The 285,119-nt window shown below is 52.0% G+C and overlaps 2 protein-coding genes across 6 annotated transcripts in view; one reads left to right on the top strand and one right to left on the bottom strand.

Annotated features, from left to right (window-relative positions):
* Positions 1 to 39,563: 39,563 nt before the first annotated feature.
* PHF21B (PHD finger protein 21B) lies at positions 39,564 to 166,812 on the top strand. Of its 3 annotated transcripts, none has more exons than XM_030815387.1 (13): positions 39,564 to 40,039; positions 40,921 to 40,986; positions 127,212 to 127,304; positions 131,088 to 131,438; positions 133,806 to 133,946; positions 151,292 to 151,343; positions 153,760 to 153,836; positions 155,935 to 155,989; positions 157,511 to 157,533; positions 159,165 to 159,323; positions 161,568 to 161,643; positions 161,977 to 162,080; positions 164,677 to 166,812. In XM_030815387.1, the coding sequence occupies exons 1-13, from the start codon at positions 39,986 to 39,988 to the stop codon at positions 164,893 to 164,895; spliced, it is 1,470 nt and encodes a 489-aa protein (XP_030671247.1). In that variant the 5' UTR covers positions 39,564 to 39,985; the 3' UTR covers positions 164,896 to 166,812. The 3 variants fall into 3 exon arrangements, with proteins under 3 accessions (XP_030671247.1, XP_030671248.1, XP_030671249.1); XM_030815388.1 differs by lacking the exon at positions 39,564 to 40,039 and adding an exon at positions 40,548 to 40,737; XM_030815389.1 differs by lacking the exons at positions 39,564 to 40,039; positions 40,921 to 40,986 and adding an exon at positions 100,810 to 100,854.
* Positions 166,813 to 185,504: 18,692 nt separating this feature from the next.
* Positions 185,505 to 285,119, bottom strand: part of ARHGAP8 (Rho GTPase activating protein 8) — a 105,274-nt gene continuing 5,659 nt past the window's right edge. Inside the window, exons 2-13 of one of the 3 annotated variants that reach the window (XM_030815390.1) lie at positions 263,338 to 263,484; positions 247,670 to 247,757; positions 241,019 to 241,150; positions 240,359 to 240,451; positions 234,810 to 234,896; positions 227,183 to 227,281; positions 224,029 to 224,139; positions 200,782 to 200,855; positions 198,102 to 198,179; positions 197,095 to 197,223; positions 188,644 to 188,747; positions 185,508 to 186,012 (exon numbers count right to left, since the gene is read on the bottom strand). In XM_030815390.1, coding sequence (XP_030671250.1) covers positions 185,692 to 186,012; positions 188,644 to 188,747; positions 197,095 to 197,223; positions 198,102 to 198,179; positions 200,782 to 200,855; positions 224,029 to 224,139; positions 227,183 to 227,281; positions 234,810 to 234,896; positions 240,359 to 240,451; positions 241,019 to 241,150; positions 247,670 to 247,757; positions 263,338 to 263,416 — 1,395 coding nt within the window. In that variant the 5' untranslated portion in view covers positions 263,417 to 263,484 and the 3' untranslated portion in view covers positions 185,508 to 185,691. Of the gene's footprint in view, positions 186,013 to 188,643; positions 188,748 to 197,094; positions 197,224 to 198,101; positions 198,180 to 200,781; positions 200,856 to 224,028; positions 224,140 to 227,182; positions 227,282 to 234,809; positions 234,897 to 240,358; positions 240,452 to 241,018; positions 241,151 to 247,669; positions 247,758 to 263,337; positions 263,485 to 285,119 lie in introns of all 3 variants that reach the window. The other 2 variants (XM_030815391.1, XM_030815392.1) reach the window with 2 other exon arrangements.

Raw genomic sequence — 285,119 nt, forward strand, 5'->3', positions numbered from 1 at the left:
TAGTTCTTGTAGATTTTAATAAATTACCTGGAAATGGAGGCACTCTGTGAAATATCTGAGTTTCTAACTGTCGCTTTCTCCTCTGGGAATGACTTGCCAAACTGAGAGAGTGTCTCCAGGCAGGTCTACTGAGAATCCTGTATCGGAAGCACGTGTTGGATGAACTCTGTGTCTGCTAGCAGCAGTTAATGCCATCAGGGGAAAATAACTCAGTTGTGCCAATAAAATGACTGCTCTGAGCTATCAGTTATGATTCAATAAAGAGTCAGGAATAATGCATCTAGAATTAGGGAATTCTGGAACCAGAAGAACCATATGATGGTTGGATTTGATCCCTATTTATTTTTTGTTTTGTTGTGGTTTTGAGACAGGGTCTCGTTCTGCTGCCCAGGCTGGAGGGCAGTGGTGCAATCTCAACTCACTGCAACCTCCACCTCCCAGGTTCAAGAGATTCTCCTGCCTCAGCCCTGCCGACCCCTAAAAACCAGCCTAGGCAACATGGCAAAACCATGCCTGTACAAAAAATACAAAAATTAGCCAGGTGTGGCGGCACAAAGCTGTAGTCCCAGCTACTCAAGAGGCTGATGTGGGAGGACCACTTGAGCCTGGGAGGCAGAGGCTGCAGTGAGCTGAGATCACGCCACTGTACTCCAGCCTGGGCGACAGAGCGAGACCCTGTCTCAAAACAAAATTTAAAAACTCAAGGATCTTGATGTGGGGAGATTGTCCCAGCACCTAGTGAGGCTGACGCAGGTGGATTGCTTGAGACCAGGAGTTCAAGATGAGTCTTGGCAACACAGTGAAACCCTGTCTCTGCAAAAAATACAAAAATTAGCCGGGCGTGGTGGTAGAGGAGCCTCTTCCATGGTCAATGGAGATCCCTTTGCCTCATGATTGATTGGGTGGAGTTAGAGGACAAGAACACATGAGCCCAAGCCAGGAAACATTTTCCACACTTGCGATCCAGCAGGCAGCTCCTCAAGACCCTCAAGAAAGGCCCTGGAGGGTGTTTGGAACCCTCCTGGGGGGAGGGAACCTTGGGGTTCTTTAGAAGGGGCTCTTTAGTTTGCAAAGACAGAGGCTGGTGGTGAAGGTGTGAGGGGCTGCCTGCGTGAACCCTGGGAACCAGGAGGAGCCCGCACAGCCTGGGTCCAGCCCTGACTCAGACCTCGGGGTCCTCTTGTGTATTAGTTCTCTATGGCTGCTGTAAATAGTTACCCCAAATGCAGTGGATTAAAACAGTAGACCTCTATTCATTTACAGCTCTGGAGGTCAGCAGTCTGAAATCATTTTCCCAGGATAAAGTCAAGGTATCTGCAGGGTTGGTTCCTTCTAGAGGCTCCAGGGGAGAATCTGTTTCCTTGCTTTTGTCGGCGTCCAGTGGCTGCCTGCATGCCTTGGCTTGTGGCTCCTACCACCATCTTCCAATCCCATCACTCTAATCTGTTTCCATCATCATATCATTTCCTCCTCCTTGCTCATCAAAGATCCCTCTGCCTCCCTCTCATAAGGACCTGGAGATCACAGCATGCCCACTCAGATAGTCCGGGACAGTCTCCCCACATCAAGATCCTTGATTTTTTACATTTTATTTTGAGACAGGGTCTCGCTCTGTCACCCAGGCTGGAGTGCAGTGGTGCAGCCTCTGCTTCCCGGGCTAAAGCAATTCTCCAACCTCAATCTCCTGAGTAGCTGGGATTACAGGCATGTGCCACCACACTGGGCTAACTTTTTTATTTTTTGTAGAGACAGCGTTTCGCCATGTTGCCCAGGCCGGTCTCGATCTCCTGAGCTCAAGCGATCTGCCCATCTTGGCCTCCAAAATTGCTGGGATTACAGACGTGAGTCACCACGCCCGGCCTAGATTCTTGATTTAATCACATCTGCAAAATCCCTTTTACCATATAAGGAAACATTTGCAGATTCTGGCCATTCCTGGCTAATTTCCTATCTCCCATAGTGTGCCTAAAAGGTCCCCAACCAGCCCCAGCTAGGCACCTCTCTTGGGGCCTGCACCAAGTTCTGCCTCACTCTTCTCCTCTCCATGAAATTCATGAAGATTCTGCATCCACTCCCGATGAACCTCAGTAACCCCTTTCTCCCAGTCCTGAGTCCCCCCAGATTCCTGCATAAAGGCACAGGGCCACACATCCCTCCTCCCCACACCTTCCCTGGGCACCCAGGTAGTGGGCTGCTCTATTCTCTGTAACTTTCCTTCATCAATGAGCAAATCCACTCCCAACCTGCAACACAAACTGCAGGAAACAGCTTCAAGAGAAATTTGGTTCGTTCCCCATTAAAACCAAATCAACACACTTTAGGATCCTGGAGAAGAGGTTTTTTGTTTTTTCACCATCCATTCCCTGTTTATGCTCCTCAGGAGGGCTGTGCTGGGGGTTTTCTGGAACTGGCATTCGCACTCCTCTACACACATGAGTCCAAACACCATCCTCGTCATAAATCCATATCACCGTGGTGCCCGAGCATTGGCGGGCTCCTTTAAATCCACCATCTCAGCTGATCCTTACAGTGACGTGTCTCGGTGGGGATTATCATTCCCAGCTGACAGATGAGGCAAGTGAGGTCCAGAATCTGCACCACCCTTAGAGCTTTCAACGCCAGCAAGTGCAGCCCCTACCTCAGGAGCCTTCTCTTCCCAGTGTCTCCCTCCACATTTTCTAAGACCCCTGCCATGCCTGGGACCAATCATGCTGAGAATGCCACCTGGCTGGGGCACCCAGTCCTGGGCAGAGATTCATGTGGAGTCTGGTTCCTTTTTCCCGGGTCTCCCCTGTCCAACCTTCCCCCAGGCATGTGAGGGTGACCAGATGTCCCGAGGAGTTGCAGGCCTGTGTTCGTAGGACCGTCTTGGGGTCCTAGGGTCATTCTGGGTCCCCATGATCAGCACAGTGTTTCTGGTCAATGAAAGGTGCTAGTGTGTTGATTCAGGGCGACTCTCACTCACTTTGCACTCAAGACGAGTTGAGGACTCTGTACTGATAGTTCACTGCCAAGCCCTAGGCTTGAGCCATGTGGGGGTCATGACTTGGCATGCCTCAGCATGTTCCAGTTGGTGCCAGCTCTGGTGTACAGCACCCAAGGGGGTGGGGGTGGTGGCAGCTATCCTTTACCCCGCATAGAATGGAGGTCAGGCACACTGGCTCAACGAACAGACCTGAGAAGGCTGCATGTAAATAATTTTAATATGTTAAAGCACATTAAAAATGTACTAGGAGTGTGGCTAGTTAAAGGAATTCCATAGGGAATTGTTTTCTTAAAAAGGAGAACCTCTCGTTAATCACTCCTTAATTCATCCAGTGCCTATGTCTGGGTGATCTCGGCTCACTGCAAGCTCTGCTTCCCGGGTTCCAGCGAGTCTCCTACGTCAGCCTCCCGAGTACCTGGGATTACAGGCATCTGTCAACACGCCTGGCTAATTTTGTATTTTTAGTAGAGACGGATTTTTGCCATGTTCGCCAGGCTGGTCTTGAACTCCTGATCTCAGGTGATCCTCCCGCCTCAGCCTCCCAAAGTGCTGCGATTACAGGTGTGAGCCAGGCTGGTCTTGAGCTACTGACCCCAGGTGATCCTCCCATCCTCGGCCTCCCAAAGTGGTGGGATTACAGGCGTGAGCCGCTGCGCCCCGCCAATAAAGAACGTCTTACAAGGACATTCTTGGTTGCCAAAAACTTCGTTCCCAGGGCCAGTAATAATGCCAGATGAATGGTTAGGCCAGAAAATAACAAGGAAATATTAACTAAAATTATGTCAGGTGTCCAAGAAACCGTGAAGTATAATTTCTAGACATCTTCGCTGGAGGGAAGGGGCTATTCTGGGCCAGGACTGGCTACATCATTTGCAGGGTTCAATGCAAAATGAGAATGCAGGCCACTTGTCCAAAATTTTAAGAATTTCAAATTGGTGACAGCAGAGCGTTAAGCCCAGCATGGGACCCTTCTTAGTGTAGCCCGTGTGCTGCTATACAGGTCACACCGCCACAAAGCCAGCCCTAGGCTGGGGGAGGGAGAGACTTTTAGCAAAGCCTTTTCAGGGCCCCAGTAACGGAAGTCCTGGCTTTGCTGGGAAGCTGCCTCTAGTGCCTTCCAGCGCATGTCTCCATGGCTCTTCACACCAGATTGTGTGAGCAGGTGATCAATGTCCTTGGCTCTGAGATAAGTGAGTGGTCCAGGCGGACCTGAGTACTTGGAGAAGTTTTTGTTTTGTTTTGTTTTGTTTTGTTTTGTTTTGTTTGAGACAGGGTCTCGCTCTGTTGCCCAGGCTGGAGTGCAGTGGCTTGATCTTAGCTCACTGCAACCTCCGTGTCCCAGGCTCAAGCCATTCTCCCACCTCAGCCTCCCGAGTAGCTGGGACTATAGGCACTTGCCACCACACCCAGCTAATTTTTGTATTTTTGTAGAGACAGGGTTTCACCATGTTGCCCAGGCTGGTCTTGATCTCCTAGGCTCAATCGAACTGCCCACCTCGGCTTCCTAAAGTGCTGGTATTACAGGCATAAGCCACCTCGCCCAGCCTGGAGAAGGATTTTTGATGAATCCCAATTGACCCTCCGAAACCAGCTTTAATGTCACCTCCCCTGAAGTGGCATTGGCCGCTCCCCCACAGCCCACCTACAGAACCATGCACACCCATCTTACCACGTTCATTCCCTCCCCTGTACCTGTGGTTGGCACACACCTGTCTCACCCACCACCTAGAGGCTTCTGCAGAGCCTGGGTCATCAGCGCTGGGCCTGGCCCACAGAAGTGCTTAGGGAGTATTCCTTGAGAGCACTCCCGCTTGCGAAGGCCTCCCACCTAAGAGGGGTCACCTTGCTGGGCAGTGAGCAAGGAGGCAGCAGGAACTCCAGCCCAGGGAACAGTCACAACTGCCCAGGGAGTCTGGGACCTTTTCCCAGAGCAGAGGAGATGGAGATGGGACCTGGAGGATGCCCTGCAGCCGGCCAGGTGGGCAGTGGGAATGTGAATTCCAAGGAGAGGAGAGCTTGCCAAGCGCACTTAGCTGTGAGAGTGACTGGGGAACTTTAGGAAGAGGCCAGGTGTTCATCGGGGAGGAGGGGAGCAGTCCGTTGGTGCTCATTCAAGGAGCAAGGCCATCCTGGACAGCAGGGAGTAGGGGAAGGTCATCATCAGAGCTGTGCCCCAGAAAGATAACCTTGGCCACAGCAGGAGGACAAGTCAGAGTTCACAGGCCTGGAATTGGAGTGGCTATGAGGGGGCTGCCATGTCCCCAGAGAGCAGTGTTGGGCCTGAGCATGGCAGGGGTGCTAGGTGGGGGTGAGGGGTTGGGGGGGGACAGGCTCAAGAATCACCTGTGGCCAGGCGCGGTGGCTCATGCCTGTAATCCCAGCACTTTGGGAGGCCGAGGTGTGCAGGTCACGAGGTCAGGAGTTCAAGACCAGCCTGGCCAACATGGTGAAACCCCATCTCTACTAAAAATACAAAAATTAGCTGGGCATGGTGGTGCACGCCTGTAATCCCAGCTACTCAGGAAGCTGAGGCAGGAGAATTGCTTGAATCCAGGAGGCAGATGTTGCAGTGAGCCAAGAGCATGCCACTGCACTCCAGTCTGGGTGACAGAGCAAGACTCCATCTCAAAAAAAAAAAACAAAAACAAAAAAACAATTACCTCTGCGGGAGTACCAGGCTGGGGGAGGAGGGATGGAACCAGGAGGCTGAGGGAGTTGAGAACAATGGCCAGATTCCAACTTGGGCAACAGGAAGAAGGGTGATTGTTGAGGGTTGAATCTGTCCCCCAAAGTTCACAGGTTGAAACTGAACCCCAGTGGGATGGCATTAAGAGGTGGGGCCTTTGGGAGGTGCGTAGTCATGGTGGGGGGCCTCGTGAATGAAATTCATGCCCATTGGAAGCCATGGGAAGCTGCCTCTCGCTTCCACCACATGAGGACACAGCTGTCTGTGAGCTGGAAGCTGTCCTCACCAGACACTGAACCTGCTGGTGCCTTGATCTCAGAATTCCAGACTTCACAAATGAAAGAAATAAATTTCTGTTATTTATAACCCCCACCCCACCCCGCCAAGTTGATGGTATTTTGTTACAGCAGGGACTGAGACAGCAATCAATGAACACAACCAATGAGAACATTCGTGGCGACCTCAGTGCCACGTGCGGGCCTTTGCATGCATCTCCCTGTGTGACCCCAACACTGCTCCTCATTCACAGGCTCCAAGTTAATTGTGCAGAAACGCACACAGCTCACCCCACGTCTGGCTGGCCCCAAGCCCTTGTGTCTAGCCACAGTGACCTCTGCCAACAGAGAAGCCCCTGGCTTTCTTGAGCAGTGAGGTGAGAAAATAGCAGAAGTCCTTTAGGAAGAGCTTTTGCAGGTACGGCTGCTCCTGGGCTCCCTTCAGCCGGGGCTCATCTCACAGGCTCCTGTTTTCATTTCCTATTACTGGGAGATCGGCTGTCAGCCCAGGTGTCATCTCAGCACTCAGTGCAGCCTCCAGCCAAGCCAGCTGGGCCCCAGTCACCTACACGTGGGGTCTGCTGTTCTGTGGACAGGCCCTGGCCTCAGCTGTGCCATTTACTCTTTCAGCCCCACTGCTGGGGCCGATGTCACCACCCAGCTCATCGCCCACCAGTGGAATGCTGTCACCCCTATGGAACAGTGTCACCCATCAATGGAACACTGTCACTCTCCCATGGAACACTGACACCCTCCCATAGAAACTGTCACCCACCAATGGAACACTATCACCCCCATGGAACACTGTCACCCCCATGGAACACTGTCACCCTCCCATAGAAACTGTCACCCACCCATAGAAACTGGCTGGGCGTGGTGGCTCACGCTTGTAATCCTAGCACTTTGGGAGGCTGAGGCGGGCGGATCACGAGGTCAGGAGATCGGGACCACGGTGAAACCCCGTCTCTACTAAACGTACAAAAAATTAGCCGGGCGTGGTGGCAGGCGCCTGTAGTCCCAGCTACTCGGAGAGGCTGAGGCAGGAGAATGGCGTGAACCCGGGAGGCGGAGCTTGCAGTGAGCCGAGATCGCGCCACTGCACTCCAGCCTGGGTGACAGAGCGAGACTCTGTCTCAAAAAAAAAAAAAAAAAAGAAACTGTCACCCACCAATGGAATGCTGTCATCCCCATGGAACAGTGTCTCCCTCCAATGGAACACTATCACTCACCAATAGAATGCTGTCACTCTCTCATGGAACACTGTCACCCACCAGTGGAACACCATCACCCACCAATGGAACACTGTCATCTGCTAATGGAACACTGTCACCCTCTCATGGAACAGTCACCCACCAATGGAATGCTGTCATCGGCATGGAACAGTGCCTCCCACCAACGGAACACGGTCACCCGCCAATGGAATGCTGTCACCCTCTCATGGAATGGTCACCCCCAATGGAACGCTGTCACCCTCTCATGGAACAGTCACCAAAAACGTCATTCATGGAACAGTCACCCGCCAATGGAACGCTGTCACCCTCTCATGAAACACTGACACCAATGGAACACTGTCATCCACCAATAGAATGTTGTCACAATGGAAAGAGACTGTTTTTGGATATGCTGCTCTTGAGGTCCCTCAGGACATCCCAGCAGAGACGAAAAGTTGGCCTGGTGATTGGAGGCAGCTGGCGCAAGACTGACCATTGAAGCCTTGGCTGAGCTGTGATCCCCTAGGGAGAGGGTGTAGGGTAAGAGGTCCCAGGCCCAAGTGTTCAGGGGTCTGAGAAGGAGCCACAGAGTGTGTGGGGGAGGCCACCGTCCCTGGGTCCCCGCTGAGAGCTCAGGGCAGGCAGGCCTGACACGTAAATGGAGACCACTGGTGACTCCTCAAGAGGAAATGAGGGAGCACGAGGGGGTGGCAGACACTACAACCAGGAGTGCCCGCCCCACAGTGCCCTGGGGTGCTGACTGTGAGTCATGTCTCTTCCCACAGTCCCTAGCCTCGATCTGGTGGGAAACGCACTTCCTTTCTCCTCATATTACAGTCCCAGAGAAGGAAGGGAGCAGGTCCAAAGTCACCCAGCAAGGTGGGTGCAGAGACAGGAGAGCGCCTGGCTTGGGGTCAGTCCCGCTGCCTTGGTGGGAAGTATTTAATGGGCCTTGAATTGGCAGAAGCTCAGGGTTGTTCCAAGCTGCACCTCATACCTGCCGGGACCTGTGGCAAATCCTTTTCACCTCCTTGAGCCTGGTGTCCTTACCCAAAGAGCAAGGACCACAGGACCCTCCGGCTCTGTCTCCATCAGGTCCATGTGAGGCTCAAACCCAGCGAGGCACCTGGGCTGTCTCCATGAACATTCCAGACTAAAACCCATGCAGAGCACACCCTGGGGGCCAGCTTTGGACACTGGGCTGCCTGGACAGGGCACAGGGACCGGCCGCTTCCTCTGCTAGAAGTGACTACATGAAAGAGAAGTGGGCGGGGGATGGATGTGCACGCTTGTTCCCAAGGGAAACGGGTCTCCCTGCGGATTGGAGCGTTTGCTTGTCTCCAAACCGCACCAGGTCATGGAGACCCAGGAGGCGCTGCCAGGCAACTTGCCGGTGTCACAAGCATCTGCGGCCAAAAAGGAAAAAAGCATCTCAGTGTTGCCCAAGATCAAGGCTATGCATGGGTGGGCCCTGGATGGCAGCCAGCATGCACCAGCTGAGAACCGTTCTTCTAAGCAGCCTCAGATTCCACAGAGGCTGCGCAGTGTGGCTGGAGGGGGACTGCCTGTGACGGCAATGTTCTGACTTGCATTTGGGAGATTTGCGGAATGTGGACAGGGACTGACTTTCTAGAACAAATGCCTTTCCTTCTATGGACCGAGCAGAAAGAGCGCTGGGCTTGGCGCCTGGCTGGAGTTTCTGCCCCAGTTGCTGTTAGCCCTGGACGGGTGTGGCCCTTGACTCCGCAGGTGCAGGTGAGATGCACAGTGTGAGGTCCCGTGGGGGCTGGTCAGGACACAGTCCTCACACAGGCCCATGAACACAGAGCCTTTCTTAGGGCACCATGGCACCAGGTTCCAGCTCTTGGCTCTATTTCCTTCCCCTTCCAGAGCATCAGGGCTTGGATTCAGGGTCTGCTTGAGATTTTTGGCTGCCATGGGCTTCAGCGGTCCTTTCCCAAAAAGGGAAACAGAGTTAGCGTTTTAAGGAGTCCGTATAGGTACCGTTGCCCGCTTAGTTCAGTGTTGCAGACAGGGACTCTGGGGCTGGCCCAGTTTGCCCACCCCACTGGGAGGGGAGCCAGTGTGTGGGCCCAGGTCTAGACCCCAGGCCCGGTCCCACCATCAGCTCACAGCAAACAAGTCTTGGCGTCGTGGGGCCTCTGTGCCCTTGCCTGAAGAAGGAAATGAGGATTCCAGGCTCCCTGCCTCACAGCAGTATTGGGGACTTTAGCAAAAATGAGGTCACTGCTGTCTTAGGACCTCTTGGTTTCCAGAGTTCTGTTTCACTTCAGTGCTCGCTGTCATCTGTGGATGGGAGACGGCAGGCAGTATCACCCACCTCACTTCAGAGGCAAGGGTGGTCAGGGAAAGGCCAGCCAGCCAGTCAGCTAGCCAGTGTGCAGACTGGTCCCAGTAGGGGCCAGTGATGGGGCCCACATGACCCTCCAGGCACATCACTTCCAGGACCCCGCCACTGGCAGGATTTGGCCTCTGAAGGCAGTGCCTCATCCCTACCCCACGCTGCCCCCCAGGAGGGCACATCCTGGCACCACCATGTACTGCTGTGTGGCCCTGGCCAAAGACGTCTTTGAGCCTCTGTTTCATCATTTATAAAGTAGGAATAAGACTGCTGACCTGGGGGCGGGGGCTGTAGGGAGAGGATGAATCAAAATCCCTGGCCCAGTGCCTTAGGTGGATCAGCCTGGACCACATGGCGAAACCCCATCACTGTTGGCAAAGGCAACACCCGATGTGCACGCTGCGCGCCAGCAGCATCCCAGCTACTCAAAGGGTGTCTGCTACCTTGCACACACCCTGCCTCCCTCCTTTCTCATTTCCTCCCTGTTTCTGCCTCCCTCCCTTTTTTCCTGCTTTCATGCATGTATTTGGAATTATACCTTGCCAAGCTATAAAAAGGAGTCAAGGTGGCCTTTAATAAAACAAATATAGCATAACCACGAACATGGGGGGAAGGGCTGGGTACGTGGCTCACACCTGTAATCCCAGCACTTTGGGAGGCTGAGTCGGGAGGATTGCTTGAGCCCAGGAGTTCAAGACTGGCCTGGGCAACATGGCGAAACCCTGTCTCTGCAAAAAAAAAAAAAAAAAAAAACGAAAAAACAAAACAAAACAAAACTAGCCAGACATGGTGGTGTGCACCTGTAGTCCCAGCTACTCAGGAGGCTGAGGTGGGAGGATTACTTGAGCCAGACAGGTTGAGGCTGCAGTGAGCCATGATGGCGCCATTGTACTCCAACCTGAGCAAGAGATAGAGATCCCCATCTCAAACAAAAAGAAATAGGGGGAAGGAAAGAAGACAGAGGTCAAGGGAGAGGGTCAGCGAGTGAGTGATGTCGTCTTTGCTTACGAAGGACCATATGAGGCATTAGAGCACGTGCCCTTTCCATGTAAAGTCTTTGAATGCAGGACCTTGTTGCCCATGTCGTCCACCGGTGGAGCCAAGGTTCCCAGGGTGGATCTGCTCAGTTTGGAGTTCTAGAGCTGGGAAGACTTTTCAGGATCCTTAAGATCATCCCATCATCCCTTCTATTTCCAGATGGAGAAACTGTGTCTCTAAGTCAGGGCATGGCACGGCATGGCACGGCATGGCACGGCATAGCAGGAAGAAAAATGAAAGCTGTGAGTAGTCTGACCTGTCAGATGCGTAGGGCATATCTGCCTCAGTGCAGCTGGGAGAAACGTGGTGATAGGTTAAGAAAACCTTATCTCTGTGTGATGTTTTGTCTGCAGGGAATCTGCTTTGGTGAGATTTAAAGTTTGAACACCTTGAGAACAGCTCGACGTTCGGCTGACTGTTAGTGAGGGATTTGCTGCCCTTGCGCACTCTCGGGACTGGAATTCACACGCCACCTCCTCCCGTCACCCATTTAGAATAAGACTTTTCGTAAATCACACTTAATTTGAACCTCAGTGGGGTTTTTCCAGTAAAATATCAATAATAACACTTCCCATCTCCTCATAGGACTTTTTTTGTGAGCTAAACAAGAAAGATGTTAAAGTACTTCCTTTTTAAATACAGTTTTTAAAATTATAAGAGATGGGGTCGGCCGGGCGCGGTGGCTCACGCCTGTAATCCCAGCACTTTGGGAGGCCGAGGCGGGCGGATCACAAGGTCAGGAGATGGAGACCATCCTGGCTAACACAGTGAAACCCCGTCTCTACTAAAAAAAATACAAAAAATTAGCTGGGCGTGGTTGCCAGATTACTTGAGCCCAGGAGTTCAAGACTAGCCTGGCCAACATGGTGAAACCCCATCTCTACTAAAAATACAAAAATGAGCAAGGCATGGTGGTGGGCGCCTATAATCCCAGCTACTCGGGAGGCTGAGGCAGGAGAATGGCGTGAACCCGGGAGGCGAGCTTGCAGTGAGCCAAGATAGCGCCACTGCACTCCGGCCTGGGCGAAAGAGTGAGACTCCTTCTCAAAAAAAAAAAAAAAAAGAGAGATGGGGTCTCACTATGTTGCCCAGGCTGGCCTCAAACTCCTGGGCTTAAGCAACCCACCTGCCTTGGCCTCCCAAAGTGCTGAGATTACAGGCATGACCCACCTCGCCCAGTCTTAAAGTATGCATACTTCTTAAAGCAGAAAAGTGCCACCCAAGGGTGAGTTGTGACCAGGCTCAGTCACCTCGTACCAGAAGCTGCCTGTGGGTCTGAGGGCTCCTTCCCTTTGATCAGTGAGGGGTGAGAACACCTTCAGATCTGGCCTCCTCTGGCAGCCCTTCATCCTCGAGGTGAGTTTTGTGATTCTTCTATCCCAGGTCTTCTCTCAGATATCTTCACAACGTGCCTCTCCTGGGATGCCCATCAGCACCTCATCTGGCTTATAAACTTCTCAACACCAGCTGCTTCTCGTGGTTAAGTGAAAAGTCGACTGATTTCCACTTTGTGGTTTCTCTCCTCTCCGACTATGTATCGCATATCCTAATACCATACAGGGAATATTAAGCTGAAGCGAGGGCTTTAAATAACTTAAGAACTGCCAAACGCCTTTGCTCTCATTTCTTTTAATAAACAAAAGTTCTTTCCTCTCTACTGAATATAGCACAGAGAATATATCCCTTCCCGTTCATCTTGAGTAAGGAAAAAAATCCCCAACAACTCTATAATATGATTCTCCTTTTAAAATGTTCTATCAGCCAGGCACAATGGCTCACGCCTATAATCCCAGCACTTTGGGAAGCCAAGGTGGGAGGATTGGTTGAGCCCAGGGGTTCAAGACCAGCCTGGATCACGTGGCAAAACCCCATCTCTGCAAAAAATAATAATAAAAAAATTGGCTGGGTGTGGTGACACACGTCTGTAGTCCCAGCTACCTGGGAAGCTGAGGTGGTAGGATCACTTGTGCCAGGGAGACGGAGGCTGCTGTGAGCCAAGATCACACCACTGAACTCCAGCCTGAGCTACAGAGTGAGACCCTGTCTCAAAAAAAAAGTTCTGTTTTGTACTTCAGGGCTACTCCTCAAATTTTGATCATGAATCTTGGAGTTTGTTGCTCATGTCAGGTTTAGCAGTACTTGCCCACATGGTGGGAACCTAGAATCATAAGCCCCTATTCTCCTAAAAGAGATCTGCCCCACCTGCAGCCTGTCAGAAAGACCTGGAAAGGAAGGGGTGGATAGGACGTGCTGGCTTCCAGTCCTGGCTGTGTAGCACTAGCTTTTGGCCTTCAGCAAGTTAAAACTTGTGTACCCTCAGGGTAACAGTTGTACCTGCTGGGCCTTGTTGGTGTCATCATGAGAGATATCCTTAGTGTTAATCCTTAGTACAGCACCTGGCCCATGACAGGAGTCCAACGTTATGATACCTGAATTCTATTTTCCTGAATCCATTAGAATACCTGAATTCTATTGAAATACCTGAATCCATTAAAATGCCTGACTCCATTAGAACACCTGAATCCCATTAGACTGACTACCTGCATTCCATACCTGAATCCATTAGAATACCTGAATTCTATTAGACCATCTGAATCCATTAGAATACCTGCATTCTATTGAAATACCTGGATCCATTAAAATGCCTGAATCCATTAGAACACCTGAATCCTATTAGAATACCTGAATTCCATACCTGAACCATTAGAATATCTGAATTCTATTAGACCACCTGAATCTATTACAACACCTGAATTCCATTAGAATGCCTGCCTCCATTAGAACACCTGAATTCCATTAGAATGCCTGAATCCATTAGAACCCCAGAATCTCATTAGAATATCTGAATCCATTAGAAGGCCTGAATTCCATTAGAATACCTGAATCCATTAGAATGCCTGAATCCATCAGAATATCTGAACCATCAGAATGCCTGACTCCATTAGAACACCTGAATTCCATTAGAATAACTGACTCCATTAGAACACCTGAATTCCATTAGAATAACTGAACCATTAGAACACCTGAATTCCATTAGAATGCCTGACTCCATTAGAACATCAGAATCCCATTAGAATATCTGTATCCATTAGAATGCCTGAATTCCATTATCTGAACTTTTGTTTTGGGTGTGTACTAGTTTCCTGGGGCTGCTGTTGATAAGTGACCACAAACTTGGTGGTTTAAAACAGCAGAAATACATTCTCGCGCAGTTCTGGAGGCCAGAAGTCTGAAGTCAAGATACTCTTTTCACATAAGGTCACATTCACAGATTTCAGGAGTTCAGATGTGGACACATCCTTTGGGGAGCCACCATTCAACCCACTGCAGGTGCCATGTCCCAATCTTCTTCTGTCGACTGAGTCTTATCAGGTGCTCACCTCCCCTCTTTGGGTCTCAGTCTCCCAGGTATAAAATAAGGGAAGTCCCCAAGAGCTTCAAGTCTCTGACACTATGACTTCGAGTAGTCCCAGCTTAGCCCCTAGATCCCTAAGATCATTGACCAATGGTTGTTCCTCTGTGCCTCAGTTTACCCATTGTGAAATTAAGAAGCAGGATGAGGCCAGGCATGGTGGCTCACACCTGTAATCCCAGCACTTTGGGAGGCTGAGGCAGGAGGATCACCTGAGGTCAGGAGTTTGAGACCAGCCTGGCCAACATGGTGAAATCTTGTCTCTACTAATAATACAAAAATTAGCCGAGTGTGGTGGTGCATGCCTGTAATCCCAGCTACTCGGGAGGCTGAGGCAGGAGAATTGCTTGAAGGCAGAGGTTGCAGTGAGCCGAGATTGCACCATTGCACTCCAGCCTGGGCAACAGAGCAAGACTCCATCTCAAAAAAAAAAAAAAAAAAGAAGCTGGATGAGATCAGTGATTCTCAATTACAAGTTGAAGGTGCGAATTACTTGGGACATTTTCAAAGTCTAAAGGGCCATGCCCTGCCCTGGATCTCATGAATAACATCTTCTGGGGAGGGTTGAGTCCCTTCACCAGCTGGCACTGCGGGTCTACCCAGTATTAGTGCTTCCTGGGTTTTACTGACTTTTTTGGGTGGAGGCACCACAGCAGTCAGCTACTCCCTGGTTACATTGGTTACTTCTGCACCATCCCTTGTTTTATCAGGGAAGGAAATGGGAGAGTTTTATGGAAAGAGAAGTCCAGGAATTTAAAGACACCAGATACATGAGTGACCATTTAGGGCTGGCGGTGGTTTTTCACACCACTGATTTCATGTGGAGTGAAAAAAGTGATTTCATGTGTGAGGCATGAAATCAATTTGGTGGTTGAGATCAATGTATAAAAGATAGAATAGAAACTATCACAATGCATAGATATTTTTTCCACAAAATTCATTCAGTTGCAGGTATGTACATACGAGGTGTGGGTCCTGGGCTTCTATGTACAATTTGTTTCTTACTGTGGGTCCAGATCAAACAGTGTGAGAGCCACTGCTCTCTAAAAAAAAAAAAAAACCTTCAAAGAGAGGAGATGGGGTCCCAGAACTGTACCCTTGTCTATGGCAGAGGACCCTCCAGGCAGTTTCTCTCCTGAAGTCTCCAATGTTGTGCTGACCCCAAAGGCTCTCTGGCTATGGCTGACATTGCAGACACTCAGGTACCCCAGGGGCAGTACATGCTCGGGGGACAGCTAGGAAGGTGCGGGGTCCAATCCAAGTTGACCATTTGGTAGTGGCTGCCTGGAAAGCTGTGTCGATAAGGATTTGTGGACCATGTTCAGGCTCAGCCAGGAAGAGAGCCATGATTGATTATTCATGTCTTGGGAGCGGGAGAAGCAGGGTGGTGTGCGTGCCTCTTGGGTGCTGTCTCTGTCTCAGGAAAGGAGGGGGGGGGTTGAGGTTAAAATCCCCCTCCTGCCTCTGACTTGAGATGTGATTGAAGTTCTCTGAACCAACCTTTCTTCATCTATAAACTGAAAGAATGAGCAAGATGACTTTGACTATCGCTTCTAACTTTGAGAGTTTAATTGGATTACGTTGGAGGATCTGTCTCCACTTGAGTCAGGGTGCGTGTGTGTGTGTGTGTGTGTGTGTGTGTGTGTGTGTGTGTGTGCCTAAAGAGAGAGAGAGCAAGCAGGGGGCAGGACACTGAGAGGAGTCCCTGCTACTGCTCTGGACACACTGGATGGCTTTCTTTGGCTTAAACATGGGATGCTTTGTCAGGACCAGGGACTCCGAGAACCTGGTGGAGGTGACGAAGGCAAGTGACATGCACCTGAGGTGGGGTCCAGTCTCCCTCTTCTCTACTTATCCCAATAGGGTTGTGCACTAAGTCAACCATGGACCAGCACATATTGAATGCCTACTGTATACCGAGGACACCTTAGTCCACACTCACAAAGTAATTTACAAACAAGCCCTGGAAGATCCATTAAGCAGAGGTCCAGAGTGGGTGTAGGGTGTGGCTGAGGACCTGGGGCACAGGGCAGGTGGTTCCACTTAAATTTGGCTCATGCTCCTGGGTGGCCGAGTGACATAGTTCAGTTCAATCACCCTTGGTCACCTGGACAAGGGAAGATAAACTGTTTGTATTCTATCTGCCTCATGTTCTTCTCGAAGGTATTTTTATCCCTCAGACTCTAAAAGTCAGATGCCACTTCCACACTCAGCACTGCAAATGTGCCCACACCTAGGACTCCTCCCCGGCCCCCTCTTCACTCAGGCCAGTCCAACAGGGCTTAGAGGGTGGCCCACAGCAGGGTCTGGGGCTGAGCTCTGTGGGAAACAGGTGTGGATAGGACGCTGTCCTTAACCCCAGGGAGCTTTTCTGGGTGAGACAGCCAGACAACAGACCCAGATGACAATAGCACGAGGTAGAGGGAGCAAAACCAACTGCGGCTGGGCCCAGAGGAGGGCAGAGCTCATTACTCTGGGGAATTATTAGTCCAGCAAGCATTGATTGAATGCTGGTGTCAAGACAGTTACAGAGAGACCACAGTGGGTGGCTCCAGGTGGCAGGGGAGACAGAACCATAACCAATGCCTAGAGCCAGGACTGGGAACACAGTTCCAAGGGGGCAGAAGGGTGGGGTGGGCTGTGGAGTACCACGAAGGCCTAGGATCTTTCCACTCGGCTGTTTTCTCTTCTTCTCTAGTGATACGAGCAGGCAGGAGCTCTGGAGCCAGGCTGCCTGAAGCTGAAGGCTGGTTCCACATGCTACTGAGTACCTGTGGATGCGTTACCCGGTCTCTCTGTGCCTCAGTTTCCTCATCCAAAAATGAGATGTATTTGTCTGCCAGGGCTGCCATAACAAAATACCACAGGCTTTGTGGCTTAAACAACAGAAGTTCATTTGGAAGGTGGAAGTCCAAGATCAAGGGGTCATCAGGATTGGTTTCTAGTGAGGTCTTTCTGGCTTGCAGACAGTTCGCTGTCTCGCTTTGTCCTCACATGGCCTTTCCTCTGTGAGTGCCCAGAGAGAGACTCCCCGTCTGGGGGTCTCTCTTCTCTCTCTCTCTCTTTTTAATTTATTGAGATGGAATCTTGCCCTGTTGCCCAGGCTAGAGTACAGTGGTATGATCTCAGCTCACTGCAACCTCTGTCTCTTGGGTTCAAGTGATTCTTCTGCCTCAGTCTACTGAGTAGCTGGGATTACCGGCACGCACCACCACACCCAGCTAATTTTTGTATTTTTAGTAGAGATGGGTTTCACCATGTTTGCCAAGCTGGTCTCGAACTCCTGACCTCAAGTGATCCACCCGCCTTGGCCTCCCAAGTGCTGGAATTACAGGCGTGAGCCACCACATCCCGCCCCTCTTCCCCTTCCTCTTCCTCTTCCCCTTCCCCTCCTCCTTTTCCTTCCCCTTCCCCCTCCCCCTTCCACCTCCTCCTCCTCCTTTTCTTAAAGATGGAGTTTTGCTCTTGTTGCCCAGGCTGGAGTGCAATGGCACAATCTTGGCTCACTGCAACCTCTGCCTCCCAGGTTCAAGCAATTCTCCTGCCTCAGCCTCCTGAGTAGCTGGGATTACAGGCATGTGCCACCATGCCTGGCTAATTTTGTATTTTTAGTAGATATGAGGTTTCTCCATGTTTGTCAGGCTGGTCTCAAACTTCTGACCTCGGGTGATCTGCCTGCCTTGGCTTCCCAAAGTGCTGAGATTACAGGCATGAGCCACTGCACCTGGCCCCTCTTCTCTTCTTATAAGGACATCAGTCCTATTGGATTAGGGCCCTACTCCTGCAACCTTATTTAACCTTAATTCCCTCCTTAAAGGCCCTACCTCCAAAAACAGTCACATTGGGGATTGGGGCTTCAACATATAGATTTTGGAGGGATGCAATTCAGTCTATAACATGTCATCCTCTGGCCCATCAAAACTCATGTTCCTAACACATAAAAAATGCCTTCATCTCATCAGTCGGGCATGCTGTGTCCCAGCTACTAAGGAGGCTGAGGTGGGAAGATCACTTGAGGCCACGAGTTTGACACCAGCCTGGGCAACATAGCAAGACACCTATCTCTACAAAAACAATAATAATAAAAAAAATTACCATGCATGGTGGGTGTGTGCCTGTAGTCCCAGCTACTGGGGAGGCTGAGGCAGGAGGATTGCTTGAGCCCAGGAATTCAAGGCCGCAGTGAGCTATAATCATGCTGCTGAACTCCAGCCTGGGCAACAGCGTGAGACCTCGTGTCCAAAAACACACATACAAAACAAAACCAAAAACCTTCACCCCATCCCAACAGCCCCAAGAGTCTTAACTGTTCCTCAACTCTGAAGCCTAAAGTCTCATCTAAATATCACTTAAATCATGTATGGGGCCGGGCACGGTGGCTCACGCTTGTAATTCCAGCGCTTTGGGAGGCCGAGGCAGGCGGATCACGAGGTCAGGAGATCGAGACCACGGTGAAACCCCGTCTCTACTAAAAATACAAAAAATTAGCCGGGCGTGGTGGCGGGCGCCTGTAGTCCCAGCTACTGGGAGAGGCTGAGGCAGGAGAATGGCGTGAACCCGGGAGGCGGAGCTTGCAGTGAGCCGAGATCGCGCCACTGCACTCCAGCCTGGGCGACAGAGCAAGACTCCGTCTCAAAAAAAAAAAAAAAAAAAAAAAAATCATGTATGGGTGAGACTCAAGGTATGATTTCTCCTGAGGCAAAATTCCTCTCTAGCTGTAAGCCCATGATATCAGACATATGTGCTTCCAAACACGATATGCGGACAGGCATAGGACACGTTCTCATTCGAAAAGAGAAAACCAGGAAGAAAGGGGTGATGGGTCCCAGGCAAGTACAAGATCTAGCAAGGCAAAGTCCTTTGGATTTTAGGCTCAAAAATGATTCTTTGGCTGGACAATTCTTTGGGACTTCTGGGCCCACTGGGGCAGTTGTCCCCTCCCCACCCCATAGCCCTGGGTGGTGACCCTGCTCAGGTGTCTTTTTGTGGCAGCCCCACTCTGGGGGCTCTGTGTGGTGGCTCTACCCCTCAGGCACTAGGAAGGTGCTGCCTGGTCTACTGGAAGCCAGGGGTGGAAGTTGCGTCTTCTGGAAACGAAGAGGAAACAGCCCTGCTCCCTGGGTCTACGGTGGAAGTGGCAGCCCCCAATCTGTAAGTTGCCTTTGGAGTCATTCTTCCTCTTTTCTTGAAAGAGAAAGTATGTTCACCACCGCATCATTCTATTGTCCCGTCCTGTAGAGCCCCAGAAGTCCAAAAATGTTACTTTATTTCATCCCATCTCTGTCCCCTTTGGTCCAAACTGGCAGTCTCTGCAGATATGACCCATCCCTATTCCTGGCTTCTGCTGAGATGGGCCGTTAATGCCTTGGGTAATCTCTTTATGGAGTGACTTTCAACCCTGCCCTGGTGTTGTCTCCAGAACACCTTTCTCATTTTATGCAATAAAAATGTCTTCTGGCCAGGCACAGTGGCTCACGCCTGTAATCCCAGCAGTTTGGAAGGCCAAGGTGGGCAGATCATTTGTGGTCAGGAGTTCGAGACCAGCCTGGCCAACATGGCGAAACCCTGTCTCTACTAAAAATACAAAAATTAGCTAGGCATGGTGGTGCATGCTTGTAATCCCAGCTACTCATGAGGCTGAGGCAGGAGAATCACTTGAACCTGGGAAGTGGAGGTAGCAGTGAGCCGAGATTGCACCACTGCACTCTAGCCTGGGTGATAGAATGAGACTCTATCTGGAAAAAAAAAAAAAAGAGTCTGGTTATGAATACATGGGATGATTTACCTTTTAAACTTTTTTTTATTATACTTTAAGTTCTAGGGTACATGTGCACAACGTGCAGGTTTTTTACGTAGGTATACATGTGCTATGTTGGTTTGCTGCACCCATCAACTCGTCATTTACATTATCCAGCTATTATTTTCGCCCAGACATACTCCGATTAAATTTAAGATCTTGACTTCACCTCACATGTACTTTGCCTTAACAAAAAAATAAAGAGCCTTGATCTGGTAGCCGCTGTGGCTCTTCCTGGCTGCACAGTAACCTCTGGGCAGGTGTAAAGCAGATCTAGAGGCATGGGCTGGTAGGGGCAGAGGTGTAAGCAGGTGCACTCACAGTTCAGGATAATGGAGGGAGGTTCTTTGGGACCTGTTCTCGTGTGCATTGTACGCTTTTCCTACATGTAAGAATATCTAGGGCCAGGCGTGGTGGCTCACGCCTGTAATCCCAGTACTTTGGGAGGCCCAGGCAGGTGGATCACGAGGTCAGGAGATTGAGACCATCCTGGCTAACACGGTGAAACCCCGTCTCTACTAAAAATACAAAAAATTAGCCGGGTGTTGGTGGGCACCTGTAGTCCCAGCTACTTGGGAGGCTGAGGCAGGAGAATGGCTTGAACCCGGGAGGCGGAGCTTGCAGTGAGCGGAGATTGCGCCACTGCACTCCAGCCTGGGCGACAGACTGAGACTCTGCCTCAAAAAAAAAAAAAAAAAAAAAAAAAAAGAATATCTAGGATCCAGGGCTGGGGCTGCTTCCAACACACACCCAGGTTTGCTACTTCTGGAACTGGTCAAGGTCGATCCTGCAGCCCCTGGGACTCAGTGGACCTGATTGAGGTTAATGGAGAAGCTGGATTAACAGTACAGAGATGAGCTGTTAGCACTGCACCTGCTCGACGTTGTTTCCCATCTCTGGTTCTGGGTCCCTCCTGAAATATTTGTGAGGCAGGATGGGCAGAGGCCACAACCTTCACACTCGCAGATGAGAAAGCATCTGTCAGATTTTACAAACTTGGATGGTTTGTAGTGCATGGTTTCTTTCTTTTCTTTTTTTTTTTTTTTTTTTTTTTGAGATGGAGTCTCGCACTGCCCCCCAGGCTGGAGTACAGTGGCGAGATCTTGGCTCTCTGCAACCTCCGCCTCCCCGGTTCATGCCATTCTCCTGCCTCAGCCTCCGAGTAGCTGGGACTACAGGTACCCGCCACCACGCCCGGCTAATTTTTTGTATTTTTAGTAGAGATGGGGGTTTCACCGTGTTAGCCAGGATGGTCTCGATCTCCTGACCTCGTGATCCGCCTGTCTTGGCCTCCCAAAGTGCTGGGATTACAGGCGTGAGCCACTGCGCCTGGCCGAGTGCATGGTTTCAAACTGGATATTTCATAACAAATCACCGGTGTACCTGGCTTTCCAATTGTTAGGTTTATTTAGCACCGGGTTGAATCTCGATTTCATACAGAGGCATACACATAAAGACACACACACACACACACACACACCCCCACAGTGTGCAAGCACACACAAACCAAAGCCTCCATTGGCTTTAACCTAAGGGGAGTGAGGAGCGGAGCCAGTGGTTGGCTGGATGAAATGCCTCAGGCTTGACGTTCATTTACAATGATACCACTAGCAAAAATAACAATCATGACAACACCTATTAATATAAGCACCCACTCTGGGAGACACCGTTCTGGGCACTGGGGTGGCAGGCAGCAATGGGGATGGAAAACGGCCCTCTAGTCTGTCCTTGGGTTTAGCTTGTGTTGCAAGCTTGGTGTCTAAATTGCTACCATTTTAGCCTGGATAGATTGATCCTAGGGTCAGGCTGTCTTGGGTTATTTTTTGGATTATTTTATTTACTTATTTATTTATTTATTTATTTCTGCATTTTCAGGGGCTCTGAGATTTCAGCAGCTCTCCCAGGGAGGGTATGCTTGGGGAAGCAACTGTTTTCAAATTCTTCTCTGAACGCTCTCAGACAGACATTCTGAATCTTTAACTTTACACGTTTTCTCACGTACTTGTCTAACACGTTCCTTCCTGATTTACAAACCTTGAACCATTTTCTAACTCCCTAATACATTAGTAATTATTGCAATTAGCACTTCTTCATGGAATCTTTCGTTATTATAATAATGATCTTCATTTGAAAAATTATGTGTTATTAATAACTCAGAACTCGCCAATGACTGCCACATGGCAGTTGAAAGATTTTCTTACTTATGGTCCTCCCTAGAGGGTGATAAAGCAGCCCTGCAAGCCCAGCCTCCAGTCTCCTCATCTGTAATGTCCACAGGCCACAGTGGGCAGCCGCTTGGTCAGTGTTCGTTAGGCGTCTTTTGCGAGCCCTGCACAGCTTCCACGTAAAAGGTAGCACAGCAGGCTTGGTCCTGAGTTAGACTCAGGGTCACAAACAACTGCTTACCGGCCGGGCGCGGTGGCTCAGGCTTGTAATCCCAGCACTTTGGGAGGCCGAGGCGGGCGGATCACAAGGTCAGGAGATCGAGACCATAGTGAAACCCCGTCTCTACTAAAAATACAAAAAATTAGCCGGGCGTGGTGGCGGGTGCCTGTAGTCCCAGCTACTTGGAGAGGCTGAGGCAGGAGAATGGCGTGAACCCGGGAGGTGGAGCTTGCAGTGAGCCGAGATTGCGCCACTGCACTCCAGCCTGGGCGACAGAGCAAGACTCCGTCTCAAAAACAGCAACAACAACAAAAAAACACAACTGCTTACCAGCTGTGCTCTCTTAGATAAGTCACCCCATGTATATTGGCCTCAGTTTCCTCACCTATACAGTGGGGTTCATAATACCTACCTTGTAGGGTTTTGTGAAGGATTAAGATGAGGGAACATGAAAAGCCCTCAGCATGATGCGTGGAGTTGAATTCTACAAACATCAGCCTGGCCCTGCCGCTGCTGCCGACGGTGATAACTTCAGATGACCACCATGGTGCCTGACACCTGGTGGGTGCCTAAGAAATGCTCTTTCACCCGGAATCTGCACGTGAAACAGGGAGGTGGGGGCAGGTGAAACCAGAACCAGACACCGTTCTGCTGCTTCAGCATCCAGCCAACCAAAATGAGAATAAAAGGGATTGTTTCCAAAGTCCTTGAAAGGTTTCAATGAACTCTTGGGAAACAGTAGGTGCTGATTATGTAAATAAATAATTAAACTTGACTGTGCCTACAGGTACGAGAATTGCTTGAACCTGGGAGGCAGAGGTTACAGTGAGCTGAGATTGTACCATTGCACTCCAGCCTGGGCAACAAGAGCGAAACTCCATCTCAAAAAAAAAAAAAAAAAAAAAAAGACAAAAAACAAAACAAAAAAACGACAAGAAAACAGATGCTGGTGTGGTTGTGGAGAAATAGGAATGCTTTTACACCATTGGTGGGAATGTAAATTGGTTCAACCATTGTGGAAGCTGGTGTGGCGATTCCTCAAAGTTGTAGAACCAGAAATAACATTTGACCCAGCAATCTCATTACTGGGTATATACCCAAAGGAATATAAATCATTCTATTATAAAGATGCATGCACGCATTTGTTCATTGCAGCACTATTCACAACAGCAAAGACATGGAATCAACCCAAATGACCATCAATGATAGACTGGATAAAGAAAATGTGGTACATATACACCATGGAATACCATGCAGCCATAAAAAGGAACAAGATCATGTTTTTTGCAGGGACATGCATGGAGCTGGAAGCCATTATCCTCAGCAAACTAATGCAGGAATAGAAAACCAAACAACACATGTTCTCACTTATAAGTGGGAGCTGAACGATGAGAACACATAGTCATGGGGAGGGGAATAACACATACTTGGGCCTGTTGGGGGGCAGGGCGGGGGGGAAACATGCGGGGCTTAATACCTAGGTGATGGGTTGACAGGTGCAGCAAACCTCAATGGCACACATTTACCTATGCAACAAATCTGCACATCCTGCACATGTACCCCAGAACTTAAAATTAAAATTTAAAAAAAAAGGAAAAAAGAAATGAAGCTGTTGGCAGAGCCCTGCTCCTTGGTCCTCTGAGCTTCAGAGTGGAGCCTACCCCATGCCTCTCAGCAGCCGGTGTGGCCAGCAGTCCTTGGTGTCCTCTGCGTTTGACAGCACCTGGCGTTCTCCCTGGGTCTCTCTGTGAGAAAACTTTCTGTTTCTTCTCCGTGTTCCATAAAGACACCAGTGATATGGGCTGAGGGCCCACCCGAACCCAGAATGACTCTGTCCGGATTTGACTTCTGTGAAGACTCTACTTCCAAACAATGTCATATTCTGCAGTTCCAGAAATAATGAGAATTTGGAGGGAATGCTCTCCAGTCCAGCACAGAGCAGAAAGTGCAGGGACGGTGGCCTCTCCTGAGCTGAGACCTGGCCTTTTATGGTTCACAAAGAACCCCCTAAAAACAACCTTGAGAGAGCAGGGTTGTAACATCCCAACCTGTCACCTCCCTAGCCTCCCTGCCGCCCTCACCCAATCCTGCTTTCCCATGGCTGCCTCCTCTCCCTCACTCCACCCACCTCACCTGCCCCAGGGTTCCCCCCTTTCCCTCACTCCCCCCACCTCACGTAGGGCTCCCCCCTCTCCCTCACTCCCCCCACCTCACGTAGGGCTCCCCCCTCTCCCTCACTCCCACCTCACTTAGGGCTTCCCCCTCTCCCTCACTCCCACCTCACGTAGGGCTTCCCCTTCTCCCTCATCCCACCTCACGTAGGGCTCCCCCCTCTCCCTCACTCCCCCCACCTCACCTGCCCCAGGGTTCCCCCTTCTCCCTCACTCCCCCCACTGCACGTAGGGTCCCCCCTCTCCCTCCCCCCACCTCACGTAGGGCTCCCCCCCTCCCTCACTTCCCCCTCCTCACTTAGGGCTCCCCCCTCTCCCTCACTCCCCCCTCTCCCTCACTCCCCCCACCTCACCTGCCCAGGGTTCCCCCTTCTCCCTCACTTCCCCCACCTCACCTAGGGCTTCCCCTTTCCCTCACTCCCCCCACCTCACCTAGGGCTTCCCCTTTCCCTCACTCCCCCCACCTCACCTAAGGTTCCTCTGTCTTCCTCACTCCCCCACCTCACCTGCCTTAGGGTTCCCCCCTCTCCCTCACTCCCCCCACCTCACCTAGGGTTCCTCTGTCTTCCTCACTCCCCCACCTCACCTGCCCCAGGGTTCCCCCGACTCTCCCCACCTCACCTAGGGATCCCCGCTCTCCCTCACTCCCCCGAGCTCACCTGCCCCAGGGTTCTCAGCTCCAGGGTCAGGGCTGCCAAATCCTCTCGCCTCTGGCAGCCAAGAAACCACCAGTGACCAGCAGGTCTTTGCCCCAAACCCTCCAAGGCCTGCGTTTTTAGCCTTTGACACCAGGATTCTGCCAGCTGGCTGCCTCCAGGTGCACTGTCTGTACTTTGGGATCAGCTGAACCCACCACAAGCAGTTCCCGAGGGGCCAGGCTCTCTCCTGCCCAGGCTCTTTACCCAGCATCCTCCTGGGATGGTCTATTCTGGCATCCACCACAGAGCTCACTTAGCTGTGTCACCAAGAGGGAGGTGCTCCATTCCCTAGAGGGAGGAACCTCATGTTCCCTCTGCCAACAGTCCCTGGCACATAGTGGTTGCTCCATAACTGCCTGCTGGGTGGACAACCCCCAATTTAAAGGTGGAGAATTTGAGACTTAGCAGGTAGCTTGTTTTTGCCATTCTGCCTGTGGGTGACAGAGCCAGGCTTCGAAGTCCTCCTGACCTCAGCCACCTGGGCTGCCTGGGTCCCTTCCTCCAAACACAGGGCTCTGGAAGGACATCAAGGGGGCCGCATCACAACCCCGGAGAGGTCGAGACCAGGGCAGATTCAGAGCAGCATGCAGGGGCAAATGCGTGACCCCGCTCTTTACCTGGACCTCTGACCCAAACTTGCAGCCCTTCTGCGGCTCCCACCCAGGGGCCCTGCCGGAAGCAGAGCCCCTTTTGCCCCAGCCCCTCCCAGACTTGCCTGTCAGCCTGTCCACCCTGTTTGGAGAAAAATGTTTTTCCTTTTATTTATATTTTTATTTTTCTTTGAGATGGGGTCTCACTCTGTCTCCTGGGCTGGAGTGCAGTGGCGCAATCTTAGCTCACTGCAACCTCCACCTCCCGGGTTCAAGTGATTGTCCTACCTCAGCCTCCCAAGTAGCTGGGATTACAGGCACACACCACACCCGGCTAATTTTTGTATTTTTAGTAGAGACGGGGTTTTGACATGTTGGCCAGGCTGGTCTCGAACTCCTGACCTCAGGTGATCTGCCTGCCTTGGCCTCCCAAAGTACTGGGATGACAGGCGTGAGCCACTGCACCCAGCCATGTTTTTCCTTTTAAAGGGCATCCTACAATATGTACAACACTGACTCCTTCTCAAAAGAGAATTCAACAGCTGATTTGAAATCTATGATGACGTGGGTGTGAAAGTGCTAATGAGGATGGCTTTGCTAATAATAGGGGCCCTGGGACAGAGACATCCTCAGGTGTCACTGAGCTGGCACTGTCTTTGTGATGCCCACAGAGAGACCCCTGGGCAGGTGGGGTCCACCTCACACCGGGCAGCCCTCTCTCCCTGGCAATTTCCCCTTAATCTCATCAACTTGCTTTTACCCAGGAGGAAACCAAAACTCCCAGAGGGAAGCAAGGAGCCTGCAGGCACCTGCCAGGCCTTGAACCCACTTCCAAGGGAGCCTCCCCCACCCCAAGCTTCTTCCTTCCTGATACAGGGTGGGAGGTGGTGCAGGGACGTTTGCGGCAGGCTGTCATCGCGCTGTCCACACCTCCCAGAAGAAAGACCCAAGAAGCAGGCCCAGCACCAGGCTCCCTCCGCTTCCCCTGATCTCCCTCCTACTCTACTGCTGAGTCCTGGAGAGCCTCCCTCCTCCTCCTCTTCCTCCTTTGTTCTTGGACCTCTTGAATTATTAAGAGCTGGGTTTTGGGGATCTCAGACCTGGGTTCAGGTAGAGGGCTCCCAACATATACGCCGGGTGACTTTGGGCTAGTAAATATCACCTCACCTCAGTGTTAACATCTCTCAGAGCTATTATAAGCAGACAATCAAATAACATATGTAATATACCTACTCACTGCTTGTGAGTTGAAAATCCTCTAGAGATGCTAGTTTTGCACAATCCTTCTCCTTCTCCTTCTCCTCCTTCTCCTTCTTCTTCTTCCTCTTTCTCTTCTTCTTTTTTTTTTTTTCTGAGACAGGGCCTCACTGTGTTGCCCAGGCTGGAGTGCAGTGGAATGATATCGGCTCACTGCAACCTCCGCCTCCCGAGTTTAAGTGATTCTCATGCCTCAGTCCCCCGAGTAGTTGGGACTACAGGCGCGTGCCACCACGCCCGGCAAATTTTTGTATTTTTAGTAGAGATGGGGTTTCACCATGTTGGCCACGCTGGTCTCGAACTCCTGATCTCAAGTGATCCACCGGCCTCAGCCTCCCAAAGTGCTGGGATTACAGATGTGAGCCACCACACCCAGCCTAGTTTCGCACAGTTCTGTTCTTTTTTTTCTTTTTATACATAGTCTCACTGTGTTGCCCAGGCCGGAGTGCAGCGGCATAATCTCGGCTCACTGCAAACTCTGACTCCCGGGTTCAAGAGATTCTCCTGCCTCAGCCTCCCAAGTAGCTGAGACTACACGCACCCACCACCACGGCTGGCTAACTTTTGTATTTTTAGTAGAGACGGGGTTTCACTATGTTGGCCAGGCTGGTCTTGAACTCCTGACATCATGATCCACCCACCTTGGCCTCCCAAAGTGCTGGGATGACAGGTGTGAGGCACCATGCCCGGCCCTCTGTTCTTAAAAAGCCAATAGCAGGGAGGAAGAGCTGGTGCTGAGACAGAGGAATGAACGGGAGATCTCGATGCAGCATGGATCTCTACTTAACAATACTGTGCTGTACACTTACAATCTGCTAAGAGGGGAGTTTTGTTTTTTTTTTTTTTTGAGACAGAATTTTGTTCTTGTCGCCCAGGCTGGAGTGCAGTGGCGCAATTTCGGCTCCTTGCAACCTCCACCTCCTGCGTTCAAGCGATTCTCCTGCCTCAGCCTCCCGGGTAGCTGGGACTACAGGTGTGTGCCACCACGCCTGGCTAATTTTTGTAGTTTTAGAAGAGACAGGATTTCACCCTGTTGGCCAGGCTGGTCTCAAACTCCTGACCTCAGGTGATCTGAGGGTAGATCTTATATTAAGTGCTCTTACTACAAAGAAATAAAATTTTTTTAAGAGGGTGGGAGGAAACTTTTGGAGATGCCAGATATGTTTATGGCCTTGATTGTGGGGATGGTTTCATGGGTGTATCGTTATCTCTAAATGCATCAAGTTGTACTCATTAAGTAGTACAGCTTTTTGGATGCCAATCGTACCTCAATAAAATGGTTTAAAAAAACAGGAACTGCAGAGCAGGAGGCCCCAAGGTGTTTGCTCAGAATCACCTCTTGCTTAGACGTTCTCTCCACATTCCTATAGCAAGGCCAAGCAGTGGAGTCAGATGTTCAGGGTTAGAGTCCCCGTCTTGTCACTGACCAGCCAAGTGATGCAAGACAAGACCCTTAGATCTCTCCCCATGCCTCAGTGCCCTCATCGGTGTATTGGGGATCTTGACAGTCATACAGTCGTGGGGATTAAAAGAGGTGACGCGGGATGAGCTCCTGGAGTGGCTCCTGATGCAAGGAAGTGCCATCGCTGGGGCACTTCCACTAGAATAGGACGTGTGTCCTCTACACCTCTCTGTCCAGGTGCACTGCAAAGAGGACAGGGCTGAACCCCAGCTCTGCTACATACAGGGGTGTGCCTGCGAGACCATGTAGCCCTTCTGAGCCTCAATTTGCTCATCTCTAAGATGGGGTGATTATAAGGTTTTTTTTTTTTTTTTTTTTTGAGATGGAGTCTCGCTCTGTCACCCAGGCTGGAGGGCAGTGGCGCGATCTTGGCTCACTGCAAGCTCTGCCTCCCAGGTTCACGCCGTTCTCCTGCCTCAGCCTCTCCGAGTAGCTGGGACTACAGGCGCCCGCCACCACGCCCGGCTAATTTTTTGTATTTTTAGTAGAGACGGGGTTTCACCGTGGTCTCGATCTCCTGACCTCGTGATCCGCCCGCCTCGGCCTCCCAAAGTGCTGGGATTACAAGCGTGAGCCACCGCGCCCGGCCTGATTATAAGGATTAAACACATTGATGTGCAGGGAGCACTTGGAAGAGACCTGGCTCATAGTGAGCTGTATATAAAATGTTAGCTGTTATTATTTTTATTTTTACAGACATAACTCCATGTCTAATCTCTCCAACTAAAACTGCAAGTTTTAGGAGGTAGAACCAAGCATCCCAGAGGAGGAAACCGGATGTATCATGAAGGCAAAGAAATACTGTTCTCGGCGGGGCGCGGTGGCTCACGCCTGTAATCCCAGCACTTTGGTAGGCCAAGGCGGGCAGGTCATCTGAGGTCGGGAGTTGGAGACCAGCCTGACCAACATGGAGAAATCCCGTCTGTACTAAAAATACAAAATTAGCTGCGTGTGGTGGTGCGTGCCTATAATACCAGCTATTCAGGAGGCAGAGGCAGGAGAATCACTTGAACCGAGAGGCGGAGGTTGCGGTGAGCTGAGATCGCGCTATTGCACTCCAGCCTGGGTAACAAAAGTGAAACTCTGTCTCAAAAAAAACCCAAAACCAAACCAAAACAAAACAAAGAAAACAAACACAAAATACTGTTCTCTCTAGGGCAGCCTGGCTAAATCACCCTCAGCCACAAGGAGCTCGTCACTCCGCAGGGCAGGTGGGTCCCAGTTAGCACGGGGCAAGCCTTGAGAGCATTCTTTCCAATAGTGCCACAATGTTTTGTTGTATGGATGATTGGTTGGCCGCATGGGTGCTCATCTGAAACTGGCCACTGGAGCCGATACAGAAACGACCTTACGAAGCATCCCTGGGAGTTGCGGTTGGTTTCCCTGGGTTTTGAATTCTGCCTTTGAAAATTGTACTGTTGTTTGCTGGAGAAATAAGAAAACGTATCTGGGAGTAGAACAACAACCTTCCAGGTCTGACTCACGCCTGTAATCCCAGCACTTTGGGAGGCCCAGGTGAGAGGATTGCTTGAGGTTAGGAGTTTGAGACCAGCTTTGTCAATATAGTGAGACTGCCATCTCTACAAAAAAAAAAAAAATTAAAAATTACCCAGGTGTGATGGTGTGCACCCATAGTCCCAGCTACTAGGGAGGCTGAGCTGGGAGGATCACTTGTGCCTGGGAGGCAGAGGTTGCAGTGAGCCAAGATTGCACTACTGCACTCCAGCCTGAGTGACAGAGCCAGACCCTGTCTCAAAAAAAGAAAAAAGAAAGACAACTTTCCAAAAGGCCTTTTGGCCCTGAACTTGTAATAACAGCAGGATGGATCACACCTAGAAAGGGAGGTGGCCAGGGCTAATAGGAGAAAAATCACAGACTTTGTACTCAGGCTCTGGTGTAAATCCTGACTCTAGCCCACAGTCAGGATTTAAACAGGAGCCTGTCTGAGTACAAAGACTTGGGACAAATTATTATCTTCTCTGGGCCTTTTATTTATTTATTTTTTTTATTGAGACAGGGCTGTCTCACTCTGTCTCCTAGGCTGGAGTGCAGTGGTGGGATCATAGCTCACGTAGCAGCCTCTAACTCCTGGGCTTAAGTGATCCTCCTGCTTCAGCCTCCTAAGTAGCTGGGACTACAGGTGTGTGTCTCTCTGGGCTTTAAAAAAGTCCTTTAGTGGTGGCTCATACCTGTAATCCCAGCACTTTGGGGGGCCAAGGCAGGTAGATCACCTAAGGTCAGAAGTTTGAGACCAGCCTGGCCAACATGGTGAAACCCTGTGTCTACTAAAAATACAAAAAAGTCCTTTAGCTAAAGTGAGTACCATGGATCCTCCATATCTGCAGCTTCTGCATCCACGGATTCAACCAAGCCTGGATTGAAAATCTCTCGGAAAAAAAAATGAAAAAAACAATTAAAAATAATACAAATAAAAATACAGTTATAACAGCTATTCGATAGCATTAACATTGTGTCAGGGATTATAAGTAATCTAGAGAGGATTTGAAGTACACGGGAGGATGTGTGTAGGTTATATGCAAATACTACATCGTTTTATATCAGGGACTTGAGCATCCATGGATTTGATATCTTCAGGGGGGCCTGAGATCAATGCCTCCACGGGGGGTTGTAAATACATCTGCCTCTTGGGTGGGAGGAGGCATGGAGATTTAGTGAGTTATGATGTGAAACAGCCTCCCAGCCTGGGCCGGCACACATGGCGACGGGCACCGGCCACACTGGCTTCCTTCCGTGTCCTCTCCCTCTCAAGTGTTCAGGAGCCTCAGCCTTGGCCCAGCATCCTCAGAGCCTTCACTGTGCCTTCCTGCTGTGTTAATGGGCGCTACCCAGCCCTTGGGCATTCACTCCACCTCCAGGCAGCTTAGCAGAAGGCAGCCAGGGTTTAGCAGGACAACAGCTCTTCCTGCCCCGTGACTGGGCCCACCCTCAGTCCCTTCATTAGCATAAACTCAGGTGTGACCTCAAGGGGCTCCTTATGAAGAACAAAAGACAGTCCTATCACTCAGACAATAAGGGTTTTAGGAGCTTGGGGACAAAGACCAGATACATTTCCTGGGGTGTACGTGCTACCAGGTGTGAGAGAGGAGAGGATGGCTCCGGGTGCAGCTGCCTGGGAGATGGAGAGCACTGGGCCAGGGTGCTGAGTTCAGACTGGGGCATGTTGACTGGAGGTACCCAACAACATCAAAGGAGATGCAGGGGGCTGCTAGGCTATAGGTCAGAGCCTGTCGGTATCTGGCAGATTATGTCCCAACTCTACTGTGGCTGAACAAGGCCTGGCCACCTGCTTTGCAGGAGGGACAGTGACAGTCTGTGAGGCTACAGTTGGCTCTGTGGCTTGACCCTGCTAGGACCTGAACCCTCTGCACTGGGATCCCAGGCTCCAGACGGTGCCACTCCTGACCCTGGCTACTGTCGTAGACCAAGGGCACAGTGCCTGTGTAAGACAAAGTGAAGAACTGGGAAGAGAGCAGGCTCTGGAGTCAGGCAGAGTGGAGGGGAATCCTGCCTCCATGCCCTACGGCAGGCTGACCATAGACTTCATCCAAGCTGGGACCCATTTTTTTTTTTTTTTTTGAGACAGAGTCTCCCTCTGTCGCCCAGGCTGGAGTGCAGTGGCTTGATCTCGGCTCACTGCAAGTGCCGCCTCCCGGGTTCACGCCATTCTCCTGCCTCAGCCTCCCGAGTAGCTGGGACTACAGGCGCCTGCCACCATGCCTGGCTAGTTTTTTATATTTTTAGTAGAGATGGGGTTTCACCATGTTAGCCAGGATGGTCTCGATCTCCTGACCTCGTGATCCGCCCACTTTGGCCTCCCAAAGTACTGGGATTACAGGCGTGAGCCACTGCGTCCGCCCGCTGGGACCCATTTAAGAGTGTAAGTGAGCCGGGCGCGGTGGCTCACACCTGTAATCCCAGCACTTTGGGAGGCTGAGGCGGGCGGATCACGAGGTCAGGAGATCGAGACCATCATGGCTAACACAGTGAAACCCCATCTCTACTAAAAATACAAAAAATTAGCCGGGCGAGGTGGCAGGCGCCTGTAGTCCCAGCTACTCGGGAGGCTGAGGCAGGAGAATGGCGTGAACCCCAGGGGGTGGAGTCTGCAGTGAGCTGAGATCGTGCCCTGCACTCCAGCCTGGGTGACAGCAAGACTCCGTCTCAAAAAAAAAAAAAAAAAAAGAGTGTAAGTGGGGCCGCGCATGGTGGCTCACGCCTTTAATCCCAGCACTTTGGGAGGCCGAGGTGGGCAGATCACCTGAGGTCAGAAGTTCGAGACCAGCCTGGCCAACATGATGAAACTCCGTCTTTACTAAAAATATAAAAATTAGCTGGGCATGGTGGCGGGTGCCTGTAATCCCAGCTACTTGGGAGGCTGAGGCAGGAGAATCGCTTGAACCTGGGAAGCGGAGGTTGGAGGCTGCAGTGAGCTGAGACTGTGCCATGGCACTCCAGCCTGGGCAACAAGAATGAAACTCCATCTCAAAAAAAAAACAAAAAAAAAGAGTGAAAGGGGCACTATTCAATATTACTCAGACAAGAGGCATAGATGGGGCTGTCCTATGACCCTGATATGGGTGTGTACCCCATTTATAGCTGTGCAGCTTGGGAAAGTTACTGAACCACTTTGAGCCTCAGTTTTCTCATCTGTCAAGTGGGGATAAATATACCCACTTCCATAGGATCAAAAGGCATGAAGAATACCTACTACAGAGGGGAAAGGGAAGGTTCTTGGTTAAGTGGTCCCTGCAACAGTAACACTAAAGGTAAACTTGTGTCCCCAACAGATAAGTCGCTCATGTGGGTGAACCGCATGCCACAGGTTCAAACCCCCTCCCAACCCCCAGCCTCCACTTCCTTTGTGCTGGGGCCTTGGTGGCTCCAGAAATCTTCACTGGCCTCCTCCTTGTCTCCTCCTCCCCAATCTCAAGAGAGGTGCCTCTCTCACTGACCATGGCCCCCATCTCCTGACTGGCCCCCACATCCAGTTTCCACCATATCCTTCATGTTACCACCAGGTCATGTCTGAGCAGAGACCTGGTCATGTCTCATACCCCTGTGCAGAAACCTTGGGCAGGTCCCCTTGTCCACATAACACATTTAAAACCTCAGCATGGTGTTGTAGGCCCTTGGGGTCTGGTCCTGCCATCTTTCCTGTCCTGTTTTTCTCTTCCAGTGAGCACTGCAGACCCCCTGAGATCCCTCCTGCAGCCTACCCCAGGCCCATGGCTTATGCCTGCTCTTCTCTGGAAGCAAATCCATCTGGGCCACTGGCCCAGATCTCCCAGCCCTGACGGGGAAGAGGCTACACATCTATCCAGGTCTCTGCTGCCTGAGTCTGTGGGTCCAATTCCAGGCAACAGGACTTGTAAGTAACCTAATGCCCTGAGCCTCAGTCCTCTAACCTGTAAAATGGGGATACCAGACCTAACCCCGGAACTCAACGAGGGCAGGAGACAACAGGTATGAAGAAAGCTCTGTGGATGGTAAAACTCAGAACAAACAGTATTACTACCTTCTCAAGGCTCTGCTCAAGTTACTTCTTGACAAGCCCCTCTCAGACCACCCCTCTCAGAATTAACCCTTCCTTTGCCTGTCAGTCATTTTTCTCACTCTGTGTTTAACACAGGGCCCCTGTGTCTCTGCTGTCTCTGTCAGATCTTTTGCTACACCATGGTCTCCAAGGACCGGGACACACCCAATGGAATGTGCATCGCCTGCCAGCTGGGGTAGGCCTGGTACACTATAGGTACACATTAAATGCTTACTGTGGCTGGGTGCAGTGGCTCATACCTGTGATCCCAGCACTTTGGGAGGCCGAGGCAGGCGGATCACCTGAGGTTAGGAGTTCGAGACCAGTCTTGCCAATATGGTGAAACCCCGTCTCTACAAAAAATACAAAGTTAGTCGGGTGTGGTGGCATGTGTCTGTAATCCCAGCTACTTGGAGGCTGAGGCACGAGAATCGCCTGAACCTGGGAGGCAGAGGTTGCAGTGAGCCAAGATCATGCCACTGCACTCTAGCCTGGGCTACAGAGTGAGACTCCGTCTCAAAAATAAATAAATAAATAAATAAATAAATAAATACTATGTTGCTTTTTCTTGGCCTTTTATATAACTCTTTCATGTCGGAGAGAAACTGAAAACCTATTCTCTTTTTTTTTTTTTTTTTTGACAAGGTCTCATTCTGTCACCCAGGCTGGAGTGCAGTGGTGCGACCCTGGCTCACTGCAGCCTTGACCTCCCCAGGCTCAGGTGATCCTCCCACTTCAGCCCCCTGAGTAGCTGGGACTACAAGTGTGTGCCGTAACACCCAGCTATTTTTTTTTTTTTTTTTGGTAGAGACATGGTGTCATTATGCTGCCCAAACCAGTCTGAAACTCCTGGGCTCAAGCGATCCGCCTGCTTCCCAAAGTGCTGGGATTACAGGTGGGAGCCACCGCTCCCAGCCTGAAGACAAATTGTGTTTTTTCAGACGGAGTTTTGCTCTCGTTGCCCAGGCAGGAGTGCAATGGCTTGATCTCGGCTCACTGCAACCTCTGTCTCCCAGTTCAAGTGATTCTCCTGCCTTAACCTCCAGAGTAGCTGGGACTACAGGCGGGTGCCACCACGCCCAGCTAATTTTTGTATTTTTAGTAGAGATGGGGTTCTACCATGTTGGCCAGGCTGGTCTCGAACTCCTGACCTCAAGTGATCCGCCCACCTTGGCCTCCCAAAGTGTCGTGATGACGTGAGCCACTGCGCCTGGCTAATTCTTTAGACTGAGAATATTCACTAGGAATTTTAGTGCTTTCTAGTGTATCCCATACATTCTCATGAGAACCTTGTGGGATGATAGTTTAGCTATTCCGCATCTTAGTCACCGGCTCCTTAGAAAACACAATTTTATTTTATTTTATTAATTAATTTATTTTTTTGAGATGGAGTCTCCCTCTGTCACCCAAGCTGGTGTGCAATGGCATGATCTCAGCTCACTGCAACCTCCACCTCCCGGGTTCAAGTGATTTTTCTGCCTCAGCCTCCCGAGTAGCTGGGACTACAAGCATGTGCCACTACACCTGGCTACTTTTTGGATTTTTAGTAGAGACGGGGTTTAACCATGTTAGCCAGGATGGTCTCCATCTCCTGACCTCATGATCCACCCATCTCGGCTTCCCAGGGTGCTGGGATTACAGGCGTGAGCCACCATGCCTGGCCAGAAAACACAAATTTTGAGATGCAATAGCAGGACAGCAAGAGTGAGGGGGAAAGGGAAGCAAGGCCAGGAAGGAGGGATAGCGGCACTGAGGTGATGGGTTATTGGGCTGCCTGCTTTTTAAAATACACAGGAGAATGCATGAAAGAGCGCCATTTCCTTGGTGGTGTGGGCTGTTTTGCAGGAGGCCGGTCGGGGTCCCTGGGTCCCGGGGCACTCCAACTAGTCAAGGAAGTGGGAGATACTAGTTTGCTGGTTCCTTCCTGAATCCTGTTTGTAGCTGGTCCAAGTTCATTGCATGAAGCATGAATCCCCCTGGATTTCTGAGTTGTGTTGAGCCTTTGGCCACTGGAGGCCAGATCCGTGCCCCAGGACACTTCAGTCAGAAACCGGAAAAGCAGGGTGCAGCCGACTCCTCCACGGGTCCATAGGAGTGGACCTGGGTGCTGAAGCCAATACAAACTCTCCCACTGCAGGCGTGCTGCAGAGGCAGGCTGAAGGCTGGCCCTCACCTTCAGGCAGGCCAAGCCACCAATGGACAGCGATCGAGGCTCTCCACTGAGCAGGCGGCCAAGGTCTGGGGCAGGAGGAGCAGAGTTGATCTGGGAGTAACTGTGGTTAGTTTGATACATTCCCACCTTACGTCCAAAGAAAGGAAGGCTAGGAGAGCTTCCGTAACCTGCCCTAGGTCATGAGGCTGTTAAGCGTGGACTCAAGTCTCAAACCCAGACCTTCGAGCCTCACGCCCCTCCACCCCATCCACTTGACCATCATGTAGGTGAGGAGAAATGTGGATGTTGAGATTAGTTGCAGATACTGCTCATTTCTATGATCATTACCAACAGCCCACCTTCCCCCAAATGGGATATATCTCTCAGTATTCATTCATTCATTCACTGCCTCGCTCACTCATTCATCTAGTAAGCACCCACTCAGCTCAAGGCACTCCGGGGCACTCCTTTAACACATGGACACCGTGCTCTGCCCACAGGAGTTGGCTGCGGCTCCAATGGGGAAGAAAACAATTGCCTTCATTAGGGGACAGAATGCCCCGTCTGCTAAGGGAGTTCTTCATTGTCACTCACCATCATCGCCGTGGGCGTCCTGGAGGAGGGATAAAGAACTTATGCATAGAAAATACGGGAATTTTCCCAGAAAAGGCGCTCGGAGTGAATCTTGGAGGATGCAAATGATTTTCAAAAGGTGAGTTCTGAGAAAGGGCATCCCAGACAGAGGGGACAGCATGGGCAAAGGGAGGCCTGGCACACAGCATGTGTTCAGGAAAATGCATGTCTCCAGCGTTGAGTGCAGGACTCCAGGAGTTCATAAGAACTTCCTCTTTGGCTGTGCATGGTGGTTCACGCCTGTAATCCCAGTACTTTGGGAGGCCAAGGCAGGAGGATTGCTTGAGCCCAGGAGTTCGAGACCAGCCTGGGCTACATAGTGAGACCCCATTTCTTTAAAAAAAAAAAAATTAGCTGGGTCTGGTGGCTGGTGGTGTGCCTGTGGTCCCAGCTAGTCGGGAGGCTGAGGTGGGAGGATTGCTTGAGCATGGGAGGTGGAGGCTGTGGTAAGCTAATGATTGAGCCACTGTGAACCAGCTTGCATGACAGAGACTCACTCAGGAAGTCAGTAACTATGCAAAAAACAGAGGGGCAGGTAGACATAACTGTAACCCAAATTAGTTACCAGAAAGTTGCAAACAGTGCTTTAAGATTCCACAGTCGGAGCCACTATCCTCCAGCCAGCATCAGCCTGAGTCTGTGTGGGCTGAAGATGACCTGAATATCCTCAGTTGATTTAATTACCCTATGTGGCTGATAAAATTACTCTGAATTTTTACCAAGAAGCCAGTGGCATTTGCAGAGATTACAGTAGGAATCCTCTTTCTGCACGCTTTCTCTCTGGCTCTGCAAGCACCGGTCTCCAGGGCAGCCCACTTTCCTGGGCTGGTGTTCAGCCCAGCAAAAGCACTAAGGAGGGAGGCCACCACCCTGACCCAGGCTAAACCCAGAAGTGGGAGGAGTGGGTACCTCTTGGTGCACCCCGAGTCAGCCTCTTTGTTTTGCATTTGAGGAAACTTGCTTCTCCCTGCTCGGGGCAAAACCAAAGGGATCACGACCACTTCAAACACGGGCTAGTTTTGCATCCCCATTAACCGGTGTTGGCTTATGGTGTGACTGTGGTCCCAGCTACTCGGGAGGCTGAGGTGGGAGGATTGCTTGAGCAGGGGAGGTGGAGGCAGTGGTGAGCTATGATTTCACCGCTGCACACTAGCCTGCACGACAGAATGAGACTCACACAGGAAGTAAGTATGCAAAAAACAGACGGACATGTATATGATCCTTACTGTAACCCACATTATTAACCTACGTAATTAAATCAACAGAGGTTATTCAGGTCGTCTTCGGCCCACACAGATTCAGGCAGATGCTGGCCGGAGGGTAGTGGCTCTTCCTGTGCAGTCTTTTCTGTTTGTTTGTTTTTTCTTTTCTGAGATAGAGTCTTGCTCTGTTGCCCAGACTGGAGTGCAGTGGTGCAATCTTGGCTCACTGCAACCTCTGCCTCCCAGATTGAAGCAATTCTCCTGCCACAGCCTCCCGAGTAGCTGGGATTACAGGCTTGTGCCACCATGCCTGGCTAATTTTTTGTATTTGTAGTCGAGACTTTGTTGGACAGGCTGGTCTCGAACTCCTGACCTCGTGATCTGCCCACTTCGGCCTCCCAAAGTACTGGGATTACAGGCGTGAACCACCGCGCCCGGCCGGCCTCCTGTGTAGTCTTAAAGCGCTGTTTGCAAGTTTCTGTTAACTAATTTGGGTTAAGGTAAGGGTCATCTACATGCCCCTCTGTTTTTTGCATAGTTACTTATATCCTGAGTCTCACTATGTCGTGCTCTGAAGGCGAGGTGCTGGGTTGTGGGATGAGGGGCCATCTGTGTTTGGGGGTCCCAAGCACATAATTTATTACAAATTCCCTAACAGAGAGCAGAACAACACTGGGGTCCTCACTTGAAGAAAAAAGAAGGAAAAGGGGGAATTCCAATAACTTCTGCCAACAAAAGAAATGTGTGACCTGTTGGCATATGTTGAAAGGGACATTTGTTGATGGTGCCTGCTTGGGTATTTTTTGTGCTGCCGGAGACGAATCTGAAGTTAAAACGACTTAACAGCTTAAACGTTTACTTTGACATATGATTGCACCCTTTCTCCCCAGCGTGTTTCAAACGTGCCAGTTTGCTGCCAACAGGGCACCCGGCACTCCGACCTGAATGAAGATGGCAGCCCCGAGGTGGTGACAGTGACTCTGGGACATTAACCTCCTGGCTGCGCGGCTGGGGGTTCTGAAACGCGATCTCCGCAGCTGTAGTTATAATTGTTTTAGGTCGCATTGACCCGGCCTGTTTACGACTCTTAACAAGAGTCTTAAAAAGTCCAGTGACATCTGTTGAGAGTTTAATCATGTAAAAAAAAATCATTAAAGGAAGAGCCAAGAGATCAATTTTCTTGCTGTTTAAACAACACGGAGGCCATCAGGCGGCGGGGGAATGTGGCGACGCGACTAATTTAATTCCCCAAGTCGCGGCGCTGGTATGGACAGGAGGGGACGGAAGAATTTAAATAAAATATCAGAGGGAGGCGGAGGAGGGGGGAAAGGAGGGAGCCGAGAACCAGGGAGAGGAGAAATGGAAACACGGACTCGCAGCCTCCCAGCGGAAAGTGTCCTGAACCCGGCGTTACACGGCGCAGGGAGGGCTGGGCCTGGGGACGGAGAGGATGACCCCGCGGTCGTCCCTCTCCGAGCGCCCGGCCCGAGCAGTCCCCGGAGCCGGCGAGCGTGCGTCCCCGTCCGCCGCCACTTTTGTTCTCCGCTCGGGGCGCCGGGCCGCGGCGGGGCGGCAGTGCGCAGGCGCAGGCGGGGCGGGGGCGGGGCGCGGCGGGCGGAGGGTCCCGGCACCGCCCCCCGCCGCCCCGGCCCGCTCCATCCGGGCACTGCCGAATTAGCATCGTGCCGACGCACAACTTTGCCGAGGCCCAACGAGATCCAGGCGCGCGCGCCGGAGGAAATATAGTCCCTGCCCGCGGGAGGCTCAAGCGGGAGGCGGCGGCGGCGGCTGGGCGGGCGCGCGCGGGGCTGCGCGGGGCTCCCGGCGCCGGGGGGGCCATGCGCCGGGCCGCGCCGGCAGCCCGGGGACCCGGCGCAACTTGCCGGGCAGCCTGAGGAGTTGGTGCAGCCGCGGGCTTGGCGCCGCGGCGCCCGGAAGCCTTTCTTCCCCCTCGCCAGCCCCCTTCCCTTTCGGCCGTGGGGGAGGGGGCTCGTGTCCCCCCAACCCAGCCCGGAGGCCGCGTCCGCCCGCGCCCGCTCTGGCCCCCGCGAAGCCGCGCAACTTCCCGGGAGCCCGGGCCAAAGTGAGCGCAAAGTGCTGCCCAAGTTGCCGGGATGGAGCTGCAGAGCCGGCCCGAGGCGCTCGCCGTGGAACTCGCGCGCCACCAGGTAGGTGGCCGGGGGCCGGGCCCGGGGCCGGAGAGTGTGTTGCGGGGTGAGGGTGTCGGGGGACCCGAGCCCAGCATCCTCTCTTCTCGGTCTCTGGGTCTTCCAGGCTGGAGCCTGCCCGGGGGCAGGGGACGAGGGAGTGAGCACACGCGCGGACCCCCTTCTGGGCTCCCCTCCGCCTGCCCCTGGCGCTGTCCTGCACAGTTTGGGGGATCGAGGGCGCGTGGGACCCGAGCCTGGAGTCTTCTCTTAAGCGATGTAGGGTCTGCATGACTGGGAGGGTACCTGGAGGGGGCCCCTTCGTGAGCCGGCCCCGGGGAGGGGAGTGCGAACAGGCCCCCTTCCGGCCTCCCCTCGGGACCCCGCGCCTCGAGCGACCCTGCCCGGTGTGCAGAAGTAGTTTTGGCGATCGCTGCTGGCGAGCGGCGGCGTGGCGGCCGGAGCCTGAGCGGGGCTCGGCGTGCGCGTGTGTGTGTTGGGGAGATTAGGACGCGACTTGAATATTTATGAGCTTTGCTCGACACGGACTCGCCGTGTTTACTTGGCTCTTTGTTCCTCCCCCCTCCCCCGGCACACACTCACACACTCACTCGCACACGCACCCCGGCCTGCAAACTTGCACGGCTCGGGGCGCGCCGCCGGGTGGCCTCGGCCCCCGCCCCGCCCCGCGAGCTGCCCCGATGAGGCGGCAGCCACAGGTAAGCGGCCCCGCGCGGCACTGCCCGGCCGCCGCGCGTGCGGGACGCGGCCCGGGAAACTTGGGGTGCGCTGCGGCCGGCTCCGCCCGTGGGGCTCCGGGCGGGGGGTGCCGCGGCCCGCGGGGCTGGGGTGCACCTGACTCCCGGCGGCCTGTCTGAGCCCGCTCCTCCGTGTTTCCACAGAACGGCGACCTCAAGAAGCAGCTCCACGAAAGGCAGCCGCGGATCGCCGCGCTCAGCGACAAACAAGTAAGCGAGGGGATCGCGACCCCCCCGGGATGGGGCGGGAGGGTGGCTGGGCACTTTGGCGGCGCCCTAAAAAGTGCCAGCCTGGGCGACGCACGCTCACACTCCCAGAGGGGTCTGTCTCCAGTTCTCAAAGTTCCCCACCCCTCCCCTTTCCTGGAAAGAAAGAGCCGGGTTCTCGGAGGCGGCAGGGAGAGCCGGGCCCGGCGGGGGCCGAAGAGAGGAGCTCACTTAAAAGGCAGCGCGCGGCCCGGCGTCCATTTTGAGGTGGTGGACATGTTTTTGGAACGTGGCGATTTCTCCCGGCTCGGAGTCCCCCGCTTTGCGCTGAGGCGGCCATGGGGGCGGAGGGGGGCTGCCGTGGGGGCCTGGACACCAAACTCGTTGGAAGCGATTTCTGGGTTCCGTGGCAAACCTCGTTTTGAAATCATTCCTCGAGGCTCCCCCCCCCTAGTATCTTCCACTTCCCCAGCTTCACTTTTTATTCTTGGAACCTGACGCCAGCTCCCGGGGAACAAAAGAAACGCGTCCCCGGGACCCCCCAGTTCTGCTCCAACTTTGGGCTCCGGGCGTTAGGTGTAGTTGGGGACACCTAAGAAGCTCCCACGCGTCGGAGGCGCGACCGCCCACCCCCCTCCGGGCCCCCTCCGGGGAGGAAAAGTTGTCCATTGTGACTTAGTTGCGCTGAGCTCAGCGCTCGGGGTTTCAGCACCACGAACAGATGCCGCCGCCGGAGCCCGGCCGGCCGCGCGCCCCCGCCCCCTGGCTCCCGCCCCTCCCCCGCTGCCCCTCCCCCGCCGCGCCCCCTCCCCGCACTCGCACACCCGCCCCTTCCCCACGCAGCCCCGAGCCGAGAACTTTGAGCGGCGCAGCCAATGGCGTGCTGGGGGCACCGCGCTGGCGGGGACGGGGGCGGTGGCGCCCCTCCCTCCCTCCGCTGCCCCCTCCCTCCCTCCCTCCGCTGCCCCCTCCCTCCTTCCCTCTGCGCGCCCCGCCCCCGCCCGCGCCGCGCCCCCGGCCATCGATCGCGCTTCCTTCGGAATGCCGGCCGCAGCCGCCAGCGCCAAACTTGGACAGCTCCGGGCCCGCCCCCGCGCGCCCCCGCCCGGGCCGGTCCCTGCGCTTCCACCCCCGCCCGGGCCGCCCGATCGGACGCCCCCTCCCCCGGGGGATTTTCTGGCGTAGGGGAGAGACGTGGACGAGGTTGGGGCGGCTGCCGGTGACCCTGGCGAGAGAGAATTCGGAGGCCGGGCGTTCGTGTCGAGTCTTTAAAGTTAAAAAGTGATGGGAGGGGGCGTGCGCGAGTGGCGGGGGGGGCGGGGGCCGGGCTTGCTGAAAGGAAGATGGCAGTGCCGCGGGCCCGCGCCTGGTCTGGGCCGCCGGGGTGGACCGGAGGCTGGGGACGAATGCACTAACCCCTTTTTGTCGGTGCCGCGGCCCCCCCGCCCCCGGCCGCGCGCCCCCGGCCGGGAGTGGAAGCTTCCATTCCCGCCGGAGGGGGGCCCGGCGCGCGGCCCCGGCGAAGTCGGGGAGTTGGCGGGGGGAGGGGACCCAGGCCCGGCATTACCATTTTGATTGCTTTGATGCCATTTTTGGAGGGGGAGGGGTCGGAAGACCCTTTTCCGCAGAGCACAAAGCTGTTTAATCACTGTGTAGAATCAAATCAGATACTTTCTTTAAAAAAAAAAAAAACAATCCGCCACCAGATCTGGTCCAGTGTGATAGCTGAGGGTTACTAAACCCTTTTTTCACTGGGTAAAACGGCAAGTTGTTGACTCGTACGCTCTTAGTAGAAGATTTAAAAGAGAGAGAGAGGGAAAAAAAATCCAATAACCTAGGAGCTTTTATTGGAACAATGTCTCTTTATGTTTCTGCGTGGCAGTAGTTTTACTATTTGGCATGACTCTTCTGAGCTTAGGTTTGATCATTTCTTCTGTATTGTAGCAACTATTTCAAGGCTGTTTAAATTTTTATGATGATAGTAAATGAGTCGCTATTTATTATGTCATGCCGGAATTTAGATAAGCCGAAAGAAACATTTGAAAATCCTGTTTGAAGGTTGCAGCAGCTTCGGGAAGGAGCTCTCCGACTCCGGGCTGCCTTTGCCTTTAAATTTGAACTCCGGGAAGGAGGCTTGCTAGCGAACTGACCTCCATCTTTTTGTGTGTGTGAGTGTGTGTTTAAAAAGAAAGAAAACAAGGAAAACTTTTTTTCTCCGGCCTTTTAGAAATGTTTCCCTTTTAAATGACTAAACATAACATGGGGTAGGCAGCCAGGATGTGGCCTGGCCATTGGAACTTGTGTTTTTAACTGTAAGGGTGTTGTTTTTCCATTTCCCTTTGTGGCATTTTATATAACAAGAGCTCATAAAAGAGGGAGGGGAGGGGGCTGCGGCCGTCGTTCAGCATGTTAATAAAGCCGCCTTGTCTTTACCAGGCTCTGCGTTGAAATCTTTCAGAGGTCACCTATGAAATGAGTTGGGTAGACTTAACATTTACTCCCCTCTCCCTCTCCTTGGGAGAGTTTGGTGGTGATTGGCAGCTTAGCTGGGGAAAGGTCGATGAACAAGGGCTTTGCAGGTGACTCTGGGCTGAACTAGGGTTTTAAGAGGCCCTGCTTGGTCACCCCAGAACCTGCCCAGAAGGAGCCGAAATGGGAGAGTGGAGATGAAAAGGCAAGAGTGTCACAGTTTATTTAACTCAATAGAAAATTAAAGGTAGAATTCTTTTAGAGAGTTGCTTAGGGAAACGCTCATACCATCTCCACCTCCAGAGATGTTTTTTGTGCTGGAACATCGGATATAAAGGTTAAGTTTCAATTAAAAGTGCACATGTGGATGATGAACTAGATAGTAAAATGAACAGATGACCCCGTTATCCAGGTCTGTTAGCAGTACGCCAGCAGCGGAATCCTGTCTTTCAGGGCCCAACCGTGAATTTCTCATTAATGCCCTTAGCACGATGTTTTTCTCAGTTACTTTAAGAAACATGGACAAGTGTGTAAAGGTGTTTAAAGGACTCATAGTGGTAGATAGCTTATTGGTCAGGGTAGATAGAGATACGTTTTCTGTGTAATTGTCTAGTTTTTGTCCTACCTTTGGGGGACTAGGGAATAAACAGGAAGTGAGTTTACATAGGATCTTGCTATTTGAAAATGAAGTCATATTTTCCACTAAAAAAAAAATGAGGCATAGGATAGTTGGTCAGAGCTGATGAGTTGTGGCCTGGCCCAGGCCAGTTAAGCTGCCTTCCCAGGTGTGGCTGCACTTCGCTGCTGGGCTGTGATTCCGATAGCGGAGGGCCCTCTTCTTTAACAAGATATGTGTGAAGACTCCATTAGCTGCTCCAGTGGTTTACACCATGAGTTTGCAGCACATGCAGACAGGCAGTAACATTTTTATCTAAATTGTCAAGCAACAAGCCCTTCTGTGTAAGTTACAGACCCAGCGTAAATACTGGGCGGGTGGGGGTCCCCTCTTCGGAGTTCCGAGCACAGCATTTAGATGCCATGTGTGAGCTGGCATCTCCAGACCTGAACTTCATGTAGGTGCAGCTTTACAGTCGGGTTGGGAAGGGCCTTCTGTTTGACCCGCAGTCCATGCTGCTGTGGTCTCACGAGAAAGACCCCAAAGGAGAGCTCGGGACCTTGTGCACTATCCCAAGAGTCCATGGAGTTGATGAACTCTGGGTTCTGAGGGGCTGTCCCTGAGTGCAGCAGTAAAAATACGTTGTCTTGAAAGGTGTTGTGTGTGTGCCCAGCGCTGAGACGTGTCTTCACCATGACTTACCAGCTGTGTCCAGCACTGGGGGATTCCACCTTAGAAGCAGCCACTGAATGAAGCTGGGGGGTTATCCACAGCCCCGCCCCACATCGTTTGCAGTTCTTTGGTACCAGGACTTTCTGTTTTCCAAACTCTCCTCCCAAGCTTACTCTCCTCCAGAAAGGTGCATTTTAATCTCTCTGAGGTAAAGTGCCAGTTCTCATTGTTGAAACAGTATCATTATACATTACAGAAAAAAATCAGTGCAACTCCAAAACCACCACACTTAATACTGCTAGGGGAAGATCGTGGGAATGGGACAGCAAGGCCAAGCCTGGTTTCACCCCTGGTTAGCCTGGCTACCACCTGTGTGGCCTTCATCCCCCACCTCTCACACCTCGCTCACACACAGCTGGAGTTTCCTGGACCCCTCCATCTCTTCATCGCCCTGTGCCCACCCACTACCATCTCTTACTTGGGAGATTGTGATAGCCCCTTCACTGCATCTACTTAAAAACAACAACAACAAAACTGCTTTATTGAGATATACTTTACATACACTATTCACCCATTTAAAGTGTACCATTCAGTGGTTTTTAGTATATTCACAGATCTGTACAGCCTTCACTACCATCCATTTTAGAATATTTTTATCACCTATAAAAGAAACCCTTTGGCTGTCACTTCCCCTCTCCCCTTTCCCGCTTCCCCAGCTTTAAGCAACCACTAATCTACTGTGTCTCTAGAGTTGCCTGTTCTGGGCTTTCGTATGAATGGAATCATACTATGTATGTGTGTATATGTGTGTGTGTGTGTGTGTGTGTATAAAATGACTATATACTATGATTGTGCTATGTATATAGTATGATTCCACTTACATGAAATAGATATATTTACATCTTTTTGTGACTGGCCTTTTGCACTTAATGATTCAGGCTCTGTGCTAGTTGTAGCACGTATCAGCACTTCACTAGCTTTTATGTCAGGACTTCCCGCCATGTAGAGAGAACTCATTCTGTCCAACCGTTCATCCACGAGTGGACGTTTGGCCTCTTTCCACCTTTTCCTATTGTGAGTGGCATGCTGCGTCTACCCTGGGCCCTTCTAGTATATTCTTCCCCAGAGTCAGTGTCTTAGAATATGAATGAGGTCACAGTGCTCCCTGGCTCACAACCTTCTGGTGGCTTCCCCTTGCTCTTGGGATGAAACCCAGGGGCCTACAGAGCCACAGGGATGGCCCTGCCCACCTGCTCGGCCTCTGCCCCAGAAGCTCCGCCTTGCTTCTGCAGGGCAGCTACAGACACCTGGAGTGCTTTTCTGCCTCTGCGGCGTTCTTAGCTTTGCTTGTGTAGATCTTCCTAGATCAGCTACTGTGCTAGACTGTAAGCTCCCTGGGGGGTGCCTGCTGGACTCCCTTCTGCCTATTCCCAGGGCAGTGATGGTGTGAAGATTGGCAATGGTTTGTTAACTGTCCTAGGGGAGCCCGTAGCCTGCAGTAGGCCTGGAGCAAAGGGAAGATTTTGAAATCGTGTGTGTTGAAATGAGTGTACCCGGAGATGAATGAGGCAAGCTCCCTGCCCTTGCAAACCCAACAAAAGAGTGAGGTGTGGAGAACAGTTTCAAGGAACTTCTGGAAAAGGGCTGTGAAAATCATGCTGTGGGAACACCTGCATCATTGCTGGCCTGGAAACTGAGGACGGCTTCTGGGAGGGGGTTGCCTGGGAGATGTGTCCATAACGCCTCCTGGGGAGTGGATGGGCGGGGATGGCGGCCAAGCTTGTCAGGGGAAAATGGCCCCAGAGAAACCTGCAGTGGGAGGTAAGGGCGCTGCTGAGTTTTCTGGCAGTAAAACCATGAACGAGGAGGAGAGAGAGAGGGCAGAGAAGGCCAGCTGGGGCCAGTGTAAGAAGGTGTCCCATGCAGGGACGGAGGGCCTAGAGTTGATACCATGGCCTCTTGCCGTGCCCAAGGGCTTCTAGGGCACGAGGCAGGAAGGTGTGTAGGAGTGCAGGGGCGCTTGAGGGCAGGTCAGAAGGGAGGAGTGCGAAGGATGCCTGGGTTCCCCAAGTGCATGAGATACTTAGGTGTTTGTCACCTGTGTAGAGAGCCTCTTGACAGGCCCCATCGTTGTGGGGGGCACGAGGCTGGTGCTGGACCCAGAGCCCTGGGTGACCAGTACATAAACCAGGCTATGAGGGTGGGGGTTCTAGGTGATCCCCAGCCTTCGGCAGAGGTTCTTAGAGCCAAAGAATTAGTGGGTGACACCTCTGGAAGCCCCAGAAGGCAATTGAGTGGGTAACTCTGCTAAGTTGAAGAAGAAAAGTGTGTGTGTGTGTGTTGTTTGTGTGCGTGTGGTGTGTGTGTGTACGTATATAAATGCAATTTATAGTTACATGTTTGCCAGTTACATTTTTATTCCTATTGATTTAATTTTCTTGGCCACATGTAACGTATAATATAATGACAAATATTTGTATATTGATAAATGTCAATACAACAGTATACATGTAAAGCCTATGTAATGCGTATAAAATAGTTATTTTGTGGGTTACTTAAATGAGAGGAAGGATTTGTTTTTGAAGTCAGGAAAATAATTAACATTCTGCTGAAGTAAATTTTACTAAGGAAGGTGGTGATCAGCATTCTGTCATTTTGGCAACATTTAGGAGATGAAGAAGAATTCTACTTTTTAAAGGTTTTTCTTAGAAAAGCAACAGTGCTCATCGGGAAAATGGCAGTACAAGTTTGAATATCGTAAAGCGCGGGTCTCACTTCTTCCTGCCCCACTGTATCCTTGAGCGAGAGCAGCGGTGGCCTCGAGGTGTGCTCATCGGAGGTGTCTGCAGATGCGTCTGTGATGTTGGGTAAACACCTTCTCACACAAGTCCATGCACCAGGCATCACTATTCCCAGACCTGCTTTTCACACCTGACAGGGTATTGTGCAGGTCTCTTGGGAACAGCTCAGATTAATTCCACGAATATGAAAGGAGTTTCCACCAGAAATTATTGGGGATATGGAAGTGGCGGTGGAGCAGTATGTTGTGAGTGATGGTGACATCTCACTCTATAAGGCTTTACACATGCAGAGGATGTTCACTTGATGAAAGCCCACAGCTCACAGCTGTTTTCACATGCAGTTGGGGAGGCAGGTGTGTCCGCAGTCACCTTTCGAGGCCCAGTGAGGTATTTGTGTGAGGTGTCTGGCCACCAGGCTCACCCAGGCAGCAGATGGGACGATGTGCTGTGCTGAGGGGTGTGGGGACAGCTCCAGGGAGGTGACATTTGCACTGGTAGAGAAGGTGGTGGCAGATTGCACACTCGCTGCCGTGGCTGGCTGTGGCACTCTCTTCAACGCACCTCCTCTGTCCTTGATCAATGTCTTTTTATTTGATTGTCAGGATAATCCTGGGACTTGGGTCGGATTGGGCTGGTGAATCTTCAGGACAGATCGGAGGAGGGCAGCTTTCCAAGGTTGAGCCACTTGGGACCGCCATGAATGGAATTGTCAACCCTGCCCCCTAGCCTGGAGTGCCTTCCTGTTAGCCCCCTGCTCATCTCCAGCTGGTCTCCCGTGGTGTAGGGTAAAAGGTGATGTAGCCAGAAGAGCAAGGGCCCCAAAGTCAGCACACGGGGGTTCATGGCCTAGCTTCCCGCGTCTGGGCTGAGCAACCTTGGGCAAGCCATTCTGCCTCTCTGAGCAAGCTCTGTTTGCCAGCTGTTAAGTGGAGATGGGAATAAGACCCACTCACTTGGTGACTGAGATGAAATCAGCAGATATGAAAGTGCATTTAGACTGCAACGTGAAGGTGTCAAATGTGGGTCTGTTACTAGAGATGAGGGCTGATTTGAACCACAGGAACCAGCCCCCTGCCCGGGATCGACCTGGGCACTTTTGTCTTGTTGCTTGTCCCCGTTGGGGAGGCGATCTTTCCGTGCGAGAGTGTCATGTTGCTTTTTGCCCCCGTAAAGGTTGACAACCACTATGCTGACTACGCCGCCTGCATCAGCCACTCCAAAGAGTCCGCTTTGATATCTTAGAGTCTTAAAACACCTGCTGTCGGAACTGTACAATTGATTTCAATTAACTTTGAATTTTTTCAATGAAATGACTCTGATAATAACTTTGGTAGTCCCATGATGCCTCATTAGAGCTGCTGGCTATGATGATTAGCCTTGTGATTTAGCAAGTTTTTCCTCCAACGCCTTTGTCTCTTCAGGAACCGAATCATGGGCTGTGTCTTTGATTTCACTTGTGTGAGCAGTGAACACACGAGGCTGCTACTTGCCCCATCTGCGTACACACTGCTGGTCCTGAGGGCACCACACTCCTTCTTCAGCAGCCGAGGCTCTTGATATGGGGCAGCGTCTCGGGGAGGCTCTGGTCACCTCTGGGGGTTCAGGAGCTTTGAGGGGGTCCGGTGGCCCATCCTTGGAGGCCCTGCCCCCCGATTTCCCTCCCGAGTACTGTTTAGAAGGCTTTTAACTTTGTCTCCGAGAGGCGTGTGACAAAGCTGTTTACAGTGCAGGCTTTAAACCTGGACAGACTGGAGTTCCAATCCCGGCTCCATCCTTTGCTGGCTCTTCCGCTTGGGGCAAGCTTTGCTGCTTTGGAGGCTCTGGTTCCGTAGTTATAAAAGGGGATTAATAATAGTTCATGGCCAGCCAGGCAGCACAGTGCCTGGCGCTCGGTGAGCACTCAAGAAACAATCTTTGAGAGGCCACAGGATTAGTGAGAGGTGCATTAAGCTCTGGGCCCACAGGAAGTTCTCACCCAGTGGGACTGATGACGTGTCCTGACACGTCCTGGTATTCCTGTGGGGCGCTGGCTCTGAGCAGGTGCCTTCTGGTTCTCTCTGTGGACTGGCTCGGCCCAGAGAGGTTGAGGGCCTTGTTGAGATCACACACCTGGTGAGTAGAGAAGCCGTGGTCCAGTTCTGGACCATTGGGTGCCCAGCTTCGTGACCTTAACCCCAACACTGGCACGTGTAGGGGGAGAAATGACAGCGTAATGGCACCAATATGAAAAGTGAGGTGTGGACTGTTACTCCAGGGCACACGGTCAGATAAAAATAAGTGGAGTTACGATGTTGGAGACGATCCCCAGCAAGTTAGTAACCATCCTGGTGACCGCGAGTGGGACTTTTGCTCTGAAATAGAAGTCATGGAAGCTTCCTGGGGTCTGGGTCTGGGTCTGGTCTCTGCATCTCCCAGGAGCCTGGCTGTTGGCTTAGCACCGGTGAGTGTGTGGCTGGCGGGGGACTCGGCGGGGATTGCGGGATTGCGGGGTTGCGGAGAGTCTGCAGCGCAGAAGCCAAACCCTTCGCAGCTAGGGGGTTTCCTCCTCCTCCCTCTCTCTGGCTTGCGTTCTGTTCTCCTTTTTATTATTATTGATGTTGTTATTTTATACTTTAAGGTGGAGAGACATCTCATTTTGAAATGGTCTCTATTCTCTGAAGGAACAAATATGCTTTCTGAAGATTGTTCTGTGTTGTTTTTGGTGGCGACTTCCTGTTCGGTAGTAGCAATCCCAGTGTGGGGAGAAATTGCTGGTGCAGCTTTGCTCTGGTTACAGTCCCTGACTGCCAAGAGCGGGCATCCCTTGGCGGCTCTGATTGGGCTGTACTATACGGTTTTTTACTTTGGCTTGGCACTTGTGCTGGTCTTCTTAAAATATGGCAGAAAGGAGGGTATCCGTGTGGGATTTTTATTTTTTTGCCCAGGGTTGAGTCGAACCTTCTTCCTGAAGAGGGATGGGAGGGGCGGGCCAGGCTGGGTCCTGGTCTCAAAGTGGGGGTGTTGTAGCCCCTCTGGCAGCGATGTCCCAGGGACGAATGGGGCGAGCATTATACGCACCGGGCACGATTCCCGAGGCGCAGCCAGGAGTTGAGTAGAGAGAGCTGTTGTCAGTACTATTTTATTAACAATAATACAATAAACAGAAAGCCAGCAGGACCCCAAAGATGTTATTGCCATAGAAAAGCAGGGAGGCGTCTGTGGCTTTTTGTTGATACAGAAACTTCTGAGTTGCTTTTGGTCTTTGGACGGGTGTACCCAGAGCTGGGATTCGGCCCCTGACTTGGGAGTCTGTGGAAATTGAGGGGACATGTCCCCCGCCTTGGCCTGATGACTTATGGCTGAAGCTAAAAGCATAGGATGTGAGAACCAAGGGGAGCACCTTGGCCAAGCCCCTCATCTTACCCGAGGGAAACTGAAGCCCCGGTGGGGGTTGGGGATTGCACCCAGGAACAATATCGGGCCCCTGTGACTCCAGGTCTTCTGATCACTGCGCTTTGCCCACGCGAGAAACCTATTGTGTTTGTTTCCAGAATTAAATCTACTTCACCACAGTTTTCTTTCTGAAGCCGCTGGCCCCAGAGGGCAGCCTGTATGTGAGACTTGCTGGGTCCTGCATGGATGACCTTATGTGTGGACAACAGGACTGCCAAGAAAGGACCCTCAGGACACCCGGGTGTTTTGAGAACGATTGCTAGACTCTCCAAGTAGTTGACTTCTGAATTGCACAAGTAAGAGACAGGCAGCTTTGGCAGGGCACAGTGTGTTCCAGAATGGTCCATACGATGAAACTTATTTTTTATTTTTATTTATTTTTATTTTTTGAGACGGAGTCTCGCTCTGTCGCCCACGCTGGAGTGCAGTGGCACAATCTCGGCTCACTGCAAGCTCCGCCTCCTGGGTTCACGCCATTCTCCTGCCTCAGCCTTTCCGAGTAGCTGGGACTACAGGCACCCGCCACCACGCCCGGCTAATTTTTTTTTTTTTTGTATTTTTAGTAGAGACGGGGTTTCACCGTGGTCTCGATCTCCTGACCTCGTGATCCGCCCGCCTCGGCCTCCCAAAGTGCTGGGATTACAAGCGTGAGCCACTGCGCCCGGCCCACGGTGAAACTTATTAAATCAGATTGGCTGCAGATCTCCAGGTATGGGTAAGTTTCTTCACCTTCTGTGTCCCTGGAGAATCAGGAGTCCCTGCAGCCATCACCTAGCCCAAGTTTGCACATTTCTGTTTTCAGAGTCTACACTTGAGGGTAGGGGCCAGCTGTGGGCTTGTTAGGGAAGAGTCATTCCCCAAAATAGGAAAGGAGCTGAGAGATGGCAATTTGGAAGGGCGGGCCTCTCGAGTGGAGGCAGCAGAGGGGTCTGTTGGGACCTCCCTGAGGAGGCCGCCCCTGGGTGAAGCTGTAGTCAATTTGGGGAGAGGCTTTGTACCCCAGGAAAAAGAAAAGGGCTGGAATGAGGCAGGAGAGGAGGGGAAGGGAGAGAAAGAGAGGGAGAAGTGTTTCTCTTTGATGTCATTCAGGCGGAAAGCCAATCTGCACATGTAAATGAACTTGAAAATGTAATTAAAAATATATACATAATAGAGACTATAATCCAGAATTTAGTGTGAGATGCAGCTCACAAAGTGACAGGTAGCATTTCCTACAATCAGCGATACTAGTCTAGTGTGTGATTAATGCATCTCAGTGGTAATAAATGCACCACAGATAAATGCTGGAATTATTTGTTAAACTCCAGGTTGACAGCCCCATTGAATGCAAGGCTCTGTTTGCCCACATTGCGCACGTCCACCTCACTGCAGCCATTGCAAGAAGGTCCCCCCAAGAGCTTGGAAGGAGAGGTGACAGAACAGTTACTGGGGCCATCGTGGACTGAGGCCAGAGCCCTCCAGGTGATTCCAGCCATAGGCATGGGGAAGTGGCAGAAGTGGGCACATCAAGGGAAAGTTTCCAGGAGCCACCTGTGGCTGCCATTTCCAAGCAGGAGCTGGGACTCAGTGGCCCAGGACCTTCAGCATAAGGGACTGGAGGGGACGAGGGTAGTGGAGCTCTCTGTGTCTGAAGCCTTTTTGCGTATTCTCCAGGGTGTGACCAGATGAGGATGCTCAGCAGGGAGGGCCCCATTAACAGGCTCGTGAGCAGTGGGCAGAATAGGCCCTTGTGGTGCTCAGAGACTCGAGGGGGGGAGACAGGTAATCGATGAGAAACATAATGCATGACATATGGAGTGGGTCGGAAGGTGGCAGGTGCTCTGGTGAAAAGTAGAGTGGGGGAAGGGATGTGCACATGCGTGTGTGTGCACGCATGTGTGTGTATGCGTGTGTGCACACGTTTGTGTATGCTTGTGTGCGTCTGCATGTATGCATGTGTGTGTGCTTGTGCATGCACATGTGTGGATCTGTGTGTGCATGTGGGTGTTTGTGTGTGTTTGCATGCATGTGTATATGTGTGCATGTGCATATGTATGTATGCATGTGTGTGTGTGTTTAGGACAGGTGGCAGCTTTAGAGAGTGGTCTAGAGGGGATCAGAGAGTCAAACGGGGTAGGGACCCTTCCTCTCGGTGTGACTGACCTCAGCCTTTGAATCACCACCTGGCCTGAGTGTTTGAGAGAGTGCAGCCCTTTCATGGGGCAGAATGTTGACCACAGATTGGAAGTTAGGTGAAAGCTGATTTCCACCCCCAGTCTGGAGGAATTCCCTGATGATGAGAGCTGTCTGGGGCTAGAACTGGTTGTTTAAGGCCTTCGTCTGCCAAACCACCTCTCAATCAGTGAAGGAGAAGCGGCACCAACCAGCAGTTGTACGGGGAAGCCTGGCTGATGCTCCCTGACACTGAGATTCTGTGATTCAGAAATCTTGAGACTCGTCAGGGACTCTCTGGCTGTGTAATTACAACCTGAGGTTCCCAACCTCGGCAGGGATTGCAGACTCTGAAGCTGTGGGCTGGCGAGTGGTCCTGCTGAGGGCTGGGCGCTGGAGAGACTGAGCCCCTCAGCTGGCCCAGCACCCCCCGTTGTCATGTGGCGTGGGCCCTGTGCCGCTGGCTCCTTGCTTGGGTTTTTCAAGAGAAGCCAGAAATGAAGTGTGATGTTTGGATATGGGCAATACAGCCTTTCCACATATCCCCGGCCAGAAGGGACACCCCTGCAGATCGAGGTGACTGTCCCCTCTGCGACCATCTTTGAGCCCCTTGCCACGTCCCCTCCGCTGTGCCCTCAACACCTGGCTCCTTCCTCTGCATCGTCCGGGGCCCAGTGGAGGTGGGCAGTCACCCTGACCTCAGGGACAGAGTCTGTCTTTCCCCTGGATAGCTCTGTCACGTGGGGGGATGGGGGGGGTGGAGGTGGGGGGCGGGGGGTCATCTAGTAATTTCCTCCCTCCCTCATCTCTGTCTCCACTTAACATCTCGGGAGGTGCCGACATACCGAGTGCTAAATGCAGTGACTGAGTCAGACTCGACGCGCTGAAGATTCTAGAACCTTAGCATCGTAAGATGCAAAGAGTCTGTGTTGGTGATTCCCGAGATTCAAGACCTGGGTTCTACAATGGTCCAAGCTCCCAAGGTTTAGCGATTCTGCGGTCCCAGAGTGAGCCCCAAACTCCTGGGAGGGGAGGAGCCGATCACACAACCAGAGTGCCTTGGGACTCTTATGGGTGTTTATCTCTCATTTAGATAAGTAAGTGGAACACAAATGCATTTCTGTAAATAGACTCGTCCCCCAGCCCCCCACACACTCCAGCCCCAGCCACTGCCTCGTTGGAGTTATTTTATTAACGTGTTCTGCTGAGTGGACTTGAATGGGGAACGCAGCCTCTCATATTGTGGATCTAATTATAAGCACTAGGGACGGTACCAAAGAAGCGGCTTTGAAGGGAGAAGAGTCTGGCAGCTTGGTTGAAAGTGTCCTTTAATGAACTTCTGTGGCACTTGTATCTTAGCAACACATTTTATTACATCCTGGTGCAGCTGGACTTGCTGTACAGTAATTCATCCCCCCCACACCTCCCCACAACCTTGGTGACTGGAGGGAGGGATGTACCCACCCGCTTCCCCAAGGCAGTGTTTGCACCTCTGCTGCTTTGTTTAGTTGATGAAAAAGGCAAACACAGCTCTGAGAGCCGGGGACCTGGCTGGCGAGTACCAATACGAGCTGGAGGGGTGGGCGGTGGGCGGCCTCTCGGCCTGAGCTGCTGTGAGTTCAGATGCCACCACTGCAGGCTGCCGTGCAGGTCTGCTGATTCTCGCCCTGGCGCTCCCCAAGTTTGGGTATTTTTATCTGGACTTCTTTTCTGTAATGACACTAATTTGGATACTGCGGAAGTGGGGACGTTGGCACATCTTTCATCGTAATCAGCAGCCTGTATGTAAGCGGGGGTGGGGGAGTGTTGATGAGATGAAGTGGGTGCCAGGGGAGGAAAGTAGGTCTGAAGCACTGGGCCAGGCTGCCCAGTCCCGCTGGGCTCAGCTGTTGTGAGCCCGGGGGTTGTGGCCGGTTACTTTTCTCTCTGAGCCTTAGCTTTCTTCTCTGCTGTGTGAGTGTCCTGTAGCTGCCGTAACTGATCCCCACGAGCTGGGCAGTGTAAACTAACAGAATTCATTCTCGCACAGTTCTGGAGGCCAGAAGTCTGAAAGCGAAGTGTCAGCAGGGCCGCACTCCCTCCGGAGGCTCGAGGGGAGGCCCCTCTCTTGCTTCTGCCAGCCTCTGGCGGCTCCTGGCAGTCCTTGGCTTGAAGACACAGCCCTCCAGTCTCTGCCTCTGTCTGCACCTGGCCGTCTTACCTCGGGGTCTGTCTGGGAGTCTTTTCTCCTTGTCTTATAAGCTCGCCAGTCATGGGATTTAGGGTTCACCCTAAGGCACAATGACCTCAGCTAACTAATTACATCTGTAATGACCCTATTTCTAGATAAGGTCATGTTCCAAGGTTCAGAAGGATCTGAAATTTAGGGGGGACACTCTTCAACCCAGTACCTCCGCCAGCTGAAGCTAGTCCTGCCTACCTCAGATTCAAGTTGCGGGGATACCCCGGGCAGACCCAGCAGCAGGTGCCTTTGGCTCAGTACGTGGGTCTGCTCCCTGTCCTTCTCTCACAGCCAGGAGCTGAGATGGACAAACTATGAACCCGTGCTCCATCCTGAGCGGTGGGATGGCAGGATCTTCTGAAACTGTGACTGGGCAGGTGGTTTGAATATTTGAAATCAGGACCATCTCAGAAAAGCTGGGGTGCATCATTTACTCTAGTTTGTGGCTCTTCACAGGCAGAAGGTTTGATATTAGTTTGTGTGGGTAGTTTTGAAAACCAGCCAGCTGAAAGTTTCACCCTGATTTGTTCTCATCCAGTCGCGAGGAAAGGATGCTTTAGAAGCACAGTCGACCTGAATAGGGATGTGCATTCTCCTGGGTGCACACACAGCTTCCTTGTTGCTGGTTGGCCTGCAGGAAAGTAAGGAGTCCAAGTTGCTCATCTCCACGGGCCTCGATTTTTCTCGTCTGCAAAGTGGCTAAAATGAAGGCCCCTGTCTCCAAGCCTGTGTTGGGGATTAACTGCCTTGCGGAGAAGCATGTGTGTGTAAACTGCACATTGCCGTGTGTGGGGGTGGTTCTGGACTCGCTGTTCTTGGCTGTGGCCTGTTCTCCGGTTGACCGGGAAGCTGGGGTCTGGTTCAGCCTCCCCATCCTCTAGGCGGTGGGAGAACCCTTGCGGATGGGAGGATGGAGCTGGAGCCGGTGCCGCTGTGATGGGTGAGTGTGGACAGGCCTCTGCTGCCTTTACGTCCCACAACACAGAGGCCTGCTGCGATCCCCCTTTTACCAGAGGGGACACTGAGGCTGGGTGGGGTGTGATGACTCACCTGGGGGCTTATCTCTGAAGCTGGAGTGTGAACCGGCTTAGTCTGGGCTCAGTGTCTCTGTATTGTCTATATGTTAAACTGTGTCCCAGCCAGAATGGAGCCCAGACCGCCCAGCCAGCGAGTCCTGCCAGGAATCCCATCGAGATGCCGGCCCCACCCTGAGATGCCGCACGTGGATGTGGCATTTCAGGTTCACGTGGCTCCTCCCCGTACCTGACGCCTTGTGGTCCCTGGCATCTCAGGGAGTGGCAGAGTGGAGGTGTCCCTTCAGACGAAGCGTGAGGATGCAGAGTCCCATGCCGTGTTGGACTTGGTGGATTTGGGTAAAAGCTCAGCTGTTTGTGAGTCAGTCCCTGCATCTGTAAAATGGGGACGAGGCTCTACGGCCTGCTTTATAGCGGGGTTGCAAGGGTGAAATGGAGAAAACCAGGGAGAGCTGAGATGAGGCCGACAGGATCGTGTGAGCAGGCCGGGTAGGGTCCCGAGAGCCTGTCTGTGGGGTCAGCGTTAGGTCGCCACTCCCGTCCTCCTGTTCCCCACCCCGCCACATCACTCATTCTTTTTTTTTTTTTTTTTTGAGACGGAGTTTCGCTCTTGTTGCCCAGGCTGGAGTGCGATGGCGCGATCTCGGCTCACAGCAACCTCCGCCTCCCGGGTTCAAGCTATTCTCCTGCCTCAGCCTCCGGAGTAGCTGGGATTACAGGCATGCGCCACCACGCCCGGCTAAGTTTGTATTTTTAGTAGAGATGGGTTTTCTCCATGTTGGTCAGGCTGGTCTCGAACTCTGGACCTCAGGTGATCCGCCTGCCTTGGCCTCCCAAAGTGCTGGGATTACAGGCGTGAGCCACCGCGCCCGGCCACATTCTTATGCCTACTATGTGTTGGGTGCTTTACACACTGTTCGGTCCACAGAAAGTGGGGCTGGAGCTCTTCCGTGGAGGATGGCGGCCAAAAGCCAGAGCTGGCCTCAGGCTGAGTTGGTAGGGACCCTGGCTCTGCCACGCACACGTGCACACGCCAAGATTCAGTCCAACATGTGGAAGACACACCTCGCTCTGCTCCTGCCTCTTAGGTGTTTTCCAAGGTTTGATGTGGGTGACATGCTCGACAGTCGCCTGCTGTGCTTGGCATCAGCCAGCGGTGGAGCAGGACTTGGAAGGCAGCCCTGGGATACTGGCTGGTGGCTCAGGTAGCCCTGACACCAGTCTCAGTGGCTCACTGTGGTCGCCCTGGCATTGAGTGCGTCCACGCTGCGGTGCAGCCACAGCACCCTGTCCCCGTCAGTTCCTCCCACGCATTTCATCGTCCAGCATCCCTGGGCAGTGGCAGCCTCTGCAAAGTGGCTTCAAGGGGCCTCTCTTCAAACACTCCAAGGGTCCTCCCCTGGCAGGGGCATGAGTGGTGCTTTCTGCAACTTCAGAGGGCATGGAGAGAAGGGATTAACACAGAACTGAATTTCTGCTGAAGTTAGAGGACATCTAAGAATGCACTGAGGGAACAGTCTGCCCTTGAGGCAGTGCACTCCCCGTCACTTACATTGGTCAAGAGAAGGGACGTTTGCATCTGGAGTGAGACCTGGCCAAGTGCGCTCCCCCAATGTCCGGGTCTGGTTTCTTTAATGCCCCCCAAAATCTTGTGGCCCAGCCAACAGCTTCATTAAAAAAGCTGTTTCTTAGGTTACACAATTGACTCATTTACTAAATGTGTTTTTGAAAGAGACCAAAGAAAGTGAAGACAAGAGTTCTCAGCAGCCCCTTCACCCTCTAAAGCGAGTGAGGGCAGCCATTGTCCCCCTTGTCCCCAGGTGAGTCCTGCTTATGGAGCTGGACGGACCAGCGGAGCTGAGAGTCAGGTCTGGCTAGCAGGCCAGTGGAGGTTAGGCCAACCGGACACAAAACAGAGGTGGAGACAGTGGCCACCACAGGAGCCCCCCCAGCTGGGCACAGGGTGACCACTCCAAGGTCCCCCGAGCTCTGTAAGGGACTGCCCCTCCATGGATGTCCTGGCCCCACAGAGAGGACCACAGCATCACTCACCACCTGGGGGACGCCAGGCCCGTCCCCGTTCTCAGCCTCTCCTTGGGTCTCCTGGGCCGAGGCTCTGTGATCCTCTGCCTCCTTCCCTGGGGGAGGACGCTCAGTGGGATCGTCTGTCACAAGTCTGCCTGTCATCTTGGTTGTTTGTGTTCTGTTTGGCTGACGTCACTGAAGAAGGAACCACTGCACACAGTGGGTTTTCCAGGCACTGGAAATCCCTTCCCCTTTGCACGGACCCAGCACCTGTGAGGTGGGAGATTCTGTACCGCACCATGGAGTGGCCAGGTTGCCTTTTCTTTTACCCATTTTAGGGAATTCTTAACAGCGTGCACATCAAGCTTTTTTGCCTTCTCAAGGAGGGTTTCCTCATTTGAACTTGATCCCCTTGGTGCATAAATGCTAAAATTACTAGTGTTAATGACTGAAGGATGCCCTAACCTGGATTGAAGCCCAGGTTGCATTTCTCTGGACAGTTTTGGAGACTGCCCTGCCCGATGTGGACGGGACGCTCGTGACAGCCCTGGAAGGTGGGCAGGGCGGGGCTTTGATTCCCGCCTCACAGGCCTAGGTGTGGAGGAGCCGCGGCAGCAGGGCCCACCATTGGTGGCTACACCTTCCAAGGTGGTTCAGGGCTCCCCCTGGCCACGCAGTTAGCGACTCCTGCCTTTTTTCCTCAGTCACACTCCTGGCTTTATTAAATAACATTGGTCCAAATTTTTATTGCAGCAAAATGGACATAACATAAAACTTACCATCTTCACCGTTTTTAAGTGCCCAGTTTAGCAACATTAGATACATTCATGCTGTGTAGTCATCACCACCATCCATCTCCAGATTTCCTTGTCTTCCCAAACTGAAACCTGGTACCCATTAAACAATTACTCCTATTTCCTCCTCCCCTGGCTCCTGGTAGCCGTCATCTTATTTATGTAAGTGGAATCACAGAGTATTTATCTTTGTGCAACTGGCTTTTTTCACTTAGCATAATATACTGAATGTATCTTTTTCCCACTGGCCTTTTTCACTTAGCATAATATACTCTTACTTAACGTAATTCACGCATGTTGTAGCATGCGTGAGAACTTCCTTCCTTTTTCCAGGCTGTGCAATATTCCACTGCTTGCATGTACTCCGGGCTGTTTATCCATTCATCCATCAGTGCACGTTTCCGTTGCTTCCACCCCTTGGCTGTTGTGAATAAAGCTCTTAGGAACATGGGTGTGCAAATATGTTTGAGTCCCTGCCTTCCATTCATTTGGGCATCTATGCAGAAGTGGAATTCGATGGATGGGACTTGTGCTTTTCTTCCTGGGCAAACCCTCAGTGGAGAGAAGCCTGAAGGGTTGGTTGCCTGTGTCACCCTCTGGGGGCATAGTCCAGGGGTGACCGTGTTCCATCAAACCTGTGTCCATGACTATGGGAGCCATGGTGTTGACGTCACATCCTGCCAGGGAATTTGAGTGCCTCTCTGCTGGCTTCCCCCAGCCCCTAGTAGGCCTCTGCCTTGGGGACATGGGCACGGGTGGAAGTGGAGGCAGCGGCAGCATTCACGGAGCCTGTTGGCCCCTTCGGTGTGCACTTTATGAAGGGCGTGCCTGTGCTCAAAAGGAATTCTCCCACTAGAGATTTGCATTGGCATTAAACACGTGGACATTAAAAATGTAGCTCACAGCTGGGCATGGTGGCTCACCCCTGTAATCCCAGTACTTTGGGAGGCCAAGGCAGGTGGATCACCTGAGGTTGGGAGTTTGAGACCAGCCTGGCCAACATAGTGAAACCCCCATCTGTACCAAAAATACAAAAATTAGCCTGATGTGGTGGTGTGTGCCTGTAATCCCAGCTGCTAAGGAGGCTGAGGCACGAGAATCGCTTGAACCCGGGATGCGGAGGTTGCAGTGAGCTGAGATCACACCACTGCACTCCAGCCTGGGTGACAGAGTGAGACTTGTCTCAAAAAAAAAAAAAAAAAAAAGTCGAGTTGCGGTGGCTTGTGTAGACGTTATATTATTATAGTGATTTGTTTTTTTTTTTCCTCTCTCAGGATGATTAGTCAGCAAGGGACTGATTCCCTCGTTCCTCATTTATGAACAACAACTAACATTGGTGTAGCAGCATCTTGGGGTATCGGGCATTGCCACTTACATTAGCCCGTTGGATTCAGGTTTCATAGGTTTAAAAGGTGAGGTTTGAGGGCTGGTGGGCCTTTTCCAGGGCACCCACAAATAAAATCCAGCATTTTCTTTGGAGGAGGCCAAGCTGAGATTGGAGGCAGCTTCCTGGAGCCCTTCTCATCACTGGCACAGCACCGCCACTTCCGACTTGTTCCTTGAGTCCGGAGTTTGAGGAACGTTCATGTGGCGAGTTCCCTGAGGTCTCCTGACCAGGCTGCTTTATCTGTGGCCCTTCAGACTACGGTCCTGTGATCCGCCAGCCTGCCCTGGGCTGCGGAGAGTTAGGCAGCCAAGGCCTGAACACTGTGCCCTTCTTGAAGTACATACCTTGAAACCTCACCCCGAGGTGATGGTATTAGGAGGTGGGGCCTTGGGAGGTGATTAGGTCCCCAGGGCTACACCCTCATAAATAAGATTAGTGCCCTTATAAAAGAGGCTGAGGGTGTCTGTCTGCCTTCGTGAGGACACAGCAGCCAGGCACCATCTTTGAAGCAGATATCAGCCCTCACCGGACATTGTTATCTGCTGGGGCCCTCCACGTGGACTTCCCAGCCTCCAGAACTGTGAGCAGTAGACTCCTGTTGTTTGTAAATTACCCAGTCTAATCTTTTGGTGTAGCAGCCCCAAAATGACCACAGCATATGCCATTGCTAAACTTCCACAGTGCTCTTCTCTTGATGTGCAGGGAAAAAGACACAATCTGCAGACCTTTCTCAATTAAACTTTTTTTCCTGGCATGCATATTTCCTACATCTTTGGTTCTTGGGTTCTAGCAGAGGACAAAATGACATAGTAAGCATCAGACAAAAATTTACAGTTGGTTATGACTATGCTGAAGACTTTGGTGGACTTCTAGTCATTTTTTTCACATGTAGTTAAATGAAGTTATATATTTTTCTTCCTTTCATTTCCCTTTTTCCTTTCCCTTTCCTTTCTTTTGACAGGGTCTTGCTCTGTCACCCAGGCTGGAGTGCAGTGGCATGATCTTAGCTCACTGCAGCCTTGACCTCCAGGGCTCAAGCAATCCTCCCACCTCAGCCTCCTGAGTAGCTAGGACAACAGGCCCATGCTACCACACTCGTCTGATTATTTTTTGCAGAGACGAGGTCTCGCTATGATGCCCAGGTCGTGATCTTGAACTCCTGGGCTCAAGCCATCCTCCTGCCTCAGCCTCCCAAAGTGCTGGGATTACAGGCGTGGGTGAGCCACCATGCCTGGCCTTGAAGTGATATTTTCTACAGTAAAGTTTTTCCTTGATTGTATCATGAGATTAAATATTAGTTCATGGTATTCCACAAAGATGTTATCCCTAGGCTCTGCTTCCTAAGTAAGTTTGACAAACGCTGACCAAATCCTCCGGGGATTCCCTGTTAGTCATTCTTACTGATTGAGTTCTTTGTGTGGCAGGGAGCTCACTATCTCCAAAGCAAGTCCACTCCAGGTCTGGACAACGTGGATCTTCGGGGTGGCCCACCTTACTTTGGGATCTGTCAGTTCCTGTTCTTCAATCCGTCTACCCACCCGCTGGGGGAGACCTTTATAATCTGTGGCCTGATAGCCAATGAGGGGTGAAGGGTGAGATAGAGAGGAGAAGGAGTGGGGAGGGGGAGAGGAGAGAGAGAGAAAGAGAGGAGACAAGAGAGTGTTGGGGGCTCCATGGATTTAAGAACCGTAAACCTCAATGCCTGACCTCAAGGGGTTCCTTGTCACCATGAGGAACAGCCGGGGTCCAGATGTAATGACCACAGGTGGTGGCTGCCAGTGCTCTGGGTGGTCAGAGGACCATGGGATTTCTTCCTCTGAGCTCTAACCCTGTGCACAGCCTCCCCAACTTCACCTCTCAGGTCCCACGTCAGACCCTTGTTAGTTTCGTGAGCTTGAGCCTGTTATTAAGCACCCTTGCACCGCTGTGCGCTCACATGCAAGATGAGGTGATCTGAGTGCACGCCTTGTAGACCTGGAAGTGTGAAGCAGAACCGTGGCTGTTACAGCTTAGCTTAGGGCCTGGTGCCTTTCAGCCTGGCCATTACCTTCTGCTGCTGGCTTCCACAACATCGGTCTCCCCGGGGGTCCCACTGGCCTTCCTTCTCACCTCTTTGCTAGTTCCCACCCTCATCTTTCCAATGTCACCTCCTAAATGTTTTCATTTTTTCCTACCTCTGCCACTGTTCATTTACCCCTCAGCAGCTTTCACCGGAAATACTACAGCAGCCCCCTGACTGGTCTCTTCCAGCCTCTGTCCACTACAGCGTGACCAAAGTTGTTTGCCTCAAGTTTAGCCTTTATGTTACTCTTCTGTGCGTAAACACGAACTTTCATTCTCCTTGGCCAATGGCAGAAGTTTCTAATGTCTTCTTAGCCTCTCTCCCAGGTATGAATCCTATAAGACAAGCTGCTCTGCTTGGAGCTGGGGCAGGGGCCTGGATCCCCACCTGCATCTGCCCTTTCCCCAGCTCCAGGACCCCACCTGCACCTGCCGTCTGCCCAGCTCCAGGACTCTACCTGGACCTGCCCTCTCACCATCTCCAGGATCCCACCTGTAGCCGCCTTCCCCCCACCTCCAGGACCCCACCTGCACCTGCCCTCTCCCCAGCTCCAGGACCCCCAGCTCCAGGACCTTCACCTGCCCTCTCCCCAGCTCCAGGAACACTGGCATGTGGGAGGCATCTGGGGCTCCAGCGAGCACAGTGTAGAAGCCAGTGACTTGAGGAATAAAATTCAAGACTTTGTTGCAATGGACAGATGGGGGCTTTTATTGTCTGTCCTCAAATCCTTTCTTCAGCCTCATCTCCTGACTCAAAACTGCAGACCATTTCCCAGACATACTAAACACGTGGGGGTCACTGAGCCTTTGCTCTCCTGCTTGGGTTGCCTTTTTTTTTTTTTTTGAAATAAGATCCAGCCCATCCACCAAGACCCAAGGCCTAGAGCATCTCCTTACCCTCAAGAAGGGACCTCTGGATGCATCTGGATTGGATCATGCGGTTGCAGGTGGTAATGAGGATGGTGGTGGTGGTGCTGCTGGTGATGGGTGTCATGGTGATGACGGTGGTGCTGCTGGTAATATTGTCATGGTGATGATGGTTGTCATGGTGGTGATAATGGTGATCATTGTGATGGTAGTGGCGGTGGTGCTCCTGATGGTGGTGCTGCTGGTGATGGTTGTCATGGTGATGGTGGTGATGATAGTTGTCATAGTGATGGTGATAATGGTGATTATTGTGATGGTAGTGGCGGTGGTGCTCATGGTGGTGATGGTGGTGCTGCTGCTGGTGATGGTTGTCATGGTGATGGTGATGATGATGGTTGTCATAGTGATGGTGATAATGGTGATCATTGTGATGGTGGTGGTGGTGCTCATGGTGATGGTGCTCCTACTGGTGATGGTGATCATTGTGATGGTAGTGGCGGTGGTGCTCATGGTGGTGATGATGGTGGTGGTGCTGCTGGTGATGGTTTTCATGGTGATGGTGATGATGGTTGTCATAGTGATGGTGATAATGGTGATCACTGTGATGGTAGTGGTGGTGCTCATGGTGATGGTGGTGATGCTGGTGATAGTCGTGGCGGTGGTGCTCATGGTGATGGTGGTGCTCATGGTGATGGTGCTCATGGTGATGCTGGTGATGCTGCTGGTGATGGTGATCATTGTGATAGTAGTGGCGGTGGTGCTTATGGTGATGGTGGTGCTCATGGTGATGGTGCTCATGGTGATGGTGGTGATGCTGCTGGTGATGGTGATCATTGTGATAGTGGCGGTGGTGCTCATGGTGATGGTGGTGCTCGTGGTGATGGTGGTGCTCATGGTGATGGTGGTGCTCGTGGTGATGGTGGTGGTGCTGCTGGTGATGGTGATCATTGTGATGGTAGTGGCGGTGGTGCTCATGGTGATGGTGATGGTGTTGATAGCTACGGTGATAACATCAGTGGCGGTCATGGCAGCTGTCATTTACTGACCACCTCCTATGGTGAGTAAAAGTGTTTTCCATGTTGCTTTGCCATCAGAACACATCCCTGTGAGGAAATACTATCTCCCGTATTATCTCCACAGTGGAGGGAACAGAGACTAGAGTTGTTTTTCTTTTTTCTTCATTTTTTTTTTGAGAGATGGGTCTTGCTTTCTTGCCCAGGGTGGAGCTCAGTGATGCAGTCATGGCTCAATGCAACTTCCAACTTCTGGGTTCCAGCGATCCTCCTGGTTCAGCCTCCCATAAGTGGGACTGCCACCACATGAGCCACCACACCCAGTTAATTTTTTTGTTAGAGACAGGGTCTCACTGTTGCCTAGGCTAGGCCTTGACTTCTTCATATATCAGGAGCTAGAGCTTGCAAGTGTTGGCCTTGCTACTTGGTGGCAAATCAGACCCTGTGAGTTGCAGTTTCCTCTTTAGTAAAATGGAGGTAGTGAAAGTCCTCTCTGTTCTGACAAGAGATTCAGGTGTGCAACAGTTAAATTTTAATGAACGAATAGTGGGTGTGGAAGTACCTTACAAACTGTAAACGATATTACTGTTAGGTTATGTTCTTAAAGACAAGATGCTTGTGTGTGTTTAAAGCAGGAGCAAAAAGTTTTCAAAGTCCTAGTCACAGAAGTCGATACCCCAGCAGTGAAGTTCCTTGTGTTCCTGGAGGATGCCCTGCCGACAACCCCCTGCAGAGTTAACAGGATAACAGAAAACCCACAGAGTTGCCAACATCACTTTTAAAGACCTTGACACTCAGGTAGCATTTTCCAGGGCTAGTACCTCCTGTTGCTTTTGCAGAGTCTTTGTGACATTAGCGGTCACTTGATAGGTCTGACAAATCTCAGGTCAGGCCCCGGGTGCCGTCCGTTCCCCTTCTGCAGGGCTTGTAGTTGTGTTGGCCACCGGCGGGAAATGCCGAGGTTCTGGAAGGAAATAACAGGAATAGAAAACAGTCCTAATGTGACTTTTCTTGAAAAATAAAGCTTTCCATGAAATAACAGGATAAGCAGTCCTACCACCCTACAAATTAAATTAATAACTTACAGAGCAGGATTGAAATACAAATAAGCACGTATGTCACGCACTTTCATTCTCATGCTGAGCAGGCGTTTAACTCTCAGGTGTGCCTCCCAGCTCCGGCATTGCCAGGCTTTGCACAGGGGCCCTCAGAGCCAGCCACTTGACTGCACGTGAATCCCCAAGCTCCCTTCACCTGCAGAAGCCTGGTGCCTCCCCATACCTAGGGAATCCACCACTGGGTCCAGGAGTCTGTGTAACATGCTTCCCACAAGATTCAGGATCCCCTGAAGTTTGAGAACCAAGGCTCTGGGTGAGGTTAACCTTTTCCCTGGCCACCTGACCAGATGGAAAGATGTGAAGGTCATGCTGCTTCAGCTCTTACTGGCCCTTTTGTGATGATGATGATGATGATGATGATGATGATGATGATGATGATCTTACTGGCCCTTTTGTGATGATGATGATGATGGTGGTGGTGATGGTGATGATGATGATGGTGATAATGAGGGTGATGATGGTGATGATAATGGTGATGATGATGGTGGTGATGATGGTGGTAGTGATGGTGATGATGGTTGTGATGGTGATGATGATGGTGATGGTGATGATAATGGTGATATGATGGTGATGTGATAATGGTGATGATGATGGTGATGATGATAATGGTGATGGTGGCAGTGGTGATGGTGATGATGGTGGTGGTGGTGATGATGTTGGTGGTAATGATGGCGGTGATGGTGATAATCGTGATGATGGTGATAATGGTGATGATGGTGGTGATGATGACATGATGATGGTGATGGTGATGATGATGGTGGTGGTGATGGTTATGGTGATGGTGGTGGTGGTTATGGTGATGGTGGTGATGGTGATGATGGTGATGGTGATGATGGTGATGGTGATGATGGTGGTGGTGATGGTGGTTATGGTAGTGATGGTGGTGGTGATGATGGTGGTGATGGTGGTGATGGTTATGGTAATGATGCTGGTGGTTGTGATGATGCTGGTGGTTATGGTGATGATGGTGATGATGATGATGATGGTGGTGGTAATGGTGGTGATGATGATGGTGATGGTGATGGTGGTTATGGTGGTGATGATGATGATGGTGATGGTGATGATGGTGATGGTGATGGTGGTTATGGTGGTGATGATGATGATGGTGATGATGGTGATGGTGATGGTGGTTATGGTGGTGATGATGGTGATGGTGATGATGATGGTGGTGATGGTGATGATAGTGATGATGGTGATGATGAAGATGATGATGATGGTGGTGGCTGTCATGCCTTGCTAACCTCTGGGAAAGATTGAGGACATCGGCGTGTCAGAAAGGGGCCCAGCTCCAGTTCCTCGGAGTACATGCCTTGAATACTTGGGCATGGAATCTCCCCAAACTTCCCTTTTCCCACCTGCAAAATGGAAATAATATCTGTATCAGCTATAAAGGCCTATGCAAATATTAGTGGTTTTATTATAATTCAGAGGACTACCCTGGAGTTTAATCCTGTGAGTAAAAAGCAGGAGGAAAAAACCGTAGCAGTTTGTAAATGGTCTGTGATGTTAGATTGTTTCCATTGAACATTTTATGTGATTGGTGTTTAGACATTTCTCTTCATCTGCATTGGTTTTTCTTAGGTTAGATTTTCAAACTTATGTCTTTTAAAATACTTTTAAAAAATACAAAAAGTACAGAAGATGATGTGCTAAGCCTCCCTCACCTGCCCTTTGGTGTGGTGTTTGTGACGGCCCAGGGCCCAGCTCTTCCAGGCTTGCCTGCTGATGCCCACAGGGACCCCTCCCTGCAGTCTTTGCTCCAGTTTCCTCAGGGCCTTTGCCACTCGTGGGGATTCATGCTGAAGCCTCTGCCTGAGGTAGCGAGTTCCCCTGGGCCAAGTGGCTAGGGACAGCTGGACCTCCCTAAGAGCCACCAGCGGCAGCAAACATGCCAACATGTCTGCAGGTCAATGAGTGAGAAGCAAGAGGAGCCCAACTCGCTTTCCCATTTTAGGTCATTCACTAGGTTTCCCCCGGTTTTGCCTTTTTTTTTTTTTTTTTTTTTTGAGACAGAGTCTCGCTCTGTCGCCCAGGCTGGAGTGCAGTGGCATGATCTCGGCTCCCTGTAACCTCCGCCTCCTGGGTTCAAGCAGTTCTCCTGCTCCAGCTTCCTGAGTAGCTGGGATTACAGGCACCTGCCACCATGCCTGGCTAATTTTTGTATTTTTAGTGGAGACGGGGTTGGTCCGGCTGGTCTCAAAGATTCTCCCACCTCGGTCTCCCAAAGTGTTGGGATTACAGGCATGAGCCACCACGCCCGGCCCTTTGCGTACATCTTGGTCCAAATCAGATTCTGTCTTGGGGAGCGTCATTTCATAATCCTGCTGGCTTTGAACTTGTCACAGTTCAGACGTCTTCCTTCTTCTGGCTCCTCCTGATAGCCCCAGGTGCCTCCTTCCTGACAGAGCCTGCTGCTCCTGTAATACACACTCACCCCTAATGAGCTACTTAAAAATAATCAATGATTTCCAGATAAAAATCACCATTAATTTTAAATGCCCTCTGTAAACCTTGTTACAAATAATTGCCAGAAACACACAAAGTCTGAAATTAATTAAAATCGACAGCCTCATTTGACGGGAGTTGAGCTTCTGGTTTCTTGATTATGTGCGTCTCTTGCTTGGGCAGAAGCAGTGGCTGTGAGATGTGAGCCCGGCGGGTGGTGGGGGGCTGGGGGGTAGTTTGCTTAGGACCTGCCGAGCACCTGGGCCTGTGGAGGAGTGGGGAGGACACGGGCTTAGAGTCCTGCAGACGTGGCTGGCCAGCCTGTGCCCTCTTAGAGTAATCGGATGACCTTCCGAGCCCCAGGTTTCTCATCTGTGGAAGGGTTTGGTAGTGCCAGCTCCCCAGGGTTGCACGTAAGCGATGGCAAGGGTGTGCCTGCCCCAAGTGGATGCTCAGCCATGATCTTGTCGTCTTTCCTCTTCTCTCTCCCTGTCCCAGACCAGCCTTTGCAAAGTACTCACACTGGGTCATTCACTCACTCGTTCACTCCTGCACTGAGATACACAGAAGCTGATAGGCAGCAGAGGCGGCAGGGACACCGGGTTCCCCTCATGTGAAAAAAAAAAACACTTAGGCTGAGAATGGAGAAGTGACTTAGTCTAGGCCAGTCCTGGCAGAAGCAGGAGAGAACCTGTGTGCCATGACCCCCTAGCCCAGCGCTATTTCCACCGCCACACCCCCGTTCCCTCGGGGCTAGTGGGTGATGGGGAAACCGCATTTGCCAAGGCAATGGGAGCCAGCCGAGGGCTGGGGCTGGGAAGTCCTGCAACCCCCTGGCCCTAGGGTGGCAGGAGCCCCTTTCGCAGCAGTGGGGTACGTGTGCAGGCACCAGCCAGTTCTTCAGCTGGGTTGCCATAGTAACTGGATGCACTTCTGTTACCTTCCTTTCATGGTCAACCTTTTGTCAGTTTCCATTCCAGAACTCTGAGAGTCATCCCAGCGTGTCCTTGAGCAGAACACCTGTGTGCCGCTGTAGCTTGTCACATTTCTTTGTTGCTCCCTGTGTAGCTATCAAGGGGCACAGAAAAGCCAGTGTCCCCTCCCTCCCCTCCTTTCTGAGAGAGCACAGGTGAAGGGCTTGTCCAGCCAGGAACGAATTCTCAGGTCCACTCTTCACTGATGCACAAATGCTAGGCAGTCACTTAGCATCTCTGAGTCTTGGTTTCCTCATCTGCAGAATCAGGAAAGTCACATTTCCCTGATCATTAGCCTGTTCGTTGAGCCAGGGCTTCCTGAGCACCTGCTGTCTGCCAGGCCTTGGGTGAGGTGCTGGGTTCATGACAGCACAGGGTCCCCGCCTTCAAGACCATAGCCAGGTCTGGAAACAGATCAGTGCACCCCAATTTGGTGAGTGAAGCGGGGAGTGCAGAGGTCTGAGGGGGTCACGAGAAGGAGCTACCAGCCCAGCCAGGGGCTGCTGGAGACAGTATCCGAGGAGGGTAGAGATGACACAGGGAAAGCGTTGAACAGATCGTGCCGCTCAGTTAGGGCAGTTTCTTGCCTTCTCCTCCCTCTCCCTCCCAGTCTCTAGGTCTCTTCTCCCCTCCCGTCTGTCTCGCTCTTCCTCCAACCTGATGGGAAGCTTTGGACATAAAGGCCATTTCCTCATCAGACTTCTTCTATGCCTTTGGTCCCAAGACACGGCAACCCCCACGCCCTACCCTAAGTCTCTGCAGACAGCAGCTCCAGAGAAGAGAATAAAGCTTAGGACTTATTTATTTCCCGTTTTGCAGAAATGTTTATTTGAAAGCAGCACAGCAAGGTGGAATGGTTTGATTTGATTAGCAAGTCTAAATGTATTAGCAGTAAGACAGAAACGATATTACAATTAGCAGTAATTAGCTGTGTGATGACTCTGGGCGGCAGTGCGGGGTGACAGATGCTGCTTCCTGGTCCTGGGTTAGACGGAGAGGGCACGTTACCCTTGTGAAGGGGCTCGGCTTCCTGGGGCGGGCAGAGGACCCTGGCCTTGTTGTCAAGGCTGAGTGACAGCTAATTGAATTGTCCCTTGGAAGAGACACAGGTGTCGGCACCCACTTGTGTTGTGTGGAAAGTGACCTTGTGGTGTTGGGGGAGGCAGTGGCTTGACTTGTATGGATTTAGAACCTTCGCAGCTGCCCTGAATTTGCCTCTGATGGTAGTGGCTTCCTTCATACCACTCATCCCTTTCCCAATCTGTATCACACACAGCTCCTCCAGACCCCCTTCACTGGGTTTTACTTATGGGCTGGCTCTGTCCTGAGATGTGGCCTGTGCTGCATCCCTGGGCCTCCCAGGTCTGCAATGTGGATGCCCTTGTGTGGTGATGCCCAGTAACCCTGCAGGGTGCTGGACATACACTCAGGAGACTCTGGGAACCGTGCGTCCACATCTCTACACGTTACCCACTTCAGCGTGGGTGAGCAGTGACTGCAAGCCAGTCTGAGGTGTAGATGGAGACACCTGAGACCCTGAACCTGTCCTCCAGGAGTCCAGATCTTCCACTGGGGGCCGGACATGCTGACATCCTGCAGAAAGAAACCAGTGCTCCTTTTGGAGTGCTGAAAATGTCCTGGAACTTGGCAGGGGTGGTGGTTGCAGAGCCTCGCAAATGGACTAAATGGCAGTGGCCAGGTAGGCTTTGAAATGGCTACTTTTTCTTTCCTTTTTTTTTTTGAGACAAAGTCTCACTCTGTTGCCCAGGCTGGAGTGCAGTGGCGTGATCTCAGCTCACTGTAGCCTCTGTCTCCCGGGTTCAAGCGATTGTCCTGCCTCAGCCTCCTGAGTAGCTGGGACTACAGGCACCTGCCATGATGCCTGGCTAAATTTTGAATTTTCAGTAGAGACCGGGTTTCACCATGTTGCCCAGGCTCGTCTCGAACCCCTGACCTCAAATGATCCTCCTGCCTCAGCCTCCCAAAGTGCTAGGGTTACAGAAGTGAAATGGTTACTTTTATATTATGTCAATGGTTTTACCTCAATTAACAAAAACAAGCAAGACAACAAGACATATTGAAAGCCCAAACACTAAACTGGGCACAGCTTAAAGTGTCTGAGCACACACAGCCGGTAAATGGAGATAGTCATGGCCACCAAGTCTCCCTCTGAGCAGGGAAGGAGCTGGAGGAGCCAAGAGGGGAGAGGCACAGCTGCCGAGGCGCTGGGCACATCACAGGCCAGAGTTGGAGAAGGCTGGGGAGGACACTGGGCAGAGATGAGACCACCGGGCAGAGATGAGACCACCTTTCCTTTCTGCCACTGGCTGCCCTCCAGGGGCTGCAGGAAGGGGCCAGGGTCTGCCTTCCTATGGCTGGGAGGAGGCTGGCAGCCCTGCAGCCCTGCCTGTCCTTAAGACTGCCTCCTGACTGCCCTTGCACGACGTCGGGTGCCTGTCAGAGACCACGACAGCCTCTGGAGTGTTGGCTGCTCTTTCCCTGGTGTCACAGGTGAACTTGGCCTTGGCCACTGTGTTCATCAGGCCGCCAATACCAAAGGACCAGGACTGCTCAGAGAGGCAGCTCCCAGGTGGCAGCTCCTCCCTGTACCCCACTGCCCCCAAGCCAGCAGGAGGATCCTCCACACTCTAGATCTGTGCCAAGCACTGTGGGTGCAGGAGAGAATGAACCAGATGTGGTCTACCCTTAGGGGGCTGCAGCTGGAGCTGCCTGAGCCATGTGGCAGTGAAGTCTGGGGGTGCTGGAAAGGGACAAAGCTGGAAGGAATGTTTTCTGAGCCCAAAGTGCAGTTTCATTGCAGGGGGTGGTTGTTACTGGGGGTGAGGCTGTGAACTGGGAAGATGGCCTGTCCTGCGTTTTCTCCCCGGCGCCGGTGGGCCTGCCTCACCTGGGATCTCCAGATGCAGCAGCTGCACGCAGAGTCTACACAGCAGTGGCCACCTGAGTTCCCCCGTGGACACATCCTTTATTCCTCAGAATGAAACCATCTTGTCCACAGCCTTCTCATATGGGAGCCAGGAGATTGCGCAGGTGTTGTAGAAGAGGAAAAAAGGGCGGTCATTCTACATGTGGGAGGATGCCTTACCTGAATCAGAGAAATGCTTATGAAAACCACAAGACTCCGTCTCAAAAAAAAAAAAAGAAAAGAAAAAAGAAAACCACAGGGAGGCCGGGCGTGGTGGCTCACGCCTGTAATCCCAGCACTTTGGGAGACCGAGGCGGGTGGATCACTTGAGGTCAGGAGTTTGAGACCAGCCTGACCAACATGGAGAAACCCTGTCTCTATGAAAATACAAAAATTAGCCAGGTGTGGTGGCGCATGCTTATAGTCCCAGCTACTTAGGGGGTTGAAGCAGGAGAATCGCTTGAACCCGGGAAGCAGAGGTGGCAGTGAGCCTAGATCGCACCACTGCACTCCAGCCTGGGCATCGCAGGGAGTCTCCATCTCAAAAAACAAACAAAACAAACAAAAAAACAAAATCACCGGGAGAGTCCTTTTTGTTTTTTCCAGACGAACACCAACACCGAAGGAGAATGATGACGGTGTCGGGGGCTCCTGGGTGTGAGGAGTGCTGCTGGGTGGGAAGTTGAAGAATTTGGAAAACAATTTGGAATCATCTAGTAAAGATGAGGGGAGATGTACATCTCCTGCAAACCAGAGATCCCACTTGTAGGCATTTCCCATAGAAAAATTATTACACACGTGTCCTGGGAGGCCTGAATATTCCTAGCAGCCAAAATGAAATAAAACAGAATGTGGCCACCACTGGTGGATAATGGATAAATATGCACATGTATGCACTGTGTCTACAGCAAGGAAAGGGAATGAGTGAGGCCACGTGCAACAACTGTGACTCTTGGGAGCTTGGAGTTGAAGTTTTCTTCAAAAAGTTGCAGAAGAAAACTTCATATGATTTCATTTAATTAAAGTTTGAAACATGCAGGCCAGGTGCAGTGGCTCACACCTGTAATCACAGCACTTTTGGAGGCCGTGGTGGGAGGATTACTTGAGGCCAGGAGTTCGAGATCAGCCCTGGGCAACATGGTGAAACCCCATCTCTAAAAAAAAAAAAAGAAAAGAAAAATGAGCTGGGTGTGGTGGCATGCACCTGTAGCCCCAGCTACTCTAGAGGCTGAGGTGAGAGGATCGCCTGAGCCCAGGAGGTTGAGGCTGCAGTGAGCTATGATTATGCCACTGCATTCCAGCCTGGGTGACAGAGCAAGACCCCATCCCAAAAAACAAACAAACCCCCAAAACAAGCGATATCCTTTTTCTTTTTTTTTTTTTTGAGACAGAGTCTCGCTCTGTCACCCAGGTTGGTGTGTAGAGGTATGATCTCAGCTCACTATAACCTCCACCTCTCAGGTTCAAGTGATTCTCTTGCCTCAGCCTTCCAAGTAGCTGGGCTTACAGGCGCACACAACCACACCTGGCTAATTTTTGTATTTTTAGTAAAGATGGGGTTTCACCATGTTGGCCAGGCTGGTCTCAAACTCCTGACCTCAGGTGATCTGCCCGCCTTGGCCTCCCAAAGTGCTGGGATTACAGGTGTGAGCCACCGTGGCCAGCCCGATATATTTTTTGATATACATATGTGGTAAACTATTTAAAAAAAAGTCCGGGAATGATAAATACAAAATAGCGAGTGGAGGATTTCAAAGTGAATATTTATTTTATTTTTTCCTTCGTTTGTTTTTTACTTTCTTTTCTTTTTGAGACAGGGTGTCATTCTGTCATCCAGGCTGGAGTGCAGTGACGTGATCACAGCTCACTGCAGCCTCACCCTCTTGGGCCCAGGTCAGCCTCCCCAGTATTAATAGCTGGGACTACAGGAGTGTGCCACCTTTTTGCATTTTTTGTAGACACAGGGTTTTGCCATGTTGCCCAGGCTGGTCTTGAACTCCCGGGCTCAAGCGGTCCTCACACCTGGGCCTCCTAAAGTGCTGGGACGGCAGTGTGAGCCCCTACCCGGCCCTGACCATTTTCTTAACCTGAGTGCTATGTACATAGATGCTTCTGGTATTATTCTTCAAATGTCACACATTTTAGAACCTTTAATCTCTCTTCAGTACTTAATAAAACACCTGTATGTTTTTAAATGGGCCTGTGGGTGTGGGGCTTCCTGCCTCAGATGTGAGATTCTGTGCTTTAGTACAGGCAGATGGGTCTGGGCTGTCCTTGGGCATACAAGGACCTCCAGGGACAGGACACTTCCAGCTCCCCAGAGGCTGCAACTTGTGTAACTTGCAGAAACAAGACAGAACGGTCAAAAGTGCATGAAACCAACTGTGTAAATTGTGAAATATGAATTGTAATTTTGCTTTTTTCCTTCTAAAATGGCATGAAGTCCACATTTTAAAAGTTTGGATAGGGAAAGATTGGTCAATGGGTACAAAGTTACAGTTAGGTGGGAGGAATAGTTCTGGTGTTCCATTGCACAGCAGGGTGACTGTGGTGCTCACAGTATGGTATTATGTATCTTAAGACAGTGTAAAGAGAGGATTTTGAGTGTTCTCACCACAAAGAAATAATAAATGTATGAGGTGATGGATATGCTAAATACCTTGATTTGATGATTACACAATATGTATATGCATCAAAATATCCTACTGTACCCCATGAATATGTAGTTATGTGTCAATTAAAAACAAAATGTTTTCTTGAGACAGGGTCTTGCTCTGTTGCCCAGGCTAGAGTGCAGTGGCGCAATCATGACCCACTGCAGCCTCAGCCTCCTGGGCTCGGGTGATCCACCTCAGCCTCCTGAGTAGCTGGGACTACAGGTGTGCACCACCATGCCCGGCCAAATTTTTTGTATTTTTTTGTAGAGATGAGGTTTTGCCATGTTGCCCAGGCTGGTCTCGAACTCTTGAACTCAAGCAATCCGTCTGCCTTGGCCTCCCAAAATGCTGGGATTACAGGCGTGAGCCACCGTGCCCAACCCAAAATTTTTTAAATAGGTTTTCTTTTTAACCAAGGTAAATTCTGGAAATGAAGGAAAACTGACCAGCGCCCTCTCCTGGGCGAGGTGGACGTGGAGCCCTGGGTGGGAGGATCCGCTGGCTCCAAGAGCCCTGCTGGTTCAGCACCACGGACAGCACTCAGAGCAGCCTCTTTACTGGGCGTGGCTGTGGGCTTCCCTCGCTGATTTGGCCGCAGCTTTGGGGAAGAAGGTGGCAGGAGCCTGCGTTCCCTCCTGCCTTCCTCGTAGGCTGAGATGAGCTGGAAGAAGCTCATGCCACAGTGCGCAACATAGCTCGGTGTTCTGTAAATGCTTAGAAAACCCTCTCTGCTGTCAGGGCAGGAGGGCGCCCAGTGATGAGACCTGCTTGCGACTCATGAGGGGACCCCATGTGCAGTACCGATGTCACCAGGCCAAGAGGGACGCCTGCTCTCCATACACTTTCTAGGCTGGCTGGAGGGAGGGGAGGGACAGGGGCCTCTTACGGCTCTGTGAGACACCCACCCAAAGGCACTTCCTGCTCCAGAAGGAACAGTGTCATGGTGGCCAGAGGGGGAGTCCAAGGCCAGGCAGGTGCTGGTCACTCCTTGGGCTCATCCCAAGTGTGGGGCTGGCGGAGGGAGCTGAAGTGTCTCAGCCAGGAGCTTGGACCCTTGATTCTGCTTCCCAGAAGAAAAGGTGGGTTTGATGCAGAAGGGGTGAGAGGAGGATGGTGATGGGGGCTTCAGGAAGATTCTCTGGTCTCTTCCCTCAGCCAAGGGTGCAGATTGGGGAGCAGGTGGAGAGAGAGAAGAAGGTGGGGTCAGCGTCCAGGACAGGCTGTGGCTGCATGCTGGAGGAGAGACAGAGACTGACAGGAGGATCTCTGAGGATTCTTTCAGCTTTGAATTCTAGGATGTTTGTTTCTCATCACAACACCCATGTGTTAATTCACATTTCATTTTGATCTGCTTGTTCAATGATTGGGTACTGAGTGGTATTAATATGACCAGAATATTCAGTAACAGCACATTACACTATTCATTGAAACAAATTGGTTGGCATCTATATCTCCATATACCACCCTGGTCTTACTAGATCTAAATCATATTCACACTCAGCGCTCTGATTTGAACTGTAAACCCAGCATGGGGGGCGGGATACCTGCTGTTTGAAGAGCTCTCTCTCTCTCCTCCAATTTCTGGTCTGATTGGACACACACTGTACAGCACTAGGCTGCATCTATGAGCAGGTCAGGTGGTGACGAGGGCCCGGAAGTGACCCGCTGTGGTCACAGTGGATTTGCCTAGTGTTAAAACTTAATGTAAGCTGCACGGATGTAGGACTTTGTGCAGCGTGGTACCAACACGTGGGTATGTTGGCTGTTTGGGTGAAAATGTAAGCATGTGTCATGTCAGGGTGTGTTTGTGCAGACCTCTGTGTCCTTAAGCATATGCATTTTTTTTTTTTTTTTTAGACAGGGTCTCTGTCGCCCAGGCTGGAGTGCAGTGGTGCGATCATGGCTCACTGCAGTCTCAACCTCCTGGCCTCAAGTGATCCTCCTGCCTCAGCCTCCCGAGTAGCTGGGACTACAGGCATCCGCCACCATGCCCAGCTAATTTTTATATTTTAGTAGAGACAGGGTTTCGCCATGTTGGTCAGGCTGGTCTCGAACTCCTGACCTCAAGTGATCCACCTGCCTCGGCCTCCCAAAGTGTTGGGATTACAGGCGTGAGCCACCACACCTGGCCACATATGCATGTTTACAGCATCACACACAAACACTGCAGGCAGAGAATGGAACTGATAGTCATGCCTGTCTGCTGTGGCCTCAGCCCAAAGCTTTTAGTGCTTCTGAGCAAGGAGGAGTGTCAGCCTGGCCAGAGTGTCTCACTGGTGTCCAAAAACTACGCCCCTAGTGTTGTTTCTGCTAATTCTGCCTACAGTGTCCTTACCTGCCTCCTCTTCTGGCTTATTCCTGCTAATTTGTTAAGAATTGACTTGGCACCACCTCCTCCAAGAAGTCTTCCCTGACTTCCCCGTGCTGGGCTAGGTCTTGTTCAACTGGTTGCATAGCTTCTGGGGGCAAAAGCCACACTTTCCCCTCCCATGGCGACCCCACCCTTACACTGTCTCGAGAAAGCTGGGAACACAGTGGGTACTCTGTATATGTTAGTTGTGTTTCAGAATGGTTCCTTTTCCCCTCACCCCAGTCAAGCACAGTGGGATTTTTCTCCAGTATTCACTTTGAGACCCTGGTGGGGTTTCTGAAGGTAAGCCCCATAAAAGTGTGCCCCCCCACCCCACGCTGGGCCCCTAGGTTTTAAGTCTCGAGGTAGCCCCCACTCAGCTTGAGCAGTTCACTGAAGTTGCCTTTTTGTTCCTCCCAGTTCCTGGCTCCAGCAGCCTGTCCTCACTGTGAGCTGTGGTTCTCTGTCTCCGCTTGTCTCTTTAGTTTTAGGGTTGTCTGTTTGTCCTGTAACCTCAATTCTCTGAGGAGTCTAAGAAAAGTCACTGATTTTCAGTTTGCTCAACTTTTTTCTGGTTTCAGGGGTGGGAGCTGACATCTGCCAATCTGGAGGTTGATGTGTATAGGTTCAGTGCACTTGAATCTTCTCTTTGCCTCTTTGGCGGACCCAGGGTCCAGGGACGGGGAGGGGACAGGGTGGAGACCAGCAGATCCCGTTTTTTCTGGCTGGGGCCTGAGGACCTGAAGGGAATGCAGCCCCTCGGGGACTTCTGTATTAAATACAGACACACAGACTCCACCGGGCTGTGACAACTGGGGGTGGGGAGTCAGCCATAGTGTTTGCACTTAATTCTGACAACAAAGCTGAGGGTCATCAGAGCCCGCAGTGGGAGTTTGTTAAAGTGACAGTCACCTGGTGTCATTCTCATAGCTGAGGACCTCCTGCATGGCAGGGAGGGTGTGCCTCCTCATCTCTGAGTGCCTTGCCTGCCAACCTCCCTCCCCCACCCCTACTTCCTTGGCCCACTTGGTCCTTGGCACCAGGCCTGTGCCAGGGGCCAAGTTGTCTGGCAGCAAAGACGCAGTCCCTGTCTGTAGGGGGACGGACACACAGCTCCTTTGCACACAGCTTTGGGACAGGGAAAGGGGCGGAATCCTATTTGTCCCAGGAGAAGCTCAGCTCCACCAGGGTGGGGCATGCAGCAGGTGCTCAGTGTTTGTTGACTGACTGAGTGAGGGCTTTCAAGGACCCACATGGTGCCCGCTTCTGCCCAGAGCACCCTTAGCCGATGTACATGAGGAGTTTCCACTGAGGAGCCATGTCAGGGCGTGCAGTGTGGGCCTTGAGAGCCAGCACCGGCTTCCTCGTTCACTGAGCAGCCGCGTCCGCCAACACTCGGTTTCCGGCTTCCTTGTTCCACTGAACAGCCGCGGCCGCCGACACTCGGTTTCCGGCTTCCTTGTTCCACTGAACAGCCGCGGCCGCCAACACTCGGTTGCCGGCTTCCTGTTCACTGACAGCCGCGGCCGCCAACACTCGGTTTCCGGCTTCCTTGTTCCACTGAACAGCCGCGGCCGCCGACACTCGGTTGCCGGCTTCCTCGTTCCACTGAGCAGCCGCGGCCGCCGACACTTGGTTTCAAGCTTCTTCGGCTTTTCAGGTTTTTTCCCCTCTTAACAAAATGACAAAAATTCACAACAGGCCGAAATGTCCAAATCCGTCACTCATGATACATTTTACCAAAGTCAAAAGAAAAAAGAAACGTCCTCCTTAATCACCTTTCGTATTTTCATTAGCAACATCAAAGCGATCAGGTCTGGAAAAGCCCATCTGAGTCATGTCTCTGGTAAGAAGTTGATGAAGAATACAAAGGAACTTGAATTTCAAAGCCAAGCCTTTATCTCTCATTCATGTTTTCTGCTGTGAGGGCTCCCCCAAGACCCAGCCCTGTCATGCATTAGGGGAGGGCCTGCGGGTCTGAGCAGACACAGTGTTGCCCACCCTAAAGCATTCAGTGCAGCCGGTATGGGTGACCCTGTCCTGAGCCCACTGGAACCCTCATCTCTCCCCCCAACTGCAACCCGGAGATAGGACCTGTTTTCTTATGTGTTTATTAGCAGCTGTTGGGCGCCTGCTTCATGCCTGACTTTGTGCTGGACCAGGTGGTGTGCAAGGAAAGACAGACATGTCCGTCAGGAGCTTGAGGCTGAGCTTCGGAGACAGACCCAGCAAGTGTGGGAGGGGTCAGTGCAAAGCCACGTCAGGGCATGCAGTGACCCAGAGGAGAGATTGACTCTACCAGGCACACCCACGGAGGCTCCCTGGAGGTGGAGGCACAGTGTTCAAGCGATTCTCCTGCCTCAGCCTCCTGAGTAGCTGGCATTACAAGCACGTGCCACCATGCTCGGCTACTTTTTGTATTTTTAGTAGAGAGCAGGAAGCCCCACACCCACAGGCCCATTTAAAAACATACAGATGTTTTATTAAGTACTGAAGAGATGGGCTCTGGGAGCCTCTGCAGCGATGCTACCTTTTCCGTCTTGGACTGGACCTCACTCCTCAGGTTTCAAAGCCCATCACAATTTTTCTTGGTCTTGATGGCTTTGCTGGAGATTACTGTGGGGGCTACCACTACCTCATGCTGGGGCCTAGATGTGTGTGGCAGCTGGCAGGGTCGGCCTGGCCCCTACCTGTGACAGACGGATGGAGGGACCCAGGCTCTGAAGGGAGGACACCTGGCTCCCTTCACTGCACCTGCCTGGCCTTGACCTGTGGTCTCCCTGTCTGCCCAGGGACTCCCTGGGAACAGGGGCTGGGTCTCTTGCATCTCCAATGCTGGGGCCTGTCTTTTCACAGGGACGCTGCAGTGGCCCCAGAGCTCCCAATAGATGCTGGCCTGCCCAAGGGTTGTGTGGCAAGAGCTGGGCTTGGGGCCCAGCTTGTCTGCTTTGACCTTCACACAGATTGTGTGACCTTGGGCAAGTGCCTGCACCCAGCAAGGCTCAGACTTCGCTCAAAAAGGGGCTGGGGACTCCAGGTTTTCTGAAGCTCAGTGAGCAGCAGGGCTCGTCATGTGGTTGGGGACGTCCCCAGCTCTACCTCTCCCTTTATGCTGGAAAGCTGGGGTGGGGCCCTGGAGCCTGTCTAGGAGGCCCAGGCAGCATAGGAGCGAGGGACTGGAGGGATGCAGGGAGTGCCCAGGATGTGGGAGGGCATCTGGCAGGCTCTGGAGGAGGAGAGTTGAGCTGTGGAAGGGGCTTTCCTGTCTCCAGAGGAAGACACAGCCCTCCCTTGGGTGCCCAGTGGGTGAGCAGGCCTGTGGGAGCCGGGCCTTTGGAAGTGGGATTTCTGGATGGGGCTCACCTCCTTTAGAGAGGAAGTGGTGGAGCAGGGAGTGTGCAGCTTTGGGGTGGGGGGTGTCCTGACCCCCTGTGCCTAGGAGTCCCTGCTCAGGGTCCTTGTGATACATGGCTGGCACTCACCCCCGGCTGCTGGTATGGCCCCGTCCGCCCCATTGCCTGGCATCTGGCAGTGGCCCCAGTGTGGCAGTCTGACTTCCCAGCCAGTGGGCAGTGTGGTCCTGCTCCGCTCTTCCCAGGTCAGACACCAGCCGCTCAGCTTTGGTCTGGAGGGCGAGGGAGACAGACGGCCCAGACAGCCAGAACACCTGGGAGGCCGGGGGAATCATCTCAGCTCAGGGCGCTGGGAAAGGAGTCAGGGAGGAGAGGCTGCATCTGGGATGATAGAGGGAAACCCCTCAGCCAAGAACTGGGAAAATGGTGAGAACCTGGACTGAGCAGGAGGACCAGGGCTGTGCAGGACGGAAAAAGTCGGAAGTGGCAGAACCTGTGGGGTGGGGAGGGTGGGGCGGGGTGACTGAGTTCTGGCTGGACAGATGGTGAGCTCCGCTGGGTGCAGGTGGCTAGTGTAGTGGTGAGGCGGGGGGATAGGCAGAGACCCAGAGGACCCACATCTGAGGGCTGTGCAGGAGGAAGAGGCTGGGAGGCGTCTTGAGGGGGATGAGCGTGGCCATCCACATACAAGCAGGTGTGCAGCCGAGTTGGACCAGAGGTCGCTGTGTTCAGAGGTCAGGAAGCCTGGCCTGGCAGCTGTCCTGGACAGGTGGCCCGGGGGGAACGTCCAGCAAAGCCCCTCTTCGGGCTGCTATTCAAGCCACGTTGAGTTCCAGGCTGGGACTTAGAGTGGCTGCGGTGCTCACGCCACATTGCAGGCGCCCTGCTGGGAGCCCCACCACATCACAGGGGAGGGAAAGGACACGAGCCCCTGAGATGCCCCTGCCCCGGGGTGCGTTGTTTTCCCAACCACCTCATCTCCAGTGTATGGACAGAAGCTGAGGCTCAGAGATGTTAGGGTGCTGCCCGGCCTCACACTGCAGAGGGCAGCAAGAGCAGGTTTGGTCCACACCTGCTGCACTGACAACCCGCCTGAGAGGCGGCTTCAGGCCCAGTTTACTGTGAGTCTCCGGGAGGCCAGGTGGCCAGGAGACTTGGGCCCAAGACTGGGGATGGAAAAAAAGAGGCTTTTAAAATCCCTCCTAGAAAATACGTGAATGAATGAGTGAATGAATGAATGAATAGAATAGACCCACTGCTTGTCTAAAGTCACATGGGAAGTTGTGCTGCAGGCAAAAACTTTTCCCCAAAGACCTCACCCTGGGAGGCATCTCCCTTTAAAATGTAGTTATTAATCACTGCAGCTGGAATTAGCATAATCGGGTCATTTACATGCTGAGCTGCAGTGAGTAAAATCTTCTCCTGCCGAGTCAGGGCCTGTTGTTTCGCTGCTGAAGATCGGAGGTTTGGGAGGGTCCTCCTCTGCGCCCCCGGGGTTGCCAAATGGCCAGGCCTGAGCTGCTCAGTGGGAGCCCCCAGGTTCAGGGCTGCGAGAGTCAGTGCAGGGGGGCCGGGGTGCACCACGCGAAGTCCCATCCTCTCTCGGGCCGAGACTGTCAGTGGGAAGAGTGGCCTCACTGTTGAGTGTGTCTCTGGGTGGGTCTGTGTTTAGGGAAGATAATGGTTAAACAGTGATGCAGGGAAGACAGGGTTGAGGCCTCAGTGAATATTAATATTAACGAATATATTGAATCCTCTGTGTTTGTCACTGTCTAGTGGCAGCACATACGTATAGATATTCATCTGTTTCATCTTCCCCACAGCCCCAGGAAACACACTCTCTTGCTCTTGTTGGGTCTGTTCCAGTGAGAAGGAAGCCGAGGCTTCCAGCAACCCTCCCAACACACAGCTGGACGGGGCCAAGGTCAGGGCTGGAACACAGCTGGCTGGGCCTGGATCCAGTGCCCTTCCAAAGATGACCCTGAGTGCCCTCTGTGTGCCAGGCTTTGATTCATTACCAGGAAGTCAATGATTTGAGTCAAAGGCAGGTGACAGGTGTGTCCACAAAATTAAGAAATGTCTTGTGTGGCTGGCCCTTGGGGTCCCCCACATGGAGAGAGAAGCTTTGAGTAGAGGTGTGGGGTGGGCCTGCTTCTCCGAACTTTGGTGGTGTTTGTCCTTGCAGATGTCACCTGACTCTGCCGTGGGCTGGGTTCAGATGCTGGGCCTGGCATGGGACTCAGCCCCATGTGGCCCCTGGGAGCGTACAGCCAGGGAAGGCCTCGGGTTCTCCGAGTTAAAACAAAGTCTGAGGTGAGCGCCTGGACGCTGCTTTGCTGTTTACGAAGCATCTTCATATCTGTTCTCTTCTTTCATCCTTGAGCGCCACTTCTTGCTGGGGATGATGATGACAATGATGATGACCATGACGACGGTTGCTGAGAAAGGCTTGGAGAAACCATGGGTCACGTCTTCTTGGGGCTCTCAGACCCTACTTCATAGAAGTGAGGGCTTCATAGAAGTCACTTTATTTCTAGGTAAAAAAACAAAATCCTTAACAGTGAGGGCTGGTCCACCCTCAGTACCCTGGAAACACAGTTCAGCGTGGTGGGTCACCCTCCCTCTCCAGCATGCTGTCTTGCCCTGTGGGCCGCTGCAGTGGTGTGAGCGTGGCGGGTCACCCTCCCTCTCCAGCGTGCGGTCTTGCCCTCGGGGCCGCTGCAGTGGTGTGAGCGTGGCTGCCAGGCCAGGCCTCCCATGAGGTTTCCCCTCTGTTCCCAGAGGGGAGAGCAGGGAGTCCATGTCACAGCTGCAGAGTGTCCTTGTGGAGAAGCTGAGATCTTGATTCTGTTATGAGGAGGGATCTTGGGGGCAGCCCCTGTGCCCCCAGAGAGCTCAGCTTCGTCATTTCCAGATGGTAATGTCTGCCCAGGGTTGTTGAAAGAACTGGATGAGCCAGTACCTTGCAAACCATGAAATAATGCAAAGGTAGAACGAGTCATGATTTGTTGTATCATTATGGTGCTTGGAAGAGAAAACTGTACCGCACGGCTCTATTCCTGGTGCTATGAGGCGTTCTTGTAGGGCCTCTAAATGCATCGGGGCTGAGTCTTCTGGCCACGTCGCAAGTAGAGCACGCCCCCACCCCGCCCCAGCCTCTGTCCCCCACCGTTCTGTGAGGCACCTGCAGGCAGCTCTTCATCCAGGCATGTGTCCGTCTAGTACCTGGTGTTCCCTCTGAGCAAGACACTGGGTTACATGGGACCCAGCTTGTATTTGTCAGAGTTCCCCGGAGAAACACAGCCAGTAGGATGTGTGGTGTACAGATAGTCCCTGACCAATGATGGTTTCACTTACTCTGCTTTTGTGACTCTATCATGGTGCAAAAGCAATATACGTTCAGTAGAAACCATACTTTGAATTTTGATCTTTTCCCAGGTTAGCACTATTCCATGTGATACTCCCTTGCAATGCTGGGTAGCAGCTGTGAGCTGCAGCTCCCATCAGCCACACCAATGTTAGGTGTTCTGAGCACATTAAGTTAGGCTGGGCCTCCCTTGCAATGCTGGGCAGCGGCTGTGAGCTGCAGCTCCCATCAGCCATGCCAATGTTAGGTGTTCTGAGCACACTATGTTAGGCTGGGCTAAGCTATGATGTTCAGCAGGCCAGGTGTGTTAAATGTATTTTCAACTTAGGATATTTTCAACTTACAGTGACTTTATCGGGATGTAACTTCATCGTAAGTTGAGGCGCATCTACAGATCATTAAAAAGTTGTGTGAGGCTGCAGAGAAAAGGGAATGCTTATACACTCTTGGTGAGAATGTAAATTAGTTCAGCCACCATGGAAGGCAGTTTGGAGACTTCTCAAAGAACTTAAAACAGAGCTACCATTCGACCCAGCAATCCCATTAACTGGGTATATATCAGAAAGAAAATACATCATTCTACCCAAAAGACACATGCGCTTGTGTGTACATCTCAGCATTACTCACAATAGCAAAGACATGGAATCAATCTAAGTGCCCATCAATGGTGGACTGAATAAAGAAAATGTGGTACATATACACCATGGAATGCTACACAGCCATAAAAAATAATAAAATAATGCCCTTTGCAACAACATGAATGCAGCTGGAGGTCATTATCCTTATGTATGTATGTATGTATGTATGTATGTATGTATGTATTTTTGAGACAGAGTCTCACTCTGTCGCCCAGGCTGGAGTGCAGTGGCGCAACCTCGGCTCACTGCAATCTCTGCCATGCTGGTTCAAGCGATTTTCCTGTCTCTGCCTCCTGAATAGCTGGGATTACGGGGGTGCACCACCACGCCTGGCTTATTTTTGTATTTTTAGTAGAGACTGGGTTTCACCGTGTTGGCCAGGCTGGTCTTGAACTCCTGACCTCAGGTGCTCTGTCTGCCTCGGCCTCCCAAAGTGCTCATATTACAGGCATGAGCCACCACGCCCGGCCTGAAGGCCATTATCCTAAGCAAATTAGAGCAGGAACAGAAAACCAATTACCACATGTTTTCACTTGGAAGTAAGAGCTAAACATTAGATTCACAGGGACATAATGATGGCAACAGTGGACACTAGGGACTCCTAGAGCAGAGAGGGAAGGAGGGGAGCAAGGGTTGAAAAACTGTTGGGTACTATGCTCACTACCTGGGTGACAGGATCAGTTGTACCCCAAATCTGAGCATCACGAAGTATACCCATGTAACCTGCACCTGTACCCCCGAATCTAAAATAAAAGTTGAAATTATATAAAAAATCAGTCTGGGCACGGTGGCTCATGCCTGTAATCCCAGCACTTTGGGAGCCCAAGGCAGGCGGATCACGAGGTCAAGAGATCGAGACCATCCTGGCCAACGTGGTGAAACCCCATCGCTACTAAAAATACAAAAATGAGCCAGGCATGGTGGTGCGTGCCTGTAATCCCAGCTACTCGGGAGGCTGAGGCAGGAGAATTGCTTGAACCAGGGAGTCAGAAGTTGCAGTGAGCCTAGATCACACCACTGCACTCCAGCCTGCGTGACAGAATGAGACTCCTCAAAAAAAAAAAAAAAAAATCAACTCACGTGATTTTGAAGGGACAGATCCTCAAGTCCCAAGATCTGCAGTGGGCAAGCTGGAGACCCTGAAGAGTCGATGCTGTAAGTTCCAGTCCAAAAGGAGGCTGGAGACCTGAGAAAGGCTGATGCTTCAGTTTGCCTCCAAAGGCAAAGAAACCCTGGTGTCCAGGCTGAGTGCAGGCAGACAGCAGGACTTCTCTTACTGAGACGTTTGCTCTGTTCAGGCCTCCGGCTGGTTGGTTGAGACCCTCATTCACTGGTGAGGGCCACCTGTTTTACTCAGGCCACCAATTCCGATGTGAATCTCATCCAGAAACATCCTCAAGACACACCAAAGTAACACTTGCCCAGACGTCTGTGCACCCTGTGGTCCAGTCCATTTGACACAGTCACCATCACACAGCTCTTGGGGAAGACAGACACGGGAAGAACCAGCAGCCCAGGTCGCCCACGGCCCCTTAATACGGGTGCAGACAACAGTGACTTCCAGCCAGTGGAGGGTTGGGCGACGATTTGGGAAGCAAGTGACTGTAGTCGTTGAGGGACAGGAGTGGGGGGCTTTGCCTGGTGCTGCCAGACTGCAGTGTCGACCCAGAATTTTCTCATTTTTCAGGCAGTGAAGGAAAAAAGAGATAGTTGTCTTGATGTCATCTCTTAAAGCCGCCATCAGACACTGAACTCAGGTAGCTGTGGAGGGAAGGGGGTGTATCTGCAGGGCCAAGACAGCTGGAGATCAGCAGGAAATGGAAAAATAGATCCAGCAATGGGTCCTGTGGCTTGTGGAGGCCTCGGCATCCAGGGCTTTCCTGGGATGGTTGTCTTTTCAGGCGGATGTTTACTTAGCATCTACTGGGTGCCAGCCCTCGTGTGAGGCATTGGGTGTGCAGTGAGGAGTGCTCAGGTTTCAGCCATTAGAGAGGGTTGCAGGACTAGAGACAGGTCTGGTGCTGAGGTCACACAGCGGAGGGCCTGCTCTCTGGGGCGCAGACTGGCCCTGCTCAGAGCGCTTCCTGGAGGCGCTGCCCCGACTTCTCACGAGCTGGCCGGGCTTACTTTTGCTGCCTCACATTTGGCTCAGCCCCTGCCCTTGCTGTTGCTCCGGTTGGGCCCTGTGCTTGCATCTCCTGAACTCCTGGGCTTCTTTCATAACTCTGGTCTCAACTGAAGCCATTTCATCTCCTGGGATATCTTCCCTCCTGTTCCCCTGCTGGTCATCTCTTTACTGTTTTCAAGGATCAGCTCCTCCATGAAGAGTTTTCCCGTGGGTAGCACTGGCTCCCTCTCATTGATGCTTCTGCTGTGCCCAGCTCAGACATTCTCTGCAGCACCGGGACCACCTGGGTGCATCTTGAATGACCTGCCCGTCTTCTCCATCACTGGCTTCCTCTCCATGGTAGGAGCAGAGACGGACTGGTCCCCAGGTCAGAGCCAGGGGCAGCCAGGTGTGAATGAAACCTAATGAGCACATGAACACTTTTCCTGGGGCCTTGGGAGAGCACTTGGCTGGAACTGGTGTCTACTGTTCACTTGGACCAGTTAGAAAGGAGGGGGAAGGACCCAGGCAGGGGACAGACAGCAGGAGCAAAAGCCCACACAAGAGCAAGGCATAAAGAGGCCCAGAAACGTGAGAAGTCCTGCAGTTAAGGCGTGAAGCACAAAGTGGAGAGTATGAGAAGATGGGTCAGGGCAAAATGTCGTCATTCTCTAGAAGACATTTGTTATTCAGCATCACCAACACACCAGGCCCTCCAGAAGGCATGAGAGCCTTGTCCTGAGATGGGAGCAGATCGTCAGCAGTCTCAGAACATGCCAGGGGAGCTTCCAACAAGGACGAGACCAAAACAGACAGAAACCGGATCTGAGAAGGAGAGGAGGCCATGCAGGCAGCAGAAGAACGCTTCCAAAACTGTCTCATGCTCCGAGAAATCGGGCAGTAGACCATCTGAATCAGAACAGGCACTCCAGCGGGGACGAGCCATGGAACCAGCAGGAGACTTTGGAAATAAAATGTAGGTTGCGCAGTTAAATAATCAAAGGATGGGCCAGGTGCGGTGGCTCACACCTGTAATCCCAGCACTTTGGGAGGCCAAGGTGGGCAGATCACCTGACGTCAGGAGTTCAAGACCAGCCTGGCCAACATGGTGAAACCATGTGTCTACGAAATACAAAAACCCTGTCTCTACAAAATACAAAAATAAAAATAAAAAATTAGCCAGGCGTGGTGGTGGGCGCCTGTAATCCCAGCTACTCAGGAGGCTGAGGCAGGAGAATCGCTTGAACCTGGGAGGTGGAGGTTGTTGTGAGCCAAGATCACGCCACTGCATTCCAGCGTGGGTGACAGAGTAATACTCTGGCTCAAAAAAGAAAAAAAAAAATCAAAGGCAGGCTGGAAGATGAAGCTGAGGAGATCTCTCAAAAAGTAGAATAGGACGCTAATGGAATGGGACTAGGTGAGAGAAGTTGAGAAAATTGGAAAATCTCTAACTAAGGAGTTTCAGATAAAACGGGCATTGGCAGAGAGAACTGTATGGATGGAATGTGTGCATTCCTAATCGAGGGACACAGGCCTCCGGGTTGAGAAAGCTCTTGGAGTTCTCAGCACAACTAACAAGAAAAGGTCCACACTGCAGTGCACACCGTGAAATTCCAGAGCATGGAGTTTGAGCAGACCCCGACTAGACCCTCACTGGTAGAGAAAGAGTCAGGGAGGCAGCAGGCCCGGATGCCAGAAGGCAGCAGAGCTGTGCACTCAAAATGCCCAGGGATGGGGGCTGGTGCGGTGGCTCACGCCTGTAATCCCAGCACTTTGGGAGGCGGAGGTGGGCAGATCACCTGAGGTCAGGAGTTCGAGACCAGCCTGACGAAATGGAGAAACCCCGTCTCTACTAAAAATACAAAAAAATTAGCCAGGCATGGCAGCACATGTCTGTAATCCCAGCTACTTGGGAGGCTGAGGCAGGAGAATCGCTTGAACCTGGGAGGTGGAGGTTGTGGTGAGCCAAGATCGCGCCATTGCACTCCAGCCTGGGCAACAAGAGCAAAACTCCGTCTCAAAAAAAAAAAAGAAAGAAAAAAATGTCCAGTGGTGATCAGGTCCAGCTAGAGTTCTGCTTTTAGACACGCAAGGCCTGAACGGGTTTAGAATGCTTGTTTCATGCGTCGCCTTTCTCAGAAAGCTACTGGGCGAGGCATTCTACTGAAATAAAGGAATTAAGCCCAGAAAAACAGCGTATCTAAATTCAGGAGAGGGGGCCCCAGCAGCCTGGAGAGAAACTTATTTAGGTTAGCAACAGGGAACTGGTGCCTGGTGTGTTTGCACAGGAAAGGGTTTTATAATTCTATCAGGCAACTTAGGAAAAATTAGCAGGAGGAACACAGAAACGCCAAACAAATGGGAACTCAAGGCAGAAGAAAAAAAGCAGTGGTAGAATAAAGAGAGGGCTGACTGTTGATTCCGTGCATACGTTATTTAAATACGAATAAAATGGATTTGAGAACTCCCTCTGGAGGCAGCATGAGGACGGGCAGTGGCAAGCCCCAGAGGAAGGCTGTGAGGGGCCTGCACACGAGCCCTGTGCGGCAGCCCGGGTCTCTCTCACTCCTTCTACAGTCAGTTCGGGAACTTGCTTTTGTACCTTCAGAGGGTTTTTCATGCAAAGGATCGGGGAAAAAACCCAAACAACTTTTTCCAGAAGAGCTAATTGTTGTAAAGTGCACCGTCCGGTGCCTGACCCTCTGAGGCTGGGTGAGCACCGTGCAACTGTGTTCTCAGCCTGGCTTTCAGAGACTGCGGTCCCCTGCAGAGGCTCTGGGTCCACAGCAGCGGCCAAGGAGTGGACACGCGGGGCCAGGGAGGCCACAGGTACAGAAGAATGCGCAGGATGAGGCAGCTGTGAGCTCAGAGGGAGGAGGGAGGGGGCCGTGCTGAGGTGGAGGTGGCCGTTGGACTGCTGTGTGGGCAGTGGCCTCTGGGTACAGCTCCCACCACCAGTTAGGCTGGGACGAGGATGGAAGCCAGGACTGAGGCGTGATGGCTGCCTCCTCTTTCCCTGTGGCTGGTGAGTGGATGTGGCCGTTGTCTCTCTTCACTCGGTTGGCTCCTGAATGCTGTGGGCCCAGCCATGAGCATCTGGGGTACAGCTTTGATGAGAAGGGAGGGAGGTCGGAGGAGGAGGGAGAGCCCACCGCTTGGAGGGGCCTCTGTCCCTTAGCCCAAGTTTTCTGTTTCCAAAGTGGATTCGAGAAATAGAAAGCACTGCCTTGGGTGGGCCCAGCAAGAGGTCCCCCAGGCCTTTCCGGTGGTCAGGCCTCATGGTCCTGCTGGCCTTGGGCTTCAGACCTCCTGGGGCCGCTTGTGGAGGGTCCCTAGGTCTCCCTGGGCAGCGGCCGCCTCGTGAAGGAAGCTCGGCAGCTCTGCAGCCCCATAATGTGTGATAAATCCCAGTATTTCTGCCATTAAACGATATTGTCACGAGGGCTAAATTGCCACCTGCAATGAGTAAATTAAATATTGACGATTTCATTGACTGTTAGATTTAATTTGGAGCCATCTTGCTGGGGCCCTAATGGGGCTGCAGATGACTTACTTAAGTGTTGAGTAATGAGGAAAAGATACACTCGTCAGGGTAAGAAAGTACTGACTCTCAGGCCCCTGGGTCGGGCCTCTACCTCATAGGTTGGGTGCCCTAGCATTGGGGCTGCTCTCCAAACAGCCTTCCTCTTCCTGCTCAGCTTCTCCCCCAGGCAAAATCTCCCTCCCCAGGGAGCATCCTCCCTTGGTTCCCCTGTATCTCTGACCCATCGAGGCTAGCCTGGTGGGACGTTGCTTGTGCAGAGCACACAGAGCATCCCCCCTGTGCTCCCACCGCTGTGTCGTCAAGCTGGAGGGCTCAGCCCCCTTCCTCGCGGGCTGATGGCTGGACGTTGTGGTGTGGGAGGGGACAGTTGTGTTGTTTATCACTGTGTCCAGGAGAAAACATGGTGCCTCCCTGTCGTGGGCCAGGGCTCATATAGAGCTACCAGGGAAGTGCGTGCCCTCAGCCTCCCCACTCTCCTCATCTGTAGTATGAAGGAAGTGTCTTTGAGCGCTGACCACGGCCCACCTCAATTCTAAGCACCCACATCAGTCAGGGCTCACCAGAGAGCAGAACCAGTGGGATACAGATGGGGATGCATACGGGGGTTGATCATGGGAACCAGCCCCTGCAATGGTGGAGGCCGAGAAGTCCCGTGATCCACCACCTGGAAACTGGAGACTCGGGAATGCCGGTGCTGTCATTCATTCCAAATCTGAGGCCTGAGGGCCTGGTGGGTAAGTCCCAGAGTCTGAAGGCCTGGGGACCAGGAGCTCTGAGGCCTGAGAGTAGGAGAAGGAGGATGTCCCTGCCCAGGAAGAGAGAAGCTACCCTTCCCCGCCTTTTTATTCTATCTGGACCCTCAGTGGATTGGAGGATGCCCACCCAAATTGGTGGCGTGGATTCTCTTTCTTGGGTCTACCTACCCATATGCTGATCTCTTCCAGGAACGCCCTCACAGACACACCCAGAAAGCATATTTACCAGCTGTGTGGCACCCCTTAGCCGGGTCAGGATGCCGTGTGAAATTAACCACCACAGGACCGTGAACGCATCTTCTAACTTTGAGGTCACAACACCCCTGTGAGCACAGGTGGTGTTTACCCAGATGAGGAGGCTGAAGCCCAGAGAGGCTCAGGGGGCTTCCCAAGGTCACACAGCTGTGGAGTGGTGCTGTGTGCTCCTCCCGGGCGCTGTGCCGGCTCTCGTCTGCAAGTGGGGCTGGTCGAGTTGCTGCGGAGCCTCCTCTGAGGCCGGGGCTGTGGGAGACACAGCATGACCGCTGATTTCTTCTTAACCGGCCATTCCCACCCTCTGCCCACTCAGGCTGGATGCAGCTGCACCGCTGGACAGTGATCCCTAGTGTGGTCGCTCTGGGCTTTGCTTGATCATGGCTTCTGGGCTGGAAGCTCCACCCTGCCTGCCACCCTGAGGTGCCGTTGTCCCCGCCTGCTCCCAACATCACCCGTCCTGCCTTCTCTCTCCCATTCCTTCTCCCTGGAGGACTGTCCTTTGTGCCACCTGGCAAGATTTGCCTCTTCCTTCAAAGCCCGACTCCGGAGTCCTGCCCAGAGCCTGTCTTCTGGCGGGGCCGGACCGCTTCTCCGTTAAATGCCTGGGAGCGTGGGGTGGGAAGGATTCAGGTGCATCAAGCCTGGTCTCTACAAACGCAGTACGCTCGGTGCCTGGAGATGGATGTTGGTGCCTTTGGTTAAAGGATAGTTTTGTGATGTGAATAATTACTGCTTGGTGAATCTGTAGACCTGAATTGCTCAAGAGAAGCCAGATGGTTTTATTTAGAGAAGCAGGTAAAATGGGATGGGAGATGGTAAAATGCAGACAGGGCTTCATGCAGAAACGCTTTGTGTGTTGCGCACGCTGGCTCGGCTAGTGCCGGGTGGCTCCACGCCACAGAAACCCGCTAGGGTGGAGCAGCTGGACCGTCAGAGCCGGCTGTTTCTTCATTCACTGTAGCTATTTATGGAATGACTTCCTCAGATGTGGCATCGGGCACCAGGTAGGGAGAGAGGAATCTGGCAAGATCCAGATCCAAGATTCCTGAGCGTGAGAGGGCCTGGAGGAAGGGTAGCCTGCGTGTCCTGCGCTGGGTCCCCAGAGAGGGAGGGAGTGATGTGTCCCAGTGACCACAGATTCTTTCAGAAGGCTGGAAAGTACCAGATAAGCACTGGGTGCTTGCGAAAGTATTTTCCAAGGGGATTTTTTTTTTTTTTTTTTAACAACAAGAAAGAAACGAAACGTACAGTGCATTAATAAGAAAAGGACCTTGGCAGTGCTATTTCCTGTAGCTGCATCAGCCGGTAGCTTTCCTTCCCCGTAAACCTTGGATCCTCTCAGGGCCCGAGGAATCACGGCGGGCCACACCCCACTGGGGGTCTGCTCTGAGCCAGGAGAGGCTCCTTAGGAAGAGCCCGGTGGGGTGGTGGTTCAGGCCAAGGGCACGCTGAGCTGCCTTTCAGGGCCGAGCCTGGCTTCACCTCTCCTGGCGGGGTGGGCTTGGGCAAGTTGCTTCACTGTTCTATGCCTCAGTTGGCACAGCTGTTGGATGGGCATGATGATACCTTTCCATAGAGTTGTTTTGAGGATTAATTAATGGTTAAAATAGTGTTTAGTGCCTAAAAATCCATAAGATGTTAGGTATTATTTTATAAGCCATGCTTGCTTGTAATACTAATGGGTGCATTTGGGTCTGACGAAGTCCAATGCATTCTTCAAAATTCTGCTCACCCACACCTGGAAGCTGCAGGTCTCAGGAAGGAGGGCTGGGGCCTCCCCTGGGGAGTCTCCGTTTCAGCAGGAATCTCCCTCTCCACTCCCCCACTGAGACACTCTAGCAGAGAAAACATTTAGAGGAGTTCACAGTGTTGAAAGATCTGGGGCTGGAATGGTGTTGTAAGCAGAGAGGCTAATTAATACATTAGAGCAGGAAAAATAAAACAAAAGGGAACGTGGAAAATTAGCGGTGATCACACCACAAAAGCCCAGTGGAACCTGTGGCTGTTGGTTTGCATAAGACTTGCAGGGAGGGTAGGGAGGGGCACTCACGGGAGCTTCAAAGACAGGAATTGCTGTGAGTTCTAATTTCCAGTGTGATGCATCAAATGGGTTGAGTTTCTGCTTAAAACAAACTGGGAAGTTGTACCCCAACTAGCTAGTGCGTCCTGCCCAGGGATGGGGAATCAGACCTGTGAGAGCCATTTCTGCCCCAGCTGTGGGCCTCAGTGTCCGAGAGAAGAGTCCTGTGGGGAACTTCTTCTTCTGGCTCAGTGTTCATGGGCACCCTGGGCCTCAGAGAGAGGAAGGGGCTGCTCAGGGCTGAAGCCATCCTAGCAGTTGGGCTCCTGCTGCCTGGCCCACCGCAGCCCACTTCCTGCTCCCCGGGCTGCTATAGAAGAGACCCAAGGGTCTGTGGAATGGAGAGGAGCTAGGTCAGCAGGGCACAGGGCAGCCCAGCACACAGGGCTCAGCATTCCTGAGGGCAACTGAGGGCTGGGAGCGTGCTCGACGCAGGGGCTGAGCCCTGCCTTTTGCCCTGAGAGCTCTGTGTCACTGAGAATCTGCGCCTAGCACCCCATTCCCGTCACTGCGGGCTGCCAGGCTCTCTGAACCTCTGGGGTTATTTAGAGGAGGCTTATAATTATAGGCTCTTTAAAAATCATAGAATCTTGGAATCAGACTCTTATACGCTTCTCTTTTTCAACTGTAAACATGTTCATCATAGGAAATGTGGAAAGTATCGTAAAGGATAAAGAAATGGAAAAACAGACATTTATAATATTCTCCATGAGAGGCAGTCACCATTAGTGATTAGATGTAATTCTCATCAGTCAGAAGCTCAAAAACTCTGGGCATCGTTCAGTCCACTTGGAACTTGACTTTTTCTTCGGTTCTGCCTCCCCGTGCTCCCTCCACCCCCAGGATAGACAAGAACCTTTTCCCATGTCAAAACAGTTTTCAGTGACCATATGCCATTCTGTTGTGGAAACATGCCACAGTGAACTGAACAGTTTCTCTAACGTTGCATACATGTTGGTTCTATTTTCTTTTCTTTTTTTCTTTTTTTGAGACAAAGGTTCGCTCTTGTTGCCCAGGCCAGAGTGCACTGATACGATCTCAGCTCACTGCAACCTCCAACTCTCGAGTTTAAGCGATTCTCCTGCCTCAGCCTCCCAAGTAGCTGGGATTACAGGCACATGCCACCATGACTGGCTAATTTTTATTTTTTTAATAGAGATGAGGTTTCACCGTGTTGGTCAGGCTAGTCTCGAACTCCTGACTTCAGGTGATACACCTGCCTCGGCCTCCATAGGTGCTGGGATTACAGGTGTGAGCCACCGCACCCAGCCAGTTCTGTTTTCTTAATTGTATACATAACACGCAGTGAGCACCATCACAGAGAAATTTAATCACAGATCTGAGAATCATGGAATCATTTCATCATAACCACTGTTACTTGGAATCTTTATTTCACTCTTGTTCACCACCTCTTTCTAAAAGAAATTTGAATTAATAAAGGACAAAAGGCAAGGAAAAGTGAGATGGGGAATGCACAAAGCTAACAGTCCACTAAAGCTAAACCTGCACCTATCCCATGACCTAGGAGTTCCACTCCTGGGTGCAGACCCAACAAAAATGAGTGCCTGACTCACCAAAAAAAAGGTGTTCAGCATTAGCCATTCTTTATGATAATCCAAACTGGAAACAACCCAAATGCCAGTCAGCAGTACACTGGAGATGTAGATTGTGGTCCATTCACAGAGTAGAATACTATGCAGCAATGAAAAAGGACATCTGGATACAACAACTTTCATGCATCTCACAGGTGTTAATGTTGGGCAAATGCATCAAGACCCAAAGAGTGCAAACTGTGTGATCCCTTTTATGTAAAGCAGGGATTCCCATCCCCCGGGGCCACGGACTGGCACTGGTCTGTGGCCTGTTAGGAACTGGGGCTCACAGCAGGAGGCGAGGAGTGGGTGAGTGAGCAAAGCTTCATTTGTATTTACAGCCGCTCCTCGTTGCTTGCATTACCCCGAGTTCCGCCTCCTGTCAGATTAGCAACAGCATTAGATTTTCATAGGAACATGAACCCTATTATGAACTCCGCATGCAAGGGATCTAGGCTGCGCACTCCTTATGAGAATCTAATGCCTGATGATCTGCAGTGGAGCTGAGGTGGTGATGCTGGCACTGGAGCGCAGCTGCAAATACAGATGAGCATTAGCAGAGAGGTTTGACTGCACAGAGACCATAGTAAGTCAGTTGTTTGCATACTCATATCAAAACCATATCTGTGAGTGGCGGGTGATTAAGCTGCATCTGGTGGCAGGCTTTATAGTGGCAAGTGAGTTGATGTACTTCAGTTGTACCGCTGTGTCTGGCGGCAGGCTTTAAGTCAGAACCCGACGCTTATTTTAGTCTGTGTATGACCTGCCTGTGATGTTATTTACCACTTCCGTCCATGCCTCTTTCCCACCCTCAGCATGTGTCTCAGTCACAGTTTGGGTAAGTCCACCAGCTAACCCTAGCCAAAATGAGTAAGAAAAAAATCAAGTGTCTCTGGAGAGCTTCTTTGAAAAGGGGGAAAGGCCCAATGGTGAAACAGCAGAAGACTCAAAGAAAGCTGCATTTAAAAGGAAACACCAAGAGCCCTGCTTCAATTGCAGGTTCATTGCACCAAGTGATTCACATTCCCCAAGCCCATTTTGCATAATATGTGACCACTGGCTATCCAGTGAAGCCATAAAACCTTCAAAATGGCTTCGCCACGTGGAGACCAAGCACCTTGCATTAAAAGACAAACCTTTAGAGTTTTTCAAAAGAAAAAAAAAACACAAACACGAAGAACAGAAGCAATGATTGAAGGCCACCACTTAATCAACTGTGTCTGCACTGAGAGCATCACTCTTAGTGTCTAACAGCATTGCTAAAGCTAAGAATCCCTTTACTGTTGGTGGAGAGTTGATCCTGCCTGCTGCTGCTAAGGACATTTGTCATGAACCTTTGAGAGAGACTGCAGTTGAAAAGGTGGCACGTTCTCTTTTGGCTAGCACCATAACTAGATGAATTGATGAAACAGCAGAGGGTATCGAGGCACAATTGTTAGAGGGGATTAATGAGTCACTGTGGTACTCAACCCAGGGTTGATGAGTCTACCGATGTTGAAAACGAGGCAATTGGCTGGGCGCGGTGGCTCACGCCTGTGATCCCAGCACTTTAGGAGGCCGAGGCGGGCAGATCACGAGGTCAGGAGATCGAGACCATCCTGGCTGACACGGTGAAACCCCGTCTCTACTAAAAAATGCAAAAAATTAGCCGGGTGTGGTGGCAGGCGCCTGTAGTCCCAGCTACTCGGAGGCTGAGGCAGGAGAATGGTCGGGGGGCGGAGCCTGCAGTGAGCCAAGATCACGCCACTGCACTCCAGCCTGGGGGGCAGAGCAAGACTCCGTCTCAAAAAAAAAAAAAAAAAGAAAACAAGGCAACAATGCTTGTTTTTGTGCAATATATTTTCAGGAGGATGTGCATGAGGATGTGTTATGTGTGCTTTTGTTGCCAACCCACACCACAGCTGGTATTCAAGTCTTTGATTACATATCAGGAAAGCTGAATTGATCACTTTATGTTGGTATGTGCATGGACGGAGAGACTGCCATGGCTGGACGGCTTTCTGGTTTCATTACTCAGGTCAAAGAGGTCACTTCTGAATGTGAGTCCACACACTGTGTCATCCATGGAGAAATGCCGGCCAGCCAAAAAATGTCACCTGAACTTAACAGCGTTTTGCCAGATGTGATTACAATGACCAATCACATTAAAGTGCATGGTTTAACTCACATCTGTTCTTGCAGCTGTGCCAAAAAAATCACCTGAATTTAAGAACATTTTGCAGGATGTGATTCAAATGATCAGCCACAGTAGAGTGCATGCCTTTAACTCACGAGGTCTGTTCTCGCAGCTCTGTGAGGAGATGGATGCAGTGCACACACGTCTTCTCTGATACACAGAAGTGACATGCTTTCTAAAGGTAGATCACTGGCCAGAGTTTCTGAGTTATGAGAGCTGCTCCAGAGATTTCTTTTAGAAAAATAGTCCCCACTGGCAGCATATTTCAGTGACATAGGATGAGTCGCAAAACTTGCTGACTTGTGCGACATATTCAACCTGCTCAACAAACTCATCTGTCACTTCAGGGAAGAATGACAACTGTGTTCAAGCCGGCAGATAAAGTGGCTGCATTCAAAGCCAAATTGGAATTATGGGGGTGACGAGGGAACACTGGGATTTTTAACCTGTTTCAAACACTAGCAGAGATTTTGAAAGAGACGGAGCCAGGGCCTTCTCTCTTCCAGCTGGTGCATGATCACCTACCTCAGCTTTCTTTTTTCTTTTTTTTTTTTTTCGAGACGGAGTTTCGCTGTTGTTGCCCAGGCTGAAGTGCAACGGCATGATCTTGGCTCACCGCAACCTCCGCCTCCCAGGTTCAAGCAGTTCTCCTGCCTCAGCCTCCCAAGTATCTGAGATTACAGGCATGCGCCACTACACCCAGCTAATTTTGTATTTTTAGTAGAGACGGGGTTTCTCCATGTTGGTCAGGCTGGTCCTGAACTCCTGACCTCAGGTGATCTGCTGCCTCAGCCTCCCAAAGTGCTGGGATTACAGGCGTGAGCCACTGCGCCCGGCTCCTACCTCAGCTTTCAAAAGAGCTTGAGCGTTACTTCCCAACCACCAAAGAACCCCAAACTGGGCAGGAATGGATCTGCGACCCATTTGTGGATAAGCCACGCGAATCACCCTTGTCTGTGCTGGAAGAGGATCAACTGCTTGAGACTGCAAATGACAGTGGGCCTAAAAGTGTGTTTGAGACAACTTCAAATCTCGGTATGTTCTGGATGAAAGTCAAGATGGAATATCCTGAGATTGCTACGTGAGCACTGAAAAGCCTGCTTCCACGTCCAGCATTCTGTCTTTGTGAAGCAGGGTTTTCTCTCTTTTTTTTTTTTTTCCAGACAGAGTCTTACTCTGTCACCCATGCTGGAGTGCAGTGGCGCAGTCTCGGCTCACTGCAACGTCTGCCTCCCTGGTTCGAGCGATTCTCGTGCCTCAGCCTCCCAAGTATCTGGGACTACAGTTTGCACCACCATACCTGGCTAAATTTTTTTTTTTGTATTTTTAGTAGAGATGGGTTTTGCCATGTTGGCCAGGCTAGTCTCAACTCCCGACCTCAGATGATCTGCCCGCCTCAGCCTCCCAGAGTGCTGGGATTACAGGCATGAGCCACTGCGCCCAGCCTGAAGTAGAGTTTTCTGCAGTGACAGCAACCAAAACGAGATGATGGGGTAGACTGGATATAAGCAACACATTTAGGGTGTCACTGTCTCCATCACCCCCAGATGGGACTGTCTAGTTGCAGGAAAACAAGCTCAGATCTCCCGTTTATGCTGTGTTATGGTGAGTTGTGTAATTATTTCATTATCTATTACGATGTAATAATAACAGAAATAAAGTACACAATAAATGTAATGTGCTTGAATCATCCCAAAACCATCTCCCTCCAAGGTCCGTGGAAAAACTGTCTTCCACAGAACTGGTCTCTGGTGCCAAAAAGGTTGGGGACCACTTATGTAAAGTACAAGACAGGCAGCATCACGTCCGAACGGGACAACAGCGGGGAGGAGGGACAACAGCGGGGAGGAGGGACAACAGCGGGAGGAGGCCCTGGCGCCCTGTGCTCTGGGTCCTGAACTCGGCGGTCACTGTCTGGGTGTGGATGCAGGAGGAGTTTCTCCAGCCGTGCCCTTGAGCCCCGCCCATATTGCTGTTTGTAAGTCGTACCTCGATAAGTAAAAAAGAAAAGGAGGCACAGCAAGCAGAGCCAAAGTGATGAACTGAAACAGATCTGAGCTTCCGGGAGCCAGGGCCACACCCTGGCCATCAGCCCTGTGCATGGAGACCCAGACTCCACCTGACCCCTGTCCTCAGGCCCTCAATGGACAGCAGTGGCAAGAGCAGGTACGAAAGCAGAATTCACACTCTGGTCCCCACAGGGTCCACGTGGAAGTTGTGACATGACAGGGAGGCAGAATTTGGTGCCTGTGCTGCCAAGCGGGGCTGCAGTGAGTGCTCTGGGCCCAGCCTGTCCCAGGAGATGCACCCAGAACACCTGGACGGCTCAGAGCCCTTCCCTCAGCCAGGCCATTCATGGGAGCTGCATGGCTGAGAGGCTCTATAGGGCAGGGGACTGGGCCCTGGCGCTGGCCAGGATTTAAGGCCCAGCGGGCACTTCCTAACAGCATCCATGGCTGTCAGTCACCTGCCCGTGCGTCAGTCTGCTTAAAAACAAAGGCGGCAGAGCCCTGCCTTGCGAGATCATTTTAAATGAGATCATGAACGTGAACAGAATGCTTGGTGCCGAGTAGGTGCTCAGAATGGCAACACACAGACTGGAGGCAGCCCTTCCAGAAGCACTGAGAATAGCAGGGCCAAGGGTGGGGGCGGGGATCTTGCCTGGGGACTGGGACAGCTCAGCCTGCAAGGCCAGGCTTCTCATGGGGAAGGGCTCTGCCACCCACGCAGTGTGCGATCTTGGGCCACTTGCTTAACTCCAGTGTGCCTTGGTTTTCTCACATTTAACAGGGGATGAATAACAGGACCTCCTGGTGGCATTGTCATTGGGCTCCAGTGATGCCAAGTGGCTGCAGCCCCCTTAAACGGAGCATCTGCTTGGCCAACCTGTACCCTGTGCCCCGTTTCCAGGTCCTGCAGAGTCACCAGAGGCTCCTGCTACTCTCCCTCCTTCTGTGGCAGGTGGCTGAGCTGGCAGGGGCCTCCACAGTGTCACCGAAGGTTCCCCAGCCACAGGCTTCTGTCTCCCCTGCTGTGTTCATGGCCTTGGGCTGGGGTGGGGAGTGTGACGTGCAGCCCCTGCAACCTGGAATATTTTCAGCCCCTGGAATCCTGAGCATCCCCCTGAGATGGAGCATGAGGCAGGAGAGTCTCCTGCAGGAAGGTGGAATTGATTCTACCCACGCACCATCCATCCATCCTTCCATCCATCCACCCTTCCATCCATCCACCCTTCCATCCATCCACCCTTCCATCCATCCACCCTTCCATCCATCCACCCTTCCATCCATCCACCCTTCCATCCATCCGCCCACTGTCCATCCATCCACCCGTCCATCCACCCTTCCATCCATACACCCTTCCATCCATCCGCCCACCGTCCATCCATCCACCCGTCCATCCACCCTTCCATCCATACACCCATCCATCCGCCCACCGTCCATCCATCCACCCGTCCATCCACCCTTCCATCCATCCGCCCACCGTCCATCCATCCACCCGTCCATCCACCCTTCCATCCATCCGCCCACCGTCCATCCATCCACCCTTCCATCCACCCTTCCATCCATCCGCCCACCGTCCATCCATCCACCCGTCCATCCACCCTTCCATCCATCTGCCCACCGTCCATCCATCCACCCGTCCATCCACCCTTCCATCCATACACCCATCCATCCGCCCACCGTCCATCCATCCACCCGTCCATCCACCCTTCCATCCATACACCCATCCATCTGCCCACCGTCCATCCATCCACCCGTCCATCCACCCTTCCATCCATACACCCTTCCATCCATCCACCCTTCCGTATGTCCACCCACTGTCCATCTACCCTTCCATCCGTCCACCCACCATCCGCCCACCCTTTCATCCATCCATAATAACAGGACTTCCCGCGTTTCCTCTTTCCCATCCCACTCAGTACGTGTACACTGAGTGCCCAGGACGCCAACACTCTTCGAGGCATGACCTACTCCCTATGCTCTGAGAGGTGAGAGCCCAGCAGGAGGGACTGAGATTGTAGGCATGTCGGGAGGGCAAAGAAGGTGCTGGTAGAGGGTAGAATTGGGGTATCTGGCCTAGTTTGGGGGTGTCAGGGGAAGCTCCTCAGAGATAGGGAGCCCCTCTAATCTCTGGCATCCCTCCCCACCCCCAGTCCCAGAAGTACTTGGTGCCTACTCCACTCAGCCTGGGCTCTGCTGCAGTGCGCCTCCTCTGAGAAGCTCTCCCTGATCACTCAGGCTCCAGCAGGCCTCCCGGCCCCCATGCTTCTCTCCCGCTGGGCCTGACTCTCCCTAATGAGCCAGTGGAGGCCAGGGCTGTGTCCACCTGTGTGTAGTTAGCTCTGGGTGCTTGGCACACTGTAGGAACTTGGTAATTATCTGGGGAGTAAGTGGGTGACTTGGGCCAGAGGCAGGGGACAGAGCGACCCAGGCAGAAGGAACAGCACAGGTGGCCCTGAGGTCATCCTCAGGAGGGGATGGTAGCATCTTCCCCATCTCACTGCCTGGGGCCTGAGGCCCAAAGAGTTCTGGTACCATCTGGGAGGCACTCAGCCCCCTTTGGAGCCCCAGACTCAGGGTCAGGCTGACCCCTCGTGCTTATCCACAGCTTCCTGCCAAGGTCAAGGTAAGCAGGACTGCTTTATACCTCCCCCCAATTCTGCCAACAGTATTTGGGAGAAGACTGGTCAGGTGCTGGAAGATGGCGTTCCTGGAGGGACAGGGATCACTCCCTGTCCCCACGATCAGGCCCTTCTGCAGGCACTCATTCCCCTGCAGCCCAGGTGCAGGGGATCTGAGCAGTGTGGGGATTTGGGGCTGGGGCCAGGGAAACAAGCCCCAGCTGTGTGGGCACTGGGCTGGGAAACAGGCCCCGTGCACTGAAGCACAGGTGATTCTGCAGAAAGCACAAAACTGTGTACTCTCGGTTCCCACCCAAGGATGGGAGGGTCTCAGATTTCTAGGGGCGGCTGCTTGGGAAGCACAGACAGGTGCCTCCCATGCTTCATGTCACTCAGCCGGAGTTAAATCGCCCCATTCACAGGGCGCTGGGGGAGCCTGGGTCAGAGCCCTGCTGCTTCTGCCCAGAGCGAGGCTGTCTGTTCCCACTGGGGAAAGCCAGGTGTCCATGGGCCTCCCAACACAGAGGAGATAGATGGTAACACACTCACACCTGAGCCAGGTCTTCAGGAAACCCAGGATTTCTGCAGCTTTTTGTGTACTCGGAGGGTTTTCCTGCCATGGTGACCTGAGAAGCAAACCTCGTTTTCACCAGTGATTTAGAGGCAGGAAATTAATACGGGAAACAGGCAAGGAGTGAGTGAGCCGCCGCAAGCACCTTTGAGGTGCAGGCACAGCCCCCTGTGCAGGAATCTCATGTGCTCCTAAGAGGTAAGTATTGCTCTAATTCACGGAGGAGGAAACGAAGGCTCAGGACTGCAGCAGGAAGACGGGAGTGACAGTCGAGGCCCAGCTCTTGCCTGACTGTGCAGTCAGATGCTTTCCTTCCCCAAGTCCTTCCTTCCAGGCCCCTGACTTCATTAGAGTTCTGAACCCATGCGATGGGCTGGGCAAAAGGTTTCTTCCTCCATTCATTCATTCATTCATTCACCCATTCACTCACTCATCAGGAGCTTGGTCAGCTTGTTTCTTCCTGGCTCTGAGGATGTTCTTCTCGAAGCAGACATTCCCATTCGAAGGCCAGGACCCCACCATCCACATCTAGCAGATAGAGGAAGCAGGATGGGCCAGCGTGGCCCTGTGGTGCATCATTTGCTCGTGGGCAGGCTCAGGAGTGGACTTGGCCTGGCATCTTAGGAAATTCCCTAACTCTGCTGACGCCGGCTGTGGGGTTCCTAATTTGTCCAAATACCGAGGCAATAATACAAATGTGTTATTGATGGCAGGGCCTCCAGGTGGCCCTCATTAAGTCTCGATAGCTCCCAGAATCCAGAGGGTGCCTCAGATGACCAGAGAGAAGGAATGGATGGAAACAGACATCAGAGGTGAGCATGCCATGGTGCCCCTCGCAGCTCCCAGCACAGGCGTCCAGCCCCTGGGCAGTGGCCCCTGGCACCTTGAGGCCCCAGAAATAAGATGGACATGGAAAGGAACCTTATTTCCTCCCCAAATTCCCTTGAAAGGATGTGGTTTCTGAGCAGGCTTCTGCTCAGGGCACCTTTGCCATCAGGGTTCTCATAGCCTGACAACACACGCCATAGATGGAAGCCACTGGATGCTGGGCGCACAGTCCTTCACTGTCAGCAGAACAGCTGCAGCCTTTACAGATGGAGAAACTGAGGCTCGCGGGGGTCAGCATCTTACCGAAGGCGGAGCAGCAGGAGGGTAGAGGAGGGGGCTGGGTTGAAGCCAGGTTTTCTGACCCCAGGCCCAGCGCTGTTCCTTCCCTCAGGGACCAAGTGTGCTGTTGAGTCCAAAGGGCTGAAGACATTTTACTGAGCAGCTACTGTGTGCCAGGCCCAGGGGTTTTCATCTGCATGAGACCCAGTTGCTAGGAGGAGCTCGGAAGCCGGGCCTGGAATGCTGCAGGTGGCTTTCCCCGGTGCCCCGCGAGCATGGTGCCAGGGGTGCTGCTGAGCTGGACGCTCGGGCTGCTGCCACCTCTTGGACCAAAACTGGTAGAGACTAAGACGAGAGCTGAGGGTGAGTGTCACAGGGCCCAGGAGTCGCTGTCGTGTGCCCGGCCACTGAGTGTGGACCCCAAACCCATCCATCGAAATCTAAACCTATGTTTGCTTTACAAAGAAAGGGGGTGGCAGTGGGGCACAGCAGTCAAGGATCCCGGTGTGAGCCAGCTGCCAGGGCTCGAGACAAGGCCACGGGGCCTGGAGGAAGCTTGCAGCTGCCGGTGTCCCCTCCCCACAAGGAGACAGAGATGTAGCTGAGCCTGCTGGAGAGCTGGGTGCCCCCAGCGCCAGTGGGGCCTTTCCCAGAGCCCCACATGCTCATCGTTCCCAAACATTCCCTGGTACATCCCTAGGATCTAGCTCAGATGGGGCTCTGCTCAAAACAAAGTAGGGGCTTGGGTTTTTCTGGCCCCCCGAGCCCCGGGGCCAACTCTATCCTTGGGATTACGGCCCTGCTGGTGTAATCAACCCCCTGTGCTTCTGTGTCCCTGAGCCCCTGGCTGTGCTACTGGGGGACAGGCACAGGGACTGTGTGCTCCTGGGGACAGGCTCAGGGACTGCACGCAGCTCTTTTCTCCAGGCTGGGGGGAGGGGATGCTGGTGCGAAGGCTGCAGGCAGGCAACCCCGGAGCATGTTGGGGAGCAGCATGGAGGGCATCATGGGCAGGAGGGGCTGGCTTGGGGGCAGAGGTGGTGCTGAGCAGGATTCAATCCACATCTTCCATCTACTTCGTGTGCTCTTGGCTTTGGTCAGCCCTTCTGTGGGTGGGGTCCCTCCCCGTTGGGGGTCCACCTGTGGGTCCCTGCCTCAGGCTTGTGTCCTAAGCTCTGAATCCCTCTTTCTTCACTGAGTCACATGCTTCACCCTGGCCCCCAGGAATCAGCCACTCCAGCCCCACCCCATCATACAGATGGGGAAACTGAGGTCCAGCCGGGGCGAGGGTTTGCTGCTGAACCAACTCCTACACCCCCGTCCCGGGTGTCCTCCTAGGACTGCCACTCCCCGGGAAGCCTGGGTGGTCCTGCCCTTCACGCGGCTCCCCGACAGCTCGTGCGCTGGGCCTCAGCTCAGGGGCCAGGCTGTGGGTGAGCTGTGGGCACCCTTCTCCGAACCTGTGCCTTGGCTGTGTCCTCAGGGCCACAGACCTCAGTGCCCTGTGTGGGGCAGCTGCTCCTAGGGCAGCCTGAAGCACACATGGGCTCTGCAGTCAGCTGCCTGGGCTGGACTGGCTTCCTCCACCTCCCAGCACTGGCAGGTCATGCTTCCCTGTGTGTTCAGTGGGAGGGTAATAGTGCCTTTCCACGGAGCTGGGGAGATGAAGTCTGGGACTGGCCTAGGGTGGAGTTGGTCAGGAATTGGTGAGATCCCTGCAGTTATTCTCTTGCCCCCCGGGCTGTGTGTTCCAGGGTCCTCGGGCTGAGGGTGCCCCCAGGGTCCTACTGTGGTTCAGGAATCTGGCAGGGCCCATCGGCTGCCCTCCAGGTGGTGCCTGGCACACACTGTCCCGGTGGCCGGGCTCTGTGTCCCAGGGCCCCACACCAAGTGTGAGATGTTGCAGGTTCTGGATTTTCTGCTCCTGTCCCGCGTCTGGCTGGGAAAAGGGAGAAGGCGGACCCTTTGGTGGTGCTGGGACAAGCGCAGATGCTGAGCCTGGCATCCCAGGCCCTTCTGGCCCCAGACTTGCTGTCCCATGTCAGGCTGTTCTGAGTCCCCAGGGCCGCACTCCCCACACTGGGCTTCGGACCCTGTCGTGGCCTTTTCTTTCAGGGTCCTACTCATTGTCGTCTCCTCTGGGAAGTGGCATTTCTCTCTGTGGTCTCACAGATGGGGTGGGAAATGGGTCTGTGCCCACTGAATGGGCAGTCCCTGGGAGACAGGGCTGCTTCTGACTCAGTGCTGTGTCCCCTGTACCTGGGGTGGGTGATGCGTTAGTGAATGAATCGATGACAGGTGGCCCCCCCAGCCTGTGCCCCTGCCATCCTCACCTTGGCTGGTCACCATGAGCAGGTCTGTTTCCTAACCAGAATGAAGGCCCTGCCGTATCCCCCTACCCAGCACCTAGTGGGTGCTCCCGAGCCTGCATCAAGGCAGAGGCTTAAAGTGATGCTGGCCTCCGTCCACTCCTGCCCCATCCCCCTGCTAACGTGGGAAGTGGGGTTGGTGGCATCTCACAATTTCGCATCGTGCCCACCACAACGTCAGAGGAACAAAGCGATCCAGCTGGGTTGGGATCTGTGATTTTCAGGTCTTTCTGGCCCACCTCTTCCACCGCTGTTACTCTAAGCAGTGGAGATTAAAACCGGAGCTGAAGTGGCCTCAGGGGAGGAGGAGGAGACTGAGCTTCCTCTTGAGGTGTAGGATTGAGAGGCCGAGTCACAGAGGGACAGACTGGCCTGACCCACTCCAGGGCAAACAGCCCTGGAAGGGCACAGCCGCTGAAGTCCCCGTTGAGAGCTGGTGGCGCGGCATGGCGCGGTGCAGCTTGCAGGAGGTAGCACTGCCGGGACCTCTGGAGGTCTCTGGAATCTCCCTCTGGGTGTGCTGGGATCTTGGGTGGTGATGGTCCTCTGGGTGTGCTGACTGGGAATCTCCCTCTGGGTGTGCTGACTGGATCCTCTGGTGGCTGACTGGGAATCTCCCTCTGGGTGTGGCTGACTGGGAATCTCCCTCTGGGTGTTGCTGACTGGTAGCTGGGTGGTCTTGGGCAGGTCACTCAACCTCTGATCCTCCATTTCCTCAGGTGTAAAGGGAATGGTCATTGTGAGCACACGCAGCGTGACATCAGGACTGCGTGGCGCTGCGGGGTGCTGTGGATGTGGGTCATTAACTGTTCACGAATCCCGCTGCTCGTGCAGCAAACATTTGTTGAGCCTTTACAAATTGCAATGAGTTGGAATGTTTAGAAGTTGATTAATGGAAATTAAAATTACATTCCATGAAACGACAGTCCCCCACTCACCTCCACAGCCCCAACCCAAGGTTTGGACGCCTTCACGTGAAGAAGGGGGTGTTGGCACCCTTCCCCTGTGACCATCTCACCCACTTCTCCCCACATGGGCCAAGAGTTTGCCTCTAGTCCCTGAGCCTTGTCCAGCTGACCGGGGCTCTGGAAGGTCCCAGCTGCTGGGGTTAGTCTGCCTCTTCCTTCGGCCCCTTCGCCTTCTAGGTGGGGAAGCAGGTGCTTCACAGAAGTCCTTCCCTCCCAGTTATTTTTATTTGTCCACCGGAGTCTGAGAGCAGCGTTCTCTCATCCTTTCCCTGTCCTTCCCCACCTGCCACTGTTTCCGGGGCCATTTGGGCAGCCTCTCAGGCAGCCTCCTTCAGCCCCTGGGATCATCCCTGATCCCTTTCAGTTGTGCCTCATAACTTGGGACCCCAAAATCTGAAATTAAAATTCTCCTCCATCCTGTTGGCCCCCGCTGCGCGGTGAAGCTTCATTATTCCGGCTTATTAACAGGAGGACTGCGTGGACAAGGGGTGCCTGTGATGGGGCTTGCAGCGGGCGGGTGGGAGATTAGCAATGCTAATGCTGGTAATTAGGGATGTGGCGTGGGCGCTGGGTGCAGGCTTGCTGGCGAATTTAAGGGCCGGATTTCCTGTTAGGAATGTGGGAATAATTAAGGTGGCTGGAGGGTGTGGACAGGCTTGCCCGGAGGCAGGTTCAGGCCCTCTTGCCAAGAGGAGGCATGGAAAAACTGGTGATCTAAACCCGAGGCACCTGCCCTGGCGGAGGTGCGGCATTTTAAGCACTTCTGCATTTCACAGATTGCTTTTTACAGAAGGGGAAACTGAGGCCCAGGGTGGCAGTGGCTTGCCTGAGTCTCCACCCCACTGGCCCCTGGCTGTATTTTGAGGATGGGGACTTTATTATTGTCCCCACCACCTAACTCTGGGCTTTTTGAGTTTTTGATAGATCCATCACTCTTCCTGCTTAAAGCCCAGAGCCCAGCCACGTCTTACTCATCCTCACCTCCCTGGGCCTCCGCAACCTCCTCCTGGTCTCCCTGCCTCCGTGGGCAGCCTCTTCTCCATCTTGCATTACTGGGCAGCTCCTGGACTGCTGGGCTCCCACCTCTACCCGACTCCCTCTTCCTCAGACCCACCCTCCTGCAGGTGGCCTTTGCTGCCTTCGGCCCCACCCCTTCGCCCCTCCCTAGCCCTGCTCCCACCCATCCCCTGTGGCCGTGACTTCTCCTGGTCTCCTTGCTGATGCCGGGACAGGACGGGCTGGGTGTCCCACGGTTACCCCCGCCCCACGTCTGGGAATCCTACTTACCTTCCAAGGCAGCGCCAGCATCTCCTTCACCCCTTCCTGGTCCCCACTGTGCTCACAGATGCGTTGAGCCTCCTCTGCCGCCCCCACCTGGGAAGCTCCTGGGAGGTCCAGCGGGAGAACCTTGGCATTTGCTCGGTGCGCAGTGCTTCCTGCATTTCATTGAAACTTCGCAGCAACTTTGCAAGGTGACAGGTGAGGCCTCAGGTGGAGACATCAGTCACACATGGCAGTCCTGGGGCAGAGCTCAGACGTGTTCTACCCACAGCCCTCTCTCCTTCTCCACTTACCTCACTGCACCCTGGAGCTGCGGAGTCTCCCCAGCCGTGGGTGAAGGAGCATCTCCTGCCTCTATGAGTCGTGCAGCTTCTCCAGTCCCTGGCTCATCACAGCAGCCTGCTTTTGGCTCAGCGGGAGTCTCCCTCTTCCCCAGCCCTGTCTGAGCCGATCTTGAGTTTTCTACTGGAGGCTCCTAAGGGGCCTTGGCAGAAGGCAGGAAGGGCCTGCGCTTGTGCAGCTGCTGCAGATGGTTGGTGCCAGCTCTGAGCTCACGCACTGGAGGTGCCATGTGTGTGCAGCCCAGCAGCCTGGTGGAGGTTTTGTGAAGTCCTTGGTCTTTTTCAGTCCTCAACTGGCTCCTGTTTTTCTGCAGGTCCAGGTGCTGTCAATACATAGCAGAGAAGTGAGACATGAGTCCTTCCTTAGTGCCTTCCTGGTCATCAGTGCGGCCAGAGTGCATTTATTTCCATAATGGCGCATCTAGATTTCCTGCCCCATATTCAGTGCCACCCAGAACCTGTTCCTGATCCTGGTCCTGGATCTCCTCCTAGAGATGGCACCTTATTTTTCAGGCCCTCATTGACATAACTATGAATATTGATTCCATTCCAAATGAAGCATCTTAGCCATGCAGCTGCCAAAACGAGGGGCTATCAGTGCTGCCCCTGAGAGGGCAAAGGTCTGTGCACCAGCCAGGCTCCTCCAGCCGCCCCCTTGGCCCTGCCTTTCTACGAGGGTTGGAGCTGCAGCTCTTGTCCTTAATTTTAAAATATATAGATTTTTTTTGGCCGGGCACGGTGGCTCATGCCTGTAGTCCCAGCAGTTTGGGAGGCTGAGGTGGGCGGACCACTTGAGGTCAGGAGTTCCAGACCAGCCTGGTCAACATGGTGAAACCTCGTCTCTACTAAAAATACAAAAATCAATCGTGCATGATGGCGGATGCCTATAATCCCAGCTACTCCAGAGGCTGAGGCACGAGAATGGCTTGAACCTGGGAGGCGGAGGTTGCAGTGAGCCGAGACCATGCCACTGCCCTCCAGCCTCGGCAAGAGAGTGAGACTCTGTCTCAAAAAAACAAAAAACGAAACAAACGGGCATGGTGGCATTTACCTGTAATCCCAGCTACTCGGGAGGCTGAGGCACAAGAATGGCTTGAACCTGGGAGGCGGAGGTTGCAGTGAGCCGAGATTGAGGTACTACACTACATCTTGAGCGACAGAGCGCGACTCTGTCTCAAAAATATATAGATTTTTAAAATTTGAGATAAAATTTGCACACATTGAAATTCACAGATTTTAATTGTACTGCTGGATGAGTTTTGACAGTTATGTACACCCAGGTAACTTATACTCCAAAATAGAGCATTTGTATCACCTCAGAAAATTCTCTCCTGCACCTGCCCGATCCGTCCTGCAGAGCACCCGCTGTTGAGATTTAATCACCGTGGATTAGTTTTGCTGCTTCTTGAGCCTCATGTCCGGGGATGCCTGTGGCCTTTGTGTGGGCTCCCTTCATTCCACGTGGTGCTATGAGGCTCCTCCGTGTCGTTGAGAGTATTCGTCATTCTTTCCCTGCGTGTTTCTCAGTGGCATACCGTGGCGTGGGGGTCCCACAGTAGGTTTGCCCACTCACCGGTTGATGGACGTTTGAGTTGTTTTCCCTTTCAGGAGATTATGAATAAAGCTGCTCTGAATTTTCATGCACACGACGTTTTGGGGATACAGGTTTTCATTTCTCTCGTGTAAACACCTAGGAGTGAAATTGCTGGGTCAGAGAGCACAGGTGTGTGTTTAATTTTGTAAGAAATGACCCAACTATTTTTTGAAGTGTTTGCACTGCCTTCCACTCCTGCAGTGGTTTGTGAGAGACCTGGCTACTCCTTGATGGCCCAGCTCAGCCCACTTGGGTCTCCGTCCTCAGCGACCTGCACCTGTGCTGAGCATGCACCTGTGTTCACACCTGGTGGCCGCCTGGCTGTGACGTCTCCCTCTCTGCCCAGCCTTTGAGACCCCTTTCTTCCTGGAACTTGGTCCTTCAAGGCTTTCTCATAGTCACTGCTCTTGAGATGGACAGGATTTTTATTTTGTCTGGGTGTGTCTTGATGTTACCATGGAGTTAAAGTTTCCTCCTCCTTCCACTTCTTCAGCAGAAGTGAATGTTCAGCCGGGTGCGGTGGCTCATGCCTGTAATCCCAGCACTTTGGAAGGCCGAGGCAGATGGATCACTTGAGGTCAGGAGTTTGAGACCATCCTGGCCAACATGGTGAAACCTCATCTCTACTAAAAATACAAAAAAGTAGCCGGGTGTGGTGGCGGGCACCTGTAATCCTAGCCACTCGGGAGGCTGAGGCAGGAAAATCCCAGGAGGTGGAGGTTGCAGTGAGCCAAGATTGCGCCATTGCACTCCAGCCTGGGCAATAAGAGTGAAACTCCATCTCAGAAAAAAAAAAAATGGATGTCCACAACGTTTGTCTTAAATTGTAAGTTTCCTGTAGAACAGCATTGTCTAATAAAAGCATAATGAGAGCTATATGTGTAAGTTTGAATCTTCTGGTAAGCCACAATAAAAAAAAAAGTAAAAGGAAACAAGTGAAATTAACCTGGGGGGGCGATGAAAATCATTTTAATAATTATTTTACGTAACCCAATATGTCCAAGATATTATTTTGCATGTTCTTCATTTTAAAAATATTAATGAGATACTTTAATATCTTTTCATGAGTCTTTGAGGTCCCACTTGAAGCCTGTCTCAGCTCAGGTTGGCCACTTGTAAGGGCTCACCAGTAATGGATGGCAGGAGGCTGTCCTGTCTCGAGGGGGCAGTGAGGCATCCAGGTGGGATGTCACACGCAGATCTGGAGCTCAAAGGAGAGGGACTGGGGACGGGAGGCGACGGGGCTGCCGGCACACAGGGAGAGATGAGGGTCACAGGCCAGGAGCCAGCATTTCTGCTGGGCCAGAGAGACAGTTGGCCTGAGGCTGCGGCCTCTCTACAAGGAGCCGCCTTCAGAAACAGGCGGGACCCTCAGCTTCCCCTGTGCCGTCCCCACCGGACATGGCCAGGGAGGAGCGTTCCAAGGCTCATGCAGGTGACAAGGCGGACCCCACAGCCCCGTTCCATAGCTCTCCCGGGAGGGGGCTTGGCCCATTCATCCCAGGAGTGAAGACAGCAGCCGGGTTCTTCAGGACCCTTCAAAGAGATGTTCTCCACGGTATTCGGAGGACAAGGAATGTTTCCGCCTCTCCTAGTACGTTTAAGTCAAAATCTAAAGCTTATTTTCAACACGTTATTTGCACAGTTACAAGTGCTATTCCTTCTAAAAATACCCCAGCAGAGAGAACAGAATGTGGTGTGTCTCCTGGGCAGCACGGTGCGGCACCGGGCTCAGCTCCAGGCCCCAGTCCAGAGTGGGTTCGTGCGAGGTTGGAGCTTCCCCGAGGAGGGCAGAGACAGGGCAGAGCCACCCCTTCTTGAGCTGAACGCTTTTCTAGTCTCGCTAACTCTGCTCCCCCTGTGAAGCTGGCATCAACATCTCCATCTTACAGATGAGGAAACTGAGTCTCAGGAGGTTAAACAGCTTGAAGTCACAGCTGCAGAAGGCCCTGTTGCCCTCTCCCATGAGAACTGCCACTTTCTTGGGGCCTCCAAGGTGCCAGGTGTGAGCCATGTGCTTCTGTTTTTTTTTGTTTGTTTGTTTTTGAGGTGGAGTCTTGCTCTGTCGCCCGGGCTGGAGTGCAGTGGCATGATCTCGGCTCGCTGCAAGCTCCACCTCCCGGGTTCATGCCATTCTCCTGCCTCAGCCTCCCGAGCAGCTGGGACTACAGGTGCCTGCCACCACGCCCAGCTAATTTTTTGTGTTTTTAGTAGAGACGGGGTTTCACCGTGTTAGCCAGGATGGTCTCGATCTCCTGACCTCGTGATCCACCCGTCTCAGCCTCGCAAAGTGCTGGGATTACAGGTGTGAGCCACCACGCCCGGCCATGTGCTTCTGTTTTAACTGTCAGGGCAAACCTGTGTGAACGTTAGTTCTCCCTGTTTACAGAGGAGGGAAACTGGGGCTCGGGGAGTTTGAGTAACTTGTTGAGGGTCTCATAACCCTTAGGTGGCAGGACTGGGGTTTGCTCTCAGATCTTTGGGCTATGTTCCTGAAGCTTCCAGTTAGACGCAGGTCAGAGGGAGTGTGTCTGGGACAGGGGTGACCACTGGACTGATTGCCGCGATCCTTTTTCTCTTGATGAAAGTGAATATTTATACTGCGTGGGCGTGTGTGTTTAACCAGCCACGGAGATGTCAAAGGCCCTGGGAACTTCTTCTGGAGCAGAGCAGGGACTGTCCTCCTCTCTAAAGCCTGGCGCCACGTGTCTTCTCTCCCCACGCTCCTGGCAGGTCTCCGCGAGGGCTGGGACACTTCCCAGGGTGGCCTGGTGGGGCCTGCTGAGCTTTTGGTGGGTCTGGAGTTAAGCAGCCAAACCAGGAAAGAGTGAGGACCAGACAGGGACAGGAGATGTGGCCATACCGGACACTTTGCAGAAGTGGGGGCAGTGGGGACTTTGGACGAATCAGAAGCTTCTGGCCGAGGGGAACTTCAGTTCTTCTAACCCCAGACTCAGGACTCCAGGACTCCCTACACCCTCCAGGTATGGGCCCACGTGGTGTTACCTTTGGCTTGGAAACTCCTAGAGCCCCAGTGCCTACCTGCCGAGTCGAGACAGCTTAGCTTGATGGGTGTGGCCTGTCCACGTGCTGACGCCTGGCCGTTCCCAGATGGGCCTGATGCCCTGGCAGGTGAGGGCTCCATTCCTGACCACGCCGTCCTGGTATACCTCTAGACTGTCCCTCTCTGCCTGGGGCAATGTTGTCCCTTGGCCTGAAAAAACTCCTACTCGTGGAAGTCCCTTCTGTTGGACGTGGACATCTGTAAGGAGTTTCATGTTTGTTGTGATGATGTCATCGCTCCTCCGTGTGCCTGTCTGTCTTAGGTCGCGTGCGGTGATGGGTGGCTGGGTACCAGGCTGTTCTAACATCCTCACCACCTCGCTCCAGGACAGGGGAAGCAGGTGGGTGAGGTGCAGGTGAGGGCCGGGGGCACCTGGGAGTCATGAGGAAGTGGCCGATGGGACTCTGAGCCCCGTGCAAAGGCCCCTGCCTGGTGGCAGATGCCAGGACCACCCTCCGGGTCAGCAGTCCCCAGGAGGGGAGGGGCTGCCATGCCCACATCAGAGGGGGGGAAGCAGAGGTCAAGAAGGGCCCCTCTGGTCTTGTGGTTACACATGCCATGTATTTTGTTAGTTTTCACCAGGAAGTCCCTCCAACTGCGTGGAAATGCAGCGACTGCTGAGCGTGGCAGGATCTCAGTAAATAGACAAGCCCACGGCCTGTCTCCCGGGGACTGCCGGAGCCTTCCCTGTGGTTGTGTCATTTGTATTTAGTTACTGTGCCCAGAAAACCCTTCCCTCGCGGTGCAGGGTACACACAGATTGATTCCTCACTTGCTTGGGGCAGTCACGTCTCTCTCTCTCTCTGTCTTTCCCATCTGCACGACGAGCTCCAGATACTCGTCTCCCAGAATGGTGGAGATGAACTAGGCATGGAGGTGCGTGACCACTGTCAGACGGCTCCCCCATGCCGCTTACCGCTCACCCCTTCCGTGTAGGCGAGACCTTCCCGTGCACTTCCGTCGAGTCACGAGCAGCATGTTCTGATGCTCTCTTCTGGTCTGTTTCCCCAGACCGTGGGCAGAACCTCTCATCTGTGCACAAGGTGCCCAGCACAGGGTAGGTGTGCAGTGAACACTTGCTGAGTTTAGTCAGTGCCAATGGCTTCAGGAAATAGAAGAGGCCGAGCGCAGTGGCTCACGCCTGTAATCCCAGCACTTTGGGAGGCCAAGGCAGATGGATCCCCTGAGGTCGGGAGTTCGAGACCAGCCTGACCAACATGGAGAAACCCCGTCTCTACTAAAAATACAAAATTAGCCGGGCGTGGTGGCGCATGCCTGTAATCCCAGCTACTTGGGAGGCTGAGGCAGGAGAATTGCTTGCACCCAGGAGGCAGAAGTTGCAGTGAGCCGAGATACGCCACTGCACTCTAGCCTGGGTGACAGAGTGAGACTCCATCTCAAAAAAAAAAATAAAAATAAAAAAATAAAGAAATAGAAGAGATCTGAGGCTGTTTTCGCAGCGGGGCGGGAGCATCTGCCAATCCAACCAGAAGTCTGTCCCCGAGGACAGGACCCGCTCTCCTTGGTGAGTGCCTTGTTAGAATGTGGGGCCCCCTTTGAGGGGCTTGTGGGCACCTCTAGGGTTGCTGGAATGTTCTGTATCTTGGTCTGCATGGTGGTTATTTGGGTGTAGATGTTTGTTAAATCCAGTGAGCTGTGGCCTCAGCTCTGTGCCATTCACTGGAAGTAAAATGGGCCCTTCCTCTGGAGGGCCAGGGGTTGGGGATGGGGTGACTGGGGTCCACCCACCCTTGCATCCCTGCCCACACCAAGGCTAGCTCCGGGAGGCCTCTGTAGAGAGAGGAGCACCTGCTGGGCCGTCATCGGCATTCTGTGGCGTGGGTGCAGAGGTGCACCCTCAGTTAGATTCCAGGCCGTCATCACTGTTCCTTGGTGTACCCTCAGTTAGATCCCAGGCTGTCATTGGTGTTCCGTGGTGCACCCTCAGTTAGATCCCAGGCCGTCGGAGGTGGGGATGATGAAGCTGAGACCAGCGGGACTGCATGAGCCCATCTTACGTGGGAATTAGATCTTCTTGATGACCGTCTTATTTTACAGAGGTCTGGAAGTCGGTGGGGACAGGCAGTTAGAGGCACTACCATCGATTGGATTTTGCTGCTACTGTGATTTGTTTGGAAGACGCATGCCTGGCGGTGGCAGCCACTCCAGATCCAAGGGCCCAGGTGGGGGGTTCAGGGCCCCCTGGCCAGGAGGAAATAAGGACACTCTGATAGTGGGTGAGCAGTCTCTGACACAGGGACGAGTAAGTACCAACCACTTGTGTTTTTCCTCTTACCCAGGCTCAAGGGAGGCAGCGCCACTCTTCTCTGGGGTGGGGCATTTGCCCCCCAATCTGCCCTCTCCTGGCAGCCCTTGCAGCAAGCCCATAGCCCCTCTTAAAGATCAGATTTTGCTGCATCTTTAGGAAACAGATGAGCAGGGGGAAAACTAACCTCCGGGTCTTCCCAGCGGAGGTTCGAGGCCTCCAGCCTCTGCCCTGGGTCCTCTGTGCAGTGACACGGCCTCACCCACCCTCTCCAAGGCCTCAAGGCTGCGTCTTTCCCTGTGCCCTGCCTTCCTTCCTTCCTGGGGGACGCGGCTTAGAGATGACCCCTCCTGTCTAGCCCCTCCCTGTATTTTGGACATTCCCAGCAGGCTGCTGGCTGTGCCAGTCCTTCTCCCAGAGCAGGGCGCATGGTGGGAGGGATTGCACAGGAGGCTCCTGGTGGGCTCCTGGGCCCCTGGAGTCCAGATCTCTTCCAGATGGCATGTTTTCCAGTTGAGTAGATGCAGACGTGGCCGTTTTAGCTGGTCTTACGGACACCCTCCATGGCAGAACTAGTGTGACCTCAGAGACTGCCACTTCCGTGCAGAAGTTTCCAGAATACACCTCTACACCATGCACCTGTGGTCACTGGGGACCTCGCAACCATTTTTTTGCACCCCCCACCCCAAGATCACAACCCCCAATCCTTAGTTCGTGATGCCATTCAGAGTGTGTGTTTTTTGCTAAATAGCATAAAATTACATCCTTTCAACTTAATCAAACTGCTCTGCAACGCCGAGGGCCGCTGAACGGGTGTTTTAAATGTCAGCATACGGTAGCCACTTGTGTTGTCTGGCACTTTTTGATTAAGAGCAGCTGCCTGTAAAGGCCTCTGCGATTGGTTAAGTGGCGCTGGGCAGCCTGCCTCGGCCGGCCTGGCTTTGGTCAGGGTCACCGAGACCGAGCCGGGTGGAGCTGCCTGTGCCTGGCAGCCGGGCCACAGCGGCCGCATATCTTTGTTCCTGCGGTGCTCTCAGTAAACAGAATTGCCTTGGAGCGAGACATGAGCAGCATTCTGGAGTCAGAACTTTAGAAAATGACTCTTCGGGTGGTCATGGTGGCTCATGCCTGTAATTCTAGCACTTTGGGAGGCCGAGATGGGTGACTCGCTTGAGCCCAGGAGTTCGAGGCTGCAGTGAGCTACAGTTGCACCACTGCACTGCAGCTGAGGCAACAGAACGAGACCTGGTCTCTGAAAAGAAAGAAAGAAAGAAAATGACTCCTTGTGGGGCTTGCTGAAGCTGGCTTTGGAAGAGGGTTCCAGCATTGAGTTCTCCTAAGAGTCCCCTGGGCGTAGCTCACCTCTCCGGAGCTGCCGGGTATCGGGGCTGTCCCCAGCACCCTGGGAGAGAGCAGGATTCAGGATGGGGAAGGGCTGCAGGCCCCAGACAGCTGTTCTGGCAGGAGAAGATACCGAGGTCCAAACAGGCCTCTGCACCTCGGGGTTGGGGGTGCCGCCCTTGCGCCCTGCCCTTTCAGGGGGTTGGCCAGCAACCTATCCTGTTGGAAGAGGTGAGAGCCCTTCTGGTGCCTGCCCCAGAGCACTCTGCCTGACTCACACTCAGCTCCTGGGCATGGATTCAAGGCCCCTGGTGGCAGGGCCTCCACCTGCCCCTCCTCTCCTTCACTGCCCATCTTTGGGAGCTATAGCCTCCAGTGCTCTGAGCCCCTTGGCACCCCTGCTGCTGGTGCCTCTGCCCCTCCCACCACCCTCCTATCCCGCCTCCCGACTCCTATGCGCTTTCCTGACTGCCCACTGGTAACATTCCAGTCCAGCTTGCAAGGTCCCACTCAGACACCCCCTCCTCCAGGGAGCCTTCCTGCTTCCAGCTCTAGACAGAGCTCCCTCTGTCTCCTTTATGCATATTTATTTATTATAAAATATGCAGAGGGCTCTATAATAAGCCTCCACATGTTCTCCACCCAAATGAGTAAACAGAGAGGTTGGGCAGTTTGCTTCTGATAACTTTCTTAAAGGCTAGAACACGGTAGAGGCAATAGGCATCCTCCAGCTTCCTCCTCTCCCTCTCCCCTTCCCAGGGGCAGCCGCAGTCATGAGTTGGGTATAGACCCAGCCCTGGTTGTGTGTGTTTATGGGACACCAGCGGGCAGGCCACACCCACCCCGGTGCTGGCTCTGCCTGAATGGAGCCAGGCTGTGCACCGACTCATGTTGTTCACCCTGAGGGGTGTCTTCTACACTCTTGGTGACCTGGGCAAGTCTGGTTTCTTCCCTCTGGCTGCTGGGAAGTTTTCCATTGTATGAGAACTTTCTGGTTCCTCCTCTCCCTCCTAGTGACAGTGGGCGGATCCCAGCTTTCCTGGTTGTAGGTGCTGCAGGGGCCGTCCTGTGCTCAATAGAGTTGCACCGGCTGGGACTGCAGGCCTGGGCTCGCGGCCTCACCTCATCTGCGACCTGTTGCCTCCCCTCCCTCCAGCCCGGTGGACCCTCGCATCTCTGTGGGTCCCTCAGGCCTGCCACCTCATGCTGCATTGCTGTGGGTGTGTGTTGGCCCACAGAGGCACCCAGTACTGAGACGCAGCGGCACCATTGGAATGACTCAAGTGCCAGTGCCATCGGCTGCTGTTAGAGCACCTGTGTGCCGGGCATCTCCTGGTACAGGGACCTCCCCTCTGGTCCTTGTAACAGGGACAGCAGTTCTTGCTCTCTTGCTTTGGAGGTGGGGGAGCAATGCGTCTGGCATGACCAGGGCCAGTCCAGGAGTGAAATTCAAATGCAGGCGGGTTGGCTTCCCCATGGTGGTCTTTGTTGCAGGTATGCCGGGCATGGTGGTAAACGCATGTGGGCTGGAGGAGGCACAGGGCAGCCAGCTGAGACCAGAGCAAGTGGAATTTGCCTGGATTTTTACATGCACTCGCCGTGGCCCTTGCTGGTCCCTCCTGGATGAGCTTGGGGCTCATGAAGGCGGGATGTCTGAATGAGAGTGGGGGACACCAAATGGGGACATAAAGGCCAAGCCTAACCACACTCTCATGCAGCAGCAGCGGTCCGTGGAACTAGCTCGTTCGTTCCTGACAGTGATAAAGGCGGCAGTTGGATTTCATCTGTGAATAATGAACTGGTTTCATATGACAGTAAAAGTGGTGCTTATGTTATATTAATATTTATTAGCGGTTATTGATGTTGGAACCGACTTGTTATCTTTGCCACACATCACAGCAGTTCTATAAAGATGCAAGGAAAATTGCAACTCAAGAAGCAATTAAATCGCTGTGCTCTGTGGCTGTGCGCGTGGCGGCTGGGCCATGTAGAGAGGAGGAGAGCAAGGCCGCCTTCCACAGGGGCTTCCTGGGGGCTTCTGGGAGGCCTGGGGCTGCCTCCCCGCTCGCCTTCCCAGCCTGGTGAAGCTCAAGTGTCCAGAGGCCTGTGGGTCCTCAGCCCCGGGAGTGGGGCCTCAGCGGTGAAGGGTGGGGGGCCTCTGCAGCCCCAGGGCCTTGACGGTGGGTGAAGACTCTAGAGAGCCTGGTCCACCCTTGTCCAGTGAGGGTCTCCATGGGAAACACGGCCCACTGTGAGGAAGCAGCCACAGAAACCCAGTGCCTTCTGTAGACAATTGTCCTGGTTTCTTTAAAAAGTTCCTTAAGCCATGTGTGGTGGTTCACGCCTGTAATCCCAGCACTTTGGGAGGCCGAGGTGGGCAGATCATTTGAGGTCAGGAGTTTGAGACCAACCCAGTCAACATGGTGAAACACTGTCTCTACTAAAAATACAAAAATTAGGCAGGCATGGTGGTGGGCGCCTGTAATCCCAGCTACTCGGGAGGCTGAGGCAGGAGAATCACTTGAACCCGGGAGGTGGAGGTTGAAGTGAGCCGAGATCACGCCATTGCACTCCAGCCTGGGCGACAGAGCAAGACTCTGTCTCAAAAAAAACAAAAACAGAAAAGTTCTTTTCATGGGAAGAAGGGGTGCTGTGGGGCTGTTCTAAACGGAAAGAGGCAGAAGAGACCCACAAATGACAGGGCTTGTCCTGAACAAGGTCCTGCTTGTAACCAATGGGACAGTAAGGGAGTTAGACTGTGGCCTGGCAGTTCGAGGACAGCGGGTGTGAAGCTAGTGCTGCTGTGTGGGGTGGGTCCTGGTGGTGCGTGCTGAAGTGGGGGCGGGAAGAGCTGAGGGGTCCCACACAGCCGATGTCAAAGCCAGCGCTGGAACCCCTCTGCCCTGCCACAGTTCCAGAGCCAAGTGCCTAGAGCGCTCAGAAACATTTATTAAAGACAGATTTTTCTAGAGCCACGTGTGGCTTTTGCCCTGGAAGGTTGTAGGGTCTGCACCGACACCTGTCTCCTCCCCGCTGTCTCCCCGTGTCTGAGCTTCCTAGAGATTTCCCCAGCTGTACCCCCACCCTGCCCCCTCCCCCTGCCCCGGACTCAGCCATGGCAGGAAGAATTTGAAGTTATCTTTGACTTTTATGGCCTGTTTTTCCCCCCTATTAAAATGCTTGGAGCTGTAAACGTAGTCACAAGCTCATTGATCTTGAAGTAAGTGCGGCCGTAAACTACCTGGTGCTGGTGAAATCACATCTGAGATGATTGTTTCTGCTGGTGTCGATAAATTCCAGCTTGGAGCAGAAAGGTCAGCCCTTGCCAGATAAAATGGCTTTCAGCTCGCTAACTAAAGGTTTGTAGGGAAGTGGAAGAACGCGCTCCGGTAGGCTTGGAGTGAAGAAAACACACAGAGATCGGAGAGCCTGAAGCCAGCTTAGCGCTGGCGGAGAATGGACAGTTGTTGGAAGGGGACGGCGGTGTTCGGGAAGGAACCCACCGTCCCCAGGGGGGTGAGGAGGGGGCCCTTCCAGGCAGCCCTGTTTCCAGCAAACTCTTCCGCAGATCATGGGGACTTTGGACTTTGACTCAGAATCGTCTCTCCTTTGGTGCTGGGGCTGTAGGTCCATGGTTGCAGAGCCCACTCTTTCTGCCAACCTAGCTAAGGGTGCTGGGTGCTTGAGGGCACCCCATACTTGCTCCCTGAAGAGCTGCAGGGCACCTCGAGTCCCAGGCAAGGGCACACACACCGCTCTCAGGTTGGTTTGGAGTTTTGGGGGGAAGCGCATGGCCAGGCGTTGTTTGTTGCCGGCCTCCTGCGGGTGTGGACGTTTCCCCAGGGTGGGTTGTGTCTCTTTCTTGGTAACTGACTAGGGAGGATCAAGTGGAAATAGCTCTTCCTGTCATCTCCTCACCTCTCTGTCGGGGCTCTGCCTCTCCGCCCACAGCTCTCCTGTGGGTCTCCCCCCCCTTTCCCTGTCCCCGGCTGTGAATTCCTAAAGTAAGGGCACAGGAGTTGCCAGGGTCCCAAGTCAGGAGGGAGGGTCGAGGCTTGACCAGATATGAAGGCCCATAAACACAGACACAGAGCCCAAAGACGCTCCAGAGAAGAACTCGTGTGGAGACAGAGCTATGCACACCTGAGCGGGTATCGGAGAAAGCAACAACCGCTGCTGAGCAACACCCAGACGCAGATACACGGTCACTCCTGGGCCACACAGCAACACCCGGATACAGACACGGCCACCCCCGGCTCACGCAGCAACACCCGGACGTGGATACATGGCCACCCCTGGCTCATGCAGCAACACACAAAACACACAGCTACCCATGGCCCACGTGGCAGTACTTGGACATGGACACATGGCCATCCCAGCCCACACAGCAACCCTTGGTCCACAAGGCAACATGCAAAACACACATGGCTGTCCTCGGCCCGCCCAGAACTATCTGAAGGAGCAGCTTGACACAGCAACCCTCCAGGACTCACAGAGGCACATGTGGGCTTGGAAAACACGACAGCACACACCCGCCTTGCCTGGAGGGCCACCCCACACCTCCTCAGGGGCTGGGCTACGCCCGGAGGCTTTATCTGGGGCATCTGAATGAGGACAGAAGCCCCAGCAAAGCAGGTTCATGCCTGTTCTCTGGCCCCTATGGGATCTGCTGGCCAGCCCCACCCATATGGAAATTTCTCCTCCCGGGGCCCCACGGCCTGCCCTTCTTGCACCCACTTACGAGGAACCTGCCTCAGGAATCCACCGCAGGGACATGCCGCATGGGCCTTCCCACCACAGAACCTGCTTCCTGGGGAACCCACATGCCATGTGGACCTTCCTGCCACAGAACCTGCCTCCTGGGGAACCCACATGCCATGTGGACCTTCCTGCCACAGAACCTGCTTCCCGGGGAACCCACATGCCATGTGGGCCTTCATGCCACAGAATGTGCTTCCCTGGGAATCCACTGCAGGGACATGCCTCATGGACCTTCCCACCACAGAACCCGCTTCCCAGGGAACACACCTTAGGGACGTGGCACGTGGGCCTTCCCACCACAGAACCCGCTTCCCCGGGAATCCACCGCAGGCTGGGCCACGTGGGCCTTCCCACCACAGAACCCGCTTCCCCAGGAACACACCTTAGGGACGTGGCACGTGGGCCTTCCCACCACAGAACCCGTTTCCCCGGGAATCCACCGCAGGCCGGGCCACGTGGGCCTTCCCACCACAGAACCCACTTCCCTAGGAATCCACCACAGGGCTGTGCCATGTGGGCCTTCCCACCGCAGGGCCTGCTTACTCTTGGTGTGCGGCCCCCGGTGAGTGGAGTCACCTGGAAGCTGGCTCATCAAATGGCTGCTCCTGCTTGCCTCCCACCCCCACGGTCTGGGCTGGCCTGGGGCCCTGACTGTTGACGAGCTGCATAAATGGCACTGGCTGGCAGGCCAGGGGCTGGGAGATCAGAACCTTCCACACACCTTGTTTTGTGGAAGTTGGGAGGACACTGGTGATGGAGTTTGAGGTAACGGGGAGGACAGTCCCCATAACCCCCCATCTTTGAGACATGCATTTGGGAAGGTGGGCATCAGGTGGCACCTGAGGTGGTCTCAGTACTGCCCACCAGGCTGTGCTGGCCAAGAGCAGCAGGCAGTGTTATGGATTGGGAGCTGCCTCATCCAGTGGCCGAGGCTGTTTGTCATGTGCTCCGTATTGCATAGAAAGCTCTGTTTCAACAAATGTCCAGAGTGGATATCCAGGCGAATGTGGGTCATTTGGTTCCACGCAGAGAGGCAGGCAGTTGGCTCAGAGGACATGAGCCTCTCAGAGTTTTGACCCCCATGGGACAGGTGGCAAAGAGCAGGCAGGAACTGCCGTCCGAGCATAATCAGAGAAGCAGCTCTGTGCGTGGGGCCTGAGACCCTCTGCCGTGTCATTTGAGGATGGATGATATTCATTCTAGGGGTGGAGAGAGATTAGATAAGGAGAGAAATGGGGAGGGAATTTTTAACAGCTTTGTGGAGGTGTAAGTGATACACAATAAGCTGCATGTATTTAGAATGTACAATATAAGTTTGACAAATGTGAACCCATTGCCACAATCAAGATCGTGAACACATCTTTCTCCCTGAAAATACCCTGGTGTCGTTTTGTAATCCCTTCCTCTCGTCCCTACACCATCTCCACAAAACCTGGGATTTACTTTCTGTCACTTTGTTTGCAATTTTCAGAATTTCGTATAACTAGCATCATACAGTATGGATATTTTTTGGAGTCTGGGTTTTTTTGGCAGTGTTATTTTGTGATTCATCCATATTGTGTGTGTCAGTAGTTTATTCCTTTTTATTGCTGAGTAATAGTCGTGTGAAGATACCACAGCTTGGTCATCTGTGTACTTGTTGGTGAGCATTTGGGTTGCTTCCACTTCGTGCTGTGTTGCCAAGAGCTGCTGTGAACATTCACGTACAAGTCTCTGTATGAACGCGTGCCTTCCCTTCTCTTGGCGAATGCTTAAGAATAGAATGGCTGTCTCATATTGTAAATGTCCTAGTCTGCCCAGGCTGCCATAACAAAAATACTATGGACTGGTTGGCTTAAGCAACAAATCAGTTTCTTATGGTTCTGGAGGCTGGGAAGTCCGAGATCAAGGTGCCAGCAGATTCAGTTCCTGATGAGGGCTCTATTCCTGGTTTGCAGATGGCCACCTTCTTGCTGTATTTGCCCATGGCAGAGAGAGAAAGGATGAAAGAGAGAGGACAGAAACTCCCTCGTGTCTTTTCTTATGAGAACACTAACTGAGGGCTCCACCCTCATGACCGGATCACCTCCTGGAGGCTCCATCTCCAAATACCATCACATTGAGGGTTAGGATTTCAACATTTGGATCTGGGAGAGGACACATACGTTCTGTTCATTGCCATACATACGTTTAACTTTTTAACTGCCAAACTGTCTTTCAAAGTGTATCATTTTATGTTCCCAACAGCAGTGATTGAGAGTTCCAGTTGCTCTACATCCTCACCAGCACTTGATTTGTTCAGTCTTTTTAATTTTAGCCATCTGAATAGGCTTGTATAGGTATCTTATTGTGGTTTTAATTTGCATTTCCCTAATAACTAATTATGTTTAGTATTTTTTTATTTGCTTATTTGCCATCAGTAGTTGTTTTTGTTGTTGTTCTCCTTCCTCCTCTTTTCCCTCCCCTCCCTCCTCTTCTCCTTCTTCCCCTCCCTCCCTCCCTCTTCCTCTTCCTCTTCCTCCTTTGTTTCTTCTTCTTTCTTCTTCATCTTTCTTCTTCTTGGATCTCAATTTGTCACTCAGGCTGGAGTGCAGTGGTGCAATCATGGCTCACTGCAGCCTCAACCTCCTGGCCTCAAGTGACGCTCCTGCCTCAGCCTCCCAAGTAGCTGAGACTACAGGCATGTGCTACTACCATGCTCAGCTAATTTTTAATTTTTTTTTTCTAGAGACTATATTGCACAGGCTGGTTTTAAACTCCTGGCCTCAGGCGATCAGCCTACCTCCGCCTCCCAAAGTGCTGGGATTTCAAGCATGAGACACTGTGCCTGGCCCAGTATATCTTCTTTAGTGGAGTATCTGTTCAAATATTTTGTTCATTTTAATTGAGTTGTTTGTTTTCAGATTATTGAGTTATAAGAGTTCTTTCATGTATTATGGATACAAGGCTTTCATCAGACAGGTGATTTGTATGTGTTTTTTTTCCAGGATGTGGTCACTTTTTGCATTTCCCTAACATTGTCTTTCCAACTTTGGGAGTTTCTTATTTTGTTGAAGTTAATTTATTATTTTGCCCTTATGTCGATTATGTTTTTGGTGTTGTATCTAAGATTCTTTGCCTGACCTAACATCCCAAAGATTTCTCTTACATTTTTTTTGAGACATTTTGTTCGAGCAGTTTTATAGTTTTGGTCCCTACATTTAGATCTGTGATCCATTTGTTCTTTTTTTGATATGGTATGTGGTATGGACTGAAGTTCTTTTCTGTTCGATTTTAGTATATATCTCCTTGTTCTAATACCATTTTAAAAGATTATCTTTTTTGTACTAAATTAATTACCTTTTTGGGCTTTGCTGAAAATCAACGGACCATATATGTGTAAGTCTACTTTGGACGCTCTGTTCTGTTCCATTGACCTATTTATGCATCTTAACGCCAATGCTACACTGTCTTGATTACCGTAGCTTTATAGTGGGTCTTGGAGTCAGATAATGGTAAATCTTTCCCTTTGATTGGTTGTTATTTTTGTTTGTTTCATAGTTGTTTTGGCTATTCTAGGTCCCTTATAATTTCATATGCATTCTAAAATCATCTTGTCAATTTCTACTTTTTTTTAAAAAAAAGCTGACTGAGATTTTGATTGGAGATTGTGTTGAATCTGTAGATCAATCTGGGAATAACTGAAATCTTAACAGTGTTGAGGCTTCTGATTCGTGGTTATGGTATATCTCTTTCTTAAGTCTTTAAAAATTTCTCTCAGCGATACTTGGAAGTTTCTATTGTACAGGTCTTATATAGCTATTGTCAGATTCATCCCTGTTTCTTATTTTTATTTATTGATGCTATTGCAAATGGCATTTAAAATTTTTTGAATTTCTAAATCTTGGTGTCTAGTGTACAGAAACACAACTGATTTTTTTTTTTTTTTTTTTTGAGATGGAGTTTTGCTCTTGTTGCCCAGGCTGGAGTGCAGTGGTGCGATCTCGGCTCACCGCAACCTCCACCTCCCAGATTCAAGCGATTCTCCTGCCTCAGCCTCCTGAATAGCTGGGATTACAGGCATGCACCATCACGCCTGGCTAATTCTGTATTTTTAGTAGAGACGGGGTTTCTCCATGTTGGTCAGGCTGGTCTTGAACTCCTGACCTCAGGTGATCTGCCCGTCTCGGTCTCCCAAAGTGCTGGGATTACAGGCATGAGCCACCGCGCCCGGCCCACAACTGATTTTTATATATTGTTCTATCCTGCAACCTGGCTAAACTCATTTATTAGTCCTAACAGCTTTTTGAAAATCTGTTGAGGCCGGCATACGGTTTTTCTTCTTCCATGTGTTATTTTAGCAAATTACACGGACTGACTTTCAAATGGCAAAGCAGCCCTGCAGTCCTGGGATAAACCCAGCTTGTTCATGATGTCTTATCCTTTTTGTTATTGTTAGAATTGGTTTGTTAACATTCGATTAAGAATTTCTGCATCTGAGTTCAAGAGAGAACCTCACTGGTCCCTGGCCACTGATGGTTTGGCTGGATCTGAGCAAGGGGTCCCTCTCTCCCCATCAGGCAGGCTCATGGGGTGCAAATGTGGCCATGTAGAACTGCTCAATCAGGACCGGGCACAGTGGCTCATGCCTATAATCCCAGCACTTTGGGAGGCCAAGGTGGGTGGATCACCTGAGGTCAGGAGTTTGAGACCAGCCTGGCCAACATAATGAAACCCCGTCTCTACTAAAAATACAAAAGTTACCCAGGCATGGTGGTGGGCGCCTGTAATCCCAGCTACTCGGGAGGCTGAGGCAGGAGAATCACTTGAACCCAGGAGGCAGAGGTTGCAGTGAGCCAAGATCGCGCCACTACATTCCAACCTGGGCAACAGAGTGAATCTCCGTCTCAAAAAAAAAAAAAAAAAAAAGGCCGGGCGCCGTGGCTCATGCCTGTAATCCTAGCACTTTGGGAGGCCGAGGCGGGTGGATCATGAGGTCAGGAGATCGAGACCATCCTGGCTAACACGGTGAAACCCTGTCTGTACTAAAAATACAAAAAATTAGCCGGGCGAAGTGGCAGGCGCCTGTAGTTCCAGCTACTTGGGAGGCTGAGGCAGGAGAATGGCGTGAACCCGGGAGGCGGAGCTTGCAATGAGCCGAGATCACGCCACTGCACTCCAGCCTGGGGACAGAGCGAGACTCCGTCTCAAAAAAAAAAAAAAAAAAAAAAAAAGAACTGTTCCGGTTCCATCAGGGGCTGTGGGTAGTGGTGGTTCCCACAAAAGGAGACTTCAAACAAGTGGGCACCCAAAGCACGTCTCCTATACGCATGTGGGCCTGGAATTCCTGGGAGGGTGCCATCTCCCTTCTCCTTACCCTGAATGTCCACCCTGCTAGTGGTGCTGCCATCCCATCGTGTGTTGGCGAGACCCCCATACTGGGGGGCTGGGATTTGGGAGGCATGTCGGCGCACACCCAGGCCGTTCCCCCTCCTGAGGGACCCAGTGCAGATACGTACCAAGGGCCTGAAAAATATTCCTGCATTTTGGTCCACAAATCCCCGTATTCAGACTCTCCTACAGAAACGCTCTGTGATGTGGAAATGGATTTATCCACAAAGATGTTCGCTGCAGCATTGTTCATTAACTGGAAAAAGACGGAGCTGGAACTCAAATTTCCAAGAGTAGAGGATTGGCTGAGGAAATACCATTATGTCTGCTGAATGGAAGACCCCATAGCCATTAAAGGAGTGATTTATGAAGATCGTAGCGACATCATACCTTGTCCTTAAGTGAAAGCAGAAAAATAGGTTACAACGTTCTATATATAGCTATATTAAAAATTCACTTAAAAGAGGAAGCCAATGTGTAACAAAGGGTAATTGATTTCTGGGCAGTGCTGTTCTTTTCCTTTCTCTAGTTTCCAAACTTTCTGGAAGGAATATCGATTACTACTGTGATTTTTTTAAAATCATAATTAAGAAAGGGAAGAGTAGAATTTGCTGTCTCCAAGGCAGCTGCCCCCTGCTTGGCCAGGCTGGGGGCGACGGATTTGGTCTCAGCTGCTTGTCCCGTCTCAGCGCTGCCCTCCTCTATCTTTCAGGCTTTGGGAACGATCACTGCAGTGCCTGTCACGGGTCCTCAGGTCAGCTCCTTGCAGAGGTTGGCCGGGCAAGGAGCGGCAGTGCTACCTCAGGTAAGCAGCCGTCGGGCGGGCCCTGGGGTGTCCGTCTGTCTGTCCCCGCAGTCTCTGTTCCTAACCCCTCAGCACTGAGGTTTCTGGTGGGCACTGGGCCAGGCGGAACCCGTGCCTTCTCAGCTGCACCTTCCCCTCTTACCTCTTCTATCCATTCTTCAATGGAGACATTTGGACCAGATACGTTTTTTCAGCAAGGAATTGGGAAATCAATTTAGTGGGTCATGACCAGAATATTTTTTAATGGAATAAATGAGGCCAGACTAAAATAGAATGGAAATATCAAGATGCATCCTATGCATTGTTTCTTGAACAACTTGTTTCGAGACTGGATGACTGCGTCATGTGTATTTTTGACTATGGGTTATGGTCAGGAAGTTTGAGACACTCTGGACGAGGGGATTCATTTCGGGGAGGGGCGGCACAGATTCTGGGCCAGGTGCCCTGGCTTTAGTGCAGGGTTCCCCCGACTGGACTCTACACTTTGCCCCAGTCACCTGGCCTCTCAGCCTTCCTGGGCCGAGGCTTCTCACCTGCAGAGGGACTGGTGCAGGTGCCGGCTTCCTCCATCGGTGGCTGTGAGGGTTGAGCCAATGGTGGCCGTGAGTGTTGAGTCAAGACAAAACATTTGTAACCGTGCCTGGTAAAGAGCAAACGCCAGGTAGTTATTAACCAGCTCCCTTATTAGTACAAGCTCAGCTTTGTTGAGCACTTGCTGTATACAGCATACTGGGCCAGGGGCTGCCAGTGGTAAAGACCAAGATGGCTCCTGCCTGTCGTGGGACTTCAGGGCTAGACAGATTCCCCCAGCTCAAGGATGGTGAGAGGTGGCTGCCCTGAGCTCCCTCATCCATGTGGCAACTTTCCCCAAGTGCCCACTTGAGCTGAATCAGAGTCTAGAGCAGGGGTGGCCAATCTTCCAATCTTTTGGTTTCCCTGGGCCTCACTGGAAGAAGCAGAATTGTCTTAGGCCACACATAAAATACACTAACACTAACAGTAGCTGATGAGATAAAGGGAAAAAAATTGCAAAAAACTCTCATAATGTTTTAAGAAGGTTTGCATTTGTGTCGAGCTGCATTCGAAGCCACCCTGGGCCGCATGCGGCCTGTGGTTTGGACAGGCTTGGTCTAGAGGGAGGACAGACAAGGAAAAACAGATATTGTGAGTCCAGGGTGATTGGGCCATGCCAGAAAGAGACACGGTGGGGCGGGAGCCCTGAGGAGGCTTGCCGCACACCTGGGCATCAAGGAAGGCTTCCTGGAGGAGGCAGTGCTTGAGCTAAGCCTCGGTGAAAGGACATTGCAGGCTGAGGTAGAGTTAGGCCCCCGAGGGAGCCCCCCAGGAGGAGGGTGCAGGGTGAGAAACAGAGGCAGAGGTGGTAGGGAGAGACCAGAGTCCAGGCACTGAGGGAGGGAGGTTGGGACAGTCCTGGGAGTGGAGAGGCCACCAGGGGCCCATGGGGACCTTAGAGTCGGGCTTCCCCTTTTGGTGACCTGTGGGCAGCAGGGAGCTATGTGAGGCTTCAGAGCAAGGCAGGCTCCAGGGAGAGGCTGCCCATCAAGGCCAGTGCTGTTTCCCTCTGCCCCGCACCCACCCTTCCTCCTCTCTCCCTTCTGCCTCCTGGACCTCTGTCTCCATGTTTTATCCTTGCTGTCTCTGCCCCACAAACATCTGCACCTGCCGTTGGCCTGCTGGCCTCCAGGACAGTCAGCCCGGGCCAGAAGTTGTCCAGTACATGCTGCATCCAGCTGCCGGCTGCTGCTGTCCTAGGTGGCTCACGGGGAACAGAGTAGGCAGCCTGTGTTGGGGCCAGCGTGGCAGGGTGACCGCAGACCCAAGAAAGGATAGAGGGTGAGGACAGGGTGGCCCCGGGGGCTTCCTGGCCTGGGGCTGCACTCAGGCCAGGAGGCACAGGCAGAAAGACTATAGGCTCTGGGGTCCCCCGAAGGTGTTCTCTCTCTCGGGTGGCTCAGGCCAGATCCTGAGCTCCCAGCTGAGCTTAGTTTCTGTGTCTGGCATCTGTGAATGATGCCAGCTCGCCCTTGCCCAGAGTCTGCTTACATAGGGTGGGCGGCCAGGGTCAACCAGAATACGTGGGCAAACCCCAGATAACCAGGGAGGTGCCGACCAGAACACGGAACGGCCACTGCCACAGCTAAGGTCCTCACTGACCACCAGGTGGGGGTCCATCCGCCCCCACTCCTGTCCTCTTCAGAGGCAGAGAACAGCAGTTTTCCAGCGGGTGACTGTCTCTAGCTGAGGGCTGGCGGGAACAAGAAGACGGATTCTTTAAAGCCTTTGGTATTGGAGTTTCTGTTGGGCTGTAAGCCTGGCATTGGGGGACAAAGGCCCTGACCTCTGGTGCCAAGGACAGAGTGGCAGGCTTACCTGAACCCAGGCTGGGCATATCGCCTGCCTATGGTGTGGCCGGGGCCCTGATGTGGGAGGCTGGGCTCATTTTGCTGAGGACCCAGCATGGCAGGGGACACAGAGATCACTAGACTCAAGGGCCAGCTCTGTGCCAGGCACAGGCGAGGAGCTGACAGACGTGATGCTGTCCAACTGAAGAGCACGCTGTGCCTTAGTGACCTGCCCAAGGCCACAGGATGCTGTAGGACCCACCCTGGACCACTCCCTCCACGTGCACCACTGGACACAAGGTGGGAGGAGATGGGCGGGGCAGTACAGTGCTCTATGCCCCTCACCGATGCCAGACAGGCCCTAATGATAACAACTATAGCATCATTATTAGTGGTGAGTCTCCACTACGCACCTCAGTTTGCTCATCTGTGGAACAGGCCAGGATGGCCACCCTGCAGTGCGAGCGCAGCGGGGCTCAGATGAGAAGGCAGATCGTGCCCCTTCTCCTTGTCCCCTTTTCTCTTGGGGCATAATATTGGCCTGGACCTCCCAGCGTTGGTGTGTCCTCATCTGGGGCATGTGGCGCTCCTGGTTCCATGCATGGGGTCAGTGGTGGTGGCTCTGATGGGAATTTCCACCATCAGAAACACTCTGCTGGGCGTGGGGGTGCTGGTGACAGCCCTCAGTCAAGTACACCCAGCACTTCCTGTGCATTTTCTTTCTTCCAAACCCCAGTAAGTCTCATCACCTCATGCAGATGAGGGACCTGACCCAGTTCAGGTGTGTCACCAGGACCCCAGAGGAGCCAGGATTGGGCCCAAACAGTCTGTCCAGAGCCCTGGCCTGAACCACCCGGTGGCTGCCCAGCTGCCCTCTGCACACCTTCACTGTCATTCAGGAGTCCCGCAGCAGTCACGCGGGCTCAGCTCTGGTTTTCACAGGAGCACAGCAGCAGCCCCCACCCAGATTGAGAAGCAGAACTGGGCAAGGCCCAGGAGCCCTCGCAGCCCCTCCCAGTCCCTACCAAGGGGCAGCACTTTCCAGACTTCCGAGGCCAAAGGGGGCTTTGCTGCTTGCGACTTGATCTGCAGGGTGTCACACTGCACAGACTGTCCCCTCGCGCCCAAGCACTGCCTTCTGATCCTCCCTGCTGCTCTCCACCATTCTCTCCTAGTGCAGCTGGGAGGGCCTTGGGTTCAGAGCAGCCCCTCCTGAACCCCGTGGCCAGTCGGTGCAAGCCCAGGAGGAGGGAGGCATTGGGGTCGAGGTCTCACCCGCTGTGAGGCCATGACAGGCTCTGTGCTGTTTCTGATGCTGCTCCCTCCCCTTGAATATAGGAAGTCTCCGAGCCAGGGCGGCCCCTCCCCTGCACTCCTGTGTGTCTGCCTGTCTGACCACACACCCGTCCCTTCTTCCCAGGTTAGGCCAAAGACTCTGATTCCAGACAGCCTCCCCGTTGCCCCGGGCCGGGACCGGCCACCCAAGCAGCCCCCAACATTCCAGAAGGCCACCGTGGTCAGCGTGAAGAACCCCAGCCCAGCCCTCCCCACCGCCAACAACACTGTCAGCCATGTGCCAGCACCCGGCAGCCAGCCCCAGGCCCTTGCCGAGCCCGCCGCCCTCGCCTCTCCGCTGAGCAGTGCAGGGGTGGCCTACGCCATCATCTCCACCTCCCCCAGCAATGCCACCGCCATGGCCCCCAGCACCGCCGTGTCTGTGGTCAGCGACAGCATCAAAGTCCAGCCCCTCCTCATCAGTGCTGACAACAAGGTGAGTGCCCACCAGCAGGTTCCGGAAAGGGTGTGCGGCCGCATACAGGAGGCCGAGGGCAATCATATGGGAAGGGCCAAATGAACAAGCCCAGGCGGAATGAATGACCAGGAGGCAGAATGATCAAGTGGACAGATGAATGAATGGGACAGAAACAGGAGCGAATGAATGAATGGAGTGTGAACACGTGATTAAGGGAGTGAATTAGTGCATGAACAGATGAATGAATATGCGATCCAGAGACAATATGCCTGAATGAATTAATACCAGTGGAAAAGGAGTGATTGGTCAATGAATGAATTCGTTCAAATGATTAACCAATTAATGGCACGTGTGGCTGAATGAGTGACAAGAAGAGATATTGATTCTCCGTCTCTGCTGGTGGAGTTGGATGGTCAAGGGCTGTTTTTACCCCACTGCCCAAGTGCACAATCTCCCATAATTTTTGCCAAGTTTTAAAACTAAAACTAAGGTCCTCCCGCTGCTCCCCTCCGAGCTCCTGGTGGTTGTGCTGTTTGAGGCCTTCGGGGCTGCCTCATCCCTGCCATCCCCTGTCTGTGGCCTCTTTCTCTCTGTTCCCCATTTGGGGTCTGCCAGGCCGCCCCTCTCTTACTTATGGCTGGGGTATCATCTGCTTCTCCAGCCTGGATGTTGACGGCTGACCCTCATGTGACCTGGTGCTGTTGCACCCAGTGCATTCCCGGGAGTCCTGTGCTTCCAGGCTCTCCTGCCCACTGCGGGCCCCCTCAAAGAATTCGCAGTCTGAAGAGTTGTCATGGGCCATGGCGGGATGGCAGGTGTATCCCAGGAGGGCACCTGATCCAGACAAGGTGCTTAGCAGATGTTGGAAGGAGTGTGTCTGTTTCACTGCATCTGCACCAGCATTTGATTTTGGTCCTTTAAACACTTTTTTATTCATTTACTAGGCACACACACATGCCTCATTGTTGAAAGTTGAATTCCCTTGGTTACTGTTAAGCTTCAGTGTTTTTCTTGCACTTAAGAATTCTGTCTTCTCATGTGTGACTTGAGAATATTCTTTGCCCTTTTTCCTATTGGAGATCTTAATGTTTTTCTTCCCATGAATATAAAAATGGACATTTTTTTTCCATACAGAGATTTTGGGGTTTTAAAAATGTGATACAAAGAGGAAGACAGAGCTTCCCTTAAGCCAGCAGAAAAATGGGACATATTTTCTCTTTGTGCTCAGAAGCCTCAAATTCATCAGACAGTCACCACCTGTGCTTAGGGAAAAACAAACCAAAAAAACACCCAAGTTCAAGTAATTCCTAGTTTAAACCAGACTGTGGCTGATGGGTCCTGGAGAATTCTTCTTATTGGAGCCATGAAAACTAATAATTCTTTCCCAATTTCCTGTCCAAAGAAATAAAATGGTAGAGCTAGAAATGGAGCGGATCCTGGCCCAGGGAGAGGCTGGGCTGGATGGGTGGATTTCAAGCTGATTTTCAGCATCACACCCTTTCATCAAACCAGAGCACCCCCTGAGCCCCGAGGAAGGCTCCCTAAGGGGGGCTGGTGCAGGGTGGCATCTGAAGACCCCCTTCCACTTCCCCATCCACCATGTTAGGGGCCTCATGGCAGTGAAAAAAAATAGAACGTTATTCCCACCTGTGCCCCCAAGCCAGGCTTGTGTGTCTCAGGCACTGTGGCGTGGGGAGGGAGAAACGGAGCCAGGCTGACCTGAGGGGTTCCCAGCCCCTCTGCCTCCTGACTGGATGGCCTCAGGCCAGGAGCAAGTCTGAGCTCTCGTGGCCTCAGTTCATCTGCACCTGAGCTGGGATGAGAAGTCCTCGCTGCCTGAGTGTGCACGGCCTCCCTGGGGAGAGGTGTGGCCAGTTTCACTGATGACCAACCTGACTCTCAGAAGCAGTGAGTCCCCTGAGGCCACACAGCTGGGAAGCGGTGGGGCAGGACTGGAACTCAGACCTTCCCGGTTCCTAAACCAGGCCAGCTTCTCATGCAGACCCTCCCTATGGTGGAAAAGGTGTGTCAGGAGGGGTAGGTGCTAGACACACAGGGGCTCAAACCACCCAGTTCCTGGGGATCTGCCCTCCCAGGTTGGCCCGGCCCAGGCTCTGAGCTCCCCAACCCCTGCCCTGTGCCCTACCAGCTACCTCCCCAGCCCCCTTCACTCTTCCCTTCCTCCCCGTGCCCCTCACCCTCGCTCTCCAGCCTCCTCCACCCCTTCCCTCTTCCCCTCAACCCGCAACCCATCACTGTCCCCTCCACCCCTCCTCTCTTCCCCTCACCCCTCCCTCCCCATCACTGTCCCCTCCACCCCTCCTCTCTTCCCCTCACCCTCCCTCCCCATCACTGTCCCCTTCACCCCTCCATGGCATCTTCCAGGTCATCATCATTCAGCCTCAAGTGCAGACGCAGCCCGAGAACACAGCGGAGTCGCAGCCGCCCACAGAGGAGCCATCTCAGGGAGCTCAGGCCACCAAAAAGAAGAAGGAAGACCGGCCCCCGACCCAGGAGAACCCCGAGGTAGGACAGTCCTCTCTGGAGGACTCAGGCTTTGCTCAGCCTGCAGGTGCCGTCTGAGGCCACTGTGTATAGCGGGGATGGCCTCACTGTGGGATGGTCCCGACAAGCCACCGGCACAGCAAGCCCGGGTCTCAACTGTTGTATCTCAGGGAGGCACTGGCTGAACAGCAGTGTGGGGCGGTGGTTAGCACAAATTCTAGAATCATTCTGCGTGGGTCCTGCACTGCCAATTTCCAACGGTGTGACTGTGAGCAGTTCGCATCTGTTTGCTCATCTGTAAGGTGGGAATGGCAGGGTCTCCTTCCTCACAGGGCTGCTAGGAGCATTCCACGAGTTCATGTTTGCTGAGCCCCTGGACAGCACCTGGTGGGGACTTTTGGCCATTACACCCCATCCCAGGGGCCTTGGCTGTGGGCCCCTCCATCCTGAGTCCAGGAGGGAAAGGGGCTCCTCTGGGCAGCACATAGCCCCGAAGCGGCCCCTGCCTCTTCTCTGCCATGGCCAGTCCTGGGTGTGTGCGGGACCCTGGGCACTGTAGAAGTAGCTGTGCCCCAGGCTGGCATGAGAGGTGCAGAAGTCTCCTGAAGGTGCCTGGAGAACTTGCTAGAAATTGCCTATGTCTCCACGTCCCCCACACACCCTCTGAAGGAGGCCAGATAAATAAGCTCATATTGAACCATCCAAATACATAGTGCACGTGCAGTCCCTGCACTAATGGTGGTGCAGGGACAGCAGCTGACTCAGGGCCGTCCTTTGCTGAACTGGTGGTGGCAGCAGGTGTACTGCAGCTTGGTCCTCGGCATCCTAGGCCAACACCAGCCCCGCATCCTCCACTCTGGGTCTTTTCCATTCAACCCTTCCCACCCAGTTTCCTTTTCTTTTTTCCTTTCTGTCTTTTTTTTTTTGAGATAGAGTCTCACTCTTTGACCCATGCTGGCATGCATTGGCACCATCATAGCTCACTGCAGCCTCAACCTCCCAGGCTCAAGTGATCCTCCCACCCGAGCCTCCCAAGTAGCTGGGACCACAGGTGTGCACCACCACTCCTGGCTAATTTTTTAATGTTTTGTAGAGACAGGGTGTATTAGTCCATTTTCATGCTGCTTATAAAGACATACCCAAGACTGGGCAATTTACAAAGGAAACAAGTTTAATGGAGAACTCATAGTTCCATGTGGCTGGGGAAGCCTCAGAATCATGACAGAAGATAAGGAGGAGCAAGTCACATCTTACATGGATGGTGGCAGGCAAAGAGAGAGCTTGTATAGGGAAGCTCCCGTTTTTTAAACACATCAGATCTTGTGAGACCTATTCACTATCACGGAGAACAGCATGAGAAAGACCCGCCCCATGATTCAGTTACTTTCCACCAGGCCCCCCCTACAACGTGTGGGAATTCAAGATGAGATTTGGGTAGGGACACAGCCAAACCATATCATTTTGCCCCTGGCTCCTCCCACATCTCATGTCTTTGTATTTCAAAACCAATCATGCCTTCCCAACAGTCCTTCAAAGTCTTAACTCATTTCAACATTAACCTCAAAAGGGCCACAGTCCAAAGTCTCATCCGAGACAAGGCAAGTCCCTTCCGCCCATGAGCCTGTAAAATCAAAGCAAATTAGTTACTTCCTAAATACAATGAGGGTACAGGCATTGGGTAAATACAGCCATTCCAAATTGGAAAAATTGGCCAAAACAAAGGGGCTACAGGCCCCATGCAAGTCCAAAATCCAGTGGGGCAGTTAAACCTTAAAGCTCCAAAATTATCTCTTTTGACTCCATGTCTTACATCCAGGTCATGCTGATTCAAGAGGTGAGCTCCCACAGCCTTGAGCAGCTCTGCTGCTGTGGCTTTGCAGGGTACAGCCTCCCTCCTGGTTGCTTTTACTGGCTGGCATTGAGTGTCTGCAGCTTTTCCAGGTGCACAGTACAAGCTGTCGGTGGATCTATCATTCTGGTGTCCAAAGGACAGTGGCCCTCTTCTCACAGCTCCACTAGCCAGTGCCCCAGTAGAGACTGTGTAGGGACTCCGACTCCACATTTCCCTTCTGCACTGCCGTAGCAGAGATTCTCCATGAGGGCTCTGCCCCTGCAGCAAACTTCTGCCTGGACATCCAAGCATTTCTATATATCCTGTGAAATCTAGGCAGAGGCTCCCAAACCTCAATTCTTCTGTGCACCCACAGGCTCAACACCATGTGGAAGTTGCCGAGGCTTGGGCTTCCACCCTCTGAAGCAACAGGCTGAGGGGTACCTTGGCCCCTTTTAGTCATGGCTGGAGTGGCTGGGACACAGGGCACCAAGTCCCTAGACTGCGCACTGCAGAGGGACCCGGGGCCCAGCCCAAGAAACCATTTTTTCCTCCTAAACCTCTAGGCCTGTGATGGGAGGGGCTGCTGCAAAGGTCTTTGACATGCCCTGGAGACATTTTCCCCACTGTTTTGGTGATTAACATTCAGCTCCTCATTGCTTATGCAAATTTCTGCAGCCAGCTTGAATTTCTCCTCAGAAAATAGGATTTTCTTTTCTATCGCGTTGTCAGGGTGCACATTTTCTGAACTTTTATGCTGTTTCCCCTTTTAAAACTGAATGCCTTTAACAGCACCCAAGTCACCTCTCAAATGCTTTGCTGCTTAGAAGTTTTTTCTGCCAGATACCCTAAATCATCTTTCTCAAGTTCAAAGTTCCACAAGTCTCTAGGGCAGAGGCAAAATGCCACCAGTCTCTTTGCTAAAACATAACAAGAGTCACCTTTGCTCCAGTTCCCAACAAGTTCCTCATCTCCATCTGAGACCACCTCAGCCTGACCTTATTGTTCATCTCACTGTCAGCAATTTTGTCAAAGCCATTTAACAAATCTCTAGGAAGTTCTGAACTTTTCCACATTTTTCTGTCTTCTTCTGAGCCCTTCAAACTGTTCCAACCTCTGGCTATTACCCAGTTCCAAAGTCACTTCCACGTTTTGGGGTGTCTTTTCAGCAACATCCCACTCCACTGGTACCAATTTACTATATTGGTCCGTTTTCACACTGCTGATAAAGACATATCTGAGACTGGACAATTTACAAAGGAAAGAGGTTTAATGGAGAACTCACAGTTCCACATGGCTGGGGAAGCCCCACAATCATGGCAGAAGGAAAGAAAGAGCAAGTCACATCTTACATGGATGGCGGCAAGCAAAGAGAGAGCTTGTGCAGGGAAACTCCGATTTTTAGACCCATCAGATCTTGTGAGACTTATTCACTATCAAGAGAACAGCACAGGAAAGACCCTCCCCATGATTTACCTCCCACCAGGTCCCTCCCACAATATGTGGGAATTCAAGATGACACTTGGATGGGGACACAACCAAACCATATCACAGGGTCTCTCCATGTTGCCCAGGCTGGTCTCGAGTTCCTGGCCTCAAGCCTCAAGTGATCCTCCTGCCTCAGCCTCCTGAAGTGCTGGGATTACAAGTGTAAGCCACCAAGCTCAGACTCGGTTCCCTTTTCCCTCCCTGCTGTGCCCTTCATTACACAAGACTCAGTTGAGACATGTTGGCTCCCAGGAGTGGTTTCTAACCACCCTATCCCCAACTGCAGCACCCCGCCCCGGACCCCCTGGGCCCCTGCAGCTCCCAACGGTTCTTCCCATCAATGTACTGTCATTACCAAAGGAAACCCATTGTTCTTGCCTTTACTTTTTCCTTTAGTTGTTCAGCACGCCTTCGAGTTTGCTCCCTGTGAGGCTCCATGCCAAAGGCTAAGGATGTCAGGATGCAGGCAGCCATGGTCCTTGCCCTTGGGAAACTCGCTTCCATGGGTAAAGACAGAGATGGCTACCAAGGACTCTAATGGGTTCAAAAACGCGTGTGTCATGAGAGAATTCTAAATGAAGGGCTACAGGAGATGAGGCAAAGGGAGAGAGCTGTTTCCTCCTGGAAGGACTGAGGAAGGCTTTGGAGAGAAGGCATGGTCTGCAGGGGTAGAGGAGTTGCCAGGATCCAGCAGAGAACAGGAGGCAGAAGGTAGGTCACCAGCCGGAGGGCACTGCATAGGCAATAGCACAAGAGTGGGAAAGGATTCCACACACCCAGACCAGTCAGCTGGGCTTTCAGACTGCAGTAGGGGGTGAAGACAGACGTTGGAGCCTGGTCCTGGAGGGCCTGAATGCAGGCTGACAAAGTGGAGCTTTATTGTTAGGTAATGGGGAGCTATGGAATATCTTTGAGCAGAAGAATGACTTGATTACTGTCCTTCGACATGTCTAAAAAGCCAATGAAGTCAAGGAGCTAAGTGAGGCTGCAGCGTGAACCAAGTCTCCTCCTGGGCCTAATCGTCTCAAGAAAGTCCGTTCCATTCTGAGGCGGTGTCTGCACCTGCGTGTGCACTGTGAAGCCCTGGCTTGGCTTGCAGCCCAAAGCTTCCATGATGGCCCTTCTGTCTCCTCTTGGGGTTCAGCTGCACCCTTAATATTGGGGAAAGTATTCTGGGGGGATTCTCTTTGTTCTCTCAAAGTATTTAATATATCTTAGTCAATTATTGTGCATTTATACAATTAGTATAATTACATCTAATTACAAAATTAGTGTAAACATATGCGATGACTTAAATAGATAGAACTTGCAATTATAGCATGTCCTGGGATAAAAATCCTTATTAAAGTTTATTTTAAAAGAGGACCAAGGCCAGGCGCAGTGGCTCACACCTGTAATCCCGGCACTTTGGGAGGCCGAGGTGGGCAGGTCACCTGAGGTCAGGAGTTTAAGACCAGCCTGGTCAACATGGTGAAACCCCGTCTCTACAAAAATACAGTGAGCCAGGTGTGGTACCACACACCTGTAATCCCAGCTACTTGGGAGGATGAGGCAGGAGAATCGCTTGAACCTGGGAGGCGGAGGTTACGTTGAGCCAAGATCGCGCCACTGCACTCCAGCCTGGGCGACAGAGCAAGACTCCATTTCATATACATACATACGTGCATACATACATTCATACATACATAGCGGGAAGAGCTGTGCTGCACAGACTGCAGGACCTTGAACCTGTCAGTGAAGTGTCTGAGGTAGAGCCTGGAAGCTGGACAGCAGTAGCTGCCCCCAGAAACGTCACGGGATGAGCCAGGGTCAGCCGGTAGGGGTGTGGATTTTTGTGAAGAAACATGATTGGTGTTTGTGCAACTCCGCTGTCACCGCGGCTCCCCAGAAAGTGGCACTTGCCCTCAGCAGGGCACATGCGGGATGGCCAGCCCAGGGGTTGCTCGGAGCCATGCTAAATGGCAACAGGGGCTGCAGCAGAAGGGGACGTCGAGTCAACAGTGTCCCAGAGTGACCCGTGCACCATGGGGAGGAATATTTCAGTAGCTCTCGGACCCCACGAGGTCCATGTGGGGAACGGCAGAACGAGATAAGACCACCTAGGAGAGCGCTAGCTGCCGCCTGTCCATGCTCAACATGGGTCAGTTTCAGACCCCACAGGAAGGGACTGTTTTTAGCCTGTGATACAGATGGGGACGCTGAGGCCCAGAGGCACTGATCCTCAGAGATGGGAGCCACACTCAGGCGTCTGGGCTCAGAGCCTGCGGTCTATGCCGTGCAGCCTTGCCACTGGAGACACCACCTCTGCCTTTGGTCAGGCTGAGTGGAGGTCAGATTTGGGATCAGAACCAACTGCTCGGGACCCGAACCGCTCAGTCGTGAAGAGGCTGCCTGATACTTTGGGTTATCATCCTTCCCTGATTTTCCCATTTGCAGCTCACAGCTTTTCCTCCATATAAAGATTATGGGTGTGAAAGGGGCCACATTACCAGCCTTCCCAGGGGGCCACAAGGCTGGCCTCACCCTCCCAGCGCCCCCTGTACTTCCCAGAGATTCCAGCAGGTCAGTGGATCGTGGGATTGTGTTCCTGGCCCTGCATCCCTCTTTGCTCTGGCTGCTAGGGAGCTCACAGGCCAGTCTGTGTCCCACCTCTAATAATTGTTAGGGCCTATGACATGGCTTCACCTTACTTTCCTAGGCTTACTGTCCTTTCTCCTTTCTTCCTTGTTTACCGTCTGTTTCAGCATGTTGTGCAAATGCCCCACAAAGCCATTTCCTGGAATCGGGATGGATATCAGTAATGAGTGCTCATCTCTTAGCTGTGTTCCGCCCTTCCTGTGACCAAGGCCAAAACCTTCTTGAAGGGCCTGTCCTTTTGTGTGTGGCTGAGACTGCCCGAAGGACACTTGCTCATCCGCCCTTCCAGGTCACAGCCAGGGAAGCCAAAGTCTTTCAGGATCCTAAGCCCAGGGCTCCCAGGCTGCGAACATCCCATGTCCCACTCCGCACGAGGCACGTGCGGGACACTGAACACGGCTGGCCTGTTCACCCCATACAAGCGCACAGTGGTGGGATCGTGTCGCCTTTAGGATTTAGAAACCACAGGCTTAGAGTGACTTGCCCAAGGTTGTAGCTGCAACTCAGCTTGAGCCAGCCGGGCCGGGACCTCACATCTCCAGCCTTTCTGGCATCCCTCAGATGCCTCCTGATTTCAGCCATAACAGAAAATGACACCTACAGCAATACATAGAGAGTGGGGACCCAGGAAGCAACTGTGGGGTGGAGGCGGAGGCTGGGGGTGGGCGGGGCCACCGTCAGACTGAGGTTCCCAGGCTGCCAGGCTGCCTCAGCTGCCCTGGGGTTTCTCACAGCGAGGGTGAGGTTGCGGCACGGACGTGCTTCCTAGTAGGCTCCTCACGTCTGCAGTGCTCTAAAACGCGTGACATGGGTGCACCTACAGGTGTCAAGGTGACGGGCAGCCGAAGCTCAGGGATGTGAGGTGGCAGTGTCCAGTACAGGGCAGCAGCCATCACCCCACGCTGATCGCCACTGAGCCTCACGGCTGATTGTGCTTCCCCTTCCTTCTCCCACTGTCCTACAGTGGCTGCACAGTAGCAGGGGGCAGGAATTACAAGGTTCGTTTTACAGATGAAGAAGCTGAGGCTCAGAGGCAAACCACATGTACGATCACGGGGCTGCATGCTAAGTTCAGACAGAACCTGGGCTTCTGGCTCCCAACCCAGGGCGCTCTCTGCTCCCTCCTGTCCCAAGGCCTACAGCCTACCTGAATGAGTCTGGCTGCCCTCAAATCAGCACATGCCCTGCAAAAGGCAGTCAGAGCAAGGTCCCAGCCCCCGCACCTCTCTGGGCAAGCCCTGTTCACACACACAGTTTGGCCCTATGCCCAGCCCTCCTTCCTGTCTCATATCTGCCCAGGGCTACTGCAGTGGACCCCAGCCGGTCTCCCTGCCCCTGGATGGCTTCCTGTCTATTCACCCTGCAAATGATCTTTCCAAAATTCAGAAATAAGTAAGTCACTCCCTCTCTTGAAATCCATTCAAGCACCCAGTCCATCAGGAAGACTCTGGGTTCACGTGAATGGACCTCTCCGTTTCAAACCCACAGCAACCCCAGATACAGTGGAGAGAGAGAGGATAATGATGGAGCTGAACGTTGCTGTGTCCCTAAAACACAGCAGCCAGGGACCCACACCCTTGGCTGTCGGGCTCCAGGTGCGGAATTGAGCAAGGGTGACCCTGAGGGTGGGCAGCTCATGCAGGGCAGTGGGTTCCAAGAATTCCTTGGGTAAGAGACAAGTTGACCAGGCTTCTCTGCTGGTCCGGGCCACAGCCAGACCTAGGGAAGTGGCCAGCGCTGAGGCAACTGCAAACTTGCTGAAAGGGAAGGGTAAGCGTGAGGGAGAGAAAAAGAAAGAAATTGTGCCCAGCACTTCAGGAGGCCGAGGCAGGCGGATCACGAGGTCAGGAGATCGAGACTATCCTGGCTAACACGGTGAAACCCCGTCTCTACTAAAAATACAAAAAATTAGCCGGGCGAGGTGGTGGGCACCTGTGGTCCCAGCTACTCGGGAGGCTGAGGCAGAAGAATGGCATGAACCCAGGAGGCGGAGCTTGCAGTGAGCCGAGATTGCGCCACTGCACTCCAGCCTGGGCAACTGAGTGACATTCCATATCAAACGACAACAATAAAAAAAAAAAAAGGAAAGCAATTGTGCCCAGGTAAGTCTCTGCAGAATTCTGACATATACGAAATCTCATGCCAAGGGCGGCGATCAATGAGATCAACATTTGGAACATGAATTTATTCCAGATGAAGTGAATTGTGCTAAATGCTCTAGCAACAGCTTTTAAATAAGCGTGTTTAAGATGCACAAAAAAAGGAGTAATGTCTAGAAATAAGGAATAATGAAGCACAAAAATCAAGGATATAAAACAATTAGATGAACATAAAAATTCAAAAATTTGATGATGAAAAACATGGCGATGAGATGTCATTTGAAAAGCTTACTAGATGGCAGGAACTGAGATAATTAGTGCTTTTGAATAGGACACGGTGCATGGAGCACAGAGATGCAAACATGTAAAAGAAAAAATACGCGGGAGCAGCCAGGGACAGAAAGCAAGTGGGGAAACCTTGATTTCACCTCATGGAGCTTTCAGCAGGAGGGAGTGGATGTAGGGTGACGGGGCAGGTGGAGAAGCAAAGCTGAAGAATGTCCCAGGATTGAAGAGCGTCTGAGTTTTTAAATCAAAAATAGACTCCATCTCTCAGGCGGGATTAATAAAAGCAAATCTAGGAGGCTAGAAATTCATGTCAAAGATAAAGAGAAAAATCATAAAAAACTACCAGGGCAAAAACAGCGGAATGACAGATGTGCCAGGGGCCTCCAGCAGCCTCAGCCAGACGACCACAGAGCAATAAATATCTGCAGACTGCTGAGGGAAAGTCGCTGCCAACTCAGTATTTTATACCCAGTTAAGTTGTTTTTCAAGAGCAAGGGCAAAAGAAAGACATTCTACACATAGGAAGACTAAGGATTTTATCACCCACAGACCATCCTTAAAAGAACTGTGCTTTAGCCAGAAGATAGATGAAGTCAGAGACAGCCAGTGGGTATAAGAAACAACTGAGTGTATAGACTGTTAAATTATAGGTAGATATATTTAAGTGTAGACTGAAAAAAAAAATCCAGTTTTGTTTTGCAAAGCAGATAAAAGGAAAATTCTAGGCAACAATAACAAATTGGTTGGAGGTGATGTTTTAGAGGGAGTTAGAACATGCCAGGAGCAGTGTAATTTGGGGAAGAAGAATAGAAATATTAACTCCAGCCTTTATTAGAAACGTGTATAGTTAGAAACATATGCTCAAAACATTTAGGCTAATCAGTGAAAAAAATGTAATGCCACCTATAATTTCTAAATCAGCAGAGGAAAAAAAAGTGAATGTGGAGCTTTTTTCCCCAAGAAGTAGGAAATGAAAAAATAAGGATACACTGAAAATACAAATACAGTAGAGGAAATAAGTCCAAATAACTCAGTAACCATAATAAATGCAAATGAAATCTTCCTACTTTTAGAGAAATGAAAACAGGCTTAAAAACAACACAATCCAGTTGTATGCTGTTTGTTCGAGGCATACCTAAATAATACCAGAAAGGTTGAAAGGAATGAAAAAGACATATTAATGTAAATACTAAAGGTACATCCATCAAGATAATTTAACAGTCACAAACTTATGTGCACCATAGCAACATCGTTTGGGATATGTATTTGGTGGAAAAGTAATTGTGCAGTTACTTTGCACCGACCTAATAGCAGAATTGTAAGGCAAATTTGACAAATCCACAGAACACGGTTTTGAACACACGTCTATCAGAATGAAGCCAGTTGATCCCACAGGGCAAAAAGACTTGGCTGAGCTTCCAGAAGGAACAGAGCAGCTACTTAGAACTGAGACTCCCCCTGCATCCCCTATAAACTAATAGCAACAAGAATTTTTTTCTTCATTTTGTGGATTTCAGACATGAGCAGAGCATCAGTAGACTGGGCAGGAAGTGTTAGTGTCATCAGAGGCAGCAGAGGTCAGGGCTGGGCAGCAAGCCGATGGTGCAGTAAGCAGTGGCCGGGAATGGTGTAGGGGACTCCAGAGAGGGCCAAGGAGCCACAGGCTGCAGAAAAAGTCAGTGGCATGCACTCCCTGAAGATCAGAAGTCCATCTTGAAGTGCCTGACCTGGCCTTAGCTTAGACAGGGCCGGGTCAGGCAAAAGCTGGGCCTGAGGTAATATAGAGAGAATGTGCTGGAGGAGGGAGTGCTTGGTGTTGTCAGGTCTTAGAAAGTGCCAGGCAAAATATGTCTCCTGGAGGGATTGCACCTGCAATCTGTAAGGCATCCAGGAACAGGGAAGGTAGCAGAAACCCTCTTTGACCATGGGGGAGAGGCAGAGGAGGCGTGGTTAACCAGAGAATCCCACTGAGGGTTGAAGAATGAAGTCAGTTGCTTTGGCAGGAGAGGCAGAGCCTTTGAGTTGCTTCTAGAAGGCTAATGTAATCCTTTTCCCACCTGCTACAAATCTCCAGTATAGGAAAATTCAGCTCATTTAGTTATGTTTAACAACAAAACATCAATATGAAGCTGCTATAAGCAAAAAATACAGGAAAGAGAAGCTATTTTTACCATAATACTAGGAAAAAAAATTGATATCTTGCTGTGATTTTTTTTTTAAAAAAAAAGAAAACAATCAGTACTAAGAAGGAAACTACATGGCTAAAATACACAGATTTATGGAAGAGACGGCTAAGTGGCTAAATTACTGGAGAGAATTAACCATGAGCTGGAATTATTCATTAAAAAATAAAACCATCCCAGAAATGGATGCATAGCTGGATGAACACAGGGGGCCATGGATACAGCAGAAGACACAGTAAGGGACACCAGAGGCAGAAGGGGGAAAAGTATACGAAATTGAAAAAATAGTTATTTTATTTTTATATATGCTTTATTAGGTTCTTCTTAAGAAATTTAAAACACCAATTTGTGAGGGATAAACTCCACTCATCAGGGCAAACACAGGTCTCAGGTAGCCCTGGAGCTGAGGAATAGCTTTGATATTCAGTGAAGTTTGCGAGTCCACAGCTGCCCTGTAATCTTGTACTTCTCTGTTTCTGTGTCAAAGAGCTCTCCTTTCTGGCGTCTGGGGTTCTGCAGCTGCTGCTGCATGAATTAAGCATCAGTAAGATGTATTGGGATTTTCACATTGCTGATACCAATTTTGGTTGAGGTGGCAATGGCAAATTTCTGGTGTGTCCTCAATTGAGGACCAGAGGTCCAGACACAAGTAACAGCCACTGCCCAGCTCTTCAGGAAAACCGCCCCCTTGCCTCTGTGGTGCCCAGTGAGGATGATCAGAAGGTCCCGGGGGTGATGCTGGCTTGCAGTTTTCTCCCATACTGACTGAAGGGGTTTTTGCCATGGCTCAATAGCTTCCAAGGCATGTCTTCAGTAGGAGAATATCTAGGCATTTTGTGAAGTTGAACCACCCGGGTACCACCATTCTTGTCACCACCAGCTGTTTGTAACAGTTGCAAGAACCTTCTCCTTCTTTTTCTTTTCAACCTTGGATTTAGCAGCTGAGTACTTCCTCTTGTACACTGCCTTTCTGGAATACACAGCAGATTGGGAATATCTGCCAATTCCTCTGACAAGGATGGGATTTCAGCTTCAATGGGGCCTCCCCCTTGGGCTTTTTAGATTTGAGGTTCCCTCTTTTCACCTTGACACCAGCATCAGCCTTCTTGGCTTTGGGTTTCTCTTCCTTAGTAGCCGGCTTCTCACCATCTTGCAAGACAGAAGAGAGAACTCAATAATGAGTTTTTAAGTTTCGGAGTAAGTGAAACTACAGGAGGCAAGCAAAGAAGCTACAACACATGTATAACAGGAGGCATCAAAGAAGGAAACCAGAATGACTAAAACGTTTCCATAATTTCCTGCAATTAGGTGAATTTGGCTGTCCTGTGGTTGGCATTAACTCCTGTTTCCTGTTCATAACCTGTCCTCAAATGAGTGTCAGTAGAGGGGACTTGGGGAGGAGAAGATGATGTGAGGAAGCAGAGGCACCACGTTCCCAGTGTTCTCCCAGCCCAGCCTTCCCAGGTCAGGCCAGTAAAACGGCTGCCAGCAGCTCAGGGCGTCCTAGAGTCCCTGCCACTGTCCAGTTAGTTAGACACAGGGTCCAAAAGTGATATTTGAACCAGGTGGCACCAGACTGCTGCCAGACTGGTACTGATTGGCCGAGCTGCCAGGTGGCCCCAGAATTCCCAGTCAGGCAGCTGTGCAGCCCCCTCAGCTGCTCCACTGACTTCCCACCTATGTGAGTGCACATCTCACAGGATTGAATTTGACAGACCTCACTTTTCATGGTATGGTGATACTTCACTTTTTGAAATACAATTCAAGGAAAATGTCCTGAACTTTTAAAAAGACTTTATAATCTGCATCTTGAAAGGACACATTGGGTCCCAGGGACAGCTGATGTGTGCTCCAGGGGGAAAATGTGCAATGCTGAGACACACCCAGTGAAGTTACTGACTGACTGTGGAAACAAAAGAATCCTGTAGGCATCCAGGCCAAAAAAAAAAAAAAAAAGTCACTTTAGAGGGAAAACAATTAAGCTGGTGTCTGACTTTTCCACAGCCACATTCAATTCCAGGATGCGCTAGAGTAACATCTGCAAGATAATAAAGAAAGAAAGAATGAGCCAAGGATTTCATATGCAGCCAAGCTGTCCTTCAAGTTTAAAGGCTACAGATAAAAAGTTGTAAATCTAGCCGGGCGCAGTGGCTCACGCCTGTAATCTCAGCACTTTAGGAGGCCGAGGTGGGCGGATCACTTGAGGTCAGGAGTTTGAGACCAGCCTGGCCAACATGGTGAAACCCTATCTCTAGTAAAAATACAAAAATTTAGCTGGGCATGGTGGTGGGCGCCTGTAATCCCAGCTACTTGGGAGGCTGAGACAGGAGAATCGCTTTAGCCTGGGAGGTGGAGGTTGCAGTGAGCCAAGATCGTGCCACTACACTCCAGTCTGGGCGACAAAAAAATGTTGTAAATCTTTGGAGAGTTCAGGAAATGTTCCATGAGCCATTTATGAGAAACTGCTGGAGACCCAAACCCAAGCAACCAGGAGACATGGGGAAACTTCGGTACCAGCACTGGGGTGAGCATCAAATGTATTTAACTACAGGTGAGGATGTCAGAATAGAGTTTAAATATGATGTGCTCCGATAATATATAAAAGATTCATTTAAGTAAAATTGAGAGGAGAAGGAGGGAAAAAAGGTGCGAAGTGGAAAGAGTTCTCAGATTAGCTTATCTGTAGCAGTTGGGACTTTAAGTGAATCAGAAAATACCCTTTAAAGCTGAAAAATTAGAACTATTTTTAACAGCATAGAAGTAAAAATCGGAAAGGAGTAAACTATTCGAGATGATCTGGAAAACCCAAGAGAATTGCTGAAAAAGCTGCAGACAATAAGAGAATTTGGCATTGCAGCAGGGTGTAAAATTAATGTAAAAATATCACTAATCTTCATAGCAACACAGTAACCTGTTAGAAGCTTTATACACAACCCCATTTACGATTGCAGCAAAAAGATTAAATGCCAAGAATAAACATAATAAGAATATTCAATGTATATTTGAGGAAAAATTTAAAACCCCTTAAGACAGAAGGAGGGAAAGGAGGAGGAGGAGAAGAAGGAAGGAGAAGGAAGAAAGGAGAGGAGAAGGAGAAGAAAGAAGAGGCTGGGTGTGGTAGGTCACGCCTGTAATCCTAGCACTTTGGGGAAGTGAGGCAGGCAGATCACCTGAGGTCAAGAGTTCGAGACCAGCCTGGCCAACATGGTGAAACCCCGTCTCTACTAAAAATACAAAAATTAGCCGAGCTTGGTAGCAGGCACCTGTAATCCCAGCTACTTGGGAGGCTGAGGCAAGAGAATCCCTTGTAACCAGGAGGCAGAGATTACAGTGAGCTGAGATCATGCCACTGCACTCCAGGCTGGGTGACAAGAGCGAAGCTCTGTCTCAAAAAAAAAAGAACAGGGGCATGTCATAGATTTAAGTAGGAAAACTTAATAATATAAAACTGTCATTATGCCCAAAGTTAATTTATGATTTTAACATTCCAGCAAATCCACCAGCTGATTCCCTCATTCTCAGAGCTCCCTAAGATGGTTTCTGAATTTCACATGAAAAAATAAAAGCCAGGAAACTGAACAGGAAAAACAGTGAAGGGATATTCTAATCCTCCCGGATATTAAAATAGACCCTAAAGCCTTGAGAACTGAACTTGTGGCAGGAGCTCCTAGAGAGGCAGTTTTAAGAAACAAAATAGAAGGCCCAGAAATAGACCCAAATAGATCTATGATAATTTCGTTTATGATTAAAGTGGCTCCTTAAGTCAGTGAAACATGGGAAGATGGAATTTTCAGTAAATGGTACTGGAACAAATGGTAGCCATACAGAAAGCAGTGAGCCGCGACTTCCCACCGGGCACACCAGGACCCGTTCCAAATGGATCAAAAATTTCAATGTAAAAAGTGAAACTTTACAGACTAAAATTATTTTATTACCTCGGCACCTCTAGCCAGGATCCAAAAAATCAAAACACTGCAAAAGAAAATATCGATGTTTTATTACAATTTAATTTAAAATTTTAAAAATTAAAAATTGATACATTTGAAAATTTTTACTACAATTTAAAAATCGATACTCTTTTTAAAAAAATCTAGATGCATGGCAACAAAATGAAAAAAGCCCCGCCTGAGTGGAGCCTGATTCCCAGCTCCTTAAGTGTGAGCTGCCCATGGTGACTTATTCCCAACAAGTACGGTATGGGGGCACGGGGTGGGCACAGAAAGAGTGGCTTTGCTGAGTGGAGCTTGGCAGACACACTTCAGCCAGTGACCAGTGTCACCAGCAGCGATGAGTCAGGTGGGTGGTCTGCGCCCTTGCTGCGATGTGATGAGAAGATGTGTTACCTCTGTGATCTTCCTCCCCCAAACCCACCACCTCAGTCCACTCATGAGGAAAACATCAGACAAATCCCAGTTGAGGATGGCTCTGCAAAATACCTGACCGGTCCTCCTCAAGCTGTCCAGGTCATCAAAAAAAAAAAGACAAGCTGAGAAACTCTCACAACCCGGAAGAGTGTAAGGAGGCATGATATCTTTTTTTTTTGAGACAGAGTCTCGCTGTCGCCCAGGCTGGAGTGCAGTGGCGCGATCTCAGCTCACTGCAGGCTCCGCCCCCCGGGGTTCACGCCATTCTCCTGCCTCAGCCTCCCGAGTAGCTGGGACTACAGGCGCCCGCCACCTCGCCCGGCTAATTTTTTGTATTTTTAGTAGAGACAGGGTTTCACTGTGTTAGCCAGGGTGGTCTTGATCTCCTGACCTCGTGATCCGCCCGCCTTGGCCTCCCAAAGTGCTGGGATTACAGGCGTGAGCCACCTCGCCCGGCCATATCTAAATATCATGTGGGATCCTGGGACAGAAAAACGAAGGGCAGGGCACAGTGGCTCACACCTGTAATCCTAGCGCTTCCAGAGGTAGAGATGGGAGGATCGCTTGAAGCCAAGAGTTTGCGACTAGCCTGGGCAACATAGCAAGACCTCGTCTCTACCAAAAATTTAAAAATGAGCTGGGTGTGGTGGCGTGCACCTGTAGTCTCAGCTACTTGGGAGGCTGAGGCAGGAGAATTGCTTGAGCCCAGGAGTTTGAGGCTGCAGTGAGCTATGATTGTGCCACTGCACTCCAGCCTGGTTGACAGAGTGAGACTCTGTAAAACACAAAAAGACTAAAGAAATCCAAATAAAGTATGGGTTTTAGCTGATGTACCGATGTTGGTTCTGTAGTCGTGATGAACTGGGTGTGGGGTATACAGGAACTCTCAGGAATGAGTCTTGCAACTTCCGTGTAAATCTGAAACTACAATAAATAAGCCAGCCCCATAAATAAAAGATAAATGGGGAAAATATATTGCAAGTCATATCCCAGACAAGGAAATACTGACTCATAGATTCATCAAATACTCACAAGCGCCTACTCTGTGGCCATCCCTGAGTGAGGCTGTGGGGGTTGGTCTTCTTTACAGCGTGGTGGCCGCAGAACTCCTGGCAGGCTCTCTCTCAAGGCCGCCAGCAAGAGAGCCCCACTCCCGTCACCAGCAGGGGTCTTATGTCACATCATACGCCATAGGAGTGGCTCCGGCACCTCTTGGCCCTGCAATGTTACCTAATCCCGTGGTATTTTCAATCCTGCCCACACTCAAGGCAGGGAATGATAGGGGGTGGCTACACCGTACGGTGGGGGCTTGGGGGCCGTTCTAGATTCTGCCTTCCACCACCGAAGAATGTCAAATGAAAAAAAAAATGCCCTAGTGAGCTGTGTAGACAATACAGTGTCATGACCTTTTCACAGGTCAAAAACAGGTAAGGGCTGGGCATGGTGGCTCATGTCTATAATCCCAGCACTTTGGGAGGCTGGGGCAGGCTTGCACCCAGGAGTTCAAGACCAGCCTGGGCAACATGGCAAAACTCCATCTCTGCAAAAAATACAAAATTAGCTGGGCACGGTGGTTTGCACCTGTGGTCCCAGCTCCTCGGGAGGCTGAGGTAGGAGGATCACTTGAGCCCTGGAGATGGAAGCTGCAGTGAGCTGTGATTACTCCAGTGCACTCCAGTCTGGGTGACAGAGTGAGAACCTGTCTCCAAAAAGAAACGATAAAACTAAGTGCCACCCTGTTTCATAAGTGATAGAAATACATGCATGTGTATACAAAGTCAAGGAAATGGTCATTACAAAACTGGAGAATTAGGATCACTAGAAATGAGGGTGAAAAGAATGAGATAAAGGGAGGAACACAGAAGAGATTCAACTTATGGATCAAGTGTCAGGTTTTGAGTTTATTAGTAGGTTCATGATGTTCAATTTATTATTAAATAAAATGAAAGACAGCCATGAAAGGACCAATGATGCAAATGTGTTATCAACCAGTAACGTGTTACGTAACAGTGATTAGCCCAGCTATGTGCACCTAAGCTCTTTAAAGTATGTTTGAATACATGTGTCCAGTGTTTTCAAGGAGCCCCTCCAAATTGAGCTGTAGATGCTTTCTTTGGGAATCCTATTTCCCTGCGTTTCTTAGAAACTGACTTGGTGTCTGGAGTTGGGGGCCTTAGCGGTTGGGGCACCCATAAGGATTAGCCCAGCGATGTGCACCTTAGCCCCTTAAAGTATGTTTGAATACGTGTATCCAGTGTTTTCAAGGAGCTCCTCCAAATTGAGCTGTAGATACTCTCTTTGGGAATTTTATTTCCCCATGTTTCTTAGAAACTGACTTGGCATCTGGAGTTGGAGGCCTCTGCAGTTGGGGCACCCATGAGGTATCGCCCTGCACCTGCTGCAGCAGATGTTTGTTGAGTGCATGAATGAACGTTGACGGTTGTGTTAATGCTCCTTTGTCTGTTCCTTCCCTCAGAAAATCGCCTTCATGGTAGCACTAGGCCTGGTTACCACGGAACACTTGGAAGGTAAGGAAGGATCCAGGTAGCAGCAGGTTGGGCTGGGACTGACGCGAAAGCCAGGGTGTTGGGGGCCAGGCGTGATGGCAGGTGGTCTGGGCTTCAGCAGCAGCTGATATGGGTGGAGCATGGCCTCACACTGCTGCAGTGGGTCTCAGGATGTCCCGACTCAGATGGCAGCGTCTGTGTCTAAACCACCTCCCATGAGGTCTGCCCCAAGTGCCTGAGGCTGGGTGGCTGTCATCAAAGACAAACAAGACAGAGAAACCTTCCAGGCTTGCCCTGGCTCCTTGACCATGCACAAAACCCACTGTGGCACTTCCTTGTTTCAGCGGAGGGACCGTGTGGGCTCCCTGCCCTCAACACAGGGAAATGACAAGAGGCAGACTGCCCGGTCGCACCACTTTCCCAAGTGTGGGCAGGTTACTTCTGTGTGCCTCAGTCTCTTCACGTGTAAAATGGGTGATGGCCGAACTGTCCTCGGGGAATTGTTGGATGCAGTGCTCAGCACAGTGGGAGAGCTGGCCACCAGCTCGCCTGCCGTCAAACTAGCCTGCGGACTTCATGTGTGCCACCAAATGTGTCCGTCAAAATTGGAACAGTAGTTTATTTGAGCAGACAGGGCACTGTGACTCTACGAAGGGGCTGTATGACCTTACGGATGAGGGCAGCTTCACGTAGGCCGTGAACATCATCCTAGAATCTTAGGGCCTAGGAAGCCTCGAAACCAGCCCCCTTGGGGAAGCCCCCATGGGGAAGCTGAGGCCAGGGAAGCTGATTCACTTGTCCAGGGTCCCAGGGCCAGTTGATACCAAGCCTCCTAACCCCCAACCCAGAACGTTTTCCGCCACACCCACCTCACCCACAAAGGCGTTTTATAAAAGGAAAGCACGTACCCTGGTAAACCTGGATGCAGGAAGGTTCGCCTAATGTTCCTCTGCTTCAAAGCAAGAGGGAATGAAGTGAACCCCGCAGTGCCCGAGGCACTAGCAGTCTTGAAGGTAGAGTTTCTCTCCATTGCAGCAGGTGAGCAACTGAAGCCCGGGGGAGGGGAGGGACCTGGCTAAGGTCACACAGCTCATCCGGGGCAAGTGGGAGCAGAGCAAGCCTTCCCGAGCTCAGCGGAGCCCAGCGTGTGGGGACCCCAGCGTGCCATGCAGGCTCCGAGAAGACAGCCCTCTCCCTTTATGTCCCCTGGGTTTGACTTGCTCCGTGGCAGCAGCCAGGGTAGGGAGGGCCAGGGAAGAGCCCCAGCCTTCCAGATCCCTGGGCAGGGAAGCCCCCTGTAAGCAACCCTTGCCCCTGGCCTTCCTCACCCTTCTGCATGCATGGTTGGAAGGCATTACCCTCCAGCCAAGGTTCCTTCATAAGAACATCTGTGAGCTCCCCGCCTGATGGTGTGAGCTTGAGCGTGTTGAGCCCGCTGCCCTCGGCTTGCCTCTGGGAACGGTTTAATCTCTGACCGAAACCACGGTGCCACAGAGGCAGCATGGGGCTGTGGGGACAGAAATCTTATGCTCAAGTCCCGCCTCTGCACTGGCTGGAGTCCTTGGGCAAGGTCCTTCCCCACTCTGAGCCTCAGTTTCCTCATCTGCAACACGGGGAAAACTGCATGTAAACTTTATGAGGTTAGTGAGGGACTGAGCAAAAAGTGCTTTCCTAATAGGCGTGATCATTATTGGTTTTATAAATAATCCTCATTTAGAAGCCTCTCCCCAACCTCTGCTGTGATATCCTTAATTCTTTCTTTCCTTAGACCCTGTGTTATTCCACAGAAGGTCTGAGTGCCTTACAGAAAACAGGCTGAGTAATGTTGAAAAGGTTTAAAAAGCAAAACTAGGTCCGGGAGGCAGAGATTAGAAGATGCTAGCACAACTGCACACGGAGAGGCAGGTCATGGGTCCCGCCTGGGGGTCCAAGCAAAGAAAGAGGAAAAGAAAACACCGTCAGTGTGGCTGTGCCCCCTCTCGCTCCCATGCGCAGGATTCCTGCTGGGGACTGCACTGGGGCAGAGGCCACCTGGGTAGAGGCTGGCTCCTGGGCTTCCGGGAGCTGGGAGCCTCACCCTGCAGCTCACTGGACCAGTGGTATCACCAGACCAGTGGGTATCACCCGACCCGTGGGTATCTGCCATCCTGCGGGTCCCAAATAATGGCCATGGGCCAGATAAGGACACACAAGGAGGACCCCGTGCTAGGAGTGGGCACCTGGATTCTGGGTACCTGCCACTCTGACCAATCTGTCATTCAGCCTGAGGCCACCAGAGCTGTCCTGCCATGGAGTCAGTGATTCCTGGAGGCCCTAACCCGCCCTGGGCCACTCTGTGGCATGGATGCTGAGGACACAGGGAGGCTTTAGAGCAGGAGGGGATGGTGGTGCCCAGGGCAGGCAGGACCCAGTGACCACTGTGTCTGTGCCTTTCCAGAAATCCAGAGTAAGCGACAGGAGCGGAAGAGAAGAAGCACAGCCAACCCTGCCTACAGCGGCCTCCTGGAAACTGAGGTGGGGGACCCGCCAGCCCCATGCCACCAGAAGGGTGGGGGTTCCCAGTGCACAGCCTCCAGGAAAAGTCCCAGGGCCTCCCTCATTCGCTTTCCTAACCACCCCGCTCGTCTGTCCCTCCTGGGAGTGGGGCTAGGGGATGACTGTAAATCATATGTCTCTCATCACCTCCGAGTTCAGAATCAATTGATAGGAAGATGCAGAAGAGGAGATGTCAGTTTATTCCTAATAGAGGCTCCCTGGTGAGCGTGGCTTCGTGCGAGGTACACCGGCTTCTTGACTCTTCACCCTGAATGATCAGGCAAATCCCCGGTCACAGGCAGGGCTGCACACCCCGGCCTCCCTGGACCACCTCACACCTCGTCTAGAGCCTGTGCAGTGGGCCCATGGCTGGGAGAGCCTGAGGATGCACACAGCCTGGAGCAGGCGGGCTCCAGAGAAAGGGGCTGGGTGGGCGTGGCCAGTGCCCTTCCCTACTCCCAGTTGGAGTGTCCATCCCAAGGGATGGGGGTGGGAATCCGAAAGCCTGCACCAAAATCGGTCCAGTGCAGCAGGGTCGGGACTTAAGGATGCCGTAGGGGAGCACCAGGGCCTCTCCCATGAGCATGTCCCCAGGGAGAAACCAGATCATAAATGACACCTTCCTGCCCTTGTAAATGGCAGCCCGAAATTCTTAGGTTAAAATCCTGTCATCTCCCCAAAGCCAGCTCTGCAGGGTCTGTTGGGACCTTTAGCTCAGAGGCTCAGGGCTTTCTTAGGGGCGGCGTCTTGGAGTCTTTCTCTGGGATGGAAGCCGTTTGCTTAGAGCTCCGGAGTCCAGAGCTTGGGGCAGCTGTCCTGAGGGAAACGATGTCCCCCGAGGTCAGTGCCTGGTGTGTTGCAGACACCAGCTCTGTGAGATCTGGAGGAAGGTGAGGAAGGTGCTGTCTCACTTCCCAGGGTGCAGGCTAGTCTGGGCCACTGCCCAGAATCCATGTCTTGGGAACCTGAGCTCAAGTGGGAGGGAGGCATTTTGCACGGAGCGGCAGCCAGTTCCAGGCCCTGCAATTGCCCTGTCCGTGGGGAGAGCCCACCGTGGGGCGTCCTCTGGCCTCGTCAGCCTGTCCACGCCTTTCCTCTGCTTCTGCCTGCCCCGCCCCTGTTCCGAGAACGTGCTCCACGTGGGCCGTTTCATACCACTCACTTCCTCTTCCTTCATCCGAGCAAGCCCTGTCCCCTGACTCGGACCCTTCGTAAGAACATCGTGGAAGTGTTTTCAGCCTCCACCCAAGGAAACGGTGTGTTCTCCAGACAGGGAGGGCTCCATTCCTTTAGATTTGTTCGTTCCTGAAAATGTGGGCTGCTCTGTGGACGAGGCATCACCCTAGGCTCCCAAGTCTGAGGCCAGGGCCAGAGACGGCATAAGCAGGTCAGGAGTCAACCCAAGGCCCCGTGACCCTGAGCCTGGAACAGGAACACAGCCCGAGGGGGCCCTTCCCCAGGTCTACAGCCTGACCACACCGAGAGAAATGGTGTCAAATCTGGCCACACAGTATTACAACAGCCGCAGCCAAAGCCACTTTGAACCACCAAGGTTTAGACCAGTGTGGCCTGTGGTTGCCAAAGCCAGGACTTAAGGCCGCTCTTCTGGAAGGTTCCAGAAACCTTTGTTCACATGTGATGCTTAAGGCCACATGCCAAGAAGTGGAATTTGGAGGAGCCAGTCTATAACACCCATTTCTCCACCTGACTCCAGACCCAGTTGAGAGGCAGGAGACAGACAGGTGGAGAATGTGACATGCGCCATGTGACTGATGTGCCCCACGGATGGCCCTTCCTGAGCTAGACGCACCCACAGGTGCAGAGAGGGTGTCCTAGGCCTCCTGCAGGCAGAGCCTTTGCCGACTTCCCTGCGCCGCCCCGCCCCACCCTCAGCCATCCCTGCGTGCCTCTGCCCTGTATTTGTTCCTGTTTCTGCCCCTGGCAGGGGGTGTCCAGCCAGAGCCTGGAGCCCTGGGTGGGAACCCTGTCCCAGAGAGAGTCCTGACCTGGGGTGGCATCACCATCGAGGAGAGCCTCCAGACGATGGGGTGTGTTGTTTTGTTTTCTGTCCCTGCAGAGGAAACGGCTGGCCTCCAACTATCTCAACAACCCCCTGTTCCTCACAGCGAGAGGTAAGCACCGGCTTCAGGCCTTCTGCTCAGGGCCGCGGAGAGTCATCCCGGGGTGGTCCTCCATGGCTGGGCCTGGGCAGGGCTGCCCGCTTCCTACTGGGCTGACCTGGGCAGAGGAAGGTGAGGACGCTGTGCTGAGAGGAGCCTCCCACCTCCCCGCTCCTCCTGCAGCCTGTGTGTGAGCTTGGAGCTGTGATCTGGGAGAGGTCCACAGCCTGGGCCATAGGTGTGAGTGTGACCGACGTGGCCTCTGCAGGTGTGACCCAGCCCAGGGGCTGCTGCTTCCATAACCCCCTGGAGACAACCTCTCTTCCCCACACGCAGGCAGCCTCTGATACCCCTGGGCTGGGCTGGCGCCTCTCAGCCCACACCTTGCCCACCCTCCTGCGCCTGCTCTGGGCATTGGAAGAGCACAGGCTGGACAGGGGTGGAGATCTCAGCCCAGTTCTGCCTCTCCCTCGCTGTGTGTGTTGGAGCCGAGGGCTCCTTCTGTACAAGGCATTGGGCCAGACCTTCAGGCCGGAACCTGGCCTGAGGCCTCTACCTGTGTCTGCAGGGCCCCTCCCTCCTCTGCCAGCCGTGCCCCAGTGCAGAACCTCAGGGAGCCACATCCCTGAATTCAGACAGCAGCAGGAAGCTGCCAGTTCTCTTCAGTTAGAAAACCATAGTCCCACGAGCAGGAAATGGCGGCCAGCTTCCTGGGATTCTGTGTAGCTTTCAACATGTCACCATCCCTCCCTGGGCCTTGGTTTACTGATCTAGAAAGTGGGCCCATAGCTACCTGCTTCTCAGAGCTGGGACAGTGACTTGAAGGGTGAGTGTGACTGCACTTTGTGAGCTGTCGAGTGCTGTGCAGGCGCCACAACTGTTCTCCCGCTGGGTGGCATTATTTGCAGACAGATCTGATCTAGAACCTGAAAGCTATGTATGTTTGCGATCATTAAAATGTGTGGTTTGGTGTCATTTACTAGAATGAGAGTGGATTACAGTTTAAAAAGTGTTGAAAATAAGTCACTTTGAGGGGTTCTTGGAGTGATGGTTCCTTCCCCTGGCAGCTCACTGCCACTATGTCCTCAGTGAGCACAGGGGCCACATGAGCCTGTTCACATGGTGGCTCCTGGCTGTGACCAGGGCTGAGATCCTTACTCCCATCCTGCCCAGGAGTGAGACCCCAGGTATCACAGGGCCTTGTGATACCCCCACCATGCCCTGGGGTGAGAGCCCAGGTGTCATGTGGGCCTTGTGATACCCCCACCATGCCCTCAGGTGAGAGCCCAGGTGTCATGGGAGCCTTGTGATATTCCCATCATGCCCTGGGGTAGGATCACAGGTATCACGGGGGCCTTGTGATATTCCCATCATGCCCTGGGGTGACAGCCCAGGTATCACGGGGGCCTTGTGATGCTCCCATCATGCCCCGGGGCAAGAGCCCTTGCCACATGAGGCCTCATGGACTCCAGTCCTGATCTGTGCTCCTCTGATGGCCACTAACGTGTTCTCCGCCCTTCTTCCCTGTGCTAGCCAATGAGGACCCCTGCTGGAAGGTACGTGTCCCCTCCCTCCGTCTTCACACCTCGGGGATGGAGAATGTTTTCAGTACAGTCCTCCTAGGGTCCCTCCTGGAAAGAGGGAAAGAGCCCAGAGTGGTGCAGAAGGCCTTTCGGTTCTGCCTTTAGGTGCTAAGAGCTTTGTGCAACACTCAGCCAGCTTTCCAGCCGGCCAGGCAGCGTCAAGTCGGGCATTGCCACAGGGCTCTGCTCTCAGCTTCAAACAGGAGCCTTCCCTCCTCAGAGCTGAGGATGCAGAGACTGCAGGGGCCACTGAGGCCCAACTGGAAGCAGCCAGCTGGTGCCCACTGGCCTCCACCCTGGCTCCACTGGCCTCAGTGTGACCTGGGCAGAGCTGGCCCTCCCTAGTCCTCTGTTACCCGTCTGAAAAGGGGCTGGACTTGTTAATCCCCAGGGACTCACCCCACACACCCACATTTCTGTGATCCTGTGGGGCCCCCACCCCCTACCCCCTACCCGTGCACACACCACATCCCTGATTCCCAGAACATTGGCTGGTCATGGCCTCGTTCATGGCATGATCTCAGAATTTATTCAGCGTTTTTCTTCACTGAATTTCTGATCTAATTCTAAAAGAACATTCTAGTCCCTGCATGCTTGTAACGGTCAAGCCTCTAAGAAGCAGTAGGTGATGATTGCAGTCAACTCCAGTTAGGCCGTGTCATTTTCACAATAGCCCTGCAATGGCATGGGTTGGTGCTGGGGGGCCTGGCAGTGTTTGTCTGCAAACATCTTGTGCTTATCCAGGGCGGGCATGTAGACAGGGGACACCTGGAGCCTGAGCTCTGTCCCCACAGAGCCCACAGACTTGGAGAGGGCCTCGGCTTTGAGGCAGGCCGCCTGGATGCTGGTCCCGGCTCCACCTCCAGCTTGCTGTGTGACAACTGCCTCACCCTCCCTGTGTGACAGCCGCCTCTCCCTCCCTGGGCCTTTGCATGACACAAGGGGTGGAGACAGGGACCTCTGAGGCCTCGTCTGAGGGTGTTGCCCCTCCTTCAGGGACATCCAGTGTCCTTGTGGCATGGGCCATCCCAGAGGAGAGCTCTCTGGTCTTTTCCAGCTCTGAAGTTGGAGCATGCTGTTGACATGTGGATGGTGAATAGAGAGCCGAGTACAGGGTCTTGGCTGGGGCCACGCCGCCCCTCCAGGCAGTGTCCACATAAGCAGTGGGGGCGGGGAGGGAGTGCTGCATGCATCACTAGCCCCACTCCCAGCACATGGACCTCTGGTGCAACACAGACCCTGAGGGGGCTGTTTTCTAGGCCGCAGGAGGACAGCCTGCCTTGTCGCCCGCACCTGGGGTCCAGGTCTTAGCACAGAAGAATCAGGTTATGGGAGTCACACCAGGCCGGACTCCAATGCTCAGTGCCCCAGCCCCTAGTAAATCTGGCCCTGTGGGTGCCTCCCCTCCTCCCAGGGCCCAGGCCTGACCCCACACTGTCGCCCTCCAGGGTTTATCCCTCTTTCTCCATAGAACTGCTGGGAAACGCTGGCAGAAGAGCGGCCACATGTAGGTCAGACACAGCTGCCTGGGCCTGGCCCTGGCTGACTGGCCCCCGCTGACCTGGCTGTGGCTAACCTGTCTCCTGCCCTCCCTTCTCTTCCAGAACGAGATCACCCACGATGAGCACTGTGCCGCCTGCAAGCGAGGGGCCAACCTGCAGCCCTGCGGCACCTGCCCGGGGGCCTACCACCTCAGCTGCCTGGAGCCGCCCCTCAAGGCAGCGCCCAAGGGCGTGTGGGTGTGCCCCAGGTGCCAGCAGAAGGTACGGGAGGCTGTGTGACCCCCTCACCCCAGACTGGCATGGAGGTCCCCACCGTGCAGAGACAGGGCAGAGGACGGGTGAAAAAGGGCTTGGGTATAGGAAAGCTTTTTCAACCTCAGCACAATTGACGTTTGGGGCTGGATAATCCTTGGTTGTGGAACTTTGTCCTGTGTATTATGGGATTTTTTTTTTTTTTTTTAGACAAAGTCTCGTTCTATTGCCCAGGCTGGAGTGCAGTGGCACGGTCTCGGGTCATTGCAACCTCTGCCTCCTGGGTTCAAGTGATCCTCCTGCCTCAGCCTCTCAAGTAGCTGGGGTTATAGGCACCCACCACCACACCCGGATAATTTTTGTATTTTTAGTAGATGGGGGGTTTCACCATGTTGGCCAGGCTGGTCTCAAACTCCTGACCTCAGGTGATCACCCGCCTCGGCCTCCCAAAATGTTGGGATTATAGGCGTGAGCCTCCGCGCCTGGCCTATTATGGGATGTTTAGCAGCGCCCCTGGCCTCTACCCGTGAGATGCTGATAGTGACCTTCTTTCAGTAATGGCCTTTTAAAAACCTGGATCTTGCTTTGGGGAATCTAGTCTAAGGAGATAATGCAAATAGGGATAAGGTTTTGTGCAGAGAAGCCCCACACCCTTTATTTACAAAAGACTAGAAGGGAAGCAGCCTCTCCCCCAGCAGCAGGAGATGGTGGAATATCCCAGCTCTGCACTCAGTGAGATATTCCGTCAGCATCCAACAGGTTTTTACAAAAAGTGTAATTCTCTGGATCTTGTTCACTATATGGAATTAAATTATAAAAAACAGGCTTTACAGCTGCTATATAGTTTGGGAATCAACCATCTGAGAAAAACTGCAGAGTAAAAACCCTGGGAGAAAACGCTTGGGAGTGTGGCCCCTGAGTGTGGTGGGTGGCGGGTGGCAGCAGTGCGCGGCTTCAAGTGTGCCTTCCACAGAGGCATGACTTGTGTGGTCATAGGGAGTTACCTTTCTTTCTCTTTTTTTTTTTTTTTTTTTTTGATGGAGTTTTGCTCGTTGTCCACGCTGGAGTGCAATGGCATGATCTCAGCTCACTGCCACCTCCGCCTCCTGGGTTCAAGCGATTCTCCTGCTTCAGCCTCCCAAGTAGCTAGGATTGCAGGCATGTGCCACCACACCTGGCTAATTTTTTGTATCTTTAGTGGAGACAGGGTTTTGCCATGTTGGCCAGGCTGGTCTCAAACTCTTGACCTCAGGTGATCTGTCTGCCTTGACCTCCCAAAATGCTGGGATTACAGGTGTGAGCCACCGCGCCCAGCCTGGGAGTTTTAATACTTTATTTCAAAAAGTATTAACCATTGGGAGTTCCCATCATCCCTGGTTCTGTGGGGATCAAGGGCAGTGGATATGGTGGGCAGGGGCTGCTGTCGGGCTATTCCCTGTGGGGGCTACCTGCCCCTGCATTGTGACTGCCTGGGTTGGGGGGCACATCCTTTTTTACTTTTTTTTTTTTTTTTTTGGTAGACAGGGTCTTGCTCTGTTGCACAGGCTAGAGTGCAGGAGCACGAGCACAGCTCACTGCAGTCTTAACCTTCGGGGCTCAAACAATCTTCCCACCTCAGCCTCCTGAGGAGTTGGGACCACAGGTACACACCACCATGGCCAGCTAATTTTTCAATTTTTTGTAGAGGTTGGGTCTCACTTTGTTGCCCAGGCTGATCTGGAACTCCTGGGTTCACGCAATCCTCCCACCTTGGCCTCCCAAACTGCTGGGATTAATGCCCAGCTTTTTTTTTGCCTCTTCCTTTTTTCTTCCTTCTTTTTGGTCACAACTTTTTGAGGGCATGTGGAGAGGGAACAGAATTCTGTTCCCCGCTTCAGCACAGTGTGGAGGACATCGAGTCTCTCCATTTGTCCCTGGCATGCCTGGGGCTGCTGCCCTCAGGTCTTCTGGACGTGGGAGGAAGACAGGTGATCATTCATTCATTCGAGAAGTATTTGAGCCTGCTGCCTGTTCAGGGCCCTGGTGATGAGCAGGGGGAGAGGCCCAGAACGTTCCAGCCTCGTGGAGCTGATCTTACCGTGCAGCCCCTGTGAGCCGGGCCATGAGGCACGTGCGGCCCCAGCTCCTGATCACGGGTGAGGACCCTGCAGCTCAGACAGGGCGTGCCCCCTCAGGGTTACACAGCCAGGGTGTGGACAGTCCCAGCAGGTCCCAGGGCCTGTCCACTTTTTCATCTCCCCGTCTGCTCCCCAGGCCTTAAAGAAAGACGAGGGTGTGCCCTGGACTGGGATGCTGGCCATCGTGCACTCTTATGTCACCCACAAGACAGGTGAGGCATCCTTGGGGAGTGGGAAAGGGTACCTGCTCCCCTTCCTCCCCCACCCAGGCCTCTGGGCTCACCTTGTCCTGTGGGAGGACAGGTGGGTCCATTCCCTTCCGGGCCAGAACACTGAAAAGTGGGATCCTGGGACCGGTCGTATGTCTGGGGCAGGTGTGGCCAGGGGAGAGTGGCTCCAGGTCCTGTGCATTTGGCCACAGCCACCGGCTCCTTCAGGGGGATGTCCCAGGCCTTGGTTTCATCCCTCCTGCCTCTCCCATTTACTCTACGGCCCAGCCGCTCCTTACCTGCCCCTCTCCGGGGACCTGGCCTTCTCTTTTCTAGTCAAAGAAGAGGAGAAGCAGAAGCTGCTGCAACGAGGCAGTGAACTGCAGAACGAGCACCAGCAGCTGGAGGAGCGGGACCGGCGGCTGGCATCAGCAGTGCAGGTGTGCCCCAGGGCCTGGGGGAGGCAGGCCTCAGCCCTGCAGTTGTGCCCCGGGTCTAGGGAACAGGGAGATGTGTCCTTAGAACCACAGGTGTAGATCCAGCTGGCCTCATCAGTGCAGGAAGGAGCCAGGGCCTGGTGGACAGGCAGTTGTGTCATTCAAACCACAAGTGTAGATTCAGGCTGGCCTCATCCCTGCAGGTGTGCACTGGGGCCTGGGGGACAGGCACATGTGTCCTTAGAACCACAGGTATAGGTCCAGAGCTTCACTGTTCACCTATAAGGCCTAGGAAGAAGACAGACTCACCAAGCATCCCCCAGCAAGCCACTACGTGGAGGAGGCAGCGCTGTGACTCGTTCAACAAATATTTATCAAGCGATTGACAGCACCCTGGCTGTGCCCCTGCTCAGGCCCCTTGGCAGGGCCCTGACCTCCGAATCTGTTTCCTCTTATGTAAAGTGAACATAATTGCTCCTCCATAGGGTGGAGATAGACAAGATAATGAAGATGATGGTTGTGGTGGTGGTGATGATGGCGATGGTAATAATGGTGATGGTGATGATAGTGGTGATGGGAATATGATAGTGGTGGTTGTGGTGATGGTGGTGCTGATCACAATGATGGTGGTAATCACAGTGATGGTGGTGGTGGTGATGATGGTGATGATATCATGGTGATGGTAATGATGGTGTTGGTGATGGTGGTAATGATGGTGCTGGTCACAGTGATGGTGGTGGTGGTGGTGATCATGGTGGTGATGGTGATGGTTGTAATGATGGTGATGTTGTAATGGTGATAATGGTGGTGATGGTGGTGATGATAATGGTGATCATGATGGTGATTATGGTGATGATGGTGCTGATCACAGTGATGGAGGTGGTGATGATGGTGATCATGGTGGTGATGGTGATGGTTGTAATGATGGTGATGTAATGGTGATAATGGTGGTGATGGTGGTGATGATAATGGTGATCATGATGGTGATTATGGTGATGATGGTGCTGATCACAGTGATGGTGGTGGTGATGATGGTGATCATGGTGGTGATGGTGATGGTTGTAATGATGATGATGGTGATGGTGCAGACCACAGTGATGGTGATGGTGGTGATGATAATGGTGATTATGGTGGTGATTGTGGTGATGGTGGTGCTGATCACAGTGATGGTGGTGGTGGTGATAATGGTGATCATGGTGATGGTGATGGTGGTAGTGATGATGGTGTTGATGGTGCCGATCACAGTGATGGTGGTAGTGGTGGTGATGATGATGGTGATGATATGGTGTTGGTGGTAATGATGGTGGTGGGTGATGGTGTGGTGATGGTGATGGTGGTGGTGATGGTGGTAATGATGATGGTGCTGATCACAGTGATGGTGGTGGTGGTGATGGTGATCATGGTGGTGATGGTGATCATGGTGGTGATGGTGATGGTTGTAATGATGATGATGGTGGTGATGGTGGTAATGGTGCTGACCACTGATGCTGATGGTGGTGGTGATGATAATGGTGATCATGGTGATTATGGTGATGATGGTGCTGATCACAGTGATGGTGGTGGTGATGATGATGGTGATCATGGTGGTAGTGATGGTGTGGTGGTGATAGTGATCATGGTGGTGATGATGATGGTTGTAATGATGGCGATGGTGGTGATAATGGTGATTATGGTGGTGATTATGGTGATGGTGATGAAGATGGTGCTGATCACAGTGATGGTGGTGGTGGTGGTGATAATGGTGATCATGGTGATGGTAATGGTGATAGTGATGATGGTGGTGATGGTGCTGATCACAGTGATGGTGGTAGTGGTGACAATGGTGATCGTGGTGGTGATGGTGGTAATGATGGTGGTGATGGTGCTGATCACAGTGATGGTGGTGGTGGTGGTGGTGATAATGGTGATCATGGTGGTGGTGATGGTGGTAATGATCACAGTAATGGTGATGATAGTGGTGGTGATGATGTGTTAGAGGATGGTGATGGTAACAGGTCCTGGGAAGCTCTTTAAATGCAGTGTCTCCTTTAATCCTCTCTATAACACTATGAAGAGGCTTTGTGATTGTCCCTATAATCATTTTAGAAACCATCTCGGGGAGGTTGTTATTTGCTCAAGCAGTATTTGACCCAGAGCAGATGGATGTGGGACTCTAGGCATCAGTCCTTACTGCTTTTCCTTGTTGCGGTGGTATGTAGAGAGACTGGAAAAGACTACACAGCACAACAGGCAAGAGAAAGAGCAGAAAGGTGGCTGGGAAGCCAAAGGCCTCCGAGGCTGCTGCAGGTTGGCCAGCAGGAGGAGGAGGAAGGGTGTGGGCAGCTAGCGGGGAGGAGGAGGTCACATCACAGCCATGGGAAGGACGTTCCCAGGCAGAGCCACACTTTTTCTAGCCCTAAGTTCCAAAACAAGCATCGTCTCCAGTGGGTCTGGCTGCTCTTTAATTGCATTTGCACCACTGCCTGGTTTTTGTGAAGCCCTCAGCTTGGTTTCTTGCAGGCCTTTGCAGTGGAGGGGAGAGGGGCCCAGACGGTGGCTGCCCCAGGATGGCTATAGAGCTGAATACTAAGACCCTTTCCCCTGACCTTCTCCCCAACAGAAATGCCTGGAGTTGAAGACAAGCCTGCTGGCCCGCCAGAGGGGCACCCAGTCATCCCTGGACCGCCTGCGGGCCCTCCTGAGACTGATACAGGGCGAGCAGCTGCTCCAGGTCACCATGACGACCACTAGCCCCGCCCCACTGCTGGCCGGGCCCTGGACCAAGCCCTCAGTGGCAGCCACACACCCCAGCCTCCAGCACCCCCAGGGCCACAACTGACCCCGAGGGACCAGTCTTCACACCCACGGAAAGTTACTGGGGCCCTGCTTACACAGCCTGGGGGTTCTGTCGGCCTTAATTCATAAACACTATGAATTTCAGACAAAAATTAACCAGACAGAGGAGAGGAGGGAGAAAGAGTTCGGCGAGAGGCCTAGGGCCAGGACCAGGTGGGGGTGCGGCCCTGTGCCCTCCACATTCACAGGGGGTACCTAGGAGCCAGGTGGGGGTACGACAGGCTGGGGCACACAGCCCCACCCCCGGCCACCTCGGGGCTGCCTGGGCCTCCGGCTTCCAGGCCCTGTTCTCCGCGGCCTCCCTCTGGCCCGTTGGAGGGGCAGGCTGAGGCTGTGGAGGGGACAGGCACACCGCCCAGCGCGCAGTCTCCACTGAGGGCACCACCTCTTGGTGTCCTGTGGGAGGGGGAGCTGAGAACACATGGACTAGCTGAGTGGTAGAGGTAGTTGGGACGAGAAGTGGGGTAGCGGATCTAGGTAGTTCCCCGATGCCCCATGCTCCTAGGAGGTCCACCTGGGGCGGGCGGGCGGGCCTGGGGCACTCCGTCGCCTTTGCAAAACCACGCGGGCCCCTTTCTGTCAGTATTATTAGGGTTACGAATTGCAGCTGTTTAACTTGAAAGACATTGTCGGAGGTGAGCGTGTCTGGGCGCCGGGACGCCGCAGTGATCCCTGCCAGGGCCTCTGCCCTTCCTGCTCCGTCTTTGGGGCCCTCAAGGCTGCCTCCTTCCTTTTGCCAATCTCTTGGACTCAGTTTGCCATTGATGCATTTTTCTCATGGAGTTTCTGGGCAGAGTGGAGCTGCAACCCTGTTTTGGGGGGGGCAGCATTTGGCAGGTTTTCTTTTTGGGGTTGAATCATTCAACTTAACGACTGAAGCCTTTTCTTGTCTCCTTTGGAAGAGCCGATAAGTATTCCACTCCTCCCTTCTTGCCAGTGCAGACACTATGCCAAAAAATAACTTCACACTTTTGTATGGTGTTTTTATTGTGAGATATTTAATGTGAACGGTGGGGGGGACTCTGGCTGACTTCCTTTTCTGCTTCTAGTGGTCTCTGCTTCAAGGTACAAATGGGAACACCTCCCCTCGGGAAGCCTGGCCAAGCTGGAGGATCCAGCAGGTGTTTTAAGAGCCAGGCAGAGGGTTGGGGAGGAAAGAAAGGGCGGTGGTCTTGGGAGGTTCTGGCCTTTGGGGACCAGACTTGCTGCCAAGGGCTTCTGCATCCAGGGTGGGCAGTGCCGGCTTGTCACCCTCGCCCGATTCCCACATCCCGGTCCTGAGGGACTTAGCACAACAGGAGAAGCGTCCAGGAGCCACGGGCTCCCACCCCGAGCATATCACATGGTGCCGAATTGCACTGAACATGCGTGTGTGCCACGACCACAGACATGCTTGCACACACGCAGAGGTGCAGAGCGAGGAGGCCGGCAAATCCCGCAGCTGCCACGGTCCCTCCTGTCATTCTCGTGACTCCGGGAGAAACTGTGCTGTATGATACAGATCTATTTTAATACACTTAACACTGGGTGAACAAGATTTTTATATTCTTTTATTGATGAACAAAGTGAACCGTGTGGGCACACGTCTTCTATATTGCCTACTCTGTGCCAAGTATGCATTACCGCGTGGCTTGCGATGTCCATGTCTTCAGCTTCCTTTTCTGTTGGTTTGGTTTTCTTTGCGGATGGATTGAGTTTCATGTTTTAACAGTGTAATGGGAGGATATGAAAGGTTGGACCCGGGAGGGGTAGCTGCCGACGTGTCTTGAGATTGTTAGTTTTTTTGGACCAAGGAGGACCGTCCAGTGGGTAGTGAGGATAGAGAAAAAGTGTTTGTCTTAAATACGCCAATGTAGTTTTCCTTCTTTACAATGCATTAAAGTCGATCGATGATTTCAAAGCCCTGTGGTTTTGGTGTCCTTGCCTTGCGGAGAGGCCCCTGGGAGTGCCCGGGGCAGCCAGGTGGGCGTTAGAGAGGCTGGAAATCAGGGTCCTCTCTCACCCCGAGGAGGGAGGGATGGAGGGAGGGAAACAGGAGAGAGCTCGGTGCCCTCCACTCGCTCACCCCCATTCCCAGCCCTCAGAGGCGGCAGGTGACCCTTTAGGGCTAGGATTGAGGGTGGAAAGTCTCGGAAACCCAGAAGGCCTGTCACTGTGCAGAGCCCAAGGTGGTGCCCTCTGCTCCCTCGTGGGTTCCTGCCTCTCAGCCTGGCAACATCACTGCTGTCTCTCTCCCCCAGCAGCGGGTACAGGCGCTCCTGCAGCCACGCCGAGCTTACACCTTGCCCTACAGGAGGTGGGGAATCAGGAAACCGGAGAATCAGCCCCCCTGAGTCCTAGCTCCTGGCATTGCACGGGGGACTCTGGCCAAGTGGGTCAGGGCTGACCCCTGGGCAGTTAGCTGTGGCCAGAGGCTGGGGTCTAATGCCAAAGTGGGGTCCGGTGCTCCAGGGGACAGAGAGGTGGAGGGCGTGCAGGGCTGCCACACGGTCCCGCTTCATGGCTTGCCCTGGGGAGAATAGTTTGGGAGGAGGGGAGCAGGTTTCAAGTCAGCTCTGCCTGAGCCTTCCTGGGGCCCACTCAAAAGACCACACTCGGCATCCATGGCTCACTCCCGTCCTCTTTGGATTCTTTTCAATCCGGCTCCCCCACCCCTTTGCTCCTCTGGAACACCAGGTCAATAGTGACCTCCCATGGCGAGATCCCCGAGGTGCTCCCAGTCATCACCCGGACCTCTTAGAACCAGGGGACACATTGGCCACACCCCCTGCCAAAGGGGAGGCTCCCGGGACCTCACTCCTGCCATTGCCAATGTGGCTGCTCCCTGGTCTCTGCTCCAGACTTGCTTCTCTTCTACCTAATCACTGCAGGCCAGGCCCAGGTCTGTGCTCCAATCTCCCGCAGCCGAACTCACCTGCCCCTGGCTTCCGTCTGTACCCCCAGGCCCACTATACGGCTGCGGGTGTCTCACGCTCTGCACAGTCTCTACCAGGCCAGTCCCTCCCACCTCCCCATCTCAGAGGAGCTTCAGGCTGCTGGGGCCGGCACCCTGAGAGTCACTCTTGGCTGTTTTCTCCTACCTTGCATACCTGGTCCTTGGCAAATCCATCAGCTCCGCCTTCAGGACATAAGCAGGACGGGACGAGTCTTACCGCCCACCCCAAAATCACCTTGGTCCCAGCCCCATGATCTCCCCTGGATTCCTGCAGCTGCCACCCACCTGCTCTCTCCCCCTGCCCCACTGCAGTCTCTTCTCAACCCAGCAACTAGTGTGATGGTGACGCTGTTAAAACCCTGCCATCCGGGTGCCTGTAATCCCAGCTACTTGGGAGGCTGAGGCAGGAAAGTCGCTTGAAACTGGAAGGCGGAGGTTGCCGTGAGCCGAGATCGCACCACTGCACTCCAGCCTGGGCTACAGAGCGAAACTCCGTCTCAAAAAACAGCAACAAAAAAAAACCCTGCTGCCCTGCGTCTCTTTCGGCAAACGCTAAAGGCCTCACCCTACTCACCTTACTTGTGCCTCCAGGGCCACAGGCCCCGCTTGCTCTGGCCTCTGGCTTATGCCCTGCTCTTCTCCTCCTTGCCTGCCTCCTCACTTGCTCCCACCGCAGGGCTTTTGCACGTGCTGTGCTCTCTGCCCCCAGCCGTGTCCCTGGCCGGCTCCCTGAAGACCTGACCCTGAGCACCGCCTCCTCTCAGTGCCGCTGTCCAGCCCCCTCGCCAGGGCCCTGGCATTGCCTGTCCTTCTGCCTGCTGTTTGGTTCCTTGAGCTTCCACAGCCTGCTGCATGCACCCCTGTAGGTTTTTGTCTGCCTGCTCAGGAAGATAGGGAGTTTGGTTGGTTTTCTTTCCAAACCCCAGCATCTAGAAGTGCCTGGCAAACAGTTGGCACCCAGCATAGATTTTGGAGAGACAGAGCTGCCAGGCCTTGGGGCCGTGCCATCCTGGTTCAGGGCCCTCCCCTGGGGAGTCCCTTAGGCCACCCCAACTGCCAGGTGAGGCTGGGTGGGCAGATGAGAAAGTAGAGGCCAGGAAAGTGATGGAATTGCCTGAGATCCTGCAGGTGCCGAGTGGATGTGCCCGGACTCCACTCCGTCCTTGTCCTCCAATCCCACGCGATTCCACCACAGCTTTACTCCCAACCAAGGGCGGGGCTCAGGGGCAGCTCCTGTGACCTCCAGCTCCTGGACCATGCAGGGAATTCCCTCCAAAGCACCCCTCACTGTCACCGCCCCTCTATTCCAGCAACAGCAGCTCCCTCCCTCCCTCCCAGGGACAGCTCTGCCATTAGAAGGGGGCTCCTACGATGTGCAGACATCTGCTGCCTATAGCTCAACGCACCCCACCCCACAGCACCCAGAGGACCCTGCGCCGGGACAACCCTCAGTTTGGGACAGCGGTCACTCCAGGACCCCCACTCCCAGCTTCATCTAACACGGCCCCTGGAGAGCAGGGTGCCCAGCTCAGGGTGGGCTGGCTGTCCAGGGCAGGCCGTCAGCATGGAAGGAAGCTTCTCTTTGGCAGATCCCAACTGCCAGCATCCCTTGGGGGCCATTGTTAAGTAGGGAGTAAGGGTTGCTTGAGCACAAACACAGGGACACTGCAGTGGTTGAGCTGATCAACGAGATGGTGGCCAAGTGACTCATGAGCAGGTAGCTGGATGGAGGGACACTTCCTATCCAGGGCGGGACACTGCTTATGAGTTGTTTATTTCTGGAATTTTCCATGTAATATTTTTGGACTGTAGTTGACCATGAGTAACTGAAACTGCAGATAAGTGGGGGTTACTGCATAAGGGTCCTTGTACTGGGGTTTAGGACTTCGACCCTGGGGCACACGACTTAACCTTGCTATGGTTTGTATGTGTCCCCTCCAAAATCCAGCTGTTGCCTGTGTGATAGTATTAGGCGGCAGGGCCTTGAAGAGGTGAGTAGGACCTGAGGTCTCCTTCCTCATGGATGGGATTGGTGCCCTTATGAGAGAGGCTTGAGCGAGGTAGTTCATCCCTCCCTGCCCTTCTGCCTCCGGAGGAGCCGTTGGAAGCAGCGAGCAGCCCTCACTGCACAGCTGACCTGCGGTGCCTTCGTCTTGGACTTCCCAGCCTCCAGAACTGTGAGAAAATCAGTTTCTATCCCGTGTAAATTGCCCAGTCTGTGGTGTTTTTGTTTTTTGTTTGTTTATTTTTTGAGACAGAGTCTCATTCTGTTGCCCAGGGTGGAGTGCAGTGGCACGATCTCGGCTCACTGCAACCTCCGCCTCCCGGGTTCAAGCGATTCTCCTGCCTCAGCCGCCTGAGTAGCTGGGATTACAGGTGCTTGCCACCGTGCTGGGCTAATTTTTGTATTTTTAGTAGAGACGAGGTTTCGCCTTGTTGGCCAGGCTGGTCTTGAACTCCTGACCTCAGGTGATCTGCCCGCCTCGGTCTCCCAAAGTGCTGGGATTACAGGCGTGAGCCACTGTGCCCAGCCTTAGTCTGTGGTATTTTGTTATAGCAGCAGAAACTAAGACAAACCCATCACAGACAGCTTTCCTTGGGTTGCCTGAAACCTGCTTCCCTTTGGCTTCTCCTCTCTGGAGCCATCTGGAGCTGCCCTGTTTGCCTCCTCTGCCCCTCTAGGGGCACATGGCCCATGATGGTACAATATGAGTACCACATCTCCCAGCCAAGTTGATTTGTTAATGAACAGGCCACATGACCCAAGCCATGCCAGCAAGAGGCCTCTCCAGGAATTGTACCCTCACGAAAGAAGCATCTAGCACTAAAGAAAGGCCCATGTGAGCCTTAAGTACTTGGGAGCAGGCTTATTGGTGTTTTCAAACTTTATTAATTACTGAAAGCCTCTGCTTGCCCACCCACCAGCGTTGGTACCTGCAACCCACAGGGGTGTTTTCTACTTGCGAGTAACTGTGGACCAGCCCAGCCCAGCCAACTGGGCAAACCTCAGCACCCAGAGGGCTTGCAGCTGCTCCTTCTCCAAAGAGGTCTGAATCTCAGCTGTGGGGATGGGCTTCCCCTTCCAAATTGTTCCTCCCCAGGATACTCTCATGCAGCCCGAGGGCACTCTTTAGAGATCAGTTTCTACCCTAATAGTTATGGCCCTGTTACAGCTACTGATTGTTTACACTAAACTTTCCCTTTTCAAATTATTGTGCAGTTTCTGTTTCCTGAGTGAACCCTGACTGATACACCTTATATCCTGAAACCTGCCACATCCTCTTATCGGTTCTAGTAGTTGTTTTGTAAACCCCATAATGCTTTCCATCTAAACAAGTATGTCATCTGCAAGTAGAGTCAGTTTTACTTGCCTCTTTGGAATCTTTATGCCTATTAGTTTTATTGCCACATTGCGATAGGATCTCCAATACAATGTGGAATGGAAGAGGTGAGACTGGGCACCCTTGTCTTGTTTCTGATTTTATAAGGAGAACGTTTCAATAATTTGACCATTAAGTATGTTACTTAGTAGATAGAAAGTCTCTTCTTAGTTTGCTTTGATTTTTTAAAACTCACAAACGGTTTTAAAATTTTGTCAAACACTTATATCCATTTTTAAAACAATATGGGTATCTCCTGTATTCTGGAAATATGATGACTTACATTGATTTTCAAATGTTAAACCAACCTTGAATTATTGAAATAAACTTTTTACTTGGTCACTGTATAGTATCCTTTTTCATATTGCTTTATTTGATTTGCTAATATTTAAGTATTTTCATATTTATGTCTATGAGGGATATTGAACTATAGACTTCTTTGCAATATCATCATCAGGTTATGGTGTTAAATAAGTTAGAAATGTTCTATTTCCTGAAAGAAGATCTTTCTATTGTCAGGATTCACCAGTGAAGCCATTTGTGCCAAGAGTTTTACATACGAGAAGGTTTTCTTCCATTAAAATTTTCAACATATTTAATACACAAGGCTATTCAGATATTCAGTTTCAGCTAAGTTGAATTATTCATGGAATTTGTCACCTTACTGATCATAATATTTTCTTATTATTTTACTATCTGTAGACTCTAAAGTGATAATTTTTATTCTTAATTTCTGACTTCTTTTGATCTATCTAGCTATGTGTTTGTGAATTCTATTTATCTTTTCAAATAACTAGTTTTTGGCTTTGTTAATTTCCTCTACTGTCTGTTTCATTGTTGTTGTTGATTTCTGTTCTTTATTATTTCCTTCCTTCTACTTATGTGGGTTTACTTTGATACATAAATTTTTTTTCTTAAAAATGACTCGTCACTAGTCATTGATTTTAGAATTTTCTCTTTTTTTCTTTTTTCCTAATATAAGCATTTAGATTTCCCTCCAGGTACTGTTTTAACTGTTACACAAATGTTGATATATCATATTAGCATATAGTCAAATTAATTTGGATTTGAATTCAAATTATTTTCTCACATCCATTATGATATCTTCTTTGACATGTGAATTATTTAGAAGTGTGGTTTCTTTTTCTTTTTTACAAAAAGAAAAAAAGAAACCTAAATATCATTTATTTTTATTTTCAATTTTATTTCATTATAGGCTGCATGTGATTTCAGTTCCTTTAAATTTACTGAGACTTGTTTTATATTCCAGAACGTGGTCAGTATTCATGACTGTATCATGTGCACTTTGGAAAGAATATGTATTCTTCTGTTGTTGGCTGTAACATTATAAAAATATCAATCAGGTCAAGGTGGTTGATAGTCATTTAGATTATCTGTGACTTTACTTTCTGTCAAGTTGATCTTTTAGTTGATGAGAGAGGTGCTAAAGTCTCCGACTACGATTATGAAATTGTCTTTTAAATTCTGTTGTGTTTTTGTTTTCTTCCCGTATTTGAAGTTCTATATACTAGGTGTATTTACATTTGATAGTTACATCTTCTGAAGAAATTGACCATTGTATCACTATCAGAAGACCCTCTCTAAATGATAATACTTTTTGTCTTGAAGTTTATTTTATCTAAGGTTTATATAGACACCCCACACTCCTGATGCCTACTGTGTGCATGGTATATTTTTTGTGTTCATGTACCTTCAACCTGTCTATACTTAAAGTGAATGTAGTTCTTGCTTTTATATCCATTTTGACATCTGCCCCTTAATTTTAAAGTTTAGTCCATGAATATTAGAGATAATTATTGATGCAGTTGGTAACTTTATTATTTGTTTCCTGTTTGTCCCATTTGGTTTCTTGTTCCACTGTTTATCTTGGCTTTTTTTGGTTTAAATTTTTTTTTTTTTTTTGAGATGGAGTCTTGCTCTGTCACCAGGCTGGAGTGCAATGGTGCAATCTCGGCTCACTGCAACCTCTGCCTCCCAGGTTCAAGCAATTCTCCTGCCTCAGCCTCCCGAGTAGCTGGGACTACAGGCGTGCACCACCACGCCTGGCTAATTTTTGTATTTTTAGTAGAGATGGGGTTTCACCATGTTGGCCAGTATGGTCTTGATCTCCTGACCTCGTGATCCACCCGCCTTGGCCTCCCAAAGAGCTAGGATTACAGGCATGAGCCACCGCGCCCAGCCTAAAAAATATTTTTAATAATTCACTTTTAATTTTTTTGTTAGCTATATCTTCTTTGTTTATTTGAGACAGAGTCTCTCTCTGTCACCCGTGCTGGAGTGCACTAGCGATCATGGCTCACTGCAACCTCCGCCTCCCGGGTTCAAGCGAGTCTCCTGCCTCAGCCTCCCAAGTAGCTGGGATTACAGGCACCCACCATCATGCCCAGCTAATTTTTGTATTTTTGTAGAGACGGGGTTTCACCATGTTGGCCAGGTTGGTCTCAAACTCCTGACCTCAGGTGATCTGCCCGCCTTGGCCTCCCAAAGTGCTGGGATTATAGGTGTGAGCCACCGCACCCAGCCAGCTATATCTTTTTACATTATTTTTTGGTAGTTGATCCATGCATCATAATATACGTCCTTACCTTTCAGTTTACTTAAGGTTGATATTGTAAGCCCTAATATTAAATTTTTTAAATTTACCGCTGTAGGTAACGACCCTCTTGTTCCTTTCTTCTATGAGGAGTTTGGTATATCTCCCTCCCATCCACTTTTTAAAAATTCTTCTTGTATATATACACATACATATATATATATATATATGTCATGTATATATATATATATATATATAGGACATGTATGTGTGTGTGACATATATATATGTCAATGTGTATAATACTCAATCCATGAACAACATATAGGATTGTCTTGGTAGCTTAAAACTTTTACACACATGGTGCCATGCTATATTTATTGTTCTGTAGCTTTTTTCCTTCCTAATACAATATTTTGAGATCTATGTATATTGATACATTCACTTCTGTTTTGTTCAGTTTAACTGCAGGACACTCTTCAATCTTATGAATACATCACCCAATTTATTTGTCATTTCTTCTACTGATGGATATTTAGGCTGCATCTAATTATTTTCTCTGACAGCCATGCTGCGGTGATGTTATTATACCTTCTTTCTTGGTTATTATGTAGACTTAACAATGCGTGAACTTCACCAGCTTGCTAAATTGCTCTCTAAAGTAACTGTACTATTTGCATTGTGACCAGCAGTATACGAGAGTGCCCATTTCTCAAAATATTAAGAATAGGATTTATAGATAGTCACATTTCAAGTGATTTTTCTTTTCTTGTTGTGTGTGTGTGTGTGTGTGTGTTTTGTTTTTAAGACAGGGTCTCACTGTCACCCAGGCTGGAGTTCAGTGGCATGATCATGATCTCGGCTCATTGCAGCATCAACATCTGGACTCAAGCAGTCCTCCCATTTCAGCCTCCCAAGGAGCTGGGACTGCAGTCACAGCTTGTATACCTTCTGTCATTGTTTTTTTTTTTTTCTTTTTTCCCTTAAGCAGTAAATTATTGTTATTCTAACAAAAAAGTAAAGCTTTTTGATATCAAATCAACAGCAGAGAGGCTGGGCACAGTGGCTCACGCCTGTAATCCCAGTACTTTGGGAGGCTGAGACGGGCAGATCACTTGAGGTCAGGACTTTGAGCCCAGCCTGGCCAGTGTGGTGAAACCCCGTCTCTACTAAAAATACGAAAATTACCCAGGCATAGTGGTGTGTGCCTGTAATTCCAGCTACTAGGGAGGCTGAGGCAGGAGAATCGCTTGAACCCGGAAGGGCTGCAGTGAACAAAGATTGCAACACTGCACTCCAGCCTGGGTGACAGAGTGAGACTCCATCTGAAAAATAATAATAATAAATAATAAATTTTAAAAAACCAACAGCAGAACCTACTCTTTCTCTCATACTCCTGCCATTCCAGGGACGATCACCCTTAGTTGCCCACATATCTCAAGCCAAAAACCAGGAGGTATTTACGACTCTCTCATCTCTTCTGTCTCCTACCCTGCACCTCCCTGTGCCCTGCACATACTGCTTTAGTTCTTAAAAACAGTTAATTGTGCATTTACTTTCTTATATTCTCCCCAGCTATTGAGGAAGCCCTTTGAGGGCAGGAAGTGTACCGTGCTCTTCTCTGTAATTATGAGACTCGCACTGCCTGGCACAAAGCAGGTGCTTGGGAGCACACAGGGAATTGCAGGGTAGATGCTGACCTTCCCCATCACACAAAGAGAAAAAGCTCAGAGAACTTACACAGTTCATACGCCCACCATGTAGGACAAACACCCAGGCTGAGCCTTGTGACTTTCTTTTTTTTTTGAGACGGAGTCTCGCTCTGTCGCCCAGGCTGGAGTGCAGTGGCGCAATCTCGGCTCACTGCAAGCTCAACCTCCCAGGTTCACGCCATTCTCCTGCCTCAGCCTCTCCGAGTAGCTGGGACTACAGGTGCCCGCCACCACGCCCGGCTAATTTTTTGTATTTTTTAGTAGAGACGGGGTTTCACTGTGGTCTCGATCTCCTGACCTCGTGATCTGCCCGCCTCGGCCTCCCAAAGTGCTGGGATTACAAGCGTGAGCCACCGCACCCGGCCGCCTTGTGACTTTCAACTCCCCCTTCTGGGCTAAATGACTTGCCAGTGGTCACACAGCTGCGAATGGTACCAGAAGTGGGATTCCCAGTCTTTGCCCCTCCAATGACAGCAGGCTGGCTTTCTTCAGGGTAGACTGACTACTTGGTTTGCTACAGACTTTTATGCCTCAACAGAATTCAGTAATTCATTGTGGATGTCAGTTACAAGTTCTGGGCAGCCCGCCTAATCTCTGGAGTCACTTAAAATCTCTGTCGTTCCTGCAAAAGTGAATGTTTGGACAATTTATTCTGTGCGTCCTGTCAATAGAGACACCCTGGAGTCCTCATTCCAGCACCACATTTCATTGTTTTAAGCTGAAATGCGCTGATGTGCTTCCAACACATTATCTCTGTAATCACTTTCTTTTGCCGTGGAAATGATCAGGAAATTGTGTTTTGATACAAGGGAAGGGTGACGAGGCCACGCAGTGCTAAGCTAGGATTCCACAATTAACATTTGTGAAAGGGAAACTGTTATCAAAGAAGCCACAGGAGAACATCTTGGGGCCACCTCTTGGAGTCAGGAAATTTGAAACATGTATTTCACAGACGTGCATTTTGCTGTAAACCTCTCTGCATAATGCATGAGATTTGATTTAATGTCATTGTTAATTCTGGTGCTCACAATGGTGGGCTCTTCAGGGAGCCATCATTTTTATTTCAGGTTTTTTGTTTTTTTTTTTTTCCTGGCAACAGAATTCTGAGGCCATTTTAGGGTTGTTCGGAATCGTGTGAGCATAAGACATCTTCCTGGGGAAGGGGTGCAGATGCTAGGTGTGGCTTTTCCAGAGGCTATAGCCAGGGAGACAGGTGGCTGATTGCCTCGGGCTCCAAATCGAGCCATTCTTGGGGATCCCACTCAGGCCTGGTCTGGGTGCCTTGTGCCTGGATGTGTTTGGTCAGAGCTGCAAGGTTGCACTTTTTTAAAAAAAGAATGAATGAGTGAATGAAAAGAAAAAGGCTTTAGGCCAGGCACGGTGGCTTATGCCTATAATCCCAACACTTTGGGAGGCCAAGGCGGGTGGATCACCTGAGGTCAGGAGTTCAAGACCAGCCTGGCCAACATGGTGAAACCCCGTCTCTACTAAAAATACACAAACAAAAAAAAAAGCCAGGCGTGGTGGCAGGCGCGGTGGCAGGCGCCTGTAATCCCGGCTACTAGAGAGGCTGAGGCAGGAGAATCATTTGAACCCGGGAGGCGGAGGTTGCAGTAAGCCAAGATTGCACCACTGCACTCCAGCCTGGGCGACAGAGTGAAACTCCATTTCAAAAAAAAAAAAAAGAAAAAAAGACTTTGTAGCAGAGTAGAAAAGAAATAAAACAATAATCAACTTTCAAGATGCACAAAAGAATCATTCTGGCCTAGGTTAGCTAGGAGTGAGAGCTAAAATGAACAGAAAAACAGATCACGTATGGTGAAGGTGCGGGAGGGAGTAAAAACATGAATGAAGGGAGGGAGAAGGCATAGCCAGACATTGGACAAGAGACCAGTGGGGAAGAAGGAGCCGGGAGGGGAAAGGGGAAGAGAAGAGTCGGGAAAGGGGAAGAGAAGAGTCCAGAAAGTCTCACTGAGGCCCACAGGCCCTGGTGATTCCTCCGAAGGATAGGGCTTAGGGCTCGGTCCCTGCAGTCCTGCTCCCTGGAGCCCTGAAGCAGTGAGGGCATGAGGTGCAGTCCTCCCGCTCTAAGCTGGATGAGGGCTGGTGTGGGGTGAGCAGGGGCCTGGAGCCTCTCAAAGGACTTCAGTGCAGAGGCTGCCAGGGGCACCGCCATGCATCTCTGTTTCCTGCCTAAACGTGGGCTGATGGTGAGAGCTGACAACCCAGTGTGGCTTAAACTTGCTGAGTCACTGCAAAAGATGGGGCTGATCCTAGCTCAGGATTTATGGTCTCTGACTGGCGTTCTCAGAGCTGGGAGAAGGCAGTATAAAAACCCATTTGTAGGGCCAGGTGCAGTGGCTTATGCCTGTAATCCTAGCACTCAGGGAGGCCAAGGTGGGTGGATTGCCTGAGCTCAGGAGTTTGAGACCAGCCTGGGCAACATGGTGGAACCCCATCTATACTAAAATAAAAAATATTAACCGGGCATGGTGGTGTGTGTCTGTAATCCCAGCTACTTGGGAGGCTGAGGTAGGAGAGTCGCTTGAACCCAGGAGGCGGAGGTTGCAGTGAGCTGAGATTGCGCCACTGCACTCCAGCCTGGGGGTTAGAGCGAGACTCTGTCTCAAAACAAACAAAAAACAAAACCCATTGTATAGATGGGAAGCCCAAGGCCCAGGTGCCTCCCTTTGGCTCCCACAGCTCTGTGGAAGAACATAGGGTTGCCCTGGTTCAAATCCCAGCTCTGCCACTCACTAGCTGTGTGACTTCAGGTGTGTTCTCTTACTGTTCTGTGGAGGGGCCTCTGGATTCTCGTTTGCACACTAGGAATGAGAGTATCAGAGGGCACACAGACCCACTCCAGTGTCCTCACAGGAGAAACTCATCCAGTAGGATTAATACTCCCGGCCTCCCCTTGCCTCCTCCCATGGGAAGAGTAGGGAATATTCTGTCACTCCCCAGAGAGGAAGCCAGGCCTGGTCAGCTGTGCCAGTCCTCAAGAGCCAGCTGTCTGCAGGGCCAGTGACCGGGCCGTGAATCCGTCTGAATCACAGTGGCCCGTTAGCAAAGGCCCTCATCCACAGATCAGAGGCAGGCCTCTGGGCAGCTTTAGGGACACCTTGATTTCCACCTGTGGGACTCCTGAACGAGCGCTTTCTCAATTGGTTACAGTAGGTGGCTAGTCAGACATGAGCGGGGCAGGGGAAGGCTCCCCCCAGCCCCACTAGGAAAGTCAGGTGGCCATCAGGTGATGGCAGGCAGTTGTTACTGTTTCTCTAAAATCGTAATTGGTTGCAGCCAAAGCCAGGGAAAGCAGTCTCCTAATAGAATCACCTGAAGCTGGTGCTAAGGTAATAAGCGTCCCCCGATAAAGATCTCAGGAGATGGGCGAGCGAGCTCACACGTGAGCGCTAGGAGGCAAAATGGTGGAATTTAACTTGTATTTGACTTCATGGGAATGAGGAGAGAAGTCATTTCTCTTACTGTCTCCTGTCTCTGAAGAGGAGGAGGAAGTAAACGTTGAAAAACAACAGGAATGAAGTCAGTGGCAAGACCAGCCGGTGCCACCGATGACCCGGCCTGAGGTTAAAAGATTAACCCCCCCCAACTCTAACCACATGTGCTCTCAATCTGTCACGACCCTTTCACGTGGAACCCCTTAGCGTTGTAAGCCCTTAAAAGGGCCAGGAACGCTGTCTTCGGAGAGATCGGCTCTTAAGACGGGGGTCTGCTGATGCTCCCAGCCGAATACAAAACCTCTTCCTTCTTTAGTCCGGTGTCTGAGGAGTTTTGTCTGCGGCTCGTCGTGCTACAGGAACCCTTGACTGGTAAGGGGAAAACACCTCAGGCGAGTATGCCCACAGCTCCAGTAAACACTGTGTGTGCTCCTCTCTGTAGTGTTGGCGGGCCTCTGTGCATGCGGACAGCCCACTGCAAGGGAGGAATCAGGGGAGAAGGTACGCAGACCTCAGATGCGTGCCAACACATAAAACCCTTTTTTTTTTTTTTTCTTGAGACAGAGTCTCACTTGTCATCCAAACTGGAGTGCAGTGGCGCAATCTCATCTCACTACAACCTCCGCCTCCCGGGTTCAAGTGATTCTCCTGCCTCAGCCTCCCAAGTAGCTGGGACTACAGGTGCCCACCCCCGCCACCCACCTGTCCTCCTGCCCCCCTGCCTGGCTAATTTTTGTATTTTTAGTAGACAAGGTTTCACCATGTTGGCCAGGCTGGTCTCCAACTCCCGACCTCAGGTCAGCCTTGGCCTCCAAAAGTGCTGGGATTACAGGCGTGAGTCACCGAGCCCGGCCAGTCCAACTCTTTCTTCTGAGGAGGCAAGGATTGAGGTTATTGCAGAACGTAGGGATTCGCCATCAGTAACATACTGTGTGACTCAGGTTCTGAGCTTGGGCAGAGAAGAGGGGTGTTATTTGCGGACTCCATCCCCAGCTGGGATGGCACAAGGCTTACCAGGGGATGTAACGGTCACTCTGCAACCCTCCCTATCCCTATCCCCATGCCCGTGACCCTGCACCATCCCTGTTCTGGAGGCAGGGGCAGCTCAGCGCCCACCAGCACCGAGCTGCTACTGAGCCGCCCTCTCTCCTAGAAGGAAAATGGATTCAGCCAGTGGCTCCCGCCAGCCTGGCACCCTTGTGACTCATCCCCGCCCTTGGTAAAGGAATGATCGGGCCTCAGGGGCATGGTGCTGCCACCTGGACATCAGACGGAATCGGAGTTGGAGGCTGGTTGGGAGAAAGCAGAACCCTCTCTGGCTCACAGGCCTAGCTTGCCCTGGAGTGTGAGGTGCCCACCGTGCACCGATAGGTCAACACCCCATGCAGGCATGAAGGAGATGGCAGCCACCAGGCTCGGTTGAAATATTCATTTCAAGGGAACTCCTTGTCCATTCAGATGACTGAACAACAGCTTGATTTCATGGAATAATGGCTTTTATTAAGCCAACAGGAATGATCATAGTGGGGAGTCCTGTGTCTCGGCAGTGGGTGTTTGTAGAGCACCCGGTATTCACCAGCAACTCTGTGCAAGGCTCAGTGGGAGGGTGGTTGGTGTGTTGGAGGATGTGGGTACACAGTAGCATGGGCATGCATGTGGCTGAGTGCACGCATGTACATACATGTTCACACATGGACCTGCGGCGGGAACTTGGTGAATACTTGATGGTTGGTGGGTTTTTTTTTTTTTGAGATGGAGTTTTGCTCTTGTTGCCTAGGCTGGAGTGCAATGGTGCCATCCCAGCTCACTGCAACCTGTCTTCTGAGTTCAGGCAATTCTCCTGCTTCAGCCTCCCAAGTAGCTGGGATTACAGGTGTGTGCCACCACACCTGGCTAATTTTTTTTTTTTTTGGTAGAGACGGGGTTTCACCATTTTGGATCAGGCTGGTCTCAAACTCCTGACCTCAAGTGATCCGCCTGCCTCGGCCTCCCAAACTGTTGGGATTACAGGCATGAGCCACTGTGCCTGGCTGGTTGGTGGGTTTTGATTGGAAGGCTATGGAGTTCCAATGGTGGATGTGGTTATAAGGGTAACTGGGGGGTCTCAGAGTGTGGGCCAGTTGCATCAGGCCCCTGGAGGGTGGGACACTGCCTTTCCAAGAGCAACAAAATGTGGGCGATTTGTGGTGCTGAGAATGGTGAGCAGGCAGTTAGTCTATAGCAGGGTTGCAAACTTTTTCTGTAAAAGGCCAGATAGTAAATATGTTAGGCTTTGTGGCCCTTGCAGTCTCTGTAGCAACTACTCAGCTCTGCCCTGATGAGGCAAAAGCAGCCATAGGCAATGTACAAAATGGCCGTGGCTGTGTTCCAAGAAAACTTTATTGGCAAAAACAGGTAGGTAATGGGCCAGATCTGAGCCACGGGCCATAGTTTGCCAACCCCTGGTCTAGACCACTCCCATTTATAAAGTGATTTGGCTTTAGCAGCTTCCTGGAAGGTGGTGCTGCTGGGTGATAAAGCAGAGGGACGGAGCTTGCAGAATTCAGGTAATAGGGCTTGCATCTGAGTCCCCAGCGTGTCTCATGTTGAATTGAAACCCTCAACGTTGGAGGTGGGGACTGGCGGGAGGTGATTGGATCATGAGGGTGGATCCCTCATGGGTTGGTGCTGTCCTCGAGATAGTGAGCTCTCACCAGATCTGGTTTAAAAGCATGTGGCACCTCTGCCCCACACTCTCTTGCTCCTGCTTTTGCCATGTGATGCGCCTCCTTCCTTTTTGCCTTCTGACATAATTGGAAGCCTCCTGAGGCTTCCCCAGAAGCTGAACACAAGTGCTGGTGCCATGCTTGTACAGCCTGCAGAACCATGAGCCAGTTAAACCTTTCTTATAAATGACCCCATCTCAGGTATTTCTTTATAGCAATGTGAGAACAGCCAAACACACAGAGGGTTTGCTGAGCAGAGTCACAGGGCCAGAAAGTAAATGGCGGTCCCAAGCCCGACTGTGGGACAGTCCATCCTCAGAGCTGTCTTCCTCCCTACGCCCCTGCCCTCCCCCTGGGCCGGGATGCAGGGCTGCCCCTGCCCCTCTGGAGCTCAGGAGGGAGCCCATGCCGTGGAGAGCAGCCTGCGCGTCACTCGCTGCGGCCAAATCCTATGGAGCCTGCCGCTGCACAACTACGTCGTCCTCCGCTACCTCGTGGGCGCTTCCTGCGTGCGGTGAGTAGGCAAGGGAGTCGCTTGGGGTGAAGCCCAGTGGCCTTTCCTGCCATGCTGGGCCCGCATGGACCAGTCCCCCTCCTTGCCCGGGTCTGGGGTCATGCCCTACTTGGGCCTCAGAATACCACTTCCTGGACACCGAGGACCTCATCCAAGGCCCGGTCAGGTACCCACTCTGCTGAGGGGACTTTTGTCCTTTGCTCCCCAGAACCTCCCCCGCTTCTCCCTGCAGCAAGAGCTGGGACTCGCCGGTAATCCCCTGCAGAGGCCTGTCACTCCTCCCCCACTGCCAGGTCTGGGGAGGGCGGGGCACAGGACTCAGGCCTAAGCCAATCAGAGCCAATCCCGGCCCCAGGGGGTGGGGCACAGGACTCAGGCCTAAGCCAATCAGAGCCTTCTCTGGCTGCAGCAATGGGGCCAAGGTGAACATGTGACCTAGGCTTGTCCAATCAGGGTGAATCTGGGGCTTTTTTGCTGGGAAAGTGGCACTAAGACGTTGTATCCTTCTCTGCCATATTTGATGGGCCTTGTGCTTCTATCTTGCCAGCCCGAGGAGTCAGCCTGCCTGAGACTGCAGAGTCCTGTGGCACCCCAGAGCCCTCAGGCAGCTCGGCTGCTTTATGCCCAATTCTTCACCCTCCATGTATCCACCTCCTTTGCAGGGCCCTCCCACTGTGACCCTGGCCTTGACCACCAGGCTTGCTTTAGCCAATGGGATGTGAGCATACAGGACGCCAAAGCATGAAAACTGCTTGCAATAGCGCTTGTGTGTGCGCCTGGGCCTATGTTGTGAGAATGTGCCCCGTTTCGCCGTTGGAAGGACTTGGGACACCTGCAGGAGAACAGAGTCACCCCGGCTGACAGCCAGCTCAGCCAGGACATGTAAGCAATCCCCTCAAAAGACAAATAGAACCACCCAGCTGACCCACTGACTCATGGGCAGTAATGACCAGCAGTTGCTTTCAGTGAGTGGTCTTGGGCATGCCCCCCTGCCCGGCTAATTTTTGTATTTTTAATAGACACAGGGTTTCACCATGTTGGTCAGGCTGGTCTTGAACTCTGGACCTCAAGTGATCCACCTGCCTTGGCCTCCCAAAGTGCTGGTATTACAGGCATGAACCACCGTGCCTGGCCTACCCTAAGTCGAAGGTCAAACCACGCGCTTGATTTCTCAAGTCGCCTGCTTGGCCCTCTTCCAAGGGTACTTTTCTTCCTTTCGTTCCTGCTTTAAAGCTTTTTTAATACACTTTCACTCCTGCTCTAAAACTTGCCTCGGTCCTTGGTCTCTCACTCATCCTTATGCCCCTCAGTCGAACTCTTTCTTTTCCTTTTTTTATTTTTTTTACACAGATTCTCACTCTGTTGCCCAGACTCGAGTGCAGTGGCACAATCTCGGCTCACTGCAACCTCTGCCTCCCGGGTTCAAGCAATTCTCCTGCCTTGGCCTCCTGAGTACCTGGGACTACAGGTGTGCTCCACCATACATGGCTAATTTTTTGTATTTTTAGTAGAGATGGGGTTTCACCATGTTAGCCAGGCTGGTCTCCAACGCCTGACCTCAGGGGATCCACCTGTCTTGGCCTCCCACAGTGCCGGGATTACAGGCATGAGTCACCGAGCCCGGCCAGTCAAAACTTTCTTCTGAGGAGGCAAAGATTGAGATTGCTGCAGAACATAGGGATTTGCCGTCAGTAACATACTATGTGACTCAGGTAAGTTCTGAGCTTGGGCAGAGAAGAGGGGTGTCATTTGGGGGCTCCATCCCCAGCTGGGATGGCACGAGGCTTACCGGGGGGAGGGGGGTTGTAACGGCCACTCTGCAATCCTCCCTATCCCCGTCCCCATGCCCGTGACCCTGCACCATCCATGTTCTGAAGGCAGGGCCAGCTCAGCACCCACCAGCACCGAGCTGCTACTGAGCCGTCCTCTCTCCCAGAAGGAAAATGGATTCAGCTGGTGCCTAACCAGCCTGGCACCTTGGTGACTCAGCCCCATCTCCTCTGCCCAGAAGCAGCTTCGAGAAACTGTAATAGGACCCGCGCCCCTGGTAAAGGAATGGCCAGGCCTCAGGGGCATGGTGCTGCCACCTGGGCATCAGATGGAGTCGGAGGCTGGTTAGGAGAAAGCAGAACCCTCTCCGGCTCGCAGGCCCAGCTTGCCCTGGAGTGTGAGGTGCCTGCTGAGCACCGATAGGTGTGGGGGGTCGCTCAGCAGCCACAGGGGCCCCTCAAGGACAGCCAGCACCAGCAGTTTAGGAAACACAGCGGCAGACGAGGGGCGGGGAAATAATGGGAAGACACAAGTGAAGAGGGAGGAGGCCAGCGAGGAGACCGCACCCTCCAAGTTCCAGAGCAGAGCCCTGGGCGTGGGCTTGGGCTGGGCCTGGGGCTGCCAGTGAGACCCCTGGAGCATCCGAATGGGTACCAGGGGTCCCGGTGCTACTAGGTCAACACCCCAAGCAGGCACGGAGGGGCCGCCACGGGGGATCTGCAGAGTGGACTTTTGTTTTGTTCCCCAGAACCACCCCGGCTTCTCTCTGCAGCAAGAACGGGGGAGACGGCAGTGTGGGACTCGTGGGTAATCTCCTGCAGTGGCCTGTCACTCCTCCCCCACTGCCAGGTCTGGGTGGGGCTTCATCCCAGCCCTAAGCCAAGCAGAGCCTTCCCTGGCTGCAGCAATGGGTCCAAGGGGAGCATGTGACCTAGGCTTGTTCAATCAGGGTGAACCTGGGGCTTTTATGCTGGGCATGTGGGACTAAGACGTTGTATCCTCCTCTGCCATATTTGATGGAAGCACAGGGCCCATCTTGCCAGCCCAGGGAGTCAGCCTGCCTGAGACTGCAGAGTCCTGTCACACCCCAGAGCCCTCGGGCAGCTCAGCTGCTTTATGCCCAATTCTTCACCCTCCGTGTATCCCCCTCCTTTGCAGGGCCCTCCCACTGTGACCCTGGCCTTGGCCCCCAGGCTTGCTTTGGCCAATGGGATGTGAGCATACAGGATGCCAAAGCATGAAAACTGCTTCCAATAGCGCTTGTGCGCGCCTGGGCCTGTGTTATAAGATGTGCCCCGCTTAGCCATTGGAAGGACTTGGGCCACCTGCAGGAAAACAGTCACATGTAAGTGATCCCCTCAAAAGACCACTAGAACCACCCAGCTGACCCACTGACTCATGGGCAGTAATGACCAGCAGTAGCTTTCAGTGACTGGGCTTGGGCAGTGTGTTACGCAGCAGTGTGGCAGCAGCAGGGACTGGCAGCCTCTAGCCCCTCCATTCCCATTTTCAGTTAAACCGCATTGGGTTACGATTCAAAACATCCATCCTAACAAATGCATTGTTTTATCCCGGTCCACAACTCAGGAACCACGGAGAAGAGTCTAAGGACCAGAGGCATGGAGTTTTCATTAGAAGGTTCTGAGTTCAGCTAATGCCTGGTTATTTTTACAGACGGCAAGTTTACAAAAACACACAAGTGCACAGACAGGTGTGGGAGGTAGCTTGAAATATACAGAGTGCTTGCACCCCTAGAGACGTCTTCTGGCCACCATCAGGGGACTCGGAGGTATGGTAGGCTTGGTGAGGCCCGTGGCTTGTGTCTGCGGCACAGCCTCCTGCAAGGGGGCTGCCCTGCTCCCCCGTTCCCACGGTGCCAGGCTGTGCTCCCCAGGTGCCTCCGGGGTGCTGAAGATCTTTTCATAGTACTCAATCAGCAGTTCAGTGAACATGTTCAGGGGCACAAGGGCACTCAGGGAAGAGGCCCCCTGGGATGGCCAGATCAAATTCAGCCCAAAGACACAAGCCAGGTTAGAGCTGTTCATTTTGTTGAAGATGCTCTCCCGGGACACCTGGAGGCAACCACACACAAGAAAAGGGGAGTGAATACTGAGGGCCACGGCACCCTAGAACTCCCTCCTGAACTTCGGGAGGGGCGTATGTAGTGAGAGGAGCACTGCACTGGGGAGCTCGCAGCCAGTACGGGGACCCGGTGCAGCCACCTGCCCCCTCAGGGCCTCAGTTACCTTATCTATGAAAGGAAGGCTTGGGCTCGTCCTGGAGGACCCTCTGGCTCTGACCTTCTGTGACAGCCACAACACCCCACTATCTCCTCTTCCACTGCACCCTCTGGGGAGACACTCTTGGTGATGGGCTGTAGCACAGATGGTACGAACTAGGTGACCCCTCTGGCCTCTGCTCTGTGAGTGGCGAACTGGGCATGATGGGGACCAGCCAGCACGTAGGGGCCACTACGAGGGGCAGCGAGAGTGGAAAGAGCTTGCCTCCCAGAAGGGCTTCTTGTCAGTCTTGGCCAACACTTAGGGCAACCCCAGGAGGTGGGAGTCATTTCTCCCCGTCTTACAGATGAGGAATCGGGGGCCCGGAGGATACAGGAGACTTGCCCAAGGTCATGTGGCCAGCCAGTGGCAGGGGGCCATGTGGACCAAGGTGAGGGCAGGGCCTGTTCTCTTCTCCTTGCCTCTCTACAAGATTCAAGCTGGGGGGAACCTCAGAGAGTCAGAAACGGGGGTCATGAGGCTGTGAGTGCCAGGGTAGAGCAGAGAACTGGAAGGGGGCATGGCTGGGCATATCACCCTCACAGATCTGGTGAGGATGCCCAGACATGCCCAAGCCCTGCTTCGGGGAGACAGCTGGATACCTCTGAGGCTCCCCCTGCCTGCTGGTCCCCCCAGCCCCTTGCAGGCCACCCCTCCTCAAGCTGAGGCTCCCAAGTGCCACTGGGGGCATAATACACAACATCACACCCCACCAGCTGCATTCACATCGGTGCCCGTGGAGGAGGTGGCTAGAGAGATAAATCAGTCTCTCCCAGTGAAAAAGAAGTAGGCCAGGCACAGTGGCTCACACCTGTAATCCCAGCACTTTTAAGAGGCCGAGGCAGGTGGATCACCTGAGGTCAGGAGTTCAAGATCAGCCTGGCCAACCTGCCAAAACCTCATCTCGACTAAAAATACAAAAATTGGCCGGACATGGTAGTGCTCACCTGTAATCCCAGCTACCTGGGAGGCCGAGGCAGGAGAATCGCTTGAACCTAGCAGGCGGAGGTTGCAGTGAGCTGAGATCGCACCACTGCACTCCAGCTTGGGTGACAGAGCAAGACTGTCTCGATTTTTTTTTGACAGAGTTAGAGTAAATTTTAGTTTTGGGCCTCCGAGAAATATCAAGCACTAGGGAGAAAAAAAATTTGTTGGAAAACCAGGAAGTGGCATTCTCCAACAGACTCAGGGATGTGACGCCTACTCTGCCCAGGCTCTCCTCACCCTGCACAGCCTGGGGCAAAGGCCTGGAGAGATGGAGGAGGTTAAACACTCAGGGCCGTGGGGCTGGGGGTTAGGGGTGGACCCACTTGGATGTGTTGAGCCTTCCACTGTTGACCACACAGGCTTTTGATCCAAATGCATCCCTGCCCCAGGGGGACAGCACACTAAGCTGAGCAGAGCCACACGGCCAGAAAGTAAGGGGGGGGGGGGGGTCCCAAGCCTGACTGTGGGACAGTCCATCCTCAGAGCTGTCCTCCTCCCCACGCCCCTGCCCTCCCCCTGGGCCGGGATGCAGCGCTGCCCCCGGCCCCTCTGGAACTCAGGAGGGAGAGCACTGAAGGGTTTCTCTCTCTCTGTTCATTTGCTTAGCCTGGTGTAGTAGATTGAATGGTGGCCCCTCTAAGACAGACCACTGAGAATCTGTGACTGTGACCTTATTTGGAACGAGGGTCGTTGCAACTGTCGGTAAGTTGAGGATCTCAAGATGAGATCATCCCGGGTCATCTGGGTGGATCCTAAGCCCAGTGACACGTGGCATGGGGCCTGCACTTATGAGGGAAAGGTGGAGGGAGATTTGAGACACACACAGTGGAGAAGGCCACGGGGAGGTGGAGGCAGAGCTGGAGTGACCAGGAGCTGGGAGAGGCCAGGAGGATCCTTCCCTAGAGCCTCTGGAAGGAGCACAGCGCAGCACACCTTGATTTTGGACTCCTGGCCTCTAGCAGAGTGACACGGTAAATCCTGTTGTTTTAAGCCACCCATTGTGCAGTCACAGGAACTTAATGGATGTGCTTCTGGGTGTACCCCTTCCACAGGAAGGGTCAGTTCAGTCCACAGTGAGGGCACTGGGCTCTGCTCCAGTGGTGGACACAGCTCCCACCTCCCAGAGACTCAGCCCAAGCAGATGACGACATGGGGGCAGAGGAGCCCAATAACAACCGTCACTGGCAATGGCCAGGGGACAGCAGGTACAGGAGTAGGCAGGGGCAGGTTTGCCCTATCCAACAGACAGGGGGTCCTCAGCCGCATGGGTGCCTGACCGGGCCTTGGATGAGGTCCTTGGGTCCAGGGAGTGGTATTCCGAGGCCCAAGCAGGCCATGACCCCAAACCCGGGGCAAAGAGGGGACTGGGCCATGCGGGCCCAGCATGGCAGGAAAGGCCACTGGGCTTCCCCCCAAGCGCCCCCCTTGCCCACTCACCGCATGCAGGAAGCCCACGAGGTAGCGGAGGACGACATAGTTGTGCTCCGGGAGGCTCCACAGGATCTGGCGGCAGCGAGTGACGCGCAGGCTGCTCTCCACACCTGGAACGGCATGGGCTCCCTCCTGAGTTCCAGAGGGGCCCGGGGGCAGCGCTGCATCCCGGCCCAGGGGGAGGGCAGGGGTGTAGGGAGGAGGACAGCTCTGAGGATGGACTGTCCCACAGTCGGGCATGGGACCCCCACTTACTTTCTGGCCGTGTGGCTCTGCTCAACAAACCCTCTGTGTGTTTGGCTGTTCTTGCTGAGATGGGGTCATTTATAAGAAAAGAGGTTTAACTGGCTCATGGTTCTGCAGGCTGTACAAGCATGGCACCAGCACCTGTATTCAGCTTCTGGGGAAGCCTCAGGAGGCTTCCAATTATGGCAGAAGGAGGGAGTTGCATCACATGGCAAAAACAGGAGCAAGAGAGAGTGTGGGGCAGAGGTGCCACATGCTTTTAAACCAGATCTGGTGAGAACTCACTATCTCGAGGACAGCACCAACCCATGAGGGATCCACCCTCATGATCCAATCACCTCCCGCCAGTCCCCACTGCCAACGTTGAGGGTTTCAATTCAACATGAGACACGCTGGGGACTCAGATCCAAGCCCTATCACCTGAATTCTGCAAGCTCCGTCCCTCTGCTTTATCACCCAGCAGCACCACCTTCCAGGAAGCTGCTAAAGCCAAATCACTTTATAAATGGGAGTGGTCTAGACCAGGGGTTGGCAAACTATGGCCCGTGGCTCAGATCTGGCCCATTACCTACCTGTTTTTGCCAATAAAGTTTTCTTGGAACACAGCCACAGCCATTTTATACATTACCTATGGCTGCTTTTGCCTCATCAGGGCAGAGCTGAGTAGTTGCTACAGAGACTGCAAGGGCCACAAAGCCTAACATATTTACTATCTGGCCTTTTACAGAAAAAGTTTGCAACCCTGCTCTAGACTAACTGCCTGCTCACCATTCTCTGGCCTTTATGGCCAGTTTGGCTTCTAAATGCCTGGGGGAACAGCCAACGGTCAGGATGCAGGGCCAAGAATTTATAGGCCGGGCGCAGTGGCTCACGCCTTTAATCCCAGCACTTTGGGAGGCCGAGATGGATGGATCACCTGAGATCAGGAGTTCAAGACCAGCCTGGACAACATGGTGAAACCCCATCTCTACTAAAAATACAAAAATTAGCCAGGTGTGGTGGCGGGTGCCTGTAATCCCAGCTACTTGGGAGCCTGAGGCAGGAGAATCACTTGAACCCAGGAGGCAGAGGTTATAGTGAGTAGAGAATCTCGGCCACTGCACTCTGGCCTGGGCAACAGAGTGAGACTCCATCTCAAAAGGAATTTATAGCTGGCCGGACAGTAATGTGAGTTGCACTCTGATATGTTGGATGGTGTTGCCTCTAAACCTCATGGTGAATTGTAATCTCCAATGTTGGAGGTAGGGATGGGTGAGGGGTGATGAAATCATGGGGACAGATTTCTCATAAACGGTTAGCGCCATCTCTTTGGTGCTGTTCTCATGATAGTGATTTCTCAAGAGATCTAGTTAAGTGTGTGGCATGACCTCACCCCGTCTTGCTCCCACTCGCACTGCGTGAGACACCTGCTCCTCCTTCGGCCTCCGTCCTGATTGAAAGCTTCCTGAGGCCTCCCCGGAAGCCAAGCAGATGCCAACACCATGCTTCCTAGAAAGCCTACAGAACCATGAGCCAATTAAACTTCTTTATAAATTACCCAGCCTCAGATATTTCTTTATAGCAACACAGACTCGGTGACAGCTGACATCCTACCAGCCATCACCAGCTCTGGGGGTGCTTGTCTTTCTTTTGGCTATCTATGGGGTAACTTTGGATCTTGGGGTACCAACCATCACCAGTTCTGGGGCGCTTGTCTAAGTCTGTCTTTCTTTTGGCTATCTGTGGGGTAACTTTGGATCCTGGGGGACTCTGAGAACTTCTCTTGTATCCATGGCCACAAAAAGGCTTATTGGTTTCGAGTTACATTGGATTAGGTACACCTTTGGTCAAAAACAAAAAAACAAAACAAAAAACTAGGTGAAAAGGACTATTTGGAAACAAACTGGGCAAAGAAAAAAATCTTTAGGGCCTTCTCCTGAAATATTGATAACAACTTTCACCCTCAACAGGTAATCTTAACTTGTATGAAACTATGTATGAAAGTTATAAGATCTTGGTTTGTGGCCAGGATAGTGGCTCATGCCTGTCATCCCAGCACTTTGGGAGGCTGAGGTGGGGAGATCACTTGAGCCCAGGAATTTGAAACCAGCCTAGGCAACATGGTGAGACCTTGTCTTTACAAAAAAATATTTAAAAATTAGCTGGGTGTGGTAGTGCCTGCCTCAGCTACTTGGGAGGCTAAGGTGGGAGGATTGCTTGTGCCCTGAGGTCAAGGAGAAGGAGACCTCGTCTTAAAAATTTTTCTTGTTTACAGATCTATATGTCTATGCGTGTATGTTATGTATACGTGAAATTGTTCTCCCTCTGATGGTATTACCAAGTTAATTTATAAAATCCCTTAAATGAGTTCTATTCAAATTGGCTTAGAGATACATGAGCATTTATATAAAATATTTCTAAAGCTCTCAGAAATACAGAAACTAAGCCAAATATTCTTTTCAAGTTCATGTGACTTGAGTAACTGACAAGATTAGTCTGATATTGTTAGTTTATTTAAGAAAGCTATATAGGTTGGGCACGGTGGCTCAGGCCTGTAATCCCAGCACTTTGGGAGGTCAAGGTGGGTGGATAATTTGAGGTCAGGAGTTCGAGACCAGCCTGGGCAACATGGTGAAACCCGGTCTCTACTAAAAATACAACAATTAGCTGGGTGTGGCGGTGCACACCTGTAATCCCAGCTACTTGGGAGGCTGAGGCAGATGGATCACTTGAGCCCGGGAGAGAGAGGTTGTGATGAGCCAAGATCAGGCCACTGCACTCCAGCCTGGGCAACAAAGCAAGATTCTGTCTCAAAAAAAAAAAAAAAAGATAACGAGGGGGAATTCCTTGAAATGATGACTAGCCTTATTCAGTTTATGTACGGCATTACAGTGAGTAAGGAAGGCCGCTTCCTGGCAGGCCCAGGAAACTTAAAATATGTTGGTTCTCAGTACCTTGAGAAGAGAGGAATTCTCTCAAATCTACAGACACTACAGGCAAAGTCTGATGGCAAATTTTTTTTTTTTTTTTTTCGAGACACAGACTCGCCGTGTCCCAGGCTGGAGTGCAATGGCAAGATCTCGGCTCACTGCAACCTCCGCCTCCCGGGTTCAAGCTATTCTCCTGCCTCAGCCTCCCGAATAGCTGGGATTACAGGTGCCCACCACCACACCTGGCTAATTTTGTATTTTTAGTAGAGATGGGATTTCTCCATGTTGGTCAGCCTGGTCTTGAACTCCCGACCTCAGGTGATCCACCTGCCTCAGTCTCCCAAAGTGCTAGGACTACAGGCGTGAGCCACTGCACCTGGCCCTGATGGCAAATCTTTAGCTTGGCTTTCTAGCTTCAAGAGGCTTTTAAAAAGTGAATCTGAGATTCCTTATTAAAAGTTCTAGCAAGGTAGACTTAAAAAGAGCCTACGTAGGTCAATTCCCATTCTTGCTGCCCTTATGTAAATAATCAGGCCAAATCTAGTGAGACCAGTCTTATTTTGTAATTGAGAATCAAAAGAGAAGCAGCTGTAAGGAGAAATGATGCTCCAGTGGAAAACTACAATGCACACTTGCGGGTACTCAGTTCCTCTTGTTTCCTCCAATATCTGGCTACAACGCTCCAAGCTAACACTTCCAGTTTTTCTCCTACCCGCTGAGTTGACATGACAAAGACCTAAAAACCTACCATTTCCCCAAAGCCCTGAAAGCTGACACTGGAAGACTTGATATAAACTTCAAAGAAATCATCGCAGCAGATGATGTATGGATAATCCTTGTGCCTCCTGCTATACAGGCCACTCAGCAAGTTCACCAGAACACCCAGTGCCATCACCAAAGACATCGAAATTGCAAACTACAAAATAATTCGCTGGCCAGCTGCTGCCTCTCTCTCCCTCTACCATGAAAGGATACTTCAAGCCAACATCTAGGAATCTTCTCAACTAAATGTTCTCTTGACTAAAAAAGTGGAGTTTACGCCGGACACGGTGGCTCATGCCTGCAATCCCAGCACTCTGGGAGGCCGAGGTGGGCGGATCACAAGGTCAGGAGATCGAGACCATCCTAGCCGATATGGTGAAATACTGTCTCTACTAAAAATACAAAAAATTAGCCAGGCGTGGTGACACGAGCCTGTAGTCCCAGCTACTCGGCAGGCTGGGGCAGGAGAAAGGCTTGAACCTGGGAGGTGGAGGTTGCAGTGAGCCAAGATCACGCCACTGCACTCCAGCCTGAGTGACAGAGTGAGACTCCACCTCAAAAACAAAACAGACAAAAAACAAACCCCCAGAATTTATGGTTTGTTCAAACCATTGAACTTCACGTTTGTTGACATAGAAAGGCCCCTTATTAATGGGCTGACTTAGGTAGTCACCCTACTCCCACCTCCACCGCTGCCTCCTGAAATGAGGCACAACTGTTTACCTGGAGTGACCTAGTCACAGCACTGAGAAGAGGATTCATGCAACATGAGACAATCTACCAACTGTTTCTGGACTGTAAAACTTCCTGGGGAAAGTTTCAGATGTGGGAATGCTGGGGTCCGGAACACTACCATCCCAAATACAGAGCCTGGGCAGGCTGAATATGTTATTGAGCTGAAGGAATCTGAGAAAGGCAGGTGCGGGAAGGGCTCTCTGACTCCCCGTACTTCTCTGTAACAGATCATAAAACCTTCTCGTGGGAGGGGGTCTTCCCTATGCCCAGAGGGTGCCTTATCTCTAAAGACGGCGGAATGACAAAAGGAATTGAAGCCCCATGACTTTCCACTTTCCACTCCTCATCAAACCTAGTATCAAAACCTTCAGGCTGAACCGTGTCTTCACCTTCCTTCCTTTTTTTTTTTTTTTTTTTTTTTTTGACAAAGTCTCACTCTGTGGCCCAGGCTGGAGTGCAGCGGTGCAATCTCGGCTCACTACAACCTCTGCCTCCTGGGTTCAAGCAGTTCTCGTGCCTCAGCCTCCTGAGTAGCTAGGATTACAGGCATCCACCACCACACCCAGCTAATTTTTGTATTTTTAGTGGAGACAGGGTTTCACCATGTTGGCCAGGCTGATCTCAAACTCCTGACCTCAGGTGATCCACCCACATTGGCTTCCCGAAGTGCTAGGTTTACAGGAGTGAGCCACTGCGCATGGCCCATTTTCTTTATTTCTTTTCTTTCTTGCTTGCTTTCCTCCCTCCCTCCTTCCTTCTGTTTTGGGGACATGGTCTTGCTCTTTTGTCCAGGCTGGAGTACAGTGGTGTGATCATGGCTCACTGCAGCCTCAAACTCCCAGGCTCAAGTGATCTCCCACCTGAGCCTCCTAAGCAGCTGGGACTACAGGCATACACTACCAAGCCCAGCCAATTTTTAAAGTCTTTTGTAGAGATGGGGTCTCACTATGTTGCCCAGGCTGGACTCAAACTCTTGGACTCAAGTCATCTTTCTGCCTTGGCCTCCCAAAGTGCTGGGATTACAGGCATGAGCCACCATGCCCAGCCTGGGTCTTCATTTTCTTCATTTTCATAAAGGTTCCCATGTCAGGTGGAGGTTGCAGTGAGCCGAGATCATGCCACAGCACTCCAGCCTGGGCAACAGAGTGAGACACCGTCTCAAAAATAAATAATTTTTTAAAAGGCTCCCGTGTCATGTAAAACTTATATTAAATAGGCCGGGCGTGGTGGCTCACGCTTGTAATCCCAGCACTTTGGGAGGCCGAGGCGGGCGGATCACGAGGTCAGGAGATCGAGACCACGGTAAAACCCCGTCTCTACTAAAAATACAAAAAATTAGCTGGGCGTGGTGGCGGGCGCCTGTAGTCCCAGCTACTCGGAGAGGCTGAGGCAGGAGAATGGCGTGAACCTGGGAGGCGGAGCTTGCAGTGAGCCGAGATTGCGCCACTGCACTCCAGCCTGGGCGACAGAGCAAGACTCCGACTCAAAAAAAAAAAAAAAAAAAAAACTTACATTAAATAAACTGGTATGCTTTTCTCATGTAAATCTGTCTTTTGTCAGAAAAACAAGTTACAGGGTCCCCACCCATGAACCTAAGACGGGTAGCAGGAAACGATTTTTTTCCCTCCTGACAGAGAGTTGCTTAATGACTACGCTCTCCGGGTTTGTTAATTGGTGCCTATCCGGAAGAGGACAAATGTCTGGTATCTTTATGACCGGAGGCAGTGGTGCAAGCCAGAGCTGGGTCCTTCCCTCCCTGGGGACTGGGAGGCAGAGGTAGCACTTTGAAGGTTTTCATTTCAAAGACTTAGCTCTCAGGTCCTTGAGATAGCTCTGAGTGGTGGATGATTTTCATCTCAAAGGACAGATAAAGGATTCATAATTACAAGTTGGTTTTTTGTTTTTTTTTTTTTGAGATGGAGTCTCGTTCTGTCACCTAGGCTGCAGTGCAATGGCACGATCTTGGCTCACTACAACCTCTGCCTCCTGGGTTCAAGTGATTCTCCTGCCTCAGCCTCCCGAGTAGCTGGGATTACAGGCGTGCACCACCACGCTCGGCTAATTTTTGTATTTTAGTAGAGACAGGGTTTTGCCATGTTGACCAGGCTGGTCTTGAACTCCTACCTCAAGTCATCCACCCAACTCAGCCTCTCAAAGTGCTGGGATTACAGGCGTGAGCCACCGTGCCCGGCCCACAGTTGCAAGCTTTCAAAGGAACTGCTGCTCAAAGAGGGGTTCCAGGGCCTATCTCCCTGTCACCAGGTTTTGGCTGGAACAAACAGTAAGTTCGCCTGGCAGCATTGAGTTTTCTCAAGCAGGAACCTACAGAGGCTGGAGTCATCATCCCTCTGCAGGGGCTAATGAAGTGGGGAGGCTTCTGGAAGCTTCTCTCTAGGACAGAGCCTGGCGCATTCAGGTGATGGAGCATTGTCCATCTTGCCTGCTCTGGGCCCAGCTGGTAGGAGGATGCTGAATGTAGTGCCTCCTTCTCTGTCTCCACCAGATAGCTACCTCTATGCCCATGATCGAATTTGTCACCATGAGGCTCAGCCTGGCTCTGAACTCTCCCAGGCTTCCCATCCGCTAGCCAAAGTCAGTCAGCCCTCAACATCTTTCATGGTCTTCCAGGCTGTAGGAGAGACCTTCCCCATCTCAGACAGGGCCTTGCATTTGGCAGGCGCTTAGGAGCACTGCTGAATAAATGGGTGTAAATTTGCCTTTGAGGGGAGTTAGGGGTCCAGCGACCTTGACGGGACACCTTGAGACTGAAATCAATCTCCAGCCCCCTGCCCTCCCCAGAGGTCAGGCTGGTCTCACGTGACTCAAGGCCCGCACCCTCTAACCATGTAATTGGTCTTTCTGGAATGGCCACCCCTATCTTGAGTCACCATAACCATCAGTCACCATAAACCATCAGGGCCCCCGATGAGTGACAAAGATAACTCCTGTCCCTTGGGAAATTCCAAGGTTCAGAAGTCACCCCCCAGGGGCCAGGACAAAGGCCAGGCTACCCTTTGGGTAAAGGTGATTCTTGAATACACAGTGGGGTAGAAACATTGATTTTAAGATTCAAGATTTGTCTTTAAAGTATCTTAACCTAGCTGCTTTAGAATTCACACCAAAATCAGGTTTCCCCCTTTGACTGATAGTGCTCCAAGAAGAAAGGGGGAGCTGGAGGTAGTCCCATTTGAAAAGACGGTGTTCGATGACTTAGACGAAGGCCTGAGTGGTTTTATGGTTCCTTTGAGGCATCACTTTCCTTAGCATTCACCAGTACTTTGAGATGCTGTTACAGCTGTTTACGAGTCATCTGTGCCCAGCCACACTAAGCATTTGACTGATCACAAAGCGCCTGTAGGATCAGACCCTATAGCTGCTCAGTTCTTATCATATAAGCTTGACATCCTGCAATGATTTGGGGAGAAATGCCGAGAGCCCCTTTCTAGATGAGAGAGCTGAGGGTCTGGGGGCTGGGAAGGGGTACAGGCAGGACTTTGACCAGGATCATGAGCCCCAAATCTAGAGAGCTCCCCATCACCCTGCCTCCCGGCCCAGCTGAGCCTGAGAGACCAGCCTGGACAACCCTGACCGACCCCACCTCCTCTGCCTTTGGACAGCATGGCCTGGCTGTGCATGGTGGGGCAGCCCCAACGACCCCCTCTCTTGCCCTGCAGTGCCAGGTGGCAACAGGACGAGGGTGGGTACGCATCACCTCGGCCACCCCAGAGCCTGACCCTGGGCCAGTAGCTGGGAGACAGCATCTGAGGACCAAGCCCCCCACCCCTGCCCTGGGGCAGCTACGCACAGGTGATCCGGAGAATCTGCTCGTAGGCCTGGAAGGTCAGAAGTGGCTGGGGCAGCTCTCGCAGGAAGGTCTTCAGGATCACGGCAGGGATGTGAATGTCCCCGTAGTCGTCAAAGTTCACGGGCTTCCCTGCACACAGAACACAGCACTGCTGAGGTCTGCACCCCGGCCTGGGCACTGCCGCTGCAGAACGAGCTCTGAGACACAGGGCGTGAGATGTCCAGATGGGAAGCGCCTGATGCTGGAGCCACATGTCCTGGGGATGCTGCTGTCCCCACCTAGAAATGGGGGTGCTGTGGCCCCATCAGCCCCTATACCGCCCTCACTGCCTCCTCCTAGGCTCCCAGTGGAGGTTGGGGTGGGCTGCTGGCTTCTCTGTGGCGTGCTGTTGCTCCCAGCTACAATGCCAGCTCTCTGAGGCCAGGTCTGTGGCAGAGATGACACTGCAGGCCCTGGGCCTGAGACGGGCAGGCCTGAGCTGGGCCCCGTGCAGACCTGATGGCTCCATGATTGTGTAATGCACAATTGATCATGGGAGCAAGTGGGATTGAGGGCAAGTCTTGTCAGCAAGACAGCGGCTTCATTAGTGTCAGTGCGATGCATCCTCAGCTCAGAGGCCACTGCCCCTGCCCGCGGGTTACACATGGCAGTTAAGGAAGCCGTGCTGAGCCAATTCGGGGGAGCTGCCAGATAAAAAACCAGCTTCCCTGCACTGCAGTGTCTCCTGAAAGCACGTGCCACGTGGTGCAGATGGAGAGACCCTAAAGGCAAAATGGCATCATGCGGCCACCATGTCCCAGTGGGGTTGGGGGTCTGGACAAAAGGTCCCCACTCTGGACTACCAGTGGGCCCCTCGATGGCTCCTGGGCAGCTGCCCCCACCCTGAGTGTTTTCTGGGAGTTGGATGGGTTGTGGGGGCGGTGCTTCCCTGCCTCCGCTCTGAGGCCCTGGAGCGCTGTGCTTGCTGACCAGGCAGCTCAGGGCTCAGGACTGCGGGACACCCTCACCTTGGTTGTAGAGCCTCTGGATCTCGCGGACAGTCTGCACGCTGGCTGATCTCCGGAACAGGCCCTCGGTGCGCAGGCCTGCAGGAGAGGAGCTTCCAGGCATCTCACAGGTCCCAGCCCACTGAGCTTCCAGAACGTTATATGACACTCCCTTGCCTACGGCGTCACCCACCTGTGGCTGCCCTCCACACATTTGGTCCTCAAATCCTTTCCATATTCCCCAACCCACCCGATTTCCCACCTCTGTGGTCCGTGGAAAGGGAAAGCGGAAATAGGCAGATTCTAAACTCAGACCTGGGCTCTAGTCCAGCTCTGCCTACCAGCTGTGTGACCTCAGAGAAAGCACTCGGCCTCTCTGAGCCTATCTGCCTTGTTTATCTACAGAATAAGGCCATAAGCTCCTGTCTCCAAGGGCTGCAGAGAGGACCGGACACGGTGATGCCCAGCACGTGCCTGGCACCTGGGAGACCTCCAGACACATGCCTTCCCACAAGGCCTAGGGCTGAGCTGTCCAGCACAGCAGCTGGTAGCTGCACATGGGGATTTAATTAAAATTAAATAAAATTAAAAACCTAGTCACTCAATTGCATGAGCCTCATACGAACTGCCCTATTGGGCTACTGCCACGGGGCTGGTGGCTGCTGTTTAGACAGTGAAGATACAGATGATGTTCAAGTTCGATTGGGCAATTCTGCTAAAGAGGTGATTGTAATCAAAGAAGAAAACTTGTCTCCATTGTCAGTTTACAAAGAGGGTTTTCAGCGCTTGTAATTGGCTCATGAAAGTAGCCCCGGGGTGGAGGGAAGGGTTTCCTCTGGCCAGGCCCCTGCTGGCTCCAGAGCCAGGAAGAGAAACAGGCCTGAGCCTGCCCTTGGGGAGCCTGCGGTGGATGATGGGGGTGCCCTGCAACACCAGGACCTAGGACTGTGGCACAGGCATCTGGAGATGCAAGTCTTCTTGGGACTTGCAAGGCCTGACCTCCCCTTCTCCTCCCAACTTCCTTTAAGTCCCACACGCTCCCGCACTCCCACGGCCACGAGCCCCTGCACCTGCTTTCCTCTCTGGGGCCTCTCTGTCACCCGGCATGGCCAGCTTCTCCCCATCCTCAGAGCTCAGCTCCACTGCCCCTCCCTCAGGGAAGCCCCCCAACAAGGTCAAACCCCCTAACAGGGACCCTGGTCTGGCAGGGCCTTCTCCCTGATGGAAGTCAGCATCTGGGCAGCTCTCGGTGGAATAGCTGCTGCTTCCACGTCCCGTGTGCTCACTTTGATATCCCCAGAGTCTGGCACAAGGGAGGCACATAGTGAATGTCTCCCGAGTGAATGAGTGAATGATGAGGCGGCGTGAAGAAGGCAGTTCTGTCCGGGAGACGGGCAGAATTGGAGAGGGCTGCCGGAAAACAGGACCTAACCGGCAGAGGGCAAGGAAGGGCAATCCAGGCTGGGGACAGGCGGGCCTCTTGGGGTCCCAGTGTAGGGTGCTCCCCGTACCTGCTCACCTGCCAGCTGAGCATCGTGACTGCGGGAAATGCTGGGGCCGTGGGGTCTGGGGTGTGAGGGAGATGGCCTCCCAGGCCCCCGCCCAGCACATCTGCTCACAGATACTGCCCCCATGTGCACGGACTCTTGTGCCAAAGCACATTTCCTGGCCACCCTGTCCTACAAGTGAGGAGGGGCTCTCCAAGCCCTGCCTGTCTGAAGCAGGTTTTTCAAAGACCACCCACGTGGCCTGCTCCAAAGAGGAAATCAACCCGCTCGTAACCAGAAAGGTGCAGGGCTAAGGCAGTGGCTTTAAGAGCCACCAGATGGAAACGTGAGAAACAGCAGCAGCCAAGGGACCACGCAGTGGTGGGGTTTCGGGCCCATGGTGCTGAGTCCGTGGCAGAGCTGGGGTCTGCTTTAGGGGGTTTGGCCATGTTGGGGCGATTCCCTGAGGAAGCAACTGTTGAGCTGAGCTCTGGAGGCTGGAGGGGAGCCAGCCCTGCCTGGGTGGTGGGGATGGGGGGGCACTCACTTCTTGTCTGACACCCACGCATCTGCGCTGCAGCTCCCAGGCTGGAGACCACCCGGCCCACCTAGCACACCTGCACCTGTGGTGCCAGGTAAACCTCCCTGGTGCCTGCTCCTCTGTGGGAACCTCTTTCCTCCCATTAAGGTAAACGCAGCCTCCATGCACTTTCTCCACAGACCTCAGTTCTAGCCTCAGGAGCCGTGGAGAGCCCACAGGGCTCACCCCACTCCAAGTTCTTGACTGCGCCCACCCCACTGTCAATGGTGTCTGCAAATCAAAGTTGATCCCATCAGAGGAGCCCTCATTTCCAGAGGGCTTCCTACAGACCAGCACCGCCCGAAGTGCTTTGCAGGCACTGTCTCATTTAGGGGTCACAACAATCCTACAAGTCAGGTACTGTTTGTTATTAACCCCACTGGACAGACAAGGGAATGGAGGCCCAGAGAGGGTGAGTAACTGGCCCCATGTCACACAGCTAGTACACAGGGGAGACAGGATTCAAACCCAGACCATCTGAGGCCAGAGCCCAGACCTGGAGCCACTGTGCTTGAGCCTCTCCCTTCCTGGTCACACCCCCTGGCTTGTGGGTACTCAGGATCCAAGACAAACCACCCAGAAAGGTGCACCCAGCAGCCCTCATGTCACCCAGCTGGAGCCGGCCCTGTCTCACCTTTCTCTCTCAGGTACGTCACTGTGAACCTCAGCACAGGGGGGATGAGTTCGCCTTGATTTTTGTCTTTGAGGCTGAGAAAAGAGAAAAGAAAGTGGCAGTTTTTACCTGAGCTTGATGGGTGATCATAATGAATAAGAGGCTGGTCCTCTCCACACCCCTGTGAAAACACAGGACCCAGGCACTGTCCAGGAAGAGACAGGCAGGCTCAGCTCTCAGGAAGTAGAAAGTCTGGAGGCCAAATAATAAAATGATAGTGCAGTATTTGAGAACTCCATGAGAGGGCTATTTATGATACAGGGAAGACCTGGGGGTTGGGGAGGGCTTCCCCAGGGGGTAATTTCAGAGCTGGGTTTTGAGGGATGAGTAGGAGCCTGCCAGAGGACAAAAGAGAGAAGGGCATTCTAGACAGGGAAGCCATACTGGGAAGTCCCAGTGGTATGAGATGGCTTGGCTGTGAGGGCAGAAGCAGCAGCCCTGGACTGGATGCTGATTCAATTAAAAAACATAGTTGACAAAAACCCAGTATGTTATCTGGGTTAACCTGTCTCTTACTTTGCTATTTTGAGACAGAGATTCACATAAAGACATGTTGGCCAGGCGCGGTGGCACATACCTGTAATCCCAGCAGTTTGGGAGGCCAAGGCAGGCAGATTACTTGAGCCCAGGAGTTCAAGACTAGCCTGGCCAACATGGGGAAACACTGTCTCTACTAAAAATACAAAAATTAGCTGGGCCTCATGGTGTACACCTGTAATCTCAGCCACTCTCCAGGCTGAGGCAGGGGACTCACTTGAACCCGTGAGGTGGAGGTTGCAGTGAGCTGAGATCGCGTCACTGCACTCCAGCCTGGGCGACAGAGCGAGACTCCATCTCAAAGAATAAAATAAAATCCAATCTGAGAATCTCTGTCTTTTAACTGGAATGTTGAGGCCACTTAGATTTAATGTAATTATCAGTTACGGCTAGTTTAAATCTACTGTTTGTTATTTGTTCCTTTTTCCTCTTTTGACTTTATTTTGCTGGCTATTTTTTAGGATTTCATTTTATCCCCCTATTAATATATTAGATGTGGCTGGGCACAGTGGCTCATGCCTGTAATCCCAGCACTTTGGGAGGCCAAGGTGGACAGATCACGAGGTCAGGAGTTCGAGCCTAGCCTGGCCAACATGGTGAAACCCCATCTCTACTAAAAATACAAAAATTAGCCAGGCATGGTGATGCACACCTGTAATCCCAGCTACTCTGGAGGCTGAGGCAGGAGAATCACTTGAACCCAGGAGGTGGAGGTTGCAGGGAGCCAAGATCGCGCCACTGCCCTCCAGTGTGGATGACAGAGCAAGACTTCAACACTCTCTCTCTCTCTCTCTATATATATATATATATGCTGCATCTTTTTATTTGTAGTGACCCTAGTTTTACATTATACATATTTAATGTAATACAGTCTATTTCAAATGATATTATACCACTCTACTTACAGTTTAAGTCTCATATCCCATCCCATTTTTTTTTTTTTTTTTTTTTTTGAGACAGGATCTTACCCTGTTGCCCAGGTTGAAGTACAGTGGTGTGATCTTAGCTAGCTGCAGCCTTGACCTCCTGGGCTCAAGCAATACTTTCACCTCAGCCTCCCAAGTAGCTGGGACTACAGGCATGTGCCACCATGCCATGTCAGTTAATTTTTTGTAGAGACAGGGTTTTGTCATGTTGCCCAGGCTGGTCTTGAACTCCTGAGCTCAAGCAATCCACCTGCCTTGGCCTCCCAAAGTCTTGGGATGACAGGCGTGAGCCACTGTGCCAGGCCCGTCTTCTTTATAATACATTATCCAGTACTCTAACATGTTTTAAGCCTCATGCTACTTTATTATTTTTGTTTAAACAGTCAATTTACTTTCAAAGATATTCTTAAAATGAGAAAATCAATTTGTTTTCTATTTACACATGTTTGCCATTTTCAACACACTTCATCCCTTTGTGAAGACCCTAATTTCCATCTGGCATTCTATTTCTTTGTTCTGCAGAGCTTCCCTTAACATTTCTTATAGTGTAGTTCTGCTGAAAATACATTCTCTCAACTTTGATTTATCTGAAAGAGTTTTTACTGGGCATTTATTTTTGAAATTTTTTTGCTGGGTATGTAATTTTAGATTGAGAAATTTAGTTTTTTTTTTTTTTTTTTTTTCCAGTACAATAGAGATGTTACTCCATTGTTTTCTGGTTCCACCTCCCCAGTGAGAAATCTGCTGTAACTTTTTTTTTTTTTTTTTTTTTTTTTTTTTTGAGATGAAGTCTCACTCTGTTGCGCCAGGCTGGAGCGCAGTGGAGCTATCTCGGCTCACTGCAACCTCTGCCTCCTGGGTTCAAGTGATTCTCCTGCCTCAGCCTCCAGAGTAGCTGGGATTACAGGCATGTGCCACCGCGCCTGGCTAACTTTCGTATTTTTAATGGAAACGGGGTTTCACCACGTTGGCCCAGCTGGTGTCAAACTCCTAACCTCAGGTGATCCACCTCCCTCAGCCTCCCAAAGGGCTGGGATTACAGGCATGACCCACCACCCCTGGCCTGCTACAAATCTCATCTTTGCTCTTCTATGTGTACTGTCTTTTTCCTCTGTCTACTCTTAAAATTTTGTAACTGGTTTTAAGAAATTTGATTATGATGAGCCTTAGTATAGTTTTCTTCACATTCCTTATCTTGTAGTCCATTGAGCTCCTTGGATCTATGATTTTATAGTTTTCAACAAATTTAGAAAAAATTTTGTCCATTATTTCTTCCAACATTTTTCTGCCCTCTCCTTCTGGGCACTCCAATTAGACTCTAACATTATATGTTAGATGATTCAATATTGTATCACAGGATAGTCTTTTATTTTTGAGATGGAGTTTCGCTCTTGTTGCCCAGGCTGGAGTGCAATGGTGTGATCTCAGCTCACTGCAACCTCCACCTCCCAGGTTCAAGCAATTTTCCTGCCTTAGCCTCCTGAGTAGCTGGGATTACAGGTGTATGCCACCACATCTGGCAAATTTTTGTATTTTTAGTAGAGATAGAGGTTTCACCATGTTGGCCAGGCTGGTCTCGAACTCCTGACCTCAGGTGATCCACCCACCTCAGCCTCTCAAAGTTCTGGGATTACAGGCATGAGCCACCACGCCCAGCCAGTCTTTTTCTTTGTGTTTTATTTTGTATAATGCCTATGGGTATACCTTCAACTTCACTAATTTTTTCTTCTGCAATGTCTAATCTGCTGTTAATCCTATCCAGTGTGCTTTTTATTTTAGAAATTTTATTTTATTTTGAGACAAGGTCTCACTCTTATCACCCAGGCTGGAGTGCAGTGGCACAATCATGGCTCAGTGCAGTCTTGACATCCTGGGCTCAAGAGATCTTCCTACTGCAGCCTCTCAAGCAGCTGGGACTACAGGCATGTGTCATCACGCCTGGCTAATTTAAAAGTTTTTTTTTTTTGTGGAGATGGGGTTTTGCTATGTGGCCCAGGCTGGTCTGGAACACTTGGGCTCAAGCAATCCACACACCTCAGCGTCCCAAAGTGCTGGGATTACAGGGGTGAGCCACCGTGCCTGGCTGTAATTGTATGTTTCATATCCAGAAGTTTCATTTGGTTTCCTTTAAAAATATCTCTTCATCACGTTCATGTTTTCTTCTACTTTCTTGAACAAGTGGACCATATTTGTATTTGCTGTTTTCATGTTCTTGTCTGCTAATCCCATCGTCTCTGTCATTTCTGGGTCTGTTTCTATTGACTGATTTTTCTTCTGGTTATGGATCATGTTTTCCTGCTTCTGTGCACGCCTTGTAATTTTTCTCTGGGAATTTCACATTCTGGATCATTGGATTTTACTGTATTTCTTTGAAAGAAGATGAACTTTGTTCTGCTCTGTATTAAGTCATTTGCAAGCTGGTAGGTCCCTTTAAGGATTGCTTTAAATTATGTTAGAGAAGGTCTAGAAGAGTCTTTAGCTTAGGGCTAACTTAGCTCCACTAATATGCTAATACCCTTCTGAGGACTCCACCCAAAGCTCTGAGTATTATAAAGTCTGGGGTGTAGGGGTGAGGGTAGAGTACAGGGGGCGGGGGAACACTGACCATTCCCAGCCCTGTATGAGCTCTGATCACTTTCTGCTCTGCTACTTTCCAGTGGTTCTGTTCTGTTCCTTTCATTTCCTCTCACATATAAACAGGTTAGCACTTAGCCAAAGACTTGAGGAGAACCTTCTGCAGACCTCGGTGCTCTCTCTGTGCAGTTCCCTCCTCTCTGGAACTCTGCCCCACAAATGTTAGCCACCTTAGCATCCCCAGACCTTGAACTTTATTACTCCAGTTCTGCAAGAGTGCTGGAGTCTGTTGGGCTTCTCCCTCCCGGCTCTGCAGCCTGGGAACTCCAGGCAGTAAGTGGGGGCAGTGGCAGGCCCGTTTCCTTTCTCTCAGGAGTCACAGTCCTATGCTGTGTCCAATGTCTGCAAATTCCTAGCTTCATGTATCTTTTTTTTTTTTTTCTGAGACAGAGTCTTGCTCTGTCGCCCAGGCTGGAGTGCAGTGGCGCAACCTTGGCTCACTGCAAGCTCCGCCTCTTGGGTTCACACCATTCTCCTGCCTCAGCCTCCCTAGTAGCTGGGACTACAGGCGCCTGCCACCATGCCTGGCTAATTTTTTGTATTTTTAGTAGAGACGAGGTTTCACTGTGTTAGCCAGGATGGTCTTGATCTCCTGACCTCGTGATCCGCCTGCCTCAGCCTCCCAAAATGCTGGGATTACAGGTGTGAGCCACTGTGCCCGGCCAACTAGCTTCATGTATCTTATCTACTTTTCTAGTGTAAGGCAGGATGGCAAATCTGTTCATGGTTCTCCATCAGGTCAAGACGCAGAAGCCACCAATTTATTGCTTAGGGGTTTCTGAAGGCAGAGAGGTGGTCTCATGGCCTGGCTACAGTCCCTGTTACCCTCCAGAATGACAGCTTCTCTGGCTCCTCTCTGGCTCTCATTCTGCCCCATCACCAGGTGAGACCCCTGAACATTCGGGGATGGGCAGCAGACAGGTGCAATTCCACTTCAATCCTCCAACTCATGGATGGACCTCAGCCTCTTCCCTTGGTTCCCAAGTTCAGCAATTCCTGTCTTTATTAGAAAAATTAGTCACCCTGCAGAAATACACAGCTTTGCCACTTGCAAAATGCATTGCTTCACTGGAAACAATGTGGTAGGCAAGGCAGCCTACTGTTACCCACTTCATGGATAAGGAAAAGGGGTCGAGAGAGAGAAAGGCTTCCGTGCTTGCCCACAGCTGGCCTCGTGAGGAGGGGTTTACATTCCAGCCGCCCACCTCTGGATGCAGGGTCCTCTCCCCGATCGTTAGAGTCCACAGGCCATCAACAACGTAAACCTTCACCAAGATGAAAATGAAAACGTAGCCCATGGCATACATTCTCATCAAAACAGAACACAATGCTGGATGCAAACGAAGACAAACACAGGCCCATCTGGGGTCAAAGTATTCGACTGGGTCTCCCTGGCCTTGCTGGGGCTGTGATGTGAGTCTTTGGACTGAAACAACTCTAAGATGCTGCTTTTCTCTCTCATTGCAAGAGAGCTCCTGGCTTCCCCCAGGCCCTGCCAACCTCCTGATGCTCAGCCCTGGCTCTGGGGGTCTATGTCACCCCTGGTGGCCCCCAAGGAAGCCAGGCTGGGCTCCTGCCTGCCAGTGCCAGCTGGCCCTCACCTCCAGCTGATGCATCATCTGTGTTTGCACATTGCACGTTAGTGAGTGTTAGGGTGAGGGACTTTCCTCTCGTCACCAGCCCCACCTGCCTGAGCCACTGAGGTCTGCCCGTGACCCCTGGCTTCAGGCTCTACAAAGCACGTGACCTTTCTGGAGGGTGATTCCACGACAACCAAAAACCTTACAGTCACACTGTTTGATCCTGTCAATCTATGTCAGGAATTCATCCCAAGGAAATGACTGGGGATGTGTATGCAAGACCTGTGCTGTTTTCGTTTATTTGTTTTGAGATGGAGTCTCGCTCTGTCCCCCAGGCTGGAGTGCAGTGGCGCAATCTCGGCTTACTGCAATCTCCACCTCCCGAGTTCAAGCGATTCTCCTGCCTCAGCCTCCCGAGTAGCTGGGACTACAGGCACGGACCACCATGCCCAGCTAATTTTTGTATTTTTAGTAGAGACGGGGTTTCACCATGTTGGCCAGGATGATCTCGATCTCTTGACCTTGTGATCCGCCCGCCCCAGCCTCCCAAAGTGCTGGGATTATAGGCATGAGCCACTGCGCTCAGCCTGTGCCTGGTTTTAACCCTTCAAATCAAGTGTCCAACACAGGGCCTGAGACCCAGCAAACAGTACATACTTGGGGGAGGATGAGAAGCAGATTTTCGCAGTGCTCCCCACACCTGGCACTGATCAAGAGCTGCACGGGAGTAGACTGTGGTGCTGCCAACAAGCGTCCCCTTCCTCTCTGTGTCACCTTCATTTCCTGGAGGGCAGTCACCTCCCTGCCCCACTGGCTCTGGGCTGGGCCATGTGCCCTGCTGTGGGACGTGAGCAGACAAAACATATACCATGTCCAAGGAGACCACATAGTTTGGTGTGGCCACTCTTATTCCAGTCCCCACCCTGAGAATGGCATGTCAAGAGGCTGCTAGGGCCGGGCGTGGTGGCTCACGCTTGTAATCCCAGCACTTTGGGAGGCCGAGGCGGGCGGATCACGAGGTCAGGAGATCGAGACCATGGTGAAACCCCGTCTCTACTACAAATACAAAAAAATTAGCCGGGCGTGGTGGCGAGCGCCTGTAGTCCCAGCTACTCGGAGAGGCTGAGGCAGGAGAATGGCATGAACCCGGGAGGCGGAGCTTGCAGTGAGCCGAGACTGCGCCACTGCACTCCAGCCTGGGCGACAGAGCGAGACTCCATCTCAAAAAAAAAAAAAAAAAGAGGCTGCTTCTTCAGCCTGGTGCCAAAATGCAGGTACACGGAAGGTGGGCCAAGCCCCTGCTGGCCTGTGTACCTCCCAACCTTAGCAAGAAAGAAACATGTTGCAGCCCAGTGAGACTTCTGCAGCATAATTAGCAAGAGCTGACTGGTGTGCATGGGAAGAGGGATACCTTGAGCGCAGTCCGGTACTGCAGAGGAGGCATTTTAGGGATACCTGAAAAAGGAAGTTGGAATTGGCCACGTGGAGCTAGGAGTGCACTTGGAAGGCAGGGAGCAGGTGTGAGAGCTACTCGACGCCTCTGCCTCCACTTCCTCTCCTGTCACGTGGGCAGGATACTAGCACCTGCCTCCCAGGGTGGGCAGAGGGATGAGAATTAAATGAGAACAGACCCCAGCACTCAGAAAACATGCAGTCTATGTGACTCATTACAGAACAATCGGCAAATCATGCTCGCACAGAGACTTAACAATTCTAAAAAGAAAAAATACATGGAAACTTGACTCAGATTCTTGGCCGTGACGCATACCTGAATCTTAACGTTAACCTGGATAGGTGCTTGGCATCTTCCCTCCCCCGTTCCCTAAGGGGGCCGCGGCAGGTTCCACCCTGCCAGGCAGGCACACACGCTTCCTCCTTGCTCTCTATGGGGCCAATAAATGTAAACTGGACTCCCCTGAAAGGCAGCCCCGCATGCATGAGGCCTGCAGAGCCAAGTTTTGGGGCTGTGGAGCTGGCAGTGCCTGACACGGCAGGTACTCACGAGGGACCCAGCGAGGCCTGCTTCTCCGGCCACAAGCCCCTTCCCAGCCAGACCTCCCCAAAGGCCTGGCTCACCTCAGACACTCCAGGCAGACAGAGTGCTCTTTTAAAAGCGACCCCAGCTGGGCGCGGTGGCTCACGCCTGTAATCTCAGCACTTTGGGAGGCCGAAGCAGGCGGATCACGAGGTCAGGAGATCGAGACAATCCTGGCTGACACGGTGAAACTCCGTCTCTACTAAAAATACAAAAAATTAGCCAGGCGTGGTGGCGGGCACCTATGGTTCCAGCTACTTGGGAGGCTGAGGCAGGAGAATGGCGTGAACCCGGGAGGCAGAGCTTGCAGTGAGCTGAGATCGCGCCACTGCACTGCTGTCTGGGCGGCAGAGTGAGACTCCGTCTCAAAAAAAAAAAAAAAAAAAAAAAAGCGACCCCAGAGAGCTTCCCCTTTCTCCACGTGAAGACGCGGCTAGGAGGCACCATCTATGGACTGGGAAGCAGGTCCTCATCCTACACCGAATCCTCATCATGAAAAGGAATGTGCCGGCTTCGTTGAGCTACGAGCCAACGGCACCGACGAAAATCATTCCAACCAGGCCACACAGAGGCAGTCCACGTCACAGCTGAACAAACGGGCCCAGCGAGCTACAGTTACTTGCCTGAATCTGGTGGCACCTTGATCTTAGATTCATACAGCCTCCAGCTCTATGAGAAATAAATTTCCGTTGTTTATAAGCCACTCTGTTTATGGTACTTTGTCATAGCAACCAGAACAGACTAAGATACCTGACAGGATCACAAAGATGCTTGCAGAGGATCTTGTGAGCAGAAGGGAGAGGGGATGTAACAAGGGAAGCTGGGGCCAGAGTGATGCGCTGTGAAAACAATGGGAGGGAGGGCTGGGAGCCAAGGAGCATAGGCGCCTCTGGAAACTAGAAGAGAAACAGATAACCCCCAGAGCCTCCAGAAAAAATGCAGCCCTGCCGAGATCCTGATTTCAGGACTTGTGACCTCCAGAATCACAAGAAAATAAATATGCGTTACTTTAAGCCGCTGTGACAGCAGCCACAGGTCCCCAAGGACCCTGTGTGGATCAACAGAATTTGACAGAAGCAACTGTTCAGTTTCTGGGCCAGGTCCTTCTCTCCTGTCCTAAAGAGCCTGACTCTTCCCACCTGTGATCTCAGGAGCCTTTGTGCTGGAAGCCCTGAGCTGCCCTGGAAGAAGCACAGCTACCCCAGCAGCGTCAGGCTGGGGACACTGCGGGCAGGTGCTCTGGCCAACAGTCCCCACTGAGGCCAGAGGTGCAGGAACATAAGGCAAGTCTTGGATGATCCTAGCCAGCCACCAGCTGGACACCACCACGTGCCCTCTGCCAACGCCCCACGGGCAAACTCGCCTGGCCGAGTTCTGCTCAAGTTCCACCAACACCAGGAGCCGTGTGCGTGTGACGTGGTTGCTGTTGGAAACTGCTAAGTCCTGGAGAATCTGTGAAGTGGTAACAGGTAAGGGAAGACTCAGCCATGATGAAGAGGGCCCCACTGAAACCCACCGGGCTGAGTGTGAGCCTTTCCTCCACGTGTGTATCGTCTGCCTCATTTCCACCATCGTTTCATGAGCCTAAGTTAGAGATCAGAGGACGACACTGGGAGAAGCCAGGTGACCAGCTCAAGGTCCCACAACCGAGAGGTGGCACAGGGAGGCAAGCCCGGCCTGGGCTTCCATCTCTGCTTCTCCTGCTGGGCTCCATGGCCCCCTGGGAACGTCTCTATGTCAGATGATTTATCAGGTGAACATGGTATCGAGTGTGCTTTAATTTTATTCCAAGATTTACAGAGGAATCTGCTAATCCACTTCAACGGCGATTAGAACTCTGTCCACAGCCATAAGGCTTCTGCATATCCAATCTCGATGGGTGGTTTGGTTTCATGGCAATTTCGCTTTTGCTGAAGCTTCACGTTGGGGACACTGAGCAGCAATCCACAACTCCCCGAGGTGCCCTGGGGGGCTGGCGTGACCTTCAGGAGGTCCTGCTGCTGCAGGAATACGGACCTGGCCCCCCGCCTCCTTCCCATCTTGGTTTCCACTCTGGGAGGGAGAAGGTGTCCTGGGGCCCAAAGAGACAGTGTCCCTGGGGAGGGAGGAATGTGGCAGGCAGGTCCTTTTCTCCCAGGATGTGCCAAAGTTACAGGCTCTTTTCCTCCTCTCTGCCTCCTTAGGGAGCCAGACAGACCCTTTCAAACCCTGGCCCTCCCTTCCTATAGGAGCTAGATCACCACCGGCCAGTTTCCTTATCCTCTCCAGCCTCAGTTTCTCCATTTGGAAAGCAGAGGTGCTGGTGTTCTCTCCCCAGGGTCTGCAAATATTAAATGACAAGGGAGGTGCAGGCTTTGCTGAGCTACAAGCCAATGGCACTGATGAAAATCGTCCCAATGCCAGGGGCTGAGCAGCCTCCCAGGCCGCACACAGGTGCTCCATGTCACAGATGAACAAATGGGCCCAGTGAGCTACAGTGACTTATCCGGGTTCATGCAGCTGGAGAGGCTGCATCCATTGATTCCAAAGCCCTGGCGGGCTACTGTTCCCGGGGAGGGAGACCCACGGAGTCCTACTCCACAGGTGGGACAACGCGGAGTTATGAGGAGGATGAGTTCCTGAAAGACCCCTTTACCTACTGCTTTGTCTCTGTGCTGTCCTTTAAAAGTAGACTCTCAGGTGGGGCATGGTGGCTCATGCCTATAACCCTAGCACTTTGGGAGGCCGGGGTGGGTGGATCACTTGAGGTCAGGAATTCCAGACCAGCCTGGGCAATATGGAGAAACCCTGTTTCTACTACAAATACAAAAATTAAGGCCAGGCACAGTGGCTCACACCTGTAGTCCCAGAACTTTGGGAGGCTGACGTGGGCAGATCACGAGGTCAGGAGTTCGAGACCAGCCTGATCAACATGGTGAAACCCTGTCTCTACTAAAAATGCAAAAATTAGCCAGGTGTGGTGGCGTGCGCCTGTGATCCCAACTACTCAGGAGGTTGAGGCAGGAGAATTGCTTGAACCCAGGAGGCGGAGGTTGCAGTGAGCCAAGATTGTGCCATCGCATTCCAGCCTGGGCAACAGAGCAGGACTCCAGCTCACAAAAAAAAAAAAAAAAAAAAAAAAAAAAAAAATTTAGCCAGGCATGGTGGCGCACTCCTGTAATCTCAGCTACTTGGGATGCTGAGGCAGGAGAATCATTTGAACCTGGGAGGTGGAGGTTGCAGTGAGCTGAGACTGTGCCACTGCACTCCAGCCTAGGAAACAGAGCAAGACTCCATCTCAAAATAAAAAAATAATAAAATAAAAGACCCTCAGAGCAGGAAGAGACTCTGAGATCATCCAGCCCAACCTCCTCAGGCAGATGAGAAAACAGGTCCCCAAAGAGGAGGGACTTGCCCAGAGCTGCCATGCTCCCAGCCAAGCGTGTTTTCCACTGCCCATGTATTTGAGGAGCACCCACATCTACTCTGAGGCTCTCGCAGCTAGTGGAAGAACAGGGCCCCGACATAAAATTACTACTCTCCATAGAGCACAAACCCACAATTTGGGTTTCTCCTCCCCTGCCCATTCGCTACTTGCTGGCTCAGAGAGAGGCTTGTTCAACGGACTGACAGAGTCAGTGCTGTGCATAACAATGACCCCAGGGGACTCTGGTTGGCAGATGTGCTGTTTCCTGGCTGGGTGGGGATGCCCAGGGTGGCGGTGAATCGTATCATACCACGTTCATCTCGTGCATCTCAGTGTGTGCAGGCCAGGGTCAGGTCTCAACAAGGATGCACAGACTGCATTAAACCCACACCATGAACGAAAGTTCCAAGATGCCTGCTGGGCAGGAGGACTCTGGAGCACAGAGCACAGTCTGCTGGTGAGCACAGCGTGCTCTGTGGCCAATGACTCTCACCTGGCTGACAGTCGTCCACCCACTGGAGGGCATCGGGGATTCTCAGCATATAATTCTTGCTTGTACCCATCCCTCGGGAGATGTGCTTAGAGTAATTCAGAGCATGTTTTTTTCTCTGGTTTTGCATGCGAGGAATGCACAAATAAGGATAAATTGTGACTTTTTAAAAACAGTAGGGGCTGGGTGCAGTGGCTCATGCCTGTAATCCCAGCACTTTGGGAGGCCAAGGTGGGCAGATCACCTGAGGTCAGGAATTTGAGACCGGCCTGGTGAACATGGTGAAACCTCGTCTCCACCAAAAATACAAAAATTAGACAGGTATGGTTGCACATGCCTGTAGTCCCAGCTACTCGGGAGGCTGGGGCAGGAGAATTGCTTAAACCAGGGAGGTGGATGTTGTAGTGAGCCGAGATCGTGCCATTGCACTCCAACCTGGGTGACAGAGTGAGACTCCATCTCAAAACAAACAAACAAAACAAAACAAGAAAAGAAAGAAACAGGAGGGAAGGGGGAGGGAGGAATGGCAACCTGAAATTACAGTGATAAGGGGAAGTGCTGAGCAGGCCTGCCTCAGCTGGGCACCCAGGCTTTTCCCAACCCTCTGAGATGGTCATGCATCTTCTAAATACAACATGTCCCCTCCCAATATTTGAAAGGGGATGAATGGCTGCAGCTTGCATCACTGACCTGCAAAGTTCTCAGTCACAGAGTCAGCCAGGGAGGTCCTGGATGCCCACAGAAATGGGCAGTGTATGTGAACGATCACAGTGACCACTGTGTGCTGAGGACCTACTGTGTGCTGAGGACCTACTGTGTGCTGAGGACCTACTGTGTGCTGAGGACCTACTGTGCACCACATGCAATGCTAAGCCCACTCACTGCATCACTCTGCCCCCATTTTTATAGAGGACAAAACTGAGGCTCAGGCAAATTATTGTGTCTGGAGTCACACAGCCTAGGGTTGGCTAGAGCCAGGGTTCAAGTTAAAATCTGACTTCAAAGTCCCCATTATACCTGCGTTCAAAAGACAAGCAGTGTGGCACACACCTGTATTTCCCAGCTACTCAGGAGGCTGAGGCAGGAACATTACTTGGCCCCAGGAGTTTGAAACCAGCCTGGGCAACATAGTGAGACCCTGTCTCAAAAAAAAAAAAGGTACAGATCACAGCCTTGCATTTAGAGTTGTGATTTGGTATGAGGTGGAGCTGCTGTGAGGCGAAAGGTGGCAACAAGGCAGTGGAATCCTGTAGTCTCACATCTGCAGGGCTGCCTCTCTTTGTAGGCAGATGGGGAATGAGAAACTGCTTGGTATCCTTAGCGAGGTCAGTCCCCAAAACTCTAATGGGGTAGAGGTTCTGGCAAGTCAGGTTGGCACACATGGCTCAGAAGCAGAGCCTATGGGAGGCCAGTGTCCCAGCCTGGGGCCGATCACAAACAGAAGGATTGTATAGTCTCCAGAGAGCCACATGGTACAGGAGACCGAAGAAGAGCATATCCTAAGCACACAGGAAAAGAGACTAGAAAGACAGATACTTACCAGTTCTTTTCTGACAAAAGTGAGCCCTGGCTCAGTTAAAACCTTGGCTCTGGGAGATAAGCAGAAACTAAAAGGGCCACGTGATCCCGCTTGCTAATAAGATCACCATCAGACCAGTTTCTTCCAGTGGCAAAGAAGGAGGGTTAGAGTGGGGTGGAAGGCAACACCCAAAAGTTGTATTCTCTGAAGAGTTTGCCAGTCCCCAATCTTTTTTTTTTTTTTTTTTTTTTTTTTTTTTGAGACTGATTCTCACTCTGTCACCCAGGCTGGAGTGCAGTGGCGCGATCTTGGCTCACTGCAACCTCCGCAGCCTGGGTTCAAATGATTCTCCTGCCTCGGCCTCCTGAGTAGCTGGGATTACAGGCGCATGCCACCATGCCTGGCTAATTTTTTTGTATTTTTAGTAGAGACGGGGTTTCACCAGGTTGGCCAGGATGGTCTCAATCTCTTGACCTTGTGATCTGCCCACCTTGGCCTCCCAAAGTGCTGGGACTGCAGGCATCAGCCACCACGCCTGGCTCCACAATCCTTCTTAATTAGAACTAGATGGTTATAAATTAAGATATAAATTCTAATCCCTAAGGCAACGATTGAGAAAATACTTTAAATATATATATATGGCAAAAGAAACAAAAAATTGAAACGGTACACTAGAAAGTACGTATTTAACACAAAAGAAGGTATTAATGAAGACATAAAGGAACAAAAAAGACATAAGACATATAGAAAACAAGTAGCAAGATGGCAGATGTAACTCCTACCTTATAAGTAATCACACTAAATGCAAATGGATTAAATACTCTAATAAAGAAGGTGGAATGGCAAAAAACATGACCTAATTATATGCTGTCTACAAGAGACACATTTTAGATTCAAAGACACAAATAGGTTGAAAGTAAAGAGATGAACAAAGACACACCATGCAAACAGTAACTAAAAAGAGCTATAATGGCTATATTAATATCAGACAAAATAGACTTTAACACAAAAATTGTTACTAGTGGCAAGGAAGGACATTTTTTATCACCATGCAAGGATTCATAAGAAAGTAAGAATCGCCGGGCGCGGTGGCTCACGCTTCTAATCCCAGCACTTTGGGAGGCCGAGGCGGGCGGATCACGAGGTCAGGAGATCGAGACCACGGTGAAACTCCGTCTCTACTAAAAATACAAAAAAAAATTAGCCAGGCGTGGTGGCGGGCATCTGTAGTCCCAGCTACTGGGAGAGGCTGAGGCAGGAGAATGGCGTGAACCCGGGAGGTGGAGCTTGCAGTGAGCCGAGATTGTGCCACTGCACTCCGGCCTGGGTGACAGAGCGAGACTCCATCTCAAAAAAGAAAAAAAAAAAAAGAGAAAGTAAGAATCATAAAAATGTATGCATCTAACAACAGAGCCCCTAAACATGTGGAGCCAAAACAGACATAATTGAAGGGAGAAATAAATAATTTTAAAATCATACTGGAGACTTCAATCCCCCACTTTCAATAATAAATAGAACAACTAGGCAGAAATTGACAGAGAAAAAGAAGACTGAAAAATACTAAAAACCAAGTAGACTTAACTGACATTTATAGAGCAATCCACCCAACAATAATAGAATGTACATTCTTCTCACGTGTCCATTGAATATTCTCCAGGCTAGACCATATGTTATACAACATAACAAGCCTCCATAAATCTAAAAGAAGTTAAATCATACAAAGTAAGTTATCTAATTATAATAAAATAAAAATAAAAATCAATAACAGATATGTGAAAATTTAACGACTTACTCCTAGAAACCAATGAATCAAAGAAAAAAATTACAAGAGAAATTAGAAAATACTTTAAGATTAATTAAAATTGTGGAAATAATACACTAACAGATACATCTACTGCAGGACTTAGAGAGTAATTTATAGCCATAGATGCTTACATTGCAAAAAGAAAGATTCCAAAATGATAAACATTCCACCTTAAAAAACTGGAAAAAGAAAATGAACTAAATCTGACACAGGCAGAAGGAAGAAAATAGTAAAGATTAGAGTAGAAATAAATAGAAAATAGGAAAATAATAAGAGAACATCATCAAAACCAAAAGTTGGCTCCTTGAAAAGATCAACAAATTGACAAGCTTTTAGCTAGACTGACCAAGGAAAAAAAGGGTGAAGATTCAAATTACTAAAATCAGGAATGAAAGAGCAAACATTACTAGTGACATTATACAAATAGAAGGATTATGAAGAAGTACTATGAACGATTACATGCCAACTAATTGGAAAACCTACAGGAAACAAACAAATTCCTGGAAAGACACAAACTATCAAAATTGACTCAAGAAGAAATATAAAATCTGAATAAATATAACAAGCAAAGAGGTTACATTAGTAATTTTAAAACTTCCCACAAAGTAAAGCCTAAGATCAGATGGCTTCAGTGGTGAATTCTGTCAAATGTTTAACAAATTAACTCTAACATGCTGCAAATTCTTCCAAAAAATAGAAGAGGAGGAAACACTTCCCAACTCATTCTGAGGCCAGTATCACCAAAACCAGACAAGGATATCATAAGACAAGAAAATGACAAACTAGTATATCTTATAAATATAAATACAAAATCCTCAACAAAATACAAGCAAAGCAAATCCAGCAATATATGAAAAAGATTATACACCATGGGCTGGGCGCGGTGGCTCACGCTTGTAATCCCAGCACTTTGGGAGGCCGAGGCAGGCGGATCACGAGGTCAGGAGATCGAGACCACGATGAAACCCTGTCTCTACTAAAAATACAAAAAATTAGCCGGGCGTGGTGGCGAGCGCCTGTAGTCCCAGCTACTCGGAGAGGCTGAGGCAGGAGAATGGCGTGAACCCGGGAGGTGGAGCTTGCAGTGAGCCGAGACTGCGCCACTGCACTCCAGCCTGGGCAACAGAGTGAGACTCCGTCTCAAAAAAAAAAAAAGATTATACACCATGAACATAGATGATTTATCCCAGGAATATAATGTTTATATGTTTATTCAACATATAAAAATCAATCAATATAATACACCATATCAACAGTATAAAGGACAAAAGCCATGCGATTATCTCAACGGCGATGAAAAGCATCTGACAAAACCTAACACCTTTACATGAACAAACCAACCAACCAACCAACCAACCACTCAACAAACTAGAAACAGAAATGATGTTCCCAGCCTGGGCAACACAGTGAGACCCTGTCTCTACAAATTTAAAAATTAACCAGGCATGGTGGTATATACCTATAGTACCAGCTACTTGGGAAGCTGAGACAGGAGGATTGTTGGAGCCCAGGAGTTTGAGGTTGCACTGATCTATAATTGCACCACTGCGCTCCAGCCTAGGCAACAGAGGGAGACTCTATCTCAAAAAAAAAAAAAAAAAAAGAAGAAAAGAAAAGAAACGAAAAAAGATGTTTCTTACCCTGATAAAGGGCATCTATGAAAAGCACACAGCTAACATTATACTTGGTAGTGAAGGACTGTTGATTCTTCTTTTTGTTTTTGTTTTTTTTTAGTAGACACAGGGTCTTGCTATGTTGCCCAGGCTAGTCTTGAACTCCCAGCCTCAAGTGATCCTCCCACCTCAATCTCCCAAATAGCTGAGATTATAGGTATATGCTGCTCAGCCCAGCTTAACTGCTGATTCTTAAGATCAGGAATAAGACAAGGATGTCTGCTCTTATAACTTTTATTCAACAATGTATTGGAGGTTACAGTCAGGCATAATTAGGCAATAAAAGGCAATAGGTTGAAAAGGAAGAAGTAAAGCCATCTCTATTTGCAGATGACATGATCCTGGATATAGAAAATTCTAAAAAATCCACACACAAAAAATATTAGAACTAATAAGTTCAGTAGGGTTGCAGGATACAAGATCAATATATTTAAAAAATGTATTTCTAGAAACTAGCAATCAGTAACAAAAAATAGATTAAAAATTACATTGACGGCCGGGTGTGGTGGCTCACGCCTGTAATGACAGCACTTTGGGAGGCCGATGCAGGCGGATCACTGGAGGTCAGGAGTTTGAGACCAGCCTGGCCAACATGGAGAAACCCCATCTCTACTAAAAATACAAAATTAGCTGGGCGCGGTGGCATACACCTGTAGTCCCAGCTACTCGGGAGGCTGAGGCAGGAGAATCCCTTGAACCCAGGAGGCAGAGAAATGATAAAACTCTTGGAAGAAAACATAGGCATGAATTGTCATGGCCTTGGATTTGGCAATGATTTCTTAGATAAACACCAAAAGCACAAGCGACAAAAGAAAAAAATAAATAAATTGGACTTCATCAAAATGTAACTTTTATGCTTCAGAAAATACCATCAAAAGGTGTAAAGACAACACACAGGATGGAAGAAAACATTGGCAAACCACACATCTGATAAGGGCCTAGGATCTAGCTTATATCAACAAATCTTTACAACAAACAAAAAATGGGCAAACGATCTAGTGAATATACATTTTTCCAAAGAAGGTAAACAAATGGCCGATAATACATGAAAAGATGCTCAACAGCATTAGGCATCAGTGAAATGTGAAACAAAACTATAATGAACTACACTTGACACCTACTAGGATGGCTATGATGAAAAATAAAAAACAGGCTGGGCGCGGTGGCTCACGCCTGTAATCCCAGCACTTTGGGAGGCTGAGATGGGTGGATTACCTGAGGTCAAGAGTTCGAGACCAGCCTGGCCAACATGGTGAAACTTCGTCTCTATTAAAAATACAAAAAAATTAGTTGGGCATGGTGGCACATGCCTGTAGTCACACATACTCGGCAGGGTGAGACAGGAGAATCGCTTGAACCCAGGAGGTGGAGGTTGCAGTGGGCCTAGATCGTGTCACTGCACTCCAGCCCGGGTGACAGAGCAAGACTTTATCTCAAAAAACAAAAATAAAATAAATAAAAAATAAAAATACAAAAAAAACCTTTAGCTAGGCATGGTGACAGGCACCTGCAATCCCAGCTACTCAGGAGGCTGAGGCAGGAGAATCATCCGAACTGGAAGGCAGAGGTTGCAGTGAGCCAAGAGTATGCCACTGCACTCCAGCCTGGGTGATGGAGCGAGACTCTGTCTAAAAAAATAAAAATAAAAAATAGTAACGGCCAGGTGCAGTGGCTCACGCCTGTAATCCCAGCACTTTGGGAAGCTGAGGCGGGTGGATCACCTGAGCTCAGGAGTTTGCGACCAGCCTGGCCAACATGGCGAAACCCTGCCTCTACTAAAAATACAAAACTTAGCTGGACATGGTAGCGTGCGCCTGTAGTCCCAGCTACTCGGGAGGCAGAGACAGGAGAATTGCTTGAACCCAGGAGGTAGAGGTTGCAGTGAGCAGAGATCGCGCCACTGGGCTCCAGCCTGGGCGACAGAGCGAGACGCTGTCTCCAAAAAAAAAAAAAAAAAAGAGAGAGAGAGAGAAAAGAAAGAAAATGCCAGAGCTCAGCCATGGCCTGCCCCACCCAGCCTAAGGACACCTCAAGCTCTGCCCTGTACCTGCCTCCTCCAGCGGCGCACACAGGCCTCAGGTTTCCATTTTTCCTTTTCAGGGATGGCAAGCAAAGACCTCTTCAATCTTTGACTTCCCTTTAATATATTAACTTAATTAGCTCATTCTAAGGTGATAGCTTTCTGCTGTATGCTTTTGAACTTAACTCGGCAAATTAACATTTGTGAATAGGATTCAGTTATGAATTTTAATGACTTTCATTCATTCATAGACCAAACAAATTACATATCTAGTGCTTCCTTTAAAATGTTTATTGCCATTTTATTATAATCATTGGCAATGAAACCACATAAAATATTAATTTAAAGAGGCAACTGCATGGATTCTCTCTCTCTCTCCAAGCGGCACGCGCAGTGTGGCCCATTGTCCCGAAAGCAGCTAAGGACCGGACTTTTACAGTTACAACTCGCCCTGGGAGAGGGATGGACTATGGCAAGGTGACAGTTAAAGCCAACAGCCCTGCATCAGTACGTTCTGAAAGGCACCTGCTCAGAATGCAGGGCAAATGGTATCTCTGGTGGCCTTCTAGGAGCCGAGAGGCTACAGCCATGGCTAACAATTTGCTCACACTTCACTCAGGTAGACGGCTTTCGAAGTCTGTGAGCTACGCTTGTTTTTTCTTTTCTTCTTTTTTTTGTTTTTTTGAGAGGCAGACTCACTCTGTCTCCCAGGCTGGAGTGCAGTGGCAAAATCTCGGCTCACTACAACCTCCGCCTCCCAGGTTCAAGCAATTCTCCTGCCTCAGCCTCCCGAGTAGCTGTGATTACAGGCGTGCGGCACCATGCCCGACTAATTTTTTTTTTTTTTATTTTTTTTTATTTTTAGTGGATACAGGGTTTCACCATACTGGCCAGGCTGGTCTTGAACTCCTGACCTCAGGTGATCCACCCACCTCAGCCTCCCAAAGTATTGGGATTACAGGCATGAGCCATCGCACCTGGCCTTTGTTTTTCATTTTTAAAGTTTTGTTAGATGATAAGAAGAGAGAAGTGGCTCTGAACAATAAAACAAGAGATGAGAAGGGCGTGGCTGGAGCCTCCCAGCTAAGGACCCACCCCTGGGCCCGTGTGTGCCAGAGCACATGGAAGCAGTATCAGCCCAGCAGAGCCCCAGTAATGGGCTGGAGACACAGGGCTTCAGGAATGTGGGGAAAACAGTCACCTGATGGCTGGAATATCCTGGCCTGGGCCAGGCGTGGTGGCTGACGCCTGTAATCCCAGTAGGAGGCCGAGGCAGGTGGATCACTTGAGATCAGGAGTTCAAGACCAGCCTGGCCAACATGGTGAAACCCTGCCTGTACTAAAAATACAAAAAAATTAGCCAGGTGTGGTGGCGCACGCCTGTAGTCCCAGCTAATCAGGAGGCTGAGGCAGGAGGATTGCTTAAACCCGGGGGGTGGAGGTTGCAGGGAGCCGAGATCCTGCCACTGCACTCCAGCCTGGGTGACAGAGTGAGACTCAAAAAAAAAAAATTGTCTCAAAAAAAAAAAAATTCTGGTCCGCTGGCTGAGCCTGGTCAAGGGCTGAGTTCTCACCAGTGCCCCCAGGAGGGGCCCGGGGTCACTGCAGGTGCCTGCCCCACCCAGCATTCCTGGGCAGCCTCTAAGGGGTGGTGGGAGCGGAAGAGTGGTTCATACCCGCACATTCTCACAATGTCTGAAAAAGGAAAAGGAAGTACTGTTTGGTAGTAAAATGTGTGTTCCAGATACATTTGGGGTGAACATTCTATTTCAACATATATTCTTTTGCTCATTTATTGGCAAAGTGCTTACAGAATGTCTAAGTACAATCCCTTGTGTGTGTGCCTAGTTAGGGAAGGTGAGGGTGAAACAGTCAGAGCTGTGCTGTGCAGTACAACAGTCAAAAGTCACATGCGATGATTCTAATTTAAATTAGTTAAAATGAAATAAAATCAGAAATTCAGCATGTGCACTAGCCGCACGCCATCACTGGCTACCATACTGGACCGTGCAGACCTCGTCCATCCTGACAGAGAGCTCCATCAGATAGTGCTGGTCTAGGGACCCACACTGGGGCACCAACTCTTTAGCTGTGATACACCTGAGATGCCTACCCAACTTCACATTTGCACTCCAGGCCCAGCCCTCTCCTGGGCTCAAGCAGCCTGGAAGCAACCTTGCTAGCTCTGGGAACAAGATTTAGACACACTTCCCTCCCCCTATACTCACAACTACCCACCACTCACTACCACCTACTTTATTTTCATGTGGCCCCAGTAACTAATTACTGTCAACTTGGTAGCTTCAAACAACACAAATGGGCCAGGCGAGGTGGCTCACACCTGTAATCCTAGCACTTTGGTAGGCCGAGGCAGGTGGATCACCTAAGGTCAGGAGTTCAAGACCAGCCTGGCCAACATGGTGAAACCCTGTCTCTACTAAAAATACAAAAATTAGCCACGCATGGTGGCAGGTGCCTATAATCCCAGCTACTTGGGAGGCTGAGGCAGGAGAATTGCTTGAACCCAGGAAGCGGAGTGAGCTGAGCTCACGCCACCGCACTCCAGCCTGGGGGACAGAGCAAGACTGTGTCTCAAAAAAAAAAAAAAAAGACACCCAAATGTATTATCTCACATCCTGTAGGTGTCAGGAGTCAAAAAGGGGTTGACCTGATCGTGTTCCACCTGGAGGCTCCAGGGGAGAATCCATTCCTTGCCTTTTTCAGTTTCTAGAGGTGCCTGAATGCCTTGGCTTCTGGCCCTGCACCCCTCCAGCCTCTGCTTCTGCTGCCACATCTCCTCTCTGACTCTGACCCTACCTCCCGCCCTCTTGTAAAGACGCTGGCGATTGCTTTGGACCCACCAGAGAACCCAGGATAACCTACCATCCCAAGCTCCTTCACTTAATCATTTCTGCCAAGCCCCTTTCGCCATGTAAGGTGACCTAATCACAGGTTCTGGGAATGAGGGCATGGACTTCGTCGGGGGCCATGATTCTGCCTCCCCCCCTGCCCTCCCTGAGCTCCTCCACTCTTGGCCAAGAAAGAAACAGGCAGGTCCCCAGGGCCGAATCGACTTCCTTCTAACCCCAGGAATGCCCCTGCCCACATGGCTCAGTAAGGGCGGGTGACCAATGCACCTCCTCCCCTGGCCCAGATGCCGCCCACAGCCTCCTCAGTTCTCAAAACCTTTCAAAATGTTTCAAAATCTACCCTGGGTGGCCAGGTGCAGTGGCTCACACCTGTAATCCCAGCACTTTGGGAGGCTGAGAGGGGTGGATCGCTTGAGGTCAGGAGTTTGAGACTAGCCAGGCAACATGGCCAAACACTGTCTCTACTAAAAATACAAAAAAATTAGCCAGGCGTGGTGGTGTGCGCCTGTAATCCCAGCTACTCAGGAGGCTGAGGCAGGAGAATAGCTTGAACCCAGGAGGCGGAGATTGCAGTGAGCTGAGATGGTGCTACTGCACTCCTGCCTGAGAGGCAGAGCAAGACTCTGTTCCCGCCACCCCCAAAAAAGGTAGTATAACAGGAATAAGGAAACAAGCTGAGAGAAGAGGTGAGTTCGAGGTCATGTGGCTGATAAAGGGTATTAGGAAGGACAGGTTATGCTGCGGTAACAATGACCCTTAAATCTCAGCGGCTGAGCCCAGCACAAGCCTGTCTTCTCTATGCCTCTGTCCAGCCTGGGTGTTAGCAGGGTGCATGGTGATGCGGGGATCAGGGATGCAGAGTGACCAGGCGCCGTCTCTACCGGACCCAGGCCTGTACATCACCATGAGGGGCAGCTGCCCACTGGCTCTGGAAGCTTCCTCCTAGCACGACACACCCCACACCTACACCTAAGCACATCCCATGACCACGCCCTCCTTGAAGGTGGTGGGAAGTGTCCCGCTGTGTACCCGGAGGGCAGAGGGCAGCAGTGATGGAAGCTGGGGCGGGAACCCCAGAGACCCCCATCCACTACCCACTGCCGGTCCCCCCCAACCAGGCACAGAGCAGCGAGCACGCGCCCCCACACCAGGCACCGAGTAGCGAGCGCGCGCCCCCCAACCAGGCACCGAGCAGCGAGCACGCGCCCCCCACCAGGCACGGAGCAGCGAGCACGCGCCCCCCAACCAGGCACCGAGCAGCGAGCACGCGTCCCGCAACCAGGCACCGAGCAGCGAGCACGCGCCCCCCAACCAGGCACCGAGCAGCGAGCACGCGCCCCGCAACCAGGCACCGAGCAGCCAGCACGCGCCCCCCAACCAGGCACCGAGCAGCCAGCACGCGCCCCCCAACCAGGCACCGAGCAGCCAGCACGCGCCCCCAACCAGGCACCGAGCAGCCAGCACGCGCCCAACCAGGCACCGAGCAGCGAGCACGCGCCCCCCAACCAGGCACCGAGCAGCGAGCACGCGCCCTCCACCAGGCACCGAGCAGCGAGCCACGGCCTCAGCGATGAGCTCAAGCTTTGTCTTTCCTGCAGGGTTCAGCTTGGCTGCTGGAGACAAAGGTCTGGGGAAAATGTTTCTGGACCCAGAAGCGCCCCACAGCTCCCAGGGTTCCAGGGCAGAGGAGCAGGCACATCCCAGGCTCACTTACTATTGCAGACTGACGCCAAATTGCTGGGTGGGCAGCGGGGGCCGCGGCGGTGGTGTCTTGGTGGGAGGCGGCGTCCGGCCCTCGTGCAGGCTCTGGAGCTTCTCATCGTACCTGTAGACACAGCAGAGGCTGGGCTCTCGCCTGGCAGGGGCAGCTGGCAGCCACGGAGGCGCTGGGTGGGGCTGGATGCCCCACCTGCAGGACACCTGGGCATCTCATCCCTCTGGGCGCACGTGCCACACTGCCAGCTCACACACACACACTCACATACACACAGTCACAATCCCCCACTGCTGTGGGCTGTTCTCGTAAGAGGCAGTAGTCCAACCCCCAGCAAATGTCCAGTCTCTCCTGAGACCCCTGGCAGGCAGAGCAGCCTCACCTGCTTACCATGCGGTCAGCCCCAAGGTGGGCGTGACCACCCTCAGCTCTACCGAGTGTCTGAATTTAAGACAAGAGCTGGCCGGTAATGCTAAAGGAATCTTGTCCCTTTTGTTAATTACTTTATCCCCAGTGCCTGGAAAGGGCTTGCTGCCTAGTAGATGCTCAATTAAAATATTTGTTGAATGAAACAAGAAACCCATGAATGAACAGATGGACTCTGAATAGGATGGATAAACTCTGAAGGAGGTGGTTAAAGCCTTCAGGTGAAAAGAACCTCTGTGCTGGGCATGGTGGCTCACGCCTATAATCCCAACACTTCGGGAAGCCGAGGCAGGTAGATCACTTGAGGTTAGGAGTTTGAGACCAGCCCAGCCAACATGATGACACCCCATCTCTACTGAAAATACAAAAATTAGCTGGGCATGGTTGTGCACACCTGTAATCCCAGCTACTCGGGAGGCTGAGGTAGGAGAATCACTTGAACCCAAGAGGTGGAGGTTGCAGAGAGCCGAGATCACGCCATTGCACTCCAGCCTGGGCGACAGAGCGAGACTCTGTCTCAAAAAAAAAAAAGAAAGAAAAGAAAACAAAAGAGCCTCCGTGCTGCAGGTAACAGTCCCTCCTTAACACAGTCCCTCCCTAACACAGTCCCTCCCTAACACAGTCCCTTCCTTAACACAGGCAAATACGTATTGAAGCCCTACTATGTGCCGGCCACAGGATGGGAGTGGGGGGGCACATGAGCATTAGTTGGCAGCTCGGGAGCGAGGCAGTCAGTGATACAAGATGGTGCAGGCACATGTCGCAGAGGCACCCGACACTCAGGGAAGGTCTGTGGAGAAGGTGGTGCACTGGACTGAGCCTGGCCAGCCAAGCAGGTGTGAGCTGCTAGCACTTGCGGTTGTTCTTTGTGAGTTAATCACAGCGCTCTGTGCCCCGAGTGGCTCCTCAGAGGTGTCTCTGTCCCTCATGAGGGGCCTACTGTAGAGGGGTTATTTTGTCTACTTTACAGATTGGGAAACTGAGGCTTGTCAGGGTCTGGTGACATGCCCCAGGTCACAAGCTGGGATGACGGCCAGGATTCAGGACCCCAAGGCCCTGCCCTGCCGCTGGGCCAGTGGGTCTCAGCCTCTGGTGCTCACAGCACCCACCAGGAAGTATGTGGGGGTGGATAAAATCCAGACTTAGCCCCACCCCCCAGTCTAGTAGATGCTCAATTAAAAGCATCAGGATTGGATGTGTCCTCTGGGGTTCTGCTGCTGGCTATGAAATAGGGGTGCCGGCTGCCTACTGAGTAAGTTCAGGAGCTCCCAATGCCCAAACCCACGCCCCTCTCCCAAACCTCATCCCCTCTCACTCACAGGACCCTGCACCCTCAGTGTTGCCAGCCGCCTGCACATTCGAGGCCCTAGACTGCACCCAGTACCCACTGAGAACCCGGAGCTGCGTGTTTCACAGATGCCATCCATGTCATCCCCAAATCGCTCTCCCACACAGGAGGATGTGAGTTACCCTTTGTCACCAGACCAAATCACTTCCACCACAGAGCTGCTAAAAATACATCTTCTGAGCCGTCTCCATGGACTCCCCCGGATCACTCTAGTGAGGTCTGGGAGTGGGGTCTTGCCAGGGCCCACGGCCGACCAGGGATTCCCATCATCCTCCCATGGCCTCCAGGTCCAGTCCACTCTCCTCTGCTTGGCACCAAGGACTCCCGGCCCAAGGTGACCTCCAGCTTCACGTTCACCAACTTCTGCCTGATCACATGGGACTTCTCACTGCCTCCAGATCTCCCAATATTTCACCCACATGTTTGCAGGAGGGCTTCCCTCTGCTGGAAATGTGCTTCCCTGGCCTCTTGATCTAGCCAACTGTCCCTGTGAAACTCACTTTAAAAGCCACCTCCTCCTGGAAGTCTTCCTGGATTACCCCCACACACCAGTCCCCTCCCCAGCTGGGTTCAGTGCCTCCTCTGGCCCCTGTCATCACTGATTTGTGGCCCTCACTAGTCTGAGAGTGTCATGAGGGCAGGGACCACACTCCCTAAACACCTCTATAGCCCAGCACCTGCCATGTGACTTGGCATCCGGAGAGAAGTTATTATCTCCATTACCCCTGCAAGGCTACCAGCCTTACCTGCATGCACTTTGGCAGGAGCCTACTCCCTCAAAGGAGCCCCTCAAGAGAGGGAGACACAGGGGCAGAGGGAGCCCAGCCTGAGGGGTCCAGAGACCCAGGCTGGATCTGGCCGCACCCTGTACTGGCTGCGTGGCACGCGCCTTTCTGGGCAGCCTCTATTCATCTGGGCCTACATTTAAGCCTCGTAGCAGACACACCAATTAAGCTTTCAGCATCCAGGAGACAGGTCGTTTTCTACAGCACCCGCGACGTCCCTGAGAACATTTCATTCTGTACACAGCGTTATCCACACGCCTGGGAAATTCCCCTAATTGTCTGCTCAAAAGCAAAAACAGTAAACACCAAGGCAACAAACGGCCGTTGCCATGCTAGGGCTTATTTTTTAAATCAGTTTTGCAATGGTGGGCGAGGAAAACATCCCGTCCTGTATACAACCTTTGCAATTTCATTTCTCTGAGTCAGCAGTTAGCACCTTTTGCTGCAGATCTTTGTCGATGCCGCAGATTTCCAAGCCAAATCTAGCCAAGCACACATTTGGAAATCAAGCCTTAAACATTCACGGGATTGAACCAAGCCCTTTGGAAGCACGAAGATGTATTGATGTGGCTTCTGGGGTCTAACAGGCACTCACCGCACAACTTCGGGGGGGATGATCAGCTGGTCGTATTTAAGGTGTTCGTGGAGCTCACTCAGGTAGTTGAAATAGGTGACTTTTTTCCCAAACTTGTGACTAAGAAAGCAGAAGCAAAAGAATAAAAAATGATTAGGCGCCAGCAGAGAGGCCAGGGGTTGCAGGGAGGGAGGGGGAGTTGGCGGCAGAACAATGCAGGCATTTTTCATATTAAGAAAATGTAAACGCTGACACGACCTAAAACCCGAACACAACACAAGCAGCGCACGCCGGGAGATATTTTGCTTTCACGAGATCTCCAGTGCACCACTCTGGAGTGGCTCATCTGCATAAAAATAAATATCTGCCTCCAATTTACATCTGCCCTTAATTTGCATATAGGAGATGGCGCAGAAGTGCCAAGAAGCGCTTTTGGAGGATGCAGGCTAGACAGGGGGCACTAAGCCACTGGCACAGAGGGAGAAGCTCTGAGGTTGAAGCCTACCCTAGGGCAGCCTCAGTTGCTGGTGGTTCTGGCGTCAGTGGTGGCTTCACGTTTAGCCACCTCTTCTCTCTAAGGCCAGGAACCAACGAGGCTCTCCAGGTTTGTCTCCAGGACAGTCTCTCGGACCCCAGGGAGCAGCGCAGCCCCAAGGCCAGACACGCCCTGACCAGGTGCAGCAACTCCGTCTTCTCCCTCCCCTTGTGCCCAAGGGCAATTCACTCCCTCTCAGGGCCTGGGTCTGAAAGTGGGCGTTCTCCCTCCTAAGTGAGGGCGGAAGACAATGCAAGGCTATTTACAGGTCTAGTCCACTGCCTGACGTCTGGTGGACGTGCTCGCTGTGGCGACTGCTATTAGTAACAAGGCTCAGCGTGAATTGCAAAGTGGAGATCGTTGACAGGTGGATGTGAGCACGCCTTTAGACAGAAGCCTGTGATCCCCGCCTTCTTTACGACAGTCTAGGTTTGGTTTTTGCCATAAATATATCATTTGAGTTTTATATTGTAGGACAGTATTATTTCCTTATTGTATGTGTTTAAGATATACAACTTTCTTTTTCTGAGATGGAGTCTCGCTCTGTCACCCAGGCTGGAGTGCAGTGGTGGAATCTCGGCTCACTGCAACCTCTGCCTCCTGGGTTCAAGTGATTCTCCTGCCTCAGCCTCCCAAGTACCTGGGATTACAGGCGCACACCACCACGCCTAATTTTTGTGTTTTTAGTAGAGATGGGGTTTCACCATGTTAGCCAGGATGGTCTCAAACTCCTGACCTCGTGATCCGCCCACCTCGGCCTCCCAAAGTGCTGGGATTACAGGCATGAGCCACCGCGCCCAGCCAAGATATACAACTATCAATGTGGGTAAAGAATTATATTGTTACTGGAAAAGGAAAGTTATGCATTCAGCCAAACCAAAGATATTTTATGTTATTTTGCGACAATTTGAAAGTCTTCAAATAAGTATTCACGTATTTTCAATGTTATTTTGTGAAGTCAAAATAATTCAAGTTACCATGGCAAAAACAAAAAACACGGAGATCATGACAGGTAAGAGGATCCAAAGGGGCAGCGGCAGCCCAACGCTCAGCCCAGCGCCAGCGCTAGCGCCAGGTGGTTCCTAAAGGAGCCCCGAGGGAGGGAGGCCGAGCTGTGTGCATCGGCTCCCCCTAGTGGACGAGAAAGAATCGGACACGGGGGCTGAGAGAGAGGGACTGGGATTGCCAGGTTTCGCATTCAAGGACGCTGCCAGGTAGGCCAGGGAACCCGGGCTGAAGGCTGGGGCTGCCGAATAGTCACCAAAGTGCAGTGTGCCCCTCACCCCAAGGACAAGGGGAGGGAGGAAAGTGGGGCCTGCCTTAGTCCCTGCACCCCAGCCCTCGCGGGGAAGGGGCTGGTGGGACCCCTGCGGGAGTGTCCTCACCGACTGCCCATTTAGACTCCACAGGACTCGGGGACAGTCTCGTCTCTGCTGGAAGGATGCCTGAGGGTGTCCCCGGGGCTGTGAAGTGCTGTCAATGTCCTGTGTGATGGGCGGGAGGAACCCCCTAAGGGTAAAGGGAGTCTTGCCCCTCTGCAGGAAACATTCTCAGGGACAGAGGTGCCCGCTTCAGAGCTGCAGGGAGGCCTCCTGTGCCCAGCCCCTCACCTTCCCCTCTGCAGCCTCCCCGACCCGTCCTGCAGGCCAGGCTCTGCCAAACATGGACTCTGGGACAGGTGCAGCCAGGGCCCTGCCACTTGCCTCTCACTCTCGGGAAACGGCCCACAGGCCAGCTCAGCCAGGGGCTCCCAACGCAGCATGCAGCGGAGTCACTGGGGTTCTCGTTAGACCTGCAGCCACCAGCACCACCTGTGGGGATCTGAGTCGGGAGGTCTGGGCCAGACCCAGGGCTCTTCTGTTTGTGGGCGTTTGAGAGCCTCAGAGCTCCTCCACTTCCTTCATTTACAAATGAGGACTTGGGAAACAGAGAGGTTATGTGGCTGCCCAAGACCTCACAGGCTGGGCTCTAGAGCCCCAGCCCAATTCCTGTAGTCCTCTCCTGGCAGCTGCTTACGTCCAGGCATGAGGCAGAATGAGGGGTAGAACCACACAGGCACAGGTTGGATCCCAGCCCACGCCCCTCCTCATGGTGTGACCTTGGGCGTAACCTCTCTGAGCATCAACCTCCCCTTCTTTGAAATGGGGAAAATGTGGCTGACTTCACAGTACTGTTTTGCGGTGCTGGCACACAAGGTAAGATATTGGAATCAAATTAATACAAAAGGGTAGTTTTAAAAGATTTTCTTTTTTTTTTTTTTTGAGGCGGAGTTTCGCTCTTGTTGCCCAGGCTGGAGTGCAATGGCGTGATCTTGGCTCACTGCAACCTCTGTTCCTGGGTTCAAGCGATTCTCGTGGCTCACCCTCCTGAGTAGCTGGGATTACAGGCACCTGCCACCACTCCCCGCTAATTTTTTGTATTTTTAATGGAGACAGGGTTTCGCCATATTGGCCAGGCTGGTCTCGAACTCCTGACCTCAGGTAATCTGCCCACCTTGGCCTCCCAAACTGCTGGGATTACAGGGGTGAGCCACCACGCCCAGCCAGCTTAAAAACATTTTCAAACAGGGCCAGGTGCAGTGGCTCATGCCTAGAATCCCAGCACTTTGGAAGGCCGAGGAATTGGAGACAAACCTGGGTAACATGGCAAAACCCTGTCTCTACTAAAAATACAAAATTTAGCTGGGCATGGTGGCGTGCCTGTAGTCCCAACTGCTTGGAAGGCTGAGGTGGGAGGATCACCTGAGTCCAGGAGTTCGAGGCTACAGTGAGCCGTGATGGCAACAATGCATTCCAGCCTGGGCAACAGACTGAGACCCTGTCTCAAAGCAACAAAACAAAACAAAACAACAAACAAAAAACACAGTACTAGCAACTCACATTGAGTATTATGCCTGGCAAGCCCTATTCTAAACAGTCAACATGGCGCACTCCTATAATCCCAACACTTTGAGAGGCTGAGAAAGGAGGATCACTTGAGGCCAGGAGTTCCAGTCCAGACTGGGCAACATAGCGAGACCCTGTCTCAACAAAAAATTGTTTTAAGCTAGCTGGGCACAGTGGTGCACACCTGTAATCCCGGCTATGTGAGAGGCTGAGGTGGGAGGACCACTTGAACCCAGGAGGTTAAGGCTGCAGTGAGCCATGACTGCACCACTGCACTCCAGCCGGGGTGATGGAGCAAGAACCTATGAAAAAAAGAGAGAGAAAGAAAAGGAAGGAAGAAAAATAAAATAAAAACTATATGTATTAAGTCAGTGAATTATTGTGACAATGCAATGACTTAAGTAGCCTTGTCAGCCACATGGGGAGACTGAGGCAGAGAGAGGTTGGCTCTCTTGTTGAGGGTAATGGATGGCAAGGGGCAGAGCAGTTGAGCCCAGGCAGTCTGGTGCCATCACCACCACTGCCGTCCAGGCTGCCACGTGGAAAACAGGAGGAGAAAGTGAACTTTTTTTTTTTTTCTGAGACAGAGTCTCGCTCTTATTGCCCAGGCTGGAGTGCAATGGCACGATCTCGGCTCACTGCAACCTCTGCCTCCCAGATTCAAGTGATTCTCCTGCCTCAGCCTCCCAAGTAGCTGAGATTACAGGCATGCGCCACCACGCCCAGCTGATTTTTGGATTTTTAGTAGAGACAGGGTTTCACCATGTTGGTCAGGCTTGTCATGAATTCCTGACCTCCAGTGATCCATCCATCTCGGCCTCCCAAAGTGCTGGGATTACAGGCGTGAGCCACCGCACCCAGCCAAGCAGGTGAACTTTTTTTCCAAGAACCTTAGAGGTTTCTAGAGCTCTAAGTGCAACAAAGTCTGACTCTGTCGCCCAGGCTGGAGTGCAGTGGTGCGATCTCAGTTCACTGCAATCTCTGCCTCTCGAACTCAAGCAATCCTCCCACCTCAGCCTCCTGAGTAGCTGGGACTAAGGTGCGCCACCATGCCTGGCTGATTTTTATCTGTTTTGTAGAGGCGAGGTTCCGCCATGTTACCCAGGCTGGTCTTGAACTCCTGGGTTCAATGATCCATCTGCCTTGGCCTCCCAAAGCGTTGGGATTACAGGCGTGAGCCACCATGCCTCGCCCTCTAAGGACTTTTTTTCTTTTTTGAGACGGAATTTAGCTCTTATTGCCCAGGCTGGAGTGCAATGGTGCAATCTTGGCTCACTGCAACCTCTGCCTCCCAGGTTCAAGTGATTCTCCTGCCTCAGCTTCCCGAGTAGCTGGGATTACAGGCACGTGCCACCACGCCCGGCTGATTTTTTGTATTTTGAGTAGAGACGGGGTTTTGCCATGTTGAGCAGGCTGGTCTTGAACTCCTTACCTCAGGTGATACACCAGCCTCAGCCTCCCAAAGTGTTGAGATTACAGGCATGAGCCAGTGCACCCAGCCCCTCTAAGGACTTTTCTAAGGTAGAATGAAAGGACTAGCTTTTTTACTATGTCAAATATGTCACATGTCACATAGGGCACCAGAGTGCTGGGCCTGGTTAAACACAAACAAAACCTCACCTTCCAATAGGGGAATGTGTGCGGCATAGGCCAGTAGGTGACAAAAACTGGCAGGAAATTCTAGTGACATGAAAGGAGCTCTTTGGCCCCAAAAATCTCTCCTTATATTAAGCAGGAGCTGACTCAAGTCTGCTGCTCTGGGAATTCTCCCAGTGTGCCTCAGGGCCACACGATTCAGCCCCTGGAATGACAGCTTTGGTAGCTGATAAGAAAAGAAAGCCGGGCATGGTGGCTCATGCCTATAATCCCAGCACTTTGGGAGGCCAAGGCAGGCGGATCACCTGAGGTCAGGAGCGTGAGACCAGCCTGGCCAATATGGTGAAACCCCGTCTCTACTAAAGACACAAAAATTAGCCAGGCGTGGTGGCGGGTGCCTGTAATCCCAGCTACTTGGGAGGCTGTGGCAGGAGAATTGCCTGAACCCAGGAGGCAGAGGTAGCAGTGAGCCGAGATTGCACCATTGCACTCCAGCCTGGAGGACAACAGCGAGACTTCATCTCAAAAAAAAAGAAAAAAAGAAAGAAAAGAAAGGCTCCAAGCTGCCTGGCAGGGCAGATCTTTTTTTTTGAGACGGTGTCTTGCTTGTTGCCCAGGCTGAAATGCAATGGCACAAACATGGGCCACTGCAGCCTTGAAGTCCTGGGCTCAAGCAATCCTCCTGCTTTGGCCTCCAGTGTAGCTGGGACCACAGGGACATGCTACACATCTGGCTAATTTTTAAATTTTTTATAGAGGTGGGGCTCACTTTCTTGCCCAGGTCAAACTCCTGGGCTCAAGTGATCCTCCTGCCTTGGCCTCCCAAAGTGCTGTGATTACTGGCATGAGCCACTGTGTCTGGCTGCAGAGTAGCTCTCAATGTGCCCCAAGGACCAGCGCTTGCCAACATTCCTCTGAGTGCCAGTCACAGTAAGAGACAAAGGGACACAGGGACAAGGGTGGGTCGGGGCAGTGTAGCCCTCCGGGGCGGGAGATTGCTGGTGGGAAGACAGGCAGGTGCCTGAGAGCCTGAGCTGTCCATGCTCCTGGGGGGCTGAGATGCTTCCCAGGGATGGATGGAGAAATGGGAAGGAGACAGAGTATGGACTCTGAGGTCCCAGCTGGCGTTCCAGCTCTGTCTGAGTGCTCCCTGTACACGGAGCTTCACACCACTTGCATGGTGTCTGTGGGGCGTGAGGAAGAGACCTGTGTCAGCAGCCTCAGACCCACTGGGCTTCAATAGGTGGAAAGAGCCGAGGCGGGAGATGGCAAAGGCCTGTGAGATTCGAACCTCTGGGGAAGAATGATGACCCCTCCAGGGATGTGCCTCCCTGTCCCCAAAGGCTTCGTCCCAGGGAGGCCCTCCAGGAGTCCTCCTGCCCTCTCACAGAGGCAACCACCTCACCTGACTATCCTGACCCGTCTGGTGCACACCTGGGCCCTCCTGCTCTGAGCCCCTCCCTCGCCTGCAGAACTCACCCAGGCAGGGCCAGAGCCACCATGCAAGAACGACGTCTGTCAGTCTCTTCCCCGCCCCACCCCCGTCATGTGGCTTCGTGCACACCGTTTGTGCCTGATGCATACAGCCAAAACGGAAGAAAATAGAAGATGCCCATGCGACCCAGGCAGAGCCTCCCAGGCCTCACCAGCCCCTTGAGCTCTTGCTTCCCAATACTGAGGCAGAAATCCTTCGGCAGGAACGAGTCTAAATATGGAAGAAGCTGACTGAAGTCGCCACATTTCCAGGCTGTGGCTGCCTCTCTTTAGGCCGCTTATTCGGGCTGCTATGCAATAAAGGGTTAACTCAGCAGGCTTGGGGTGTCCAAGCCCCGCACGTTCCAAAGAGAAGCCTGGCCATGGGCAACCTGCTCCCGGGTGGAAATCTCTCAGCTCCTGGAAGAGTCGGCCTGGTAATGTCTTTGCCCCCGGAGGCCTTGGGCCAAAACCACAGAGTTTGTGCCAACAATGTGATTGAGGGTGGGGGCCTTGGGCTGTATTCATCTCATCTCAGGAGGGGCTGGAGACCGAGTGACTGAAGTCAGCCGGGTGGATGCTCCGTGCCTACACGACTGACCCGCAACAAAAACCCTGGGCACCAAGGCTCGGTGAGCTTCCCCGGCCAGCCATGCTCCCTCCTGCCCCCTACATTCTTGCTGGGAGAACGGAGCACTGTCTGAACGAATCCGCCCGGAGAGGGCAGCTGGGAACTTGCACTTGGTCCCGCTGGACTCAGCCTTGTGGGCCTTTTACCTTTGCTGACTTAAATCTGTGCCCTGTCTCTGTAACAGACCACAACAGTGAAGATAACAGCTTTCCTGAGATCTGTGAGTCCCTCTGGAAAATCACGGAACCTGAGGGTGGTCACACAGTGTGGGGGCTCAGGCCAAAGGCGGGGGTTTAAACACCAGGTGCAAACCCCACAGGTGTCAAAGGCTGGCACTGCACTCCTGTCCATGACCTGGGCCAGCCTTGTGACCCCCCCCGCAGACCCCAGGGTGGGTGGGGAGCCCCAGATACACAGGCACCCTGGAGACGGGCCCTCCGTGGTGCGTGGATAGGGAAGGCCGTCCCATAGACCCTGAGGGGTGAAACCTCCAACCCCAGCGGGGTCCTCTCCCAGAGTGACGCATACCTGATGAGGGGCTTCAAGATGTTCCACAGGACCTTGATGAAGCTGGTGGGGTGCACCACGTAGAGGGCCTTCAAGTTCTTCTTGTATCTGAGGAGGGAAATGGGGGATGACTTCAGGCTGCCAGGCTCTGAGAAACACCCCACGCCCATAACCCCGAAACAGCTGCCTCCACTGTGTCTCGGAATGTTGCTTCTCTCAACAGGATCAATTTAAGGACATCAAACAAAGAATGAAATAAACTCGGGGAAAATCAGGACCCCTTACCCGCTGCCCCCGCCAGGCATGCCTGCAGCCCTTTACAGTTCACGGAGGCACACGTGCAGGTCGGAGCCCTGTTTATAGGTGCTCACTCACACCAGGGTGGGGTGGGGGTCTGAAGCACAACCTGGGGGCAATTTGGCAACAGCTCTCAGAATTAAAACCGCACAGAGCCTCTAGGCCAACACCTGCCCTGCCAGGAGCGGACCCGGGCTAGAAGGAGCTCACCGTGTTGGTTATGATGGCAGAAAACCCGACAATAACCTGAAGATCAGCCGGCCAGAGTCCGGTTCGATGCAGTACAGCTGCCCACACAATGGAACACCCGGTGAGCTTCCCTCTCTCCCTCCTGCCCGGTCTCCACGCTTCCTTCTTGAATATTTCAGCCCAAAGTCATCAGGTTGGGCAAGAAAGGTAAGCAGCCAACCAGGGTGGGGACGGGGGCAGAGGACATGCCAGGGCTCTAGAGGGTGAGTGGGGGACAGTGTGTCCTGCTGGGGAGACACAGCCCAGGAGGCGAGAAGGGGCATCCACACGGCCCACGTGGGGTCAGCCTGCGGGATGCCAGAGCCAGCTCTTATCCACTCACATGGGCTGACTGTCAAAATTTCAGGAATTTTTGGAAGCCAATTGTGTATGTGTGTAGATGTATGTAAGTCTAAGTGTGTAGGTGTGTGTAGGTCTATGTAACTGTGTAATTGTATGTAAGTGTGTGTAGGTGTATGTAAGTGTATATAGGTGTGTGTGTATGTGGGTGTGTATAGGTGTAAGTGTAAGTGTGTGTAGGTGTACCTAGGTATGTGTAGGTGTATTTAGGTGTGTGGGTGTATGTGTCTGTGTGTAGATATAAGTAATGGTAAGTGTAAGTGTGTGTAGTTGTGTGTAGGTGTGTGTGTGTATGTGTATAGTATATGTAGGTGTGTATATGTGTGTATGCATATGTGTATGTAGGTGTGTGTAAGTGTATGTATATGTAGGTGTCTGTATGTGTGTATATGTATGCAGGCGTATGTACTGTATCTAGGTGTGTATGTGTATATGCAGGTGTGTGTATGTATATGTAGGTGTCTGTGTGTATGTGTATGCAAATGTATGTACTGTATCTAGGTGTATATGTGTGTATGTAGGTGTGTGTGTGTGTGTGTAAGTATATGTACATTCACACACACATACCCTAACTCTGTCCACTGAAAGGGCCTGGGGGCCACAACACCCCAAAAGCAACAAGCACTCCTCTTGTCCAGATCGTGGTCTCTAAATAGCATTCTCCACTACAGGGAGCCAGGGCGACTGTGCTCCTTGGAGAATGGCAGATTCCTGAGCTGGAGCAAGAGGAATACAAGATAAGCCTGGCACATCCTGTGCCAGAAAGTAAGGGAAGCACTCAAAGAGTGACGGGGAGCGTCAGAAGGACCCGGGAGTTCTTAAAACGGCACCCACATGGGCACATTTGGGACAATTTGATCATTAAAATGATAGTAATGGATCGTAACCCATTGAATAAAATAGGACATTTTACACATGTCCATATCGAGATACATAAGCAAGGAGAAGAAAAAGCTCTTCCCTTAGTCAGATGCCGACCGGTCATGAGACCACTGCTGGCTGCTGTCATAGGAACTAAGCCAAGAAGCAGCAATGAAGGTGGAAAGTATTTTGACAAGCAGCAGGATATTTATATAATCTCAAAGCATCTCTCCAAGAAATGTTAATTAACTAATTTTAAAAAGGCTCTGAGGCTGGGCACGGTGGCTCACGCCTGTAATCCCAACACTTTGGAGGGCTGAGGCGGGCGGATCATGAGGTCAAGAGATGGAGACCATCCTGGCCAACATGGTGAAACCCCGTCTCTACTAAAAATACAAAAATTAGCCGGGCGTGGTAGTGCGCACCTGTAGTCCCAGCCACTCAGGAGGCTGAGGCAGGAGAATCACTTGAGCCCAGGAGGCAGAGGTTGCAGTGAGCCGAGATTGCACCACTGCACTCCAGCCTGGTGACAGAGCAAGACTCCATCTCAAAAAAAAAAAAAAAAAGCAGAAAGAAAAGAAAAAAGGCTCTGAGAGGAGGGGCGGGGCATGGGGGCAGTAGCAGTGGCTTCCAGAGTCTCCAGAGCCCAGAGGGCAGCTGCTGCAAGGTCCACCCTGAGACCGAGCTTCCAGTGGCTTCCATTAGTTGCCACTCATGGCAGGAGCCCTTTGGTGAGGCAAGCACTCCCAGAAGGGGGGTCGTGAACACTTGTGTGCGAATTTGTTCACCCCTAAAAGGAATGACCTGGCAGGATGGTCTGGAGGATGAGAAGCCAACGGCAGAGAGAACAGAAAAGAATGCAGGAAATCTGATGGGGTGTGGCAATGGCCTCACTGCATAAATCTTTTTTTTTTTTTTTTTTTGAAACAGAGTTTCACTCTGTTGCCCAGGATGGACTGTGGTGGCGCGATCTCAGCTCACTGCAACCTCCGCCTCCCAGGTTCAAGGGATTCTTATATCTCAGCCTCCCGAGTAGCAGGGATTACAGGCGTGCACCACCACACCCAGCTAATTTTTTCTATTTTTAGTAGAGATGGGGTTTCACCACGTTGGCCAGACTGGTCTCGAAATCCTGACCTCAAATGATTCACCCGCCTCGGACTCCCAAAGTGCTGGGATTACAGGCGATCTCATCTAATTCTATTTGGAGCACCACTTGCATACCTCTAGCGATGGGGAACTCACCACCCCTGCAGACACTCCACTTTTGGGTAGTTTGATGCCTAGCGTGTCCCTCCTTTTTGCTTCTACTGAGCCAAGATCTGTAACCCCCCTAACCCCCACCCCTATCCAACCTCCCGGGGAGTGGGAGAGTCACACAGAACAAGTCCGCCTCTTTCCATCTGATGACTTGAAGGCCACAGCTGTCACCTTCCTCTCTTCCCTGCCTAGTCCCCTCTGGCCCAGGTTAAATGACCACGGATTGGAAGTCACTGCTTCAAGTCTCCCCACCTGCGTGGCTCCGCTTATCAACGCCCTTCAATGTGAGAGCCCTGACAGCCTCCCCAGGCTGCCACAAGGCCGGCCTCCTTCCCCGGGCTCGTACTGTTACCTTTGGCTTTGTCACTGCTCACAGAGCACTGCTGGCAACACAGATTCCAACTCCCCAGCTAGATTTCATCCATCGACCACTGGCACATCTTACCTGGCTGTGAAGGAATTCTGCTGCTTTCTCCCAAGTGGGAGTGACCCACTCCTCATGTGCAAACCAGCAGCCCACTCGAGAAAGGGAAGGGAAAGCACCCTGGGCTAATTTCGGGTTTCTCCGGGCTTATTTCTGGCAACTGAGAAGTGGGGGAGCTGCCTCAAGGAATCTGCAGGTGCATCTTCATTTCTCACGTGCGGAAGTGCAGAGGGCAAAAGCTTCATCTGCTTTAGCTCAAGACAGGGCTACTGTACACATCCTGCTGTGTCAGCCTGAGCCTCCTGAAAGGGCTGCTTTAAACACGTCACTCGCCTCTCCTCAAGCACCTGCCATGGCTCCCTGCTGCCTCTTAAACACAGTCCAGTGTCCTCTGTGCCCCTTCCTCCTTTGCTGCCTCCCTCCACAGCTCCCCACGGGAACCCTACAGACCAGCCCCTCATCAATTGCACCGAAGTCCACCCTGCTCTTTCTTGCATCTGGCCTCACCTCGTACCAGAAAGAAAATCCAGTGATTGCTACTTCGCAACACCCTGCCCACCACTCCACGGGCAGCTCAAAGGCTGCCTCCTCCATGCAGCCTTCCTGATTACGCCGGCTGGAACCTTGGTACTTCCTGCCAGTACCACTTCACTCCTCTATCCTCCCATCTAACGCTTATTAAAAGCCTGCCAGCCGGGCACAGTGGCTCACGCCTGTAATCCCAGCACTTTGGGAGGCCAAGGCAGGCGGATCACGAGGTCAGGAGTTCAACACCAGCCTGGCCAACATAGTGAAACCCTGTCTCTACTAAAAAGACAAAAATTAGCCGGGCATGGTGGCTCACGCCTATAGTCCCAGGCACTCAGGAGGCTGAGGCAGGAGAATCACTTGAACCTGGGAGGTGGAGGCTGTGGTGAGCCGAGATCTCGCCACTGTACTCCAGCCCGGGCAACAGAATGAGATTCTGTCTCAAGAAAAAAAAAAAAAAGCCTGCCATATGCAGACCCTTTCCCACCTGCAAAGGATGCAGAGATAGGTCAGGGGTCACAGCCTAGTGCAGGAGGCAGACCCATTCACAAACCCCTAAGTGCTAGGATTGCTGTCTGCTCAGGGACAGTGAGGCTGCAGGGGAGCGGCTATTGATTCTCCCAGGACAATCCAGGAAGGCTTCCTGGAGGAGGACACGCGCTGGGGCTAGGCCATCTCCAGCTTATACAGGTGCCCAGTAAATGACTGCAAAATGCAGCAACAATTCTTTCCCTAAGACATGGGACAGGGAACCAAGAAGTCCCTCCAAAGCTCCTGTTGATAATGACAGCAGGACCCAAAAGGCAACCGGAGGGAGGACTTCTGGGACATTCAGGCACTGCCTCCCACTGTCCCACTGACTCAGGTATCTGTGAAGCAGATTTCTGTTACAGGTTTGAAAGGACTTTGAAGAAGGAAAACCCAGAGGAATCTAGGATATCCACATCAACGCCCATCGCCACAGTCTATGAGCCAGATATATTGCAAAGTTGATTGCTAGCCCGGACGTCCCTCAGGAAAAGTCTGCCGGCTCCAGGCCATGGCCAAGTGGTGAGTAGCGTTGGGTGGGAGAGGGAGGCGGGGGCCTGGGGTGGGATCCTGCCCTACCACACACAAGCTGAGTGACCACGGGTAAGTCACTTGCTCTCTGGGACCTGTGTCCTCATCTGTAAAATGAGGCTGCCCACCTCACCAACAAGAGGCATCAGAATGCCCCTTGCAGACTGTAAAGGGCTGTGCAAGCAAGAAGAGGCTTTAGTGAAGAAACGGTCATGCAGTTGTGTCTTTGCCAGTAATTCACTGGACCAGGGGTGGGAGAATGGGCAGGCAGGACGAACCTAACCTGCTTCCTGCTTCGGTACAGCCTGCAAGCTAAAAAAGGCTTTTTGTGTTTTTAAGTGGTTGGAAAAAAAAAAACAACAAAAAAAAAAACCAGAAGAATATTTCATGACACGTGAAAATGACATGAAATTCACATTTCGGCGTCCATAATGTTTTACTGGGACACGGTCCGGCAGAGTTGTTGCAATAGAGCGACTGGCCTGCAAAGCTAAAATACTGACTGCCTGGCCCTTTAAAAACAAGAGTGTTGGCTTGGCATGGTGGCTCATGCCTGTAATCCCAGTACTTTGGGAGGCTGAGGTGGGAAGATCGCTTGAGCCTGGAGTTCAAGACCAGCCTGGGCCACACAGTGAGATCTCCGTCTCTATAAAAAAATACAAAAATTAGCTGGGCATGGTGGTGAACGCCTATAGTCCCAGCTACTCAGGAGGCTGAGGCAAGAGGATTGCTTGAGCCCAGGAGGTTGAGGCTGCAGTGAACCATGATTACACCACTGCACTCCAGCCTGGGCAACAGAGCGAGACTGTCTTTTTTTTTTGTATTTTTACTAGAGATGGGGTTTCGCCATGTTGGCCAGCCTAGTCTCGAACTCCTGACCTCAGGTGATCCACCCACCTTGGCCTCCCAAAGTGCTGGGATTACAGGTGTGAGCCATGGTGCCCAGGCGAGACCGTCAAGAAAAAAAAAAAAAAAAAAAAAGAAAGGAAGAAAGGAAGAAAGAAAAAGAACAAGAGTGCCACCCCTGCCCGGGATTCCAGAGCTTGGCCCAGAGGGGAGTTGAACCCCCACTGCCCTACATTTGCCAACCCTCCACCCTCCGCCCTGCCAGGCCCCTCCCCCACTGCATACTCTGTGACCCCTTGTGGCCACAATGCCTCCTCTTGCCACAAGCAGCCCACACCCACGTCCCTGAGGGCTTGGGGGCACGCACTTCCTGTCGAACTCCTTGTATGCACTCTGGAGCCAGCCCAGGGATGGCTTGTTCCGGCTGTTCAGCCCATAGTGGAAATAGACGATGGTATAATCGTTCTCGACGTACTGGTCCAGCGTGTACTTCAAATACCTGGGCACAACACAGAAGATTCAGTTATGAAAATCACCTGCTCATTATTGAAACTAAACGTGCTTTCCCTATAATGGAAACTGTGGTCACCCAGTGGGTGCCAGCACCGGGCCACACGGAGACTCCACGCACCGTGGGCCCCGGTTCTCATTTCCCAGATGACATCTGAAGCCCAGAGGCATTAAGTGACTTACCTAAAGTCACACAGCTAGTAAGTGGATGTGGTAGGCCAGATTGTTGGCCGTGGAAAGACATCCATATCAAATCCGTGGAACCTGAGAATGTGACTTTATCTGGGAAAAAGGTCTTTGCAGATGCAATTAAATTTAGGACCTTGAGAGGAGGGGCTCATCCTGGACTACCCAGGCGGACCTTCAGTGCAATCACATGCATCCTTCTAAGGCAGACATGAAGATGAGAAGTCAGAGGGGGGAAGGTCACGTAAAGACAGAGGTAAAGCAGAGCGGAGCGTGATGTGGCCACCAGCCCTGGAAGGCCCAGGACTGCCGACAGCCTTTATGGGCTGGACAGGCAAGGAAGGGATTCTCCCTCCGCAGGGAGCAGGGCCCTGGCCACACCTCGATTTTCAACTTCTGGCCTCCAGAACTGAGAGAGAATACATTTCTGGTTTTACGCCACCACATTTGTGGTCATGGTTACGGCAGCCCCAGGAAACTCACAAGGAGGATGAGCTGGGATTCGAACCCAGGAATGCTTGACTGCTCAGCCCTTGCTGTTAAACCCAACACCACAGGCCCTTCTACCTCAGATGCCCTGCTGCCGGCTGCATTTCTAAGGCAAGCAATTCCTTCCCTCCAGGTGAGCTCCTAACATTTTGCTTTTCATTACAAAGCCAGAGTCCTGACACTGTGCTCTGCAATCTGTCACCTGCCATCCCCTATGGTGTAGGCTGTACCCGTTTCCCATGGACCACGTTCCATCCCGCCCTGCTGCACCTAGGAAGCATTGTCTTCATGTCACCTGCGGGAAAGGGCTTGCCCTGCCATCTGCAGGAGGAAGGGCTCCAGAAGGATCCCCTAACCCTCCATCAGCACTCTGCAGGGACTGACACTGAGCTGGTCAGGCCATGATCCCTCAGCTCAGGTTGTCCAGGTTGTCACCTGGAACACATCTTGTAATTAATCCCTCAGGTGGCCCCACTCTCTGTGGCTGTGGGTGGCATGCTCTGCAGACAGATGCTCCCAGAAGTGCCTCGGGAGAAAGCCGCAGCAGCCTGTGCCCACCTGCAGAGGCTTGGCTGGTCTCACTGCCCAGAAGCCTGGAGGCCAAGGATGCCAGCTTCTCCTGTGTGCATTTGATTTCTTTTTTCTTTTTTTTTGAGACGGTGTCTCGTTCTGTCACCCAGGCTGGAGTGCAGTGGTGCGATCTCGGTTCACTGCAAGCTCCGCCTCCTGGGTTCACGCCATTCTCCTGCCTCAGCCTCCCGAGTAGCTGGAACTATAGGCGCCCGCCACCACGCCTGGCTAATTTTTTTTATTATTATTTTTAGTAGAGGCGGGGTTTCACCGTGTTAGCCAGGATGGTCTCGATCTTCTGACCTTGTGATCTACCTGTCTCGGCCTCCCAAAGTGCTGGGATTACAGGCGTGAGCCACCACGCCCTGCCTGTGCCTTTGATTTCTAAGCCACGTCAGAGTGCCCTCTGTCAAAAGCCCAAACCACCTGAACTGCAGGCATTCTACACATTTAATTCTCCCAATGACCCTAGGAGGCCAGTACTATTATCTCCATTTTATAGACAAGTCAACTGAGGCTCACAGAGGTGAATCAGTAAGGGGCAGAGCTGGGCTTTGAACCAAGCAGCCTGGCTCCAGCGTCCACACACTCAGCGTCGCTGAGAGCCGTGGGCTGCCATCCACACCTGCTCCCATCCCGCTGTCTGCTTTGATGTAGAGAAATCACGCACATCTGACCTCACACCATGCATGATTTCAGCTCACCCATTGAGGAAGTAACTTCAACACTCATTTTCCAGCGCGCTGTCTCGAACGCCATGTGGGCTAAGCCACTGGGGCATACTTCACCAAGGTCATCCTTTATTGAGTCACTTTCTCAGAAGAACCCGGGTCGAGACTTCCACCTGAACACAGAGGGGTGGAAGAGTCCACGAACCACTGAGAACTCTTCACTCCTCCTCACTTCTCAGGACAGTCACTTTTGCATTTTGCAAATGACTCTTTTTCAAGAGAGGGAAACTGAGGCCAATGTCTCTGCACAGCTCCTCTTCCCACTCTGGACGCCTCCTCGTAAAAGCAGGCACCCCTTTCTCTGGCCCCAGCGCTGGGCTCTCCCCGGTGCCTTCTGTTCAGTGTGCTGAAATCCGCCGGGTGTCAACGCATCCGCGTGCTCCGCACAGGAAGTCATTAACCAAATTACTAGCTGGGTTTTAAAGACACAGACTTGTTTCTTCACCCACTTCAAAAATAGGAGCATGCATCTGGCCTCAGGAAAGCCATCCGGTTGGAATGGATAGGGAGGATAACGGACGGGGTGTTAATTTTTTTCATAAAGGCTGCAGAGAAGTAAGCCTGATGGCTCTCCTTATCAAGGCCGAGAAGCCCACAGAGCACCTTTGCATGAGTTAGAAAAAGATGCCTTTTCCTCTGGGCAGATGCTTGTCCCATGCTGAGTGAGAGCACCAGGTGATGGTAGCTTCTCATCTGGTTAGCCTTGTGCTGTGAACAACCTATACAACTGTTCATGGAAGCCATGCTTACTACTTCCACCTAATAGTAAGGGAATCTTGGATAAGCACATGAAAGAGCACAAGGTACCAATTTGTTGTCAGGGGTGCTTTTTGTCCAATTTAGTTGAAATTCACATAACATAAATTAACCACTTTAAAGTGAACAATTCAGTGGCATTTAGTGCATTCACAAAGTTGTGCAATTACCACCTCTCTAAGGTTCTGAAATATTATCACCCCAAAAGGAAACCGAGACCTGTTAGTTATTCTCCCTGTCACTTCCCCAGTCCCTGGCAACCACCAATTCGCTTTCTGTCTTTGCAGGCACTTTTGTCTTTATAAGAACAGCAAATCCTGAGCTCATTCCTGGCCCAGCAGCAGCCCCCTCAGGGAGAGCTGACCCACAGGTCACAGGTCTTTCCGTGCCTAAATGACCTGACAAGGGAATGCGTCCTCTCAAGAGGACCCCAGGAGACGAGCTCTTCCTGGATCTGGCATCTGTCTCTCCCTGTGTGCCTGGTAAACACCAAGAGTGGGCTGCAGGCTGGCATCAGCTCCTCACTGGGGTGAGCACCTCCTGGGGAAAGCCAGCCTCATTGTCTGGGGTAACCTGCACCAGGATCCCCGCTTGCCCCACGAATCCTACAGGTCTCGCCGTGCAGCAGCAGCACTGGTGGAAGTCGTTCCTGGCACGTGCTCCCCGCGAGGTCTCTGCCTTCGCCACTGCAGTTTCAGCTGTGGTCGGAAGATTCTTTAATAGACCAGATAGGATGCATATACTGGGGGGACTCTCATGAAGCAACCAGCCCAAAGTCTTCTGGGTGCTTCTACGATCCAATCCTGCCGTTGTTCACCTTGAGCTGGGGGTTCCAGGTCACAGCCTACTCCCCGAGTCCCTTGGCTTTAGCAGTTAGATGCTGGCATCTGGAAGTGGCGGCAGGCACAGCCTCCCCGCCAGGGTCATGTCCTGAGCTGTCCCCAGCAGTGAGGGAGTCCGTAGCAGGCCAGGTGCCATGTTCCCTGTCCTCACCAGGGCACAATAAATGTTTCCAGGGACACCCAGAGATCGGCCAGGGCTTGGCCTCGGGAATGAAGCTCAACCAGTTCACTGTGGGGGAGCAAATTCCAAGGCCCTCAGAACCGAACTTCCCTTCCCTAAGACTGAGCTTCTCCCCTGGGCCTGGGGGCCTGTCACTCACACAGACACAGATTCCGGCAGAGGCGCCACTCCCGCTATTTGGCCAACTCTCCCCCAGCAGCAGCTCTCCTGGGCCTGGGGGTTTCACCAGGAAGGAGGCTCGGTGGCTGCCTCATGAAAGCAGTGTGGCCAGCACAGCAGACTCCAGCAGCAAGGGACAGATGAAAGAGGGTGACAGGGCGCTCAAGGCCACACACAGGTGAGGAGCAGGTGGTTCCTTCCGAGCAATGGGAAACAGCCAATGCAGAGGGTGCAGGGTACAAGGCCCAGGTGGCTTTGAGGAGGGTGATGGAGGGAGGGAAAGAAGCAGGCAGACCTAAGAGGGCCTGAGGCCCAGGCCAGCACTCAAAGCTGTGGACCCAAAGCTGCTTTGGGCTGGAGAAGGCTCAGTCCTGCATGTGGGTCTGGTGGCCTGGGGGTCATGTGACAGCCATCTGAGGACCCATGAGTCAATCTACTTTAGGTTAGCCTTTCACTCTGAACACCCAGTCTGTGCTGAGCATGCGACTTAGTGATGGAGAAGAGTGTGCATGAGAGGGGTGTGTATGAGAGCAGGTATGTATGCACGGGAGGGGGTGGGTGCACGGGAGGGGGTGGGTGCATGGGAGGAGGTGTGTGCCCGGGAGGGGGTGTGTGCACGAGAGGGGGTGTGTTCCTGGGAGGGCGTGTGTGCAGCGAGGGGGTGTGTGCACGGGAGGGGGTGTGTGCACGGGAGGGCGTGTGTGCAAGGGAGGGGGTGTGTGCAAGGGAGGGGGTGTGTGCAAGGGAGGGGGTGTGTGCACGGGATGGCGTGGGTGCATGGGAAGGGGTGTGTGTACAGGAGGAGGTGTGTGCATGGGAGGAAGTGTGTGCACGAGAGGCGGTGTGTGCACGGGAGGGGGTGTGTGCACGGGAGGGGGTGTGTGCACGGGAGGGGGTGTGCACGGGAGGAGGGGTGTGCACGGGAGGAGGGGTGTGCACGGGAGGGGGTGTGCACGGGAGGGGGTGTGCACGGGAGGTGTGTGCACGGGAGGGGGTGTGTGCATGGGAGGGGGTGTGTGCATGGGAAGAGGTGTGTGCACGGGAAGGGGTGTGTGCACCACAGAGGGGTATGTGCATGGGAGGGGATGTGTGCATCAGAGGGGGTGTGTGCATGGGAGGGTGTGTGTGCATGGGACGTGGTACCTGCGTGGTGGTGGGGGGTGGAGAGAGGACAGCCACAGTAGGGGACTGGCACAGGACGGAGGTGAGCACAAAAGGGGACATATGCAAGGGAGGATGTGTTTGGGGGTGCTGCATGCAAAGGCTGGGGGAACAGAAGGTGTAGACCCAGGAGGGATAATGTACAGGGAGAGGCCACATGTGGCCTTGGTGGCTATGAGTGCCCCTGGGCCCATCCCTTCAAAGGGTTCTGCTCAATGCAGTAAAAGGTTCCTTGGCCAAGTTAGTTTGGAAAACTGCCTGAGACCTCCCCTTCTGAACGCTCCTGATGCCTGTTGGTATGGCAAACCAACAACCACCTTGATTTTCTACAGCCCCCCACCCTGTACCAGCTGTGGAGCCCACGCACACCTGGGTGGCACTGGGAGTATACAAGGTACATGGGGCCCAGGCACCCCCTCACTCGGCCCCTTCCATGTCCCGCCACCTTCTGTCTCGGAGTCATTTCCTGGCCTTAGTTCTCCCACCCCAAACCACAGAGGTGATTGCCTCAGTTCACAGGTGGGCCCTGATACAGTGACTATCTATCCAAGGCCCCACATACAGTAGGTGCTCAATAGATGCCTGCTGAGCCAATGACAACAGCAGCAGCAGCAGGCCCTTGTCTTCTGTCCTGGGTTTGAATGGCACCCCTCAAAATTCCACCCAGAACCTCAGAGTGTGACCTTATTCGGAAATAGGGTCTTTGCTGGTGCAATTAGTTCAGATGAGGTGCCATGGAATTAGAGTGGCTCTAGTGCAGTGGCTGGTGTCCTTATGAGATGGGAAGACACAGAGGTCAAAGGGCCATGTGAAGACTGAGGCAGAGATAGGAATGAAGCCGCCACAAGTCATCTGGGGCCCCCTGGAGCTGGAAGAGGCCAGAAGCTCCCCCATAGCCTCCGGGGGAGTGTAGCCCTGCCGCCGCCTTGTCCTTGGGGGACTGGTGCCCTCCAGAACCATGGAGGATCCACTCAGAGCATTTTAAGCTGCCAAGCATGTGGTCATTTCTTCTGGCAGCTACAGGAAACTCACACAGCTCCGAAGGTGTTCCCGGAGAGAGGCCCAGGGAGGTTTCAAAGGGACAGTGCATGGGGGAGGCCTGGCACTCGGCAGCCATGTCATCTGCAAGGTTGGCCTACACCTAGGACCAGGGGACTGTCCCCAACTCCAAGGGGGAGGCACCCACAGCTCAGGTGGCTAAAAGGAAACCAAACCTGGCTCCCACTGTGCTAATGAATGGTGCACGGAAGCCCAGGGACCAGGGGTGTCCACAGACGGCCCTCGGGTAGGCTCATGAGCGCAAGAGCTCTGCACACCAAGGTCACAAAGGAGGTCCCAGAACATAGCAGGTGACTCAGAGTGAGGTGGGGTGAAGGGATGGGGACAAGCAACATGGAGAGACAGGGACAGAAAGAGAGGGGCAGAACACTTACTCTAGCAGCCGCTGGTGGTCCAGCTCGTGGGAGGGCGGCATCCGGCAGCAGCTGAACGTGACAACGCGTCTTCCAAAGCGGTCGTTCCCTGGAGGAGCAGACACAGGTGAGCCTCTGTGCCACCTTCTCCTAGAAAACCCTCAGGCACTTAGCAAAGAGCAGCCTCCTTGGCCAGTCCAGCCCAAGCTGGGAGGCACAGGCAGCAGCGGTCCTCCGAGGTGACACCTGCTGAGTGAGCATCCACCACCTGTGGCTTTACGCACGTGGCCCAAGTTCATCTTCATGACCAGCTGTACACTGGAAATAATCCCCCCACTTTACAGATCGAAAACCAAGGTCCAGTAGGGTTAAGTCATCAGTGCAAAGCCAGCTGGCAGGCGGCACCAGGGACTTAAATCGAGACGCATCTGACTTCAAAGGCAGGGTGTAGCCACTCTACCTCCTCCTCCAACCCCAGGACTCTGGGCCATGGCGGAGGCCAGCGTGGCCTGGGGGACAGTGGCTCCTGGGCATGACCTCATGTCAGGGGTACAGGAGCCCTCTCAGGAATGCAGATGCTCAGTCCTGCCCTCCATCATGGCCCGGGTCACCCTGTGCTATGACACTCTCGACACATCTGTGCCCCCCACACATGGACAGCTGTGGGGAGGGGTACCCCTTGAGAGCTGGGACTGGGTCTGCTTATCTCTGTCCTCAGAAGCCAGGCTCCGGGCCAGGCACTTAGTTAGATAAAAAGACAGATCAGGCCGGGTGCAGGGGCTCATGTCTGTAATCCCAGTACTTTGGGAGACTGAGGCGGGCAGATCACTTGAGGTCAGGAGTTCGAGACCAGCCTGGCCAGCATGGTGACACCCCATCTCTACTAAAAATACAAAAAAATTAGCCAGGTGTGGTGGCACATGTCTGCAATCCCAGCTACCTGGGAGGCTGAGGCAGGAGAATGGCTTGAACCCGGAAAGCAGAGGTTGCAGTGAGCCGAGATTGCATCATTGCACTCCAGCCTGGACGACAGAGCAAGACTTTGTCTCAAAAAAAAAAAAAAAAAAAAAAAAAGAACAGACTCCTGAAGGAGAGGGCCCTGCAGACCATCCTCTGTGCCTGTAGACACAGCTGCCCCTCCTCTCCCAGCCCCAACCCCACCTTGCCCCACCCCACAGTGGCCCGAAGAGGCTGGAGACCTCATGGTTCAGACCTTCCTCCTCTCTCTGCCCAGGGCCCTGAGAGAGAGGAACCCCTGCGTGCAGGACACCCTCGGAAAGGCCCTGACAGCGATCAAGTGCAGTCTGATGTCACCACCTGCCCCCCACCCCCTGGATTCTCAGCACTTTCTCACTCCACGGCCACGGCTCAGGGACACGGAGAATAGACAGGCCGCCCTGCTTCCCAGCACCCACAGCTTCTTCATTACAGTTAAACACACAAGGACACAGGTAAGAACAGCCTGAGGCACAACACGTGCTGAGGGTGAAAACGGGGCACAAAGGGTTGCAGGCAGCAGTGGGGAGGGAGCCCAAACCCACACCGGGCTGTCGTCAGGAGTGGGGAACACAGAGATCCCTCCACTGCTGGTCCATGAGGCCCCTGCCTCTGCCCCCGAGGACCTGGCCCAGCAGCCTTCTTTCAATTCTTCAAGGGCATCCTCCTGCCCGAGCTTCCACCTGGAATGCTCCCCCGCCTCCTTCCTGACTCTACACCCCTTCCCACTAAACCCTACCCCTGCAGGAAAGCTGTTGTCCCCCCATCCATGATACCCTTGGGCCGGTCTGTGGACGCGCCCGCCGTTGCATACGGAAGCAGCTCCTCTGGCCGTGAGCAAAGAGACAGGGGCTCCAACCCCAGCGGTGCAGGCCCAGGAGGGGTAATGTCCAGGGAGAGGCCACACGTAGCCTTGGTGGCTTTGAGGGCCCCTGGGCTTGTCCCTTCAAAGGGCTCTGCTCAATGCAGTAAAATTTTCCTTGGCCAAGGTTCCAGGCCCGGCACAGGTGCTGGGGGCTGTGCAAAGGGTCCCAGGCCCTGGCTTCTGCGAGGGTGCTCATCTCCCAGGAGACCTTGGGGCGCCCAGGGTGGGGGCTGGGGATGGGAAGCCTGGAGCAGGCTGCAGCCCCTCCTCCCAGCACTTTCTGCTCCCTCTTCCTTTCCTCACACAGGAGTGGGAAGACCCACACCTGCGCCTTCCAGGACGAGAGCAGTCGAATTTTTAAAAGTCCAGCTCCTCAGTGGCACTCATGACATTTCAGGTGTCCGGCAGTCACGCGCAGTGGGGGCTGCCCTGGACAAGGCAGGGATGGAGCGTGTCCAGCACGCAGAACATTCCACTGGGCAGCGCTGACCTCAAGGGTACAGATTAGGGTGTGGAGCTCAGGGAAGGGGCTGTGGCGCCACACAGTCCACCTCTAACTCTATGTAGTGGGGAAAGGGTGCCCCAGCCCCGCCCAAAAGAAAACACAAATCCCCCTGGACCCTCAGAATGTGACACTGGAGGCCGGGCGCAGTGGCTCAAGCCTGTAATCCCAGCACTGTGGGAGGCTAAGGCGGGCGGATCACGAGGTCAGGAGATCGAGACCATCCTGGCTAACACGGTGAAACCCCGTCTCTACTAAAAAAATACAAAAAAATTAGCTGGGCGTGGTGGCAGGCGCCTGTAGTCCCAGCCACTCGGGAGGCTGAGGCAGGAGAATGGCATGAACCTGGGAGGCAGAGCTTTCAGTGAGCCGAGATCATGCCACTGCATTCCAGCCTGGGCGACAGAGCAAGACTCCGTCTCAAAAAAAAAAAAAAAAAATGTGACACTGGAAAACAGGGTCACTGCAGATCTAATTAGCTAAGGATCAAGATAAGATGATCCTGGATTTAGAGTAGGCTTCAAATCTAATGACTGGCGGGGCACAGTGGCTCACGCCTGCAATCCCACCACTCTGGGGGCGAAGGTGAGAGGATCACTTGAGCCCAGGAGTTCGAGACCAGCCTGGGCAACATAATGAGACCTTCCTTGTCTCTAAAAAAAAAATATTTTGGCCAGGTGCAGTGGCTCACTCATGTAATTCCAGCACTTTGAGAGGCCGAGGCGGGCGGATCACCCTAGGTCAGGAGTTCGAGACCAGCCTGGCTAACATGGTGAAACCCCATCTCTACTAAAAATAAAAAATTAGCTGGGCGTGGTGGCGCACGCCTATAGTCCCAGCTACTCAGGAAGCTGAGGCAGGAGAATCTCTTGAACCCGGGAGGTGGAGGTTGCAGTGAGCTGAGATTGCCCAATGCACTCTAGCCTGGGCGACAAGGTGAGACTTTGTCTCAAAAAAAAAAAAAAAAAAAATCTTATTGGCCAGGTGCGGTGGCTCACGCCTGTAATCCCAGCACTTTGGGAGGCCAAGGAGGGTGGATCACAAGGTCAGGAGTTTGAGACCAGCCTGGCCAATATGGTGAAACCCCATCTGTACTAAAAATACAAAAAACAGCCAGGCATGGTGAGGGGATGCCTGTATTCCCAGCTACTCAGAAGGCTGAGGCAGGAGAATCGCTTGAACCCGGGAGACAGAGGTGCAGTGAGCCGAGATCGTGCCACTGTATTCTAGCCTGGGCAACAGAGCGAGACTCTGTCTCCAAAAAAAAAGAACCACAAAATTTTTAAATTAGCCAGTTGTGGTGGCATGTGCCTCCAGTCCCAGCTACTCAGGAGGCTGAGGTGGGAGGATCACTTGAGCCTGGGAGGTCAAGGCTGCAGTGAGCTGTGATCGTGCCACTGCACTTGAGCCTGGGTGACATGGCAAGCCCGTCTCAAGAAGGAAAAAAAAAAGTCATTACAACTGTTCTCAGAGTGTGTCCTTGGAACGAGAAGGGATGGCAGCGAGCTTTCTCACCCCTCAGTTATGAAAGGTCATGAATCAAGATTCCACACTTGGCTGGGTGCAGTGGCTCACGCCTGTAATCCCAGCACTTTGGGAGGCTGAGGTGGAGGGCTCACTTGAGCTCGGGAATTCGAGGCTGCAGTGAGCGAGGATCACACCACTACACTGCAGCCTGGGCAAGACAGTGAGACCCTGTCTCTTGAAAAAAAAAAAAAAAAAATTACACACTTGCGTGCACACACGTACCCACACGCACACTGGCATGAGCGCACACACACACACGCACAGTGTGTGAACTCTTTGATGTCCCCGCCCTGGTTGCCTGGCCAGGGGGCTGTTTTTTATTTAGGCCATGCATCCGATTCTTCCCAGGAGCCTGGAAGCTACTCTGAGGTTTGGAGTCCTAGAGCAATTTCACAGCTTCCAAATACAGCATCCTCTTCATTTCACAGTTCCTTACAAATTCTGGTCACGCTTTCCATTTGTTTAGCAAGCTTCTATTTTAAAGGGTTGCACTGCAAGCCACACTTTTATTTGCTTCCCTTGCCAAGTGGGAGTTTTCAGGCACAAAATCTTCAATGGCTATGCCTGAAAGTAGAGTGTTTTCCAGACAAAGTGTCTACCACCGCGGAGGCCAGGGTTCCATGGCTGACCCACAGCCTGTGCCCTCCTCCTGCGGGATAAAAGGGGAAAGAACAACTTTGCTCCTAAAGTGATGAATCATTTATACGGCTACTGAAGAAACAAGGAGTCAAATCAATGCCTTTAGGGTTGAAAGAGAAAGATAACATCAGGATTAAAAAAAAAAAAAAAAAAAAAGCCAAGTAGCATTATCATCTCTGGAACCAGACCAAGTGCAAAAGTCTTGAGGGAAGTGCTAGATAATTGGACCAATGGAAGATCAGCTCAACCAGCATTTGCTGGGGGCCCACTGTGTACTCAGCTCTGGGGAGAGAAGATGAGACACAGCCCCTGCCAGGCCCCAGGGTCCAGGGGAAAGGGATTCGGGGGAAGTGGGAGGTCTACGCCCAGCCCCACCAGCACCTCTCTGAGAACCGTGGGAGCCCTGACAGCCACACCCATCATCTATGTCTGCAACGGCTTTTCCACCATTCACAGGTTGAGGGCACCCCCATGAGAATGCCACCCACGCATCTGACAAGCTGGCTACAAATCTAGGGGTTCCTACAATCCCTTCACGTTTGATAATTTGCTAGAATGACTTGGAGAGCTCAGGAAGGCACTAGACTTACAATTACAGTTTTATTACAAACAATGCAATTCAGGACCAGCCACAGGAAGAGACGCACAGGGTAAGGTCTGGGAGCGTCCTGGACACAGAATGTCTGTGACCTCTCCCGTGGAGTTAAGAGGCCTCCCCTTCGGGCCCACTGTCATGGCATCACCAGCTGGGGGAGCAAGGGGCCAACGGAACCTCTGGAAATCCAGGGCCCCCACTGAAGCTTCATTTCTTCAGTGGGATTGATGGAATCACGGGCCACAGAGTGAACTCAGCCTCCGGCCCCTCCCTTCCTGGAGGTCTTAGAGCCGCACCCCCTCCCCGCCCCACATGAATAACAAAGATGCTCCTTTCACTTGGTAAATTCCAAAGACTTAGAGTTACCTCGAGGGAACTGGCGACCAGGGTCAGCCCCATTCCAAGTGATACAGCATCGGCCCACCCCACGCCCCAGCCCACCATCGGCTGCCCCCGAGGAGCACACTGTGGGGGCCTCCACCCACCGGGCACAGAGATGCAACAGAGGCCAGTCTCCAGCAAGAGCAGAGGCAGCAGAAGCCAGGACAGCGGGCAGTGGCTTTGCTGCCCAGCTCCAGGCCATTCCCGGGAGCAAAGCAGTGTCTGCTCTGGGACCCCTGGTCACTGAGGAACCTCAGGGGGTGTTCAGAGGTCACAGATGTGCTTCCCTGGGCTACTGGGACCCAAATGGGAGGGAGGGTCAAGGTCGCCAGGGCAAGGACTGAGGTTTGACTTTTTCTATTGACCCTGGGAAGCCAGGTGAGGAGGGGTAGGGACAGCTTACAGCAAGGCCAGCAGAGGCTGCGGACATGGAAAGGAGTGTGGATCCCTGGGACAGTGGCAAGGCCACTTACAGGGGAGAGGACGCAGGAGGAGGAGCTGCCTGTGCATGTGTGGGCAAGTGGGGCTGCAGTGCCACCTGGGGTGGGGGAGGGGCTGGGAGGCTTGGGGGAGGAGCAGCCCCCCAGACTGGCTGGGTCCCGGAAGGTGTCCTGGGAGGCCTGGTGTCCAAGAAAGAGAACCCTGTGGGCCACAATGGGCCACCGCAGGTCTTTGGCAGCTTTTCTCCAGGTCCTAGCACCCTCCTTCTCACACCTACAGGCCCACCCCAAACCAGGGGGCTCCCCTCCGCCTCCCACCCTCGTCTGGTTTGCAGGTGGTGTGGAGGGGAGGGCTCGTGGCCTGCCACTGCACCAGTGCCTGTTGCTGGTGAGGGGGCTTTGTGCTGTCTGGGGTAGTGTGGAGAGGGGACCTGTGGCTCTGGTCAGCTGGCCCAGAGGGTAGACGGGGGTATGGGGATGAAGCCAAGATAGGCAGGTAACGATGAATTCCCACCTGAGAAGCTTGGACTCAGTTCAGCCAGCCACAGGGCCCAAGGTACCCAACCACGCCATGGACCCCCTCCACCCTGCCATTTGCAATGAGGGTAAGAGGGTCCCAGGGCAGAGTACGGCACATGCCAAGAGACCCCAGCCCAGAGCCCACACTGCGTCACGTCCCTGTTCCTCACAAGCATCCTGCTTGCATACAGTGCTGACTCATTCATTCAATAAACACTTATTAAACACCTACTGTTTGCAGAGCCCACAGTCTTGCATGATACTGAGCTCTGAAAGTGAGCTGTTACTGAAGGCTTTTTACTCCCTCCCAAACCAGAAGGGCAACTAATTTGGTATTTTGTTTTCATACCAACAGATTTCTTTCTTTCTTTTTTTTTTTTTTGAGAAGGAGTCTCGCTCTTTCACCCAGGCTGGAGTGCAGTGGTGCAATCTCGGCTCACTGCAGGCTCCGCCCCCCCGGGGTTCACGCCATTCTCCTGCCTCAGCCTCCCGCGTAGCTGGGACTACAGGCGCCCGCCACCTCGCCCGGCTAATTTTTTTGTATTTTTAGTAGAGACGGGGTTTCACCATGTTAGCCAGGGTGGTCTCGATCTCCTGACCTTGTGATCCACCTCAGCCTCCCAAAGTGCTGGGATTACAGGCGTGAGCCACCGTGCCCGGCCTTTTTTTTTTTTTTTTTGAGACAGACTTTGGCTGTGTCACCCAGGCTGGAGTGCAGTGGCATGATCATAACTTACTGCAGCCTTGACCTCCTGGGCTCAAACAATCCTCTCTTCTCAGCCTCCCAAGTAGCTGGGATTAAAGGCACGAGCTACAGCACCTGGTTCATATCAACAGATTTCTAAATGTCCTTCCAAATGAACACACAGCATTATTCAGATCTGATAAACTTATGAAGCTTAGAGCAAGTGCCATGACAGAGAAGTTGGGTTCCTTATATTATTATTTCTACATTTGAAGCATTTGAAAATTTCCATAATAAAGTGTATTATTAATATTATTATTTTTTTCCGAGACAGAGTCTTGCTCTGTCACCCAGGCGGAGTGCAGTGGCCCCATCTCGGCTCACAGCAACCTCCATCTCCTGGGTTCAAGCAATTCTCCTGCCTCAGCCTCCATGGTAGCTGGGACTACAGGTGCGCACCACCATCCCTGGATAATTTTTCGTATTTTTAGTAGAGACGAGGTTTCGCCATGTTGGCCAGACTGGTCTCGAACTCCTGACCTCATGATCTGCCCGCCTCAGCCTCCCAAAGTGCTGAGATTACAGGCGTAAGCCACCGTGCCTGGCCAATAAAAAGTTTAAAAAGAGAGAAAAAAAAAGCAAAGGGCTCGGCCGGGCGCGGTGGCTCACGCCTGTAATCCCAGCACTTTTGGGAGGCCAAGGCGGGTGGATCACGAGGTCAGGAGATCGAGACCATCCTGGCTAACATGGTGAAACCCAGTCTCTACTAAAAATACAAAAAAAATTAGCTGGGCGTGGTGGCGGGCGCCTGTAGTCCCAGCTACTCGGGAGGCTGAGGCAGGAGAATGGCGTGACCCCGGGAGGAGAATGGCGTGACCCCGGGAGGCAGAGCTTCCAGCCTGGGCGATTCTGTCTCAAAAAAAAAAAAAAAAAAAAAAAAGCCAAGGGCTGTACCCAGCCTGCCAGGGTAGAATCTCTTCCCCTGCCCAGTCCCTGGCTAAGCTGGGCTGGTGCCTCTTTGGTCATCTGCAATATGGAAATAATAATGAAACTGACTTGGAGGGTTACAGGAAGGATTAAATCAATAACCTGCATGAAGTCTCGGCACAGCCCCAGAACACAGTAAGTGCATTGTGAGCTGTTACCATGGACCAGGTAGGATGCTGGGTGCTTCCAGGACTGCTGTGTCCCATCTTCTCATTTACAGGTGAGAAAACTGAGGCCCAGAGGCCAAGTGAGCATCAGGGTGGGTTGACACGAGCAGCTGGCGGAGGCTGACTCCCAGCCAAGCCTCCACAACTTCCTCTGTCCTGGGCATGCCCCACACCGAGACAGGCCTCCCTCGCTCCCTTGGTCTCCCCAGCAGCTGAGAGGAATCCCTGGAACCTTCAACCTTCCCACTTATTAAGCCATCAATGCCGCATCTGTGTTGATGCCATCGGTCAATATGAGTAAATACCCTTCGCTGTTCTCTGGGAACACAGGCCAGCACATCAAAACCAGACTTCAATATGATATAATATGGAAGGAAATGAAAACTATCAATAAAATGCAAAGTTTTCAAGGCATCAGATGAATTCATGACCCCTGTTTCTCCCCTCGCTGTTTACAACACCACATCACTCACTGTCTCTGCAATAGAAGCCTGGTTTATGAATAAAGAAACTATTCTCAGAGCCATTACCCACAGGGCGCGCGGGGCGATTCATCATTCTCTCCCAGTGGAGGGCGATTAAAACGCATCATAAAGGCAGTAGCAATCTATCCGGAGGGAGTCACAAGTTTGCTATGGTTTTTGTTTGAAGTTGCTAACCATTTTTGCAAAAGTGGAAGGAGAGCTGAAGACCCCTTTAGGCCTGCGTGCTGCAGGGAAGCCCAGCCGGCAACGGAATGGGTTGTGTGCCGAAAGATCCGAACCGAGGGCAGTGGATGTGTGTCGTCCTGCAGGGCCAGGTCTGGCATGGACTTCTCTTTCTCTCCCCTGCCACTCCACCCTCCACATTTCTGAGCGTCTACCTCCACCTCTTCTGGTCCTCAGACCTGGAACCTTCCATCCCCTACCCTGCTTCACACCACCTGATACACTCTGAGCTCCCAGCCTCAGCCCCAGACCAGAGCTTCAGACCCTGAAACACATGCTCAGCCCCACAATGACCACTTCTTAAAATACTGAAGTCAACTTTATTTACAAAACACTATTCTGGCCAGGTGCGGTGGCTCATGCCTATAATCTCAGGACTTTGGGAGGCCGAGGTGGGAGGATCCCGAGATCAGGAGTTCGAGACTAACCTGGCCAACATGATGAAACCTCATCTTTACTAAAAATACAAAAATTAGCTGGGCATGGTGGCAGGCAACTATAATTCCAGCTACCCAGGAGGCTGAGGCAGGAGAATCACTTGAACCTGGGAGGCGGAAGTTGCAGTGAGCCGAGATTGCGCCACTGCACTCCAGCTTGAGCAACAGAGTAAGACTTTGTCTTAAAGATAAAAACAACAAAAACAACACTATTGTTAGTGTCAAAATTCTACAAAGCTTCCATTTGGCCAAGAATATAGTCACTCAAGTAGGGAGAGATCATTCAAAATTCCTTTTGACGGGAGTCTGGTTTCTGGCTGTGGTTCCAGATGTTGGTCATGGGGGAAGCAGCACCTGGGACAGAAAAATTCAGAAACGCGTTGGTGGGGAGTGACATCTGGTCACACCTGAAGGACGCAGGAGAGCCCTTGGCCGAAGAAGTCCTGGAGGGGTCCATGTCACGCCCTGGAGGAGCAGGAGGGAAGGGGGTTCCTGGTCCTGAACTGTCCCGCTGGGCCCACAGGAAACTCAGGTGCATCAACTGCACTTAGGGGACGAGGGAACGAAGCTGATGCCAAGGTGAGGCCCAGGAGGAGGAAGGGGAGAGGCCTCTGTTCTGCCAAGAACAGTCCTCGGTGAGGGGCCATCTGGGGGTGTTTTCTGCTAGTTGTCCCAATTGAAAACGCAACTGGAAGCTGGGCGCAGTGGCTTACACCTGTAATCCCAGCATTTTGGGAGGCCGAGGCAGGTGGATCACGAGGTCAGGAGTTCAAGACCAGCCTGACCAACATGATGAAACCCCATCTCTACTAAAAATACAAAAATTAGCCAGGCGTGGTGGCGGGTGCCTGTAATCTCAGCTACTCGGGAGACTGAGGCAGAGAATTGCTTGAACCCGGGAGGTGGAGGTTGCAGTGAGCTGAGATCGCACTACTGCACTCCAGCCTGGGCAACAGAGCAAGACCCCATCTAAAAAAAAAAAAAAAGAGAAAGAAGAAAAAGAAGAAAAAGCTGCCGGCAGTTGGAAGTTTTGCTCTAATAATTTTCTCTCTGTATCCAACGCACCTGCATTGGAATGTTTAGATTTTTCTTGCTTTGGTGCTTTGGCTGTAAACTCTATTTCACCCGAGTGGAGAGTGGCTTCCACTTAGCTCTTCTCCAGGCACCTCCATCCTTGTTGTTCCTGATGACTGCTGGTTAAGGCTGGCATCTTTTCAGGATGGCTGAGGCCCTCATATGGTCTCTTGATATGGGTAAATTTCTCAAGAAGCTGGGGGTATTTTTGTTTGTTTTTTGAGATGGAGTTTTGCTCGTTACCCAGGCCGGAGTGCAACGATGCAATCTTGGCTCACTGCAACCTCCACCTCCTGGGTTCAAGCCATTCTCCTGCCTCAGCCTCCCGAGTAGCTGGGATTACAGGTGCCCACCACCACGCCCGGCTAATTTGTGTATTTTTAGTACACACAGGGTTTCACTATATTGGTCAGGCTGGTCTCGAACTCCTGATCTCAGGTGATCCACCCAACTCATCCTCCCAAAGTGCTGGGATTACAGGCATGAGCCACTGCACCCAGCGAAGCTGGGTTTTAAATAAGTGAAAACTCTGCTCCAACACAAGAGAATTATCTAAAAGCTGAAGACTGCACCTGTGCCATCATCTCCCAAGGAAGTCTGCAGCATCGAGGCCCCAGCTCAAGTGTCAACTCTGACAACTTCATATACTCCCCCAAGGAGCGCACACCCCAGCACAGTGCACAGCCCCCTAATGACATGGAAGGACCACAGTAGACTGCACTGTAATCCCACAACATCCCTCCCAGGCTGAACCCTGGCAGCTCTTCTTGTTCCAATTAGTTTTCTTTTTTTCTTTTTTTTTTTTTTTTTTGAGACGGAGTCTTGCTCTGTCACCCAGGCTGGAGTGCAGTGGCACAATCTCGGCTCACTGCAAGCTCCGCCTCCCGGGTTCCCGCCATTCTCCCGCCTCAGCCTCTCCGAGTAGCTGGGACTACAGGCGCCCGCCACCACACCCGGCTAATTTTTTGTATTTTTAGTAGAGACGGGGTTCACCGTGGTCTCGATCTCCTGACCTCGTGATCCACCCGCCTCGGCCTCCCCAAGTGCTGGGATTACAAGCATGAGCCACCATGCCCGGCCTAGTTTTCTTTTCTCTGGGAGAAGGATGAATAATCTGGAAGGTTCCCAGCCCCCAGGGTACCCACCAGGAGAGCAAGTGGAGGGAGGCACATTGAAGAAGGCCAAGTTCTGGGTGCGGTGGCTCACGCCTGTAATCCTAGCACTTTGGGAGGCCGATGAGGGTGGATTGCCTGAGCTCAGGAGTTTGAGACCAGTCTGGGCAACACGGTGAAACCCTGTCTCTACTAAAATACAAAAAATTAGCTGGGCATGGCGGCACGTGCCTGTAGTCCCAGCTACTTGGGAGGCTGAGGCAGGAGAATGGCTTGAACCCGGGAGGCAGAAGTTGCAGTGAGCCAAGATCACGCCACTGCATTCCAGCCTGGGAGAGAGAACGAGACTCTGTCTCCAAAAAAAAAAAAAGAAGGCAAGTTACTTCCCAGGGCTCCCCCTTTGTTGTTTTTTTTTTTTTTGAGACAGAGTTTTGCTCTTGTTGTCCAGGCTGGAGTGCAGTGGTGTGATCTTGGCTCACTGCAACCCCCGTCTCCCGGGTTCAAACGATTCTGCTGTTTCAGCCTCTCAAGTAGCTGGGATTACAGGTATGTGCCACCATGCCCAGCTAATTTTTGTATTTTTAGTAGAGACGGGTTTCACCATGTTGGCCAGGCTGGTCTCGAACTTCTGACCTCAGGTGATCTGCCCGCCTCGGGCTTCCAACGTACTGGGATTACAGGCATGAACCATGGCCTGTAGGTGGCCTGACCACCTCTTCTCTTAATTTAAACTCTTCCTTTACACCCCTGGAAACCTCATCCCATGTGACAACCCCCACCCCCAGTTTTTGGTTTCAGCTAGGCCACCAGCTGGACGTTTTTAAAAACATCTCTCAAATCCATGCCCTCCTCTGCATCCCACTGCCACGACATTAACTCAAACCTCTATTCTTGCTCTTACTGGCCTCCCTGACTCCAGTAGCTGCCGTCATCATTCTCCAACCCCAGAGCCTTCCAAATTATACATCTGATTACATCCGTCCTCTGTTTAATGTGCCCCAGAGCCACCATGACCAAGTGCAAACTCCTCTGCTGACCCTCCCAGGCTTTGACAACGTGATTTCGGCTATATGTCCATCTTGCAATTAAAGCTTTTAAAAAACGTTTAGTGATAAGCTGTTTATAACAGATGCACTTTCTGTGCAGACTGAGACAGATTGAAAGGAAAAAGGATGGAAGAGGCACACCTTACCAACACCAGTGATGAGAAAGCTGGTAGAGCTGTCGTGGCTATATTAGTATCAGAAAAATCAGACTTTAAGACAAGCAGTATCACTAGACATAAAGAAGGTCACTTAATAATGGTAAAAAAATACACCTATAATCCCAGCACTTTGGGAGGCCAAGGTGGGCGGCTCACCTGAGATCAGGAGTTTGAGACGAGCCTGGCCAACATGGCAAAACCCTGTTTCCACTAAAGATACAAAAATTAGCCGGGCATGGTGGCAGGTGCCTGTAATCCCAGCTACTTGGGAGGCTGAGACAGGAGAATCACTTGAACCAGGGAGTTGGAGGTTGCAGTGAGCTGAGATCGCACCACTGTACTACTCCTGCCTGGGCAACAGAGCAAGACTTCATTCCAAAAAAAAACAAAAAACAAACAAACAAAACAAAAAGCATCAAAACACAGGAAGCAAAGATGGACAGAACTAAAGGAAGAAATTTACAAAGTCCAATTTTGGGAGCTGTGAACACTCTTCCATTAGTAACTGAGAGCAGACAGAATATGAATAAGGATGTAGAAGATGTGAACACAACTTAATCATTAATCAACTTAACCTAACTGAAATACATAGAGCACTCTACCCAACAACGCATAACATACATTCTTTTCACGAGCACAAGAAACATTTATTTACTTAGACAGATCATAGGCAAATCTACTAGTTCGCAAACTTTCAGGTCTCAGAACCCATCAGTATTCCTAAGGTTATTATTAAGGACTTCGAAGAGCTTTATTTTTTTAAGTGGATTGTATCCATAGATATTTACCATATTAGAAAACTAAAACAGAAAATTCAAAAATATTTATTCATTTTAAAATAATAATAACCGGCCAGCATGGTGCTCACACCTGTAAACTCCAGCACTTTGGGAGGCAGAGGTAGGTGGGTCACTTGAGGTCAGGATTTCGAGACCAGCCTGGCCAACATGGCAAAATGCTGTCTCTACTAAATATACAAAAATTAGCCAGGCATGGTGGTATACGCCTGTAATCCCAGCTCCTCGGGAGGAGTTGCACTTGGGAGGGTGAGGCTGCAGTGAGCCAAGATGGCACCACTGCACTCCAGCCTGGGCAACAGAGACCCTGTCTCAAAAAATAAAAATAAAGTCCAGGGATGGTGGCTCATGCCTATAATCCCAGCACTTTGGGAGGCCAAGGCAGGTGGATCACCTGACGTCAGGAGTTCGAGACTAGCCTGACCAACATGGCAAAACCCCGTCTCTACTAAAACTACAAAAATTAGCTGGGTGTGGTGGCAGGCGCCTGTAATCCCAGCTACTTGGGAGGCTGAGACAGGAGAATTGCTTGAACCCGGGAGGTGGAGTTTACAGTAAGCCAAGACCGTGCCATCGCACTCCAGTCTGGGTGACAAAATGAAACTCCATCTCAAAATAATAATAAAAAAAAATAAAATACAATAAAAATTTTAAACACTATATAAATAAAAAAATATATTTCCTGCCTTCCTTTTGTTGGCACCTGGCCAGGGGATCTGCATTCCTCACACTCGGTCCAGTGTCCCTTCTACCTAAACCCTAGAAGTTTTCTTAAAAGGACATTTGGGGCTTCAAATGACCAAGTGCCTGTCAAGTCCTGCCCTCTTACTGTCCCTCCTGTACACAGTGTGCACTAAAGTGTTGGCTATCATGTTTCTGGGGCCTTCAACTGTTTGAGAACTGGCCTCTTTTTATCATTACCTTGACAAGGTTCCAGGCCCCTCAGAGATGACAGCTAACGATTATGGAGCTCAGTACAGGGGACACCAATGTGAGGGTTGGAGTCACTACCCATGGGAGAAATGCATGCTCAGGCCTAAATTAAAGCAACGCAAGGCCAGGCACGGTGGCTCACTCCTGTAACCCCAGCATTCTGGGAGGCCGAGACGGGTGGATCACTTGAAGTCAGGAGTTCAAGACCAGCCTGACCAAAATGGCAAAACCCCGTCTCTACTAAAAACACAAAAATTAGCTGAGCGTGGGGGTGAGCGCCTGTAATCCCAGCTACCTGGGAGGCTGAGGAGCAGAATCTCTTGAACCTGGGAGGCAGAGGTTGCAGTGAGCTGGGATCACACCACTGCACTCCAGCCTGGGCGACAGAGCGAAACCCTGTCTCAAAAAGAACAAAACAAAACAAAGCAACACAAGATGTCTTCCTCGACCAACTGCTGGGCATGGAGTTGTTTGTTGTCTACGTTTTTGCAGATGTTTGTTGCTTTGGAGGAGACATAACAGTGCCCTTGATTAATAAAACAATTCATTAAATTTCAGCCTCTGCTCTTTAAAGACTAGCAGGACACTACCCGTTGGCTTCTCGGAGCACCTGGGCAATGCTTTGACAAGTGTGTAATTTATTTCTGAAAACAACTAGCAGGCCCTCCTTTTCCAATTAGTTTTACTTCTTTTTTTTTTTTTCTTTTTTCGAGACAGGGTCTCACTCTGTCACCCAGGCTGGAGTGCAGTGGTGTGATCTTGGCTCACTGTGCAACCTCTGCCTTCCAGGCTGAAGCAATGTTCCCACCTCAGCCCCACAAGTAGCTGAGAATAAAGGCATGCAACACCATGCCCGGCTGATTTTTGTATTTTTTTTTGTAGAGACGGGGTCTCATCACATTGCCCAGGCTGGTCTCGAATTCCTGGGCTGAAGCAATCTGCCCACTTTGGCCTCCCAAAGTGCTAGGATTACAGGTATGAGCCACTGCACCTGGCTCTAATTAGTTTTCAATCTTGCCCAGCTGCAGTGAGGCAGCCCCTGACAAGCCCACTTTGTCCCAAAGTTGCCGAGAGGAAGGCTGCCTCCCCATGGTCCTGCAGACTGCCCAGCTGGGGCCCTACCTGCCACCTGCAGAATGCCATGTCTGGCCACGTCGTAGAATGGGTGACTCGTGCTCAGCGCGGGGTCCTGGCCAGCCATGGGCACCACTGAGGGCCTCCTCCTCACTGCACCCAGCACAGCAGCCGCCGCCTTGTCTCTCTGCAGCTCTGTGGCAAAGAAGATTAAAGGAAGTCAGTGCATTCTCCAGTAAGGAGGGAAATGAGGGAGCCTCCTGATGCCTTTCATAAGACAGTCACCCACCTCTGCTGCACACCCACTATGCATCCTCTCTCAGCAGTGCACGACTATGCACCCTACCTCAGCCGTGCACCCACTATGCGCCGTACCTCAGCCGAGCACCCACTAAGCATTCTCTCTCAGCCGTGCACCCACTGTGTACTCTACCTCAGTTGTGCACCCACTAAGTGCCCATCCAGCACTCCTTGACCAGCACCACGGAGGGAGAAAAATAAGACCTAAGGGTCAGATGCTGTCCACACTGACAGCGTTGGCAACTAAGGCTCAGAGAGGGAGAGTGATTTGCTAATTGGCAGCAAGGTGTAGACTTAACTTTGGACCTCCAGCTCCAAATTCTGACCCAGGCCTCCATGAAAGACCCTGACACTGGCAGCCAGCAGGAAGCCAGCACTGCCGAAAGCACCAGGGTGGGCTGGGGTTGAGGGCAGGCACTGGGGTCACTGCCATGAGGAAGAAAGAAAAGGCTGCCTTCCTAAGTTGAATCTTAGCAGGGGAGGTTCTCATGCAAAACCAATCAAGGTTCTTAGAGAAATGTTTTCAGCTGCAAATAAGAACAGGAATTTTGAATTTCAAGGTTAGAGTAGATGTAGGACCCCAGGTGTAGGGGGTTGAAGAGTATTCCCCACCCCCAATATTCCTCCTGGAGCTCAGAATGTGCCCTTATTTGGAAGTTGGGTCTTTGGAGATGTAATTAGTTAAGATGAGCGCAACTGGATCAAGGTGGGCCCTGAATCCAATGACTCAGGAAATACAAGGGGAGGGTGTGTGAGGACTAGTGTGATGCGGCCGCAAGCCAAGGGACACCAGGAACCACCAGAAGATGCAAAAAGGACCGTCCCCTGGAGCCTTTGGGAAAGTGCAGCTCTGTAGACACCTTGACTTTGGACTTGTGGCCTCCAGAACTGAGACAGTCTTAAGCCACTAGGTTGTGGCGCTTTGCTGGCAGCCCAAGGAGATGGGTAGAATCAGGTCCCATGGAGTTAGGAGGCCCAAGGCATGATGGGGCTGGTGAGGGTGCCTGGGGAGGAAGCACTGGCTTTTCTAACAAATTCTGGAGGTGATTCTGATGCAAAGCCAGGTTTGAGATTCACTCACCCAGACCAACACCCCATCGAGGAGGGAGCGTGAGGCAGGGCCTGAGGGCTGCCTCACATGGGCTAGAAGCTCCCTCCCGTGCCTCCGTGCCCACTCAGTCCTGGTCCACCCCAGTCCTTGGGGTGTTTACCTGGTATTTACTCAGCACTGCTCTGTGCAGGAATGGGGAGGGGGACGGGGCCAAGGCCCCTGTTCATCAACAGGTGTGAGGGTCCCAGGGTGGGGTGAGTAGGGGATGCCACAGGACACCCCTCCTTCCAGTCAGTCAACAAAATATGCATTGAGTACCTACTATGTGCCAAGAATGCTTTCAGGCTGTGAGGACCTGGCAGCCACACAGGCAAAGCCCCTGCGTCGGGCAGAACAGAGGCCTCCCAGTGATGTCCACATCCCGCTCCCTGGACCCTGTGCATGTGACCGTCTGTGGCAAAAGGGATTCTGCAGAGGGGAGTAAGTTAAGGATCCTGAGATGAGTGGATTCTCGTGGATTATCCAGCTGGGCCCAAAGCACAGTTGTCTCTCAGTATCCTGGAGGGATTGGTTCCAGGACCCCCCAGGGATACCAAAATCTTTGGAAGCTCAAATCCCTGATAGAAAATGGCGTAGTGTTTGCAAGGAACCTACACACACTCTCCCGTAGGGTTCAAATCACCTCTAGATTACTTATAATACCAAATACAATGTAAATGCTATGTAAGGAATTTTTATACTGTTTGTTGTTTTGTTTTGTTTGAGACCAAGTCTCACTCTCTTGCCCAGGCTGGAGTGCAGTGGCATGATCTCTGCTCACTGCAACCTCTGCCTCCTGGATTCAAGCAATTCTCCTGCCTCAGCCTCCTGAGTAGCTGGAATTACAGGCATGCACCACCACGCTCAGCTAATTTTTGTCTTTTTAGTAGAGACAGGGTTTCACCATGTTGGCCAGACTGGTCTCGAACTCCTGGCCTCAAGTGATCTGCCCTCCTTGACCTCCCAAAGTGCTGGGATTACAGGTGTGAGTCACCGTGGCTGGCAGTGTACTTTTTTTTTTTTTAATTTGCATGGTTTTATTGTGGTATTAAGATTTTTGCATTGTTTTTATTGTATTTTTTTATGCATTACGTTATAAAGTATTTTTGATTTGCAGCTGGTCGCATCCTTGGATGTAGAACCTTCGGGTGCAGAGGTTGAGTATAATCACAGGGGGTCCTTACAAGAATGAGGCAGGAAGGGCTGAGTCAAGGAAGCAGCCATGACCATGGGTGGAGGCACAGGGAATGATGGGGGAGAGGCTCTGTGGCTGGAGGCAGGATGGGCCCAAGCCCAGGAATGTGGGCAGCAAAGGGCAGGAAACAAAGCCTCCCTGGAGGCTCCGGAGGTACACCCGGCCGCCAACGCCTTGACCTCAGCCCAGGAGACGCCTTTCGGACAGGTCGGGAAGCTAAAGTCTCTGTGCCATTTGTACCGCTGAGGGGGCGGGGACTTCTGCGGCAGCCACTGGAAGCTTGCACAGCTCTGGCCTCAGGGATGCGGGTTCTAGTGGGGAAGGGTGGAGCAGAGGCATGAACAGGGAAAGGAGAGAGACCTAGGGGAGGTGGGTGCAGGAGGTGGGCCTCCAGGAACCTTCACCCCAAGCGTGACAGAGTCGCTGGATGTCCTGAGTCGAGGGTGGTCTGCCCTGCCTGACTGGGCTTCCGGGATCCCTCTGGCTGCAGGGAAGGGGGAGCAGGAGGCCCGTGGGGGCCGAGCTCTTCAATGACAAGCCCCAGGTGTGGGTCCTGGCCGGTGCTGGCCCTGAGTGGCAGTGAAATGGATGGCCCGCCTGCCTCTGTGTGGACAGCTTGGGGATGGACAGCTGCGGGGGTGGGGAGGGGGCACTCAGAGAGTGGCAAAGCCCTGCAGGCAGGGGAGGGCCTCCAAGGTCAGCGTGGCTGTGGGAGAGCCAGGCCAGACCGTGGAACCTTGAATCTGGGGAGGACTTGGGCTTCATGCAAGGTCAGGAGTTCGAGACCAGCCCTGCCAATGTGGTGAAACCTCCTGGGGCCTGAGAGGATTGAGCAGAAAGATGGAGTGGGGCAGCCTGGCCCAGACGGAGGGAGGGGAGCATGTGTATCAGGCTGGAGCTGGGCTGGCACAGGCCCACTGCGGGCACCAGCCTGGAAACCCCCGTGGCCCTACACGTTAGCCACATGGACACCCCCATCACTGCACAAGTGGAGGCCTCCTGATGTTTCAGTGCTAAAGCATGTGGTGGAAAACAGCGTGGCGGCTTCCCAGAAAGCCAAACCCAGGACCCAGCAGTTCTACTCCCAGGGAGAAGCCCAGGAAAACTGGAGACGGGGACTGAGCAAATACACGCACACGCGTGCTCAGAGCAGCACTGCTCACAACAGCCAAAGGGTGGCAACTGCCCGGATGTCCACCAGTGGATGGATGGATAAGCCATGTGCGGTCTAGCCATACCGTGGAATATTACTCAGCCGTAAAAGGATGAAGTTCTGGCCTATGACCCAACATGGAGGAACTTGAAACAGCTCTGTTCAGTGAAAGAAGCCAGGCACAAAAAAGCACACACAGTATGATCCCATTTACATGAAGCGTCCCAAATAGGCAAATCCACAGAGACAGAAAGCAGATGGGTGGATGCCAGGAACGGGGGGAGGGAGGGCAGGGGAGTGGCTGTTTAATGGGAGTTTTCCACTGGGGCGATGAAAACGTTCTGGAACTAACTAGCAGCGGTGGGTATACAGCACTGTGAGTGGACTCAACAGCCCTGAATTGTGTGCTTTAAAGTGATTAATTTATTATTTTCATTTATTTTTTATTTTTTGAGATGGAGTCTCACTTTGTCACCCAGGCTGGAGTGCAGTGGCGCAATCTTGGCTCACTGCAATCTCCTCCTCTCAGGTTCAAGCGATTCTCCTGCCTCAGCCTCCTGAGTAGCTGGGACTACAGGCACATGCCACCACGCCAAGCTAATTTTTTTGTATTTTTAGTAGAGACGGGGTTTCACCACATTGGCCAGGCTGGTCTCAAACTCCTGACCTCAAGTGATCTGCCTGCCTCAGCCTCCCAAAGTGCTGGGCTTATAGGCGTGAGCCACCACACCCGGCCCTAAAGTGGTTAATTTAATGTTACATGAATTTCACTCCAATTCAAAAAAGAAGGGCTAGACATGGTGGTGCATGCCTGTAATCCCATCTACTCAGGAGGCTGAGGTGGGAGGATGACTGAGCCCAGGAGGTCAGGGCTGCAATGAGCCAATTTCACATCACTGCACTCCAGCCTGGGCAACACAGCAAGAGTCTGTCTCTAAAAATAAAATAAAAATAAATAAAATACGCCAGGTGCAGTGGCTCACGCCTGCAATCCCAGCACTTTGGGCGGCTGAAGTGTGTGGATCACCTGAGGTCAGGAGTTTGAGACCAGCCTGGCTAACATGGTGAATCCCTGTTTCTACTAAAAATACAAAAAATTAGCTGGGCGTGGTGGTGCGTGCCTGTAATCCCAGCTACTCGGGAGGCTGAGGCAGGAGAATCGTTTGAACCTGGGAGACGGAGGCTGCAGTGAGCTGAGATCACGCCCTTGCACTCCAGCTTGGGCAACAAGAGTGAAACTCCATCTCAAAAATAAATATATAAAAATTTAAAAAATAAAATAGAAATTATTTTAAAAAGAAAAATATGCTACAGTACATGGGAAGCACTATGGTAAGGAAACAGGATGAGGCAGGTTGAGGGACCCATCTGAACGCAGCCCACACTTGAACCTTACACTGCAATCTCCTGAATCTGCATCACTGTCACGCCGCCACAGCAACCCAAGTGAGAAGTGGGTTCCTATCGCTGCACGCCTGAAGCAGTAAGGAGAGTAAACCAGACGGCAAAATCATGACTTCTTGGAAGCAAACCAAGCAGCGTTATGTAAAACTCCGCCAAGGCTTCCTGCATCTGGGTATGAAATGCTGATGCTAGATGCAGAATGGAAAATGATTTCTTCCAGAGCGGTGGGTCGTCAGTAGGTTCTTAAGATCACCTCTGGTTATTTCAAACCCAGAAGAGAAATCTGCCCGGCAGCCGCTGGCAGCACACATGATAGTGACGGCTACTGTCCCTCACTTGGACACACGTGCACAGGAGTCCGTGGAACCAGTGGATACCCGGAAGCGAGGTGCTCCTCCCAGCTTGGCCTTTGTCGCCTGCTTTCCTCAGACGTGCTCTTCAGTGCCTCTGAGCCTCAGTTTATTTTTCTGTAAAATGGGACACAGAACCTAGCACCTTATAGGGTAGCTCTACCTTGAATGAGGGTGTTAGCTCGCTAAAGCCTCACAACCCGGGAGGATGACCCTCATCCCCGGGGCTTTATTTAAATCTGCACGACGGAAGTCTACAAAGATAAAACATGGACTAATGGCATTGGCCAGTGGTAGGGGTGAGGGCAGGGCCTGAGGATGGGGTGGAAGAAAGACTTTTCACTGAATACCTATTTTATTATTTTGAGATGGAGTCTTGCTCCGTTGCCCAGGCTGGAGTGCAGTGGTGCGATCTGGGCTCACTGCAACCTCTGCCTCCCTGGTTCAATCGATTCTCCTGCCTCAGCCTCCTGAGTAGCTAGGACTATAGGCACCCGCCACCATGTCTGGCTAATTTTTTGTGTTTTTAATAGATATGGGTTTTCACCATGTTGACCAGGTTGGTCTTAAACTCATGACCTCAGATGGTTCACCTGCCTCGGCCTCCCAAGGTGCAGGGATTACAGGCGTGAGCCGCCGTGCCCGGCCTGTTTTCTATTTTTTAAGAGATAGGATCTTGCTCTGTAGCCCAGGCTGGAGTGCAGTGGCACGATCACAGCTCACTGCAGCCTCAGCCTCCTGTGCTCAAGCGATCCTCTTGCCTCAGCCTCCTGAGTAGCTGAGACCACAGTTGTGCACTACTCTGCCAGCCCACTGAGTGCATTTCTATAGAGTTAGATTTTTTTTGAGCCACATGAATGTATTATCTACTCAAAAACTAAATGTATACCAGTGATCTTCTCCCAGGACCAGGCTGGAGGGAGAACATACATTAGCTATGCCGGCCAGCTCCTCAAAGTCCTGCCTGGACATGCTCACCTGGCAGATGGGACACCCGCTGCCACCTCTCGGGGTCCCAGCCTGGGGGTCCCTCCCTCTGACACCCTGAGGGAAAAAGCCACAGAACACAGAGGCGTGTTTCACACAAGCCCGCAGGGTGTGAGGAAATGCCCTTCAAGGGACCCGCCTGTTGTTTTGTCTAAAATGAAGAAAAAGGCCGAGTGTGGTGGCTCATGCCTGTAATCCCAGCACTTTGGAGGCCAAGGCAGGCAGATCACCTGAGGTCAGGAGTTCGAGACGAGCCTGGCCAACATGGTGAAACCCCATCTCTACTAAAAATACAAAAATTAGGCCGGGCACGGTGGCTCACGCCTGTAATCCTAGCACTTTGGGAGGCCAAGGCGGGCGGATCACGAGGTCAGAAAATCGAGACCATCCTGGCTAATGCAGTGAAACCCCGTCTCTACAAAAAATACAAAAAAATTAGCCGGGCGTGGTGGCGGGCGCCTGTAGTCCCAGCTACTCGGGAAGCTGAGGTAGGAGAATGGCGTGAACCCGGGAGGTGGAGCTTGCAGTGAGCCGAGATTGCGCCACTGCACTCCAGCCTGGGTGACAGAGCAAGATTCCATCTCAAAAAAAAAAAAAAAAAAAAACAAAAATTAGCCAGGCATGGTGGCCCATGGCTCACACCTGTAATCCCAGCTACTCGGGAGACTGAGGCAGGAGAACTGCTTGAACCTGGTAGGCAGAGGTTGCAGTGAGCCGAGATCACCCCACTGCACTCCAGCCTGGGTGACAGAGTAAGACTCCATCTCAAAAAAATAAAATAAAATAAATCCCCAAACTGGAAACCTCCCGTGTAAATCTCCACAGCAGGAAAAGGAGAAGTAAATGGCAGACGTCCTACAGAGGGATGTTACGTGCCAGATGGACAGGCCACTATAGCCACGCGTACCAACGTGAGTGGTCTCGCAATATGTTGAACAAAAAGTCAGACACCAGCCAGGCGCAGTGGCTCATGCCTATAATCCAAGAACTTTGGGAGGCCGAGGCAGGCAAATCACCTGAGGTCAGGAGTTTGAGACCAGCCTGGCCAACATGGTGAAACCCCATCTCTACTAAAAATACAAAAATTAGCCAGGCGTGGTGGTGGGTGCCTGTAATCCCAGCTACTCGGGAGTTTGAGGCAGGAGAATCGCTTGAACCCGGAAGGCGGAGCTTGCAGTGAGCCAAGATTGCGCGATTGCACTGCAGCTTGGGGGACAAGAGTGAGACTTTGTTTCAAAAAAAAAAAAAAAAAAAAAAAGCCAGGTGGGGTGGCTCACGCCTGTAATCCCAGCGTTTTGGGAGGCCAAGGCGGGTGGATCACCTAAGGTCAGGAGTTCGAGCCCAGCCTGGCCAACATGGTGAAACCCCATCTCTACTAAAAATACAAAAATTAGCCAGGCGTGGTGGCGGGTGCCTGTAATCCCAGCTACTCAGGAGGCTGAGGCAGGAGAATCGCTTGAACCTGGAAGGCAGAGTGTAGTGAGCCGAGATTGCGCCACTGCACTCCAGCCTGGGTGACAGAGCAAGAATCCGTCTCAAAAAAAAAAAAAAATTTACTTGCAAACTACATGATCATCTAAATAAAAATCCTAAGGAATCTACAAAGGAACTACTAGAACCAATAAACAAAATAAGCAAACTTTTGGAAAAAACTTAATATACAAAAATCAATTCTATTTCTATATGCCAGCAAAGAACAAACTAAAAATTAAAACTTAAAAATCCATCAACAGTGAAACCACCTTTGCCGAAATTATAACAGTGAAAAAATTATGACAGTGAAAGAGATTTGATCTGACCAACTCCATGTTTCCCTTAACTTCCAAACTGCCTTTGGCCATTCCTGGGCATGGGCCAAGCTAACTTTGGGAGAAGTTTAGTTTATAGTTTAAATGATAATAGCCCTTCCCAAAACTAAACCATCTTTATAAAACTAATAAAAGGCTACAAGGTGAGGATTAATGAGAGGGGTCTGAATTCTGCAAAGACCTAGGTGTAGTCACCAGCCATTGTCCTGAAGGTCACAAGATTTATGTGTTCCCCAGTTACTCCCATAGATAACATCACTACCGTAGAACCCAAGATTAGGCTGGGCATAGTGGCTCATGCCTGTAATCCCAGCACTTTGGGAGGCCAAAGCAGGTAGATCACGTGAGGTCAGAAGTTTGAGACCAGCCTGGGCATCATGGTAAAGCCCCGTCTCTACTAAAAATACAAAAATTAGCCAGGCATGGTGGCAGGCACCTGTAATCCCAGCTACTCAGGAGGCTGAGGCAGGAAGATTGCTTGAACCCAGAAGGTAGAAGTTGCAATGAGCCGAGATGGCATCACTGCACTCCAGCCTGGGTGACAGAGTGAGACACTGTCTCAAAAAGAAAAAAAAAAAGAATCTAAGATTGGCCTTTTCAGACTTTTGCATTCCTGGCAGGTGACTCCACCTGCACCCGAGACTCCTGACTCTGGTCCTATAGCCCCCACTCAGAAGTGGACACAGCAGACAAGGAGAATTTTTTTTTTTTTTTTGAGATGGAATCTCGCTCTGTTGCCCAGGCTGGAGTGCAGTGGCGTGATCTTGGCTCACTGTAACCTCCGCCTCCCAGGTTCAAGCAATTCTCCTGCCTCAGCCTCCAGAGTAGCTGGGATTACAGGTACACGCCACCACACCTGGCTAATTTTTGTGTTTTTAGTAAAGATGGGGTTTCACCATGTTGGCCAGGATGGTCTCGAACTCCTGACCTCATGATCCACCAACCTCAGCCTCCCAAAGTGTTGGGATTACAGGCGTGAGCCACCACGCCAATCATTTTCTACAGTCCTGTGACTGCATCCTGAACCAATCAACAGCACCCATTTCCTAGCCCTCTGCCTGCCAAAATATCCTAAAAAACCCTAGCCTCTGAATTTTCAAGGAGACGGATTTGAGTCATAACTCCAGTTCTCCTGTGTGGGCTGACCTTGAATCAATGAAACTGTTTCTTTACTGCAATCCTGCGGTCTCAATGAATTGGTTTTTCTGTGTAGCTGGCAGGAAGAATCCATCAGACAATTACAATAGCACCAATAATTACAAAATACCGAGAGACAGAACATAAGAAGTGCCTAACCTTTACACAGAAAACTACAAAACATTGTTGAAAAAAAGTAAAGGGACCTAAGTATACAGGGAAATATATCACACTCCTGGATTAAAAGAGACAATATTGTTACGATATCAATTCTTCTCAAATCAATCTCTAGATTCAAACACAATCCCAATCAAAATCCCAGCAGGCTTTTTCACAGAAATTAATAAACTGATTCCAAAATTTATTTGAAACTAAAAAGGGCCCAGAATGGCAAAAACAATTTCAAAAAAGAAGAAAGTTGGAAGAATTTCTGATCTCAAGACCTGTTATAAAGCTACACTAATCAGGACAGTGTGGAGTTGGCATAGAGAGTCATACAGGTCGGTGGAATGGAACAGAAAGTCTCGAATAGACCACATATATGTTCGGCTGATTTTCAAGAAGTGTTTCAGGCCAAGATTGTGGGTGGATGATGGAGAACAGGATGCTCACCAAAGCCCAGGGCTGCTAAAACGGAAAAACACAGCCCGAAGCAGTGGCTTAGGCTGGGCACGGTGGCTCATGCCTGTAATCCCAGCACTTTGGGAGGCCGAGGCGGGTGGATCACCTGAGGTCAGGAGTTCAAGACCGGCCTGGCCAACATGGTGAAACCCCATCTCTACTAAAAATACAAAAATTAGCCAGGCATGGTGGTGCACACGTGTAATCCCAGCTACTCGGGAGGCTGAGGCAGGAAAATCACTTGGACCCAGGAGAAGCAGGTTGCAGTGAGCCGAGATCGCACCATTGCACTCCAGCCTAGGCAACAGAGACTCTGTCTTGAAGGAAAAAAAAAAAAAAAAAAAGAAAAACACACCTCAACGACAGGGACTCTGGCAGCCACCACCTTAGCCAAGAAGCTCATCTGGAATCATGACAGTAGGGCGATCTGATGTCATACCTTCCTGCAACAGGAAGGACACAGAGCTGTGAAGAACTCTTGCCCAAAAGGCTTCATCTGAATCTAATTAAGCCTTTGGTGCTAATGTTCAGTTTACAGGAAATACCCCTAGGTCCAAGAACAAAAGACATCAAGGTGCTGGGCGCGGTGTCTCACGCCTGTAATCCCAGCACTTTGGGAGGCTGAGGCGGGTGGATCACGAGGTCAGGAGACCGAGACCATCCTGGCTAACACGGTGAAACCCCGTCTCTACTAAAAATACAAAAAATTAGCCGGGTGAGGTGGCAGGCACCTGTAGTCCCAGCTACGTTGGAGGCTGAGGCAGGAGAATGGCGTGAACCCTGGGGGACGGAGCTTGCAGTGAGCCGATATTGTGCCACTGCACTCCAGCCTGGGCGACAGAGTGAGACTCCGTCTCAAAAAAAAAAAAAAAAAAGACATCAAGGCCAGGTGCGGTGGCTCATGCCCGTAATCCCAGTGCTTTGGGAGGCTGAGGCGGGAGAAGTGCTTGACCCCAGGAGTTAGAGACCATCCTGGGTAATGAAGCAGGACCCCTGTCTCTGCAAGATAAAAAAAAAAAAAAAAAAAAAATTAGCCAGGTGTAGTGGTGTGCACCTGTAGTCTCAGCTACTCAGGAGGCTGAGGTGGGAGGATCGCTTGAGCCCAGGAGGTTGAGGCTGCAGCTGAGGCTGATTGTGCCACTGCCCTTCAGCTTGGGTGAAAGAGTGAGAGGCTGTCTCCAAAACAACAGAAAAAGAAATGAGGCTGCATGCAGTGGCTCACGCCTGTAATCCCAGCACTTTGGGAGGCTGAGGCAGGTGGATCACGAGGTCAGGAGTTCGAGACCAGCCTGACCAACATGGTGACACCCTGTCTCTACTAAAAATACAAAAATTAGCCAGGCGTGGTGGTGGGCGCACGTAATACCAGTTACTCAGGACGCTCAGGCAGAATTGCTTGAACTCGGGAGGTGGAGGTTGCAGTGAGCCGAGATGGTGCCACTGCACTCCAGCCTGGGCAACAGAGCAAGACTCTGTCTCACAAAAAATAAAATAAAATAAAACGACATCATGCGGGGAGGAAATCCGACAAATCTAGGAGAGACATTCTACAGGACAATTGGCCTGGCTGCTTTAAATGTTGATGTCATTTTTTAATTTTTTTTTTTTTTTTTGAGATGGGGTCTCACTCTGTCGCCCAGACTGGAGTGCAGTGGCTCGGTCTCGGCTCATTGCAACCTCCATTTCCTGGGTTCAAGTGATTCTCCTGCCTCAGCTTCCCCAGTAGCTGGGATTATAGGCACACGCCTCCACACCCAACTAATTTTTCTATTTTTAGTAAAAACGCAGTTTCACCATGTTGGCCAGGCTGGGATGTCAGTTTTTAAAAGGAGGGAGGCGGTAGGGGGTTGTTTTCCAAAGGAAAGAAGCTAAAGAGACACAACAGTTAAAGGCAGCGTGGGAGCCTTGGTGGGTTCTGGTTTATAAAAGAGCGCTGCCGGCCGGGCGCGGTGGCTCACGCTTGTAATCCCAGCACTTTGGGAGGCCGAGGCGGGCGGATCACGAGGTCAGGAGATCGAGACCACAGTGAAACCCCGTCTCTACTAAAAATACAAAAAATTAGCCGGGCGTGGTGGCGGGCACCTGTAGTCCCAGCTACTCGGAGAGGCTGAGGCAGGAGAATGGCGTGAACCTGGGAGGCGGAGCTTACAGTGAGCCGAGACTGCGCCACTGCACTCCAGCCTGGGCGACAGAGCAAGACTCCATCTCAAAATAAATAAATAAATAAATAGATAAATAAATAAATAAATAAATAAATAAAATAAAAGAGCGCTGCAACCATTCCGGGGACAACTGCGGGATTTGAATGTGGCCTGCATAGTTGATGACATTAAGGATTTGCTGATCATTTTCTTAGTGTGATAATGGTATCAGGCTATACACGAGAATGTCTTTCTGTTCAGGAAGGGCAGCTAACACGTTCAGCAGGGACTGCCAGGGGTCTGCAGCTTACTCTCCAATAGTTCAGCTAAGAGAGAGACAGAGAGAGGGGGAGAAAGAGCACCCATAATGAACAATACCAACCTCTGAATCAAAATAAGGAGTGTATGTGTGTTCTCAGCAATATTTCTGGAATGTTTCTGTAGTCCGGGGAAAGCGGGAAGGAGCGAGGGAGGGAGGAAGCAGAGAAGGAAGGAAACCCTTGCACAGCTCCATTAACTTGATATGTCCAACTTCTCCACTTATCAGAGAATCAAACAGAGGCCGGTGAAGTACAGACATTTGTTCAAGGGCAGACACTTGTTCAAGGTCACACAGCAAACCAGCCTGAGGATGGCTCCTGTAACTCCCAGCTCTGCATTTGCTTTTACCTTGACACAGGTAAGCCCAGACTTTTTGGTTTTGGAGCCAAGCAGTGGCCGTTTTCCCAGACTTGATATCCAGTTTCAACCAGCCTCCTCACTCCACCTCCTGCAGCAGCCCCACCCCCACCCCAAGAGCCTCCCCGAAGCCCCTGTCTTCTGCTGCCAGACTGCTGTGTGGCCTTGGCCAGGAGTTTTGCTCTCTCTGAGCTGTGAGATGGAGCAAGAACCCGAACCCTGCCCCACTACTCCCCGACTTGGTGCCAACCACCTGCAGGATTCCAGAGCATTGCCAGAGCCCAGGACCGGGGAGAGGAAGGAGGAAAGGGCGGCAAAGACCCCCAGAGAGACCCCCCGGGAGGGTCCCCAGGAAGACAGGCAGGTGGGGTCTTGGAATCATGTGCGTACTTTCCACATATCTCACACACAGAAACACACATGCGCATACATGCACACAGACACGCATGCCCACATGCAGACACACACGCCTGCAGACACACGCAGACATGCAGACACACGTACCCAGAGACACATGCACAAAGACACACGTGTGCAGACATGCACACAGGTGTGCATAGACACACATGTGCCCACACAAGCTCTGACTCCTCCGCACCTGCAGTTCTGGGCCGTCAGACTCCAGCAAGTTCCTCACGGACACTCCTTCCTCCTTCCTACTCCAGTATAGACAACTGATTCCAGAGCGCCCTCCAAGGATGCACAACCTCTCACACCAGGTACATGACCTGCTGCCAGCTCCGCCCCACAGCCTCCCCTGGGCTTTGGTCTGCTTGTGTTTTTCCACAATCACCTGATCTCAGAGATCACGCCACGGCTTCTGAGGGCAGGAGGCAGATGAGTGGAGGTGGTGGAGCCAGCTGGCAGGGCCCCACGTGCAGACCCAGGATCAGGTTGGCCTCCCTGGCAGGGTGCAGGACCCCGGGTGCCAGGCAGGGGAGGCCCAGCGTGTCCCAGCCGAGGCCCCTGGGCCTGCCTTCTCCAGGCGGAGCCCCAGTGCCTCTTCCCAGTCCTCCCTGCACCGGGGAGCAGATTGCTAGGGACTGGAGAGGGGCATAGGAGCAAGACCCACGCTGGGACCCTGTGTTCACACCCTTTGGGGAGCTGCCCCTTGCCTTCTGGGAAAGTGAGAAGAACTCAGTCATCTACACCCACAGCTCCTGCCAAACCGCAGGCAGCTGGTCAGGAAGAAGAGCTGCCCGGCGAGCTGAGAACTTGGTGCACGCTGGTCATGTGTCCCTCGGCCACCCAACAAGCCCTGACTTCCAGATGCAGAGGTGACAAGGGCTGCTCCTGTCCTTGGCCCGGGGGGACTACCTGCCACCCTGTCATGCCACTCAAACCTCATGACGGGCAGGAGGGGGTCCCAATGCTTGATGATGGGAGGAGGACAGCTTCCAGCCGGGGACAGACCCGACCTGTCCCCACTCCCACCACTTGGACCTCACTGCAGCCCAGGCTCCAGGCCCCTCCAGCTCCATCCCACTCCTCCCCAGGGCCCCCAGGGTCCCAATTACACCCCCCTTGTGGGCTGGCTGGGAAACCCGGCCCTCACTAGCAACACAGCCTCCGTGACAAACCTGTTACAAGCCAAGCAAACAGCTGGGAAGCAAACTTCTGGGGGCACCAGGTCCCACCTGGACACATCCCCCTCCCTGGCAATGCAGGGGCACCTCCTGAGGTACCCACCCCTCCCAGGGCACAGGGACACAGCTACAACATTCTTGCCTCGAAGCCTTGCAGGAGACAGTGACACCAGAAGGAACAGCCAAAAGGGCCCTGGGCCTCTTCTTCCCTGTCCTCAGGGAATAGGCCTCCCTGCCACATGCAACCCCCACTGCAGGCCCCGGGCCAACTGTGGCCCCAGGGCCACTCACAGGTCACAGGGCTGAGGAGCCTGCCCAGAGCCCAGTGCCTCTGAAGCCAAGAAGGCTTTGTTCCTCCAGCCTCTGCGTCATCCAAACAAGGACAAAGCCTTCTACCCCTTCCCCTATCTCAAAAAACACCGACGGGATGATTTGTTTTGAAGTTTGCTCACTCAGTGTAAGCACCACGTAATCCAGGCCTTGTGTAGCAACAGCCAGGAGGGGAGTGTGCCAGGGTGAGCCCCGGGAGCCCCTCTCCCCTCCCGCAGTCCTACAGTTGACAGCACTCTCAGCTCCCTCTCGCAGGGGTGTGTGTGTCAGGTGTGTGTGAAAACACACACACGCACACACATGCACACACACACAAACTGCTATTTTTTCTGTTGGCCTGGAGACCCTGACTGACGCAGGCCTTTTCTGCACACTCAGGTTTCTCTTTCCCGTGAACTGCCAGAATACCAGAGAGTGGCGCCAGGACCACCCCAGCGAGCATCTTGTGTCATCAACTGACATTGTAAGAAGGAACACAGAGGCCCAGAGAGGGACAAATCAAGTTGGCAGAGGGCTGCGTCTGCAGCCCAGGTCTCTTGGCTCCAGCCAAGAACCTGAATATGACTCAGAACACGCAGGGAATGTCAAACACACAAAGGAACGTGAGCAGGAATAGCCACTGTCATGCACGCCACCACCCTGGACCACCGCAGCGGACCCTTTCCTGCCTTTCGAGGGGCTGTTCTGTGTGGCACCAGGATGTGTCTGTCTCTCTCAGGCCTGTCTTTGCCATGGGACCCCCTCTCCTCTTCCTCATCGGTTGTCTTGAACTATTATTTAGATCTCATGCCACAAATCCATTTTTCCAGCATTTGCTACCAGTCCCTGCAGGAGCTTCCTTGTAATTGTAGTGACAAATGTGGGCCTCAACGGAACACGCTCGCATCATGAAGACCAGAGAACGCTCCTCCACGTTCTCCGACTCTGACTCGTCGGGAATTGTTTTACAACTCTGCAAGCTGTGGATAACTTATAGCAGTGAAAATCATGGCTGGGCGCGGTGGCTAAAGCCTGTAATCCCAGCACTTTGGGAGGCCGCGGCGGGCGGATCACGAGGTCAGGAGATCCAGACCATCCTGGCTAACATGTTGAAACCGTCTCTACTAAAAATACAAAAAAAATTAGATGGGCGTGGTGGCAGGCACCTGTAGTCCCAGCTCCTGGGGAGGCTGAGGCAGCAGAATGGCGTGAACCCAGGAGGCGGAGCTCGCAGTGAGCCGATTGTGCCACTGCTCTCCAGCCATACCTAAGTTTGTTTTTTTGAGACTCCATCTCAAAAAAAAAAAAAAAAAAAAAAGAAAATCATTCTCGCCCATAAACACGGCGATTCTGCCTTGTCTGGCGGAAGTGCAATTGCCTTCTCTCCCTTCCTCCCCTTCTCCTGCCAAAACTCCCCAAATTTGCCTCCATTTGCACTTCCATTTCAATACCCTGATCTACAAATGCCCTGTCCTTCCGATTCCCTTTTCAGTCGCTAACATCTGCCTGATTCTCTCACGAGCTAAATAAAATCTTTAATGCGTTCATTTTTTACATCTGTATGACAGTCATGATTTTACCCTCTTCTGAAAAGTATCTTTTTTTTTTTTTTTTTTTTTTGAGACAGAGTCTCGCTTTGTCACCCAGGCTGGAATGCAGTAGCGTGATCTCGGTGCAACCTCCGCCTCCTGGGTTCAAGTGATTCTTGTGTCTCAGCCTCCCGAGTAGCTGTGATAACAGGCATGCACCACTATGCCTGGCTGATTTTTGTATTTTTAGTAGAGATGGGGTTTCACCATGTTGGCCAGGTTGGTCTCGAACTCCTGACCTCAAGCGATCCACCCGCCTTGGCGTCCTAAAGTGCTGGGATTGCAGATGTGAGCCACCGCACCTGGCCTGAAAATTATCTTTTGCTCTAAGTTTGCTGTGGGCACCTAGCCCATTGAATGAGCAGGCACTGAAAAAAGGAAAGTCGTTTTTCTCCCCACCTTCCCAACCAGCATGAAAACAGGCTCAGCCTTGCTGTTTCACAATTTTGACCCAAGTTTTGTTATGTAGGCGTGATTGGATAAATCACTGGCCATTGGTGATCCACTCACACTCCAGTCTCTCTCCCCTCTCCAAAGGTTGTGAGGGACTGATAGCTCCAACTTTTAATCACATGGCTGGTTCCTCTGGGACAGCCCCCATCCTGGAGCTATCTAGGCCCCTCCTTGAGTCACCTCATTACAGTACAAACTCAGGTACGGTCAAGAGAGCTCATAATCGCTGGGCGATTATGCCTGTAATCCCAGCTCATGCCTGTAATCCCAGCACTTTGGGAGGCTGAGGCGGGTGGATCACCTGAGGTCAGGAGTTCAAGACCAACCTGGCCAACATGGTGAGACCTCATCTCTAATAAAAATACAAAAATTAGCCAGGAGGGGTGGTAGGCGCCTGTAATCCCAGCTACTCAGGAGGCTGAGGCAGGAGAATCGCTTGAACCCGGGAGGTGGAGGCTGCAGTGAGCCAAGACTGTGCCACTGCACTGCAGCCTGGGTGACAGAGTAAGACTCCATCTCAAAAAAAAAAAAAAAAAAAAGAGAGCTCATAATGAGTAACAAAAGATGCTCTTTCAAGGGTTTTAGGAGCTCTGCCAGGAACCAGGGACAAAGACCTAATGAAGATGTTTTTTTGTTATAGAGATGGGGTCTCATGCTGTTGCCCAGGTTAGCGTGCAGTGGCATGATCACAGCTCACTACAGCCTTGAACTCCTGGGCTCAAGCGATCCTCCCACCTCAACCCCCTGAGTAGCTGAGACTACAGGTGCACACCACTGTACCTGGCTTTTTCATCTATTTTGTAGAGACTGCATCTCACTATATTACCCAAACTGGTCTCAAACTCCTGGCCTCAAGTGATCCTCCCATCTCAGCCTTCCGGCTCACTGGGATCACAGGCACGAACCACTGTGCTCAGCTAAGATTCATTATACCACAGCCCCCACCTGCAGGTCAGCTCCTATCTGTCCTTCTGATCGCCATTAAGACAATTCTCTGATATGGTTTGGCTGTGTCCCCACCCAAATCTCATCTTCAGTTGTACCTCCCATAATTCCCACGTGGTATGGGAGGGACCTGGTGGGAGGTAACTGAATTATGAGTGTGGGAGGGTCCCCCACACTGTTCTCATGGTGATGAATAAGTCTCATGAGATCTGATGGTTCTATAAGGGGAAACCCCTTTTGCTCGGTTCTCATTCTGTCTTTGCTGGCCACCACGTAAGATGCTCCTTTGCTCTTCCTTCACTCCCACCGTGATTGTGAAGCCTCCCCAGCCACATGGAACTGTAAGTCAACTAAACCTCTTTCCTTTATAAATTACCCAGTCTTGGGTATGTCTTTATCAGCAGCGTAAAAATTGACTAATATATTCTCTCTTTCCAAACAGGAGCATGGCAGGCCCCTCTCCATATACTCTTAGCTCCCTGTATCCATTACTCATAGCTCTCAACCAGGTGCAAGTTTACAGATGTCCCTTGGGGAATTCATTCCAGGACTCCCGGCCGATACCAAAATCCACAGATGCTCAAGCCCCTGCTGAAATATGGTGTAGTATTTGCATATAACCTGTGCATATCCTTCTGTATGCTTTAAATCATCTCTAGATTACCTGTAACACTTAACACAATGTAAATGCCTATAAATAGTTCTTCCATTGTGTTAAGGAGTAAGGAGAAAAGTCTGTATAAATTCAGTACAGACACAACCATCTATTTTCTTTTCCCAATACATTAAATCTGTGGTTGGTTGAATCCACAGATGAGGCACCCATAATATGGAGCCCATGGATACAGAGCCCACTGTTACAGAGGCCACAGACGTGGAGCCCACGAATACAGAGGCCACCAATACGGAGGGCTGACGGCACTTATTTCCGTGATCCTTTTGCTAATGTTAACATGGGCTTCCCTTAGCAGATCAAAGTTTCATGAGGACCGAGCCCATGCCTGGACTTGCTCCAACAGTATCTGTGGTGCCTGGTACAGGGCCTGGCACATGCAGGTCCTTCGTAATCATCAAAATGAAGTGAAAATAAACCAGACATTACAAGTGGGCCCTTTCTCCTGGCCAGTGGGCTTCAGAGCAGAAGCTCCATCCCCCAAAGCCTGCCTCGCCCTGCATGTGACTCCGCACATGCCTCAACTCCCTCCCGGCCCTCCCTGACAAGCCCTTTCTCTCGGAGCCCCCCTCAGGGTGGGGGACAAGGGCACAGAGGAACCATCAGCATCTGTGGCGCTGGGCCGGCTGCAGCCCGTCATTAGACATGGACCCGAACAGGCATGCCGGCAGAGTGGATGTTATGCAAAGGAAAATTTAAATCACCCAACTGTTCTATTTATAATTCATAGCAAAATGGTTTGTTGCTGTAAAAATATATTTGCACATTACACAAATAGACCCTCACAGCAATTATCTTAATGCTGTAGCTACAAATTAACACCTACTTACCTCGGGCAAATTAGCACCAAACTTAATTTGAGTGGCAAGTCCGATGTGCAGGGCATACAGAGGAAGAGCTCGCTGTGGTATTTGCACAATGCAGGCTCCCGTTTTGGAACTGGGTGTTCTGATAAAGGGCTATTGGGAGGAGGCGGCAACGAGTTTGATGCCACCCAGGCCTAAGCTTCTAAGACCCAGAGACAAAGAAGCTTGCACACAGTCATACCTGAGGCAGACACTGGCCAGCGACTCCTGGGAAAGTCCGGGAATGATGGGGGCAGGAGATCTTGCTCATGGCTGAATGGGGGTCACTACTGAGCTGGGATTCCAGGGTCCCTCAGTGGCATCCCATAAAAAGTAACTTCCACTCTTTTGTCTCAGCTATGCATGAATTCGTTAATACAGACCCTCACCACCCAGTCTTCATCACAACCACCACTGGGTCTCCAACACTGGCAAGACGGCATGCGCAAGGCCCTTTGTCCAGGTAGCAGACACGAGACCCCTGAAGGTGGCGGCAGCGAAGTCCAAACAAGCTGCGACCTGCATGAGGACCTTGTCAGAGGCCTGCCCACAAACCGCAGGAGACCTTTAGCACCCTGAAAGGGCAAGCGGGTCTCTAAAGGGCTGCTGGGGCCACCCCCTCTCCTGTGGGTCGAGACTCAGAGCTCCTCACACAGCCTTTAGGGAACGCCAAGCATCTCTGCTGCCCTGCGCAAGGGCACCCAGGTGGTCATTAGGGTGCGCAACTCTCACCTGCACACCCTCCAGCTGCAAGAGGTGAGGCTGTCCCGCCTCCCAGGGCCCGCCGAGTTAGGCTGAGTCATCATATCTCCCTTTTCAAAGGTTAATTCAGAAACCCAAGCCAGAGCTAATCAGCACGAGGCAATCTCCCTGACCACGGGAATTGGTTCCTTCAGGCCCCTGAGGCTCCAGGAAGTATCCCAGGTGCTTCTGAGACAGAAGATCCTGTTTCTCAAGAGAGAACCACTGTGAGAGTCTCTCCGAGCAGCTGGGTATGCAAATGAGCCCTGGAGGGCTGCAGCCAAGTTGCCGCCCCTCTGCAGACCCAGCAGCCCCCAGAGAATGAAGGGAATAGCTAACCCCTGATCAACCCACACCTGATCTCCATACTATCCTCAGACCTTTGCAGCTACATGGGCTAATGCATCCCCCTTGACTTTGGGCCGGTTCAGAGTTGTGTTTTCTGTTAATTACAGCCAAAAGCATCCTGATGCTCCAGGTGTCCTGCCTACCGCAGATTGGGAGAGGGGCTTCCTGTAGGCTCTGGCAGCCCCCAGGTCCATCACAGCCCTCATCAGTCTGTACCATGTACCTGTATGCTCTTCTTGACCCATCACCGTGTGTGCCCTGACAGCAGGGCCATGTCTGACTCACGTCTGAGTCTCTGCACTCAGCCAGCCCAGGGTTGGGGACATGAGCAGGGACTTGGGAGGTCTGTTGAATAAAAGAACAAGCAGAGGGCTTGGGACAGACCCCGGGATCCAAGGCCCGGCGTGGCCTGTTCCACCCACACTCCAGGGTCACCCCACCATCCACCTTGTTCACCTCTTTCTCTGCCATTCCAGGCTGTCCCTGAAGTGGATGCAGCTGGGGCCTCTGCCATGCTCCCTACCATCCACACTTGGGCCTGTTGGGTTCACACTGGGCTCTCTCTTCTCCCGCCTAAAAAACTGGTAAATCCGTGTCCTCCACTCCTAAATCCAGATCTCAGGACCGACCCCTCTCCCAACTCAAACTTGAATATCCAAACTGCCTATTCAACACGTTCCATGACAACCCTCTGTCAAGGGCTTCCTGTCATTCTTGGAATAACATTCGAACCCCTGCACAAGCCTGAAAGAGCCTGTGGTTTGGACCTGCTGCCCTCCAGAGCTCATGTCATTCACTCCCACCCCATTCCCTTTGCCCTGGCACACCGGCCTCCCGGCTGCCCCTCAAGTACACCCCCCACTGCCACCTCACGGCCTTTGCACACGCCATGTTCCCCACCTCCCCACTATCTGGAACGCACAGCCCTGCACAAAGTAAGTGACCCACAGATGGTTTCTATTATCATCATTGGCTAAAGTCCAATTCAATGACTCAGTCTCAATTCAAATCTACCTCCTCACTGGCCTCCTGGGAAATTAAAGGGGGATTCACGGAGCCCCACACACCCAGCCTTGGCCTTCAGATGCCTCTTTTTTTTTGAGACAGAATCTCACTCTGTCACCCAGGCTGGAGTGGCACAATCTTGGCTCACTGCAACCTCCGCCACACGGATTCAAGCGATTCTCCTGCCTCAGCCTCCCGAGTAGCTGGGTTTACAGGTGCACACCACCACAACTAGCTAATTCACCATGTTGGACAGGATGGTCTCAATCTCCTGACCTTGTGATCCGCCCACCTCGGCCTCCCAAAGTGTTGGGATTACAGGTGTGAGCCACCGCGCCCGGCCTCAGATGCCTCTTCACAGAAAGATCCGGTTACGCTTTAGCCAGGCCAAAGAGACCTGCCCTCCCTGCAGCCAGAGGAAACTGCCGTGGGTCCCTGGAGAAGTTCAGGCAGCCCTGTGCCTCCCACCCGT

Source organism: Nomascus leucogenys, chromosome 7b (assembly GCF_006542625.1).
Source record: "Nomascus leucogenys isolate Asia chromosome 7b, Asia_NLE_v1, whole genome shotgun sequence".
Classification (NCBI taxonomy): Eukaryota; Metazoa; Chordata; class Mammalia; order Primates; family Hylobatidae; genus Nomascus; species Nomascus leucogenys.

Coding starts and splice junctions, on each gene's coding strand:
- PHF21B (XM_030815387.1), top strand. CDS start 39,986: ATGGAGCTGCAGAGCCGGCCCGAGGCGCTCGCCGTGGAACTCGCGCGC. Junction 131,439..133,805: donor TCATCAGTGCTGACAACAAG/GTGAGTGCCCAC, acceptor GGCATCTTCCAG/GTCATCATCATTCAGCCTCA. Junction 159,324..161,567: donor GCCCCAGGTGCCAGCAGAAG/GTACGGGAGGCT, acceptor TCTGCTCCCCAG/GCCTTAAAGAAAGACGAGGG.